This window comes from Corvus hawaiiensis, chromosome 5, assembly GCF_020740725.1.
Source record: "Corvus hawaiiensis isolate bCorHaw1 chromosome 5, bCorHaw1.pri.cur, whole genome shotgun sequence".
Classification (NCBI taxonomy): domain Eukaryota; kingdom Metazoa; phylum Chordata; class Aves; order Passeriformes; family Corvidae; genus Corvus; species Corvus hawaiiensis.
In genome coordinates, this window is record NC_063217.1 from 9,162,680 (window position 1) to 9,429,238 (window position 266,559).

At 40.0% G+C, this 266,559-nt stretch overlaps 3 protein-coding genes and 1 long non-coding RNA gene across 8 annotated transcripts; 2 read left to right on the forward strand and 2 right to left on the reverse strand.

Annotated features, from left to right (window-relative positions):
- Positions 1–13,477: 13,477 nt before the first annotated feature.
- ZFYVE28 (zinc finger FYVE-type containing 28) lies at positions 13,478–164,658 on the reverse strand. 5 transcript variants are annotated; one of them, XM_048303970.1, is made up of 14 exons: positions 164,389–164,656; positions 96,875–97,015; positions 76,773–76,910; positions 74,073–74,275; positions 72,249–72,338; positions 69,775–69,864; positions 66,880–66,981; positions 57,597–58,958; positions 46,045–46,149; positions 30,267–30,418; positions 29,580–29,696; positions 27,916–28,020; positions 16,705–16,808; positions 13,478–15,764 (listed from the first exon to the last, which is right to left on the reverse strand). In XM_048303970.1, exons 1-14 carry the CDS (start codon positions 164,425–164,427, stop codon positions 15,633–15,635), a joined length of 2,880 nt encoding a protein of 959 aa, XP_048159927.1. In that variant the 5' UTR covers positions 164,428–164,656; the 3' UTR covers positions 13,478–15,632. The 5 variants fall into 5 exon arrangements, with proteins under 5 accessions (XP_048159927.1, XP_048159926.1, XP_048159929.1 ...); XM_048303969.1 differs by having other exon boundaries at positions 30,267–30,421; XM_048303972.1 differs by lacking the exon at positions 46,045–46,149.
- A 520-nt stretch (positions 164,659–165,178) lies between these two features.
- Positions 165,179–216,763, forward strand: CFAP99 (cilia and flagella associated protein 99). Its single transcript, XM_048305100.1, has 16 exons — positions 165,179–165,321; positions 167,983–168,110; positions 179,090–179,234; positions 181,238–181,332; positions 185,496–185,608; positions 187,744–187,924; positions 192,482–192,562; positions 195,653–195,718; positions 196,644–196,703; positions 200,689–200,777; positions 203,046–203,250; positions 205,006–205,147; positions 206,285–206,436; positions 208,495–208,700; positions 215,776–215,935; positions 216,539–216,763. Exons 2-16 carry the CDS (start codon positions 167,991–167,993, stop codon positions 216,704–216,706), a joined length of 1,983 nt encoding a protein of 660 aa, XP_048161057.1. The 5' UTR covers positions 165,179–165,321; positions 167,983–167,990; the 3' UTR covers positions 216,707–216,763.
- On the reverse strand, positions 215,484–216,367 carry LOC125326640. The gene is made up of 2 exons (XR_007203923.1): positions 215,747–216,367; positions 215,484–215,536 (listed from the first exon to the last, which is right to left on the reverse strand). It is a non-coding gene; the product is annotated as an uncharacterized LOC125326640 (long non-coding RNA).
- Positions 216,764–222,326: 5,563 nt separating the features above from the next.
- On the forward strand, positions 222,327–237,356 carry RNF4 (ring finger protein 4). The gene is made up of 8 exons (XM_048304340.1): positions 222,327–222,425; positions 227,877–228,040; positions 228,493–228,613; positions 229,365–229,444; positions 230,719–230,728; positions 231,847–232,012; positions 234,169–234,217; positions 234,561–237,356. Exons 2-8 carry the CDS (start codon positions 228,032–228,034, stop codon positions 234,708–234,710), a joined length of 585 nt encoding a protein of 194 aa, XP_048160297.1. The 5' UTR covers positions 222,327–222,425; positions 227,877–228,031; the 3' UTR covers positions 234,711–237,356.
- Positions 237,357–266,559: the final 29,203 nt, after the last annotated feature.

Sequence of the window (266,559 nt, forward strand, 5' to 3'; positions counted from 1 at the left end):
ACGGAGAACTGAGCGGCGCGGCCCGGCCCGGCCCGCGCAGCCCCGAACGCGACCCCGGGAAGAGCGCGCAGGCACCGGCAGCTCCGACAATTCCAACACGGGAGCGACCGAAAGAGAGAGCAAAGACGCAGCGAGACAGAAAACAGCAGCCACTCGGAAAAAGGAAAAGATCATAGCAACTAAGACCTTAGGGATAGTAAAATGGTATAATGTTAAGCAAAATTATGGTTTTATAACAAGGTGTGACAACCAGCAAGACATATTCGTGCATAGAACTGCTATTAAAAAGAATAACCCTGAAAAATGCATCCCAAGCTTGGGAGATGGAGAGGTGGTGGAATTTAATATTGTACTAGGGAGAAAAGGGTTACAAGCATCGCAGGTCACTGGGCCTGATGGTGTTCCTGTAAAAGGCAGTATATATGCAAAAAATCGTAGTCATGTTAGACAGTATCTCCATTGTAAGCCCCCCCTACAGTTTCCCTTTCCTAATCCCACCTTTCCCTTTTACCCTATGTCCTATTACCCCCAGTGTATTCCCAATCCGTTTTTTCACCCATGGTTTCCCTCACAAAACCATGCTTTTGCCAATTGTTTCCCCAAAAATCCCTTTCCAATGCCGAGTGGGGGATGAAAAGGGGGAGGGAAGAAGTTAAACCCTCTCCTGCCTCAGTTTCCCCACAAAGCATGCTCAGAGTTCTGTCTCCCTTCTGTCAGCCCTAAGATGTTCCACAGAATCTGTTTGGACATTTAAAGACTCAGGAGGGTGGCTTGTTTTGTCTTGAAACGGTTCTTGTTATGTTTATCCAGTTGTTTTCATTCTCCTTTTATTAAAATAAAACGGGTGAGGTGTTGGGGTCCCTCCCCCGCCGTGTAGCCCTGGGAGAGGGGCCCTGAGGGCACAGACACGGGGCTTCCCTGCCCCTGCTCAGCCTCGTTCCCATTGGTTGGTTTGTGTTCCCTGCGCGGGCAGAAGGACCCTTGGTCCCGTGACTGGAACAGTTCCTCGGCAGAGCTCCGGCCATGCGGCTGGAGAAATAAACATCTCTGAAACAGCTATCAAGAATCTGTCTGTCCATATATATTTCCTTTCCACGGGACTCCTGGTTTGATATATGCGTGTTGCAGTATCCCCACTGCAACAGCCTCAGCACCTTGCTGTTGGCAGCCTGGAGCCTACCATGGACACACTTACCTGGTCTCAAGGTTGTGGTTTCTTTTTTGGGACAGTCAACTCGATACACAATGCATGGATCTGATTTTCAAAGGGCAAGCACCCCACCCAGTCTGGAAACTGGAGACTTTTTAAGATGTATCCCATTAGACAGGCAAAAATCAATGCCTGCTCAGTCATTAGTCATTCTGGAAACCTCCGCCTTGGTGAGTCAGCCTGGTATACCTGGCAAGCTGCAAGGGAATCCAGTTTCGGGAATATTTTCTTTTTCTGCCACCCCAAAGTTTCCAGCTTGATCTGCACAGGCAGAAGCCAACCTCCCTGGGAAACTACCCAGCTGGGAACACAGTGTGAAACTCATTTCTGGTCTCACCACGTCATATCTAATGCATATAAAAAATATTTAGCTGGTGAGTATCCCTCTCTCCAGAAACAGAGCAAACAAGCAATTCTCACCAAAGCAAATTATTGGATGATCTTCTGTTAAATGCACAAGCCCAGGGAAAAAGAACAGAAGTCTGAAAAGTAGAATTTGCTGTTAGCTTTTTGTGGCTGAGATACCACCAAGAAGGGCAGCACCAAAGGTAATTGTTCAGAAACACAGCAAACACAGCTGGATCAGAAACAGCACTGCCATTCAAGCGATGGTTCCTTGAGGCTTTAAGTCAACCATGACAGTTCTAGCCTGGATTTCTGGTCTCCACCTGGCCATCTCAGAAAATCATCATGTCTGCTCATTTCCAACAGGCACGGTCTGCTATGGACTGCAGCAGAGAGTTAATCAGTGTAGTTCTTGTTACCAGAAAAACCACAGCTGCTGTGCATGCACATGATACGTAAAGGCACCTTCAGCTGCTCACAACTGAATTTCCTAACCTTAGCTGACACCATGGGAGAGCCCTTCCAGGTTTAAGCCACCAACACACCTCTGAATGTAGTCACTGCATCCTCCCAGGGCTCGGGCATTTTATATCCCCACTCTACAGGCTCTTGCCAATCCTATATTTGACTCGTGCTACAAATGTATGTTTGGTCCTTCAGGTCTCCACACTGGAACACTGGTGATTTAAAACTGACTTTGCTACAAAAGACAAAGCAGGTCAATGCAAATAAAACTTTTCAACATCTAGCTGACTTGGCAATGAAACCTCCCCACCTACTCTCCTTGGAAAGTACCAAGAAGACTCCCAGGAGATTGCTTCCCCAACAAGATGCATTTATATGGTCACCTGTGAAACGTGCCACCTTCTTGTGATGGGACAAGAAAAGGAGGTGGCTGCAACTGGGGCATGAAAAGGATATTCTTTAGCATAGGAAGGAAAACATGACAGCTAGAACAAGACTTAGCTTCTTCCTAGGGGTATGCCCAACTCCAAGCTGCATCAGATTCCTGCTATTTCCAAGGGGAGACTTACAGGAGAATGAAACAGGAACATAGATGGCCCAGTCTGGTCCTCTGTGCTTTGGAAAGGACACAGACATGACGAGAGAGCTGCTGTCTGCCACCCCACACAGGAATTTTGCTTGTGGTGTGAACTGTCTGCCTGAGCGCTGCGGAACAGATCGCTCAAGGTTAAATTGGATTAAACTGTTACAGCTCCACTTTCCCACGTGTGGTTTAAATTTAAACTCTATAAATTTCATGGTGAGTTATTAAAACCTTCTTGGCAAGGAGAACTCATCTCATAGAAAAAAAATTTTCTCCAAGTTTGGAAACCCACAGGGAGGCTTTAAGTCAAGTTAACAGTGAGATTTCCAGGTGGAGGGGAAGGAAGAGCCGAGGCATTTAATCAGTGGTGTGCAGGAGCCCTGCAGGGCAGCCTGGCCCCACTCTGCCATGTCAGCTGCTCACCAGGTTTTCATGGTCAGCGCCTTGGTCCCACGTGCTGTGCCCAGCGGCACAGATGCTTCTGGAGCAGAAGCTGAGCACTGCGCCGTATGGCACACTCGGAGACAGCAGGACGTTCTGGGATGGATGCATGGAAATTTTTGTAAATACTTGTCAGCATAAATTAACAAACAAGTCTTGGGAGGCCTTGAAATGTCATTCTTCTAAGAAGTTTCATCCTGCCAGTTTCTCCCGGTGTCACCCAGCCATGAAATGATCTTTTCATGGGGTGGGTGTAAAATGTCATGCTGAGTTTCAGTAGAAGCCACGCAAAGATGATCACAAGTATCACACACACAGGGATGGCCAGTTCTGCATGGCTACTGCTCCTCCCTGGGCTGTGGATGCTCTCCAAGAGGAACCTCTTGCCCTATTGCTCCCTGAACCTATGAACCAAAAACCATGGGGTGGACCCCTGACAAGTGCAGGAAGAGAAACAAGTGAAAACTGTAAGGAAAACAGCCCTAGACCAACGATTTGTGACAGGGCAGCAGAAAAGCAAAACTCCTTCCTGCTTCCCACCCCAGGACAGGACATTAAACAGAGCCCTGGCAAGGACAGCACAGCAGACACACTCCTGCATTCTCCAAACTCTAAATCAGAGCACTAAACTGCAAATCATTCAGAGCTGGTTTCTGTTCTCAGCTGTCACAGCACTGCAGGAGCAACACCAGTCCAGGCTGTCCTGTTCCACATGCTTCCAAAATTTGCCTTGGATATGATACTGTAGATGTTCACAAGGTGCTCGAGTCTTTCCAGTGGCTGAGTGGATTTTTTAGCCCAAAGTCTCCACCAGGCTCCCACATCAGCTGAGGTGGGCACCTGTTGTCATCTGAGACGGTGAACTGCAAAGCTCCTGCCCTCACCCTACACAGCCAGCAAAGGGATGAAGCAGCCACACACACGGCTGACTCCGGGCACAGCCAGGCCATGGAAACCGAACAGCAGCTGCTTTGGGCTCTGAGTCTTGCCTGAACAACCTCAGCCGCCCATTTCAATTTCAAGATGGCTTGAGAATGGGAAAACACTAAAACGGCCTGTCATATCCAGCTGCAATTCCAAGGGGATCTGGAGGCCTGGTTACTTATGGGGCTTGCTGGCATTTCCACAGTAATTGGCAAACAGAGCTGGAGCTCCGGCCGGTGGCGAGTGCCCGGGCTCAGGGGCTTTGAGGGGACCCAGGCCAGGAATGAGGTCTGTCAGCTCTGGCTGCTCGGCGCTGAGCCAGCTGGGCGGTTTTGTTGTTTTTGTTGTTTTTTGCGGGTTTTTTTAGTAGGGCTGGAGATTAACGGGGCCGCAGCGCTCCGTGCCCCCCTGGCCGCGCCCGGGCCCCGCAGGCCCCGCTCCCGGCCCGCACTGCGCCCGGCGGCCGCACGGGGTCACACCGAGACTGCGCCGCGCCCGCCGCCCCGGCCCGGCCAGGCCGCCCGGCTCCGGGGGCAAACCCATCTGCTCCGGGCGCCGTGCCTGGCACAGGGGACAAGCGCCGCTGCCTTCTGTCCCAGAGGGCTTGGGCATGAAAACACGAATTCCTGCTCTTACCCGACCTGGGGAAGTTGCGCCCGCCCCGCAAGGCTCGGCGGTTTCACGGTGCAGCTATGGGCTTACGGAGCATTGAAAATCTTATTTCTCACTTGAGGCGGGAGCGCAGCGGAGCTGGGACCTCCCTCGGTGCCATGCCGGGGGATCGGGGGCTCCGAGGTGCTGGCTCTGGTGCCAGACCCCGACACCGGGGTGCCAGCTGCCAGCGCCCGCTGGGAACAGGGGCCCCGGAGGACAGCGTGATCGATCCCTGCCACTGTGCCAGGTGGGAAAGCTTTCAGCACTCGAACAGCTTACATTTGACCCAAATATTGTGCTCTACGTTGGCTTTAACGCTTCTGCGTGACAGCGGAGCAGAAGATGGAAGGACTCGGTACTCACCCTCCCAAACACAATCGGCTTCCACGCAGCTCAAGCACTTGACCTAAAAGTCTAATGACTCGGCACAGCCAGAGCCCGGTGCTGGGACAGCAGGTAGAGCAGCCTGGCTTGTGAAAGTACTGCCTGCTCCCTGTCCCGCGCGGCTGGGACATTAAAGATGGAAAAATTGTGATTTGACAAGAAGAATTGGAAAGAATAGCTTTGCTGCATTTTAAATATGTTTGTTTTGGTGGAAAGTGACTTTAGGATGCTAGAACGTGCCTTAAAAATACTTACAAGTCCTAGTGAAGAAAAATAACCCAACCTTGTAGCTGTTGGATGTAAAGGCTACAATGCAGGAACAGCAGTTCATGCTCCATCAGAGCAGGGGGACGGGGGGCTATCGGTGAAGGCGGGAAGGAAGGGAAATGTTTCGGCACGTGGCAGACTTGTAAGGGCTTGTGCAGATCAGTCAGGGCAGAGCAGAGCCTCCGCACGGCCGGAACAGCCGAGGACAGCGAGGAGCCGCAGTGGGGATCACTCAGCACGGCTGCGATGCGCTTGACTCGGCAGCAGCAGAACCTCCTGGTCCCGCGAGTGCGGGGCCACCCGAGCGCGGTGCTGTGCCAGGAGGAGCCCACGCCGGCACCGCTCCTGCTGCCAATCGCTGCACACAACATTTAGCACAGAGGGCTGGTGAAACAAGGAGAGAAAACGTGTTTGGAAACAACAAAACAATCAACAAGGGAGCTGGGAAAGCTGAGCGGCTAGGGATTTGGGTGATGGCTTGGATGTACTTACACAGTCCGGGATCCGCGGGGCAAGCCTCTGAAATATTTCCCTGAGCAGCTGGGCAGAGACAGCCATTACCGAGTGCAACTAAGTGCTTCATTACCACCTAAGCAAAACAAACTCATCAATCTCTCCTGCATTTACCAAGAGAGACTGATATCAAGATACAAACACTGTGCTCCAGACTGCAGGCATGACCCACACCCTTCAGCCTGACACAGTAACTGTGCTCCCTAGACAGCCCCTGGAAGCAGATTTTAGATATCCCACACTATTTCAGGTGTGCTAACACACACCAGTGAGCCAGCACTCAGCACCCTCATGAGCTGAGCTGCCCCATGGTGTTAGAAACACCTGCTGAGATGGAGCTGTAGGCCCAAGTGGGAGTGATGGAGGTGAGAGCAGAATTTAGCCTTCTAAGGTCCACCTTAACCACTGGCACCTGTGTTTGATGCATCCATCAGGTTTTAACAAGTGAAATGAAGGCCAGAGACTGCTTTTAGACAAGAGCAGACTACCACAGGGAAAGGGAACCTACAGGGCACTGATCACTTTCAGAGGATCAGGAGAAGCTGTGATTTTCCAGCTGAAGCCCTGAGCCACCCCAGGAGCCAAAGCCATGCTCAGTTTACATGGCACAACACCCTTTACAGCAGCATAGACAGCTCTCTTCTTCCCACCAGACACATCTGTAAGTAAGACTCCAGGTGACAGGCAGGGAGCAAAGGGTCCCCTGGCATGCAGGAAGGACAGGGATGACTGACTTTGAGATCCAAGGTTAAGCTTCAAAGGACCACTAAAACATCAGGATCTGGAAACTTCAGCATTTCTAAAACCCTTGGTCTACTGAGAAGATTAAGGTCTAAGTACTCTAAGAAGAACTGCACTTACCTCTGTGATGAGATACAAGTGATTTATGAAAGGGATTATTCATGGATGCTTGAGATAGCAGGACAGGATGAGCTGATCTTGTGTTCCTGAGTTTTTAATAAGCTCTTCTGTAGCATGGAGATAACATAGATACAGCAGTGTGAGGGCACAGTAACCAGTACTGGTACTGTGGTTGGCAGGGAAGGATCAGGGGCACTGTGCACGGTTGAGGAAGGAGTTACTATACAAAATCCTATAGACTCCACTGTGGCACAGCGTTGCAACATCTCTGCTGTGGGGACGCCCAAACAAATGCTCGCAACAGACCCTTCAGCCTAAGCATCTCTGAAGGGATGGACTGGGACGGGGGCTCGGTAGAAGCAGTGGGGGGCAGAAGCTGCTTCTCATGCTCAGGCAGAGGAAAGACATGGCTCCCCCTTCCAGACCTTCACAGCTGATGTGGTCTGCTGGGTGAGGATATGAATAAATCTCTGTGGTGTAAGAAGTTTACTTCCATCTTCTGTTGTACCTCACTGTAAGGTCTGTGCAATGTTGGCCCACTGTGCTCCATGCCTGATTCCTCAGGCAAGCCTGCTGCTCTGTATCCAGCAGTTGTGAAGGAAAAAAAAGCAGAAGGATCATTTCTTCTCTAGCTGCAGGCAGGGTTTGTGGAAGCAGTGTTTCTACACACACAGTCATGCTCAGCTTCCACACGTGGCACACTGACGGTACCCAGAGCCCAGCCTGGCCTGTGCAGGAGCAATGTGTTCAGCATGACACCAGTATTGATTAGCGCTGCAGGAAATCACAGCCAGTTCACAAGGACAGGAGAACTGCTCTTGACAAACTGGGAACTGATTCCTTTAGCTGATTGGGAATTGCACATAGGGCCATTTCTGTGTTCAGGGATTTTCCTTCCCCTCCTGTAGACACTGGGCTCCTAAATGACATCACATTTCTCCCTGCATCCTTCTTCCTTGTGTTTGATCCACTACCTTTCTTTTCCTGCTGCTTGTAACAGTCCAATGCCAGTGTGATTCCAGCCCTGGTGCAGGATTAACTCCGGGGTGAAACAGGGAGATGGAAAGCACTGGGTGGCTTTGCCTGTGCCACTGCATCTCTCCTGCACAGCAGCCCACAGAGAAATCCCTCCTCTTGGTAACTTCCTGAACCAATTTATAAACTGAGATGACCAGGACCCTGACCTCTGTCACAGGACAGCCCCACTGAGTGCTTATTTCTGCCTCAGTCCCAACACAGGTGGCTCCGCCACTGTGTCTGTAGGAAGCACCTGATGTTGTGTTTGTTAAAAATACTTGTGATCATAGGTATGGAGTTCACCACAACTATCAGCTCACTGTTCAGCAGCTGGTTATGCACAAGATTTACGCTCTTCTTTCTCACCTGTGTTTGTTCAAGCTGGCTCAGCTTCTGGCCACTAGTTCCCTGTGGACCCCTGCCAGGAGCAGCCCGGCTTCCCAGACCTGTGCACCCAGTGTAGGCATTTACTGACGGTGTCTGCAACCATTATCTCTGATACATTCAATGGACTGCAACTCCAGACATTTCCAACCCCTTGGTCACTCCCATGGCTTTTCCCTCACAGCAAAACACACCAGGAACGTTTTAGCAGGCTGCTTGCTCAGCACCTTCCCCCATTCAGCTCCATCCTCCTTTGTGCTTCAACCACCTTATAAATATCACAAATAAAAGCAACCCTGCAGAGGCTGATGGAGCAAAACGCCAGCAGCACAAGAGCACAGAGCAGCCAAGAAGATACAACTTGGCAAGAACAGATTTCCTCTGGCAGCTAATGCTGTGACAACATCTGAACCTTGGGAAGGCACTGGAAAGCACATGAGGCAGAGGGTTTTATCACATGGCACTGCTGTTCTCAGTGGCTTCTGAGCTATTTGTTCTCAGAGCAAGTGATTTCATAATTGCTTGATTTGGGGTTAATGAGTTTTCTGTTTAAAAACAACCTAATATTATTTAATGACGAGTATTTATTTGCACTCTGCAATTAGAACACATTATGAGAATTATTTCTTGCATGAATGGGAATTTGAGATTTTCAAGTGAGTACTTTCTTCATTTCTTACTGCAGCAAGCAAGCAGAAAATACACATAAAAATATAATCAACAAGCAAAAAGATAACAGCCTCTCTGTCCCCTCCACCTGCCAAGGAACAGTGAGTGTTTCTTTAACACTGGTTGGGAAGAGAGAAGTAGCACATCAAATGGGTTTTTCTCCAAGCTCCTTGAAAATACCCTCAATGCACTAGGTAAGATAACACCTTGCATTCCTCCTGGGAGTTGCCTTTAGCAAAACAGTCGAGGAAAAAAACCCTTTAGGCAGCGTCCCTTGGGCTGTCAGCTCCTTGGCTTCTCCCTCCAGCCTGCACAGGTCCCAGGTCCCCAGGTCAGGGCTGCACCACCTGCAGGCTCACGGCTCATGCCTGGCGGTGGCAGAGGCTGGCTCTTGTCTTGGGTACTTTCAGTAAGCACTCAAGATACCCTTAAGCTTTCACACTTTACACCAGCCTGAATTTTGGATTCTTTACTGCTGCATCTACTTTGTTCTTGTTCCAGTGTAAGTCAAAAGTTGCGTGGAGGCAGCATCTGGATGCAAGTCTGCATCCTCAGGTTTTCACAAAGCACCTTTTTGAGAGACAGTAGACACAGACATATTTCAAACGCTCCCTACAGGAAAGAAATATGGAAACATTTTCCCTGAGACTCAGTTTAGAGTCTAACACCAACAACATTGCTTTAAAGAGGAAAAAGCAAGAGAAGGGGCAGAAAGCAGAATGTGAGAAACAAACATGACAGAGGAAAACACCTGTCAGGGGTACAGATGGGCAAGGTTTTCCTACTTTGTTCTCCAAGCAAGGCTGGTGTTCTGTCCTGAAAGAAACTCTAGAAGACATGGCAGTGAGAGGATATAACAAAGGTTACTGAATGAATTTGTGGTAGCTTTATATTTTGTTCCAAGACACTTGGAACAAATTAGTTGAATTTTCTTATTTGAACAGAGGTTCTTTACATGGGAAGTATAGCAATTTCCTTATTTTTTTAAATTAAGGAAGAGCTATTTCTAGACAAAGAAGTTACAATCATTGGTTCAAACCTGTAAGTTTTGGTCCCCAAAACCTGTAGTTTTCCACCAGCTACAAGTCCTCCTAGACAAAAGCAGATGGTTTAGACAGACACCCAAGACTTTTGGACTACTTGGGGTTCAGTTTTTACTGTAGAATTTCCCAATGTTTGAGAGCATCATGGGGTAGTTTCTTTTAAATATATTTATGAATTTGCAGAAGTGATTATTTTTCTGTTTATATCTTCAATTATTAATTTCCAGCTTTCTGCAGATAAGCCAAAGAAAGTGAAATCAATTTAAAAAACCAAAAACAACCCGAGACCAGCAGGCTTTACTGCTGCATAATAAACAGAAAAGCTGCTAGTGAAGCAGCAATCACGAATGGTCCTGACCAGAAAAAATAATTATCAAGTGCCTCAAAATTTGATCTCAGAGGCTCCCCAAACACAGAGGAAGATGTCATGGTACAGGTTCTTCAGTAGTAAAGCCAGGACAGTCTCAATGCTCTTAACATACCTGACAGGTGCCTTCTCATGACCGAGGGTCTGAGTGGGACAGTCCATGCAGAGCCACTGGCCCTGTCCTGGAATGCTGAGGGACAATTTCTCCAAACTGTCCAAAAAGGCTGAGGCACTTGTGCATCATTTTCAGACACCCCTCTTATGAAAGACAGACATTTTTAACATGTTTTACAGGACATCATCAGAGAGGTTACCAGCACAAATGCTGTTCAGGACTAGTTCTGATCATCATCATCTTCCACTGTACTGACAATCCCACTGGAACCAATTTTTTCAGCTAAAAATCTGAAAGCTGGCCACTGCTGAAATACTACACATTTCAGAAAGCAGTCACCTCAAACACCCTCCCTGCTGCTGTTTTATATCTTTTTTATTAACTCCGTGAATAAAAGTCATGGCAGTAACACCAACATTTTATTGCCCTGTGAAGAACTATGTAAAAGTGCAGAAATACATAAATAAGACTTTCTAGAGTAAGACATGAGTTTAAAAGTGCTTGCTTAAGTGGTGTGAGTGCCTGGCCTGGGGTTATTTTCAGAAAATAAAATCTCTGTATTATGTGAGGTCGTTACAGTTCAATGCTTGCTGGGTCTGCCATTCCCGGGCACAGCAGTCCCTCACATCCTGGGCTGTGTCAGACACCTCATGCTCATGAGAAAGAGCAGATGGGAGCATCACTCAGCAGCTGGACATGAGCAACAGCCCCTCTGTAGTCACTTGTGCTCACAGGCACCTCTCAGTGCTCCTCAGGAGTGGGAGGCCCCACTGTTGGCTGCTTTGGACACGGGACTTTCTCTTTTGCAGACAAGCTCAGTCAGAGCCCCAACAGGCTGGTGACTGTTTGCAGAGAAAAACTGAGAAGAAAAATCAGCTTTATGCCTTTGAGTGAAACATGAGGGAAAATCATTCTTTACACTTCAGAGCCTTCATGTTTAGTGAAAACAAGAAATGAAATGAGTTCATGAAAGACTAATTGCCCAGTTTGTTTTATGCATGAGCACCAGCATTCCTAGCAGATGCAGTTACAGCTTGTTTTCAAAGAGACCAATTACTTCATTAAAACATCATCTTCACACTTCCAGGTCTGCTTTAACAAGTCTTCTCCTCTTCATCCTTCTGGCCTATTATTTTGCCATTTTTTGGTTTAAGAGCAAAGAAAAAAAGAGCCAAATGGAAATATCTGTAATTTATTAACAGCTATTAAAACCTGAGAATTAAGATCTATCCTTTTTCCTCCACAAAGTAAAGGAATACCGCAGAACTTAAACACCTTGGTGCAAGACCCATGGCAGCTAAGGCAGCCAGAAAGCACCTGCGTGGCAGGATGCTATTGCAGGTACAAGGATACCAAGTGAAGGTTTGAAACAAGCCTGTGCCTGGGAACCTGAAGGCACAAGATCAGGAAGCAATAAAGATGAAAGCTCTTTGAGTTGTCTTAATATTTCACTATGTGTAAGATATCCACAGAAGCCACACAGTAAGTCTAGTTTATACACAGCAGAAACTGAAAGCTGAGTGATGGGGTGGGGTAAAGGGTAAAAGAGGAGAAGGAAAAATAGCTAAACCCTCCTCAAAAGTAGTCAAAAGGATGCCTACAAAGATGATTTCTTCCCAACAAGCAACATAAAGCCAAATTCAGTGAAATGCTGTCATTAGAAAACAGAGTTCACACTAAGCATTTGACTGCAGTACAAACCTTGGTTACAAATGAAGATGTTTGAGCTATCACAATCCCTCTGACGAAGCAGAAGGCAGGAGCCTCCATGCCTGCCTGTGCAGGAACAGAGTGCTGCAGTCTTGGCACTGGCAGAGAGATGCTATCAGGGGTTGCCACGGAAACTGGCAGATGCAGCCCCAGCAGCTTTGCCTTTGCATGAACTGAGAGTTCAGCAAGGCACTGAGAGCTGGTGGTTTGCTCCAGCTCCAGGCAGGACTGTGATGGGGCTGTATTTGAGGCTTTCCTACAGTCGATCTCCTGCTCCCACAGCCCCCCTTCCCATCTCCCCACCCAAGTACAGGTACAACCACACACGGCCTGTTTCCCTCCTTTCTTTCAGCTCAGACAACACACACAAAGGTCACTTCTCACCCATCACTTCCATCCAGGTTCCTCCTCACCGAGATGCTGTGTGACAGCTTTCCAGTCTGTTTGAGTGTTCTGGACAGGGGTATTCCCTGGAAGCAGAGGTGTTTTACTGAAATTCCTTTCACTGTGAGGAAGCCTTGATATGCACCTGCTTTTACAAACCCAGAGAGAGCCAGAAACACTGTACAATTTGTACAGACCTAGAAAGGATCACTTCAGAGTTTACTCTGAAGTAATTTTTTTTTTCCCCTGAAAACAGCTGTGATTCAGAAGGGAATTGCCATACAGGAGAGTCCAGCACCAGGTGAATTATTGCCGCCTTTGCCAATGCTGCTCTTACCTTATTATCCTGTTCACTCCCATTGTGATATCCCCAAGAGGAAAACTGCTGTGGGACATGTTGTTGTATTCTGGAGAAATCTCCTTTTTGATTAAAAAGTCCCTTTAGGATAAATTTCTACTGTTCACCTATTCATACACACCTGAAGGCAGCATTATTTGACCATAAATATTATGCATGTTAATTCAAATGCAATCTTACATTTGTGTCCAAGGTTCCCATAAAGTTTCCTCATTGTTGCACCACTGAAGCCGAGATCTCAATGTCATGGAACTGTAATGTTTTCTGCTCAGTGAAATGGCATCCCAAAGCCATGCATTAAGTCCTCTGGAAATGAAAATTAATTCTCATAAAACCTTTAACAGCTGTGTCTGATACAGGGGGCAGAACAAAGCAGGACTGGGCATTTATGCTTCCCAAGGATAACTGTGCACGGAGATCCAAGGAACGCTGTTTTCATTGCAGATTTGTATCCCCCACAGAAAAGATTATTCAGATGTGACACAAGCAGATCAAATATGTCTGATGTGTGAAGTGGCCATTGACACAAGATATTTTGGGAAGGGAGATTTTCAGCTGGTGGCAAGAGATAGCACAAGGCAATGCTAAGTGACAGGCTGGTATTCCAGCGTTGATTTACCATGCCTTCACTGTATGGGTGACTTCCCTTTTCAAATTTAAACTAATTTCTTTTATGTTATTTGCAAAGTGAGAAAGAGTTAAGGCCAGTTTGTTTGACAGGATGGCAGCTGTCACTCCATGTAAACAGACCTCAAAATGAAAGAGCAGTCCAGCACATGGAAGTAGAAAGTCCTGACACTTTAATTATCTGAAGAGATTACAAGATGAAAGTCTTCCTTGAGGCAAATGTATATTAGTATCGATATAGTCATTGTGCTTTTCAGTAAGAGAAATAGGAGTCTGTATTTACATAAGAAACTATAGTGTCTGAGATCTTTAAATATCATATTTATGGAAATGATTCTGAATTACAGCATTTACAAAATAAAAACAAGCTTAAATAAATATTCAGTCCATTAAATAAGATTTTTTTCCACAGAAGCAACTTTTTGTGCATATTTATTTCACAACTGAAGTTTGTTGCAATTTTTTTATCCTATAAAAGAAGCATTAAATTTCTTGTGTGTTTTTTTTTTCCTAAAAATAAAACTGCAATAATCATTGCAATGTGAAGCCTGAGATTTAAGCCTGAATAAGTATCATTGCTTGCACCGCATTACCCATGTCCCACCAATCACCCAACCCCATGCCTTTCCAAACTCTGGTGAATACAGACACTCCAACCCAAGGATTTTATGAGAAGGATTTCAGGGAAGTAATAATAATAAAAAATATAAATAAGGTGAAAATAACACATCAGAGCTGACATTGTCTACAAACAGCATCATAAGGCTTGTGCATTACACATAAACTAAGTGAAGCTGTTTCATCTGAATCAAAATGACAGTAGTGCCAAACCGCAGCACCCTTATATGGCTCATTAACACTGAACAGTAAACCACTGAGCAAAGGGAATGTCCCCCCAAAAATAATTAAATTTAAAAAAAAAATTAACACTGGCCAGTTTTGCCTTATCATTTTGAGTGACAACCTTTCTCGAGCGTGATACCACAAACAACTTCCTCATCCATTTCTGTATTTGAAACACAGTGTGTAACACCACGAATCAGGAAAGGGGGCACAGCAAAGAGCTCTTGATCTCATTTCCTCTGTAACCACAGCACACACTGTCTTGCTTTTCATGTGCCCAACTCAAAGCATGTCCAAATGCCTTTGAAACCTCAGTGCTCAGAGAGCTCTTACTGCAATAGTTCATGCAAGATCATAGCATGAATCCGTGTGAGTCTTATTTCTTTCCTCTCCAAGTGGAGATAAAAATTATTCCCCAGTGTTTCAAATAAATACAAATGTCTTCTGAGTTGTTAGCATGAGTGAAGTACCAGTATGCACTATTTTACATGGTTACTCTGCCAAATGTGGACAACAAGTACCCTTCTCTGACTGACCATTCTGTAGGACCTTTTGGATACCTCATTATATATTTGCCTTTTAAAAAATATTTTAAAAAATCTCAGTATGGGAGAAATAATTTGTCTCATCTACTAAATTTTGCTGCCAAACTGTAAAAAATATCTATTTTAATATGAATTAATTTATTTGGTAACCACTTCCTCTGAAGTTTGTTAAGTTTTAAATGCTGATATAGAAACCAAACCTCTGTATTAGACTTTTACTAACAGGATTTAGCATAAATGATTCAGATTATGAATACCTCCAAAACTCCAAACTATGGAACTGGAAGTTGTAAAAATTTTTAGAAGACAACCTGGAGTTATTGCTCTGCTTGGTAAATGAAAGGCAACAGGAATTACTGTTTTAGGGCCTTCAGTGCTTTCTATGGGATTCGCAGAAAATTTTGCCTTTGTAAATATCCAATACAGATTTGAAATAGATTTGCTTTTATTAATTCTAGCATAGGTAGCGAAAATCTAGTAATGGGGAAGTTAAATGGCAGCAGGTGGGAGAGTGCTGATGCCCACAGCCATGCTGGAATTCCAGTGGGCACAGGAGTGTCTGAGCTTTGGGACTGATCTGCTGGGATGGACTAATTAACTGGCTACTCTGTTCCTAGCATGTAAGATAAGCAGCAATTCTCTGAGCCCTATTTCCTTCCACACAGTGCATTTGTTCTGCATATGGCATCGTAACATTAATGTTATAAATTTATGGAAGACTGTACTGTAGCCTTAGAGCTACAGACGCTTCATAGTTCCCTTTAGCAGCTTAGTAAAATGCAATAAAAACTGTCTGTACAAAATTTATAATAATGGATGTCAAAGCCTACGTGCCCTCATTGGGTCCCTCTTTCAAGTCTTGGCTTAGGTCAAATGTATCAGTCCGTGTAAGACTCCAGAAGACACACCAGTAGTTTAATATGTCAGATACCAGCTCTGTCACTATAGAAAGGAGTGACATGGAACATGTAACAGTGAGTGCAGACACGGACAGGCTTCATCTGGCCATAACGAGGTAATGGAGCAGAGTGGGAGGAACAGCGGGAACAGAAGATCTGAAAAACAAGAGGGAAATTTCTCTTCAGTTCCTCTGAAGAACAGAATGGGACAAAATTGATTTCAAAGGAGAGGAGAGAAGATTGTATGAGCTGGCACCACCACCGTCCTCAGCACAGCAAGTGAAGGGCCTCTGCAGGCAATCCCTGCCCAATGACCAGTTTATCTGGCTGGGCTCAGTCCCTCTGGTGAGGGTGCCCAGCACTGACAGTAGCCAAGGCAGACCTGTCCACCTCTGCAGGTCACAGGGGAAGGCAGTTTCATCAGAGGTGCAAAGAAGCATCTCTCCCCTGGTTTTAAAGGAAGACTAGGGGAATATTTGTGAATATCTCCAAATTTCATACTCCTGCAAGTCCACTACATGGTTAACAAAAGCAGCTTCTCCACCCTTTCCCTTTTTAACTGGCACACCAGCCAGCAAGCGAAATGGGACTGCAGATTTCTGGCTTCCTGAGGTACATGACTGCTTTTTTTCTTCCTCGCTCCCTCTTCCTCCCCCACAAACTTGCAAAGCAGCAGCCCTACACACCACAGTGATCCTGCAAAGGTTTGGAAAGAAAGCAAAGGGACATACTATACTGTCCCTGCAGCTCAGCTGTGTGTGCATCACCCCTGGCAGTGCAGGCTGCCCTGGCTCATTAGAGCTTACAGCAGTAGTCCAGAGTGACTCTGTGTTGGGGTGGGGAGTGTTCTAGGATCTCAAGAAGGGAATTCTGCCTTCAGCTTTACACAGCTTATTGCTGTATAAAAGTCAAACCCCTCCCCAACCCTTTGGAAACATAGGCTGAGAGTTGGCAGCCAAGGCACACAAAAGCACCTGCGAACTGAGAACCCTGGCTGAGCATGCACATTTTGCTGTGCAGCTGAGTTTCTGTGGTCCACATGAATTTGCTGCTCTCTTTGGTGGGTACTTCCTCACATGTTTGACTGAGTCATTACCTTGCCACAGCTCCGACAGTGGTGCTTCCTGCGAATGACTGTGAAAGGAGCCTTGCACGCAGTGCAGTAGCTGCAGACTTCATCTGGAACCCAGTCAGGAGGATCTGTCAGAAACACAGCAACAAAAGGGAACATAAATCAAAAGGGAATAAAACCAAACGTGTGATTACCAGATCCTCAAGGAAGTAGGGAGAATAAAATGTAACAGCAGCTGCTTTCATCTGCATTTCTCCAGGTGCTTTGCAAACAGCAGCTGAGTGAGTTCAGGATGCCCAGAAGGGCTCAACTCCCCCCTTCTCTGCCAGGCACTCACGTTTGGGCAGAGCACATCAGGCACTAAAATGGCCCATGAGAGCTTTGGAATCAAAATAAAATCTATCTTAGTCAAATGCAAGTGGCAGGGAAAAGGAGATAAGCAAAATAAAGTAAGAAGACAAGAGATTATTAAAGCAGAGCTGGATCACAGGTGTTTTTGTCAGTGCTGCCCAAAACAAGCTTAGAGTGGAGATCATTCCCAGCCTCTTCAGCCTTCCTACAGAAAGGCCAACTGCTTTGCTGCAGTTAGGCAAGCAACTATACAGGTAATAAACCTGAAGCCTGATTACCATCTGCTAAATTATCAGGACTCTTAATGGAAGTCACCAGTAACTACAGCAAAACCACAAAATCAAGTGTACATGGCTTAGCAGAGAAAGAACACACCCATTATCGTGAACAGCATGTTTCAGTTGTTTATGTCTCCTGTGAGCTCTCCAGCCTCCCATAAAAGACAAGCAGGGAAATGATTTGGTTTTGGCAAGGCAGAAGGTAGCGGGCTCCCTTCTGTTGAGCTCTTTCTGCTCACAACAGGCTGACATGACCTCAAAGAGTCTGGAGTTACAAGTGTAGAAATGATGAAGCTGACTGCTTAATTAAGTTGGTAAAAATCTAATGAGGGCAAAGCAAGTTGTATCCAGAAGGAACCCATGGACACAGTGAACATGAGCTGCTTGGTGCATTTACCCAAGTTCCCTGTATGCAGCTTCTTTCTGAGTATTATTTACAGTTTGCAAGCCATGCAATTGCTGATTTATAAACCTGACAAGCAAGATCCCTGCCTCAAGGAGCATACTATCAAACAACAAAATATATGGTGCAGTTAATGCAGAGGTTAAGAGGGCTATAGCTACAGGCAGAAAGAAGATAATTAAATGAAAATCCACTGTTTTGTTCCAACATAACCATGACCAGCTTTCATGTGTTTGTCACATTGCAACATCTGTCAAATTAAAAGTACAAAGGATATAGCATTCAATGCAAGAAATTGCTCCAAAAGCAGATTAATAAAACCAAAGAGAACTTAGAATTTGACTCAGCTTTTACAGGCCTCTCTGAAACTACTTAAAAGTTGAACTAGCTTAAGGAAGCTATCCTTCACTTAATTAATTGAGTGGTCTGATACAAGTTACACCTACAGGGCCAGTAACCCAAAACCAGAAGTTGATGTGCAGAGAAATGACCAATGTGGTGAAAAAAAGGAGATTGCACATAGAAGCCTTCACCTCATCCCTGGGAACAGTTCACCAGAAATGTTCTGTGGGGACACAAGGCTACAAATTCCTACTTCAAAGGCAGGATTCCCTTCAGCAGCAGGGAGATGTAGGACTGCCAGCTTAAGTCAAGCATTAATAACAATGGAGCCAAGAGATACTCCTTTCCAATGCTTTTCCTTCTCTGCAATCTCCCTAGACACTACATGTATCTTGCCCAGTGAAACTTACTCCTAATATCAGTTTATAAGGTAGCTTTTGAAAACATGGTGTCACTTTCTCTGACCTGAAACCATGGCAAGCCTGACGGAGCATGCCCATGTTCTCCATCCAGGAGGCTCCTTGGGTTATCACATATATCCGAAACAAAAAGCGAAAACATGAACCAACAACAATGTTCCTGTTTAAAACTTGTCTCTACAAAGATTGTGTTTTCAGAGAATTAACTGTCCAGTGATTCTCACTCATTTTGAAGACAGCAAAATGTAGGAAGTTATTCAAGCTCTGTGCCACCAGGTCTCCCTCTGCAGATCTGGTGGAAGCAGGTTTGGTAAGATGCCCAATTCGATACTGATGCTTTATCAACTGTACTGCAGTGTGGGCTGCCAGGTTCAAATAGTTACTGATTTTAATATTCACAGAAAAGCCACAAAGCACAGGCCGTTTCTGCATCCCCTGCAGCATCCCAACGTGATGTGTCACTTCTGCAGCAGCTGGAACCATCATCACTCCTTCCCTCAGATCACAGGTAGTCCACAGACATTATAAGCCAACACAACCTCCCCACAAGGACTTTGGAACTCATCAACAGAAAGCAGCTTTTCTTATCAGCTGTTTAATTTTTGGTTTGGGTTTCTTTGAGAGGCTTTTTTTGTTTGTTTTGGTTTTTCGGGAGGAGGGACAGGGTTATTTTTTCTTTTTTTTATTCCCCCTATTTTTTTCTGTTGTTGCCCTGTAAGTGCAATGCTGAAAAAGTTATTTCTTAATTAATCTTGCATGGATTTGCCTCTATGCTAAATAGAAAGAAAAACTGAAAAAAAAGCCAAAAAACACCCACCAAATTTTGATAAATAATGACCTTAAACTAATAATAATCATATAATCCATAATTCATGGTTACAGAATCACTTGACTGACAGATGAATTAATTTGAAAACTTTGTTTTTGTAAAAAATAATTCACGACTTATTAGCAATGTACAGAAACAGTAACAGCCCTCTCCACAGAACACTCTCCTGCAGCAGAGACTCTCTCTGCCTCCACGCTGGTGTCATGTCAGCTGATTCACTAAATTAACGCATCAGTAGAGTGGCTAAAGGGCACATTTTTCCCCAGACAGTGACTCATCAGCAGAGGTGCACAGCCAGTCCCGTGCCCCATTGCCTCAGGGGTTTAGTGCCCTCCCAACATCCCAACTGCTCGCACCAGGATCTGCTGCACTGCAGCACACCCCCAAATAGTAACACTTGGTTATGTAACAGCTTTCAACATTCAAAATGCTGTACAAATGTAATTGCTTTAATCCTCATCACCCAGCTACAGTCAGTGTGTGGGGAGAAATCAGGAGAGGGATGTCTTGCACAACATCATACAGTGGTGCAGCACTGAAATAACATTTAAAATAGGGAACTTTGGGCCACTACCCCAATGCCTTTCCTTCCAGCTGACTAAAAATGGCCTTACACTGACTACAAACACAAAGTTGTGAGACCATGCTCTTAGAAATAAAATGCAATCCTGAACTGGAGCCAAAGTGCTCACCCCTGGCAGGAAGGATGAAGTCCTGATGACTTGATCTCTCCGAGCCCATACAAGCCCCGGTGGCAAGAGGATCCCACCCCTTGGTTCCCCTCACCAGTCTCATCTCTCCCAACCCTGGGAGCGGCCTCTCTGACTTACACACATTAAGGATTGAGTCACTGGGCTTTTTATAGAACAGGCTTTTGAAATACTCTCTGAAGAGCACTCTCATGAGGGGATAAAGCTTCAATGCAAGGAGCAGAGAGTGTGTTACACAAATTAAACCCCAAGCATGAGCCTGAAGATGTGCTGGAAGCAGGGCAACAGCACCGCATCCACAGGCTTTTTATGTTACAGTCCTTCTCCAGGCTATGCTGCTCCATTAGCTCTGCATGCTGCAGCAAATAGCAATATCCAGTCTCTAAAGCATTATCTGCCTGTGCTTCGGGGATTTGGACAAGGAAGGGAGGGAAAACCTTGTTCGTGGGCTAATTGGCCCGGTGCTTTATCATGCAATGAGAGTTTGGAGAAGTCTGCTGGGAAACGGATGAAGTCCACAGCACAAACATCAAAGAGGAGGAGGAAGGGAAGGAAGGGATTAATGAGACAGACTACAGAAATAAATTTTAGAAGAAAACATTAAAAGCATGCTCAGAAAAAACAGCAGAGAAATTAAGAGAAATAAGTATTTAAATGAATAAGAAACAAGTTTAGAGAAAGGAAAAGGCAAAAGATAAAATTAAATAGTGTTAAGACTGAAAAAGGCTCTTAACTATTCAAACATCTTGCATTACAATTTCTCGTAAACCATGAAATTTTACAGTCTATTTATTTTATGTTGTAGCTTTTAGAATTCACCTTTACATGTCTATGCCATCTCATTAGCTAAAAACATTTTCTGCTCCTACAGTTAAAAGTCAGATCAATCCAAGATGCTGGAGCTTTAAGAAAACCATAATCATGGATGAAAAAAATCACAGACACTGTAAACTGTCAAAAAACACATTAATTAATTTTGCTTAAATATGTGCAATAGACCTAATGCACTCCCATCTAATCTTAGAAAACCAAGATGATCATCTCTCTGTCTCAGAATACAGGAGGAAGAGAACCTGGACCCGGATCCATCAACTGCGAAGGTGAAGTTCATTCAGTGGTGCTGAGACACAGGAGACCGAAGCAGAGAGAGAAACAATCTCCAAAGTTGTTGGAGACTGCAAAAGGCCTAAGCTAGCAAATCTATCCTCTGGTAGGAAACAAATCAGAAACATGATTGACTCCCAGAAACAACACCATGACTCCCCATTGAAGAGCAGCTGCTCAACCCTAAGCTTGTGGTGGTGTTTGTGTTACAGTCAAACAATTCAAAGAAAAGACCTCTTTCTTCATCTTTTGTTTTTATCAAGTATTCCTAATGTAGAACTCCAACTGAAAGTTCCTCTGCATTGATGTGTGTTGGATTTCAGAGCACATCATGCAAAATAACCCTGATTACACTTCTACCAAACTAATCTGAAGAGGGCTGCTCCTACAACAGCCTGTGGAACTGACACCGCTGCAGCCGTCACAGTGCATTAACCTCACAGCTGAAAAAAGGGTCAGATGGGTTTGCTGGAGCTCTTCTGATGAAAGAAGGATTGTAAATTCTCATGGTTTTAAGCACAGACAGTAGAAAACTAAGGTGACTTGACTTTACCCCTCACTTCAACTGCCACAGTAAAATGAACCTTTTTTGTCTATCATCATTTTCCACACATCATTCTGGGCAATCTCTGACTCTCATGTAAGATTCCTAAGAGGCAATTGTACCAAAGTAATCTTTGTCCTTGCTCAGTAGATTCAGCGTTGATTACAGCCAGCTTGCAATTAAAAAAAAAAAAAGCATGCTTAATATAATTTGATGAAAATTTTGGGGGTGAGGGGAAAAGAGGTACAAACTTCTGAGCTCAGCTCTTGTCAAATAGCTTTCTTAGGATGGAATTTCTATGCAAATCTAGAAAGTTTTCACCAAAACACAGAGCTTTGCAAACTTGGGCTCAAGCCTCTGCTCTGCCTGATTCAGTATCACCTTGAATGATGTTGTCCTGTGTCCATTCTGTCCAGGTACATGATCAGCAACTGGTTCTTTGGGCAAAATAATTATTTACACAAAATGGAGCAACTCTCATAGAAAACACTGGTTTCCATTGAGATATGGGTCAAATCTTTAAATAAGACAGAGCAGAGACTTGGATCTTCCAAATAAAAATTAGTAGGAATATTCTCTGTAAGACCTACCAACCATTATAAAATAGCAAAAAACTTGATTATTTAGATCTACATACAACATACCAGAACACTCAATACACGTATTTATAAGACAAAAAGTTTCAAACCTAATCAAAATCCCAGTTATGTTATGGAGTTGAATAAGCCTGTACTTTACAGTATTTAGGGGATATTTTCCTGTAAGTACTGCAAGGAAGTCTCAACAAGTTCCACATAGTGCCAACAAAGAGGAATAGTCTTTGAGGGGGAAAAAGGGAAAAGGCTCTGAGCAAGTTCTTAAAACCTAAGTCAGATAGAATTATTACATTACAGCCTAAAACCTGTAAGAATCCTGTAAGTCTACAGGCATGATTAAATATGTTCAGTTGTATAAAACATTGCTTCCGTATGGAAGTTCAATGCTAGATTCCTCTCTCACACAGTGTAAGCAGAGCTGCTGAATAAGGAAAAAGTGAAAAGCGAGGTGGACAGAACATGTTTGGCCACTGAACTGTGCAACAGTTTAACTTCTTTCAATCAGACGGTGTTGCTGATCATCATGATAAATAACAGAGTCACCATAGGCACATAGAGGACAAAAGAAAAACCGAAGCATTCAGCTGGGGCTGACAGGTAATTCTAGAGCCGTGGTGATAAGATTCTTCACATACAGGAGCATGGGTGGGTTTTCCTGACCTGGTGACTTCTTACTGCAACAAGAACAAGAGCTTGAGCCTCAGAACTGTGAACTTCTAAGTTGTGCTTGTGCTGCTGGTTAGAGAGCAGTCAGGGCCTATGACTAGACAGGAGCGGGTGGGCTGGCAAGGGATCAGGGAGAAATAGTGTGTGTTGTGCAGCAGATACTAACACTACTTGGCACAAACAGGTATTTGTACTGGCAGCCACAGCAAATCCATTAATGTCTGGAGTTATAACTAGGTGGTTGCAAGCAAGGCAATTCTGTACAGGTGCCAGAGGGATAAGGAGTGAAAATGCACGTAAGGCTGAAGAGAGCAGAGATGCTACAGCAAGTATTTTCATGGAGCACCAACAGCTTCATAATGCTTGCTGGTTTCCCTTGAGAAAATCTTCAGATTTCTAGATATCTCATGCTTATTCTACGACAAGAAGCGTAACTCACTTTCTTAGCCTGCCTTTAACTTCATTAAATGGGTAATTATAAATATTCACATTTCCCTCAGTTGTAACAGATCAATCCTCCTGAGTAATAAGTTACCCCAAAATATACATGTATTAAAACTCAGATTTTCCTAAGTGTAGTATTAAAATCAGCAAACTCACAAGGATAAATATAATGCTCCCAAATACGGCAAGCAGCATCCCACTTACACTTGGTCCCATAAACAAACTGATAAATGAAAACATAAAAAGGCAATTTTGAAGCCAAAGAAGTTAGGAAGATACTCTGTGTGTGTGTAAACCTATGTATATACATGGGAATCTGCTGGGAAATACAAAGCAAGTTTTCTGTTAGGGCTACAAGTATGACACCAGATGCATAAACGGCAGGAAGACATCAAACTTCTACTTCCCCAGTGTTTGGTCTTTCTGAAGCTGTACTGCGTATTAAGAACGACACAGCTCTGTCTTGACAGGGATGCATTTATACTGGGTAGAGTAAGAGCAATTTGCTTACCTTTTCAAACACGGAGGTTTCCTTTACACTGTGTGTGACACATGCTGCCCACTCTCAGTCAGCCTGTTATCCAACAGTGGTTTGTCCAAGCCGGAGCTCAGGAACTTCCTAACAAGCTTCTTCCTGTGCTGGTTTGTAGCTCACCAGGGCACAGGGAGAAAGGCAGTACTATGGAAGTTCCCAGAACACAGCCCCTGTCTGCTGTTACTGCAATTCAGAGCAAGCACTACTGGCAGCCAAGAGTCCAACCTGCTCCCTTCTGAGCATCTGCCACTACAATTTGCTTTGAGTTTATACACAGAACTTTGTCCCCCACTGGCCATGACCTCCATTATACAACCAGGACAAGAAATTTTACTGTATTTAAAAATTACTTATGGAATATTGCATAAATTAATATTCTACTACAGGAAAACAAAATTTGTTTTACATTCTCTCCCTATAAATATATATAATTTTTTAATACTCCATGAAGTATAAATGTATATGCTTTGTGAAAAAAATCCTAGCGCATTAGGACAGCAAAGATTAACATACAGAGCATAGGCTCATGTTTTTGTTTTGCAATGCCAATTAATCTGTAGTTTATTGTATTTCAACCTTCAGAAGGTCACAGGATTTAACTCTTATACCCTTGCCAATGTCAGTTGGCTCATAATAAACATTCATATTTGTTTTATGGCCCACACCAGCTGGTGGGTTTTATATACAATAAGAATGAGAAATCTGACAAAAACAAGTGATACATCTTCATAATCTGAATAGAGGATGAAACCTTCAGTAGAATCTCAAAGCCATTTATTTGTTCAGGTTGCTGGGCTTGCTTTCCATTTTTTGGGTTTTTTTTAGTACCATTAATTGAATACAATCTTAAACATTTGCTACATTTGTTTAGAGGGATTTATTTGATAATAGGGAAGAGCTTTCCTGGCAGATAGTTGGCTGGACCTTCTTAATTTGATACATGTTCTGCCACAATGGCAGAAGGAGGAGCTACTGATGTGCTCCTTTGCTTTAAATTGTTTTCATAGTCAGCTGAAATAACTGAATGACTTGAGGTATAGAATTGATGTACAAAAAAGGAATTAATTAACTTTGATGCAAGGCTCTCAGATGTTGTGTTGAATCCACTTACAGTGATAGCTATGGTGTATTCCTATACTCCTGTTGATGGCCCATGGCCCATATTTGGCCTGAAGGACAAATCCACCAGGCTTACTAAAAGAAATAGGGCACAATGTTCAAGCAGCAAAAGTTGCCTTAACCACCAGACATCCTCCACCTGCACCGAAACATCACCCAAAGTCAGGGGCTGTTCCTTCCACAGTGACCAGCAACAACAAGGTACATGGGGAGGTGGTGTAAGGGGGAGAAAGCACATGGCTGCTGAGGTTAAAATCTTGGTGGAAGTCTGCGCCTCATACTGGATGCCTCAGGGATGGCAAAACCATGTATCCCATTAGCTATCCTTGCATACCTCAGAAAAAAGTCTGCACAGTGTTGCCAGCAATGACAACTTGTGACCTGGAGGGACAAGGGGGTTCGGCATGTTATCAGAGATGAGGGGTGTTTCTAAAGTTCCCATAAATTCAACAAACTGACCCACTTCAGATGCCCCTTTTCGTAGACTTCATGTGACTTCTTGTGTTTTGGAAGATGGAGCTCATCTCCATACTCCCCAGCATCCTCTGTCTCTTCGGGATACATAAAACTCCTGCCCATCAGGAACAGAGCCAAGTAACAGCACACTACACTCTTCAGTTTACAGTCAGAAGAGCTGTACTGGTTTGTACAAGTAGATATTTGCAGCATAACCACTTACACAGAAACCAAGGGAGGTTCCCAGAGAAAGCCTGCAAGAAGACTGGTGCCACATGGCCAAGCCTTCCCAGGGAGCCTGTGTGGGTACCAAAAGCAGAATTCCTGCAGGAGCACTGCAGGAATTGGCTCTGTTTAGAGGATATGTTAGCATGGGACAACATTGGGCCAAGGCAGCCAAGCTCATTCTGGCATCCATGTCTACTTACTCAAAAGGGACTCGGTTATCCCACAAAGACCTGCTTTCTACCACACAGGCACACATAGAACATCTGCTATTCTGGAATAAAGGTGCAGGCACGGGGTTGTTTTTGCTAAAGTCATCTGCATATGCTGTAAATACTACAGATCTGGTTTTACCATTCACTTAGGGCAGGGACATAACTGATTCATGCTGCAGGACTTTTGCACTTTCAAAGATTCCCCTTAACTGCACTGGCTGTAACATCACCTAAGTATCCAGACTGTTGTCCTCTTATTTCAGTAAATAACATCCCAACTCACTTCTCTAAACATAAAACATTCCCCATGCCAGTAGCAGCTGCCATGAAAGGCTGAAGAACCTTAAAAGCTGAGCAACATGCCAGGAAGAGAAGTGACTTCACTGTGACAAAATGTACATCCACTGTGAGAGGGTTATTTAGCATCCTGCAGTTCAGAATAACTGGCTTTCAAGTTCTCTAAGTCAAATTCACCAACAGCATCAGCATCGATCCAAAACAAAAGACAATGAATTGAAATGGTAGAGAAGGAATAATCTTGCACTCTTTTGCAATATAGCCTATACACAGTAAGGATTTTGCTTAAAGATTTGTTCCTTCCTGCACCTTCTGTGACATTCTGAATTACAGCACAATAAAAAAATCAATTAAAATGACTACTGAATAGTTCTTTATCTGCCTCCAAACCATCTTCCTCCAGAAGAGATAATATTTCTACAGTGCATTATACATGAATCAGCCCTGCTGTTCTAAACATTAGATCCTTTAGCCTGCAGCTTCAGAAGAGTATGCAAGCAAACCATGGGTTTTATATAAGCACAAAATAAGTCATAAATACGTAGTATTACTCTAAATTCTAATCTTTAAGAGTTCTTTTTTTTCCCCTGTGATTTCTGATTTTTATTACAAATGACATGAACCAGTAGTTCTTTTCTGTTGGTCACCACCCTCCACATACAAGCAGAGGCACACACTGCTTATCACCCATATCATCCTGCATTCCAAACCTCCCACTGGAAGGACAGTAGTGTACATGGACAAACACATAACAATACATCAAAGTTTTAAAGCCCAGGGAAATTACTGCACACTTGAGTTTCTGGGAAGCTCAGATACAGTTTCATAGTTGATGGTTGTCTTGTTACTTCTCACTTGACCACAGACATATTACTGCTCTGATAATTGGGCTCCTGGTGTGCTGAAACCACCACTTAGCCTTGAAGATCAAAGCTGATTGCTTTCTTGTTTGCTCCATCTCATATATCTTTTTCCTTATTCTTTGACTGCAAGTGCTCTGAGATTTTTTTAATCCATTTTTTATACTGTATTTGCCATAATAGGACTTTAGCCCATAACTAACTCCAAAGAAGCTCAGATTAATAAAAGACAAACAACTCATGAGCTTTCAGAATACTGGAACCCCAAGCAGAACCTGGAGACTTACATGCTTTTTTCGTTCTTACCATGTACTCAGAGAGAGCTGAGCAACCTCAGCAGATTTACCTAAAACTATCCTTTTCTTCAAAATAATGTGGTGAAGAATGTGGAAATATGAACCAAAATGTCTTGATCAAAGACAAAAGTAAAGAAAATACGAAAGGTACTTCTACCTTGGGATAAAGCAGCACATCCACATACACATGATATAAAAACCCTCTCAAGATTTGTTTGACAAGACCTTACTTAGGGCTTTGCATCTCATATAGCCCTCAGAAACTCATCAGATGTAACCTCATACACTGTATTAAAGCCTTTAATATACAGACCCTTTCTACACTGATATAGAGGAATTCATACTGAATATGACAATTTGTAGACAAGTTTCATGAGGCTGTAAAGAAATATGCTCAGTTTACCTTCTGACTTTGTCTCTAAAACACAGCCTGACAACATTTTATACTCACCTTCCAGAGCCAAACACTAAAAGACTTTTCATTTTAATGATCACTTTTTACACATCAGTGTTGTCTCATTTTAATTCTTAGAAAAAAGAAAATACCTTCAAAGTCCCCATCTCTGGCTTTTGCTGCAAGTTCTGAGGATGATATACTTTCTTGACATAAAGCACAGTCTTCCAATGCTGCATTCCTTAAACCATGATTAACTGTAAAACAATTCAAAAAGTACTTGTATTTTTCCAATTTTCACTTGAAAGATTCATGTTAGAACTTCTGGGATTAGACTACAGTAGCACCTTCTTAGACTTCTTGCTTTTTCTTTACCCTGACACAAACAGTGATTTACAAGTCTCCTATTTTTCTTTGGGATGACAACAGAAATGAAAGATGCTGTTATTACAGTACACGCAGTCCTCTTACTTCTGCTAGTTTAGCTGCATCCTACATTTTATTTCCCAATTCTTAACTTGGATCCTTTAAAATAAGTAGATTTTGAGAACGATGAGAGATTCCCAAGGTGAATCACACGCATCAAATCACATATATCAAAGAGAAACTTCATCCCAAAACTCCCCTTTTTCCCTGCTCATTTTGTTTGTGCTTACTTTTGTCAATACCATCTTTTTTAATGCAAGAGTTCATCCATTAGAAATTATATCCATCCAAGTACTATTGACTAATATATATTTCCCAGTGATAATTCTTTACAGCTCCAGTTTCTTTATTACTCTTACTTGAAGGCCCAGGAGCTCTTGTGTTCTCTCTAGCAATTCTGTCTAACCCCATTTATTTTTTTAACAATAAAACCCCCAGTCTATTGTCACATCATGACAGGCTGCCACCATAAAACTGTTGTGGAAGTTCCAACCAAAAGTAATAGAAGACTGTAATGCATGTTGTGCATTATCCCACTGCGGAGTTGGGACTGTAGATTTTTTCTGCTAACTTGGTCCAACTTTTAACTGTTTCACATAGAAACCTCAATGCTTTTAAATGAAACTGGAGAAAGACAAAGTTTTCAAACTGTAGGAAAGGAAGTAGGAAAAAAAATAGAGCTCTGATCACTTTCAGATGCTGGTAGTTCTAATCATAACAAAGGACAAAGGTAATTGCAGCCTTCCTGGGATGACATGGTTATTCTTAGATAAGTTACCAGACTTGCTGCTTAGAAAAGAAATAATAAAAATGGTCATAGAGGGAAAAAAAAAATTTCGTTGGCTCATGATCTAGTTCTGGTTCTGTTACTTTAATTACCAAGAATTCAAATGTGGTTATTTTTCTATTTTTTAGCCACATTCTTCAATTTCTTCAAGACAGGACAGATTTCAGCATCTCAGTGAACATTCCCATCTTATAGTCTGCTCTTTGGTAATTTAAAACATACCCAGTGTGAAACAAATCAGGGGGTGGGGAATAAATCTACGAAGTCCAAACCCCGCATAGGTTATGGGCTATAAACTATATGGGCTACAAACACAGTGCTGCTGTAACACACAGAAATATGTGAACAGCAGATGGACTCTGAAGACTTTAACTCTTTAATATTCGCCTTAAGACTAACTCCTGCGTTCCTATACAGTAACTTCAACCTGTTTACAGTCTGTTTCTATGACTTCATTTAAACTTAGGTGAAATCACTGTACAGTGAGTCCTGTCAAAAAGGTAACAATATGTTAAGGGAATTCTTGTCAAATAGTTTATGGAACCCCATAGGGCTGCTGCCAGCAGAAATTTGCTATAGAAAACAAATGTTTAGATCTTTTACCTTTCTTCTGCTTTTCCTTGTCTTCTGTTTCAGGCTTGGTTGCCATAACTTCAAACAAGGTCTTTAAGATACTTCTCAGATCACTAGCATAGTTTGTCTGCAGCTGGTCAGCAACACCTTAAGAGTTTGAGAAAATGGGTAAATCATTTCTAGACTATTACACAATCCTTAAAAAAAGTACTTAAATCTGCCTCTTACTACCAGTAATGGCCTCACTTATTTTCAGGGGATCACTTGCTCACGTTAGGAATAAAAATTGAACATCTGAATAAACTAATTCTCCATAATGGCCAAGTTACATTCTGGTTTTTATGCTACCTGCAAGTCAATACATATCTTCCTTATCCTTTGGCAGGAAACACTGAGAGATTCATTTTGCATGAAAATAGAACTGCTAAGTCAAATTTCATTCCTTGAACACAATAAGGCATCACCAGGAAAAAATCAAACCTGATATAAGCCCAAATTCTTCAACACTACAGGTCTAAAGGCATCAGCATGTCTGGCATCTCTGATTCTGTAAGCTCCAAACAGGTAACAGGTCCTTCTAAACCAGACTACAACTTAGGCCCCAAAGACAGAGTCTTCCTGAAACTTCCTCTCTAGTCCTTTCTACCATAACTTGATGGGCAAAAACTCAAAAAGCTCCCACCAAAAAACAGTTTATGCATTTAGTATTTCTCATACCTGAGATACAGACAAAAAGGCGGTGAATAAGATCATTACTGCCATGAAATCTAGATCTGATCTTCTCTCGTGTGGCAATTCTGGCAGCCTGCAAAGCGAGCTGGATTTCTTCCTGATCGATGTCATCAGATGAACAAGAACTTGTCATTAAACTGCTGTCAGAGAAAAAAATAATGTAAAGGAAAGTAATGTAAATCTTCACTCAGTTGTTCAGGACATTCAGCAAATCCTAAGGGATTTATGACTCAGTCAAGACCCTATAGTACCAGAACTAATTGCTGTAAATTCTTGTTGAAGTTAATCAGCACGTAACCAATCACCATCACATTTGGTTTTCACTCTGTGACAGCTGCAAAAAAACTTTAAGCAGAAAATCACTTGTCTGTATTTTATTGCATTTTTCCTTAGCTATTACAAAGTGCTGCACCATTTTTCACACTAAATTCTTCTAAAAGCTCAGTCCTGAGACCATAACTCCACCAAAGATCCTGAAGGGAAATATCAAACTAAAAAAGTGAAGGTGAGTTCTGAGTCAACTTAAGAAATTTATGAACGTGGAAATTATTTGGAAAAAAAAGAAATTCTGAATTATGTTACCTTAAAATAGCAAGAGTAGAATCTAAATATAACTTCACCAAAAAAATTGGAAGAGCAGCAATAAAACATGATTTACACAGTAGAGGTAGGTTAATTCCCTTATAAATGTAACAGTAGAAATTGCTGAAATGTCAAACTATTGTAAAGAATGGCTCATCTACTCTAAATAGATTTAAATGTGTCACCAAATGTCTACTCAAAATTTAAATTTTCTTTTAAAAACCAGGTCCCAGACACTCTCACACCTTCACCACCACCACCACTCCTACCACTTCCCTCTTACAGAGAAGAACCTTGAAACAACCTGAGACAGCAGGGGAGGTTTGGGGGGAATTTTCAAATATCAGGAATTACCTTAAATATTTGTAAATCAAGATGTCTTCTTTAAAACAGCAAGTACTTAGGGGAAAAGTAGCACTTTACTCCTAAAAACCCTTAAATGTGAGTAGAGCACAGGATGTAATTACACTGAAGTCCTAAGGATTCACTGTGCTGACCAAAAGAGACAGGAGCCTTCTTACTCTACTACATTCAAGCCAGACGGAACACTAAACCATTTTTCTCCACATATTGGAAAGAAATGAATATTGCAATTATTACAAAAATCTAGACTATTTTGCTTATAATCATACTTTTGCTGTCCAAAACTCCAGCACTCTTCACTTTGCAGACAACTACCATGTTAAAAAAGGAGTTACTAACAGTGTAAGTAGAAATTACTTCTTTTGTTATACATGCTAACACATTTTGAGTTCAATCTGCTTTGTTCAGGTGCAGAAACATTCACCATCTTGCAGATCCCATCCTTATGGCAGTACACATGAATAGTTATTTTGGGGTAAGACACATAGGTAACATAATTATTTATAACAAAATTTTATAGGATATACTGTTGGGGAAGATGAAACAGGAAAGCCTTATAAATATGATTGCCTGACAAAAGACTTTGGGAATATGAAAACTACAGGCGACATCGAAATGAAGGCCACCTTTGAGATACCAAGTCTTAGTTACTGAACAACTGGAAAACAATGGTATGGCCAACTGAAGGTAATCCCCTCTTGATGGAACAATACCCTCTGCTTGCAGGCAGGTCCAAGGGTCAGAGCAGACCCTACTAGCTCAGCAGAAGGGGTCCAAAGAGTAGTTTTTAGGAGTTAAGATGTAACACTCTATGGTAATATAACAATTCTTATAGGCTGTATGTAAATGCTATAGGATTTGTATCTTGTATTAGATTGGTTAGTGACAATTAGAATATTCAGTACAGAAGATGATTTATTGTATTGTAACCAGGACTTCAGGATCCACTCTACTTACTCCCTTACCCGCTTACTCTCTTACTTACCTCCTCTTCGCTTACTCCACCCTTACCTACTTGCTCTTACTTTTACACTCTTGCTCTCTTGGGCCTGCTCCGAGCTGCAGCTGGCAGCTCTAAGCAGTGCCCCTGTACCCACACCCTTTGCAATAAACCACATGTTCCAAGATCTGACTTCAGAGATCTCTCGTCTCCGTCCGTCCCGACCGTCCAACCCACCCAAGCTCCTACAATATACTTTTTAAATTCTACCTGTAGGTTCCACAGGTAATCCTTTGAAATATAAAAGAGAAATAATTAGGCCATGCAATCTTAAAAGCCCTAGGAAAAACAGACTGAAAATAAATAAGTACTGGACATTAGTTATTCATAGAAATATCAATGGAAGATGTGTAGTATGAGTATCTTAATTGGCCCCCCATTCTTTCAAACACAGAGTAAAGAGCAGGCTTGCAGGAGACTCATTTTGTTCATGTTATCTATTGCTACTAACAAAAGAAAATTCTTGTAAAGAGATGTTATTTCTATGTTTACACTTCCAGCAGCACCATGACTGACTGGGCTTATCAGAGACACTGAGAATGAAGTGAGAATTCTCTTTCAATTTTCCTTTGCTTTTCCATAGGGGATACAGTAGATATTACAACAGCAAGCCTATCAGCACGGAAAGGCCTGTTCAAGACAATGAAAAGGTCATGTACAAATGTGGCTTACGAAGGAATAAACTGAAGGCAGCAAGAGCCAGGAAGCGATTCCTGACTCACAAGGGTGTGCAGTCAGACGACTGCCTGTTCACACGACCCCTCTCACATTCAGATAAAGGACTGTGCCCTGCAACATGGCCAAATAGCCTCTAATTTTTTTTTATTTTATGTAAGTATTTTCTTAGTGATAGTCACATATGCACCATAAATTGCTCTCCAAGGTGAGCATGGGCCTCCTGACAGAGTCAAGTGCAGTCTGTGTTATTATATAACCCCAATACAAAGGTCTCTTCAAAACTCCCAATACACAGAAACCTTAATGCAAGGGAAAGCAGGGCTACTGAATCAAGGATGAATTTTCCCTCCAAATCACAGCTGAAGAAATATTTCAAAGTAAGGTGCTAAGTGGGCAGAGAGCTGTGAAAAGTGCTTTTCAAGAATACAAACGACTTGGTCCTTTGCCATTTTGCAGAAAGGAAGAAAGGCTCATTCCACAATTCTGACCAATTTTACTAATAATGTTTGCCTTTCTGAGCCTCCTCCAACTAGAGGAACACAGTTTTACCTACTTCATTCAGGGAACATGGTTTGACCTACTTCTGTTGCAGACTACTCTGTTAGATTTTGTAGTGTGTCATTAAGACTGGTCATGTCACCATAGGACTGACTGGGACTGTTTTGTCCTCAAGATCCCCAGCACAGAGCACATACAAATTGCTCCAGCACTGTGGGATGGAAGGTCAGCACGTCTGCACATTCCTATTTATAACATACTTCCATATGCATACTCACATGTAAAGTATAGTACCCACATACAGGAGGTGAGAAAAGAGGATATTTTGTACTTGGAATTGATTGTGCTACTACAAAGAAAAAAATGAATGCTCCAGAAAAATTTAAAACTGGACCTAAGAATTGCTACAGAGTTAGAAAAAATTACTCTGCCTTTACCAACACAACCAAGTCTGACTTAGACAAAAATTACTCTCAAAGAACAACCACCATCTGTTCTTTAAAGTATATCTTCCTGTTGAAGAACATAGCCAAAAACCCAAAATTGTATAGACAGTCAGAAATACTGTAAGAACAGAAACACTGCAATTGTTTCAGATAAACAGCAAAAGAGCCAGCTTTTTTTTTTATAACAGGGTGTCCCAAACAGCAGTCATTGCATCCATGCAAATAGATTCTCATGATTTTTTAAATTGATATTATAGAAAACACACCTGAAATGTGATCTACAGGGTTCAGCCTACTTTGTTTTTTTTCTATAAGGAACACCTTTCCTACTTGGCTTATCTAATATGGATAATTTGGATCAACATTCTCAGCCAATACCAGATGTTTAGGAAGCATTTCATTAATGTCAGAGTATGCTTGGATCTGGAATGTTTCACAGCCAGTATCTGCAGAATCATGTCTCACTGCAGAATACAAACAGCCATCCTACTGCTGGAGACAAGTCCTCATTTTCTCAATGTCTTGGTTGAAGGGAACCCTGAATTACCTGACGAATTAAGTTACAAAGAGATAACACCAAAATACACATGGAACTCCCCTTGTGAAATGTTTATCATAGACACAATGCTTATCATGTATTTATTTTTCAGACTGTAAAAACATTGCAAAGTTAACACATCTGAAGGTGAATATTAAGAAATAAGATGTTATGTCAAAGGTTGATTCTGAACAGTAAACCTGCTCATACCTTGTAAAGGAACAGATACCCTGTGGCAGATAAATTAATTAGCTTTTTGCTTAACTTGGCTGCACCTCCCCATTTTAAAATTACACTTCATTTATTACATTAGAAGACTAGTAAGACTCTTTCAACACTTTCAAGATGTATCTCTAGAATGGTTGCCTGGTCTCAAGGCTTTACTGTGAAATTTAGCCAAATATGTACATGCAAACAAAGGCCAATAATGTAATTGTATGTAATATCATCTTTCACCTGTGAAAACAATCTGCTTTACAGCTTTTGTGTTCCAAAGGACACTTCTGCACCAGTTCGAGTAGTAGTATGTATACATAATGGAAAACAGGACTGTGGAACGAGAAGGTTATGACCGACATTTTCAGAAGTGGACAGACATTTTAGGTAACCATCTGTGATACTGTAGGCTTTGGGCTGTGTCTGTTGGTCATTGACACTCATCCAAAACCAGTGAAAGCAGCAAAGTCTAAAACCAAACAACCAAAGTCAACTGATTCAAAGATGGTCCAAATTTAAATATTTGACATTTGTGCTCAAAACACACTCAACAGCTCTAGAAATCTGTCTGCTCACAGATGTCACCTTTCAAATTCGTCTGTTTTGTTCTTTAAACCTGAAATCTGCTCAGAACGAATGCAGAGTGTATGAGATTCTCTGAAAGAATTTCTCATTATTCACAAACAAACCCTCAGAGTATCTTAAAAGGTGCATTAAATATACAGCAGTGACAGACAAAAAATTTAAAAGCTCTATGTATCAAACACGATGAATACAAAAAAATCAACTGAATTTTCATGTTTTCAAATTAATCAGAAAAACATTTTTAAAAGAAATGCTTTGGTTTTGTTTCTTTGTCTTTCAAAATCTTGAATGAAAACCAAGAGGGGGTCACTTATTGCAAAGGAGAAAGCCCAACAGACCCATTCTACTGTATATCACAGAATCAGAGAATGGTTAGGGTTGGAAAAAGAACTTAAAGATCATCCAGCTTCAACAGAAATATATTGATACAATTATGTCACCAAATCTAAAAGGAAATCAAGACCACCCTTTAAGTCTCTGATTCCAGGCAAGGTCTTCGGTAACAACTGATTTTCAGGAATAGGTTTCAGAAAGTTATCATTGGTGCCTGTAAACAAACAGGGCTCAAGTTTCAGCCACACAAACCCATCCCAACTAAGTCTAAGAGAAAAACTCTGTAACAATATTACAAGTGTTTACTAGAACAGTGTTAATACGTAATTCAGTGATTAACCTTACCATTTATGTTATCAAAATACCTGCAACATCAGGGATTCCTATTCACTTCCTCTGAAATCTCCAGCAAACTACACAAGCACAGGCAGAAGTACAATGTAATTCTCTGCAAGAAAACAGGTAACACCCTCCTGCTGTAGTGTGAATTTAAAGCTGGTGAATCCACTTCACAGTGAATTCAAAATGCATGCATTACATGGTACCATTCTGATGCAAAAACGCATTTTAAGACCAAGGTGCTCTCTAGGAAAGTTTGGTATGTGCTGTGCAGTAGCAGGTGAGACCCTTGACAAGAAAGAAACGTGAAAACTTTGCAAAAAGTTTTCTGTGATTTCACACATTCCTAATGTTCTACATAAAAGGACATTACAGTTATAAACCATGTTAGAAGTTTTTACAAAGGGTCAGTAGCTCAATTCTTAAATATAAATTAGAGTTCATTTAAAAATTTATGAAAGACTGTCCACAAATTATAAAGCAGTGCAGTTCCTTGGACTTAAATGATATAAATTCATTTGCACTAGTTGGCCTTAACAAATCTCTCATGTCCATTATTTAATACCACATGTATTGAAAAACTAAAGATATATACACACGTAGGTGTCTCATGTATGTGAATCTCCCCATATACACAGGTACATTTAGAATATTCTAGCTCTTACAATATTTCTCAAAACACATTATCATGAGCTCCCCAACTTCCATTTTTTTGCTCATACAGAGTTTAGCATAATAGCCACTTTATGCTCTGTGTACAGTATCAATAACATACACTTTTTATCCAATCATCAATATTTAAGATTCTCTCCCATTTGAATTTTTTCATACTTATGGTAAATTAAAAAAAAAAAAAAACAAACCAAAATGTTTGCAGGCAAGTCTATGTTATGGATCACATACAACTTCTAAAACAACTTCAGCAAGCTGGTAATTGCTCCCACTGATATTTTTGTAGGCTATAACTGGAAATCTCACCACTAACCTGTCAGCAAAGCTATTACTCTTACTCCTCTACTTCAGAGGGCTGTAGTCAACTCTGGGTTCCAATTTGCTAAAAAGAACAAACAACAACTCCAAAGGCCATGTAACGGATCAAACACAATAATTCAGGCAAGACAAAGGTTGCATACAAGAGGAATAACAAGAGGAAAATTAAAGGGGTTTGGGTAAGAGAAATGTAACTCCCATATCAGTAAGAAAAAAACCCCAACTTACTTTGCATCTGCTTTTTGCAGTACCTCTAGTGTTTCTTTTTGGATACTCTCACACAATATGCTAAAACCTGTTGGTTTCTACCATGCGCTAGTTTTGATATGGTTGGAAGAAAAACTGTGAAGACATGGAATCTTAAAATTATTTTAGGTGAAGTGGGTGGCTACACACTCAATTTTAGAGTCATTTAAACCCAAGCCAGAACATGTCCTAATATTTAGGTAATAGCATGTAGTTTTTTAGCTAAGAACTATGTTTTAAGGAATGACCCCAGAACCTACATTTAAAACAGACTAAAAAATGCTTTAATTCAGAACTTTATTTCTTGACTTTTAAACCCTAATATTTTATTAAGTCAAGAGGGTTTTAAAATGTAAACCCTTAGCTATTTCCCCTCTGTTTTAAGAGAAACAGCTAAAGACGGTGAAAAAAACCCTCCAAACCAACCCACCCACTCTTAAAGCACACAAAGGCTTCAGAACTTTGTCTTGAGAAACAAATAATGTAACTGCATGCAAATCCCTCTAGCTAGAAATCACCAGAAGAACTGGACTTGACTAGGTAACAGTATTATCACACGTATGAGCAATGCCCAGCTCCATTCACAGGACATGTGCTAGAAGCCCCATCTGCTGTCAACCTTTTGAATTCCTCAGTGCGGGGGGGAATTACTTTTCCTACCCTGCAAGATTTGCAGAAGCCTGTTCTTAGCTTCTCTTGCCCCTTTAGAGGTGGGCAATCCGACGTTGGCAAATTAAAATAAGGAATTTGGCTAACAGGATTATCCATACATCCTAGGTGGTATCTTCAGTCAGGAAAAAATCGTGAGCATTGAACTCTACTGATTTTGAAATCAACAGCAACTTCTGCTCCAGACCCTGGCAGCTTCTGAGCTGCTCACTCTGCTGGAAGAACATCTTGAATCTTTCCTCAGCTGTTCAGACCTCAAACTGCAGAGCATCTTCACTTGGACTTTGCAAAAAACACAGCTGTTTAAGTAGCATCTTGCTAAACAGATCCACTCTAAGAAACTCAGGCTAAGAGAACTTACAGCTTACTCAAACTCATTTAACACTCTGGACTGGGTTTTCAGATGAATGCAAAGATACAGTATTTCAAATGGAAATTAAAATAAACAACATTGCCCATGCAGAATTTATCAACTTTAACACTGCTCTCTCACAAACAGCTTTTTTGGTCATTATAGATAAAACTTCTGTAAATGTGCATATGAACAAATAACTAAAGAGCGTTAGTAATCAACAGTGCTGCTTTCTAACCATCAAATTTAATGTCAGATACTTGCAAGGTACTGCATTTACTGCTTTTCCTAAAGTTTAAACCGAAAAGGGACAAAACCTGCAAGATAAAGTTATTGTAAAATTCAAGAGAAAATAGAATGGGAAAACCAAGAAGTTAGAATATTGCTTGGGTTCTATTATGACTTTTTTCAACTCCACCATGCCAATTTTTTCCACCACTTTCTTGTAATCAAACTTGCATTTAAAGCTCTCAAACATTCACTCACACTGCAAAAGGATAAATAAAATGAGATTAGAGAACAGAAATATTTAAACTTCAACAATATATACTGGACTGGAAAAACTGAAAGTGAAAACCATAGCCAGTATAGCACTTATGATGAAATGGTACATGAAACCAGCTCTGGTATCCAAGACAGGGACAGAGATACATCAGTCCCAGCTTTTGCACTTTATCCAGGACTTGACAAAGGACAGGCAGAACTTGGATACCTGATACAAATATTTCAGGGCAAAGAGCAAATTCATACAGCTCGTCAGCAATGTCCTCTGCCATAGGCAAGCCACAGCTCTGCATGGCATTGCAACAAGTGAATTAATTTAGCATCCAGTTCCCGTAGATCCACTCTTGACTTGCAACTCCTGTGCGTGGCAGAAATGGAGATGGAGAAGCAGCCTCAAAAACACTTACCAGTACGAGGAACTCAGAGATAGGGAAATTTATTAGCACAACATTTTCATATTGCTTCCATCTGTTCCCTCAAAAAAAAATACAGAACGAGCTGCAGAAGCATTAATGCATCCTAGGGTCTAGGAGAATCCCACAGAAATTCAGTATCCACATGTGGGAGTCAAAGCTGAGAAAAGCTAATTAAAGTATTAGGTGGAATCTTAAAATTTTAATTAGAGAAGATCGCTTTCTCTTTATTTTTCACCTTCAATGCCGCTGTAAGTATGAGGAAATCCTCTCTTTTTGCCTCCAATCTAATTATGGTTTTACAGTGTATCTTTAGGCACGGACAAAAACTCTGTAAAAACTGCAGTTACTATAGTGATTTTAATTACACATAATCTGAAAACTCCCAAACATGCTATTCTAAGGGTTTTACTGGGGAAAAAAAACCCTAATCTGTAAAATAAAACCTAATTTCTGAAATCTAGTAATTTTGTTCTATTACTATCACAGGCAACACCAAGTGACATTCAAAACCAGATTTTTTACACATCACTAAAGTGGAAATGATTATAATTGTGGCCAAATTACTAAAAATTAAAATTGCAACTGAGCTGTGTAGAAACAAGAACACAAACCCGTTATGATCACTTTGTGTCAGTCCCCAGCCATACGGTATGTTTGATATGCCACTTGGAATACAGCCCCCAAATGGCAAATTGTGAGGTGTCTACCAATTTTGCCAGAACAGTCTTACTGCCTCTACCACTGATGCCAGTCAGCCTAAAATACTGCCCTATTTTATTTGATTTACACTGAGAGCAATATATTCTATATTTATTTCAACCACATAAAACATTTTAACACCTCTAAAATATGAGGTTTATCATTTTAATAGGGAAAGACCAAAAAACTTCCAACAACTGAATTTTCACGTTCCCACTGTAACAAGCACTTGTTAACACTAGCTGCCTGGGTTATTCCTTGGAAAAAATAAAATCTGCATCCAGTTACTTGTTACTAAAGACAAAGATATGCATAAAATATAAAATACCTTGTAGAATATCCTAGAAAGGAACACTATAGCTTAGAAAATGCTGCACCATTTTGAGATTTTTTTTTTTTTTTTTTTGTCTTGCAGGGTGAAGAACAAGATAGGCATGAAACACATCAAGAAGAATCCTGGTGGTGAAAACCCAGAGACATCTGCTTCAGTAACATATGTCTTGCTGACTAAAATCAGAAGCATAAGCTGACAGACCTCATCAATGCTGACTTTTTTGTTTTGCTGGTACTGCTCAGCTGGTTGTCGGGGCAAGGGATTTAGCAGCAAAACAAAAGGACTGTATACAGCAGCAACCTATTTATGACTGTATTAATGCTGCCCTCACACTGCTTGAGTGACAGAGCTGTGCAAAACTGCACAGACTCTCAGTGCCTAAGAGACACACACACAATTTGCAGTTAAAAATCATTAGGCAGGAATAGCATCTATACTGGAAGTCATTCAGATTTGCTCAAGGTATAAACCCCTTTCTCTTCCAACAATTCTGTTCACCGAGCTCTATTTCCAGGACAACCTTTTTCTGGTTATGAGCAGCCTCGCCATAAAGAAGAGCTCTACAGAAAAAAAGGAGAAAGAAAATCTACAGTAATGCACTGATCAAACCAAAAATGACAGTAGAAAATATTAGTGCAGAATGAATCTGTCATTTTGCATAGCTTCAATGTAACTTGACCAGGGTAACAAAGGTAAAAGTGCAAGACAGAAGAACTGGAGACAGAGCTGATCAGGTACACTGACACTTCAGTTAAAATGCATTGTTTATGTGTTTGCTGTCCTCCACATTATGATCTACAAGTAGCTGTGATCTCTGTTAAAACCTGCAGGCATGTAACTTGTGCTGTAGCTTTGACAGCTTAAACTCTTGACTATGAAATGAAAGAACTGAATTCTTCTACTATAATTCACAGTCCTGGAGAATAACCAAGTTCTTTTTCCTTCTTCAATCCTTTTCAAGGCACTGCGTTCTACCGATGAGAAAGCACTGTATAAAACCTGCTTCTGTAAGAAACTGTCCACCCACATGAATCTTGCTTGGTTTGTGAGATAGGCAAGAAACTGGCTCAGACAGAGCTCACACTCAGAGTGCTGATCAATGGTCTATACTCAGGCTGGCAGCCTGCCACAAGTGGGAATCCCCAGGGATGGACACTGGGCCTCACATGTTCAACATCACCACAAATAATCTGGATGACAAGACTGGGAGCACCATCACCAGGTTTGCTGATGACACCACACTGGGTGGTGAGGTGGATGTGTCAGAAGGATGAGCAATCTCACAGGACCGGGACAGGCTGGAAGAGAGAGCTGGCAAGAAGAGCGCAGAGTTTAACAGAGACAACTGCAAGGTCCTGCAGCAGTGACAGCACCAAAGAGCCTGGCACAGGCTGGGATCCTTTGCTGAGGGGAACCTGGGGGTCCTGGTGTACAACAAGCTGAACAGGAGCCAGCAGTGAAGCTGCTGCAGCAATGAAGGCAAATCAGATGCTGGGGTGCACCCACAGGAGCACCACTAGCAGAGATGAGAGATGTGACCATCCCAACCTACCAAGAGCTTGTCAGGCCACACCTGGAGTACTCCTGTGTCCAGTTTTCCAGACTGGAAAACATCCAAAGGAGGGCCATGAAGATGATGGAGAACCTGTCCTAGAAAGAGACTGAAGGAATTCAGTATTTTATTACCTGGAGAAGAGAAGGCTCCAGGGGCCCCCACCATAGTACATAAAGAGTGGCTGTAAAGAGGATGGAGGCTGACTCTCCACAAGGAGCCACATGGAGAGGACAAGCTGTACCAGGGGAAGTTTCATCTTGATATAACAAAGAAATATTTTACACTAAGAATGATCAATGTCTGCCCACATATACACAAATACAGATATTCTAACTGAAATATTCAGATAAATATCCCACTCTAATTGCTGGCAGAGTCTTGATGTTTTTGGCATAAACTTTAGTCACAATTCATTGCAGATACTGACTTTTACAGACTGTAAACAATGGGCTAAAACTTCAGCACCAATTTTTGTAAATGCCTAAAACAGTAGAAAAGTATACCAAAACCCACCAGTATTCAAGCTGCAATGACATATCTAAAAAAACCCCAAAAAACCTGCTGACTAGGGAGAAAGCATCCAGTGCAACATTAAGGTTAGTTTTAAGAATTATTTATATTAATTTATTGGCTCTTTATAAACTTAAAATGAAGACGTAGAGTTTATCATGTAAAGTTTACTCTAGGCAGGCAAACACTTGAATATAGATTCATCAGTATTTCTTCCTCCCTGGCACTCTTGCACCAAAAACCCCAATGAGACTTGAAATCAAATAATTGCAAATACCTTGTTCTTCTGTCATCTCACTTATTTTTCCTCATCATTTCAAAAGCAACATTTTTCTTGTATTTTCTTGTTCCAGTCTTTCAAAGAACCTAGGTCCAATCTTTAAGTGTATCAAGGCCTCTCAATCTGTTAGCAGATTAAGAGGCTTCACTTAGGTTACCACTCAAATTAATGGCTATGTCAGGATCTGGTCCAGTAATTCAAACACATGTTGAAAGCTGACAAACTCCTGCAGTTTATTCTTAAAAACTACTGACTTTACTGTTTCAAACACTTAAATGGGTAAGATTTCAGCAGTGTATTTTATTAGCTGCCTGTTTACAATTTAGTAAGTTATAGTTACATTAAAAATGGTTCTAAAAATAACATTTATGGAAAGAAACCATTAAAAAGGAAAAACTGAATGGATGTTTTTTTCATGAAGCTACTATAATCAATGGGCCAATTGCCACTTCCCTGCTGTAGGGCAATTTTCACTCCAGTCAGCAGTGTTATTTCACAGTCACACTGATGTACAAAAGACTTCTGCATAGCCTTCAAAGTCTGCATAAAAACACAGTTTCTTGGAAGCTTTCTAAAATACATAGAACACATTTATTCTTTGCTGAGAAAGCCGACTACTGGTATGGGCATCTCAAGTCTGGATACTGCTTAATGAACATTTTGCAAAAAATTATCTTCTGAACTGGGCTGAACATTTAACTTCTTGACCACCAGACCTCTGAGACCAGAAAGAGGAACCTTCTACACAGCCCAGGTGCCAATGAAATCATCAACTTTCCTTAGCAAAACCATTTGAGAACCCTCCGTACTTTTATTCTTCTCTCAATTTGTGGTCTAGGAACCTTGAGTAAAGTTTTAAAATTTTTTTCAAATTACTGTGTGAACCACCAGTAATCAAAGTTCTCCTTTAAGACTGAAAATCTTCAGCCCAGATGCATTTCAACAAATTACATGCTTAACCAAGGCTGTCACTCTTCCCTATTGATTAAATAGGGAACCTTCAGGAACTCCAAATTTAGGTGTGTGAGTTTAGTGCCTAAAATTAGGTGGGATGAATATAGCTCAAAAAAAATTACACAGCATTAGTTGATGAGGAAAAAGTCTAAGGTGGTAAATCACAGGCTGACTTGAAGCAGCCTCTTAAATTGGTCCCAAATGGCTCCTTACAGTCTTAACAGCTTTTTCCTCTCAATAAAAACCAAAATGGCAAACAATGATCCATGGGTTGAATGGTGCTCTGGGATCCAAAGAGTGGGAATTTTCTCCTTGGTTCTCCATTTGGAAAACAATAAATGTACACACATACAGAACTCCATATATACAATACTTCATTGTTTCAAATCAGTTCAATCTATGCTATTTAATACACTATTAGTTCAACACTGCTACTGCAGCTAAAACCGGTTTTGCTACCAGAGCTAAATTTTCTGAAGTTATTCCCAAAACATGCTGCAATCTGACAACATGTCTTAGAACTAATTATTTAATAGCACAAAGGAATTGTTTATGTTTCACAGGAGGCTGAAAGGCCACATAAATGTATTTCAAGAATTCTATGTCTAGCCAATTATTTTTCAGATAAAATTGCAAATGTTACACTTAATTTCTAATTGTTGTTAAGTGAAAACAGCAAGAAATTAAGTACATTAAAATGGCATATTTCAGTAGAAAAAGAAACAAATTCCCAAATTAGGTATTATTTTGGATATGCATATGGCATCATGGAAAACTCAGTTATTTCAGAGAAGAACATTTTAGAGATTGTCTTTGCAAGGAACACGTTTGTTGTAGTAAACAAATAATGCAACTCTAGAGAAGCTGTTTAATGACCAAATAAAACTCTAAAGAGAGAACAGGGGAGCTCCTTAAAAATAACATATTCTAAAAAATGATACAAATAGATGCACTGAATATTACATTTTTATGCACAAAGATCTAGGAACATACTACTGTGAAGCAGTTAGCTTTTCCTCTTCTTTTATTAAAGTAAGTCATTAAAAGAAGTTTAAACTGTTTTTCAACTAAGTCTTTCAAAAGGGGAAACTCCTGTCATTACAGTCAAGCAGGCACTTCGCTAGTTTGTTTTACTGGACCACAAAATACAATAGCTACATCTCTAGTAATATCCACTGCAGATACAGATGCAGAAAAATAGCCACCTTAGGTTTCATCAAGCCACCCAGGGCTGATGCAATGCTAAATTTCAGTGGACAAGAGCACAAAAGCACATGTAGAAATACTGCCTTATAAATCAAACTTTCATTCACCTAAGCATCAATACAGTGGCAACTGCAACACTCATGTACAAAGGCAGTACAGTAAGGCCTTCAAAAGAGGTGGTGCATCTAATCAAGACTTATTCTTATTGCTCCAGATATTCCTGAAGGGTAACTGAGGCTACATCTACCATCCATTCACACAGCCCTGTGTGAAACAGTCTTCGATGTGTACAGTATTTGGAACAGGGCAACTGCTGCATGAGGGTAAATTGGGTTTTGTTTGAAGAACAGTCAAAAGGAAATGTATCTCAAAATTAAAACAATGAAGAACAGTTTTTGTTGCATCTTTCTGCCCTTATTTTAAAAACACGAAACTCTAAAAAATTGAACTTGGAGACAGGTACATCCTAAAAAACCTCCAGTTGTTATTTGTAGTATTGCATCTATCACTGTTGGAAAAGCCATTTTATCTCCTTTTTATCCCCAAACTTAGATGAAAGTTGAAAATCCTGAAGTTCAAATGAAGTGCTGGGGAGAGAAAAACAGATGAAAAAGAGAGGACAAGAAGCAGTGGAGGATGATCTACATCAGCTGAAGCAGTGATATTTCAATCTGTCTGTACCAGAGCAAAAGCATTACTGCATACAGCGTACGCAATACATCTCATCCACGTGTGTTACGCAAACAATGAAAAATGCAAAGATCTCACTTTTATGCTTTAGTTACATTTTTCTGCCCTAACCTTAATTCCTCTAGCACTCTCATTAAGTGCTTTGAATAAAACTAAAGTTAAAACTCCCATGCAGTTTCAGAAGATAAGAATATAAAATAGTATTGCTAATAACACCAAGGTCATGGTTTCAATCCCTGTATGGGCCATTTACTTACGAATTGAATTCCACAACCTCTGTGGGGCCCTTCCAACTCAGAATATTCTATGAAGTCAGAAGCAGTTCTTCACTGTATTCTTACCAATGCTGGCCAGCAACAGGATGCAAGTTAAACTGTTGTTAACTGGAATGTTCCTTTATTTTACAAGGCAGAACAAAATGGAAAAAACATGTTTTCTAGAAAGCTAAGGGCTAGCTAAGAAAAACATTTGTAACTTGTCAAGCCACAACCTGAAGTGTCTCCTAAGAACTGCTATATGGATAAATAAAAGCAAGGTCATGGACATATGTAGGTGATTCCTGTATGCATTAAAAACTGTTCCAGAAACAGTTGCCTCACATTTGTCAGAGCACTGAAGAAAGCTGGCAGGTTAAAAAAAAGAAACAACCAAAAAGCACCTGTTGTTCAAAAGGAAGAATACTCAGAAGTGTTGCTGTCACTTGATTAATTCAATGAAAATTTTTAACCAAGCATAACTCAATACCATTCGTCAAATCTGACTGGGAAGTGATGTTATTACCTCAGAGCGTATATGCTGGAGAGACTACATGTAGTGACAGAAACACTCTCATAGTCACTGCTGGAGATGGAGCTGAGGGGGGAATCACGTAAGCCATCCTGAGAACTGAAAAAACATACGGAAACAAAATGAACTGCTGAAGCAAGCAAAGGCAAAAACAGAGCATTGTGATAAGTCATGGCTTGTCATGGGTTATACAGAAACAAGAATAAACTGGCAGTTGCATTTTTTGCTCTTCAGAAAATGATACAAACCTATTCTGTTTTCTTCCCAAAAGGACAGGCAATTCAGTAAAGTCAGTGGGCACACATCTTATAACAATCTTCAACTTAATTCATGCCATACAGTTAAAATATTCAGAAAAGAACTGAGAATCTTACATTTTCATTGGAGATAGAGGGAATAGCATGTCCATGCTGCTAAGTGTGGCTATAACCTTAAAATGAAGACATAACAAAACTGAAAGTTCATAAAGCCGTCTTGGGTTTCAGGCCAAGGCACAGTAATCGATACGCTTCAAAAAATTCTGAATATCGTGACAAGTTTGACCCACGTTTCCTCCCCATTGGAAGGAAAAGGTTTGTTAGAAAGGAGAAAGATAACACTTCGGTGATGGAAATGAAGATAATACACCTGCCCCTGCCCCTAAGTTTGCTCAGTCCCTGTAAGGGCCACATATGTACCTCAAAATTTGTGCTTTGAGACAACAGATATCCAGGAAGGAGCAGTCCCATGGCAAACCACCGACATGTCTTTAGTGGAAATCCACTAGCTACTAAGTAAAAGGATATGAATAATTCAAATGAACAGTACACAACTTGTCTCTGGCATCCCTGGACTAATGAAAAGCCTCTAAATAACCATCATTTTGGATCTTACATCATATTATCAACATAAACTAGGATTAGAGAATTAAAAATAGTTTCATAAGCACTATTAAACTATCTTGTAAAGACCAATTTCTTGTTTGAGTAATAATTTACTGCTCAGCTACTGGAAATTCCACAAGCTGAAAAAAATTATATGAGATATGAAAACATGTAATCTTGAGCATAGATATCAAAGCTGCATTGGCTCTAGGCGGTGCAGAAGATTCATTCAAGCCTGCTGAACTCAAATGTTAACTCAACAGAAATCTTTGGACAATGCAAAGAGAAACCTAAGAAACATCCCCAGTTAGAAGAGAGGTAGTTATATACGTCAGGGTTATTTTACCTTACTTCTCCACAATTATTAGCAGATTTTTTTATGTTCTTTTGCTTTCTAGACATATGCAAACCAGTTATGTTCCAAATTCTTTTCTTCTATTAAATTTACTAATACAGCTATTTTTTCAGCTAGAAGTCTGGAAGAATGCTTAAAGGGAATTCTTCAAAGCAGTCTATGGAAGGTATGCGCTTTAATCCCACTAAGAAATAATAGGATTTGTTCGCATACCTCCCACTAATCACTAGGAAAATGCACCCCTTCATGTTTCTCATTTCTGACTGCCAATTTGAAAATAAATCCCAAGTGTACCATGCTTTAGTTGAAAGCAGAGACTTCACAACTGGAAAATAATTTTATCAGACTTGAACAAAAATCTATTTAACTTTCAATCGTTTTATGTAATTTCCCTTGCTAATTCTGCTCATTACGAAGAGATATATGCATTTAAACAAAAGCTTACTCTTTTATAGCTCATCACCTTTACCCATCTAATCTTACAATATGGTCATGCTACTAAAATGTAGTTTTACTATCTGTTTTACAGCAGCTAAATGATATTAAAAAAACTATTAGCATACAATTTCACACCTTGATTAGGCAGGTGTGATGGTGTGATCGCCCCCCCTTTTCTTTTAAGGCAAAAGCCAGAAATGGCAGTCCGGATGTCTGTACCCAAGCTGGGCTCTGGGGAGACAGGTAACACCACATAGCCAAGGGCTGTAAATCTTGCTCACCAGCTGAGGGCTACTTGAGCATGCACCAACCAAAGTACAATGGGTGTGCAAGTATGACTCATCATAACTCACTCATCTTAGCCCAAAAATAGTGGACATTCCAGAGCCTGTTCAACTCTTCTGTGCAGCAGCAGGCTGCATGCCAGGATCTCCCCTTGAGTAGGAACGCCTCTCATGATTACTCCTCAAGGCTGAGCGAATCCTTATCACATCAGATACTGAGTAAGTGAACTGGGAATAAGCATGCCGAAATGTTGAAATATTAGCTAAGTGATAAAAAGATTGACTGCACATATATAAATAACCCTTTAGACATAAACCATTGATCACATCTGGGACTAAGTCCAGATTCAGCTGCAGCCACACTCCTCTCTGAGAAGTCTTCTCTGAACCTCCTGACTCAATGAAAGGGTCTCCCTGGCAGTTTTGTCTGACCCCATTCTCTATGCACTAAATAGTGAAGTGTATCTTGCCATCAAACCTTCTTAAACCGCTGTCACATTTACCATGGAATTTTGTTAACTCATTGTCTTACAGCAAATACATCATTGCTTCTCTCTTGCAAGTGAAGCACATCACTCTTTTGTTCAGAGTAAACTAATCTTTGAAGAGCAGAACCAGGAAACAAGAACAAGGACCAAACTCAGCATCTTCTTTTATGCTCTCTCACCTCCCCACCACTTCCAGATTTTTCCAGTGTAACAATCCTGCCAGCTGATTTGGGTAGTAATAATTTTTCTGAAAGATGTCAGGTTTGCTGTCCTTAAGTGCCTTCTGTGAATCTCTGCCTAATATATTTGAAGTCCAATCAAAATATCTCAGTTACCAGTATTTAAGAACTTAAATTCAATTTTCTTAGGTTCTAGTTTTCTACTTTTTTGTTTTGTTTTGAAGAACTTAAAGTTTTAAGCTCTTACACAGAGCCCAAAGTGCTAACATTTTTCCTAAGAACTCAGAAGTTCTCACACATTTTTAGGGAGTTAAATGCTCTAGGCTAAAACACAAACCACTACCCTAATAAAGGACCTTAATGGTAAGTAACCCAATGAGCATCATGAGCATAATGGCCCACAACCAGCTGGCATTATCAACTATCTCAATGCTATCTTTATTTTCATCTTCACAGATGTCTTCTGAACAGATAACAAGCCTCACCTCATCTCTTCTCCACACTTCTTTGCCTTTCATTTCAACCTTCTCTCACCCCATACAAGTTTCTATCAGCACAACTTCTTCTCACCAGTTCCACCATCCCATCTGTTTTTAAGCCTTGTCTTAATACTGGTGGCCATTCTAAACTGCTTTATAAATGCTTTCATTTTCCACTTCTCCATTTTTCTCTTGGGGCACAAACCTGACCATGCTGAACAATCCTGATTTCAGGATTAGATATCCATCCCATCAGTCATCATGCGGCAACGTAAACTGCTTAAACACGCTTGACACAAACATCAGTTTTTTGTAATAAATTATGTGTAGTTTAGGCAATTTCAACATGCAACCATTTTTCTTATTCCTGTGTATCCACATAGATTGAATTATTGTACCAGAAACAGTATTTATCATTAACAGTGTTTATTTCTGGTTAATATTCAGGCTGTAACTCTTCAGATAAGAAGTTCTGTGTTTATTTAGAACCAAGAAGAGGGAATCCTGTAATGCTAACTCTGTTTTATACTATCTGTTATACTAACTAGCTTTTAAAAAACCCCAGCAAAACAAAACAAAAAACCACAACCAACAAATAAAATAGACTCCTGACATACTCACTGTTTTCCCTCTCAGTACACACAGACTCAGGGTAACTGTAAAATTTTCTTCTTATTAATGTCTGCCTGAAGATCCTCTCTGCTTTTCTAAGGTGCTGGTAGATCCTGAGGTGAATTGACCTGTTTTTCACATCTCAAGATTCCCATTATCAGCTGATGATGGCTCAGCACACACATTCATTAGAACAATTACAGGAGAAAATCTGTGCATTCTGCAGCTGAGAGCTGCTAGCCCTTCCTTACCACATCAGCCCACAGGTGACCTGAGCTTCACCACATCGTGCTCAACTGCAATAGCGTTGTGTTGGATTGGGATTCATAGGATTGCTTAAACTGGGTAAGGTGGCAAAAGTTTCTTTAATTTGTAGGTCTTAAATGCCTACAGTGCTCTTTCAAAAATTACATTCTAGCACTGGATAAGACCACTATCCATGCTCATCAAAACATAATTCTTCAACACTTCTGATAAAATTACAGAATAAAGATTTGAGGACACGGAACAAAGTGACACGGGGTGATATGGCTGCCTCTTTTCATGGAATACTGGCAGACTGAACCGATGAACCATTTATTTAAAGCTGTTGGCCATGTTTTGTAACTATTCTAAGAAAAAAACAAACTGAAAGCCATCTTTTTTTAATCCATGTTTTTTTCTACTGGAATGTGTTTCTAGCCTCTCACATTTAATTAAACCTCTGTTTCAGGGGATGGTTTCTTCATGAATGCTATTGATTGAATACAATTACATTTCATAATATAATAGTTAATAGGCACAAGTATTGTTTAACTAGCTCACTACATTAAAGCCTCATGTGTAACACCAAATCCACTCAAAAATTACCTTTTAAAACTTTTTCACCTGTTATTTCAGGAATCCCTACATTGAAAGCTAATATGGTTCACTGTTGCTTTAATTGATATTTGGACCTCGTAAAAGGGAAGCTGGTATAAAACAGTGACACTTCCTATTTGCACACTAAAGCTCCGTAACGGCAGTGCTGTTATTGGATACTGCACAAAATCAGTGTTCAACAAACAAGGTAAAACACTGCCACTTCTAATTTGAGACCTGCATTGTAAAAAAGAAGGGGAGGAGGGACTGAAAAAATTAATTTATACTGAATCTGAATTTGGCTAGTTGCACAAAGGCAAGAAACAGAATACTAGAAGGGGAACAAAGAACTTCAATCAACAGCCAGATCAACGATTGCTTAAGGGAAGTTTTGCAGTTAAAAGGCTGATGTTTGGTTCCCAATCAACTACTATTTGCTTTTTGCTGATGAGAATTTTTCTTTCTCCTGAATAGCTAGCTAAAAGACTAATCAGTACAAGACATTAACAGACATATTTTTGTTTATGTGAACTTGCACAGCTGTCCATTAATTTTTTAGGGAAAAGGCAACATTTTCATGTAAAAATATACAAAATTTTCTTAAGTCTTACTGTGATGGGAAAATTATAGAAAAGCATGAATTTAAGACATTTAATCAAGTTAATCTGCATTTCAATATCAATTAATCTAGTTTTGATAAAGGAGTACTTGTAGAATCAAAAGCTAGAAACTAAGACAAGCTAGAAACTTTGTGTGAATTTGGTTTTGTTCTCTTAGCAAGTGTTAGCCATCCCCAAAATACAAATGGCTCTTTTCCATGCATTTATAAAGGTGGAATTGCTTATCTTAAAGTTGCTGTACTGAAAATGTACACATATCACATGTTGCTAAGGAGTGAACAAAATAAAATACAGGCCAAAAACATCAAAATTAGAAACCAACTGTCTGAAACAGGTGTTCATCTTTTTACACAGTTATTCTAATATGCTGAGGAAATAAAATTTTTAATATAGTACATTACAGACAATTGTAATATATAAACATTGTACAATATATGCAATTTAGGATTAAAGAATTGCAAGACTAAGAAATGAGACAACTTGAATACCAAGATAAAGAAAAATTATTCCTCTTATTCTAGAATTCCAATATAGATCAACAAATCGCAAAACATGCTTTTCCAAGGTTGCCTCATTCCTCCTCCTTACACTGCAAAAGCATATGGCAAAATATTCTATTTTTTAGCCCCCACAAGTAAATGCAAACAGCACCAGCATCGAACAGCCAATGGACACAGCTAGAGCTTGCAGGAAGGGTCAAGGTAAGAAATTCTCCTCAGTACCATTTACAGCTCCTTTTGCCAGTTCTCAGGTGCACTGCATAAAGCTTCAAGAATACATTCAAACAGATCAAGGAAAATGCAAAAAAAAAAAAAAAAATTGTAAAACTTAAGCTAGACATTTTAAATAGACCTGCAGTGGAAAAGCGAGAAACCATGCTTAATAATCCCTTTTTTTATGTCAGAGCTGTTTTGAAGTCAGTATGTAGATAAACAAACGTGCAACACAACCAGGTATTTAAGACTAAAACATGAAAACACCAGCATTGTATGACAATATCAAACAGGTTGCCAAACTTCATAAAATATTAGCAGGTTTACATGGACTTCTCAGCTCCGGAAAGAACGGAACGACAAATATTTACAAAACACACCAAAAAATTACCTTCCCTCTTTGTAATTTTCTTTCTTCTGTGAAAGGCAGGCAGAATTTTACATTTAAATGAACATTTCTTTTAAAATCTGTACAGTTTGCTTCCCGTTGAAAACCAAGGAATACTAAATACAGATTTAAAGCTTGGTTTTGGTGTTAACTTGTCCTTTTTTACCCCAAAACACCAAATGGTGCTTTGTCATAGTTTTATCATCTTCTGTTCTATTCTTACATGGCTTTCCCCCCTTAACAGTTTGTTTTGCTACATGACAGCCTTTATTTATCACATTGTCCCTTCAGCAGATCAGATACTACATCTTTGCTGGTGCTTTTCTTGTATTTGCATCTCATTAGCTCTGCTGCCCAAGACTCTCGTGCTGTTGGTGTTTTGTATCTTTGAGATACTTACAAGCAAATAACACAGAAAGGCATAACATTAGCTATGACTTAAAAACCAAAGTAGTAGAGACTTGTCAATACCCAGTGATGGCCTTCTGTGACAGAGTGACTCCATCAGCAGACAAGGGAAGGGCTACGGGACGACATTTAGCTGCACTTCTGTAAAGCCTTTGACACAGTCCCTCAGAACATCCTTCTATGTGAATTGGAGAGAGATGGATTCAATGAATGGACTGTTAGGTGGATCAGAAATTGGCTGGATGGTCAGATCCGGAGGGCAGTGGTCAACGGCTCAAATCCCGATGGACATCAGTGACAAGTGGCGTCCCTCAGGGGTCTGAACTGGGACCAGAATTACTTACCATCTTCATTAATGACACAGATGAAGGAATCAAGTGCACCCTCAACACATTTGCAGGTAACACCCAGCTGAGTGGTGCAGTTCACGCACCTGAAGGATGGGATGCCATCCAGAGGGACCTGGACAAGCTCAAGAAGTGGCCCACGGGAATCTCATGAGCTGTAACAAGACCACGTGCAAGGGCCTGCACCTGGGTCAGGACGGCTCCTGGTGTCAACACAGGCTGGGGATGAACAGATCAAGAGCAGCCCTGAGGACTTGGGGGTGCTGGTGGGTGAGGGGCTGGACACAACCCAGCCATGGGCACTCACAGCACAGAAACTACCCTGTCCTGGGATCATCCAAAGCACTGTGGGCAGCAGCTGAGGGAGGGGATTCTGCCCCTCTGCCCCGCTCAGGTGAGACCCTTCCTGCAGAGCGACATCCAGTGCTGGGGTCTCCAGCACAGAAAGGACATGGACCTGTTGGAGCAAGTCCAGAGGAGGCCACCAAGATGATCAGCACCTCTCCTATGAGGAAATGGCTGAGAGAATTGGGATTGTTCTGCCTGGACAAGAGAAGGCTTTGGGGTGACCTAATTGAGGCTTTCCAGTACCTGGAGGGAGCCTACAAGAAGGATGGAGAAGGACTTTTTACAAGAGCAGGTAGTAAGAGGAGAGATGGCTTCAAACTGAAGGAGGGTAGGTTTACATTAGATGTAAGAAATTCTTAACTGTGAGGGTGGTGAGGCCCTGGCATGGGTTGCCCAGAGAATTTGTGAATGTCCCATCCCTGGAAGTGTCCAAGGTCAGGTTGGATGGGGTTTTGAGCAACCTGGTCTAGTGGGAGGTGTCCCTGCCCATGGCAGGGGTTTGGAACAAGATTATCTTTAAAGTCCCTTCCAACCCAAACCATTTTATGATTCTATGAAATCTTTAGTAGAAAAGTGTTTAATCTGCATTTTAAACCCCACTGAATTTTGAGGCTAGACAGAGAAGCCTGAAATACCAGATATTTCAGATTATTACAAGGATTATTATGGTAAACCAATTTGGATCACAGAGATTACACCTATAATGTCATATCATGTAGTAAGATGACTGACTTACTAAAACAAACAGTTCGTGTCACAATATACACATTTGAGAGCTGCTTTAGTCAAAAAAGGAAAGAAAATTTTCTTCTACTTGGTGACTTACAGTAACTAGAAAGTAAATACATTTATCAAGTTGATGAATGAGCCTATCCTGCAGCTATTCCATGTGTATGACATTGCTTATTGTTCTAGCTAATGGGTCCATCATTCTGAAAATAATCTACAGTCTCCAACATTTCCCCTATGGTTAAGTTGGCATTCACAAGTATGTAATAGGGAGCAGTCACAGAAGTCTAATGTGATCTTCCAATTTAAAAATACCATCAAAAAGCAGTGATTAGTCATTGCCCAGGCAGCATGAGTAAGGAAAGGTCCACAAAGTTCTGGTTTGTAACTGAATTATCTCTTTTACTGATAACATGACTAGTCATTCAGAGGCAAGACCCAAATCTATACATATATATAAAGAAAAAATAGGATCTATCCACATATAAATTTTTAATCTAGTTCTCAGTAGAACCCCAGTATCTCCATCTTTCACTGAACATACCAAAGGAGTTGATATTAGTATGTGCCCAAATAAAGCAGCAACAATCTAGCAACAAAATACCTCCATCCCTACTGCTCTACTGCTGCAAAGGTGGAATACTTGCCAATTAATAACAGATGTACTGTAGTCTCAATAATAAATACAGCTAGTTAGAAGTAATCAACAAAGTAACTGTGTAAGAGGCTATGGTTAAAACAGACAAATCCCACTGACTTGTTGAAATATTCAAAAACACTCACCCAAGACTTTTAGAACTCAAGAATGAATGAGATTAATTATTAAGCTCTCTTTTAAAACTTCCTTGATGCCTGGAGTCCAAAGGTGGCAATCCCTAAAAATAAGGACTCCATGGGGATTCAAACAGCTCTAGCTCTGTAAGCCTGATGTTCATACCAAGCAACATAAAATGCATCAAAAGCTAAAATGAGTAGACAACAATATGAAGATCTGCCTGGGAAGAAGTAACGTGACTTCTGCAGAGGGAACCTCTTGGGAGCTCTGTGAAGGGGTCAAGAAGCTTGAGAAGAATGGTGATGCATCTGTCAAGCCTCTGGATTTCCAAACAGGTTTTGTCAAAATACCTCCTTAAAGGCTTTTAAGGAAACTAAGGAGCTAAAACATTAAGAGGGAAGGGTCCAAAAAGGATAAATAATTTTTAATCACAAGGGAGAAGCTGTTAAACAATCACTTCTCAGAAGGGTGGGATGTCATGGCTGAGGTTCTTCAGCACCCTGGGAGCTTTATTTTTGTGTATGATCTGCAAAAACAGAGAGAGCAATGAGCTCTGAAAGGTTACTACCAATGCAAGATTATTCAGGGTAATAACCAGAACAGACTGAAGAACTGCCCAGGATCTCAAAGACTGAATAACCTTACTAAAAGGTAATAAAATGGTAAGACTTAACTGGTAAACACATGGAGAACAATTTTAGCATCAGATACAGAATGACAGCCTCTGAGATCACAAGCAGCATCTTGGGGCTTTAGCAGACAACTTCAAAAAGAACCTCAGCACACCACTTAGCAAAAAATCCCAAGTCAAATACCAGGAACCACTGAAAACCATCAGAAAACAATTATGCCACTGTGCACATCCAGAGTTTGCTCATATCTTGAGTAAGTGCAGTTCTGATTCACTTATTGCTAGGAGTAAATCGTATAATTGAAAATTGTTTAGGGTAAGAGAGAAGGCATGATCAAAGGTTTGTGGACAACTTCTGATCAAGTAGGCTCTGACTTTTCCAATCTGAAAAAGTAACCACATAGACAAAATGTGACTTAGGTCTACAAAACCACAACAGGCAGGAGAGGCCAGACAGGAATCAGGAGCAAACAAAAGCAAGTGGGAACACAGACTTACAGAACTCTCTGTAAAAGGACATTTCTCAGATGAAGTTTTTAAACAATATTAATAGAGGCTGGACAAGTCAGTGGAGAAGTTAGTACATCCACAAAACATGGGAGGCTGAAATAGTAGCTTATAGATACATAAAATTTTGTTATATTTTTCAGACCTGTTCTCAAAAATTTCATTTAACAACCTACCCAAGGTAAAAACTGGTAGACAAATAGTCTGAATTTTGTATAATTTATGAGGAAACTAATTCAACACATTAATTTTTACATTAAAACACATTAAATTACTTTTAAGCAGTATTACACTTGAAGTGTTGTAAAATCATGGAATGACAAAGGGATTTGTGAATAACGTCTTAAAATGAAGTTCATTCGGAAACACTGTTGTAAAGCCTTAAATATGATCATACTTGCAAGCCTAAGATAGTAAATAGTCAGAATAATAAGACAAAATTACCTTCTCAAAAGTCAAGTTTTGTGCATGCTAAGTTGTATTTAACCTGTAAAAGGAATTAGGTCCAGGACAAAAAACTCATGATTCTATTTCCACTACCAGTAAAATATTTCATAATTCAATTGGTACACTTTTTTCTGTAGCCTTTATACTGTGGTTATGCTTCATGGTTCAAGCTACGTCCACTGTGTTATCTTGAGCTCTAAGAACATAACAAAATGAGAGATCCTGCATCATACACACAAAGAAAGCCAGCTGTCACAGAAATACAGAGAACAAAGGTAACTCCTCTAATGTCTGCCCTCTGCTTCATGATATTAATACTTCAGGGAAACTGAGGACTCACTACGAAACAGGTTATCCTCTAAACAGTAAACCAAAATGAAGTCAGGTTTCCTACTGATCTCTGTAAGATCCCTAGTGTCTAATAAAAGTTGAACTGAAGCACGCCATTTGCTTTATTACAAGCATTAATTACATTATCTCCCTGTTATCAAGTTCCTTATTGTCATTAAATATGCAGAACCTTAACCCATGACCTCTATTCTTCTATCAACTTTGGCTGAAGTGGTCCAATAGGCTTAGAAGCCACTTCTGCACTTTGTTAGGCTCCTTCAGCACACACACATTCATAGACACATCTGTGCCCACAGGCAATATGGTCACATCAACCCCGCTCTCTCAAATGAAGCCAAGGTAAAACGTGTTTAGATAATCCCATGCACTGATGCAAAGTTAACTTTTTAGTATTTGCCAGACACACTTTTCCTGTAAAACAGCAGAGTACAATGGAAGCAATGACCCAGGTACCATTAGCAGCAATGCCCTCTTGGATATATTAAGCAGGTAACGTAACATTGATTTCAATGATACAGAGACATTAGACGATTAAAATTCAGATGTTCTTCAAATCTTTTGCAGAAAAGTCAACATCCAATAAAAAGTTATCTGCATTAAAAAATAAATATGGATAAGTTCCTTAACCCTGCAACACTCTATTGTCCTTAAAATCTACATTAATGATACACCAGTCAGTGCAGTACAAGGATACAGGAATTTATGCACATGCAAATTACTACCAAGACATCAAGTTGCTCTTACCTTGAACTAGATCTTGACTTTACATCTTCCTTTGCTGTCCTTTCACTATTAGCATCTTCATTGTAGTCCATTTTTTTATCACACAGTTGTTTTCTCTTCTCCCACTTCTGCTGATTTGAGATGCTTTCTGCTTCTCCTTGGGAGTCACTTTCTGCTCCTACCTGTGAACCTGAGGAATGTGCCAGGCACTTAGAGGAGATTGGCAGTTTTTGCTCTTCACTGCCAAAGTCTCTTTCTGCTAACAAAGCAGAAGTTTCAGGTTTTAATGTTTCCTGCTCAGGGACTGAATTGTCCAAGCTATCTACATGGTCCATTTCCTTAGACTTTACTAATGTGTATGAAGCATTTACAACACCTCCTGCAGAATGTTTAGCCTTTAAACCTTCAACACCGTCCTCCCTGCTGTCTTCACAGCTGCCACAACACACACAGGAATTAATTAGACAGTTTGTGGCAGCTATACTGAGTTTATGGGATTCATCCTCCTCCTCATTTGCTAATGGATTAGCAGATCCAGGAACACAACTAATAGCTGCTTCTGGAGTTGTTACTGGGGATTCTGAGCTAGAAGGAGATTTAGGATTGAATATTACAGTAGCAGATATTTTCATTCCCCCTGTCCTGTGAGCTATGACTTCCGCTGTTTCTGCATCATCGGCATATGCATCCCAGCCATTGAGGTGTAATTGTGAGTCTGGACCTTCTAGACAGCTGCATGAATTTGGAACTGAAATGCCAGACATCTGTTTTCCATCTTCAACATTATTGTTATTGCTTAAGTCACTTTCAGCATCTTTTAAAAGCAAAGCTTCCTCTGTCTGATGGCCATTCTCATAAAGCAAAGCATCTCTATATTGCAGGTTCTGTTTTGAATCGTGGCAAGGGTTATTCACCCAAGCAAATGTATCACTTACTGAATCCAACCCAGCAAGAGCTTCTCCTGCTCCATCTAGGTCATCCATAAAAAAAACTCTGTCCTCTTCATCAGTTAAGTTGTCAAGATGGTGTCTTGTTGGTGAAGCTTCTGTGCTGGAACTATTTCTTAGGCTAGGTCTGTGAGCTGGAGACTGACAGATGCTTGGAGGGGAAAGCAGAGAAGACATTTCATCTCCAACTCTGTGTACCATCCTGTTCAGCTGCTCCAGCTCCTGCTCATCATACTGCATGGAACAAGCCAGCTCAGCCTCCGTGTTCTCAGCTTTTGCTGAAAGTTCCTTAGGAGGCAAAGTTGCAGTTATGCCTGGTGTAATGACAGAGGGTACTTCAGGATCTGCTCTGACAGGAAAATCTACATCTTGAGAGATGCAGAGGTTACGCTCCAGTGTGTGCAGTTCATCCTCGGTCAGTGTCTGAAGGAGATCCCTGAAAATGAAGAAATACACATATCACTTGTCACTCATAATGATGAGGCATTGATGTTACAGATTTTAAAAAAGCTTTTACTGTTAGTGCAGAAATCCAGAACTTGAGGGCACGGAGTACTTTCAGCTGTGTAATGCAAGCTGCATTTGGCATTCATATCCAGAGCATGTGACTACCAATGCCTGACTTTAAGATTACTCATGCAAACAGAGGGTATAAAATTACATACATGCTTGTAGTGAAGCCTCAAAATAAATCAAAACACACACACAAATGAAACTTTTCCCCTCCCCACCACTTAAGTGAAAATGTCAGCCACAATTAGATTTATTTTGTCATTTTAATTTTTTAATTCACAAACTTGACTTTCATTAGCAAACCAATTTTCCATCCTTCAAGTTGATTCAGAAAATTATTCTGCAAAAGGGTACTGCAAAAGTTTCACAGCATTATACTGTTAGATAAAAGAATTCAATAAAATCATAATCTTGCTTATGTAACACTGATATCTGGAAGCCTGATCACTGAAACAGGAATTGGAAGTTGGCTCTCTCCTGCCTCAAACACTGAAGTCAGTGCTCTGGTTTTGACTGGCATAAGCCTACTTTTCTTCACAGTGGCTACCATGAGGCTGTGTTTTGGATTTGTGCTGGAAGAAGTGTTGATAACCCAGGGATGTTTTGCTATTGCTGAGCAGGACTTAGACAGAGCCAAGGCCTTTTCTGCTCCTCGCCCCACCCCACCCACGAGGAGGCTGGGGGTGCACAAGGAGTTGGGAGGGGACACAGCTGGGGCAGCTGACCCCAGAAGACCCAAGGATATTCCATACCATATATATGGCACCATGCTCAGTACATAGGGCAGGGGGAAGAAGGAGGAAGGGGGGGATGTTCGGAGTGGTGGCGTTTGTCTTCCCGAGTCACGGTGACGTGGGATGGAGCCCGGCTGTCCTGGGGATGGCTGAACACCCTCCTTGGGAAGTGGTGAATTAATTCCTTGTTCTGCTCTGCTTGTGTGTGGGGCTTTTGCTTTACCCATTAAACTGCCTTTATCTCAACCCATGACTTTTCTCACTTTTACTCTTCTGCTTCTCTCCCCAAACCCACCGGAGGGGTGAGCAAGTGGCTGCATGGGGCTGAGTTGTCAGCTGGGGTTAAGCCACACTGGGTCATTAAGGAGTAAAGCTTCTGCATGATGTTAAGAACAAGGCAGATCTAGAAGCAAACACTGAGCAATTTAGTAAACTGTGTTTCCTGTACACATGCAGCATCTCCAGTGTTACCAAGTGTCCTCAGTACTGTAGTTTAGGACTATGGGCACCTGAAATAAAAGTGTTTTTAAGTGCTTGGTAACTTAAAAACAAATCCGCAAGACACAGCAGCACTTAATTTTAGGTTTGAATTTGATTTACACTGTCCTTCTCAATTAGAAGCCACATACACAAATATCCTCTGTCAAGAACTGCTGCCATCATTTTCAAAGATCAGTAAGAGTATTTTAGCATAAATGAATGGAAGGGAAAAGCAAAACCTGTTCAACAGAGGTTAGGAGTCCATTATTCCTCATGTGTTTAGGAATCATTTGTTAGCAGATGACATACAGTTGGCATAATAACAACAACAACAATAATAATATGCACATAATAATAATAATAATAATAGTAATAATAATAATATGCACATATTAAAAGAATTCCCTTACAGGAGTAACTTTAGTGTAAAAAAAGAGACCAAAAAACCAAAGAAACATTCAACTTTTTGAATCTTGATTTCCAGTCAGTGGTTTACATTCTTAACTTGTTAGCTCAAAGATCAAATATTTTCACAAGTACTAGCAGTTTTTCAAATAGCTCAAAAAACACATCACTACTATCTGACTTGTTGTTGGGGTAACTTTATGATGTGTATCTCCTATCGCTTGCTTTATGCCTAGACATGAATCCTGTGCCTTTCTGTAAGGAAGGGAGGGGAGAGCCGGTGGAATTCTTTCGGCACTCTGTTCAAAAACAGAGATAAGCTCGCTGGCTTCTCCTGCCCGGCTGCTCCACTTCTGCAGCAGGGAAGAGAGTGGCATCTCCCGCTTTCTAGCTAGCTGTTTGTTCATTAGCTAAAGCAAGGAGTTTTCCTGGAACTTCGGTTTCTTCTTCTTGTCTTCCAGACTGTTCAACAACAACAAAACATCGCTGGGAGACCTTATACCTCGGCCTGGAGGGGCCCAAGCTGACCCAGCTCTGAGAAGAGAAAGCGACAGAAACAACTCTGAAATCTACCCAGGTTTTCTCCACAGTGAGAGGTTTTATTATTTAGCATTATTCTTCTCCCGTGCCTGCATGCGTTGTGTTTGTTAAATAAATAACTTTTTTTTTTCTTTTTTCACTTTCCTCCGAGGAAAAATTCTTTCCAAACCTGGTGGGGGAGGGGTGGTTGTAACCTCCCTTCTATCTGAGAACATTCATTTCAGACGTTTCCCTTAATTTGTCTCAAACCGGGACACTTGTGCCATCAGCTACCTGCATTTTGAAAAAGCTAACAGTTTAAATAAGCATGCTTAAGTCAGAAAAAATTATGGCTATGTATATTCCACGCAATTAGCATTTTATTTCTTAAAAAATCTTGCTTATATCAGTAATGTGACCCTGAAAAAAAATTCTAAGCCTCGAGAAGTACCACCTTGTAAGAACAATTACACTACTGTATCCTCCCTTTTCACTGCTCACACTCTGTGACAGAGAAGTCAGAATTTCACGGAATCATTCCATACGCACCTTCAAATCCAAAGTTTGACTTTTTTTTCAGTCATAAATGAGTAAGAAAGGAAAATGGGCAATCTCTGTTAGACCCACCTGCCTAGTAAGCTATAAACCAGTATTGCTATTTGGCACACTAGAACATTTTAAATATCTATACACTCCTTTCTTTTGTCAACACAGGATGTAATGATACCACCTTACTATTACTCGGAGCTTGTATTTAACCAGTGTCTGTAAGAGATTAAGCACTTGAACAACACCTTAAAAACAAACAGAGAATGGCTTAAGCTTTAAGGTTAACATAAATACAGTAGTATTATCATCGTTTATTTTTGAAATAACTATATCAATAGGATTAATAAAAACATAGAATAATATAATTGCTGCCATGAGGCTTTGAATTATGAATTTTCATTTTGTTAGTTTTTACAGAAATACTGATGTAGAATTTTATAAGCATAAACAAAGTAACATGAGATTTTAAAAACAGTTGGGAGTTCTCATTTTAAAAAAACATAAGAAACAAGAGTAAGCACACAAATGTAACAGTGAAGGGCTTAAGCTTGTCCCTCACATATAGTAAATAAATTGAGGAGAGTAAATAAAGCCTGATTAAAAAAATAACAATAATAATAACAAGAACAACAACCACCATCAGTGAAATCAGCAGACAGTCCTCATTGTCTTTTTAGGTGAGTCAGATCCACTCAGCCTTGGAAGAGTAACATAACCAGCTGAATTACATGTGGTAGTCTACCAGTCCTATCATTTTGGTCGTGAAATAATCCTGCTTTAAATTCAAAGGGAATATGCTCATTTTCCTAATTCAAACATTGGAAATTTTGCTATTAACAAATACAGCTTATTCTAGAAGAGGTTCAGGTAATTATCTTCATTTCTCTGGTTAAAAATTCCCTAGATTCACCAGCCATTTTTAAAGATGACAAATGTTTGGTCAACAGTTACCTTTTAGATATACTGTATATTAGATTATACAGGAGTCACTGCCAACCTGCCATGTTGTAAAATGACTATGAAGATACTGAAAATTAATGTTAACCAATATATGGACAGAAATGTGACATTTCACTACTAAAAAACTAAACATCAGGTGTCATCAGTAAATTATAAGGTTTAATTAAACTGTAGCTACTTCAGTGGTTCCTTTTTGTGAAGAACCTTTAACTCATTGTGCTCATATGGGCAAAAAGAATTTCTTCCTCTGCTTACATTATTCAGAAGCCACAGGTAAAGTCAGTTTCTGCAATCCACCCCTGACAAGCAGCAGACTGCCTTCTTCTCAGAAAGGCTTCAGAAAATACTGAATTTTAAAAAGTGCATGGTGAGGTTTCACCTGCTTTTACTCTTTTTGGCATTGTATCACAGAAAGGCAATCTAGCTTTCAAAATACAAGGAACGTTTTTCTTTCAGTGGTTACAGCTACTGGCACAAAAACAAAGCAAGTTCTTCAGATGTGCTCTGCCTGCTACAAGCAGAAGAAGAGATTTGCTCTGCCTACTGCGAAACCTGAAAACTACTGCGAAAATGAATGTATTTTACTCTACTGCCAATATCCAGGGTACAGAAATGAGTTCTTCAAAGACATGAGGCCAGATGTCAATTTAAAGACAAGTTCGGCTAAACAGAGGACGAGGCCACCTTAATCCTGCACATTCTTCAAAAGCCTCCTCCACTAACTTTGCTCCTATTCTGACTAGAATTTTAAACTGCCTTGTCAGAGAATAGCTTTGTTGTTATTGCCAGCCCGTGCTTCAGTTCATGCTCCAAAGGAGCAAAACCAGCTGCCTCAGTGGAGCTGCCACTGTAGGAGCCCAGAGCATGTACACACACCCTCTGCACTCAGCTCTGCACACCAAAGTCCACAGATCTGTCTGACACATCCACGCTGAGAAACCAACACTGAGATATGTAACAAACAGCACTGGCACTCCATTACTGCCAGAGTTTTGAATCAGTTACAAGTTTTGAACACAGCCACCTTGGAAAACTAGCCAGTTTTTCCCCAATCACTGTGCACACTCTAAAAGAACACAAATTTCATGCTGCCCCCACCCAATTCTTTAACACGCAGACAGCATGTATACTGCATTTCATTTCTAGACAATGATACAGAAAGGTTTCAGCATACTTAAAATGGTACAATCCTCTGATTCAGCACCCTGCACCACTTGAGGTGCAATTTGCTTGATTCTGCACCACCAAAAACCACAGGGACCCTGCCATCACTTGTAATGGTCCAGAAACAAGCACCAGGAAAGCAAGGAGCTCAGAAATACGGCAGAATTAAGGAGTACTGCAAAATTCCAAGTTTGCTGACTTTTGAAAATCTCTATACAGCAGCCTCAGAAACATATACAGCAGAGGTAGTATTTTATCACAAGAAGGTTCAGTGCCATAGGCACCTAAGTTACATATCTATGCATAGAGCAGATGATGTGATTTGTATACTTCCTAAGCTGACTGCAGTAGTTTGGCAGAAACAGTTCAAATGCCTTAGCTTCAAAAGCACAGAGGTAACACTACTATATAATTATGCATTTGTAGATGTATAAAGTATCAATGCTAATGTTTTACATACAAAATAAAAGTCAACACAAGCACCTGGCTTAGATATTAATTAAAACATTCAAAGCCATAATTTGCTGCTCAACCTTTCCAAAAACTAAGCAAGAACCCTTACTGCTTTTTCTCAGAGTCTCAACAATCTATTGTTTTCAAAGTTGTCAGCTACCAGGACACCAAAAATTTTCGTACCTAATAGATATTTATCTTCTCTGCTAGTTCTGATTAAATTACGTGGATCAACATAATTAAATACAGTACTTATCTTTGCCTTATGGATATTTTAGGACAATACAGTTTAAAAATTAATTACCTGTAACCCTACAAAACAATCAGCTCTGTATTTGATGTTACTCCATGAGCTATAATATTTAGTTGGCTAAAAAGTTACAGAACTTTACAGAGAAATTCACTGGGATGTGATCACATTCTGCACCAAGATGTTGTTCTATATTCTTACAACAGGCACACAACTGCAATACAAAATGCAGCTCTTTCAACAGAAGACTTCTGAATCTATTTTCATGCCTTAACTACTGGTGATAGAGAGCAGAGAAAAGACTCCAGGATAAAACACTCCTCCTTCGCTGGGGAGCAGAAATACCAGGATCAAATATCTCATTCCATATTCTTCAGAGGTTTCTATGAACATTCTCACAGAGTAGGGATTGCAGCCTGATGAGTCAAAAAAACCTCTGATAAGAAAAAAAAAACCTACATAGCTTAGGTACTTTTAAAAGTAATTCAATTATCCTACATGAACAGCACACTTATTTGTATCTCGTTATTTTCAGTCAATGTATTTTTCATTCAAGAATATTACTAAAAGATCTTTTTGAGCTCAGTTCTTGCCAGTATTTGAGTTCAATTCAGAGACTGCCAGACATGGAATTTCATATTACTTCTTGCTTGAATTTTTGCTCTGATAGATGTTATCTCACTAAGAACGCTTTGCAAACTTTGTCTCCTAGACAACTGAAATCACATTTTTTTAATGTTCCCTTTCCTTCACAGAATAAATACAAGTCTTAAAGTATATCAGAACTTTTCCAAAACTGAATCTGGAAGTCTTTTTATTTTCTAAAGTTTGCACTGAAAACCGTAGTTATTGAGCAAACAAGCATTTCACAAATCTGTTCTCAACCCCAGAACTAAGTTCACAGTAACTGAAATGGACTGTGCAATACACTGACTTCACTGATTTTCATTTTCCACATTGTAACATATGAGGATAAAGCAGAAAATACAGATGATGAGAAGCATATTAGCTTTTAAATATCCTTTTGGCTTTAGACAGCAAGTGGAATGTTGGTGAAAACATCTGCAATAGCCACATATTGGGAATAAAGTATTTTAATGTAACTTCATGCACTTTTCAAGCTTCGGTACCAATAAAGCTTTTTCCTCCCTTCTAAATTGTTTTGTTTCTCAATTCATGTTGTTGTTCTTAACCCAGTGTTTTATAAAACCATAATCACTCAAAAAACCCCAACAAACCAAACATGTTGATTTGCCAATTTTAATTCTCAGATTTCAATATGAATATCATTAATGCACGTAAAAATAAGACTTCTAGACAAAAATACTAGGAAGTCTTCAAGGGACACAAGAGGATGTGGTCTAGATATTTATAAAGGCTTGCTTCAGAAATAGCTCCCCCCCAAACCACCCCTGACAGAGCTTACATTCTCCCTCAGGAGATGCCTCACCTCTAATGGATGAGAGGAGATCAATCTGGATAAACTATGTGAAAACTATTCTTACATCAAGCTGTCACCATGACATCCAGGGAAGGCGATAAACTGCTGAAAATTGGACACAGGGGAAAAAAAAAATACCTGCCAAATTATGTCTAGAGATTTCTAGGAATAAAAGTTGCAGTTGGTATATAAATTTGAATTCCAAGAAAATAATGGGGCTTATGGATTAAGAAAATTTTTTAACACCCAGATAAAATACCTGAGGAGTGAACAAGATTGTTTAAAAATACAGCTTAATTTCTCCAAAGTAACAGATCACAGGTCTTCTAAAGACCTCAGCTAAGAAAAAAATATTTTAATGCTCTTTACACTTGAGCCAAAGCCCACATCTCCAATGGTAACCAAGACTGAAGCATTATGGAAAGAAGTATAAAGTGATTCATCCTGTAAAAAAATAAATTTACAATATGAAAAACTGATAGTCATTTCTATTAGGTTAAGAATTATCTGAGTATTGCATCAAAGCATAACAAGAAAATGTAATAAGCCTAGTTAAACAGAAACATTGATGCTAATCAGAAACAGAATCTCCCAAAAATAAACTCTAACTTTAGTATTTCAGGCATCATCAAACCACAAGGAAAATGTGAAATGCTGTAAAATAATAGTCAGGAAAAAGAAACTATCACAGAGATTAAAAGTTCAGAAAACTACCATGAAATGAAAAACTACATTTAGTTATTTCACGGGTGTATCAGGCTGATGAGAGGAAAATGCAGTTTATGGTTAACATAGCAAACAGAAACACTTTTCTAAGCATTTATGAGTTTTCAGGCCTCTGATTTTCACTTCAGAGGAAAAGCAGTTACACCTATCTTTTATTACTTGCCTTATTTTTCTTAGCAAAGTGTGAAAAGGTCTGAAGAGTTCAGACATATCTTCTGGTTTATGGTCCAGGTTTAATGGTCCCTCGGAGTAGACAACAAGGCCACTGTAATTCAAACACATGCATGAACACACACAGAAATGAAAACTTTATTACACAGAGCAACCACTGAATAGTCACAAAAGCAACTGTACATAAACATTAGAATGACATTTAACTACATCTCGTTATCGTATTTTTGTCTTATTCACCCATAGTTAGAATTAGATGCCATTTAAAGTAACAGGAAAAAGATTCTCTCCACTCTGTTCCCCCCTTAAACACGGCAGAAAAAGCAATGGAAGCATAAAGGGAAGAACACACATTTATTTCATTGCTGCAGCTGACTGATTAAAAAAAAAAATAAAACAAAACCACAAAGGAAACCAAAGGAAACCTATTATCAAGTCCACTGGGGAAATTCCACTGATTTGAGATACTGCAGATGTCTTTTTCTCTCCAGTCTAAATAATTTCCAGGTAAGGCAGTGGACTCCTGAGCTCCTAGTTTTCTACCTCTAGGATAAATATAACCTGGTATTGACATATAGTAAAAAAAGAAAACAGATATTCTTAATCACATAAAACACATGTTGAAGAAACCATGCTTCTAAATCAACTCAGCAGTTGTACAAATTTCCCCGGAAACAGGTAAGTTCACAATCCTGAGAGCCTCCATGTACTTCACTGTAGATATCTCAACAGCTCCTCCTGACCAAATCACCACTGCCCAAACCTGTTTGTGTGTCAGGGATTAAACAAAATTCACCTTCCTATCTGCTGTACCATACCATACTGTGTCTGAGAGTGGATTCCCACCAGGCACCACTCCTCTTAAAACTGTTTAATCCTCTGCCCACTGCAAAAACAGTGTACGTTTCCCAAAGGCAACCCATTCTCACACTTGAGATGACATCAGTTTTCTTTTTCTAAGGCCATTTTCCCCTTCCTGTCCATAGTGTCAGTGCTCTGTTACCCAAGGTATTTCAAAGGCATGTTCCTTTTCTTAAACTAAAACCACATTTTGCTTCAGAGAGCTATCCAGAATCCAAATCATCCAGAGTAACAGGGATCCTCAGCTAACTAACAAGACCATCAAAGTACTTTGGCCACCAGTTATTCCCTAGCAAGCACCATGTGACCACCAAAGCCTCTCCTGATGTCACAAGCTATATGAGTTCCTCTGAAGTATTAAAAAAAAAAAAGACCAGGGGATTAGGGATTTGAGGGCAGGAGCAGGGAAGAGGAGATGAGAGAGAGAAAAAGTTGCTTCCTTTGCAAGTCACTTTTTTTTTTTTTGTGGCTTAAGACAAATTCTCTTGTTGCCACGGATACATCATTTCATCTTTGTTTTCTGTGCTTTCCAAGCTTCAACAAGCAGGTTGCCACAAAGTGAAGCAGTTATTACTGACTCATGTCTTATGTTCTGCATAAGCAAATGTTACTACTTTGCTCGGTGAAAGCTCAAGGCTACTCTCCTCTAACTTCTACTTGATGCCAAGTCACTGTTTCTTTGGCTTTCAGGCACAGTTTGCTTTCCATAGAATTTAATTCTCTGAAGAAATTTTTAAAAAAATATAAGTGGGCTAGAGCACCACAGGAAAAAAAAAATAAAAGGATTATGAAATGGCTTCTGTATAACATTTGAAAGAGCTCTGAAGCAAAGCCTGAATATAGCTGTAGCACTAAAAAGAGTTAAAAATTGCTAAAAAGTGTGTCTTAATATTTCCTACAAGGCTTGTGTTTCTTCCAGAAAACACTGTATCTGGATGGGGTAGTTATTCTGTGGAACTTCACATGACAGTGATTTCTTTTCATATCACTGGATAATTAGGAGCAGTTAAACTTTTTCTCTTCTTCTCTATCCTTCTTTGCAATTTGGGATAGACATGATCTATTTTCCAGAGAGCCCCTGGTTTTCCAGTTAGTCATGATGTGTTCGTCTTTGCTGTGTCTTCCAGCAGCTTCAAACTGAGTTCTCACATTCCTGTTGTCTTCCAATAATCAGATTATTACTGTTATTATTTTTAGAATGACAGTTAGAGACAATATACTATTTAACAGGAACAATAGACCACAGGGATTTCCTGAGGAGAAGTGTATTACACCCAGGATTTGAGGTTTTTTATTTCCGTCAATTATACTACTTATATTAGCTAACTTTAAAACATTCACAATGGTAAAATATTAAAAATATGCTGGCTTTACTCCAGAGAAGCTGCTGCCTTACTAAATCATGAAGACTCATTAGGAAAAATGCATCTGATTTGTTCAATATTGCAAAAACTGCATGAAGCAAAACCACTGTTGCAATTTAGTTGCCTTGAGTGGTCAATACAGGGCACAAATCTACACAAAAGCAACACATTATTAATACTTTCCTTCAAGAGAATTAAGCCTAACTCAACAGTTACAATGCAGTTTGCCATGGTAATTCCTTCTGAACTTAGAGTCATTGAGAAAAATACACGAATCTAATTGAAAATTTGTCGTTTTTCAAGACTTGGATCCTTAAGTCACACTATTTTTGAGTGTCACAAAATATGTGCTTTCAAAAAATATTTCCAACAGTATGACATTGCAAAGACTGATGTTCCTAGTTTTTAAAATGTGCTGGAGGATGCCTGATCAATTGTTCCTGCCTTCTATATTTAGAGACCTACCATCTTTCTTTGTGTTGGTATTCTACATTAAACTGGTAATGATTTAGAACAAAACAATCCTCCTCTTTAATTCTTTTTAAAGAGCGTTAAAGCAAACTCGTGTGAAAGACAGTCCATCAAAATTCTAAACACAGCTTTTCAAATCTTCAATAAACCTTTAAATGAGGCAGAGTAGACAGTAGTTAAAAATTACTTACCATACAATGGCTAATCTTGGAATTGTAAACATTAAAGCTGGTTCATAGTCATCTATCATATCTTGAGTGAGGTACCCAAGCCTTAAGGCTCTAAGCAAAAGAATGAAATTATTTGGTAAGACATCAAACTCTCAAAGAACACATTTTGTTAAGGAAAAAACTGAAAAAATTGTTATAAGCCAAACCGACAGTATTTAACTCATGCACTGTTTTCGTACCTAAACCACTGTGTATATACCTGACTGCTTAAGTCTTTGCTTTAAAGAAAAAATAGTATAATAAAAACATGAATCCAAGAAAAAATCCCTTTATACACTTAAAGCTTTTAGTCACTCAAAACCCAATTCCGTTTTATGAAATTTTCTTGATTTACTGTTTCATGTCAAGCTTCAGCTTGATACTGAAAACCACTAGTGCTGACAATTCTTCAAATAAAAGAAACATTTTTAAAGTAATAGGGAAAAGTATTTGGTTTCATTTTCAAATACAAATTGCTCTAATTATCAAGGTCATTCTCCCCCTTAACTAACAAAAAAACCACCCAAGAACAGCCCAGTTCTACAGAGTAACTCTTACTGAAGTCTAAGGATTTAATATTTGGGGGAGACTTCATTGTCCTCAAATACCTTCTCAAATGTCTTAAACCCCTTTTAAACTAAACCCCATTTTGTCTGGATTTTTCACTTGGCTGTATTTTCCAGGTTTCTTCACAATTTCCAGATTTCACCATATGTTTCAATTTCAAATTTCTTCTGACTTGTTCATATCAGTGCTTAAGATGGCACTTAAAACTGCACATTAGTCCTGCTTTTGGTCCCTAAAAGAATGAAAACAACTTTTTCTTATTCCTTGTCAGCACTTTCCAGCCATTACTGCTGGTGGTGGATGGGACACGACCACAAAGCAAGCCCTGGTTGGTGCCAATAGTGGATGGACACACTGGTGTGTGGCCCACCCTCACTCCCTGTTTCCTTCCTACAGCTCCCACAGATTACCCAATGCTACAAGTAAGAAACCATCTTTTCCCTCTTACTGGGCAAATACAGAATTACAGAATTGTCAGGGTTGGAAGGGACCTCTGGAGATCACCCAGTCCAACCCCCCTGCCAAGACAGGGTCATCCAGAGCAGGTGACACAGGAATGTGTCCAGGTGGGTTTGGAATGTCTCCAGAGAGGGAGACTCCACAACCTCAGTGGGCAACTGTTACAATACTCAAAGTAAAGAAAGTAAAGAAATTCTCCCTCATGTTGATGTGAACTTCTTGTGTTGTAATTTATGCCCATTCCTCCTTGTCCTGTCCCTGGGCACCACGGAATAGAGTCTGGCACCTTCCCCTTGACACCCACCTTTGAGATATTATTGTGCATTGATCAGATCTCCTCAGTCTTCTCTCATCTACACAGGCCCAGATCCCACAGCCTCTCCTCTTAAGAGAGATGCTCCAGACCCCTCATCATCTTTGTGGCCTCTGCTGGACATGTGTATGCCATAGGTGAACATGTGTATGTGTAGTAGCTCTCTGACTGATGGCAGGTTAATTCCTCCTACTTGTGACCTTTTTTGAGTTGTAATCCTGTCTTCCAAAATGCCTGAAACACCTCTGATCCTGGTGTCATGTACAGATTGTAGCAGTGTTCTCCATGCTCCTTCATTTCTAAATGAAAGGATCAACCCCACCAGACCCAGAGTCCTACCTCACAAGCTTTCCTAAACATGACAGTAAAGCCAACAGTTATTTTAAGGGCCTTTTACAGTCAACTGGTGTCTAATAATTCTACACAGAATATGATTCACTAATTTCCTTTTAAGAACACTGCTCTGCTGCTCAGAACCCCACTTAAGCTGAGTATTTCACATGCTGTTGCCCTCTACTGCCCACCTGCAGGCTAGTTAATGTCACAAGGGGGAAGAAAAAAAAGTTGCTCAACACAGTACATTACAAATTCACACTTTTCTTTGCACCTTATCCTTCTAGAAGAACTTACGAACTGCTGAATTATTTGATTTCTTTCATCATCGCCCCTTCATAAATACAGAGCCAAGGACCAGTCCTTTGAGATTTTAAAGAGCTTTTACGAGTTCTTTATGATAATCACTGGAGGTTCACAGATGATTTGAATCATCTCCCCATGTATTCTTGCATGAAATACCATTATGATGCCTTGAACAGATTTAGCTTATTTTAATGCTTAGTCTTCATGTACACATCTGGAACCAGGCATACCAACAATACTGTTATTGTTGGATTATGAACTCTCTTGTTTTGTATTTTCTTAATGTAGAAAACAAAAAAGCACAGGCTTGTGCCTGGCAAGCGTGCTTAATACCTTTAAACTTTGTACTTGGATACTTACTAGAAAAGAAAAAATACCTGGTGTTTCATGACAATTCTTCAAGATTATAGTTAATGTACTTCTATAACAATCCACACAGAAATTAGACACAGAAATTAAGATCTAGTCCTTAACTTACCTCTCCACAGTTTCACAGAACAGTACGATCACCTCTTGCTGTACATAGTATTCTTTTGGAGACTTCACAGGTACCATGGCCGACACATAACTACAAAAATTATAAAATAACGTACTACTGTTTCACATGCTTTAACAAGTAAGATTATAAATAAAACCAAACCTAGGGCAAATAATCTCAGAAACCTGTACCAATCTCAGATTTCCCGTACCAATTTGTATTTATTTCAACAGCACTCGCTATGAAAACTGTACTGTATAAGAATCTGTAAGAAAAGCAGCCAAATTACTTATTGCACTGGAACTAAGGCAGTGGAACTTAGTAGTAATTTAGAAATATAATTATACACATTTAGCTATCAGAACTCTATACTGTGTGGCACAGGGCCCTAGAAGGATCTTTACTGCCCCATCTTGAAGACAGAATAGTTTGCTCTGCACTTCCTAAAAAAAAAAAAAACCTCTGACTTAAACCAAACATTTTATCTATAAAGGTTTTACCTGAAATTAGATTAGTGAAAATCAGTTACCCCAATGAGACAATTTACGACAGTTAAAATTTGGCCTCATTTCTATGTGGAATTACTTGCAAATGCAGTAATTCGACAAGGTAAGAAACACCGGTAAAAGTTCAGTGGTTTTCTGTCTCTGCATCACTTAATTGGTCATTTGTAGAATACAAGTAACACAGAAAGGGAAGAAGTTGTTTGCAAAACAATGGTAAAGAAAAATGTTGTAAGTAGAGAGCTGGTATTGACAGGCCAAAAACTGCACAGACACTGCCAAGAACCAGTTACTGATTGTCATTGGTGTCTGCACTCAAACCCACACTTAAAAACATGTTTTTAGACAATGTTTTCAATTAAAGTGTTTTCAATGTAACAGAATAATGATGCTTTTTCTAATCAGAAAAAAAAATGCTTACCTGAGTAAAAGAATACAAGAGAGTAACAGTACTGAGGAAGAGCAAGCAGTAATGTGAGACATGACAGTCTATAAATTATTCCCAAGAAATAATAAGAGACTAGCCAATTGTAAGAAACATGTTCTGCTAAGGGCAGCAATGACTGTATCATATTAGATCCACAGATAATCTTGCCCATTATCTTGTCTGTGGCCAGCACCACAAACATCTAACACACAGGCAGGTAGCTGGTTACACTCTGAAGCACAATGTAAGATTGGTCAATGTGACCCTGAGGCAAAAAAGCATCACCCCCAAAAAGCAGTTATTTTTGCTTAAGCTATAAACCTCAAAGTCATTTTTCAATCAAATTTTCAAATCAGTGAATTCCTGTAGTTAATTATGACTTTTGTAAAAGCACTTCCTCCATCAGAATTCAATTTGCCTTCTTAAATTCACTGCATGCATCTTGCTTGTATCACTAAGCACAAGAGAACAAAACCTCAGTCTCTAGAATATTTGTTATCACTCTTTTCTTTTTAAACATCTCATATTTGTTGCCTTTTCTCTGACAAAGAAAACATTAAGAGAAGAGATTTATGGTTTCCTTTTGTGTCTTGGAAATTCTCCCTCAAATGCCATATGCCAGTAGGCAAATGGAAGATTATAGTTTAGTTGGAGAGAGCAAATGTTGATTGCTAAAAAGCTATTTAGTTGTCGTTTCATTATTGCTACATTGGAAGGAAAAATCTAACAATATAACAAATTACTAAGAATTCAAATACCATGATAAAAAATTTACATACTTTTTCCACTCAAAGAACACAGAGCAAAAGAGCCAATTTCCAAAAACCAACAAGCTACACAACAGCTGCAGTGGCCAAGATGTTGCTCACAACACATTTACTTCAGCTCTTTTACCTTAATTCAAACTCTGCAAAAAGGACATCAAAATGCTTGAGAGAATCTTTCATTTTTTCTGTGTAGAGGTTCAAATCCCTTAAGGCCTGGTCACGAATGATATTTCTGACTTCTTCCAGGCTTCGGGTCAGATCCTTGGCCAAGGGCCTCATAGCCATACTCTCAATTTCACGATTCATAATAATTGAACCAGCAGCCAAACACTATGAAAGATATGAAGAGATAAAATATTAGCTTTTCCAAAGTAAAAATACTTTTATACTTAAAAACAAAGCACAAGATTTGCTATTTAACAAGATGTGCTTTTGAACAAGGGCAGTACATTAGCCCCAGATGGCTGCAAATTATTAAACAAGTGAAAGATTTAACACTGGTATGTCACAAGTCAAAAGCTTTCACAGAAAAGGTTAGGGAGCAGCTCAGTGAGGGAGACATGAGAATAAGGGAAGGTTGAAGTACAAGAACCACAGGGCTGACAGAAGAACTAAAGCTATTCTCCCACCAGTTAGGCAATAAGCGTTAGTAGGATAGATCCTCTATGCACACATGGATTGCTTGCATAAGAGAGATCGGAATCTAGCAAAACTACAGTCCATAGACTGTTTTGATTTGGGCTAGACTGCTTGATTTTGTAAAATAAATCCATTCCTTATAAAACAAACAGAAAATCTGCAACTGTGATATCCTTTACAGTGAGACTGTTCTTTTACAGTGAAACTGCACACTGGCTATCACACAGAGATCCAGTAAGGCTAGTATCCTGCTTCCCACAGAAACCATGATTATATATAAAAATCAGGTCACCAAGTGATTCTTCCCTTTCAATGTCTGGAAAGCAGCTATTTAAGAGACTCTTTGCCCCAGGCAGTACACATGGACTCTCTCTGACCAGCTGACAAAGACATGAACGGTAGATTTTTACTGTAACACATCATTAAAACTTTTTATAAATCTTGCTATTAAAAACAACTGCTGGCTTTATTCTTTACAATGAGCACTGATAGAAATCATTACCTGTTGCATTAATGGAAATACTTCTATTAACTGAAAATATACAAGGTTGTTCTCAAAGATCAGAGGCTTCTCTCCATTTTTAAATCTCCATTTGCAGCTGTGTCACTCCCCTCACCCTGGCATCCGGTGGATGGGAGCCACATCTGCAACTCAGTATGAGGAACCTGCAATCCCAGGAAGGATCCCTTCTCAACAGCCTGATGCATTAATTTGTGTTTTGAGGACACTTGGAGAAGATCATGTTCTTACTTCTTATCAGCAAAAGCAGTATTTGTGGGAAAGTATGGATAAAGTAAGTGTTTCCTGCTGGTAGGTACTTCTCAGTCTGATAACTCAGTGATTGTACTGACAAGGACACAAGTGTGTACTCATAAAGCTCATACAACCTTCCTGCTACATGAATTTCCAGGAAGACAGTGTCTACAGCAGTAGGAGTTTGCATTACATCATCACTGCATATGTTACTTTCTCTGAAACCAACAGGTCTCTCCAGCCTGATGGTTACACAGTAGAAGTTTGATTTGGAAACAGGTTTAGCTTATATAACACAGCAGTGAATAAAACAAGACTGAGGACAGGATTACAAAGCACTGACATACCAAATTAATTTTGTAAATTCTATCTGAGACTTCTCTGACTAAGAGGAGCCTACAATTAACAACTGTCAAAGCAAGTTTCAGAAATGGAACATATGGAGGCATATTGACTGAACATGATGGGAACTCTTCATGGAGAACATGCACCCGAAAAGGAAAGGAAAAGCTGGTAGAGGAAAAAAAAAGTATATTAACAGGAGCCCAAGGATTGCTTCAAATACAGGAGAGACAACGCTGCAAACAAGACCACAATGTGCTGTTGTGTGGTGGGATGTCAGACTAATCCCCCCTCAAGTCTCAACAAATTCACGGTGCCTTAAGTCACCTTCAGGCCAGTAAACTGAAGAGTTTATCATTAAAGATACCACAGTGATTTATCTTTTTTTAGCCAAAGACATCAGTACTAATAAATATCTTGCATATCACATCCTATTTTTCTGACACTTCAAGCTTCTTTTGGTTAAAATACTGAAAGCTTATTCACTACAAAAATTCCTTATTCCTACAGGTTGCTCTAGAAGCAAGGCTTTGAGAGAAACCAGATAAGAGAAGAAAAGTGGACTTCAGTGTTCTGCACAGGAATTATTATATTTTTAGCATAGAAACGAAACAAGCAAGTTATGTGCAACAAATGACAGCTCCAAGTTATATATTTAGGAGGAGTTATAGCATAACAGTCATTAAAATAAAGTGACAGCATGCACTTCTATTTGTTGGAGATGAACTTTTGTCCTGATAAAACTCCCTAATACACTTCTATTTGTTTCTAAGATCTTCAAAACACAAGATGGCCAATCAGCATAAAAAACAATAATATCACTCAGATCCTAACCCACAAAACAATAGTTTTTTCACTATGGAATACTGACAGCACACAATTATGAAAATACCAGTGTATGCTGTTAGCCCAATGAAAACCACAGTTAAAGAACCCCATTTCTCTGAGCACCCAGCGCAAGTTCTTGCAGATGTTTGCTATGCTCTCTAATTTTTTGTACCACTTCCAGAAAAGTCTGAAAATGTACTTGGGGCTTTATACAGCAAAAAAAGTGTCTATTAAGCCCAAACAACAGAAGTATGACAGACCTACCTCTGCTCCAAACCAAAGCTGTCCTGCAAGGTTGTCATGGCGTATTTCCTCTGGAAACTTAACACAAAAGTCTCGGTTGGCCCGTTCATGTGGAATGCATTCATCCATGATCTGATTTATGATGTTCAAAACATTATCCTGAAGCAAAACACAGGATAGCATATATATTGTTTGCACAGAAAATATTTTTCTAGATTTTTATTAGAGTTTATTAGTGAGGCACCAACCAATTAAGATAGAAAATGCAGTGTTTAACCCTCAATCTTTATACACACAGAGAAAACAGAGGAGAATACTGCACAGAAACAAGAGCAGCAAACTTCACTCTCTCTAGTTCTCCCAGCAACCATTTCTCAGATTAATTGCACTTAATTTTGACTACTTCAATGGAGCTTCTGATGAGGAGGCATGATATAAAGAGCTCGTTACCTTCAGCTATCTGTATGTATTAGTAAATAAACTAGAAGTACAAGTGAACTATACTTCTTCCATTTCCTCTCACCAGCCCCAACAATATGCACTCCATTATTCCCAAAAAGAGCACCTGACAGGGCACCTTGATGTTGTTAGAAATTGAGTTATATTGGGACCACTGTGGTTGAATAGATTTAAATTCATCCTGGGAATCTAAAGCAGGTAGCTTACACACCTGAATCCCAAGTGGGCAAGGGCTGGCATACTCACCTACCACCTCATCCCCCAGACACCCAGGAGGATAAGGGGACACCACACAAGTTAGAGCCTTAATAACTGCTCTGATCTACATCTGCATCAGGACAATGATCAAAGACCTATAACCAGTTTCTTGAAATGCAGTAAATAATCTGTATTCATTTATTTGAAAAGATAATTTTCACGTACGCCTGCTGGAAACTGCATTTTGATTTGATTTTGATTAACATAATAAAGGTAGATTGAGAGCATGAAAAAAGCTGAGTGCTTTCATTAAAGATGTTTTGCCTGTCTCATGCTTCTTCAAGTATTCACAGAATTCACATTCTATTTAATATATTTCTCAAACAAATACAACCAAATCTGTCTGTACAAAATTCTTTAACAGACAGAATTGCTTTAAATCTACACTTTACTGTTTTATTTTCACCTGCATTGAAAAAACAATAGAAGACAAGAAGACAGGAATTTTGAAGAACTCTGCCCCTTTAATATGTTCCCCATCAGAGAAGACAAAACCTACTTTAGCTACAAAGAATGATCCACATTTTCTGCAATTTCTGCACAGACTGCTGCACCTGCTGTTGCCACAAAATAGTCTTAACATTAATGCTGTAATTACAGTTGTCTTCATCCATACTAAATGAATAAATTAACCATCAGCAATATTTATTACACACTGGTATAAGGTACTTGATGTGTTAACAATTAAAACATTTTAACAATAAAGTATTTTTTGCAAGGCTGTCATGAGATAGTATGTTTCATTTCAATAAAGCTGTTGAAAACAAACAAAACCACCTCATACAGTTAAAACACACGAGTAAGTGTAACATTCAACCACCTTCTCTGGAAATAAGTCTGAAAATCAAATGCCCTGTAGTCCCTCCAGGGCATCACAACACAGACCATGGCCAGCAGGTATGAGAAGAGACAAGAAAAGAAAACTAGAATCACTGACACATAAAATACCTTCTTTTAGAGATGCACCCCTCACTCTGCTGGGCCTATTGCTCTGCCAGGATCAACGTGGCACTAGGATCCCTCAGAATCAAAAGAGATGCTCACTGGAGAAACTGAGGGAAAAACCAAGCTTAAATATTCCCTAGTGTAATTGCAAGGAGAACTGAAGTTCAAATCCTGGAAGAAGAGAGAACAGAGCAAAGATGCCCACACCCTGCTTCAGCAGCACCATCCTGAACCACTGGCTGAAGAACACTTTCACCACCTCCTCTCTCCACAACAGCATGGAGTTAGCTAAGCAAATCCAAATTAGAACGACAGCTCAGGATCAGAAAAAACAGACTAATAGCAAGTTTCCTATTCTCCTTCCGTTTCTTAATTCATGGTATTGAGTATACTTCTCTCACCATTATTTAGCTAAATCTAGCTGGGGAACCAAAGTATTTTGAAAGTAGGTCTCATAAGAAAAACAACTCCTCAACTACCTAGCTTCTACCCAGAGTTACAGAGCAAAGACTGAAACTGAGGATAAAAACATTTAAATAGCAGAAGGGCATGAGTCACTCATGAGGTATTTCAAATCTGTTATTACTAATCTATTTTGAGACCAGGTGCTTTGCCAGTAGCTCTCGCTTTATCACCAGAGCAATACAGGTTGGTCTTTATCATTAGGATGAAAAAGCCAGATTCCTGTTTTCAAAGAATTAATCAAAGTTTGCAAAGGCCTTTTTGCATTGGAGAGATACAGTGACAAAAAGCAATCTTACCAGTTAAAATTTTACAAAAGTTTCAGGAAATACAAAGAAACACTAAGGCAGGGAACTCTGAGAGGAACACTATTCAAATCTGGTTATATCAGACTTTAAGTAATCCAATTACATTATATTTCAGGACATGATGTTCCAATTTATTTTACTTGCCACCAAACTTTAATATGGGGAAATGCAATTTTTCCCCTGCTTTTTTTTTCCTAAAAAGCTACACAGAATAAGACGAAAAGCCATATCAAAACCCTTTCCTCCCTAAATTTTATTTTACTTTAATGGATTATTTTTTAAATGCAATCTTATTTGACAGCAGCTACAAGACAGATTGAATTCCCCTTACAAAATCACCTATATACATACTCTGAATTCCTGATGTATCAAAGAACATTTTAAGCAAATTGAGTAAAGCAAGAGGACTCATAGCTGGTAAGCAAGTGTTCAATGGTTTTGTTCTGTTTTTCTACTCATTATACCTGTTAAAAAGCACTAAGATCCTGTCTAAATCATCTCAGGAGATAATTATTACAAGCATCATGAAATTTTATACCTTAATGCACTTAAATACTGCAACTAAAGGCAAGTTGATGCAATGAAGATAATTCAACTTTTTACCATATACTAATTTTTAAGCATATAATTTGTTTATTTGTTTACCACCTAAATGATGTTTAATTCTTCCTCATTTCTTCAACATTCCTATAATCTCTACATGCTTCTGATCCAGAGCACCCAAGATCTACCAACACACTTCCATGTATGCCAAACTTTGAGTCAGATTTCTTTTTTTAATATGTGCAGTACTACTGAGTTAAACCACAGGTCATTAAAATTTTAATATACACTTTCCAATGAAGATAAATCACAATAGCTCCATCTCCAGTAGCAGTTGTTTGTATAGAGTTACCTGGCTTCACAGGGGCACCTGGTCATTCTGTCAGAGAGCTAAGTGAAAAAGCCAATTAAAAAGATGGCCATCTTTTCCTGCTTAGTCTAGCAGGGATGCAGGAAGATGAAGGAAAGAACAGCTGATGGAACTTTGCTATACAATGTACAAATACTGAAAGATTTCTACAAGGTAAATTACTTTTGCAGTTTCAAGATGTGCAATTTCCCAAATTCTCTGCTGTTCTACAGGGCTTATTTTATTCTCCTACAGAAAGAAAAAAAACCAAAACAAACCAACAATTCTCCACCGCTCCCATTCCCTCCTCCATTCTTCTTATGGCACTCAGAGCACAGTAACTTACATAAGAAATTGGAATATTTGCTCCCATAATAATTTCAAATCTCAGCTGCTTTAAAGCTGGAAGGATGCCAGCCAATTTAGACAGACTATCCAATGCATTGTAAGCAAATTAGTCTTTCCTTTAGAAAAGCTTCAAGAAACATTCAATTTATTTAATTACAGTATTCTGCTTTGTAAGCTAATAACAAATGGGTTTGGATACATGGCAGCACTGAAATTTTTCTCTAATTTAAGCAACAGAAATCAATTAGTTGGAATTGAAGTAGTAAATCTTTCACTTGATCTATCTTCCTACATAAAAGCCTCCAGATTTTAATGCCTCCTTTGGTGGCTTTATCTGTTATCTTTTGGTTTATCTGCATACTGAGATGTGCACAGTTTTGTTTCAGATGCTCAGTTGAGGCTTTACAGCAGCACAGGAAGCCACTGCAGAGATTCTGCTTTGGGATTTACTCCAACCTCCTCATTTCCTGGAAAACACAGCTCAGAGTTTCGCATAACAGAGAGCACTTTTATTTCATTTCCATAGGAAAGATAATGAGTGGTAGTGAGACAATGCATGTAGGTAGCCACAGTAGAGGACAAAAAGTTGGTTTATTTTTGGCCCGGCAGTAATTGGCCATATATTAAATAATCAGAGCATAAAGCCAACATCAACTGCTGCATTAGCTTCCAGAATAGGTACCCAAAAAATGCAAAGAAATTAATCTTTCTTATACTATGAAACATACGTTTAGATCAACAAAAGGCAGACTTATCCACCCTTTTATACATGTCCTTGATCAAATTTACACTGCTCTTCCATAACATTAAATTTAATATGACCTTTCTGAGGTCTTTTGCAAGACTTCTTCAAAGGAAGGTAACTTCCTGTGCTGTTCAGTACCTCTTTAATAGCCATGTTTTGAATTACCAGTAAATCTCAAAAAAAAGTCAAGGCAATATGGTCTGTGATGATGTCACCATGAGCTTAATAGATGATATTTTAGCCTCTTCATTTAAGTAAGTCCATGACATTTTTTGTTATCTTTTCTAGCTTGATGTTAAGTTCCAGAACTCCTTCATGTCACATTATGACAATCAGAAGTCACTGATAACCACAAATTAATGCCAAAAATAAAGGAAGATTTTATTGCAATTAAAGCAATTATCTAGTGTTTAGGGTTTTATCGGCTACTTTAACAGAAGAAACAGAAGTAATAGGGTGGTGTACTCTCTGATGTAACAAACAGGTTTTCAAAGTACACACAGAAGTCCTGGCTTCTGAACCCAGACAACTATTTCACATCAGAGATTCAAAGTCCCTCTAGACAGCAGAGAGTTCCATGGCTTTCTGTCCAGTCCATCTTGCACAGACTGCAAAGGCTGTGCTTTCAGACTCTCTTTGCCTCATCAGCTAATTGAGTATTTCCCACTGGCAACATAGCACCATGGAATTGTTTGGGTTGGAGACCTTTCAGATCAAGTCCAACCCTTAACCCAGCATTGCCAAGTCCACTGCTAAACCACTTGCCCAAGTGGCACATCTACACATCTTTTAATTACCTCCAGGGAAGGTGACTCAGCCACTGTCCTGGGCAGCCTGTTCCAATGCGTGACAACCCCTTCTGTTAAGGAAGTTTTTCCTAATATCCAATCTAAACCTCCCCCGTCACAACTTGGGCCATTTCCTCTTGTCTTATTAATTGTTACTTGGGAGAAGAGGCTGACCCCCACCTGGTTACAACCTCCTATGAGAGGTGATTAAGGTCTCCCCTGAGACCTTTTCTCCAGGCTAATCATGCCCAGCTCCCTCAGCCACTCAGAAAACTCGTCCTTGGACACACTATTGCTGATCCAGGCCAGGTGCCCTTGGCCTTGTTGGGCACACCTGGTTCATGTTCAGCCACTCTCAACCAGCACCCCCAGGTCCTTTTCCACCGTGCCCTTTCCAGCCACTCTGCCCCAGCCTGTAGCACTGCAGGGGTTGTTGTGACCCAGGGGCAGGACCTGGCACTTGGCCTTGTTGAACCTCAGACCATTGGCCTTGGCCCATTGATCCAGCCTGTCCAGATCCCTCTGTGGAGCCTTCCACTCAGATCAACACTCCCACCCAACCTGGTGTCATCTGCAAACTGACTGAGGGTGCAACTCTTGATGCTCAACTTTCTAAAAGTAATGGGATTTTTCAATGTATGAACTTTGGGGAGCAGCTCCTAGTTTAACCTCGCCCACTGCAGAGTAATACTAAAATTCACCACGAAAAGGCATCTTGGATATCTGGCAATTTAAACTCTGTATTGCCCCAGCCTAGCAACAACAACTCTCAACAAATAAAAGAGGAATCCCCATTCACAGAGGGCAGAATGAAGGAGATGGCATCATGAATTACTGCCATCTTCACTTTGCCTTCTTCTGCTGCAGTGAAAGCATCCTGCATCCCCAACACATTAGCTGCTGAGTTGGCATGGAGCCAGCTTTCTTCCCTATGGTTCTCTGCTGCAAATTAATTCCCTGACCTGCAGTGCACAGCATTTTCATTCCACTCTGTCCACAGTCTTAGATAACAGGCAGTTTCTCAGAAAGACCTACTTGATCCGTGTGAGCAAGTGGAAACACATGAAAAAACTTATTAACATGGGAAACTACAATTTAAGACCACAGTATTAAACATTATTAGGATCCTTTTTTCAAAGAAGAAAATATCGTAAACATTAATTACTCCCTACATCAATAGATCAAATATTAAATGTAAAAAGGAAATAAAATTACTGTTAGTTGATAGAGTTGTACTGATGGCCCAACTTAAAGTCAAGCATTTTATATTTTATAGCCATTTGCTAATTCTGTAGTGACCAAAAGTTCCCCAAAAATGATGAAGAAAAGCTGTTAAAAATATATTTTAAAAGACACAATTATTTTATTTACTGATTACAAATGTTTAACTCTGCACATATTTTTTACACATCTGTAACATTCCACTGATCACTTGACATTACTGGGGAAAAAAAGGCAAATTTAAGATCTGTGAACCAAGCCCAAGAGACAAAAAAATCAACTCTTCTGATACTTATAGGTTATTTAGTGTATTTAGAACAATTATACTCAAGTTCATTTGCAGTGAAGTACAGTGAAAACATATATGAAAGGGTTGACAAGTCTGCCTGCATACAAAATAAACATTAAGAGCTTTCACTCAATTGCAAACCCAAATAGCAAACAGGTACCTGACACCAACTGTTTGAAGATGTCAGGCAGCACAGAGAAGACATCTGTTACAAGCAGTGCAACTCACACAAGTCATCATGACTAGGAGTAATGAAATGACAAATGTTGCCATCAGTTATAAAACAACTGAACTGGAGATGAAACTCTAAAGGAAAACCACCCAAATTTACAAGCTCTATTATGATAGGAAAAAAGTAAAGTAGATATGTGCATTGTCTCAGATTTAAGCTTAATCTTGACATCATCACTTTAAAATGGCTTTTCTCAGTTTTTTTTTTTTTTTTATCTAGACTGACACTGTCCCCACCTAAGTTAAATTGGAAGACACTGTATGAAAGAAAATAATTTTCTTTGAATAAGGCTTAGCTCACTCTCATGTCAGACAACTGCCTAATCCTGGCACAAATTTCTGACATTCCTACCTCTGCATCAAGTCTCTTAAATACAGACCTTATGAGAATTTTTCTAGAGTTCACAAGCTCGGTTCCAATTTAGAAAAAGCCTCAAACACAGATGCAATTCAGAAAACAACCACGATTCCCTCCTCACCACAGATCAATGAGGTTGGACAGAGTCTGCTTTTGGTTCTTACTCCTTCATTCTGTTGTTAAAAGGCATCCTTGTCTGCTACAGTTTCTAAACTTTGTGAACATGAAGGTTTCTTTTGGTGAACTTTTTCCCTTGATCTCAATAATTACCTTGATGTCTCCTTCACTGACCTCTACTAACATAACTAATATAATGTCTCCAGGGTTGCAAATTAAGCAGGCAAGAGAGACTTGGCCATTACTTTAGCTAAAATACTCCTGGTTCAATCCACACTGTTTAACCTCTATATCAATTAACAAAATAACATCAGGAATAGATTCTTGCCTACTTCTAACCAATCATTAGGGTTCAGAACCCAGCAGGGAGTTTCTTTCAGTTTTGGCTAATTTGTCTCCTTTAATGAGATCTATTTTTGCCTAATTCTACAAGAAAATGTTCTTCAATGGACAGATACAATCAAACATGAAAACATCGCACCTGTGAACTGCCTCATTGTTCACTGTGATTAGGGTACATACTCCCAGCTTGCTCCTGTCAAGAATGTTAATTATACAATTAGTATTTCTTAGATAACTCACTGCCAATCAGCACTGTCCTTTGAGTTCTTTAACAGCTCTTCACACATACCTTTTTTATCAAGGGATGCTTGTTGATGCTGACTTTCTTTGTAAAAATTGCTTCTCTTCCACAGGGATACAATTCAGATAAAGCACAGAACGAAAGGGCATCTTTTTTCACCCTAGAGATTCCTTATTCTCAGACCACTCCAACTTACCAGATATGAGGAGACACCTTCAGATAAGTAGTTGGTTTTTTTTTTTAGGACTGAAACAGAAAGCCACTTTTCATCACAGACTGACGTCAGGCCATTTTGCAGTGCTGGCCTCTGGCAGCAAGGCCAGCTCAAGAACTCAGCCCTTTATCTCACCTACCCTGCAGCTGCAGCCCCTGTCCCCACCTTGGGGCTGTCACAGGCTCTCACCAGCACTCTCGGTGCTCTTGTACTGGGGGCACTCGTAGAGGCTTTCAGTGCACTGATTCAGAGTAACCCACGTCATTTCACTGCTGAACTTCACAGCATGACTGCAAATACATCTGTGCATCCGTACAGCTGAACAAGGGCTTCTAAGTGTAAAGCTGACCACAGCTTACTTAAACTGGCCTTGGATAAGGATCTAAAACCTCAAAGCTCTCTCAAAGCTGTGCTTTGAGGGGTGCCATGCTTAAGTGTGGGAATAGGAACAAGAATAGTGTAAATTTGGAATGGAAAACTTTTAAACTGACGCTGCCAATGGACCGTGGAATAATGCCTAAGGAACTATGTGTGATAACACACAACTACACATTTGAACAGGGTTATTTTTTATATAAAAATCAAAGTTCATTTATCTTGTTTGCCCATTCTCAACTACATATCCAAGCAATAAAGTTAAGATAGTTATTGCAACTAAAATGTTTATAACATTTCTACCAAGAGCCAAAGGGCTTGCTTGAATCAAAGACTGGAAACCCACATGCGCAGCTGCTAAAACTATCACAGAACTCTGACCAAAACCACTCAAATTTACAGAAACATTTCCTTCTGAAATCACTCTATGCCTTTCCACTAATATAATTAGAAAGCTCACTGGTAACCCACAGCACTGGCAAATTTAAAAGCCTTTACCTGCTAGGAGAGAAAGAACATATTTAGCATTAAAAACCAATGAAAAATCTAATTTCACTGAGTACAGAATTAATTGAGATATGCTGAATTTGTGCAGCTGGTAGACAAAAGACAAAGAAAGGCCAATGTGAAATTATACCACAAATAAAGAGTTATATCCAACAGTAGTTCAACTCAAAACTGTGGAGGCCAAATCTTTGGAGACTTTTATTCTAAGAGTGTTCAAGCTTCTAACAGTTTCTACTGTCTGTGTATTTTAAATGAGTGATTTAAAGTTCGCCTAAAAATTTACATCAAGATAATGCTGCTTCCCTAGTTGAGGAATCTACCCATAATTTTCTTTTCTCAACTATAAAATATGATATTTGCATTGCAGAATAAGCCAGACAACCACAACTATATTAATTAGATTTACTGAGAAAACTTGTCACATTCCAGCTACAGGGTTAAAATATTTTACAGTCAAATTTGCCAACTCCCTATGGAGGACAATTGTACAAGTAATAAATAAGGCTGGCACTGAGGCCAGAGGTTTGTAAAAACATATGAAAATGAAAAATAATTTTTCATACCAGTTACCACGTAAGTCAAAAGTAAACATGACTCTGAAAGCCTGCTAGAATTCATCTCTGATTATTTATGTCTGCATCAGACCTAAACAGAAAAAAAGCAAGCAAAAAATATACCAAAAAAGACCTCAAAGTATCAGAACAATTCTAAAGCAAAAATTACCAGAACTTACATCACAAAGGCAGTTTAGCTCAATGCCCCAGTTGCACAAATCAATTCAACAAGCTTTGCAGTCTCAAGATGATCATCATTTAACACCTCTACACGAACAATTACACTGTTTGATTATGAGCACTGTGTAGGTGGAATAGCAACAACATAATAGTTGCAGACACCGCAGGGCAATTGAGAAATCAAAGAACACAAATATCTGTTGCTAGGTATTTGCGTAAGTAATCTTCAGGCACAGAAACCTTGAGACCTCTAGAGAACTGAAAATGTATTCTCAGGGCAAACCTAAGAATTTATATTGTGTAAATCATATGTTAGCATCAAGAGCACTACATTTTCTGAATTAAATTCTGGGCTTTTCTCAGAAATACAGAACAAGGAACAATATGAGCATGTAGGAAGTATCTAGCTTTATTTCTTCATGGTGTGAAGAACCATCTACTTGGGGTAATGCTGCTGCTGTTCATCTCAACACTACTTTGAGAAGTATTGAAAAAATAGCACTATATTGAAAAAAATTAAAAGCCAGTAGGGGAGAGTAGGTGGTATAAGCGAAAAGGTAACCTTTCTTAACCAACAGCACACTTTCTGCATAATTCATTTCACACAAGAACAGGCTTCCCCAAGCCTTTAAAACGTGAAGGTCTTACGTGTGCAAGTAGTGCAAAAGCATGCAGTAGCAAAACCTACCATCTGAAGCCTGCTCTCCAACAGCAAATTCACCCTTATCACAAGCTGTTTTCAGATCAATCATTTCAAACTTCTTCAAAGCAACACTAGCTTGCTAATACATGTAATATTTTCAAAAATGAGTAATTTTTTAAATTACTGTCTTAAAGTCTGCATTGTTTTTCACCAAGAATGCTGTGCAGCAATCAGCTAACACAAATTCTTTCTAAAGCATTAGCTGGAGACAGAAGACAAACAGTGCATCTTTACTCCAAAAGGAACTTGGAGTTACGACTGAACTATTTAAGCTTCTCATTCTCTCTGGCTAATTATAAAATTACAATGACTGAACAAGCCACCCTAATGGCTAACAATTTATTTTCTTCCCATCACCTTAAACTCCAGCCATTAAATTAATAGTTTAATGTTCAATTATACACTAAGAGTAACAAAAGGGCAGTCTGAAATTAATCTATTCTCTCAAACTCCAAAATATTTTGTAATCCCTCCTTCCAATATGTAGAAGTCCCTGTTGTGTCCAATGTTTAACGTAAGTACATAAACACCTTTTAGGCTTTCATCTAAAGGTGCAGCATGAGGATCCAGCCAGAGGAGCTCGAAGCCTTGGCCCAGTCCCAGAGATTTGGCATCACTGGCATAAGCAAAACCTGGTGAGATAAGTTCTGTGACTGGAGTGCCCTGTTGGATGGTTCCAGGCTTGACAGGAGGAATGGGCGGGACAGGTGCAGCAGGGGCTGGCACTGTGTGTAATGGAGAAGCTGGAATGCACAGAGCTTGTAGCTGGCAAGGGCACAGCTGAGAACCTCTGGGGAAGGACTAAGGGACAAACAAATGAATTGGGGATGTTGTCCTGGGATGAGGAGACTGAGGGGAGACATTGCAGTTACAACTTCCTCACGAAGGGAAGAGGAGGGGCAGACACTGATCTCTGCTCTGTGGTGACAGTGACAGGACCCGAGGGAACGGCCTGAAGTTGTGTCAGGGGAGGTTTAGGTTGGATATCAGGAAAAGATTCTTCACCCAGAGGGTGGCTGGGCACTGGAACAGGCTCCCCAGAGCAGTGGTCACAGCACCAACCCTGACAGAGCTCAAGGAGTGTTTGGACAACGCTCTCATGTACATTGTGAGACTCCTGCAGATGGTGCTGTGCGGGGCCAAGAGCTGGACTTGATGATCCTTGTGGGTCCCTTCCAACTCAGGATGTTTCATTCAAGGATTTTGTTTAATGAAAACTTACTTATGACAACCTGACACATGAGAAAACCAGATTGCACAATATTCCTACAAAATATTCTTCGTAATAATCCATTATTATGAAATGAATTCTTTCTTATTAAAAAACAGACTTTAACTTCCAAGTATGTTAAGGTCACTATGAAAATTAAATTCCACTGCTAAGAACTGTCTTGAAAAAATTAATAACTTTCCTTGTCTTTCTTATCATACTTCCCCAGCATTAAAGAAAAAATAAAGGGACTTCTCTATATGATTAAGTGAAAAGGCTTCTAACAGAAGAAAATAGACTTAATCCCCAAGTACAGAAACATCACAAAAAAAAAATTTGCACATATTGTTAATCTTGCTAACGTGATGCTACCATGTGCATATGGAGGAAAGAAGGAAAATTGCAGCCCATTTAAGTCATGAGACTACATAAACAATTCAGTGGCCGATACTAGAATCTATCCTTCTTTGCAACAGTAAAAAAATAAATAAATAAAATTTAGCCAATCACACTCTAGCAGAGCTGACAGCAATCCTCTGATGGCACTGCTGAAGAGTGTGGAAGAACTATAAAGCCCCTGATAGTCAGACACATCACATTACATTAATTCCTACATAACTGGATCAGGTATAGTCTCTTAATTCACAAATGCTGAGAAAAGTCAGGCTTAAAATGACCTGGGCTCCATTGTCCTCATTTAGCCTTCAAATGCTCTGGGAATTATACCACTGTGTCTCAGGTCCACCACCAATATTCATTCAAGGTACCAACATGCCAAATGTTAGCAATAAAAAAAACTATGATTGAAGGCAAATAATCATACATTAAGAAATGAAAAATCATTTTATCTTTTGAAACTAAGTATTTGAAGACTCCAATACCTCTGAAATTAATTGCCTTCTATAGCTGGGTTCTCTTTTACAAAGAAGAAGATGTATTTTTAAATTTGAATAAAACTTGTGACCAAAAGAAGAAACTGCTTTAATTGAAGTACGGATGAAATATTCATTTTGCTCTCCTGTTACCACCTCATGTGTTATATGGATGACTACCTCATCTTCCACCAAAGCCAGTGGTTTTCCACAGGAGTGGAAATGTGGTCATCATGAGCAGATGGTACAGTATAACCTTGCATCACAGTCTCTTTAGTAATGACCTATGGCTACCCCAGCATGCACCATTTAACATAATATAACCACATCTCTTTCTTCACTGATAAAAAATTGTGTTTTGTATACAAAGATAAGTTCTCTTTTCATTATTTAACAACTTGTCAATCCAGATTCAGTTTCACCCTTGTGCATTATTGATTACCACCCATGTTGTCATTTCATGCTACATCAACTTTTATTTATTTTTAAATATATATAATAAGAAAACTCAAATGTCACACACTGAAGAGCCTTTCAATTTCCCACAACAGAGAAATCAACGCATGCTCTATAACAATTCCCTCAGCTCAGTTACATTTCTCTCCCATTCTGGAAATGTTACTAAAGCAATCTGCAAACCCTGCAACAACTTCAGAGTTCTGTGTGATGGTGTTGTGTTGAAAGTTTTGTTTGTTTAGGGTTAGATTTTTGCCAGTCTGGTGTTTTCATTTATTTGGTTTTGTTTTGGTTGGTTGTGGTTTTTTGTTTTGTTTGGGGGTTTTTGTTTGTTTGTTTGGGGGTTTTGTGTTACTGTTGTTGGTGCTTTTGGGTTTTCTTAATAAAATAAAAAACCAATACAGAAATCTGCCACATACATAGTGCAAGCTGATGTGAAAGACAACTGGACTGCTATCCCTGTATCAGGGTGAAATTGGTAACCACCTCCTGAAGTGACCCATTATCAAACATTATCACTGCTTCAGTGAGACACTACACAGTATCAGACAAAGACAAGCTTCCTCCCCTTCTAGACTTGTCTAATCCATCCATCTCCATCTTCACAAAGCAAGTAACAGTTCTAAGCTTTTAAGATACACAGAAAGCATATTTCAGAGATAAAGAGCGTATATTTTCTTTTTGCATTAAAATTTTGATTCAACAAGGCCCAGTGCAAGGTCCTGCCCCATGCTGGGAAAATGCTCAACACCAGTACAGACTGGGTGATGAGTGGATTGAGAGCAGCCCTGCAGAATAGGACTTGGGGGTACTGGTAGATGAAAAACTGAAAGAAGCAGCAATGTGCCTTAGAAGCCCAGTAAGCCAAAATGTATCCTGGGCTGCTTCCAGAGAAGTGTGGCCAGCAGGACAAGGGAGGTGACTGTCCCCTTCTACTCTGCTCTCCTGAGACCCCACCTGCAGTGCTACATCCAGCTCTGAGGTCCTCATTCCCCAGGTCTGTCCCTACACCCAGGGTTGCCCTGTCCCAGGTACAGAATCTGTTACTTTCCCTTGTTGAAATTCATGGGGCTGGTGATTGCCCAAGCCTCTCATTTGTTGAGGTCTCTCTGCAGGGCCTCTCTGCCTTTGAGGGAGTCAACAGCTCCTCCCAGTGTTCTGTCATCTGTGAACTTGCTCAGTGTCCCTTCCAGGTCTGCATCCAAGTCATTTATGAAGCTGTTGAAGAGCACAGGGTCAAGGATGGAGCCCTGTGGAACCCCACTAGTGACAGGTCACCAGTCTGATGTCATCCAATTCACTATAACTCTTTGTGCCCAACCCATGAGCCAGTTGCTCACCCATCCCATGATGTGTTTGTCCAGCTGTGGGATGGACATTTTGTCCAGAAGGATCCTGTGAGAGACAGTGTCAGAAGTTTCACTGGAATCCAAAAAGATCACATCAACTGGCTTCCCCTGATCAACTAGATAGGTTACCTTGTCATAAAAGGAAATCACGTTTGGTAAGCAGGATTTTCCTCTCATGAAGCCATTCTTAGATTGTTATTAGGAAAACTATTTACTGTGAGGGTGGTGAGACACTGGAACAGGTTGCCCAGAGAAGCTGTGGCTGCCCCATCCCTGGAAGTATTCAAGGCCAGGTTAGATGGGGCTCTGAGTAACCAGGCCTAGTGAAAGGTGTCCCCACTCATGGCAGGGGGTTGGAACTGTGTGATCTTTAAGGCTTATTCCAACCCAAACTATCCTATGACTCTATGATTTTACCATGTCACTCTGTGACACAGCAGATTCCCCAGTTATGCTCCCAGCTCCTTTACTCCTTGTTTGCCATATTCAATTTATACCATCTTTCCACACCCCACAGTAAGCTCCTTCAGCCTGTAACACATTCCTTTGCAGTGAGGGCAAAGCTTTGTTTCCACTGACACTTGTATGTCAACTTACTTCACAATGATGCTTTCAGTTGTTAAATGGAGCTCGAAGAAATATGGAGATAAGTGCGGTTGAAACACAGCATTTTTGATAATATTCACTACATATTTTGTATTGCCACAGAAACTGAGACAGACAAGTGATAACAACAAAATGCTGGAATATGATTAGCTTTCTCTAAGGGCTCCAACTCCTCAACAACATTTACTTATTCTACAGTAAATAATCAGCTTCAGATTCACAGGTCCCTGCTTCTCAGCACTATATGAAAGGACTGACCTATACAGGAAGCAGTCCACTAAAGGCTACATTTTAAAGCCTAATGTTACAGCAAATTGAAACTGCTGAAGCTGACTTGGAAATGCTGGGCTGCCATTGCAGTAATTCAGGAGGTGCTTCCCAAGAAGGCAAATAGCAGGAAAGGAGCGAAGAATCAGTGTAATGTACTACCAGTCAAAGCAGTGTCCATCACTCCACTCCTACCAGTGAGCCAGAAACAGTCATGTCTCACAAATATCATGAATTCCCCATTTTACTATTCTGTGGAACAGTGCAAATGGACAGCACAGCCAGGAAAGTCTATGGTTTGCTTGAGGGCAGTGCCCTGATGGGGCAAATTCCTTCCCCATGAACCTCAGCAGATCAAGTGACACGCTGCTGAGATACAATCTGCAGGAATAATGCTGATAAAACCGTGCTGGAACTGACTCATGTGCTATTCTGAGACCTCAGTACTGTACACAGAGAAATAATTCTCAGTGTACTGAAACAGCAAGCAAGGACTGTGATCCTAAAAACATTCTCATGATGTGAAGTACTCATGCACAGGTTTGTTACCTGTCAAGTCTTAAAAAACTCTCTGCATTAGAAACAAAGGGGTTTTTTCACTCTTTACTCTTTAACAAAACCAATGAAGTTTTGTAATATTTAACAATAAACCTAGCTCCATTTAAATAGCTGATAAATTGTTTTAAACCAGTTTACCAACTCAACTAACAAAATACTAATCAATGTGAAAAAAGCAATGATCAAAGCAAATAAATTTAGAGAATGATCATGAATGCAAGAGTGAATAATTCAAAAGTGTACATGAGTTACCATCACTTCTTGTAAAATTCAATACTGTGTGATGTTGTGAGTAGCATAGGAAAGGGCAACTTGTTATACCACAAAATACAAAATACTGCAATGATTTGTGTTGCAGGGGGAAAAAAAAACCTCACATGAACTAGCACTGCGTATCACTGAACACTGACTAGTGCAGAGATGTTTCTCTTAAGGGAAAAAAAAAATTTTTCCTTCTATAACCATCAATCAAGTTCAATAAACCAAAGTATGACATTTTACCTACCTTTTCATTAATTTAAGACAAACTTACACAGCTTTTCATCAAGCATCTCAGCACACTTTAGGTATTGTTAATCTTAACAGAAACCAGTAGAGAAGTGTTTTATTCTGTTGAATAGGTATTAATCACACAATAAATGCAAAATATTGTATTGATAGGTATGTTCTCACAATATTTTACCACTGACATGCAAACACCAAAGCAAAATAAGGGATGGCATTTTTATAATAGGCTACCATAACTGGAAAACAGTGTTACATCACATTATAGTGAAAATGAAAAGTTAAGCTTTGAAAACCATTATCTTACTCATTTTACCATTCTTACTCATGGATTATGCTACTCAGCATCCTGCTGTACAGTCAACCCACAGCATTTGAAAACCAAGCTGCAAGATGTTCAGAAATTTTGAAAAGTTAATTTACTGCAAAAAGTGTGATTCTTATCAGCAGATAGTATCATGACAAAGCAGTAGAAGACAACATTCAGAGTTGCAGTTTTCTAAGGAAGCATCAACATTCTTGAAGACGCAGTTCTCTGCACATCCACAGGAATACCACAATGCACCACACCTTCAACTTGCCTTGACTAATACTGCCAGTTTCATTAAGATAGAAAACATTAAGTATGTCCACTATAAAGTATTATATCGTTTAGGCAGAGACCTTCTGGTTTGTCTGAGTCTGTTCACACACTACAGTAAACTTGGAGATCTTTAACAAAACTATAATAAATTCAAAGTAGACACAAAGATTTAAAACTGGGCTCTTCAGATATGGTTAAGATCCAACATAACACCCAACCTCTCTCCAAGAAGAATCACAGTTTGTAAGACTTGTTAGCATTAAAAAAAAAAACAAAACAAAAAAAACACACTAATTTAAACACATATCCTTTCGCAAATTGATAAAACCAAAATTCAAAAACATCATCTGTTAATCAAGCAGACACTATCAGTGAATGATCTGAAAATAAGCAAACCAGGAACGATGAATTAATTTAAAAGACAGATGCCAAGATAGAAGGACATGGAATTTTAGAAATCTTTGTCCCTAGAAAACACAAAAATCTTATAGAAAGGCTACGCCTCTGTAAATTTCATGGAGATAAAAATTGGGAATAATCGGGAAATCTTAAAACTTAAGGTTTCCATGGAAAAACAAGGACAAAATAGGAAAAAAAAAACCTGCAAAGACTGGGAGTCTGGTTAACTGTTCTGAGGTCACAAAATAGTTTTCTAAAGCATTGCTTGAAAAGTCAGAAAGTGCGCATTACTGAATAAAAGGTCTCAGAATTACGTGACTGTTTTTGCTGATATCAGAGGTACTGCACAATGCAGCTGCCACCCTACTTTTACATGCACAACCTTCCACCACAACCTTCTGAGCCCAGGGCTGGCTGCTGGTTCTCCATCATTCTCAAACCCCACCACACCTTAGGCTAAAACCAATTTCTCCTCCTACCATGCAATATTTGGTCAGCAAATACCTACATTTTGAATCCTTACTAAAACACTGCTCCTTCTCTTGTTTGGCAATTACAGGACAAATTCTTAAAAGAAACCAAAAAACACTGCATTTACACAAAATACTACAAAATAATATAAGACCTAATTAGCAAAGCTGTTTTGGACATGACATTCAACAATAATCTGACCTGCTCTACAGAACTTTACAAATTACAAAAATAGCTACATAAAAAAACCCCTCCATCTCTTCTTTCGGCTCTAGCAACAGATTGTTTTAGTAGCAGCAATCTGTTTGACAAATGAAATTACCAGACATCAGAAGATATTAAGAGTCACAAGGTAGTGAATCACTATAGAACAAGCCAAATTGACCAAGGAGCAATCAGAGTCTGCATTTCTTGCACTCCTACAAATGAAACTACTTTTGAGTAGAACTCTTTAGGTCTGCCTATACTACGGGAAACACATCAGAAAACCTGTGTGCCTGCAGGGAAATAAGGAATAAGTTGTCATTGCTAGGGATAAAAAAAACGAAGGAGATTTGTCTTACACAATGATACTGTTAATCCACCCTTATTATCAGAAAACCTTTCCTGCCAGTCTGGAAAGAATTTGACTAGAAAGTTTGTGGAACATTCACTACTGGAGGTTTTGTACAAGTCAGATAAATATTGCTGAAATGTTGTTTAGGTACAGCTGATCTCTCACACAGAAGACTGAAGTCTTCCTCTAGAAATAACTTCCACTTTTTTTTTTTCACTTTAAGTCACTGCATTTTTAATTGTTAATAAACTTACAGCTTCCAGTTTGGTAAATCCTTAACTCCACATTTTTCTCTAGGAACGATGCAGTAGGAAATTGTGCATATATTCAAAGTAGACAGAAGTATTAAAATTGTTTCTGACATAACAATACCCTCACTGTCAACTCTTTCCCTGTAAGCTGCACTTCTAAAATTTAGTTTTCTTGTGAGCAAACACAGAGCATCTGACTGTTTTTCTTTTCAACAGACTCTGCTAACTTAACGTGAACATTTCCTACAACAATCAGGGCACTTTTCTTGAAATTCATCTTAATATGATTAGTGATGAAATTTTTTCCCATAATGAAGTTCAGTACATTTTATTAGGAGTAACAGGAGAAAATTTTAGCAAGTGTAAATCAAAATGCATTCTTTACATTTAACTGCACCATATTTGACTTGGGGGTGATGCCTTAGGTTTTAACTTTTATATTTTTCAAATTCTGTACTGCTTGGTGCATGACTCTGAAGTTTCTTGTAGCCTGTTAACTTCTGCTCTCTCATGCTAGGTAGGCATAACAAAGCCTCTCCGGGCCTGTTCTCCAAGGACACCAAGACTGTCCTAGGCCAAAAGTATAAACCAAAGAACCACAAAGGGGGGGGCAAGCTGAGGGGAAATCTGAAGCTTTAATTGGAGAATTAACCCTGCTATGCAAATGAACCAAACCTATAAAAGAGTGAAGAACTCGTGACCTGGGGTCCATCTCGGGGTACATTTTGAGAATAGCTTCAGACTCCCCTGGGCGTACCTTTGAAGGTCTTTCAAATAAATACCTCTTTTAATTCTTTACTGCTGTCTAGTCTGTTTCTAGGAGGCCTCTCAAGGCATCAGTGGAGATGTAAATGTGTATTTATTACTATGGTCTTTCCACTTAAATTTTCCTGAGGTGACAGCAAGCATTTACTTTTCATACAGAAATCCTCCTATCAGCTGAACATCACATATTTTAGACTTGAGCCTACTTCAGTTTAAAGTGTTTTTCTTGGGTGTGACTGGGAGAGAAAATATCAGAGCATGCATGCAAATCAGAAGTGTACAACAAAAGTAGTTTCTACCTCTAAAAATTTGAATTAGCTAAACACCATATAACCCTCTGCATGTAGCTCATTTACTAATGAAAAACTATCAGATTCATGAGGTGTGAAAGCTGAGCAGCTACAAATGACATGGCTATTTTTTGCTGCTGGAAATTTTGAAATATTTTTCATGTCTTAGTAAGCTCTGTATGCTTATTTTTTATAAAGGAAACAAAGTTTATGATCTCTATTCTCATTCAGGGAAAGCATCCACACTCTTATATGAGATGTAGGAAATTTCATTTATGGATAGTATTTTCAAGAATATACCCTTTAAAGTAAGGAAAGGCATGTATCTAAAGATGGTTCACTTTAAAAACCTCTGAGAATAAAATCTAATTAATACAAAAAATATTGATGTAATACATTAAACATACATTAAAATCCCACTGAAATCAGGAAGTTGCCACTTTGATTACCTGACAGGAGCGAAACTGGTTGACCAGCAGTGTACATCTCTGTGGGTCTTTTCTTCCATCCAAACTGTCCAGTTCAGCTGCTACTTGATTTAGTTCCTCATCAGCATAGTAGAACTGAGCAAGGAGCTGTGGGTCTGTTCTCTGTATTGGAGACATGGACAATATTACATTATTTTTACAAAAAAACCAAACCAAAACCCAAGAATTAAACTGACTTCAAGGAGTTGTATTTACTGTGATTTTTTTTAACATATAAGCCAGATAAGCAGTGTGGCAGCATGGAAAAGAATGATCTTGAGATACTTACATACACTTAGAAATTTGTTCTACTTTGAACAAAAAAAAAACCAAACTCTCAAAAAACCTCTCACATAATAAATCTGAGACATTACTCAGCTACCATTATCTCCAAAACCACCCTGGCATTCTCACTACTTGTGACATAATTATCTGCAGGTGCAAACAGCTGAATCACAAGTTTTGTTTATTAAACAAAAGTAGACTTCAGCTCCGGGAAAAACAAGACAAAGTTGCTTTCCAAGTTAAAACAAACAAACCATACCCCCAAACCTATCTAGCAATGGAATAATCTATCAAGCACCACAGTAACATTTGCAGCATGATCTGGTCAGAATCCTCCTTTTGAGCATCACAAGAATGAAGCCACAGAAGGCAAAGGTACTGAATCTACCAGGGCCAAATAGATGCAAACACCTTACAAAACAAATAATAATATGACTAAACAAGGTATTACAGAGAGAAAACTATGTCACAAGTCTTTCAAATGGCAAAGTACAGAATCATCACAATGGATTTTTGGCCACATTAAAACAAAGCAGCAATTGTAATAAAAAGACCAAAAGAACGCTTCCTCAAAAACATTGAGAAATATTAATAATAAATATTAATAGTAAAAGTTTACATCATAAAAGGATTTTTTTTAACATTAACAGCTAGGAATTCTGGTTTCAATATCTTAAGTGTAAGCTGACAAAAATCTACACTCTTGAATAATGTCTTCACTATAGCCCTGATATAAAGGTGCCCAGGGAGAAGGATAAAGCTTGTGATATATGGTCAGGGAAACAAACAAAATTCAAAATGAATGATAATAAGAGGGAGAGCATGTAATTGAACTACTAAGTTTTATGCTGTTTAGTCCTAAATTTCTGTATTTATAGTCAAGATTAGTAAAGCATTTCTTTAAGCATTCCCTACCCGATTATTTTTATTATTTCTGGGTTTTATGTTTTCCTTCAGCATCTATCCACAACCATTAAAACCTTCTGGACAAAGCTAATAAACAAAGATGCAGGAGCCTGTGTATGGAATTGTGGCAAAGCACGACTGCTGATTTTCAAGCATCTAAATTGCATTGCAGAAGCAAAATAAGGCAATTTATTAAGACTGGTCTCAAGCAACACAAGTATGCCTGAGATACTTAGCTCCCACATGGCTGATTTTTTCAACTGGAGGAACAAAAGTTTTAATTGAGTTCTCTCAACTGTGTTATGTTTGGTCTGGATTAGTAGTGTGATCTTTGATTAATTTTGTCAATCATATGTGGTCCCTGGCAAGCTGAAACTGCATGAAACTCTAAATCTCTTCACAGGGGGCCACTTAAAGCAAATAACCACAAGTCTACAAATTCAATTTACTCCACTTGGTAACAGAAAATTAGGGAGGGTGCCATGTTCAATGCCAATTTTTATTTTCAGTTTATGCAAAATATGGTTCAAATAATTTAATCCAAATTCCTTACTATTCCTTGGCAGAAGAAGAGTTAGCAATTCCCATCCCTAGATACTCAAATTAATAGAAAGACTTAATTTGAAAACACCTCATGGAAAACCTACCACTTATCTTGGCAGTTTGTTTAAGGAAATCATCCCATTTAACAACAAATTAATGCATCTAATCCTTGTTTTGATTTGCTGGACTTCAGCAACACTGCTCATTTTGCCTTATTCCACTACAGCATCGAGTACTTGCAGTACTTCTATTTGCCTATTTCTGTATCCACTGATGGCAGTAACCCCTTTAACCATATCACCACTGTAGGCTGCACATATGGGTTTGGGATTTTTGGGGAGAATTTTTGTTTGGTTGCACTGGAAGTTTTTTGTACGTGGTGATATTGCTATTATCACCCCAACACCCTCCTGAGTATGAGCTCTCCAGGCAGGAGTCTCATTCTGCAAGTACACCTTGCATTCCTTCTTCCTAATGCCTCTTTATATTCCACATATTCAGCCCAACAAATGGCCCAGGCTATCCTGAGTGTCTTTGTTCTCCGGTGGTGTGGTACATTGTGCTGGCACCAGTCTCCACAGATTTGAAACCATCACTTCATATATGGGTCATAACTTACTATCCCCATTTGTATGATATACACAAACTATCATTCCAGCCAGTACAAAGACAAGAATCAGCACACTACTAGTTAATTAAAAAAAAAAAAAAAAAAAAAAACAAAAACGCAACCAAAGTAACACACATTTAGCCATGTTATAAGATCACTCACTGAATATTTATTTTAAGGATTTTTACTTTTTATTAAGTTGCACTCAACAGGTCAGATACCAAAGTCAGAAGATGCCTGCCTACCATCCACAAGGTCAGTGTAAAACTGTCCATATAAAAAAGCTGTATTAACTATTGAACTGGTTACATTCTGGCTTTGCCCATGAAGTCCAACCAATGAACAGTGACCAGGATTAGGTTAGGTTGGTTTATTGCATAATGAATTCTGATCTGATTTTTCAAACAGGAGTGGAGTTTAAATGGACTATAAGAGAATGTTAAAAAAAAACAAATTAAGAAACCTGTTACCTACAGGTTATTAGATAAATAACAGGTCTGTAGAATTATTTATTGCATGTCATCAGAAGAAAAGATGCTATTCTCAATCTTGTAAACAAGCAGGTAGACCAAAACCAGAAACTATCCCTAAAAAATAGTGACAACTAACAGAGAAGAGAAATTCTAGCACAGACTTCCCAACATGGGACAGCACCCAAAAAATAAACTATCAACAAGAAGCCAGGGTTCCAACAGACCAATCTCAAGCCACACAGTAATTCTGGAATCTAAGAATCACTTTGAAAATCACATTTACAGAAACAAGGGTGGTTCTTAAGGAAATGTCCTCTTTTTGAAAGAAAATTGCAAGCATTTTCTGCATGATTTTTAACAGCAGCTTTCAAGTATCAATACCACCTCTTTTTGAGTAACATAAAACGTGCATCATCTTGGAACTGACAGCAGCCCATAATTTGAACATTAAAGGGAATGTTTTCGCCCAGGTTTCCGTGATCCTTTGTAGAGAAGTACAGATTTTGTTCAGGCTTTTTCTTCCACTGAGATCGCAACAGGAACGCAGCCACCACCACCGCAAAAAGAAGACATGATGATCCCAAATAAGCCAAAGAACAGAAAGAAGCAAGGGAGCCATGCAAATGAGCAAGATCCCAGCTAGTGATAGCACTATCTTCTGAAGCCTGCCAGTTGTCCTCTGGAAAATAATATCCATCATTTTTGAATTGCTGATCTAAAGTCTTCAGAACAACAGCTAAAACCCAACCCTGCTCAAAATAAAGTCCATGGACTTGAGATGAAAGGCTCCAGATCTCCCTTTGTTCACTGGCACTCTTCCAGCACTAAGCATTTATGTTTCTCCCACACACTCAGGAACCCTGACTTGATCCCTATGGAAAGAAACTATACAGAAAAGCATTAATTATACGCCTTTGCTGATGGTAAATCCAGATTGCCTTTTGACATGGGAACAAAGCAAACCTACATCCACTGGGGTAACTTTTCAAGGAGCACTTACTAAAAGGTGTATTTTACACAAATACATATATTTTATTAAGAAATGCCTTCACAACCACAGGACAATATTTGGTTAAACATCAACTGCTTGTTCAACCATTCCTATTCTACTACAGCTCTAACAGCTGATGAGAAAAGTTTTAGAGGAAGGCTATCACATTCACATCAGTGGAACTGTCTTGAAGCTACACAGCCTCTTTTATTCCCCCTGTGGTAAGGGAAAGGGTGGTTTTAGAAGCCTGAACAGTAAGGAGTTAATGCATTGCTATGCCTCAAACACCAATGACCACTCAAGTGAGAAAGTTAGAACAGGATGTGCCCGGAAGTGGGGGCTATGCAAACACAGGGCAGCACCTCTCTGGAGCTAATTTTCCTGTTCAGGTCTACAGTGACCACACAAAATAAAGTGCAGAAGCACAGAAGTGGAGTCAAGGAGTGGGCAGGACCAATAGAGGGGGCTCAAAACCACCGAGGACCCCAAAGTACTCCCTCACTCTTTTGGGGAATTCTCCATCAGAAGACTGTACGTGGCCCATAGTGTTCCATCAGACTTGGAGAATCCCTTTCCCTGGGAAGAGATCCAGGCATTTCCATGCCAACTTGAATGTATATAACCTGACAAACTTTTTGTTTTGTGGGCCCCCATTCCCAACGGATCACGTCCGTGACTACTAGTACAGCAAAACAGTGATCAAGTCTCATCACTGGATCCTCAGGCGGTGACATCTTTCCTCTCAACTATCTACTCTTATCCTTTCCTTCTCTTTCTTTTCCTTATGTATTTTGTGGTACGTTTATACTTTTATAGAAGAGAAACAAAATGCCCACATACTTTCCACCGCAATTGAATTGTTTTAAAATAAATCTGCCTCATAAATACACCAGTCACTCAATGTCTTTTCACTCTAATTCATCCCAAGGAATTTATTAACAGGAATCCCAGCCTGCCTCAGAGGCAGGTCATAACAGTAGTGTGTCTATTAAGGAGTTGTTCTCAGCCTAAATCTGTTGCCTACTGTATTTTCAGGGAAAGGAAAGAGGCGCAGGATCAACCTTAAACTTTCCATTCCCCAAAATACGTGCTGCTATTATCGGACGGTCCCAAATATGAACAATTACTGTACAGCACAGAAATTTTTAAAAAGGGACTTCCCAAGTGAAAGCACATTCCCTTTAGGATGAGAAATCATGAAAGCCATAGGTTAGAAACTTGCTTCTACTCTGCAGTGTACAGAAAACGATACTTCTGTATTGGAAAACAACTCCTTGTACAAGATGGCAGCGTGCTCTGTGGAAAAGGCAGAATTAGGCCCTAAGCAATTTAAATAAAGGCACTGATGAGCCAACTCAGTATTTTCAAAACTTAAAAATAATGTTGCATGTAACTAGTCTTAAGCTAATTAAATTTAACTAAGACTTACATAATATTATAAAGAAAAAAATTTTTTGTTCAAAAGTAACAGGATTTAGGCACAGAGTCCAAAGTTTATTTATCGCCATTGCGAAAAAGTAACATATTTAAAGCAACAGAAACTTAATCAATTAAAACTTTTTACACCAGTCACAGTTGCAGTAGTAGGTTTAACTGGCAGACAACAAATTCCAAAGACTGAAGGTCCTTCTTCAAAAAGGGATACCAGCAAGTTGTTACATCTGCTTATTTTTCACCTCACATGTAAGCAAGTGTATTCACATCCTTCCTTTGGACAGGCACTTTGAATTTTTCATTGATTTCCAAATGCTAATAAATAGCAAGAAGACACAATAATTCTCTAACAGGCAGGTGAGTCAAAAATTCTGGCACTTAACTGTCAGAGGTTTAGCAGCAAAAATATTTCCTCATACTAAATGAAAAAGGAACTGCTGTTCCAAGCACATAGATGTATGCAGAGGGGGGTTGTTTGGTTTTGGGGTTTTACTTAGTTTGTGGTATTTTCCTTTTAATCTACTGACTATCTGAAGTGCTATCTGTTAAAGTAAAAAGGAAAAAAATTCCCTCAGCAGTCATATTTTGTACAATGTCATGAAGTCTTAAGCTGGTGTTGCACATGCATAAAAAAGAAAAATGACTCAGAGATGAAGACAACAACTGGTAGTTGGTCACAAGGATATGTAAAAGCCAAGCATTGTGAAAAAAGCTACAGCCTCGTTAAAGCTTTGCCAGCTGCTCTGTGTTTATCTATAGAATATCATTACATAAGCAAGAAAGACAGGTGAACAGCTTGTTAACACAATAAAATGCTAGCAGCACCTTAAGCAAAAAGACAAAACAAACAACCCCAGTGAGCTAATGATTCATAGGACAACAAAAATCAGGTAGATAATCTTTTCCAATTTTCTCTACATTGGGTGTAATTCGAACCCCCCAAACATGAAAATCTGATAACAGTTATGCTGAACTAGAGTACCAAACATCTGAGACTGCCATGCTGTCGGTTTTCACTCATGATAGATTAAGTCAGTGTACATAGTTTCTATTTTTGAGTGTTCATAATACTAATCTGGAAAAGCATGTGCTCAAATCCATATTTTCTGGGGGAAGCACATAAGCATATGCTGAATACAAATTACTGAAGCTTTCGGACATCTATTCTGCAGAATAGGAGTGCCCTGCAGCTGAACCATAGCCTCGATTTCTAGAAAAGAAGATGGACTCCAGAAGAGAAAAGGGTTTTGCTGTAGGGAAGTGGTGGAGCAGCCACTTCTTCCAGGTGAAGAGTGGGCAACCTTCAAGGTTGCCTACTCATCCAGCCTATGGCGGGCTATTTTTAATTAGCAAGAAATTAACCTTCCCCATATTACATCTGTTTTGCTCATGATGGCAACTGGTGAGTGATCTCCCTGTCTTTATCCTGACCCACAAGCTTTTTCATCCTATTTTCTTTCCCTGGCCTGTTGTGAAGGGGAGTGAGAGAATGGCTGGGTGGGCACCTGGCAGCCAGACAAGGTCAACCCACCCCTCTGAACTTGTAAAACACTTAACCAAAGCGTCCTCCAGCAGCTAATATCTCAGAGTTTGACTTAAGCTAATCAGATTTCATTCTCAGCTGCTGTAAGAACATCAAGTTTAAAGAAAAAATATTTACTTAGAAACAACAAATTCAGCTTGTCAGGATACATATTGAAATGTACAAATCACTCTTCAGGTTTTTTTTTTCCCTAAATGCTTTTATGCAGTTTGCTTCAGATCTGTCTAGATTTTTGTATTTAAACTCAAACATGACACTAAGCATTTCTTCAAATAAAATAGATTCTGCAGTGCTTTTAGTGATTTGTTACCTACAAAGAGGAAAATAGCCAATTTAGCTCCCTGGGCTTGTTGATCGATTATGTTCAATTCCAGATGTACAGCCCCCCCTTACACAGAGGAAAATCATGCGGCATTTGGAAGTGGCACCCAGCAATCTGTCCCCCAGCAATCCAAAGCATCCTGCCACACTACATGTCTTCACAACTTGCCACATTAGAGTACTTTCAACCCACTCTAGTTATGTTATAGTCTAATGGATGTGTCTAAATATTTATAACTCCTAAATATTTGGGCAAACAATGACCTGTTCTTAGACATGTCTAACATGTTAATTTCTCTCGAGGTATTACCTTTTTTCCTTTCAGAATCAGACTTTTATCCTAAAAAACCCAACTAAACCCAACAAACAAAAAACCCCCAACAACCTCAAACAACCACTTTATGCAGTTAAAGGATCGTCTTGAAGACTCTTTTTGGTTCTGTCATCTTTTAGCACACACATCCCTAAATTATTTTTTCCTTCCTAGGTCTATAGTTCCAGTATTTTGGTCAGGCTTAGCAGACCTCCTAAAACACAAATTTTGCTTTGCTGTTCAGAACCAACCAATTTTGAACAATCTGCCATGTACAACTTCTTACTTCTATATCATAAAATAATTATCTTAATCAGGGCATAGACAAAACTCTAATAAGAGGGTAACCTGACCCAGCAAGTTCAAGCCTGATGACTGTGAAAGAGTTGCTCCATAGTCCTTCTCAGGTATCAACAGGCATAGCACATTCCTTAGTTTTTTCATGTTCAAAGTGCATCTTTCTTTTTCTTTGGCTCAGCAAACTCACTTAGGGTGAGTCTGAGCTGTTCCATATCATATTTTAACAAAAGCAGCAGCATCTGTGTAAAGCTGCTCATACATAACCTCATTTGCCTTGTAGGAGACTTTCAACAAGCTCAAGCTGAACACCTTGACAGATGCTTGGGATTTAACTACCTTGGCATTGTATCAGTAGCACAATCAATCATTGCAACAAAAAGATTTCATCAAAACTTTGTTCCAAAGTGCACCTGTTCAACTCAGTGATGAAAGAAATGGCTCATACAGCCCTCAGCAGCGAAACTTTTCCCAGCTTCTGCCTTCTGACAATAACTTCAAATGAATGTTTGCATAAGTAAATCTTTTGATCTTATTTCCACTATTTCAGCTAAATCATATAAACAAGTAGCTTTCCAAGTGCCATCACCAGTCAAACTCTGTTTCCTACTCTGTTTTCCAGGCAACAGCAAGCTTCAGTGGATGTTTGTCCCATGCTTTTACCACAGCACCCATCTGTGCTCCCAGTCTCTGAATGGGAGATTCACCCATGTCTAACCAGGAACACACTCCAGACACAGTCCTCTATTTCAAGTATTTAACATCATCTCTCTTTGCAGAAAGTCTACACCTCGTTGTAGGCAGAGCCTACCTAAAGTTTTAGGGAACTTTTAGGAACTTCATTGCTTTTAACAACTTGATACTGTGATTACTATCCTTTTTCCAAGCACACTTGAGCATGAATAGTGGCTTTGAAAATTACCAGAACATGAGCAAGAAGAAAGGGAGGGGAAAGGCTGACAGCAGGACTACACAGGACTTTAAACCATGTTTAAAACTTTGGAAGCAGTCCAACAACAACAAAATATATTCAAGTACACAAAAAGCACATATTTGCTGGAGACAGGAAACTGACTGGATGATAGTGCATAGCAGAAGGCTCCCATGCATCCCTGCTCCCACTCCCTGCTGAATTGAATATTTTTTGCTCAATTAGGCACTCCCAGGTCTTTTTAGACAATATCCTCAAGGTCTGTCCTTGGTCTCCTGGTCACGCAGAAAATCTCTCCTGGGAGACAAATGGGTTTGTACAGCTATTCCCGTTTTCTGTGCTAGCTCAGCATACAGTTTGAGTTTGACCACTTCTCATCAGCATGCATGTTGGATAAGCTCTATCAGTCTTCAGCCATTCTCAACCCCAAACTGCTCCTTTTAAAACAAGACACAGAATGCACAAAAACTAAGCAGAAGTTAAATGCAACCATGAATGCTCTTTGGGCTTACAGTCTCTCTATATCCATTTATTGAGAGGAACAATAAAACAAAAAATCCAAACAAAACAAAACACAAAAAACCCCCAAACCCTCTATTCAATACATATTAGTGATTCATACAAGGATTTAAAAATCACATATTGTTTCTTCTGGCAAGATCAAGTTTGCCCGACCTGGTTGCTGCCTGTTCAGGTACTTATGAAAAACCAACATAATTACGGCACTACCTATTTAATGAATGGACCCTTTTCCCACATTCCCAACAACAGCTTTCAGAACAGCTATTACACATACACTCTATTGCCTATTACCCTTTATTGATCAGCAGTATCACTTTCACATTCTACCTAAATGTTGGTTGTCCCCAAATGCATTCTGCAAACTTCTGGTTGCCAGGTATTTCTGTAGAATGCCAAGTGACAAAAGAGATAAACGCATTAATTGCAGAACTGATGTTAAGTGGAAATGCATTACCAGTAATGCTTACTGTAATATTTACAATACCTTGGCAAAAATATGATTCAAACTAGTTTTCCTTTACTGTATTTGATAATAGTATTGAAAAACAACACTACACTGGAGGCACCACAAAAAGACAGAGAAATGTGATGTTCGAAAAACAAAGCACGCCTAAGTAACGCAAAAGTATTAACTCATACAAGTAAAAATTTGCTTCTATTTCCATGTAAACACCTACTGAAAGCCTTTATCAGCAGACACTAAGAATCTTTATCTTCCAGCACAGCCAAAAGATCTTCTCTACCATCCCTGCACTATACAGGCTCTAAACCCCAGTCAGGCTCCAGAAATGAACATTAACTAGGGACCATACCAAAATCACAGAAAGACTCAAGACTCCTCACATGTAATGGGGCAAAGAACTCCAGTGCTTCCAAAGCCTTATGGGATGGACACCTGCTGGGGTAACTCTAACTTGTATTTCAATGACATAACACCTTAAATTGCTCCATTGGTTTCATCATGAATACTGCATTTGACACAAGGTTCAGCATAAATGCAGTCTTGGATCAAAGCTATTAATTGCTTTTCAGCTGCAACACAGTGAATATTTTTCTCTGACTAAGCAACATAAAATCTAAGTGTCAAAAGCTTCCTGACATTTCTGAAATCCAAGTTCTCAATTATTGCCATTAATTTCAAGACTGCTCTGAAAACAGTCGGTAACAGTTGCATCCAGCCTGACTTACACAGCTGTCTAACCTACAGTCACACGATCACGTGACTTGCCTAAAACGCGAATTTGCTCTAAAACAGGCAAGAACAACCATAGGCATCTCCTATTCCTCATTTTTTCTGTGCTCTAGCCTTTCTGTTTTGTGTAACAAATCCATAATGAAGGTCAGAACCTGGAAGTACTTCCCCACGGTGGTCTTGCCTAAACCAGACATGTCTCTCTCCAGCCCAATCAGATCTCCAGATCCCTCTAGATCTGCCAGGAGCATAATGGTACAATTTCCTTCTGAATGCAAGATACACCAGTTCAAACCTACTGAAATAAAAATCTCTTTTTTGCTGCTTCTTGCTACCTTAGAGACCAACTGTCTTGCATCCAAATTTAGCTCCAGTTTTTTCTGTTTTGCTCCCTCCAGCAGTGGTTACACCACACCTGAGCCACAGCTCTGCTTTATTTTCCAAAATCCAGTGTATATGACACAGGCAAGCCTGCACACTGAAAATGCCTGCAGAGCTTCAGGGATTACCAATGACGATCTAAAAAAAAATCTCAATGCATTATTAAACATAAATCTCGTGCTTTTAATACACATGACCCAAGGAACTGTGGAAAAGTACTTAAAGGAGATGTATTTTACACTTTCGTTGCTTTTTGCAAACACAGTCAAAGCAATTAATTGAAAAGTTTTACAGTAAAATGTTTTTGGTTATTCCTCCAAGCAGTTACTTCATCTAGTCAGGCAACAGTTTCCTCATGCTCTGAATATTTTACAACTTCTAACACTATACTGCTTTTCCTTACCAAGTTACAGGTGAAACACAGCATTTTCCTTTGAAAGAAAATGTTGTGAAAACTGACAGGCATTTTTTTAAAACAGCAAATATTCATACCAATATGCCATAACTCAGATTTTTTTGCTATTTGTTTTCCTTGATATATTTTTTACATTATTTTTAATTACTAACGATATACATAGGCTAAAATAGAATATATCCAATTAAAGGTTCTGTTCAGGAAGACACATTCACTTCAGAGATGATGTTATCACATCCCAAAATTATGCTGAGAACACAACCACCATTCAAAACCATGAATAATATCCATAATCAAAGTATGTGTTCAGAAAATTTTTATTCATTTACTTTTCTGTTTATTTATTTGAGAAAAAAAAGGAAGTCCAGAATTTATCAACTGGAAATGACAGGCAAAAGAATATAACCTGGAACTCACGAAGTCTGGGGATCTGCATCTATTTTCAAGGGCCATTGAGAATTATTTACATTCAGCAAAACACAATTATGATTCTGAAATGGACTAAAAACAGAAACGTAAATCAAGCTGGCAGTGTATTTCTACTCTGCAAGCAGCTACTGCTTGATTGTTTGTGTTGCTATCTACACCAGCCTAAGGACTAGTCAGGTGCCAATACAACCTGAGACAAAGAAAGGGCATTACCTATAGAGGGTGAGTGGGTGTAATTACAGTAAGACGGTGAAAGTACTGACTAATTACAGCACAATGACTTATTATGGAGACATACATTTATATATTTATTCCACATACAGCAAAATAATCTGTCAAAAATTATGGCAAAAATTCCCAGGTGTTTTGTGAATGCAGATTGCTTCATAAAGACCCATTTGAGACAGGCAGCTCCACATTTAAATTAGACAAAATCCACTTGTGAAATACAGTGGTCACTGTTTAACATGTCACTGAATGCTGGAAGTGCTGCAATGAGGAAGGCAATAAAAATCTGAAGTACAAGATGCAAAAAAGCATAACCAAAAGCACTCAGGCTAAGACAGAACCAAACCCAGTACTAGTGTTGAGAACAGAGCAGATATAGGAAACAAAGATACAACTAAAAAGATGGATTTATAAACCAAATAAAAACTTTCCTTTTTTAAAAGCATCTTGAAGTTCCACAGTAAACCCAGCCCTCCTCACTGGTAACTTCTGAGCATCAAATCTCAAAGCTAAATTCTATAGCTGTGATGAATGCAGGCCTCCTAACAAGATAAATCCTAGAGTGCCAGACCTTTTCAGTGGTGTCCAGGACAGGACAAGCAGCAATGGCCATAAAATAAAACACAAAAAGTTTCACTTCAACATGAGGCTGAACTTTACATTGATAGTGGCAGGGCACTGATACAGGCTGCCCAGGGAGGTCATGGAGTCTCCCTCCCTGGAGACATTAAAAATCCACCTCAACACATTCCTATGTAATCTGCTCCAGGTGCCCCTGCCTTGGCAGGGATGTTGGACTGGATGATCTCCAGAGGTCCCTTCCAACCCTAAACTATGCTGTGATTCTGTAAATGAAACAATTTGAACTATGAAAATTACATTAATAGCCCTTGTATATACAAAATTGTATTAGTAAAGGAAAACTTCAAGAAAGATATGCAAGTTATTTTATTCCATAAAGGAAAAGCTAAATTACCTGCAAAGTGAGACTTGCTAAATTACCAGAAGAGCTATTACAAACATCTTTATTTCCCATGAAATAATTTCATTACACAAAACATGAAAAACCAGGAGACTGCTAGACTTCCTAATGATTATATATATATATGTATGTTTCTTACCACAGAGTTGTTTGCACTTGTGAAGCACAGACTTAGAGAACCTCCCTTAAACACCCCAAGTTTCTGCAAAGGAGCTTAGTGAGGCTGTGCTCTGCCACCCCACACCCCAACATCATCAGGGTGCCATTTGCTCCTCTGTGGTAGCACACGAGCGATTCTTCCTGCCCAGCTGGACCTGCACTCAGCCCAGTATTCCAGGTGGCCCAACAGAGCCTTGTGATTCCCAAAAGAGAACAAAAGGGAGAAATTTCTCTTACACACGTAATTTCTCTCTGGACAAATCGCTACATAAGAACATATGCAGCACTTAGAGCAAGATATACTGCAGGAAAAAATTTGAAAAACCCCAAAAATTAGAATTCAAAGAGAAAAGTTCGTTTTATTTTCATTCTGCTCAGGCCAGCACTGATTCAGAGTTCCTCTGTGCATATTGTCCTCTGCAACAGATGGGAAAACTCTCCAGCAGAGCAGTGTTACACACTTCAGCAATTAATTGCAGAGGATAACGTGACTCTCATGCATTTCATTTCACATGATGAGGAATTTATTCTGACTTGCAATGGATGATGCTCCAATAGAGCCTTGCCTTAGTACCTCACCACAAGCATCACTCAGTACAGGAGACTGCAATTTGAAAACTAACACTGCCCTAATAACTAACCCACTCAATCATGTCAACTTCCAAAAAACCCCACTATAACAAAATATTACCATAAAAACTTAATGTTTAACAGCAACACTAGAGCAAACCAAATTACAAAAGCAAGCTTTTCACTCATTCTCTGGCACACCCCAAAGTCTCTTTCACACCGCCACAAGACAGATGCAATTAGACTGTGCAGCTGGCAGCATATAACAAATTTGGTTTGGCAGACTGGTTTGCCTCGCTCCCTGAACCATCTCTCCCCATGTGCACCAAATGCATCTGCCTGCATTGTACCTCCAAGTCTTTCTACAGCATCACTCTTCCATTTTTCAACCTCCCAATACAAAACACACTGCTCCTCATCAAAGAACCAAGGCTTTTGTGCTGTAAAGGACTCAACAATATAAAATATGGAGGGATACTCCAGTGAGTGATTTTTTTTGGAAGTCATTTAAACAGTACTTATGACGACAGCAAGAACACATGAAAAACATGTCAACTGAGCATGGGATCCAGAACATGAGATTTCTGTCAGAGGGAATAATTATACCCAAGGCTGCACTGTTGCTTGTAAAAACCATAATAAAACATGGTATATATTCACTGTATCTGATTATGAGAAAAGGTTCTGTGCATAAGGTATGTACATACTGAATATAACCCACTCCATGCCAGCTCACTTCCCCTTAAAACCAAAAGACAGTCTAGATTCAGTGCTCTACAAAGCTCTTAGTTCTCAATCACAGACTATCACAAATTTACCACTCCAGTCACTAATATTCTTTTATATACTTTGAAGACATATGAATATACATCCTTAGTGAGAAATTAAGTATGTCTGAGTTTCTTAAGGTGGTAGTTTATTGATTCACATTCCCACATGACTTACTGAGTCCTTTCAGAGGTTTCTAAACCCTCACCCAGCCTAAGCAGAAACTCCACCTAGACTGGAATAACATGCTCTGAGGATTTTTTTCCCCATTCATAAAATCAGCGCAGTTCCTAGCTGGGAAGAGAGTCAAAAGTAGCAGTTTTTCAGACTATTTCTCAGGTTTGTCTGTCAGCTTGTGCCAAGAAAAATTTCACTTAGGCATAAGCAGCCACAGCACCCCAGAAAGAGAGTAGAAAAAAAAGTGTAACACCAAACAGTCCTGAGGAAAAACTAAGTTTGGTAGAGTCAAATCACAGCCCTTCACCTGAGAACTGGGCATTAAGAATCTGCTCTAGTTTTAATGAGTCCACACCTGTGCAGGAGAAAGGCCTCACATGAGATCATGAAGCCAAAGTAAAAAAAATCAATCTTGCAAAGACAAAGCAGAGCCTGGGACCAACATATTGCAGACACTGCCTTCAGAACTTTTCAGTTCTAGGCAGCAGATGGCTTAGCTATGCCAAAATACTTCTGAAGTACAAGATGTGTTCATTCATGGAAGCTCTTGTTACTTGATTTTCCCATTTGTCCTCTAGGATCAGGCTGCTGAGGCAGCCCTCTGCCAACATATTACTTCTCAGAAAAACATTAACAGACTGAAGTGGAAAAGCTGACATCATACCTGATGGCTCCAAAATTACACATGGATTAGCACCCTTGGTATATCAAAGAAACCCCAAACAAACAAACAACAAAGAAAACAAAAAACCAAACCAAACCAAAAAAACAAACAAAAAAAACCCACCAACCAACAACAACAAAAAAAAACCAACCCAAAACCAAAACAACAAACAAATAAACCAACCCATCCAGAAAAACAGGTAAAATGTAAAGAACCAAGGCTAATTTTAAGAAAAATAGTAGTCATGTGCTAGGGGAGATAGATGTACTGGTTTAGTTGGCCACTGACATAAGCTTGCTCTGAAAGCTTTGCACCAAGAAAGAAGCCTATGAACTCATATCAAACCAAACAAGATTAAAACACTGGTGGACAGTGATACAAAGAGAGAACAGCAGAGAGAGAGAGAAAACCCCTGAAAACTACATCTATTACTGGGGCAAAGTATCTGTCAATTTTTTTTCCCCAATAACTGATGGAATAACCTTGGATTAAAGCTCCATTCTGCCTGTAACATAGCTTCACTGAATATATGAAACATTCCAAAAAAATCTAATCCTTACTTGTATACTGGCAATAGCTCATTCAAGACAACACCAGTGTTCTTGCATCAAGCCAAAACCAACAACCAACAGTTCAGGATTATTACTGTGAATTCATCAAGAAACCAGCAATTACAACATATGTTGTTTTGATTATAAGAAAGACAGAAAAGTGAAAAGGACACTTCCCATTCTGAGGAGAAAAAATAATCTAGTCAGTGGAATTTAATTACTTGCTCTAAATGTAAGTAGTTTTAGTAGCAACATATTGCAGGATGCATTCATTTGAGTGTATATACACTGGTGGATTTATTTTTCCTAATGCCTTAAAATCACTGAGTCTCCTGGACATGATGGCAAAACTTACAGTGCAGCAAATTCAGAGGACTGAGAAGAAGCGAGAAATATGAGTTCTCTTTAAAAGGAAAGAAGGTTTTCCAATACATTCAGGTTTATTCTTTTGGTGGTTTGAAATTTTTCTCCTTAAAATCAAAATCCTAGTAGATTCTCATTGGAATGTACATAGCCATAAAAAGCGGAACTATTTTATTATATACATTTCTAATGTGATAAATGCAAAATAATTTTAGAGAATCAGATGACCCACTAATCCATCACAATTCACATCTGCACCAGTAGAAGTTCAAATACAGCATTAGGGCAGCGAGACATTCCTGAGAATCTTGACATTTGGTTTCTAAACCCACAAAAAGCTGTTATGGTTATTTTGGCTCAGTTTAACAACAAACTACTGAACCTCTGCAGCATTCTGGGGAAAAAATGTTTAAAGCTGGTTTATGTGGAAGAGCCTATTATAATGCAGCATTATACATAAGGCTCCCCAGTGACTGCTTCACACACAAAAGGTTAAATTGCTTAGAGAAACTGCTTTGTAAGATGCTAGAAAATGAACCCATCCTGTTTCTTATTGTAAGCCATTGCCATTCAGACATCATACCACCCTACCAAGACAAATATGAACTTATTTGCATATACCCAGGTGAAATTTTGCACAGAGTAATAATAAGCTACAAAGAAATTTCAAAAAAATGCTAATTAGCTTCCACATCCAGCATTCCAGAACATAGTAAAATAGTTCTGTTTAAGAAATAGCTGCATTCCTGTTCTTTCAGCATTCTGCAGCATATGGATGAACAGCCAGGCTGAAGGCAGACTTTGACAGATTTACTGATTTATATACAAGGGGAAAAAAATTTTGTTGGTTGCCATTGGAAAAGTTCACATAAAGCAGCAAACTGACAGATTGAACTGATTTCTGACAATGAACTGATAAAACAGAATGCCTCTAACAAAGCTCAAATAAAACTACTACTTAACTCTTTGCTTGTCCTGTTTATCTCACATACACAAAACAGGGTTTTTGCAACATCTACTTTTTCAGTGGCATCTTGAAAGAGTGACTATAAAAACAATTCTGAACACATTTCAGGTGGACATGACAACAAAGTATTAATACAAAAAAAGTGGACGTTCATAGGTTTTATGCCCCTGCTTGTAGTTCTTATCTTCCATTTTTTTGGCTACTGGCAAAACAACTGATTTAATTCCAGCTTGGCAACAACCTAAGTAATTACAGTTTTCGAAAAACTGCTGTGTCCTTTTTACAGTTTAATAACCAACCTTAATATAATATTTATATTACCGTAGGCTTCATCATGACCTAGCTATGCTGCAGTGCTCCCCAATCATTCTGAGAAACCATCTCCAGCTTCAAGACTTCAACTTCACAGCAAGTATTAAAGAAAAAGCCAGAAGGAAGAAATCCAGCAAACAGAGAGCAAGAAACAGACTGGCTCAGCAGACCTGCACAGGCCACCAGCTCCACGCTGCTCTTCCTCCCTTGCCCTTCTGTAACACTGGGTGAATTCCTTGTCTACTCAGGTGCTCAGTTTTTCTGTTGCTCACCTCCTTTTCAGAAATACCTTTTTTCTGTATGATATGTAAATGTGAGTTCTAAGAACATATCAGACCCAGTAAGACATTTTGTTTTCAGAAGCTGGCTTCTGCTTGTAGGTATAACCTTCACAACTATTTGCTGCAGAGCAACAATTACTTAGATTTGTCTTCTTTGTCAAGTGGCTACGGACATGTTACTCTTTGAACATTCAATAATGAAGGAGAACAAAAAAGACAACCAGAAGTTGACACTTCTGCTTTTACCCAAACCTCCCCAGAAAATAAACAAACAAAAACATTGTATTCCTGTAGCATTTAACATATGCTTGGCATCAGATTCACAGGTTCAATGATGACAAGCAACTTATAGAACACAGGAAGACAGCTCAAGTTGCTCCACGTTTTCTTTTAATCAGAAAGCAACTGGCATATTGCCAATTTATAAAGCAGTGCTACCCTTTGACAAGGTAATCCACCTAGCTGATCAAGGGAAGTCAGGTGATGTAACCATTTTGGATTTCAGTAAAGCTTTCCATGCTATCAGTATCCTTCTGGATAAAATGTCCAGCACACAGCTGGATAAAAACATCATGTGATGGACATCTTCATAAATGACTTGGATGCAGGACTGTAAGGGACACCGATGTTCACAGATGACAGAACACTGGGAGGAGCTGTTGACTCCCTCAAAGGCAGAGAGGCCCTGCAGAGAGACGTCAACAAATGAGAAGTCTGGGCAATCACCAACCATGTGAAGCTCAACAAGGGAAAGCGCTGGATTCTGCGCCTGGGATGGGGCAACCTGGATGTACAGATACAGACAGACTGGGGAAAGAGAGGCTGGAGAGCAGCACCATGGAAAGGGACCTAGGGCTCCTCGTCAACAAAAAGTTGAACCTGAGTCAGAGTGCTCTGGCAGCCAGGAGGGACATCAGGCACAGCATCGCCAGCCGGGCAAGGGAGGGGATTGTCCTGCTCTGCACTAGGGCAGTCTCACCTCGAGTCCTGTGTGCTTAATACTTGGCTCTCTCAAGCAAATAATGAAGAAAATTTGCAAAACTGTCTGTTCTAGTAAAACAATCTTTATTGGCATCCTCTGCTGAAAGAATGCTCTGCATATTGTTTATATCAGAGGCAATGTAAATAAAAATATTTTTAAATACACACTGACACTTAAGACAGGTTTTTACTTGCAGACTAGAAGTTGAATAAAAAAACCCAAGAAATCAAGACAAATGACTGGAGTATACAAAGTATAGAACCCATTAAGTCTTTTTTATCTATATATAAGAAAAACGTCACAATTCAAAGGACCATCACACACCAACTCCGAGATAAGCCAAAAGCACACAAACACAAATCATGTTTAAGCAGGGAGAAGCCTAACAAGTGACTTCACAGTGAAATTATGCCCTTTCAGCCCAACATCCCTGGAGCCCTCAGAGTGGTCAGAGGTGGACTGTTACCCCACAGAAAGACCCAGGCAAGGCCTGCATGAACCAGCAAAAAGCACCACCCTGAGCCTGACACCTTGGTTATTTCACCCCTGGAGCTGAGTAGCACTTACACAATTTAGTGGCAATCATACCAAGTGTTTTGCAGTAGCATTTGTTACATGCTTGAAAGCACAAAAGAAAAATCATGACTCAGGAAAAGGAGGTAAGAAGCAGGTTTTCACAGTTAATGTGTGGTAATTTAATGCACAATAATCTCAGTTCATGATCACATATTTGAATTAAAATGAACCTTCAAGACAACAAATATTCTAAGAAATTTGCATTTTTAGCACAGAAACCAGTGGAAGTGAGAATTGCCACTAAATGGCAGAACTGGAAAATCCCATTTTCCTCACTGTAGGTGAAAACAGAAAAAACGTGGACTTATTCTGAGGAATGTGACTATACAGCAGGAATTAAGAAAAAGAAAATATTTTGGGCAAAACAGTGAGAGAAGTCTTCATAGACACTGGAAAATAAGGTGTCAGGGCAGAAAAGGAGCCAAAATCCAAACCTGAAAATAGGAAGTTATAAAACTTATTTTCAGATTCATCTAAATGTGTCACTATCTCGCCAAAGTGGAAGCATGGAACCAATCAAATTCACTGTTCATCTTTACAGTGTTCCATACAACTTTCCTCATTATTTACTCATACAAATAAAGAAGAAAAAAATGGTATGGCAGCAATGTAAGTAATTGAATTAATTCAAGCTTCACAAGAAACTTTTTCCTCTTTGTAAAAAAAAAAAAAAAAACCAAAACCAATCCAGACTACCTAAGAAAACATGGAACCTCCACCTTTTTTGAAGTTCTGCAGTATTGCCATGTCTTTCTCCTTTCTTGAATTCTTCACTCGAGTCAACTTTACAGACATTCACAGATACACACAACTGTTGACGCAGCATGAGGATTAGAGAAAACACACCCAACACAACAAATAAGATATCCAAACAAGAAGCCTTCACATTTGTATTGACTTTCCCTGTTTATACAGAGGTGTCCACATGCCTCTAAGGAAAAGCAGGTCCTTTCAGTGAAGAATATTTGATGGGAAGCTTTCTTATTCTTTACTCGTGTCATAGGTTAGCAAGCATAGTCCCAGAAGGGATGTCCTTGCTAAGGGGTGCTTACAGCTTCCTCTGGGAACTGAAAGAACCTATCAGCTGGCCAGTTTGAATATGGACAATTCTCTAAGCCACTTAAAGTTGTGACCGCCTCTGTGATCCACATTTAAGAATAGGCAAACTCCCCCTCCAAGCTCTCTCTCGTTTCCGGCGCTGGCACAGGTGGCTGCGGGGCCCATGTAGGGGCCAGCAGGCTCGGCCCAGGCCCTGCTCGGGCCAGACCGGGCCGGGCCACGGCCATCCTGGAGCCATGGACCTGTTCCAGCCGTGGAACCCCCCCCACTGCCTTGCCGTGGGCAGCCGGAGCGGCTCGGCTCTCCCCCCTCTCCACTTCGATAAGAAAAATTCAACATTCCAGCTGCAAAGCTGCAAGGCCAAGGTGAGATTAACCCTTTTATTGCTGTGAAGAGCTGAAAACCTGAGGGAAGAGAGAGAGGAGATGCTTAAAGCTGAAAGTCTGTTGTGAAGCTATGATGCATCAGAGTATCCTGTTGTAATTTCATGAAGATATGGGGGGTGGAGTGTTCAACTCGTAAGCAAAAGCACCTGCGCTGAGATAGGCAGATGCTGACGCAGCTGTAATTTCATGAGAAGTTTGGACAGGGAGAGATGGACCAGATGAGGACTTTGGCTCCAAATGGGAAAGGAGAAACCTCAGTTCCTAGAGATGCTCCCAGAGATAGTCCTAACGATGAAGATGATGAAAACCCTTTGCTCCCAGGGAAGGAGAAGGGCCTCTGCTTTTGTTTCTGAACGGCTCAACCTTAAAACTGTACCCCAAAAAAACTTCAAGAGTGGACCCTCGAAAGCAGTTGCAGGAAAAGCTGCAAGTCAGGGGAAAGGACTCACATACAAACAGAGAGACCTCTTCCTAAATGGGCTGAACAATATTTGGAAGTGGGTGGCTGTCTCGTTGTGATAATGTTTTCATAGCATGAGCAAGAAGAGACTTCTCTTTCTAAATGGACTGAACAAGGTTATTATGGAAGTGGTAAACAGACTGAACATCTTAAGGGTTGTCTTTTTACATTGTCAGTGGGAGAAGGGAGGAAGGTGGGGGGAGGAGGAGAGTTCTGAAGCTGGGTTGTTTTTTTTTTTTTTCCTTCTTTTAGGTCTGTTAATAAACTTCTTTATATTCTTTCAAGTTTGGTGCCTGCTTTGCATTTCTCCTAATTCTTATCTCACAGCAGATAAACAGTAATGAGTATTTTGGACCAAACCACTACACTAAATTGGTGTTTCCACCTGGTTACAAACCGAACCCGTGACAACTCCTTTCATAAAAGCTTGGTTATAAACTTCTGTGTTTCACAGTTCTCAGCTTTGTACACAAGACCCCCGCTTTGCTGAAATCATGTCTCCAAGAAACTTACTCTACTGGTTTCTTATTGAAATAAAATTGTTATTTCACTGAAGGCTGCCCAGTTTTGGGGGAAAAAATACATCATTAAAACATAGCAAATGTTTTCATATCAAGTTCTCTGCTTTTTACAAATGCATTATTAAATGGCCATGTTGGGCAGGTGGGAGCAAAAACCAGTTAACTCCAGCTACAGTTTTAGGCAGCTGATGTGATATAGATTGGAACCTGAAGCACTGCTAGGCTGGTGACATTTTGGTAAGGAACCATGATCTAAAGAAGCAGTAAGCTGAAAACTATATTGATTAAATAGGACAAGGGGGGGAAAAAAGGAAACAGAGAAATGAGGAGACACCCAAGGAAACAGCGTAACTTGTGTCCTCTTAACTCTTGCAGCTGAGATTTACAGTATCATTCAATTAGTTTGTTTTCTCTTACTGTGTTTCTTTTAGGTTTCTAACTTCTATTCAAGTGATTAAACACTGAAGTTCTTTAAAAGCCATTTTACAAACTTTTTCATTACTCAGAGGCTGTACAAAATAGTATTAAAAAAATAAGGTGACAAAGCAGGATGAGCCAACAAACGGATTAAACAAGGAATGGACATCCCCGATCTTAATCCTATTTTAACTTTCATGTCTGGTGAACAATGAGAAAACTATCAGCTTTAGGCCTGGCAACTGCTGTATCAATGTCTGCTACCAGCATTAGCACCGAATCCCTCTGTGACTGTGGAACAGTTCAAGGACTTTAACTATATGATTACAGCCTTTAATTTCTGCCTGCAACTGTATGATTAAGTTTAATAAAACTGTGGTCTACACTGTGACTCACATTCTCATGTCATCATGAACATTTGTTGCACTAGACACATAACATGCCCATCTCGTATGTGGAAAATTAAGGTAACATTTCACTCTCACAGTATTCCCTTATTGCAAAGCATCGCAATACAGAAGAACATTGTGAGAATGAAGCTGTGTTTATAAAGCATTTGGAGATTTTTGGATAAAAGATATAATAATTAAAAATTAAATTACTCTAAACTAGTGGGAGGCTTTTTGCACCTTTCCCTAACAGGGCTCGTGCCCCCGCACACAGCACCACCACTACAATGCTCCTGCAGAGAGAGAATCTAAGCTAATTCCAAAGTTCAACCCTGCCTGAAGCTATGAATCTGAAACTCTTGCAGCTGGGGAAATTCAGCTCTTTTATGTAACTAAGACTGAAACACGCTAAATCTGAAGCTTTCAGCCTCAGTTAGATGAGGAATCAATGTGGTAACCCCTCAGTGGGCTTAAAATGTACTGCTACCATAACTTGTTTATAATTTCAAACAGTATGTACTTGCAGAAAAAATATCATGAATAAGCAGTATGAAAAGTTACTGAGACATTCAAACAAAAAAAATTGTGAGCACCTGTTCACAAGATTTTTCTTATCATCTGGCATTTTTATTACTTGCAAGTTAAAAAAGCCCAGAAAGCTTTGCTGAAATAATTTTTCATGTATACAGCAATCATTTCATATGACAGAAGAGCTGTATTTCACATTTTAAAGCCCACTACATCTGAAACTCTACGCACACATTGTAATGGTCTCTACACTGAAAGTAAAAAGATTTTAAGGTGGCACTGACAAACAATTTATTGCACAACTACTCATATGTATATTATGTTTTGTCCTAAAAAGACACAACTCTAAAATGAGACTCTTGGCATTACTGAACATGGGGAGGACAGTAATAACTATAAAAATAACAGTTACACACACCAGCTGTTGCATAATTTGGAAGCATCAAAAGTTATCCCTTGTGTTTATCATCAAAAGAGGTGTCTGGAAAAAAAGCAAATTCAGGAATCAGTTCAGTGAAGACCTTAGAGGCAACTGAAAGTGAATGGGGAAGTTGATCTTTCACACTTTTACTAGAATTACAAAGTGGCTTGGGTTGGAAGAGACCTTTAAAGGTCGTCTAGCCCAACCCCTCTGCAGTGAGGGGGAACACCTTCAACTGGATCAGATTGCTCATACCCCACTCAGCTTGGCCTACAATATTTCCAGGGATGGGGGCATCCACAACTCCCTGGATAACTTGGCTCTGGTGTTTCACCACCCTCACAGTATCTATTTCTTATATACAACCTAAATTGAAGCTCTTTTAGCTTAAGGCCCTGCTAAAAAGTCTGTCCCCATTATTCCTTAGGGCTCCCTTCAGTACTGAAAAGCCGCAATGAGGCGTCCCTGGAGCCTTCTCTTCTCCAGGCTGAACAACCTCAGCTCTCTCAGCCTGTCACCATAGCAAAGAATCCTACAGCCCTCTGAGCATCTTTATGGCCTCCTCTGGACTCGCTACAACAGGTCCATGTCCTTCCTGTGTTGGGGGCCCCTGAGCTGGACACAGCACACCAAGTGGCATCTCTCACAGGAGCAGAGTAAAAGCTTAAAGCCCGAGCAATGACTTGACAACATTATGATACCTAGGAAGTAATGGCTACATATGCCACACATTTAGGTAACTTCACTGGATACCTGGGTATGAAGCATCCTTCAACCGTGGCAGCTGTTCACAAATGCATGCTTGACAAGGGCAATCTAGATGCCAAAAATCAGAAAATCCACCCAAGACAGAAGATAATGATTTACATCAGTCAGCTGGTAAGACTTCATCACATAAAACTGCGGCAGTTCTAACCAGCCTTTTTTTCCCTTCCACTGAACATGCAAAACTTGCAGAACAACCTTCAGCTTTTACACAAAAGTGCTGAGTTTTGGGCAGTCAGTCTCCCTCCTTACTTTTTTGGTTAGCCAAAACAGGAGAACTGCCTGTCTTCATAATCTCTATTGACAAGAGAAACCTAACCTGAAAGAAGCTAAAGCATGCCTTCCCAACAGCCTTCTAAATGTTGCACACAACAGGGAAAGTAAGCTGCTGTGCTGAATACAGAACTAAAAAAACCCCAACCAAACCCATATATGTCTTTTACAATTACATAACATTACATTCAGTCTCTAAAAAAAAAAAGAAAAAAACAAACAAACCAACAAAAAGCCACTTCACATAAAAACCTGGCAGATTCTACAAATATTATCTCCCTCCCTTTGCCATCTAAACAGGAAAGACAAGTAGTAAAAAAGCAGCAATTGTTTCAAAACACACATAAATTTGAACATATTAACACCTGACAGAATCACAGAACAAGCTGGGTTGGAAGGGATCTTTAAAGGACATCTGGTCCAACCCCCCTGCCGTGGGCAGGGGCATCTTTCACTGGATCCGGTTGCTCAATAGAGTTCCCTATTTTAAGCATTAAATTCTCTCCTAGCTTTGACTGGGTCTCTCATGCTTATGCTTTTTCAGAGCGTATTATTGCTGTCAGTGGTTGCATAAGAGAATTACCGAGATTTTCAGAAATGCCAGCAGAAGTAAAAAACATAACCTTAGGAACAAAACAGAAATTTGATTATCTGCAACTATTCCCAGATACGTAATTTTTCACAAGCAATAATCTGGAAATATTTTTAATTTTAAGATCTACCCTCTAAAGCAAAACTCCATTTTAAAAAAAGTATTACGTATTTGTATTTTTAAATATACAACTCACTTCCTACAACATCTGGCACATAAAAGCCAGACAGGTAATACAAGGGGCCTAGTGCATTTGTAAAGTTCCTTCCATCTTCTGCTAAAAAAAATTAAAAAATGAAGAAAAGATCAGTTAGGCTCCAAACACAGAGTTCTGCTGCGAGTCTAACGCAGGCCCTCTAGCAGCGAGATTATGTGATTATTTCTGGATGCCGCAGTCATGTGGTTGCACAGCAAAGCTTTTGTCGGAAACATGACACAATCCCATTGCACTCAAACTGCTGGCAGCAACTCACCCGATTGCATTTCCCTAAAACACACCCACAGTGACAGTAAAAAAATAACAGCTTTTCACTGCTACAGCCTCAACTAGTCAGGGAGTTTTTATTCCCTGTTGCAGTAAATCTAGAGGCTCCTCTCCCATTTTTCACTATCAAGGTATCAGTTTATGATTACCTACCCCAAAAGGCATCTACCTGGACATTGCATCTATTCAATGTTAGCCCTTCTATCAGACAGGTATGTTTTTCAAACATTACCATATAATCTCTCATTGTACTTTTCAGAAAAACACCACACTTTGTAAAATTATTTCACTGGATTATATCTCAAAGGCCAACTCATTGTTTAGCTTTATTTAACTAATTCTGCCTCTCAAGCTGTCTTAAAATATTTCCACATTCAAGTGCAATAGTTAAAGCATATACAAAAAAATAGCCTGTAGGTAGGACAACTCCTGTAAAAACTGAGTACAAAATTAAGTATGTTAGATGTTAAATAACAAAATATATTTATAATAGAAGAGACTGTGGAAACTCACATATTTAGTTCCTATCACAACTCATCACTAGTTTGCTTTTACCTACAAATATGACATACTTACTGCCAGGTACATGGAGTACTGGAAAACACAATCTAATTACCTGACTTCAGGATAACAGGCATTTGACCATAAAAAAAAAATCAAATTTTGTAATTCAATACTTGCATAGGGTATTTTTGCAGCAGTTAAGCTTTCCTTCCAAAAGCTCATATGAGTAACACTCAGCAATCAAAACCAATTCCTGTCTAACAAAATTTAGCAAAATGCTATTAAACACAAAACCTCGTATTAAAAGTCACAGAAACATATAGCCACCACAGAAGTACTCCAGAATATCTGGGAAAGAAACTCCTATTCCCAGATTCAAATCAACTTTTTTAACCACCTCAGGAGTGAGCCTTCCTGTGTCTGCAAATACAGCTTACCTATTTTCTGGGGGACTTAAAGCAATCCAAGAGCACAGTTCAATCACAGCCACTACAGCCCTACTAAAACAAAGTTCCTCAGTTGTGGCTGTAACACCCACAGTGGGGCTCTAGGCTGGAAGTGGAGTCAGGAGGGATTTACAAACTCTAATTCTAAGACAGAACTTACATTCCAGCCTTTGCCAATTCCTGCAAAAAACATTTAAGTCATATTGGCAAAAAATGTTCTCTGCCCTGTTTGCGTGAGCCAAATTGAAGGCCATACACTGCACCAGCTCAACTCTTCCCCTGAAAACCTCCCCTAACTTTTTATAATTTTTTTTTCTGATATTTGTTAGAACTGCAAAGTGTGCGATTTCACCCCATTGCAGACAACATCCCCAGGACACCCAGGCTTTGCTGGTGTACCTGGCTGAACTCAGTGCTTGTCTGCACGCAGGAGCTCAGAATAGCACAGAGGGTGAGGCAGAGTTTAATGCACACTCCACTACAGCTGAATGCAGGAGCAGCAATTCCGGTTTTTTTCCTTGGGAACACACTAAATGAGCCAAGCTGTAACTTGCAATCGGTTAATGACTTAAAAATTAAAACCTTTCAAGTTAAAAGTATGCCACAAAAAGCATCTTATTATTTTGACCTGTTTACAATAAATCACAAAGTAATAAAAATATTTTTAAAACAGATTCATGCAATTTGAGAAACACTTTTTTCCCAGTAAGATGAAATAATACTTGAGAGAGGAAGAGAAGAAACAGGTAGGATGAAAACCAAGACTGCTGCATTTCGAGAAAAGTGACCACATGTATTGACGCATCATTAAATATAAAAGTTCCTTTAACAATTTTAGGATGGACTGTGTTTTTAAATCTAAATTTTTTCATATAATTTGCAATTGATTCCCACATTATCTTAATTCTTACACCTTCTAAGATTTTTCTCCCACTATAATTACATGAGCAAACTAAAGCTTCTTTACATCACTTCCTGACTTGCTGCTAGTACCTTCCTAAGGTGTCAAATAGAGTTTAGGTATTTACTGTGCATTTCAAAGGCTTTCAACTTGGAGTATAACATCCAAATCCACTGACAGGACACTTTGTAAAACTCATTCTGAACTGAAATACAAATCTGAAGATACAGTCTCTCAAATCAGGTCACCATGGAGTCTCAGGCAGAACTCTTCGAGAGAGGGAGAACTAATGCTGACTGATGGCATAAATACCATTTTGGAAGAGAAAGACAAAGAGCAGGTGGGACAATCTATTGGACAATCTAAGGTATTTTGCAGGGCTGGCTATTAATATTCTACTCAGCATCCTAAGGTGCTCTCATTATACACACCCTGAAAAAAATAACAATTACAGCATTAATAAACCTGCCAGAGATTACAGATTGAGAAGTGAATTTTTTTTTTATCAATATGTAAAAGGTATTGACAGTAAACAGCTGAAACAGATGAAAAATGTTTATGGTGTTGTTTAGTTATTATGGACTCATTTGATGAGCAAATTAGTTCTGTGTGACTCTCAGCCCTTCCCACAGCTCATCAGAGCTTTGTAACTGCCCTGTTTGCCAACCAGTAACAGACGGTATAAAACTAAACCAAACAAGTTTATTTCAGACTTCCTTTTCTCACTTTCAGTAATTTCTCATGACTTTGCTTCTGCCAGACTAATTCAGCTATTTAATTCCTGGACTTCATGGCTATAGAACTGCATTTACATCTTATAAATATACAATTTTAACATCACTGAGTATACATCTCTAATTATGCTGATATGTAGCAATACAATAGCACAAATCTCCCAAGTAAAAACTGATGAAGTTGCATCTGGTTCATTTTAAAGGGAATTTGAACAGACCACTAAAATGCATCAAGTATCCTATTTATCTCAGGTTTTAAGATACTGAATGGAGATGAACTGTATCCTGCATTAAACATTTATCTGATGACCTAGTAATTTTATTTACTGTTGAACCTGCTCACCAACTTTAACTTTTAATTTTTCCCATATTAAAGTAGAAGGTCTGATACATCTGTTTATAGCTTAATGCATTTGCTTACCCATGCATAAAAAGAGCTCTACAGTCAGATTATATCAATTTGCTCACAAGACATAGTCTGTAATTAATAATACCCTACACGGACAAGTCAATACAGCAATCTTCCATTCTGTAACTCTCACTCTGTACATACAGGTTACAAAGACACAGCATTCTAAAGAAACAAACTCCAAATCCTCAAACACAGTCTCTCCAATAGTTTGTTTACTCATTCAGCTAAGCACAAAACAGTCTGCCAGTCACCAAGTGACATCTGCTCGCTACATAAACCCTTTCAAAAAGCAACAGCAGATACCACTAGCATCAACTTCCTCTGAAGAAACCAAAACAAACTGAAACCAACCACATATGCTTCACTTTATTGATTTCTTTACAGAAAATTTAGTTTAAAAGCCTTCACCTTCAACACCACCAGCCTGGTCAGGACTAAGGCTGGAGAGCACAGAACAAGTGATCACCCATACTGGTTTCTATCACATGCATCCTCACCAGCTACACCAAACCCCATGAGGATGCTTAAACATCCTTTATCTTGAAACTCTCCTGGTAAATCCCTGCCTCTGAGCAGCAGACTACATCATTTTACTTCACAGAACAGGTCTGGCCTCACATTCATCCTCAACCTGCAATAGCTTTTTGAGCCTATTCAGTTGTCCAGTGAAGGAGTTTGAAGTGAGTCGATTCCAGACAGCTGAAGAACACCCACCTGGCCATTAACCCACTCCCCTCTCCCATGGGATGAAGTGAAAAATAGAAGGAAGGTAAAATGACCCATGGATCAAGATGATGACAGTTTAATAACAGCATAAAGGAATTAATTCACTATTCCCCATCTGCAGACATATGTCCAGTGGCTTCCTAGGAAGAGGAGCCTCAGCACAAGTAACACTAGACTGTGAAGACAAGTATCACAGCCAGAAACATCCTCTCCCTTGCTCCTCTTTTACCCGAGTTTTCACTACTGAGCACAGCATCATATGGCAAGGCATGTAACATCCCTTTGGTCAGCTGAAGTCAGTTGTCCTGGATGTATCCCCTCACAAAAAAAACCCTTGTGGCCAGCACCGTTTTAGCCACCAGTGTAACACACAGCTCCACACAGGCTGCTGTGCAGACAGAAAACTTCATAATACCACCCCAGCCAGACCCAGCACAGCATTATTACAAGATTTCTCTGAGATTCCAAGTGTAAGACTTTTCTTCAGTCCCAGGATCCTGGCTACAAAATGACTTCCCTTTACTATCCTGAAAACCAAAAGAACAGGATGGGGACCTTTAAAAGGGTCTCCCCAACTTTACAGATTTTCAGACACTTTTTAGCATGTTCATTGTGCATAATTTCCTTAGCTAGAAGTCAGTGACATTCTTGAAGTCACTTCATGTCCTGCCCACCAGGCCAGAGGACCACAAATGGTGGAGGCAGACATGAGACAAAAAGGCTCACAGGAGAGACCTAGGACTTGCAACATGTAGGGTTTGTTTTGTTGGAGTTGTTGTTGCTTGGTTAGCTTAAAAAAATCCCACAAAAACATACAGCAAATTCATCAAAACATACATAGGCATTACTAGGCAGAAAGCAGAAGAGGAAGAAGAATGCATGCCTTTTTTCTATTTTCCTTTTCTTTTTAATCTTAATGTTTCTTCTTTGGGCAGCAAGGGTACCCCAAATGTGTATTAATCTGGTTGCCCTTTTAGGTGCTTGTTGGTGCTGCACTGAAAATGCCAAAACCAGTTTGCACAAGAATTTCTTGGCTGGAGAAGGTAAATATTTGACAGTCTGATGTACACAGTCAGTCTTACCTGGTTAAGCACAGGTTACTCAAAACCATTTTGTTATTCAGATTCAATTACCCTGAACACAGTTACTGTCTCTAAGGACCTGTTGAATAGCAGATATTCTAAACTTGTATTCAGTACTGCAGCCATGTGTTAATGCCTGCTTCATGATAGAAGGAATGCAGGAATCAACCATCTGTAACATTTAAATTCAGAGTTTTGCATATATTTTAGAGTCACCTTATTGTGACTGTCTCCATAAGTTAATACAAAAAAATTAAACTTGGAAGATTTCAGGCACCATCTAAGATCAGAATTAATGAACATTTTACTACAAATCTGGGAGAGATTCAAATTTCAAATAAATCACACTGTCTACTGCTAATACTCAAGTTAAACCATGACATTTACATTCAAGATTTTGCAATCAGCTGCCATATAGCTAATTCCCAGGATTTTTAATTAAAGTTAATTTGGAAGAGAATTCAATCCAAACTGACAGCTATCTGCTACATAAACTAACCAACTTTAGGCAGGTTTCATTATGATGGACACTAAAGATGATGAACAAGAGGAAGCTCCTGCTTTTTTATAATGTACCTTTGCATCTTTTGTTTTCTTCCACAGAACTGTGAAACCCCAAGGAAGACAAACTATAAGACAACAGGACATCATTCTAAGTAAACTTTGTCAGGATGCTTTTTCTTTGTTAAATTCTGTGTAGCTAATGACAACCTATTCCCCACCATTTCTTCCTTGAGCCATTACCATAATAAAATTTGGTGACATTTAGCACCAAGGAAACCCATCTGCTAACACACGGACAGCTAGTATCTTTGACAGCCTAATTTTCATCAAGGACAGGAGAAGAAATGATCTCTTGCTAACACTACATCTATCACAAATGAGATCAGCCTGTGCTTTTCATTATTCGATATGGATTACATTTGGAAAGGAAAATGTACTGCTGCATTAATACATCTCACTGTGCAAAACATCATTTGCAATTGTACAAGTCTGAAGGCAGAAAGAAGCACATAAGGGAAAGGGATTTCTTTGGGGAAATCAGGAAATGACTGAAGGATGACTCAAAGTGATGAACTCAGATTTGTAACTTTCTTCTTATGTATAAATGAGATCTGTAACTTTCTTCTTATGTATAAATTAGAATAGACAATTCAAATTTCAGTTGTATGTTTAAATATCTGGAAGAGATGAAGATAAAAACCTGGAAGAGATGAAGACACACACTGTAGTCTGCAACAACTGGTCATCATCCTAGCACTGTATGTTTACAAACTCCAAAGGTACTATAAAGGTTACAGTAGAACAGACAAATCTTAACAGAAGTGACAGCAAAGCCCCAGAGCTGAGTTTGTACATAGAAAGATAAAAGCTATGTAAATTCCATATAGTTCTACAGAGAAAACAAAAAAACATATTAAGAAGAGAAAGAAAATAATCTATTGCACATTCTGTCATACTGCTACCATATGAAGCTGAGCACCCCCATCCTGCTTCACCCAGCTCTGGGGTAGGAGCAGTGCCAAGCTCCCCTCACATCCACTGAGTATCCTGTGACTCCCACAAGAACATCACATGCATTAAGAACAAAACAAAAACCAAAAGAACATCAAAATAAAATGAACAAAAAAACCCCACTCATAAAACAACAGAAAACCTAACAAACACAGAGATTAAAGATTTCACATCTCCCCCTCCTCATCTCCATGTACAGATCCCTGAGCATATCTACAAGGAACATGTTAACTGAATAAATTTATTCATGTTACCATAGATTTTAGAATAGTTACGATATAGAAAGCAAGATTTTCTTTTCCCTCATGCATCAATAGCATTATTACCATACTTCAATTACAAAATTATCTGCAGCTCAATTTCAAGGTATCAAGTATTCAGGATTTGAAAATACTGACCTAAGTCTTGATTATACTGAAACAGTAACAAATAAAATAAAGCATGGTCATACATACAGAGGCTATTTCAGTGCAAGTATGTGATTAACAGCTTATTTTGTTTGCAGGCTACTGTATCCTGTGGCCTCTGCCTAAGTTGCTGCTGAACTTCCAGATCACCCCTTAGTAAGTTTAACCTTGCATTTCAATGCCCTGTGCCAGAACTCACTATGAGGCAAGCAAAAATACTGTGCTGCTTTATAAATCAGTTCTTCATGGACAACAGTGGCAATAAAAGCCCACTAAGAAAACTGATGTGAGGATAAATGCATTTTAAAAAGCTGAAACACCTTTAAATCCCCTTTAAAAGGACCACAGACAACACAAATTCATGTTACTCAGTTTAGTTCAACTTCAGGATCATCCTTCATGCCTATTCACAAGAAAAAAGCCAAATAAAGGATGGTTGAGATCTCTTCCATCTTCTTTTCCTACAGCCTCTGTGGACACTAAAGAACACAAAGCACATTTACACAAAATCCCTATACCTCTTTTAATGGAAAAAAAATATTAGAGAAAGGAAAAACTACAGAAAACATGATGTATTCGAGTAGAATACAGAAGGGAAAAAACCAAAACCAAACTAACTTCTGATGAAAGTATTTTCTGTTCTCTTGGAGCCTCTGCACTTACATTAGCTTAAACGGTCTGATCCTTTTTCAATCTTGACAAGTGACTTGCTTTAGTGGCTGACACTCCACAAAACACCCCCAGAATAAAGATGTATCAGGATGGTAAATGTCATTAAAGCAAAATAGAAGGATGAGAGATGAAACAGGAAAATATTTCTAGGCAATTTTGGTACTAAAATGTTCAAGTGAAATTTTCCATTCTGTAAGTCACCAACTGTTTTGAAGTCCTCCTTACACATCTTAGCCCTTCTCTAACACAACAGTTTCTCTAGATTAGCAAATTACAAAAGGTTAAGAAGAAATTTAGTGCCCTTAGTGTCCCGAAAAAAATTTTGATATAAAATTTAAAAAAAACCCCAAAACATGCTGTTCTATTTGGAATTTCCTTTAGTCCAGTAGTAACCAGAGTTCTTGCTACCAGTTTGAAATTATCCTTATGCCAGTATGGTATAGAACAGTAGACTTGAGGAATTTTTAAACAAATATACTCTTTTTTTGTATTTCCAAAGTTGTAATTACAAGAAACACCAAAAATTTTTATGACTGACATCACTATCAGATTTGATTTACATTCCAAAATTCTCCTAGTAGTTATGGACATGCAAATCATTTTACTTATTCAAGTATGTACATGAATCTGGAATTATGTGAACTAGGCATAGGGAATGCATGACCATCACTTGCAGGTTCAAAGCACAAATATTCAATGTTGTTGCTCTATTTTGTAATGTCTGTAAGATACATGTTCCTTACCGAAGCGCTAAATATTCTCCTGTTTCATATTCTTACATAATTACCAGATAATAATTACCAGAGTTTATTAGAATTTGGGGTTTTTTCTAAATGTATTTTTAAGCTAGCAAATGCTGACACTAATTTTTTGTTCATGTTCTCACTGAATAGCACGTCAAATATGCCATTTGAGCTTTTAAATTTTTAGCCTTACAGTTTAAATTACTGGCCTTCAAAAGCCTCCATGTGGATTTGTAAGTGCTGTCTGAAGAATTCACTTGAGCAGCTTTAAAATACTCAGAAGGAGACAGCACAACATCTGTCCCTGACAAGCTGCTGAAAACCAGGCAGGAAGCCAAGCACTCCCCAAAGTTCCAGCCCAGCAAAATCAGGCAGTCTTGAACAGCTGTAAAGCAAGAACTGCTTTTAACATTAAATCAAAGAAATCAAAGCTTGTGATAAGCATGCAGCAGTTGTTCCTTGAAGTTTACCAAAGAAATGAGAGGCAAAGCTTAACTCGCCCATATCAACGTATTACAGCTTATTACTATTTTACTGATGAAGTTGTTTCTGTCTTTTAAAATTACATTAGATTTTAAATACAGGGAAGGCTTCATTGCTTTGCAAAACTAAACAAATCCCCCTCTGAGGACTTTACTATGCAAATTCACAGGAGAAAATAGAGGGAGCAAAACAGTAGAAGAAAAAATAACACCACGAACTAGACTTTAGGATGCTTTTGTTCATTAGGTTCATGTCCTGAGCCTTCCCATAGATTTCAACTGTCTTTTGAGGGGTTGTTTTGCTCTTAAGGAAACAACAGTAAAAGCTGTAACAATAAAAACTACAGAAGAGATAGAGTGAAAAAGGCTTATAAGGTCAAATGGAGATAAGCAGAGGTCCAAAGATGTGCAAAAGAAAAAAAGATATGGGGAACTATGACAGTGGAATTCTAAAAGGAAATTCTAAATTATGCTTAACTCCTGGTGAAAGCAGAAAGATAAAAATGAACAAACAAGAAAACCTGTCTGTTTCATTATTTAAAAGAATGTCAGAATGTTTCAAGAAGAGAATAAAAGTATCAACTCTTTCAAGATCAAAAAGAAAACTCACAAGGCTTTTTCTAGCAGTAAGAAGTACAAGTAACATGGGTTTGAACATATTGGATTAAAAAAAATCTCAAAGCATGAATTCTTGAGCTACAAAATAAATCTTGAGCAAAATTTTGCCTAAACATATGCAGTCCCATGTTTTGAGTAACTCAAAACAGTGTTCATCTATACATTTTTTCTTCTGTATAGTAGATTTACCTACATTTCTCCTCTTTCTGCCTTCTTCCGGAATCATGCAAGATTGAAGTCATGCAAGAAAAGAAAAATTATAAATCACACAATCTTCAATTGCCTTCTGGTTTTATGCATGGTATCATGTATTAGGCTGCATGAGAGTCAAGGGATGATGCACAGGTCAAGGGATGATGCACTGGGCTACCTGGGAGCTGCCACAGTACCAGTGAGCCTGCCCCGTGCTGCAGGTCAGATGCATGGCTGGCACCACACAGGGTCAGTGAGAACAGCTATCACAGCCCAGCCACACAGGAGTGCAAAGCAGAAGCCACATGAGTGACCCTGATATTCAAAATGCAGGACACAAGACTGCAAACCTACAAACCTGACTCTGTGGAAGAAGATCACTCTGGGAAGAGCCAAGGGAGAAACTGAAGGAAACCCCTGCAAGGCTGGGCTGTTGACAAGTGCAGTGAACAGGTCTGGCAACTTTAATTATTAGAACCATGTAATAAAGTACTTGTCAGACACACATCCTGACTTCCTATTTATTTCCTGGTGCTTTCCAAGCACTGAGAGAGTCCTGTCCCATTACTTATCCATGCTGCAGTAATAAGGTGAAGTGAGGTGTTCAAACTGGAGCTTCCAAAATGCAAATGCCTAGTGACAGGCAGCATGCTCAGAAGGAACCTGCTTGCAGTAATTACCTTCTCCATCAGTCTAAAACTAGTCAAGCATCATCTTTCAAAAATCGTACGAGCTCACCAACTTTTGTTGCTCTTTTTTATTCTTGTTACATTTTATTTTTTAAGATTATGTGATACTTAAAAAACTGCTCCATTGCTGTTCTGAACATCCTTCCTTGGTTTTACTTTCATCATGAAAGTTTGTTATTGAAAATTTCATACCTACCCGTGTCTGGGTATTTGAGTAAATGAAAACTAGCTAAATTTTACTTATACCATTTTAAATATAAAAGGGAAGGCATGTCCAAGCTTACTGACAGCCTGAGGAAAAATAGACTTACTAGAATATCAGAGGGACAGAGGAGTGATTTCACATTAAATGTAAGAATCATCTAACTTAACTTGTGGCTGCCATGCAATGATGTCCTGGAGAACAACTCTTCTGAACATCATTCACCTTCAAGTCAAATTACTTGTCTTAGAGTGCCATGGGAAACAATACAGCCTTGAAGCACCACAGTGAAAATAAAAATAGCATCCACAGCTTTCCCTCCAATATAGCAGATATTGACAAACTAACTTTTTCCATTATTCTTCACAGGTTTGCACTTAACCTATTTGTCAACGTCCGTTGCTCTAGGAACCAGGCCTATACCAATGCTGAGAAAGAACTGAAGTCACAACAGGCAGCATTCAATCCTGCTCAGAGAAAGCACAAGTTAAAATTGTCTTAAAAATCTAACGAAAAAAATCCCAGAATTCATACCAGAAGCTTCTTTGGCAAAGTAGGATTTAAATGGCACATTTTCTTCCAATGGCAGCCACATACAATGGGATACTCCAAATGTCCATACAAGTTATGATTTTCTTTCATTTAGATCTAACTTAAATTACAATAAATGTCTTTTTGTGAGTTGCTTTAGAGAGCTGCAATTAGACTACTCAAACACCATCCTAAAGCAACGTAATTGAAATACTAAACTCCACAAAACTAGTATTTTTACAAATAGTAACTCATCCAAAATTAGCAAAGTGGACTCTTTCTCCAACCCATCTTGCTGCTGGTTTTAGAAATTCTGTATTAGGTTTTCAGGGACTAATGGAAGGAGTGGCTGAGTGAGCAAACAGAAACCACAAAGAAATATTTGGAAGCCATTTGTCATTTAAAAACATACCAGGTATGCCACCAGGGATAAGGACACTCAGGATCAACGCTCTGCAATGTACACAGAGTTCACACTCACCAGTGTGCTTTGCTACCTTAAGGTTTAGCTTTTATGAGTAAAATGCTGATGGGAACTTATGACTTTTGCATTTATCCATCAGAAGACCTAAACTCTTGTCCATGCATGAAACATGATGATTAACTATCACCTTCTATCATCATCTTGAAGCCTCCAAAACTTGGTACAAATCAACGTATTGGTAGAACTGCAAAGCAGTCTCTTCAGTTCGTTTGAAACAGCATTAAACAAAATTACTTGGACAGACTGCGGCTTCTATGAACTACATAATGGTGGTATCTGAATACCAGTATTACCGGTATGACACAAGATGCTACAGAATCTTACTGTTCCAAAGAAAAAGAAAAACCAAAACCACAAACACAAAACTTCATAAATATTTTTAGCTAGACTAGGGGAGATGAAAAGGGTTAAGATAAAGTTCCTACTCAGACACCTGGGCTCCACAAGTGTTTTGTGTTTATTTGTTTAAGAAAAAGAAAATAAGCAAAATAATAAGCAAGGTCTCCTGTTACTCAAAAGATTTGCCAGCAGCTGCAGCATTCCCTTTTCCCTGAGCTTCACCCAGGTGATGTTTCATAACTCTGGTTATGAAAACATGGAATAATTCCCTCTCCCAGCCAATAGTAGTTGTTCTCATCTCTCACCTCTCCAGGATGTCCTTTTCTCTCCCAACTTACCATCCACCTCAACACTGCTGTGCATTGATCTGAACTTTCTGAATATTTGGAGAGAGAAAGAACTTTAGGATTTTTACATATGAACTGGGGAATGAGATATGCCTAGCATGCTAATTAATCCCAGAAGCAGTTTAGCTACAGCCAAGGTTTTTATGATTACACTGCAGGAGAAAAAAAACCAACAAGTCGTTCTTGTCAGGGAGCAGCAGGGAGGAAAGCAAAGAACACAAGCTGGGTATTGCTGTCCAACTGCAGAGCTGACCTTTCAATATTACACAAAACCTCCTACACATGCTGGAATTAGGTGGGGTAGATGGCTCAGGCAGGAAAACAAAGAAAACGAAGGAAATAACTTATGTGCCTGCTATAATAAGGAAGAGGGAGACAGTGGAAAGCAGTTTCATATAAGTATACATGGTCACAGTAACCAATCCAGGTACTAAGACTGACCACATGAATCTAAATGGAAAACGAAAAAAAATATTTGGAGAAGTCAATTAAATGAATGGTGAATGAATTAAGAGAAATATGGCAGCAGTCTGCTCGACATGTACAGGAGCACTGTGTCATACTGATCCTAAATCAAAAGCATTTGGAAAAAAGGACACACAGATTAGGCAAAGTCTATGCAGGGCCTGAAATGGCACAGCCAAGAGAATCAAGGGGAAAAATCAGGACGGATGGTGGGACTATCCAAAGAAAAAGATCATGAAACATGGCAAGCAAGAACTAATGTAGAAAAACACCTAGGAGGTATTGGACACATATTGAACTCAAACTGAAATGCTCAGGAAGATTTTTTTTGTGTAGTGAGTTTATGTACTCATCCTCTACCCAGGACAGAGAATGCTACAGGGAACGAACAACGAAAGCAAGGACATCATCTTCCTTTCTAGGTCACTCCCAGCAGTCCCATCCAGCCCGGGGTCACCCTGTTGCAGCTACACTTCAAGACATCTCCCAAATCTGAGCTCTACATCTTTCTGAAGGTGGCACAGCTGCCTGTCATCTCTTTGTTAAAAGGGCTCACACCTGCAAAAGCTACCAGCAAATCCTGCATCCACCTCCCTGAGCCAGCCAAACTCTGGGATGGGAAGGGGCCTCCTCTGATGCCTCTCCCAGCAGCTCAGAGCAGGTGTGTCAGCAACAAGTTCTCCTGCAAAACAGGCTCTCCCCAGCATTTCACCTACATTTAAGTATCAAGCAACTTTTAACTGCATCTTTTCAGTGACTTGAACTGTTAAATAAATAGAAGAGTAAAAAGAAAAAAGCTGTAAGACAAGCAGGATGTTTTAATACAGTGAAATTTCCTCTTTATAGCTGGGTGTAGAGTGCCAAGTTTATTTTTAAAATGCCTTCAGGGCTAAACTGCAGAAAATAGATCTTTGCAGATAAGAATACCACTAGCTCCTTTAAAGGTGAATACAAGAAGCTGTGTACTATCAGGAACCACACACAGAAAAATACAGAAGACACAAAAATACTTTTTCATTAGAAAGATTGTATTGTTCAAAAAGACTAACACTGCCTTACACCATGGAGTACCTACCACACTATCTACCAGCACTAAGGGAATTTCAGGAGTATTTCTATTATAATACTGATGTTTTCAATTTATCACAACTCTCCAGAGTAAGCTTACAAATCAATATTTTTAAAGAGTATCACTCACATAAACAATATTCCTCACCCCTCAAAAATAAAAGGTTTAAACAAAAGTTCAGTTACGTTAAAGCAAGTGAGAAAGAAAAAAAAATAACCTTCTCTCACAAAGAAAAATCTTGAAATGTAAAACAATTACAAGTAGTTCTAGTCAGTCATAATTCTGTACTGTGAAAGATCAAGTCTGGCATGTTAATATCTACCTCTGGGAAAGCCAAGAGACAAGCAAATTGCTCCATAAACATCTTGATCTTATTGCTGGCTATGATGATTTTATGACAACTTACTGTAACTGTGGGTTTTTTTATTAAAGTACAGAAGCTACTGCAAAGCAGCATATTCACAGTAATATTTACAACATTCTACAACTTTCACAGTCATATTGCACCTGCAAGGAAAAGCCTGCCTGGTATTTGGACCTGACCAAACCCACCACATTTCAAGGTTCATTTTTAGGGTATTGTTTCTGTTAAACACTCCAATTTTCTTACAGATGTTTCTATGAAATTTAAACCCTTTAAACAATAACTAGCAGAAGGTTTTTGTTACAAAATAAACAAATCAACATATATCAGAATGAGAATTAATTCCTCAATACTTTAGAGAGCTACATTTAATTGATAAAAGAAATGAAAACTGGAAGCCTTAACACAGTAAGCAAAGGTTTTCAAAAGAGAACTCAGGAAACCTTTACTACTTACAGTTAACGTCTGACATCTTTAAAAAGGCTTTATTTCATATCAAGATTAGCACCTACATTAGAGAATATGATCTTTAAGAGAAAGTCAGACATGTAACATATTAATATACCTGGATTATCACAATCCTTTTTAATCTCCTTGCCTGTTCACTGGACCAAAAGTTTTCTTTCCAGATCCTGTCACAGTTGTTTATAAACAAAAGCAAAGTTAAAAGCAAGCATTCAGAAATCTTCTCATTTCCTCATAAAAGTGACCATTGCAGTTTACAGAAAAACAAGGGGGGGAAAAAAATACTTTCAAGCCATTCTGCATCTTGTCTCAGAATCATTCAAAATACTGTTTTATTGACAGCATTTATTAGTACTCAAAACACTGCATTAAAAAGGTAACCATAAAAATGGGCTCAGATGTAATACAGAAGATCATATGGTGTAACATTATTGGAAAGAGATTTCTTTAATTCCAATGTGTATGTTCTATAAAAAGCCTAATGTTCACAGAATTCACCATGAAATTTGAACAAGAAATTCCAAGAAAAACAGCTTTTCACATTGAAGAGCTTTTTCTTATCAAGCAACACACAAGATTTTAGCCAGAGTAAGTTCTTTTATCAGTCAACCCACAGAGGAGGTGAGATTGTAGTCAAGGTAGAACAGTAACTACTGTGTAAGACTGAGTTAAGGGATGCAAGTTACAATCTCAGCTCAGCTTCAGCAAGCCCTATACCCTCCATTTCAGTCTTCCACTGGAGATTAGGTTCATCTTCATCTACAGATATGAAAGCCTTTCAAAGGAAACATACTGTATCAGGTTTAATCAATAATACGCAATTTAAAACTTAATTTCTCTGAAGTACATCAAGAAGTCACAAGAAAGGGGATTCAGTTCTTCAAATCTAATTGCATGCATTTTTACTCCAAACCCAAGTCTCAATACACAAAACAGAATTTTCTAAAAAGATTGCAGACTTCTCTCTTACCTAACAAGCAGAGCCTACTAAATCAGACCATTAAGGAAAGAGAAGAATAAAGAACTATTTCATACCTCCTTGAAGCTTGCACAAAAACAATAAAAACAGCAGGCTAACATCAATCCTGTAAAAGATCATTCAACTTCAGGTATTTTGTATTCCTCCTTATTTCTACTACAGACTCATCTTTTAAAACAAGGGGTTTTATATATTCATTTCTCTCAAAAAAAGACATTTTCCTTTAAAAAAATTCTGTTTATAAGCAGTTTATATTAATAATAATGTTTTAATCCTCTGAACACTAAAGCAGCACAAGGCTTCAAGTGGTGACATGGAAGCCAAAACCAGAACAAGACACTGAATGTGTAAATGGCACTGAACCGCACCTCACTTTCCTGAGGCCTGAAATGCAAAGAAAATCATGAGAATACCTTGCATGCTCTTTTCTCAAGCATCAGAATTTAAGTGCTCCTAAGAGTAAAGATGGAAAGTCAGAAAAATACTTGAACAAACCACAGAAAATACTCAAAGTATGTGACTTCTTCAAACAGATCTAAATCATGTTACAGCTATAATGAAATCCATATTTATTTTAGAATTTTCCCCTGTGAGTCCTTATTAACAATCATATTAACTGTAGATGAGTGAAAATTAGGAAAAGTGCAGGTATCAACATGTTACCACAGTACATTAATTGCCATTCAGGCCATTAAACTCCTGCCCCACCATCTTACATCTCCTTGAAACTGGAAAAGAGTTTCTTTATGAACTTCCTGAACACATCAAACAGACAGCTTCAGGACTCTAAAATGTGTTGGTTTTATTTACTCTGTTGTGGTTTTTTACAGCATGAAAGTATTAGAAAACTTCACATATTTTTCCAGAGTTGGGTTTGGAGGTTTTCTTTGAGACTGGGTACTTTGGGTTTATTTGGACACAGTTATATTGTTTATTAATAATAAAAAGAAAGTATAAAAAAAGCCACAGGGAGAATGAGTAAAAAAAACCCCTTCTGATGATGCAGTATATTGATGATATCCAAATCTGCAGTATACTAGGGGCTACGTCAGAGTTTCAGTGGAGGCAAGTACACAATTAAAACATTTATCTTCTGTGTCTGTCTTACAGAGCATGTTACTTCCAAAACAGCTCCAGCTGATCAAGTTTTATGCTATTCAAGCTATGCAGAAAGCTAAGGAAAAAGTGATCACTGTATCAGTCATGATAAATCCAATCCAGAGCCTGACATAAATAATATCACAGACCATCATTTTGTACTTAAATCACTCCAAAATTATAATCATCATGGAAGTACAAATTGCTTCTAACAGCTAAAGCTGGAATAAATACATGAAATTCCCAGTTGCCCTACTGCAAAGCTGCTTATTTCAAGTTACTCGTGCATCATTCAAACTTCCAGCTTGGTACCTCTTTAAACATCACATTCACTGTTTCTAAATGTAGTCTACTTGTCTGAAATTTTTAACCAAGATACAAAAATCAATGTTATATAAAGAACTCTTTCCTGATACTGATGATGCACAACATGAGTCACCACTTCAAAGCCTCCAACACACCACCACAAGCCACATTCTTTTAAGTCACGAATAAACCCTAAAGTGGTTTCTTCTGTCTTGCTTCTGATGAACCATCCTTGGCTCTCAACAGCAAGTTGGAAGTTTGACAGTCAAGAGAATATGAACTCCACAAGCAGAAATTAAAACTTCTTAACAATACATACATCTCCTTTAACTCAAAATGAAAATATTTGCCAGACCTGTTATTTTAAAAGCTTTTTTTAAAAAAGGCTAGGAAAACAGTCACCAGTGAAATTTTAATGTTGTATATTTGTTCATTTCTTTTCCAGGTTCTTTACAGTAGATTTATAGTGTGGTTCCATGATTTGTAACAGAAGGGGGTGGAGGGAAAGAGAGGGTTTGAAAGCTTAGTGTACACTCTGCCAGTGGCAAGAGCCAGGCCATCAGAGGTGAGAATTCACTCAAAGACAGATAAGCTAAATAAGTTCACTGTTACAAGAACTGCTAGACATCATTTTGATGTGCAATAACCTGTTGATATTACCTGGCCCTGAAAAATAAGATGGGAAACCCTTTTATTTGAACAGAAAAAAAATCTGAAAGTTATTCTTGCTGAGAAAATGATCATTCTGTCTTGGCAGGTGACAGCTTCATCCATGGAAAGTTTCTTCTCAAGCACTTGCACACCCTGCCCACATGAGCTGCACACACCTGCATATGATGCAAGGGTCCAGACAGACATCTCCTTCAGCCCAGGCAAATGCTGCACATTTGGGCCACAAAGAGCCCAGCAATAAGAAGCCATTGCTGCAATAGTCCAGTTAGGTGTGGAAAAATCTCCCGAGTAGATTGTCCACCTCAAGCATACATCACAACTCCTAAGTACCACTTCATTATTACAAAACCCTAACAATATAGTCAACATATGGGTACAGATAAATGTGCACACCTATATAGATGCACATGTAAGTCTCTAACAAATACACCTAAAGAAGTCACAAGAGAAGGGCAATAATCTGGATGGTTATTTCTGGACAACAAAGTCAAAGGACGCCCCGATGAACTGAAACAGCCCTGCCAGTGGAAAGCACACAATGCCAGGGATCATCCCAAATCCTCAGAATTGGGTGATGCAGCGCAAGAGATACTGCTCCACTGAAAGAAGTAAATTTCAACAAAAAAACAATAGAATTTCCTTTCCTAGGGAACTATTTTTGTTCTCTTTTGTCATGAGAGGGGCCAGTATGCACAAAGAACATCTCTACAAGCAATGACCCAGAAGAGAGAAGCAGCACTAGTAAGGTACTTACAACTGTCTGAATTTATTCACCACCAGGAATCATTTTAGAAGTATTCCTAGCAGTACAACCATTCAATCAAAAAGATGTTCTACCACATTTTCATCTTTTTCCTCCTTTAAGAGGAATACGTCCAATTGGCGGAAGGTCACTATTCCTCCTATGATTCCCAAGATTCCAATCTAGAAAGGTCTTGCCTTTTATCACAGAAGCAAAAGCTAAAAATGTCATCTATGTACCTTAGATCATCTCAGATAAATACTGATGCTGCTTTTACACATTTACAGTGTGTAAATGCAGCTTTATTCTTGTTTCTACTAAGGCTATTTTGAAAAGGAAGCAATTACATTTCTCAGCTGTTTTCACATGCTTTCTGCTAAGGCCATCACGAACACCACGTGAAATTCCAGGCAATGAAAAAGATTGCTTTTTCAAGAATGCAATGTTTTGTGATAAAACACAGCATTGTAAACTATCATCGATAATTGTATTTGTAATTCACAAGTATAACATGGAAATGTGGCTTTTTGGTCAAATAATAGTTTTTCACATCCAAGTTTCTATTGCTATTTAGCCAGAACAGCAAGAACTAACACAGATAAGAGCTGAGCTCTGACAACAGTATTGCACCTTGTGAATAAAGAACATCATCAGTTCTGCAAAAGTAACTCCATCAAAAATAACAAACTATGAATATATATATACAAAATCTGCTGTGAATGGTAGCAAAAATATTCAAAAACTTGTTGACTGCACCAAATTTTACAGGGAAATCCCCACACTTCCAGGCATAGAATGGGGTTTTGGTTGGGTTTTTTGTGTTTTGTTTTTTTGTTTGAACTAAGGCTTAAGCAGACATTATAATCTCCTATTGTAACTAGAGCACAGGTAGAAAGCTAGCTAAAATACCTAACATGCTTCTCTCTTGCAAATTTATAATTTCAAAATCAGTAACAGGTTAAGAACATTCCTCCTCAGACTTTTCTTGCTTGGTTCCTTCCTCAACCCTCACCCTCCTCTTTTTGCTCTGCAACTTCAATTCCAGCACAGTGCAATTGCAACATCTCTAGAGAGATGCAAGGTGCAGGGAAGATAAACACATAAGAAGGTTAAATAGATGTGAATAACTTAAGATCCCAAACTGCCCTAGGAACCGAAATTCTTAATATGTCTGAAAAGAAACCTCCAACACTTATCCACATAGCAGAAAGCCCAACTCATCTCCCTGTCCTGAACAATCACGTGGGCATTAGCCAATAAAACATGCTAAACTGGAACTTGCTGACACAAAAGTTCAGCTTCCTTCCACCAGGATACAGGTAAACCAACAGGCAGCTGGCTGGGATGGTGTGACCCTGCTCTAGACAGCACTCAGCAAGACGGGCACTCCTCATTTCAGCACAGCAATGCAGTAATGGCATCTCTGCTCATCTAAAATGACCAGTGTCATGCACTGCATTGAACTCCAGGTCCTTGGTACACAAGCAGAAATCTGAGAGATCACTAACTAACAGAGCCGTAATAGTATCTGTTAAAGAACCAGAGACAAGCTCTGCAAGGGGCAGACCTTGCTCTATAGACCATCACTGTACTTCTACACACAGCTTTTTCAGTTCTGATTTAAATAAACTACATATAGATAGCATATGATGGATTAAAATCCCACATTACAAAATTTGCCACTACCACACTTCTTTAAAAGTTACATCGTATCAGAAAATCTACTGCAGAACTATGCTGTACTACTAATTTAGTTTATAATTTGTTAGGTAAATCTTTAAATTCTCACAGAATGCCAGCTGGCATTGGCTCTGCCAGATAGCAAGGAAGCTTCTGGCAGCTTCTCACAGAAGACACCCCAGTAGCCAGCCCCCTAGCTACCAAAACCATGCCATGCAAACCCAAACCAAGCCTTAAAGCTACTGCTGAACAAAGCAAAAGATTCTCTTCACAACATGAAAATGGCAGGTAATAGTTACTGCAAATGAATGATTGTGTCTTCCTGCAAGGCTTGGGTCTAATCATTCAGTGACCTTATTGCAGTGTGTCACTGATGACAGCTGAAAGTTGGCACTAGTGCTGTCCATAAAGAACAGAGAGCACCAAAAAGAACTAAGTCAAAAAGCATAAAGAAAAATAAAAAATCTGCTCACATATCTCAACAAAGCTCATACTTCCTTTTTTTCTGTTAAAACCTAATCTATGAAAAATGCATCAGTCTTACTCAGAGATAGGATTTCCCCCTATTCACTAGTATGTATTTTGGAAAGGTAGATCATACCTCTGGGGCTATGTTGCTCAGAGATTTTTAGAAGGTAAGTCCAAATGACTCATCCAGATTGAGATTTTAGGAAACTACCTTCCAAAGTGTGTGATCATCACCCCTATACACTAGTTAGTGATTTTATGTGACTTGCCTACAACAAGTAAAATCCATTATGAAACCAAACACTAGTGTTCAAGAACTTCTGGCTTCTAGTCCCATGTAAAAATTCAGTAGTTTTAAACCCTGCCACAACACCAGCTTTAGCTCTTTGCTAAAGAAAACAAAGAGCATGAAAGACAATGTTGAAGAACATTCTCTACCTTTAAAAAGAAGCTACAAATCCTTTCAATCCACAAACACCTTATTGTAAACTTATGTGGTGACTCTAACAGTCACATTTTATACAGAAAAGTTGTATTGTTTCAGGTACTTTTCAGGTGGATTACCCACATGTAGGTACCAACAGCAAATAGAGACCATTCAGTAAAAGTAGCACAAAACAGTGCACATTTCAACAGTAGATATTCTGTTTAAACAACAGAGGAGAGTGATTTTTCCGGCAAAAAGCATGGTCATTCAGTGGACAGAATCAAGCATTAGGAGGTTTTGCACACTCCAGGTACTTCACATGATGAACCTCACCGTGACCAAGTCACCTCCACTAGATTATCATCTATCATCACATTTGCTCCAAGTTCCACAGTGGCTGTGTGCTTGAAAATTCCAGGCATACTGTCCCTGAAACATGAAAAAATAAGGTGCAATTTTAGTCCTTTGACATCTTGCATATCTACCTGTAGTGGCAGCAAGTTTTTGGGTTTGGAGGCCAAGTCAGACCTATAATGAAGATTCGAAGATCTTGGTTCGAAGACTCAGGAGGTATCAACAAACTTCAAATTCACTTCTTCAAAGAAAAACAGTGAGGAAGAAAACAGATTGCAACTAAAGGGTTTAGGACAGAGGAGTGCTGATGTTTCAGTTTCTGTAATTTAATTACAAAAGTCATCATGCTAGATGAGAAAGCAGCACAAATACATTTGCTGTAGACTGACCTTATCAATAGGTGGCCTTCAACACTGCCCATGTATCAAGACTATGATCCTAACCAGCTATAAAAATATGTGCTGCTTATTGAAACAGACAGAAAAAGAAACTAGGAAAAAGACACAATTTATGAGTACTCTTTATCTCCATCTGCTGCTCAGCTAAGCATTTAAGAGAATGAAGAATTCCAGGAGACAAGCAGAAATCAGTTTAATGGGAAGTTTAGACATTTCCAAACCTTAAATTATCCAATTCTATTGTACACTGTTTTAGCAATGCAGTACACAGATTAAAATTTGCTAGACTATGCTGAGTATTCAGTTCTCACCTACAATAATCTCTTTACCTGGAAACGAACAGTATTAAAACTTATACCAGGAAATACAACAAACCTGTTAAAGCCTCAAAGGGAACAGAAGAAACCTGTATCAAATTCCCTGCAATCTTTGCTACCTGTACCAATCACAAGCAAAAACAATTTCAAGCAAAGATTCACTTATCGAGTTGTTGGAAACACTTCAAGTATAATAAAAACAATAAAAACATAACCCCCCACCACATCTGACTGATTTTCAGTGAGGTTATTGTTCTAAAACACCGTGTTGATTTATAATGCCTAATAAGAGATTTGTGCTATTAAAATACTAATGAGACATTCATGTTTCTTTCTACCTGTTGCATTATACTTGTTTTAAAACACATCCCTAAAGCCTACTAAAATCTGCACTTAAAATGCTAAATTGTAAGACTGAAAAAAGTGATTCAAGATTACATTTTCAGCTGTGATTCTAAAAGTTACCCAGTTTCCTTGCATGAGTGCATGTTTGAAGATGTGTAACTACTTTCAATAAAGCCAACAAGTAAAAATCCATGTTAAAACTGACATGCTGCAACTAGAAAGCATTTCTGCAGTTTATATATCACCAAACAAAACACACAAATTATGTAAGCAAAGTGTTGTTAGACATTCAAATGTTTTAGTTTTGTAAGTTATGAGAGTTTCTTCGTAGAGAAATTTATTCAGACAATTGGTGATGGGTAACAATGCTTTTCAGTTCAAACTGCATAGTACAGATAGCAAGAAAACAACAAGAATATTTGATTAAAAGTATTGTTACTTGCTGAACTAGCTCAGACATGTTTCATGTTCAGTTGTCAACACACAGAGTCACCTCCACTTAAGATGTGCATTCAGTTTTTGTACTAAGTGATTTTATGAATTAATTACTGAATCTAATTTATAATTACTAATTACCTAAGGGGATTTACACATGCAATTATTAGAAAACACCTTTGAGAATAACTGAAGCTGTTTGATCTCACTGCCACGGTTTGAAGAATCAGTTTCTGTGTATCACAGCAACTCTACCTGATGCTATGAAATTGCTAAATTGCAAAATTCTTCAATCAGCTGCACCAAATCTTCTATGAGCTGTGTCAGGGGCACCATAGGGACAGAAAACCTAAGAAAAATCAGTTGCAGGGCAGGTAGATCACTTTTTTCTTTTTTTTTTTTTTTTTTTTTAAATAAATAAAACATTAACTAGGCAGGCCTAGCCTCAAAGCCTTAGCGCAAGTAATACCTTCCAAAAGTTGGGTATGAAATTTTACCTTCAAGTGAAGCGAATGACCCTTTGACTTTGAAGAGGACCAGGACATCACGCTGAATAAATATGTATTTTTCGAATTGTTTTTGCACAATTCAATGTTAATCTAGTGCTAAATTAGGGCAAATCTAGTCTTGCTGGAAGAAATGAATAGGTCATGACTCCCAAGAAACTGAATTCATTAAGAAGGGCTGATCTGATCACTTTAAAGCAGTTCAGTAGAAAACTAAACTCATGAACAAGGTAGATAAAAGACATTCCTAATGCATAAACAGAACTACATTTACACTAAATTTATTGAAGGGAAAACCAGAAGTAAGCAGCACCCATAGGCATTCAAATTTAGGATGACTACTCTATAATCAGACTAATTCCTATCTAACAGGCAAACTTCTGCATGTTTCATATAATGAACTGAGAGCTCTGCTCTACCATATTGTTACTTCAAGCAGTAACTCAATTTTAGTGTCCCATTCTCACAATATATTTTGCTTGAACTTACCAATTCTTTAGAAAAAGCCGCTAGAAACATCAGTTAAAACTCAAACACTGGTGATGTCCAGAAGAGAGAGACAGTGGGGATATAAGAGAGGCTAATCCAGCCTTTTTGCATAATCAGGATTATTCCCCAGGGTGGTCATTTTACCCTCAAGGTTTACACATTAAATACATGAATGCAAAGTACCATAAAATATTGAAATCAATACAATTTCAGGTCACTTTGTTTTTAGGAGAAGGTCAAAATTGTGCAGGAGCCTTGACCTGGACATTTCTAAAAGTGCCTTTTATGTGATATTCATCTACCCAGACAATGATCAAAAAGGTCAGTGCAATAGACTGCCAGAACCTTGCTACCTTTAGCCAAACCAACACAGGCAACAGAAATCAAGATACTGAGAACAAGAAACCCCAGGAGATGCCCAGCAAAATCCTGGTAACTCTTTTAACCCACAGCAACTCAATATTCATGCTATAATATAAGCCCTACTAGAGAAATCCCTTTCCTCTGCTAGGGGATGACAAACAAGAGCATGATAAATGGGGCCTGACAACCCTCGCTATCTTTCCCAAGAAAGCTATTTTGGCTAGTTCTGGTATTAAGAAGAATCTGTCACAAACATTTTTAATTTAATTTAAGATGATGAAGGGACTGGAACACCGCTCCTATGAGAAAAGGTTGAGAGCTGGGATTGTTCAGCCTGAAGAAGAGAACAAGGTCTCATCAATGTCTGTAAATATATAAAAGAGAGGGTGCATAAAGGACAGAGACAGGCTTTTTCCAGAGGCTCCCAGTGTCGGGACCAGAGGCAATGGGCACAAACTGAAACACAGGAGGCTCCCTCTGAACATCAGTAAACACTTCTTCACTGTGAGGGTGACTGAGCACTGGCACAGCTTGCCCAGAGGTATGGTAGAGTCTCCATCTTTGGAGATACTCAAAAGCCATCTGGAGATGACCCTCGGCGACTGGCTCTAGATGTGCCTGTTTGAGAAGCAGGGTTGGACCATCTGACCTTCAGAGATCCCTTTCGAGCTTAGCCATTCTGAGATTCTGTAGTTTAGACGAGGAAAAAAATGGACATAGATAGAAAAAAAGATAATGATCCTTTCTCAAATTTTCTCTGCAGACATGGCAAAATTAGCAACAACATTATACCTACTAATAGAATACAATTCGGCACTTAATTTTGCAGTTAAGTATTATTAAAATAACAAAAGAGTATTTTAAAATACAGTATTAAAATACAATATTATAATCCTGGAAAGTTACTTTCTTTCAGCCATCCCAACTAAACCAAAAAGTTACCTTAAAATAGATGCAATATTTTCTAGTCCCTAAACAAAAAATCAGCCAAAGTGTGAATTTTCTGAAACAGTAACTGGATTTCACCTTGAGGCAGTTGCTGCTATTAGCAGCATTCTGGCACCAACAAGAATTCCACTTACAAAAGCTGTATGAAAGCACTCAAACAAAGTTTTGGTGAATCTCGCTAAAAAGCTCTTCTAACAAATCTTTTCTTTTTATTCTTGGAAGCCATTATACCTTTAAAACAACTACTCAGGATACCTGATGTTGCTCTCATGAGACGAAAGGACAAAGTCAGAAGAGAAAAACAGACTAAAATAACATGATCATTATTGTGAACATTCTCTAGTGTCAGGCTACTGAAGTTTTTTCTTACAGAAAAACAGGAATTTAGGAAAGGTTAGAAACTGGAGGACTCCTGTGTAGCCTATACAAACTTTTAACTGATAGCTATGACATTTCCATTCTCTGATATCTCTAAAATTTTAAATAATTTTGGTTTTGTGCAAAACACAAAAATACCTCTTCTGGAGAAAATACTACTACTTCAACTGCTGAAAGCAGATTTGCCAGCTCACTTTAGGAATTCCAAGAGGAGTATCCACAGAAGCAAACTCGCAGGAATGTGACTTGCTTTGCCTTGCAGTCAGCAGAAAGAATGAGATGAGCTCTTCTAGGAGAAAAGTCACACTAAAAACTAGCTACAGATGCTACAGACTGTCTCCTGCAGAAGTGTCTTTCACTTCCTCGATGTGGGAAGCAGACAAGCTTCACTAAGGCTAAAGTTAGCCTTTGAATAGTTTGGCAATACCTCTTCCCTTAGAAAACGGAGGCAGTGTTCCTCCCTCTCCGCAACTCTTGTAAGCCTACATAACTGCAAATACTCTCAGACTATTTGCAAATTGAGAAGACAGAAAAAGTCAATGCAGTTTTATGTTAAAGCTTTATGGTTTTAGAGAAAAACGCTGTTCAAGGTGTGCTCCATGACAGCAGTACACGGACATTGAACGGGAGACTGGCAGAGGCAGCAGCAGCCCTGGCTCAGGCTCTCCTCATGTGCCACCACCTTCAAAGGAACCACCTGCAAAATGACTCAATTCTTGCATTCTTTCATCAACTCACAGGTACCTTCTGGAAACCTCTATCACAATAATATGTAAGAACAAACAACTCCGCTCTGGATTTCAAGCTATTTTCATTATAGAGAGGAAGTCGTAACTGCCTCTTCAGAGAAAACCTTCTTTAGAGACTTTTCTAAAAACAGCCTAAAGCCTACTAACCTCTCATGAAAAGGAAACCTTTCAGGATGCCTCAAACAGACATTTTAGAAGCCAAAGCAGACCAAAACCTAAATCAGCAAATGCAGCTATATTCCAAATATCCTGAGTCAAAGCTTCTGTGTAAAAAAGCTATACTCCCAGATTAATTTTCGCCCCCAAAACTGATGATTCCTTATGCTCACCATAAAAAACCACCCACACCATGCACCCACACATAAACCTGCCAAGAAGACTTAGAATGAAGCAGAATCAACTCTTTTTCAAGGTGTATGGTCCAATAACTAAGTATAAGTCAATGAATATGAAAAGCTAACTGTCAAAACCTGTCCTTCCTCAATAAAGGATTGGAAAAAAAAAAAAAAAAAAAAATCAGCCTTTTTACTTTCTGACATTTTTTAAAAATAACAAGAAAATATATTAACTTCACTGCCTCGATCAAAAGCTTTAGTTACATCATGTATCTAGGCTGCCTCTCAGATCTTCGTTCATCTTCTGCTTTTGACCTAAGGCAATCCCATTCAATATGGAAGAATGTGAGGTTTTTAATTGTGCTTTGTAAGAAGTTCATGAATCTATAGGCTTGGAAATGTTCATTTCCCGAATATTACAAAAGATTCAATTTCACTGATGAACTTTATTGAGTTGCTGTTGCCAAGAGTAATCCCACTTCTCTCAATCCTCCACCCCCATTCCTGCATACCTGGCTGGCTACCACTCAGTTCTTGGATGACTACAGCTCATCCGGCCTTTCACTGTCAAATTGATTCAATCAGCAAATGTGGGGGGAGAAGCTTTCCAAGGGGCAGAAAGAGGAATGGGAAAGAGTTCAGTTTTCCCTACAAACCTCCAAACTGCTTTCTTCTAGGCTGAGTCAGCTCACAAGAGCTCCAACAAATGCCACAGCCAAAGCTGGGGGAGCAGTGGGAAAGAGGCCAGAAATGTAAGTGCTGTCAGACTGGTTTAGACTGGCATTGGGAGCTGGAAGGGAACTAGTCACAAAGGCAGAATAATAGGTTGTCCAAAGAGATGGTGAAAACCATTTTTGCCAAATTTGAAGAATAGGTCAGCAACAGGCCCCTGCACCAGAAGGGCAACAGCATCCGGGGCTACAATAGGTAGAGCACTGCCAGCAGGCAGAGGGAGGTAAGCCTGCCTTTCCAGTCAGGACTAGGGAGGCATCTGGAGTGCTGGGTCCAGCTCTGGACCTCCTAATAAAAGAACAGCAAGGACATACTGAAGATAGTTTAACTAAGGCTGATGATTCTGGCCTAGAAACATCCATCATGCTAGGACAGAAGTAGAACTGTTCAGCCTGGAGAAAGCTCAGAGTGGATCTTATCAACGTATATAAATATCTGATGGGAAGGTGGAAAGAATACTCATACAGACTTGTGGTGATACCCAGTGAGAGCAAAAGAGGTAATATATACAAACTGAAATACGGGAAGTTTCATCTGAACATCAGGAAATGCCTTTTTACTCTAAAGGTGACTGAGCACTGTCACAGGCTGCTCAGAGAGGTTGTGGAGTCTCCATTTTTAGAGGTGTTTTGAAACCTGACTAGACATGGTCCTGAGAAGCTGAGGGGCACGAACTAGACAATTTTAACAGGTCCCTTCCAACCTCACCCTCTCTCCAATTCTGATTATGCATAGCTACAAATCATCTATCATGTACAAAAAAGCTGTGATATAATAGCATCACCCAAAGCCAGGTAATTCTACACAGACAGAATTCCCATGTGCTTAATTACCTGTCATTAGTTATCATTACAATACCCTGAACGAATCCTTTAAACATACTGAAGGAACACAAAAAAGGCTTGACATGACCCTGGTATAAACAGTATGATTGATTTAGTAAGACATTATAGACATAAATTAAATTACTGTTGTACATTAAGAAGAGCATTCACCTATGAAAACAAATCACATGTTGTTCATGGCTCAGCTGTGTAGTCTCTCATGCCTTACACTCTTGTGCAACCTACTGCAGCTCAAACTAAGGAGGGTCAGGCTGTTCAACAGCAAATCAGAAGAAACCCAGACATTTGCAAAAAGGCCACAGCAGTGGAAATACATTTGGTCACATGCTTTCCCAACCCGACCTGAACCAGTATCCCAGCATGACACCAGCAATTAGCCAGTTGTTGAACAGGGAGCTCTGACACGACTCATATGTCACCAAATCCTGGAAACTTGAGATCACAAGGCAGTAAACTGGCAGTTCAAAAGGGAACAGTTCTTAAGCTTTTCTCCCCAATTTGTTAAATAGCATTATAACTTGCCTGTCACACAGATCTAATTCTCACACCATTCCCACTGGCCATGCTATTATTTATTTTTCAGTCTCAACTTCAGTGAACCTACACGAACTGCTGCAAGTTTTCTTTTCAGGAGAGGTACAGTAGGATAACAGACACAAAAAGTCTACAACATGCTAATTAATTATTTTCCCTGAGGATCTACTATTGTATTTTGATGGGCCTGAAGAACAGCATAAAGCACCTTGACACTTAATTTTTCTTTCTGAATATTCATTTGATTAATCTATCACCAGAAATGTACAAAGCTCATTTAAATATTATTATGAGGCTGCAGAGGGTGCTCCAACACCACTTAATAGAGAGTTTCTATTCAATCCCCATATTCCTCAGCAAATCCCTTGCTGAAACAATTAGAATTTGGGAATAATTCTGAAGGCTGGTTAAGAATAGACTTCTCTTAACATCTTGTTTTATCCAGAGAGAAAAGTAATATGAATCACAAAAATAATGCCCCTTCCCCCACCAACAGAAGGTGTAATCAGTGGAAATAACATCAAGAAGGCAGCCCCTCTCCATCACATTGACTTTTTCCTGCACCTAATTGCTCCATATGGATCTAATGGACTGGGGACCAGGGAAAGCAGGCACATAGATATGGAAACACATTATGTAATATCACCCTCCATATTGCTTTTAAATTGCTTAAGCAAATAACCACCCTAGAAGCAGCTTCTGCTGCTCTAAGAGCTGCTCCTCAAGAACAGCAAAACTTTCAGCTTTTTGTGATCACTCAATGCTACTATGAAGTGGTGCAGTGCCACTCAGTGCAGAATGCAGTGACTTGTGCAGGTACCGCTTGCTTTGCTGGAGAGGTGAGGGCAGGAATCTACAAAGTAAGAGTATCTCTACTTGTATATCCCAGGTCTTACTTTTTAATTCAGCTGTGCAAAAGTTTCATTTGCTAGCTTTCAAGTAAACAAAGTGCACAGGAAAAAAAAAAAAGAAAAAAAAACTTCTTTTGGTTCAAATTAAGAAGAATTTGTATTCTCCTCTTTCTTACAGTTTTTAAAATCTCATTACAGTAAGCACACAGTGAAAAATATTACAGTATCTGACAATGCTGTCATTTCAATATATTAATTCTGAGCCAGCTGATGAAAATTAAATAGAGGAAATGCTTTTAAAGCATTTAAATTTTTTTTAATGTTGAAATAGTGTAATTAGCTGATCTTTTACTCCACTGGTTCCTAGCTCCAAATTAGCAGGTTTTACATTTGACAATTCATATATGGAACTTGAAACAGAGAACAGATATGCCAAACGCACAGTAGAGCATTCACCAAATACCTTCACAGCTCTTTTTAGTAAGAGCAGATAGCTCAAAGCACCATGCACTTCACAAATGGAAACCCTGCCCTTTATATAGCTCACTGTCTTGCCTTGGTACTTCCGCAGAGGTTTGCTTCCAACACATGCTATCTGTGCCTCCATCACTGCAAGATTCCTTGCATTAACATTTTATACAAGGTCTGCACCTTAATGTCACCTAAAAATAACTTTGGGTGAGCCTGTTTTATGCCAAAGAATTGAATCAGAAGTCCAGCTCTCAGTCCCACATGACTTCACCTGGGTTTCAGACTGGCCTCTGCATTACAGAAATTAACACCTTCCACACAAAAGGAGCAATAGAATTGGTGCAATTGAGGTTAAGGTTCCATTTTACCAGTATTTATATCATGAATAGAACATAAGACACAAGCACTTAAGACACTGAAGATGCAACGCCATAGTTGGTACAAGATAATATAAAGACTATCCTGCCACCAAAGGAGAAGTTCATGCTGCCCTCTCCCCAATTAAGCTGATAACTGAGCCTGCAAAATGATATAAACAAAGCAAGGAAGTTTCCACCTGTGCCAGAAAGATGATGCAATGCAAGGCACAGCTACACAATTTCCAACACCAGCATCAGGGAGCTAAGACAGGAGCACATGGCTGCAAGCTGAAGAACTAGCTGAGCACAGCAGCATTTCTGCATTTTCCTTACTGCCCACGTTGACTTAAAATTCACAAGGAGAGTGCACAAAAGTTCTTGATAAGAGTCAGGTATTCTGGACACTAGAGACAAGCATATATGTCTCTCTCGGCTTTGAAGGGATTGCTATTGCACTAATACATTTGACCATATCTTATTTTACAGAAGGTTTAGGTCATTTCAATAGAAAAGTTACCTAATAAGCAGTAAAAGAAGAGAGTAATAAACAGTGTGTAGTAACAGAGTTCAAGTAGCCAGATTGAGACTGAGTAACTAAAATCCACATCCTATCATGAGTTGCAATGAACAGGTTCAAAGGTTAAGATTAGTCATTACTGATAAAATTTTTATCCAACACTGTAAAGCCTATTTACATCACAGGTACCAGCATTCAGCATCTAATTCCTGTTTTACTATGCAGCATTACATCAGCAACTTGATTTCACACAAAGCAAACAAAACACAAAATCTGGAAGTAAAAGGCCCCACCTCAGTTGAGGACTCACACCCTCCAAATTACAGAAGCATTTCAGTGGAAGGAAACAGTTTTTTTTCTCCCCTCAGAAGTTTTGCAAGTCCACATACACCAGAGATGCTACCACGAGGGGGAGATGAGAAAGACAGAACTGACTGGAGGGATGGTTAGTGAGGCATCGTTTTAACCATGACTAATTAACAGCTGAAAATCACTATTACCTATCTCCCATATGTTCTCATTTGTAAGCAAGAGCTGGACACTAAATCTAAACATATGGCAACAGGAATTTGCACTCCAATCTTTGAAAAGCAAAGTACATACAATCTGGTCCATTGCTTCAGCTGTAAAACGATACTGTAGGGTAACCTAAAAGGAAAATAATCTCATATAAAGCAGTGGATAGCACGAAGTGGCAAATGAGGAATAAAATGGTTGACAAAACCCCCAAATTATGCTTTTATGGCCAGTTTGGCTATTGGCCTACATTTAGGGCACCAAATAACCTCTTCTCACCTTCATGCCTCAGTCCCCCATTTCAGAGATAGGAAGCATGACTTTGTATTTGAAAGATGCACAGATGATAGACAAGTTTTGGATCACACACAACATGCAGACACATGTGGATATATATAGACAGAGAAATAACTATAAAAAGAGCTGAAACCAACCTCTCAACATTTCACTGCTTGACCTGACTGATAACAAGTGACTCTGGGCTTAAGCAAAACTGTGCTTATCTTTCCTACAGTAAAACTAATGTTTCCAGGAAAAAGGTTGTCACCTATTAACTCTTCAGGATTACTCATGAAGTACTATTTATGACAGTCTTATACAGTTTATGATTTCTTAAGAAGTATGAATTTCTGTCCATCAGACATTTTTTTCTACTTCAATCAAAAACCTGATCAAGCTGATCAAACGCACTGGTCAACTCAGATGACATTATACAGTAGACAACTTCTTTGTTTCATGCAGGAAACAAACACAATGAGGCACCTACGATTCACCAGCACTGATTTGTTAACATCAGACCAGTAAATTATATATCCATGAAGACAGATACATATACATTACACTAAGAAATTAAAAGAACATTTCAAATACAGGAAAAAACATGCTTTTATTTTTTTCACACTGAAAAACATGACATCTTTAAAAAGATTCACTCATTTTTGAGGAAATTGCATCCCAGTTCCATATCTAAGAATAGTTCAAAATTTAGATGTAAGAGTTATTTTAACATTAACTTATTGGTGTGTTGTATCAACTATACCTACAACTGTCTACTATGAAACTGTCAAATAGTAACTCTCAAATTTCAGTAGAAAAAGAAATGAACTGAGAAACAGTTATGACCTAAGACTAAGGCTTCCTGAAATAAACTAACTGTCAAAGCAAATAGTGTGTCCAATTAACTGAGAAAATATAACTTTAAAAAATAACTGGACAAAAAAATTAAAGTTGCCAACAGAATACAGGCTCTAAAATAAACGCCTAAACACCCAGTAAGAAGCCTTGCTTCCTTGTCTCTTCTAGTGAGAGAAGTGAAGAGAAAAAAACCTACTGCCTTTCTGCTTCTGTCCCTGTCTTCCTACTGTCACCACTACTATCAGGTCTAGTATTTGTCAAGTATCCTGACTGAAATCAAGAAGGAAAAAAATTTATAGAAGGTTTGCAATTATGCATAAAACCCCAGCAAAAAATCTAGGTGGAAGTAATGTTAGGGAAACAGAAGGCATTGCAAGCAGTAAACAAAACTTTTGGACACAAGGATATGATACAGCCTATGAAAAAAAAATAAAAGAAACCAAGAAAAATTAAAAAACAAGTAACAACAAAGCAAACCAAAAACCAACCACAAAAACCAGTCTTACTGAAAATGAGAATACTTGCTGTGGATATAATATTTTCTTCAAATATACTTTGCCAACGGCTTCAACAAAACCATTAGCAAAGGAATTATCAAAATACAATAAAACTACCAAAGATGCTTTTCCATAAAATAAATCCAAAACACCACCACAATGAACCTGAAACCAGGTTCTCCAACATGAACACATCAGATCTCAAACACTTTGATATAAAGAAAATATTAGCCAGATTAACAGTTAACACCAGTGAGCACCTGTCAGTGCCCAATATACACTTTTTAACATAAGGTCTCTTCCAATTATTTGCTGCTGATCATGACATAACTTCCTTATGCTCAGCTTTATACAAAAAAAAAAAGTAAGATAGCTGTGCAGTGCACAGGAAGATCATTGCTCAAAAGAACCCACTGCTACCTATGGTCTTCAAAATGAACCTTTAGATCCAGCCAAACTCACCACCATGAACATTCATATCAAATAGAAACAGACTTAGAGAAAAATCAGTGCAAAACTAATACGTCTTTACAACCACACAAACAAGGCCTGTGTGTACACTTGCAAGAAACACCCATGGCACCACATGTCCTTACAGAACCTCATATAACCACACAACCACCATCCATCACCAAGGAGAACAGAAAACCCATCACCAAGTAAAACAGAAAAACCGAGCTGCCATTCCCACTTCATCTTTTACGCCTCACTGAGGACCTGCAAGATTCCTTAAGATACAAAGCAAAATAAATCATGGGTCCCAGATGAGATTTGAAGGCCCTTTGCATTTTTGCCTGTTCCTTCCATTGTATTAACTCTTCTTTATTCTGTAAGGGCTTACATCCATCCATCTTGCACCATAAAATGGTATAAATTCCATCAAGATGTTTTTGTAAGGCTGTTCACTAGATCAGGCATACTGGGCCAGCTTTATAAAAAATACCTAGAAAAAAACATTAAATGTTTAGCAATGCAGACATTCACTCTCTCTCTCTCTCTCTATATATATATATATGCATCTTCAAAATAAAGTAAAAAGCAGTGCTTTGAGAGTATTTGAACGGTTTTATAGGAAGAATACTGGTATGTTCTCATTTGTATGGTAAGAGCACACAAACTTCATCAACTGGACCAAGACAGTAAGGTAATATTTCTGCCTGGAGATTGCTGCTTACAGAAGGAGAATTAGACAAAGAGACATTACTATGAGAGCCCATACAGTTCATAAAGAAGTTTATTAGATAACAAACATCTGAAAGCCATTTATAGACAAACATGCACGACCCCCTTCAAGCTCAGCTCCTTTCCTGGAAGGAAACAATAACCTGAAAAAACTGCATTTTTGAACATCTGATGAACTTCAGAATGTCAGGAAATGTTTCCTACATTAAAAGGCTACAAAGGAAGGTGAGAATTAGAAGAATGCAAAGCAGAAATGCAGAACACCCTGAGCATCCGGTTAGTTTAGCTTCAGCCACCTATAATTCTCAGAGATCAAAGTGCTACTTGATGACAGGAATTAACACATTCCAGCATAAACATCACCCTAATTTAAATTAACCTGTGTTCTATTTCAAAATAAAGAGCACCATTTTGAAAGAGTAGAAGAATCATCCTCCCTTTTTCCTCTCAAACTATTTTTCTTACATTTCTATGCCAAGTCTTTTCTTCAACCCCATCTTCTTCGCCTGTCTCCTCCAGTTCCTTTTCCCCCATTTACTTCCCTTTCATTCATTCACCCAGAATAGTGTACCCAGTAGTGATGTGATGCCCACTCTTACATTATTCATTCTGAATGACTATCAAGTATGAGTAAAGACCCTACAAGAGAAGAAAAACAAGCTTATGGCCTACCAAGACTGAGCAAAGTAGAAGCACAATTCAGTTCCTGTTGATCAGCTTTTCAGGGCATCTTATTCTTTAACAGGATCAAAAGCAGTAACAGTAAGGGAGGAGAGGGTTGTGGATGTAGAGGGACCACAGGAAGAAGCACAATCTATGGGATCAGAAAGGTCAAGAGGAATTGTCAGTCTAGAGGCCTGAGTAGTGAGGCAAAAAAGCCACTGATTACTGAAGTGACAAGCCAGAAAATCCTACAGCCTGCAGGGTAGAACAGAAACACATACAGGATGTAGTAAGTCTGATCCACAACATCAAAATAAATAAGAGCAAGACCTTCCAGTCACACCAGCAAGGTATACTGAGCCAGGAATGCTTTATATTTAAGTTGTCCAAACATTTTATCTCTCAAAAAACCTCACTCTTTGCTATATCCTAAAACCAGACCTCTAGAAAATGCCTTACAACTTTTGTCACTCACCTGTTTTCAAGTAGCAGGCAGCTGACACTGCCTCAAAGGAAAACCGTATCCTATTACACTGAGCTGTCCACCAGACACAGGCTAAGTGCTTTGCTTTAGCTGACTTAGGGGCAGCTCAAGTTTATAGGATGCAAGAGCCTCAGCTAGCATGGAACGCAGCAGTTCTCTTCCTGAATGCAAGCAGGGGGCATATGGCCATTACACCTGTGATCCCAGCCTGTCACTTGAGATACAATAAATAGTCAGAATATTGTGTACTTTCAAGATGAAAACAAAGACTCAGCTGAGAACAGGTAAGACAGACTCTATTTAGGATCCTTCAGTAAAACAACCAAGCTGGAGAAACTTGCTCTTTCACATGCACTATGAAGGTGGGTCAGCCTTCAAATGTGGGCCAAATAAACATGCACAGCCTTCAATTAATTTATTTTTAACACCATTATTTAAAAATAGTTTTACTGAATTAATTTAAGTCAATGTTGCCAGCGTAACTGTCAGGAAAGTAGATCATCATAACTATTAAAGCAGTTAAATGAAGCACATCAACAGCATTTGCACTGTTTACTTTTCACTTAGTTCAGTAAGAAAATATTCTTCGGTGGTCCTGAGGATATTCTTAGTGGGAGTTTTCTGTCATACCTCTAAAATAACCTAGGAAGAATGCATTGTGATTTCTAAGGAGTAATTTTTTTAAAATTCTGTTAAGTACCATGACATTGTGGGAGGAGAGCAACAGAATCTAAACACCCAAATCAGGTTTTCATGAGAAAGATCAGAAGATAAGTCTGCAGGACAAGGGACACATTAGGTCACACCACTGGCTGTTTGAAAAAGTTTCTAAGGAAAATGCTTACCTCAACTGGAATCAAACTCAGCTATAAGCACTGACAAGCTAGTAGTCATTATGGAGACCAGAAGTATAAATTAATTGAAAAATTATTAGTCATTTAAAAGAAACAACTTCGTGAGCTTTTGAATTATAAGAGCACGATCTATAGCTCAACAAACTCCTATGCTGCAGACTATCAAATTTTTAAAAAGAGCCCAGAGGAAATATCACTTTCTGTTCATCTCATCTTTGTCCCTAGGCATCTTACAGGACAGAGAAAGAGAAAACTACCAGATATCACACCAGGCTAGACAGACCTTTGATCTGATATACCATGACTCTGCTCACAGCAATCCACATCAAAAAATAATTTCACAAGGTACAAATACATTTGACATCAGAGTAATTACAAACAACCAAGCAATTATCTTAATTGCAACAGTGACCTCCTTCCCTTTTTCAGCCACAGGTAAACCAAGGCTAAGAAACAATATGACTGCAGGTAATTGTCCTGATTTAGCTGCAGTGCTACAATACATCAGCAAAGAATTATTAGCTCCCACACTTGTGTTCAAACCACTAGATGGTGCTTCTAAAATGAAGCAATTCAGTATGCAAAACTCTGAATAATGCATGACGATTTATAAGTTGCCTTCCTCAGGATTGTTATCAATAACACTGATTAATGAAGTTAAATAGCTGCAGCCTCTGATCAGAGAGGGACAACAAGAATAATTACGCAGATAAGTGAGACGAAAGAGCTGATCATTAAAACAGTGACTTTTCAAAAACCTAGTAACAGCTGTTTTCTCAAGTAAGAAAAACTCCTCAATCTTCTGTCTTGGAAAGTCATTAGTTGCTAATATAAATATTGCATTAAATAATAAATTTTGTTCACAAACTGCTGTGCCCAAAGGCTTTGAATACTGTATGGCACCAGTCAAACAAAAATAAGTTATAAATAGCATTTACCTCTTCTTTCACTCTTCATTGTAAGACATTTTTCCCAAGAATAAACTCACTCTAATTCTATTCTGTGAACAGTAAACCTTTCACTTTTAAGATTCGGAAATCATAGCTAAAATAAGATGCTATCTGCTTTCCATCTATCACTGGTAGATCATCCTACCTTTTCCATTCACTCCCAGAAAACTAGTATCAGTAGTTGCTTGGCTATTCCAGCAGCTTTGTCCTGTTTCATCTCTGACCATTTCTATCTACTTCTTAAAATAATTCTCTCTCTTACTGCATCTCATTCTACCAGCCCAATTTTAAAAATACTTTTTGCATTATGTTAAGCACGGCTGACTGTGTACTTTTTTACTACCTTCCATTCTTCTAACAAACTTCTATTCATATTTTAAATCCCTTTTTCCTACTTAAAATCTTTTCCTACAAAAAAATCCTGCAAACATGTTTCTTCTCTTACTGTTAAAAAACCAAATCAGCTATTTTCTATTGTATTTCCCATCTTTTACTTTTTGGAGTCAGCTCTGCCACTAAGCAACCCTGACAACCCTGCTGAGAAAGATTACTCTATGTGAAGTTTTTGATGTTCGACATTCACCTAGGACTTTTTTTTTTCTCCTTCTTTTTTTTTTTTTTTTAACACTTCTCCTTTTGCAAAGTAATACAGAACCTCCTAGAGGTTATTTGGCTATTTTTGAGTTTTGCCACTGGCTCTCACTTTTCTACTTTAGGTGATTGCTCTACATTTGCTAGGCATACTCTCTGCATCTTACTTGCTTGAAATCTTGTTCCAAGATACCCTTTTACTATCTATTAAGCCATTTTTAAATTAACATACCTATCTGCTGTTACAGTCCTGTAACAACTATTATTAGCAACAGTTATTACTACCTTTGGCTTACTTTCATAGAAATATAGCTAAAAAGATCCTTTAAAAAGAAAAAGGCACTAAGCACAAACACAGAAACAAGTCTTCTCCAAGTACCTGCCATTCCACTTATCCCTAAATGCTATTTCTGATCACAGAGCACCACTGCAGACACACACATTAACAGGCAAAAAGAACATCTTGAAGATGTATCTGCTAATCCAGCTGCAGAAAATAATTATCAGATTTAAGAACCAATGAACAGTATTTCAGAACAAACACACAAGAAGAAAGTAACTACAATTCTCAGCATCTCAAGCACTCCAGGGAGAGAAGATGCACAGCCTCTGAAGGGTGTGAGAGAGCTGCGCTGAGCACCCACTTGTCAGTAAGTGTTCACTCCCAGCTACAAGTTGGGGCCATTTCCGTAAATCCACCTTCACATCCCCATGGGAGTTAAACAGCCTTTTAAATAAAACAGGCACTAAGGGTACAGCTGCACTTCAGTCAGTCTTAGAGGAGAGGGGTGTTAAAAAGCACACCTACAAAACCTCCAGACTTTATGCATACTTTGTGAGCATCCTTTAACTGTGGCAAGGCATTCACAAAGCAATACCTTTACTACCAAAGACTATGAATTTTGACTGAATTACAAGAACATAAAAAATTCTTCAACCTTAACTGCAAGAAGTTCATATTTACTATGTCAAAGAAACTAGGAGCAAAAAAAAAAAAATCAGAGATATAAACACAAAACCAGCAATATTTTTTAAAATAAAAATATGAAAAATAAACACAGACTGAAGGTGTTTCAGTCTGCTATGATAAACAGATTAAAAACATATTCAAGTTGTGGTTAGAGACAGACTTTTTTTTCCCCATCATACACAAAACAGCTCTTTCAAAATACCAATAAACATGTGCTCAATTTAAAGCTGGTACCCCTGTGAGCTAGTTACCCACGCATTTTTCAAGCTAGTCTCCAGATATAAGCAGCAGCATTCACCGAAATTATCCTGAATTCTTTGGATATCAAATGCATTTCAAAACACTGCAAAAGCAGTCTAGTTCCGTATTTTTGCTGGACGCTCAGATCTGCCTGGGAGCAGATTCTGACCGGACACCTGCGGAATGCTCTAGCAGCAGACGGTACAAGACAAGAAATTCCCTGAAGTGGCAAGGAACATTGCCTGTGTTAACAGGTAAGTATATTGATTTAGAAGAGATCATTCTTTTGTCTCAGGAAGGTGGCAGTGCCTGGCAAGCCTGCAGTGTCCTGAGGAGGTCAATGTGCTGCAATTCAACAACACTACTGCTTCAAATCACCCCTCTGCGAAAGTGTTCAAAAGCAAACACCAGCTTCCCTCCAAACACTTAAAAATGCATTGACTCCACAGTCCCCAAAAGCAAAACACATATTACAGACAACATTTTAAAAATTAAACAACAATCGATGTGGCACAGAAGGCTGGAAACAAAATCTTGTCTCTGCTCTGTCTCCAATACATCAGTTAAAAGTCTGCCTCCTACCAGCTCTACAGATCACGTCACTGCTATTTATTTCATTCTCTGGTTACCTCTACCACTAGTATTTGATCCGGTTCATTAAAATCTGGCATATCAGCATACCTGAGGAACAGAGCTGGACAGGAAGAACACTGACTGAACAAGGATCTAGGGAAGTCGTGCTGTTCTCATGACATGCTCGCAACATTAGTCAAGACTTTCCACTTCCTACACCCACATTTTCTCTCCCATTCTTGGTATGTTCAAACAGATGCAGCAGTTACCAAGTAAATATCCTCACATCGATGCAGGCCCTGCATCTTGCAGTAATTGATGATTATCCTAAGAGTTTTGTGATTCCACCTTGTTATGCACTCTGTTCTATTCAATTTCCTTGTCTCCACCATTTTAAAAGATTAAACTGAATTAATTTACATATTTTGGGGCTGTGTTTTTTCAGGGATGAATTATGAAATAGTTCCCCTAGGATTAAGCTAAACCATATATTCAGGTTTCTGAGCAGGCTGTACTGTGAATTTGCTGCACTCTGATGTCATCCCACCCCTCACCTTCAAAAGTACCTCTAAATGGCCACCAAAGCTCTAGGCCAACCATCCAGTGGTATCAAAATCTGCTGCCATGCAGAAGTCCTGTTATATGGCAGTAGGACCCAGAATACTTCAGAAGCAGCATTCCCCATCACTGGGAGTAGCAAAACCTAACTGATAAAATGCAGAGGGTTTTAAGTAAGTAACATAAGTCCTGAGTACTGAGAACCCCTACCAGAATAAATATTCAGGAAAGTCATCTTCAAAATGCATTATATTCAAAACAGACCCTGGAACCCATTGACCATATGGGAAGGAATCCTTGCAAATTCCTTGCAATAGGAAAGCAAGTAGTACAACCAGGAAAGGTACAGTCCCTGTATGTGAGATCCTCTGTCTCACCTTCTATAAAAGAAGTGCTATTTAAACTTTTGTGTATTGAATGACACGATCCACACCCATTCAACAGGCACACCAGGAAAAATGCCTTTTTCTGAAGCTCTTACAATTCACCAGCAACCCATTCTGAATACCAGAACAAAAATGATATTGTAAGCTACTGAAACTAAGAAAAACTGCAGGCACAGAAGGTATAAATATACAACACAATGCAGTGGTACTGGTTTTAAACTAACAGCAATAGGTGTTCCTGATTTATGAGGTCCAGTGTCATGCGACAGGCTTGAAAAGTTCCTCCAGCACAGAGAAGTCCCACTAAACTTTAAGTATACCTTATTTGATACAGCCCCTGAATGCCAAATACACACCATACAACAAAGAGATACTATATTAAAAAAAAATTTTATCACAAAAACATTAAATCTCCATTAGAAAGAAAACAATGTGACATCTAATGAATTTAGGTTAAAAAAACAGTGACAAAAGCTATATTCACGATGATTTCTTTTGCATTTAAGATTACCAGTATTTCTTTTTGTTCATTAACTCTTCTTCTCTTAGCTTTTCCCTTGCATAAAACATATACAAATAACATTTCATGAAAGTTACCTCTAGCTTGTTACTGTATTTTCAGTTACTAAATCTCTACATTATCTCCCTTGCAGCTATTAGCAGCCATACCTGACAAGTACCTGTTCTTCAGAAGTACTCAAGTGTTATGACTATGTGTAAAATCCATAAAGCCAGCATAATATGAGCTTGTATTTTGCAGCATCACCTCGGCTTTTTTTTTTTTTTTTTTTTTTAACTGCAACACACTGGCCATAATTCAGCCAAAAGAACTGAGTACATGGAAGGTTTACAAACTGAGACTCAACACTATTACTGATAGTAAAGCATAGGAAAAAATGGGTGATAGTGACCAACAGGAACCAAAATCAAATCAAATACTTCAGAAAGGGAATAACTATACTGACTGATGCGATGTCTGGACAAGAAAAAGATGCTGTAGATGTTCAAAACCAGTAATGTCCTTGATTTAAAATCCCAACATCACATGCGAGACAAGATCACTCTCCAGACAGTTGTTACTTAACTCGTGCCAGAGGATGATAATTTCATTGCAAAGCAAACCGCGATTCTTGGATTCCTTCCAAGAATTTCAAAGCGAGAAGGGCACAAGATTCATACGTACAGAGCACCTTCCAATAAACCTCCTAACTTATAAAGTTCCTAGGTGCACACACAGCGTTAACAGCTCAAAGGGAGCGCCCGAACATCTCCCCAGGTCCGGGCTCCGCGCAGCCCGCAGCGCACTCAGGAGCGCTGCCCGGGCACGGGCTGGGCACAGCCGCCAGCTCCGCCGCCTCTCCGCGGGCTCCGCGGTGCCGGGTAGAGCCCCGAGCCCGCCCCGGGCCGCGCTCCCCCGGGTCGGAGCAGCCCCGCGGCTCCCGCTCTGCTTTGTCATCCCCCGCCGCAGCGGGCGACGCGCTCCGCGCCGCCGGAGCCGCTCCCGCAGCCCCGCTCCGACCGCGCCGCCGGAGCCGCTCCCGCAGCCCCGCTCCGACCGCGCCGCCGGGAGCCGCGCGAGCGCCCGCGGGCTCCGCTCGCCCCACACGGCACCTCCCGGCCGCGGGACCGGCGCGGAGCGACCCGCGGCTGCGCGCCGGGATCCGCCGGGACCTCCGTCCCGACTTCCATCCGCGGGGTGAGGGTGACCCCGGGGAGCGGTGCCGGGCAGCGGCAGCTCCTCGCAACTTGCCTTGGGTTTGTACAGCCACTTTCTGAACCTGTTCATCATCACCGCGGCCGCTGACACACCGCTGCCGCCGCTGCCACGGAGGCTGCCGGCTCCTCACCCGCGCCGCTCAGAGGACAGGAGCGACCCGTGCCCCTCGCCGGGAGGCTTCTCTGGGTTGTGTTCTCCTCCCGCTCCGCCGCCGCCTCCTTCCGCGGAGCGGCCGCCGGGCGCTCCCGTCAGCGCAGGGACCATCCGGCGGCTCCGCGCGCTCCGCGCCGCCCCGACCGCCCCCAAAACATTGCGCGGCCGGCGGCAGCGCCACCCCAGCGCGCGTGCGCGACACCTCCCCCGCGCCCTCCCCTCCCCACCCAATCGGGTGGCGGTCCGGGGCGGGCCCTCGCCGTAGCCCCGCCCACCCGGCTGCTCATTTGCGTAACACGCGAAGGGGGCGGGGAGACTGCGTACCGCGCAGGCCGCGCCGCGGCGACCGCCTTGTTGCAGTGGATGCCGGGAGTTGTAGTTTTCTCGCAAGGCGCTCTGCGCGCGTCCGCTCTGGGATCGCAGGCCCTGCCTGCGCCCGCCAGCGCTGCCGCTCCCCGGCAACCGGCGGGTCACCCACCGCAGGCTGCCCGTGAGCGGAAACACCGGGGAGGCGCGGAACGAGTTCCTTGGCAACGACGGCAAACAACCGCCGCCATCTTGTTTCCCTGATCGTGTAGTTCCGCGCACCCAGTCGCGCCGTTTCGCTACACTGAGGAGGGCTCGCGAAAGGACTACAGCTCCCAGCAGCCCCCGCGCCCTTTGGCAACGGCGCGCGCGGGATCCGTCCGGCAGGAGAGACCGCGCCGGGATACGGACGGCACGCGCCCAGAGGGGGCAACTGGGAGCGGGATCGAGAGCGCCGGGAACAGCCAGGGACAGGAACCGGAGCGGCGGTGCAAAGCAGATGTGGCCGTACGTGACACCTCCGGAAAGAAAGCCGGGTGCAATTCGCGATGTGTGAAAGTGGCGGGTGCCCTGGCCAGGCTCGTGACTCCTTCGCTCCTTTATTTTCATATAACCACAGAATCACAGAATGGTTTGGGTTGAAAGGAACCTTAAAGTTCATCTATTTCCAACCCCCTGCCATGGGCAGGGACACCTTCCACTAAACCAGGGTGCTCAGAGCCCCATCCAACCTGGCCTCGAACACTGTCAGGGATGGGGCATCCACAAATTCTCTGGCCATCCTGTGCCAGTGCCTCACCACCCTCACGGGGAAGAATTTCTCCCTAATATCTAATCTAAATCTACCCTCTTTCAGTGTTCATATTTATTAGGTCTTTATAAGTACAATAGAAAAGATCAAGGGGCCTGTGTTACACTGTGAACAGGGTTGCTGGGCTTTGCTCCCTGAAATTCTGGGCAAGTAGCCAGCCTTGGTGTCCATTTGCTAGCCCACCTCATAAATATAACAAAACGTATTTGCAGAAGGTTTTGTACAATATGTATTTAATTGTAAAGTTATACAAGATAATAGATAAAAAATACCATGTTATGTTAAGGAAAACAGTTGCAGTAGGTATGCAAAACATTGAAATATATGAAAATTAAAATTAGGATCCTCAAAGTGAACATTTTCCATCTGATCTGTCTGAATTTTGAAGGGAGGTTTAGTTCAGCTGTTTTTAATTATGACACCTTTCATCAGAGGAAATTCAATCTCAGTCTTTCTAGGCCAGGAACATAGGAGCAGATGTAAAACCTGAAAGAACCTTTCAGGTCATTGAAACCAATGCCTACAACTGTGGCCAATCTTATCCTATGTAATTGCTTTCAAAATATCTCCAGGCTCCACTCTAAAATAAGGTTAAGTCAGGTTCTCACCTCCTTTAACTGAAATCTACAGCTGATAATGGAAGAAAATTTCTACCATTTTATACACAGTATAAATTTGTATCGTTTTTGTACATAGTAATTAGAGTATTTTTCTAACCAACTGTGTGGAAATTAGGTGCATAACATACCAAAAACATTTTATTCCTGATGTATATGTTTTAAAACATTGGCAATAATAATAGCAGCTTCTTTAATTAGAAGTGGGGTTCTTTCTGTTAAGAACCTGTGTGTGTCCAGAGATCTGAAGGCATTACTATACATCTTAGTTTTCACATTCCAGTTTTTGGGTTTAATTATTGTTATTTGTGGGGAGGGGTGAATATCAGAGCATGAGAGCTCAAATTTCTTACTGCTATGCCAGAAGAAAAAGCATTTGTTACTGGTAGAGGTGTTGGAGCCTGAATTATGATTCAGCTTGAAGTACAGAGATATTTCTCTCTGGCTCATCCAAAATCCCTTGTAAGAACCTTGGCAAGTTCTTACTTGAGAAACAAATGATTCTCAAAGGAGCAGAGTAACAGTGATTCCCCTGCACAGTAGTTCCTCTTTCTGTGTTTGTCATCCCTTGTCATGATCCAACCCTCTTTTGCTGAACCTTTTTTTTTTATTTGGACATTTTTTTCTTGATCATAACAGGTACCTAAAAGGCTAAATTGAACATAATCACTGACAAACTCTTTTTTTCAGTGCCTTGAGATTAGTAATGAAAAGTGCTATTTAGGCAATTATTATTGAGTAAGATAGTGCTGAAAGGCAGGGTACAATACCATTGTGTCTGGAAATGTTATGATAATATTTTAAAGCAAGAAATGAATTATGTTTACCACAGTGGGAATGAATCATCTTGATCAAAGATTCTTTTCTGACATCAAAATACGATGATATTTAAAATACAAGAACTGTTTTCAAAAATACATTTTTATTTTCACCATGGAAAGTTACTTTTGTGCTCATTTTTTTCCCACTGGTAAACCAGATTAATGACTTTTAGGCCTGATAATTGCTGTCATTGGTCTTTCATACACAACAACATGTGCATGTGTAGGAACAAATGTATTATAGTTCTTGTCATCTGAACATTAAAATCGAGGTAACCAGTCCTACACATTCTCAGACATATGGGTAAGACATCATTTGAGATGGACAAAATCCAGTCATTTCATAAGCAAAGCATCAAACATAACAAGTATTCAACTGCTGTGCCTCCAGAAACCTTGGCAGTGGCCCAGCCCACTGAAGTGCTGTGATCACGGCCCAGCCTGCTGACCAACAGTCACTGCTTCCTTATAATTCCTCTCTGTTCCTATTCTTTTGTTGCTTTTGAAAAACAGGCTGTTGACAGCAACATGTGATGAGATTTAAGACTAAAATTTTGCTTTCCGTTGCATTTCACTGGGAAGGGCAGTGTGTTAAATAGGACCTGTATGCACACAGGCAAAAATCCATGTTTTTCTCTGTATTATCTTTAATTATATTTTGTCAAATAACCTGGTGCAGTAACCATTTATCCTTAAGGTATTTTGAGATATTTACAATATGTAATTATGTCTTCTATTTTTTTTATGTTTGTACTGTGTTTTCATTTCTCCTGTCAGCTGTTCTGACTGTGATCTTGAAAGCCTGACCTAAATGTTCTCTTCTACATTACTGCAGTGTAACTTCTATATGAGCTTATCACCATGCATTATGCCACAACTGAAGGAAGCATGAAAAAGTAATGATTTTCTGTATTTATAGGATTCTCCATGGTGAAGATGGTCAGCCATAGAGAACTTATTGCACTAATAGTGCAACAGCTTAACAAGTTTAACCATGAAAATCAGAGCATGGAGGATTTCTTGAATGAATCAGCTATGATGTTGCAGGTATATTAAGTTTCAGTTCATCTTACACAGTTTACTTTGTTATTATGTGATTTTAAATGTAATGGTATCTATTTTCTAACATGTTGTTTTACCTTTCATTGATTACTCTTACAGTATCATTTTTCGTTCATGAGTAAAGTCCAAATTTCTTAAGGTTATCACCAGAAAACAAGGCAGTAAAGATCAGAGGGGTTGAGAAACTGCTTGGATAGCAACAATTAAAAAAAAAAAAAAAAAAGGAAAGCAACAACCTCCTAAAATGGATCAGGTAGTGATAGGGAAAACTTCTGTCCCACTTCTGACTAAGCTGTTTTGTAGTTTCTTATTCCTTTCTTCCTTCCAATGGTGGCAGCACCACCCATTTGTATGTACAAATGCAGTTCAGAAGCTGAGTCACAGGGTCAGGTATTCTTGCATTGAGGACATAAGTGACCACCAGAACAGGGGCATAGGACAGTGACAATAAATCAGCTACGGGATTCTAATTTAATAATGCAAGTAACCAGACCGTGATTTGCCATTTTGTATCTGTTCTGGCTGAAACAGTTCCCATCCTTTCCTGACCGTAGTCTGTCATCTCTTCCCATCTCTTTGTCCTCAGTGTCACCCTGACTTGTGCTGAGGCAGCTAGTGCATTGAATCAGCTTTAGCAAATCACTAAGGGAAGACAGTAATATTGTTTAGATTGCTATTGTATGCCATGTGTTATCAAATGGCATTGTTGGAGGCCTGATTCCACACTGCCATGTAGCTCCAGTGCTCATTTCCAGCTCTGACAATAAGGTATAAACCACTGCTATTCCAGTTAGATAGTCTTTTGTATTGATTTTGCATAAATACAAATGACTACAAGAATATAAAATCGTTCTTTTTCACACTGTGGAGGTGTGATATGAAAGCCAGGGCCTGAGCAGTGGCTCCACACCCATTCCCTGGGTGCTTGCCTTCTGAAACAGTTGCCACTCAGACCCCTATTTTCCGTCCCTGCCCTCCTGCCTTGTAGTACTGGCATAACTCCTTTGTGTATTCATATCCTGAATTACATAGAGGGACTGATCTAGTTTCAAAATAATCATTTTTCACTGGGCAGAGAGCAGGTAAATTCAGCTACCACTGCTGCCAAAATAAATACCTATTAAAATGAGTCTTCAGATCATTGTTCTTCTCAGCCCAGGAAAGGTGATACAAAGAAAAAAGAAGCAGTAACTCCATTAGAGAAATATGAAACTGAAGTTTCATAATAAACCCTTTCAGAAGGGGAAGGACAGGAAGGATAGCTGAGGCCAAAGGCCAAAATCTTTCTCTGGGCTAATTTCAGGTCACTTACTACATAGGATTTATCAAAGAAAGTAAAAAGTATGATCTATGTTTATGTAAAATTCAGTTTTGTTTCAGTACCCAATGGGTGATTAAAATTCATCATGAAAAATGAACTTCTTTCTTTTCTGTTTCATAAGAGGCATATGATCCTAAAAATATTGCAGCATTTTTATACACATGATTTCCAGGCTTGGTCACTTACCAATTAGCCAATATTAACTAACCCATGCAGAAACTTCTTCAGTTTGTATCCTGATTAACACCCTGGCTCTAAATCACAGACTAGATTCATGCCTGTTTGTCTCATGACAGCAACACGACAAATAGCAAACCTCATGTTGTCTACTGACCAGGGAAAAATCAGGAGAGTCAGATTCTAAGAGACCAAATCTAAGTCATTACAAGACACAGCTCTATATTTATTTATGGTCTGACTTAGGTATGCAGTATATCACATATTACAATCTTCTGTTCTATGAAACTCTTTTAATTGGTTAATAGTTTTCCATCCCCTTAAAGTTCAGTCAGATTCCAGTCATTGTTAACACTGTATGTTCAATTCCTAATGTATATCTTTATTGTATTTGGATAGTTTAGAGTCTTTATGTCTTCTAATGTGATATCTGAGGTGTCTTGTTTAGTTCTTTCATAACTTGTTGATGACGTCCATAAAATATCCTCCTTAGCCTATTGTTCACCTGACTGGGGATGTTCCTGGTGAAACCAACAATTTTGGGCTATATTATTTCCCTCAAAATAAAAACACAGTACATACAAGTCATTCCAGAACATGTTCAAGAGAGTTCAGCACCCCAGTAGGGCTGCAGGAGCCACTGTGATGCCAGTCTTGTCAAGTGCCACATCCTCAAAATAAGTACCTCTGACAGCCACACATGGTCACCTGAACCGCAAGGAGCCAAAGACACTTTGCAGAGCAAAACCTCTGTCAGAATAAAGTAGATTTTAAGAGCAATATATGTAGGAACTGATTGAAATTAAACAAAATTACTTCTTTGGAAATCTAATAAAGGAAATGAGACGATGGGCTTCCTTGGCTGATCAGGAATGGGGAAGGCATCAGTAAAGAGTAAGAAATTAAAGGCAGAGTGGAACCGAGTTGTGAAGCATCTTGACAGGCAGCTTCAGTTTTATGTGCTAGAATCAACTGTGAGATAGTAGGTGGAGTAAGTGGGTCAAATCAATGGACTAGCAGGATGAACTCAACAGTAGCATTCCAGATGGTTGACTTACTAAAATGGGATTAGTTAAACCCATAAAAGAGACACTTACTTCAATAAAGTATAAAATTCTGAGACACTACCTTAGATTTTTTAGCTATGAAGTGATAGCAAAATACTATTTGAAACATTTTGTTCAAAAGGAGCGAAAATGTGCACATAAACTGGTGATGTTATCCTGGAGAGTAATCTGCATGAAAAATGACCTCTGGAGTTATGGGCTTGACAGACAGGCAGGGTGGCAATAGAACCAATAATTGAGGAAAGAAGTAGCATGAGAGTGCTGAAGTTTTGTCTTTGCATTATTGAAATTAAACTGACAACAACGACAAGGAAGTGTCACAGAGAGAGGCCAGCATCCTAGACTGAAGTTTATAAAGGGTTCTTATTTGTGTACATGATAAATGGGAATATGTTATGAAAGGAAGTTGGATGCAGTCCTGTGGGAGGGAGTCTGGAAGGTGCAATCTCTCTTGATCCAAATATCCCTGTCAGCCGTTTATGAGTGGCATAAGACCATTCTTGTGGGAATCCTTGCAAATTAAAGCAGTAAAAGTAGCTGGTGAACCGAGGCATAGGAAAAGAAGTGGAAGTGGGCAAACAATTTCATTTTAAAATGAAGGGCTTTGCAATATGAATGTATAAAAAAAAGAAAGAAGCATGAAATAAATCGGGTTGAAGCCATCATGTTGAAAATATACTTGCTTTGCAAATGATGGTAAGAAGGAATTCATAGATTTCCATATTAGATCTTTTACTAAGTATACAATCAGTCATTGTTGAATATTCTGGTCAAAATCTGACAGGTTTTATTTTGTTTCACTGTGCTACTGCAAAAATGACATAGTTCAGAGCATAGTCAATCTTCAGCAAGATTTTATTTTTAATTTCTAGATGCGCATAAGGTTACGTAAATAATTAAAACAGAAGTCAAAATACATGATTATGTGAAATAGTGTATTTTGGTATTTCATAAAGGCTGTGTAGAATTTTTTTTATGTTGAGAGTACACAATGGCTGTACAGTAGAGGTTTGGAATACTCTGGTAGCCAAATATTGGATGGATGGCAAAGAAAGATAAACTGAGTTCTGTTCTATGCTCATCTTTCTATCTCTGTCCTTTTTCTTGCCCTCAAATTTACTTGCCCAGGTCTCTTTATTTAACCCATCCCAGTTCCATCTCTTCAAGTGGTTGATTCCATTACTATTGTCACTGTGCAGCAAGTCCCACTCACCTCTTTGGTCTCGTTCTGCTCACCTCAAAGTTCTTGCACATTCAGTTCCAATCTCTATTGTACCTAAATCAAATGAGAAATCTCTCTCTCTCTCTTCAAACTGAAGCCTACAAGAGGCAGATGCCACAGAGAAGAAAAGGTGAGACAGGCTCTCTTGTATCAGTTCGAGCTCCCAGACTGACCCAGCATGGCTTGTCCCAGGCTCACCCCATATTGTAGTGAAAGCTCTGCTTGCCCTGGGCCGGGCATGGCAAGTGCAAACAGAATGCAGCTTACTGCTACAGTTTAAATTCACACAAAATACATGCAAATGGCTATTTTTCATTTGGCAAAATGTGCATGGATTTTCTTAAGAAAACCAGAAGCCAAAATTTGTTGACCTCTGCTGTGACTGCTGACCTCTGTATGCCGCTTTGAAAATACGTCCCAAGCTCTTTTCCTGCATTTGGTTAGAAACTACTTAATATTTCCAAATTGTTAGGTAAAAACCTGAAAATTTGACAACTTCCTGTCAAAAATCAGTTACATGTATGACACCATGTGAGCTGCTCTCAATTTGTTCCTCTCAGATAACATGGGAGGTTATCCAGTAACTTCAGCAGAAGCAGAATCAATCTCTTGATTATTATTTTAACTTCTTAATGCATCTTTATAATTTTATTCAAATATCAGTGTTCGACCTGAGCATATTCTCTCAGTGTAGGAAATCTTGTTTCAAGCTTTTAGACAGAAATCCCCTTGAAAAACATTTGGCTGCACAGTCTGCTTCCGAGTATATTCCAGAGGAACTGCCCAAAGTCAGACGCATTACCCTGTACGTACCTTGGTGTACATGAGATAAGTAGTCTGCCATCTTTATTTGTAGGAAATGATGGCATTAGATACTGCTCTCCAGAGGTATGGTTTCTCCTAGCTGTATGTGGGATTTAGCTTTACACAGCCCATTTACAGCAGGTATGGCTGCACTTCTAATCCCTGTGTGCTGCTTTGAAAAAGCACCCATCTTTCCCTGCATTTTTGTAATTGAGGTAGATAAAGCAGATACACATCAAATAACCACTGGGATACATTTTTCACTTGTTGCAGTTTGCAACCACTCAGTGTTTCAATATACAAATAGGTGATCAGAAAATTAGTGCTAAAGGAAAAGAAAGTGATGTTAAAGAAAGGTAAACTATTACTGTGACAGTAGTTCAGGTCTGTCTGAACCACTGTGTGTATAAAGATAGAATGTTTTTTTGGTGTGGTGGAAATGTATAAACAAACTGCTGAGTGCCAGGTAGTTGTCAGTGTTTAAAACCAAGGTGTCAAGAGAGAGCACAATCTCTACAAGGGCACTCAGGAAGCAAGAAAGACATGTTCCAATCTCAGTTCCTATCTTCCAACTCCTAGTTTATACTTCTGTATAAAAGTGGAGTTAGGAAAACTCACTCATTATTAGCCTCTTGTTTTTAGAGAAAGATGAAATAGAGAAGGATTTTTAATTATTGAATAATGGGAGATGAATAACACAGTTTCCTCTAATTAGAATGTTATGATCAATATCAGTCTAGAGGTCTTAAACTCCATACATTTTGTTTCTGCTACATGTAAACTTTACATCATAAAAGGAATTTCTGTTTATTGTTCTCAGTGAATGATCAGACTTTATTTTCTTCCAGGAAGAAAACTACACTTTGAGTTGTAATTTAGTTTTTACAGTCTTCATGTTTATTTTATTGTAATTTACAATGTTTATAAAATAATATTGGACTTGTTTTTCACTATAACAACTATAAATAACTATAAATAAAACTATAGATTCATTAGCATATGATGGATGATTCCTAATTGCAACAAACAAGCCCTCACCTTCAATCACGAAGAATCATTATTCCCTCAAACCACCTAAAATCAAGTAAGTCCAGTTAAATTTTTTTGCTTCAATATTGTGACTTGTTGCTATTAAAATAGAATTCAATTTTAATTATCCTGAATAACACATTAACTTAAAATAATTCCTAAGTCTGTCTCAGATCTTTAAATTATTATATATCCACATTCAAATTTACATCTGTTCCTGTTGTTCTTCATTTGAATGGCCAGATTACTTCTCCTTGTTTATCTTCCTAAATGCTTTTTAATACTCCTTTTATCAGACTGATGCCATCCAGATAATATCTTCATTCTTGTGTACTAAACCCCCTTCTTTTTATTAAGCATTCTTCACTTAAATCTGTCAAAAATTATCTATATCCAAAGTGATCTTTCATCCAGTGCATGTTGTACATAAGGATATCATTTCATCAGACCATTTCTAGAAATGGACTGCATCTGTTCATTTTGAAAAAAGATTACATTTTTTACCTAACTGAAGCATCCTGAGTATTGTTCTTCCTTTTGACTGTTAGAATCAAGCTTTTGCTATGATAACAAGAGACAGATTTTAACACAGGAGTTATCATGCAATGTTTGTGCCTTTCTCTATGCAAATAACTCACTTTATTTTCAGTGGAATCATCTGCTTCAATTAGAGTTGCAGGATCAGACCCATCATATTGACCTTCCTACATACATCCCAGCTACAGAAAAGCTTATTTCTGTAAAACCAGAACTGCCACCCCAATTCACTGTTCTCCTTTATCCTTCTCATGTTGACAGCAAGATAAGCCTGTTTATGAGCTTCCCATTTCACAAGAACATGGTGTGATTTGGCACAACTCTTCATAGTTCTCATTTGTGCTGGTTCAGCTGTGTCTCACACATGCCCACTCAACTAATTTTACTCAATTGTGAGTAAAATCCCCAAATGTCAAAAGTCATAGATTTAGTTTTAAATGTGAAGACAATGTAATGCAAGAATGATGATAGCTTTGGTGAACAAAAATCCTATTAAATTATAGAAGTATAATTTGTATTATTAGTTACTGACATAAATGCAGATTAGGATTTTCTAAGGAAATGATGGAATCTGAGTTTTCTGTAGTGTTCTGGGATTTAATATTAAGTACAAGGGAAAATAATGTTAACTGTACCTCTTAGTACAGCATTGGTCAGCACTGTCTGCTGAAGATGAAAAACACTAGCTTGTGACTGCGACATAGACTGTGAATAGTAGAAGCTGGATATTTTCCTACTTATATCCAAAGATCCCAGGGGTTTTTTCCCACTGACTTCAGAAAGAAAGAAGACTGGGTTCTGGTGACTGATTCAAACCCTGGTGACGTCAGTAGGAATATTTTCTTTCATTTTCACAGCATTTTGATTAGACCCTTGGAGAGGACTAGCACTGATATCTGTAGCACTCTAAACTAATCAGACTGTATCTTCAAAATGTGCACATTCTGCCTAGAAGACAAGTTCACTACACACTATTGCACAGTTCTCTCAGGAGGTGAAAGCTATTTTATCTTTTCATCAAATATTATCTTCTTTCTAAAATGTTTGTTTCACCTAAACTATACCCTTAGCCTGAGAAGTCTCAAACAGAGCATGGCTGATACAGCTTTCCTTTTTTCTCTCCAGAGAGAAGAGCTTTTCCTTCTCTCCTTTTTTGATCTCTCTGCCCCCTTCAAACAGGTCCCACTGTAACCAACCTTATTACGATACCCTCACGGTGGCAAAGCTTGTCTTTTGCAGATATTTCTCCATTTAATTCATGCTATTTCTTGTACTAACCCATGTTGGAAGTTGTTTGTGTTCAAAGCCCTTCTTACACAGTCTCTTCTTGAGAAAACTTGACTGATTTCCAGCTACAGCTGTGAGTCAGAGAGCAGGAAAAATTGTCCATGGAAGCAGGCTACAGGTATTAGGGTTTTCCCAAAAGGGGGAGGTAACACCAATCTGCACATTTTTTTCCCTGGGATCATTCAGGATTAATTCAGGCAGAATCATTTTTTTTACAACTTAAAGACTTAATAATCAGAAAAAGCTGAAATTCAATGCCATAGAGAGAACACTGTTAGATATTTGTATCTGTTCAAGGTCTGTTTTGTCTTCTGATATTTTTAATATTCAATGTAACAGAAGATGATCACTACCTGTGTTACATTCACCCAAAATAATCTGGCCTTCCTTATGTTGAAGGGCTCACACATACTTGCAAACTTAGCTAACTGCTAGTTGTTCCAGAGAAATATGTGATTAAAGTATACTTGAAAAGGTAAAAAGTTGCTCTGATGGATAGAATAAATGCTCACATATTAGTGAGCATTTATTAATTCTTGTTGGTACCAATGCATTAGTGTGTTGCCTGGGGCAAATCTCTTACTTGCTCCATGCCATAATTCCTGCATGTACAAAATTATATTAGCCAAAAGGAATCTCATTAAATACAATAAATGCTAGTAAAGTGTTTTGAAAACCTCATACAAAAGGTGATATAAACATACAATCTGTCATACCGTAACATTTCAGGATCACTTGACCCACTCTGAAATACATCTCACTGACATGAAGCGCAGCACAAAGCCCCACAGAAAGAATGCATTTAGGAATTAGTGCTAGAAATTACACCTATCCAACACGTTACTTTTCCAAAACCTTTATTATTTCAGATATACTGATAAACTGTAAATATCCTTGAGGAAATTTGTAGAGGACACAGTGCACTTTCTATGCAGAGAGTATCCTAACTGTTTAAAAGCACTGGCTCGGGCTTGATTCACTAGATTATATGCAGGGCTTAAACAACAACTGGCTCACCTTTGGGATTTCCCATCCAAGTGCTCCTCCTGCCCAGTCTTGTTTAGTTGATTGAGTAGTGATATCACTTCCTTAGGTGGTGACACAGCTGCAGGCTGCTCAACTATTCTTGTTTTGTACATGTAGAAACAGAACATTAGTACCTTCTGTGGCTGATTATGTTTCATGACAAGACTTTTGGCCTGTGGTCCCCAGAACTGCCAATCAGTACTGATGTTGTGAGGCACAGCTGTTCCCAGGCTGCACTTCTTGTCACCCTGTTGCTTGTCTCAAGGCCAGGTAGTGGTTATGTACATTCTTGCTCAAGGTGTAAGCAAGATCAAGAACTTCTGTGTTCATCCTAACACTTTTCACTGACTTGTTAACTCAGAGCAGTAAAAGTAGAGTAAATGTAGGCAGGCAATTACATTTTTATGCCGTAGTCTCTATTGTATAGCAGATGATTTGGGCACAAATCATCTGCTATATAATAGAGACTACGGCATAAAAATGGTGTTCTGTTTTCACCTGTTTATCTACTTTTGGTCACCTCTCCAAAGTACATTTGAAAAGCACAGGTTTGCCATAGCACTTTGTATCAAAGTACACAGAATATGAATGCAAAGATTCTAATCGAATAAAGATCTTGAAAACAACTGAAATTTTAGCTTTCTAGCAGAGATAGTTGAGAGAGTTTTTGTTAGGCTTATTTCCAAGAGGCTTGGCCAGTTTTACGATGGACTTTCTGTTTATTACCAGAGTTACTACGTTCTGCAGTTTCTCCATGAACAATGCCATTTGCTCAAGGAGAGCAATTGTTTTAGATTGAAAACATCACAATCCTGCTTTCATTGGAACGACATCCTCTCTCACCTTGCCATTCAGTTATTTAGGTTTGCTTTTGCCTTTTGTGGTGAATTCTTAGAGATCTCATATCAAATATGAGATATAGATATATTTAATCATTCAGTGGGGGCTTACATTTATGGATTTTCTTTGTTAGTTTTATGAAAGAACTTCCACAAATCTTCATCTATAAAAGGTATATTTGGAATTAACTTTGTGCCTCATAAAAACCCTCAGTGCTTAGCAAGATGGAGTCCATATTTCCCTTTTTCTTTTTTTTTTTTTTTTTTTTTTTTTTGCATATTTTAAGATTTTTTTCATTCTTTTTCCTCATTTCTCCTGGTGATAATGCACAAATTAGAAGGAATGAAACCTGGGTTTTGAGCAGGAGTAGTGAAAAAAATTTATGCTTGCTCTGAATGACAACCTGAGAAAATACACTTCAAATTCTTCTGCATAATTTTTTACATTTAAATACTAGAATGGCAATTTTAAAGTTTTGCCTTGTATTTGCTCAATCTCAAAGCCCTGTATACTGTCACACATCAGAAAACTCACAGAGTTCCATTCAGCAGCCTCTAATAATACCCATAAACTAGAAATTAATCACATTAGGGAAATAAAGCAATCGAGAGGGTAGAAGACAGCCTACTGGGCAAGGTGAACGTCTCATCTGATATATTATTGCAGTTCAGTTGTTCCCACACCTCAGAGCTCTGGGAGAGATCATACATCAAATGTGGACTACATGTTTTCAGAAGATGCACTTATCCTTTTTTCTTGACTTCTTGTCTAACCTCCTTAAATTGAAGGATCATTATTGTTTGTCATTTTCTCATAGCTCAGCTGGCCATATCTCATTCATGTAATAACAAACTGTTCTGGGCCTCAGATTTTATTGCAATGTTTAAAGGTGGTTCATACTAGGAGTTTATCTCATATAGTAGCAGATATTCCATAGGTTATTTATTATGCTTGAAACTGTCTGTAAAGTTGAGGAACATTCAGACTTTTTAAAGGGATTATGGGATAGGACCCAAAAGGCACACAGTGAGCATCTGACTCTCCTGTTCTCTTGGGATACTGCATGAACATTACAAGTGACCAGGAGCATAACAGGATAAGAACCAGTGTGCATTAAAAAGAATCCTGGCGCTCACAGGTTTAGCTTAAATTAGTCTTATTCTCCAAAGTTAGGTTTCAGTAGCCGATAAGAGTCTTTTCCATAGTCTCAGTCTGGCTTCTCCCCTCAGTTTAGTCTCCCTAAGTAGCATAGACTTCACTGACAAAAAAGAGGTTTCCTGAGAGAACACCAAACTCTTACTGAAACTCTCTCATACTGTTGACTAAGTGAATCATTGCTCATAGCTCAGAGACTTCAGATTTTCTTTGCATCAACTGCTGACATTCACACATCAAGGTCTTTTAATCCAATGCATATGTCAGCAGATAAAATGAACACTTAACATTGGAGAAAGTTACATTTTACTTAACAAGGGCCATTAGTTTGCTAGGACTGCCCTTATTTGATAGCATTAGAAGGGCAGCAGCCCTACCAAAGGCACTGCTGTTCATTGTTTATGTTTTCCAGTTACTTCAAAATGATTGTACTTTTTGTACACAACTAACATTTTCTTTCCAGAATACATTAATCATTATTAATTTTGTATCTCTATAGACTCTTAATGTGACAGAAGAAAAATTTGTATTGGATACACTAGAAGGATGCACAGAATATAAATCCATATTGGATGTAGTAGTCAATGCTTTTTATGCTCAGGATGGGAGATACTGCCCAATTTCTGAGCGTAATCTCTATTTAGGTAAGTTGTCTTTACAATACCAAATGTGTTTACCACAAAACTTAAAAAAATATCATTTTACTAGTGTAGGTCTTGGTATTATATTACATTGGAAGCACTGTCATTGTGCCTAGTGCAGTGTGAAGTACAGGACTTTTTCCAATGTCCTTATGATGTGAAGTCTAAAACCTGAAATTGTTATTTAGTCTGAACTCTTACAGGTGTTAACTGGAATTTTACCTAAGAAAGTCAGGTAAAACGCAGGTGGAAAATAGCATCCATGTCTGGAAGAAACATCTTGGAAGCTTAACTATCCGTTTAAAAAAGGTTCTTCAGTGATTTCCTTTTGTTCTCTATGCAACCCAATACCTCTGCCATTCAGATACAAAACTGTGTAGCAAAGCTCTGTGTGCTGTGTTCCTCAGCACGTCTCACAGTATGCAGACACAATTGTCTCTATCCATACCTGCGTTTCTTCATTACTGACCATCACAGTGACATAAGTAGACTTCTCTCTGTCTCCGGGAGTGAAGTCAGCTATTTTCATTTTATTAGTTACTTTGTTAGAATCAGTTATGATGTAACTATATATGATAGTATGAGCTAGTTAATTAGGGTAGTTACTACTCCCAAAGTTATTTCAAGTATTGAGAAGTATGTGAAAAATTAAGTTAAAAAATATTTTACACTATTTATTTAATATACACATGCTGAGGTTAATTTATTAAGTCCTTAAGTAGGTTGGAATCACAAATACCCTGTCACTGGTTCTGTAAGTCAGATAAGTTCTGAATCTTTGTGGGTATATTTAAAAGTTAATTTAATTCAAAGCAGTTAAAAATACAAAGAAACTTATCGAATATAAATATGTCTACATTTTGTGTTTTAAAAGCTACTACATTTTATGGCAATTCTGGTTGCTTCTGTCACAATCTGAAAAAATACAGAAATCTAAATCAAACAACAAACAAAAGGGAACCTAAACTGTCAAGGATGAAATTATTAGTGTATTGAGTTTATTTTGAATGGTAATGCTTCATTGTCTTCATTTCTCCAGTGCCATGTTTTTCATTGTCTGGGGCACATAAATTATACCTTTAAGCTGAGTGTTGCTATAATTGGATTGTCAGGACTGGTCCACTCAAAAGCCTCCATTAATCACAGGCAGAGGGTAGGCACAGAAAATTTTCCTTTATCAACAAGTTGAAAGTCTAAGGTCATTGGCTTACATTGTTTTAAGCTGCTTGTGATTCCCTTTGCCAAGCTGCAATGACACTTAAATGATCAAAGCTGCTTATAAAGGCTGTTGCTATGTGTGAGCAGATTTGAATTTAATAAAGCTTGTAGGAGATAAATGTATATTCTGCTAAGACTGCTTAAATACGTTGCTGTACTAAAGCACATCAGATTGAAGCCTAAAGATACACTGAGTTGGCTGCAGCACATTGGTCAGAATTTACTGATTTTACCATTACAGTTTGGTGACAGCTAAAACACTGCACTGTAAGTGAAGCTTGATTGATCAAAGTGAGTGTGGACAAATGAAAGCTGATACAGGAGCCCATGAACTCTACAGGTCTACTAAAATTTCACAGTACTGACTGTGCTTCTTCCTGTATCATAGAACAGAATCATAAATCCTCTAAGATCATTGAACTGTGTACTAGCCATAGAGGGTGCATGTAAAACTTGATTTTATTCCAATTCAGAATAAAAACAAAGGTCACAACATTTTAGGCAAAATGGTCACTTGGAAAAAAAGCAAAATAAATACTAGAAATATTAAATTTTATGTTTAAATTTTTTGTTATCTCTAATGTTGTTATGTATGATAAACAATGAATTTGTAACAGAAGAGTAAGAGCTGTCCTCTCCAAAAACATTAATAGCAGAGTATGTTGAAAAATTCACTATCAAAATTGTTTAAAATTAAGGTAACAGTCTAAATCCTAGAGTATGTTGAGTATAGGGTATAGGTTTATAGAACTGCCTGCTGCATTTTAAATGTATGTATCTTTTGATAGTTATCTGTTATCTAGCTACTTTTCAACTAGAAGAGATTGGTCTTCAGCACTTCAGCAGAATTGTGAAATCTTTGGACACTGCAAAAATGCAAAAGGTAACCAAAGTACAAAATTTTTTTTTAAATAATTATCTGTTCATTGTGTGTGATTAATCAGATGAGTTTTCTCAACTTTGAGAATAATTTACATGAAGAAATGAGTGTTATTTTCTGTTTAAATTCAGAAATTAAATTAGTATTTTGTTACCACAAAACCCTTCAATTTCTTTACTTACAGCATGATTTTCATATTCAGTCAAAGATCAATTTAAAATGTATTTTATATAATTTGAAAAGTTAGAATAATCACACAATTTATAGTTTGTCATTTACAGTTGTCCCTCTAAATGGCACAATCACTCTTGCCTCTACTCACAGTCTTTCTTTGACTTTAGACAGATTTTTTTCTATATGCAGTGAATCTATTCAAACTTGCAGTTCCTGCTGTTTAGTGTTCTTCTTCCCCCTGAATAACCCACTGCCACTTTCATTATCAAGCCTATTGTGCTTCCATCACTTTTTCTCCTTCCCTAAAAGCACTGGCTGGCTTGGAGCTATGTATGTATCAATTGCCCCAGTACAGCATGCAACTGACCAAACCACTGCTGCCAAATAAAAAGTGGGACAACAAAATTCTGCCTTCCTGTCCTTTTCTGGAGTAATGAATTTGGGGTTTGCTCCACTATTTGTTTGCTATTTTTCATTATAACTGTAGAAATATAAATATCCTCTGCTTCTCTTTCAAAATGAAAGTGCTAATTATCTTAAAAGCTATGTTATAAAGAGGAGCAGAGGGATAAACTGAGCAGCAATACCTTCTCATAAGCTCTGTTTTCTCAGGAAAATGGGCTAAAAATTAAATCACTGATGACACAGCATCTGTAACCTTTGATCATCCAGATGTTTCACAGAATAGTCCAAACACACTGAATAACAAAGATGGAATTAAAGAGAGGCAAATTTTAATAATTAATACTCAAAAGACTAAGGTTTATCCTTGTAGTGATTACTTTGAATGTTCATGTGGATGGCAGTGCCTCTTTAATGAGTAGAGTTGCTTTGCAGTATATAGGGAGAGAGTAGGTTAGGTTGTCTGGTTTTAGATGGACTTACTATGGAATGCTTATTATTAATTCCATTCAGAGACAAAAATTATATATTTCATTAACAGTTGGAAAAAACAGAGGAGTGGCTGGAAGAATTACCATAATCTGGTAGACAGACAAATCACTCTGTCTAAAATGCTCTCCCAGCCCCTTCTTTGGTAAATATCTTAGACACGAGCTACTGGATTGGATGCATCTTGAGCTCATTCAGCTAGCAACACAATTTTCCCACTTCATGCCAGTTATCTCTTGTTGATTCTATTCATCTAGCATTATATGGCTTAAGCATCAGTGCCCTGATGTTCTGGTTTAGATAATGTCTCCTTCCTTATCTGGAATAACTCTTTTCTGATAGGGAAGTGCTGCATATTCCAATGGTGTGCACCTGCTATCATTGTAGCAGGTGTAACTTGGTTTGCTTAAGTATCTTACCAGATCCTCAGCACCATGGCACCTAGTTTTTCTTCTCTTGCATTAGAACAGTTTCTTTGTCTCCAAAGTGATGCTAGATTAAATCATTGCACCTGCAGCAGAGGATTTAGAAGCAGCATTTTGTCCCCCCAGCAACAGAGATAAAACAGCAGGAGGCAGATCTGCAGCCCTAGCAACAAAAGTTATCAGAAATTTGGGATCAGGATGTTGACCTCTAGATTTTGCCTGATGACTATTGTGTCTGTGTTTAGTTAAGACACTGACAAAATATTCACATATATTTACCTAGGACAGATTTACTTTAATTAAAAAATAAATTTAGCACATCACAATCTGAGTGGAATTTTCTTCATCATGCAGATGAACCTCATTCAAATGAATAGTCTTCAAGTGAATGAGGTTGGCCTGTGTGAGATTTAAGACCTTTCTCATAAAGACCTGTATGACGGAATCCATTCAACTCAAAGTCACAGTGTTTCTCTATGTCTGAAGAACGTTCAAATATTTTCATTTAGGCAGAATAACAATGGTACCTCACTTACACATGTTCATCTGCTTGAACAGAAAATCACAAGCTCTCATTCTGTAATATTAAGAATAAATGCAAAAAATATTTATGGTGATATAATTACAGAACCATAGGATAAAACACAATCTTGTAACTTTAGTGTGATTATCCTTTTAAGAAAGTAGCCATGCCTTGCTAGCTCAAATCTATTTTTGTATTCTATCGTTCAACATACTATTCTTCCATATTTATTTTAAAATTTAAGGATTTGTGTGTTAGAGAAAATACACTGTTGAAATAAAAAGTTGAAGTAAACAGCTTTGTAATTTCCGGATTGCCTTGTAAAAAATACAAAATACATAGTGTTTTCTTTCTAGCAGTCAAGAATCTGTTGTTTCTGTTTCATGTTTTGATTGCTTCTAAAAGCAGTTCGAAGGAAGTGAAATCTTTGGAGGAATATCACTACATAAGGACTGGGCATTGTATAGCTCTTATGATGAGGTGGGAATTGCAGGACAAAATCAGCCTCATGGTGGATGGTGGGTAAAACCAGTCCAGGTTGGGTCAATAATGTTTCCAGGCAGTGGCTGATCTGTATGGAGAAACAGAACATGCTGTTTCCTGAAGTTACTTCCTTAACTCAAGAGTCAAAAGCTTATATTGTGAATATAAGCATTTCAACTCTGCAAATGCCTGCATGGGTGTGACGATAATACGAGATGAGGAAATTTCCCATTTTTCATTTGTTTTCTAGGCATCTGTACGATCCCACTGTGTAAAAGTGCATTAAGAATATTATGTTCAAATTCTCAAAAGTAAGGTATTAATTCAGCCCACCTGTAAAAATGCATTACAAAACAGTCTTTAATTATACACACTTATGTTACTACAGCCAGAGTATACATTAAAATATAAACATGGGTACAATTCATTGCTGGTGTAATTCCACCACTTCCAGAAGGGAAATAAATCTTGGTTATCATGCTCTGTGAGTCATGAAACTTTTTGAATGTTCAAGGCAGAGAAGTAAGCAGAATAATGCTGTTGCCAAAATGACTACCAGTGACTTTGCTAAGGAGACAGAGCCTGGTAACATCCAAATAGAAATCTGAGAGAAGCTCCATTTTGCTGCTTTAAAAGCAATGACTGCTGATATTGGGTTTTCCACCTGTGTCACATGTGGCCAAAGAGAAAACAGAATCCCCAGAATTGCTAGGGATTTTTCCTAGCAATTCCATTCACAAAACACAAAAGTTTCTGTTGTCAAAAAAAAAAAAATATAAAAGTATGGCTTCATGAGTCTTATTATGCCAATGTTCGCCATCTGTAATAGGGATTATCAAAACTAAGATTGTGGACTTTGGTTCAGGCACACTCCAGTCAGAAATTATGTCCAATCATCCTGCATTGCCATTTGCAATCCCTGCAGTGCCTGGATGACCATTCCAGGGCTGCATTCCAAGAATTCTCTAGTATGATGTATATTGTGGCATATCCTTACTCTAGCATTTCTCTGGGGACTGTGAGTAAAACAGTACAAAAATATACATCACAGTGTTGACATCTTTTAATGGGAATATGCCAATTAATTATATTTCAATAAAAGAAGAAGCCACATTGTATAGCATTTACTTTAGTTTTCAGCAATTCTCTCTGCCCGGTTCCCAGGGAGCTGAAAAGAATTTAATTAATTCAGGTGCAGTGCCACTTTAGGCATCACCTGACATGTTTCTGGGTTTCATGGGTTATCCAGTTATAGGTAACCAGAAGTCCACCTTGGGTATATTAGACTCTGAAACTCTATTGTAAAATTATACTAAAATCAGTGTATTCCAGTAGTAATTAATTCTGAATAAAACTTTCATTTTACAGTGTTTGACGCAAATTAAAGATGAATCGACACATCTCTATGTTGTAGCCTCTAGTTTATTTTTTTTGCCACAAAAATTTTTTTTAGTATCTATTAGTGTTTTACAAAATAGAGCTAAAAGACATGGGCTTATTAGTCCACCAACTAATAAGAACCTAAAAATACCGAGCATCTATGGTTGTAATTACAAGGTAAAATACAAACAAGTTCTTCACCGGTGTTTGTAGTGAAAGCAACTATCTTCTTGTAGTTATATACACCATGTCTTCAACATTCATATTTAAAAGAAACCACTTATTATTAGTTTCTTAGATTCTTCTTCAATGTCTTGCATCTGAACACATGGATAAAAGATGAATGGAGTCACTTCTATGACTCAGTGTATGTAAAAGAGAACTGGATTGATCCGCTGCTGAGGTAAGTAGTATTTAAGTAGCCTCTGGCCACCTCAAAGTTTAAAAGCTGGGGAAAGCTTCCCCTGAAAGTTCACATTTCTGTTAAAGTGTTTCTTCTATTGAAGTCACTCAGAACCCTTCTTGTCTACACAAGTCTTTAGCAAGCCCTTTTACTTACCTAGAGGCAAGGTTCTCTCTCAGAAAAGTACTTTCACAGCTGTTGTATGTTTGCTCCCTAATGCCCCTGAATAGGTAAAACATCATACTCTGAAAAAAAGTAAAACAGAAGGTTCAAATTACCTTAGAGTCATGCCTCTTCACTCACTTCAACATCTGTATGACATTAAGCATTTGAAAAAATCTTTGACTTCCCTGAGTTTGGCTTTATGCACAGACTTGTTTATACTGATGGTCATAAAATCCCTTCTGAGAAAATCAGATAAGCATATGAGCAAGTCTTCTAAAACTATTATTTATTTACATAGTTACAGCATCATATAACAGCTTAATTGCTCTGAGGTGTATCCACTCATTGGTTAGGTGGTGATATGGTAGCAACTGTACCCTTGCCAAACTGGAACATTTTCATGTGGAGAAACAGTAGCTCTGCAGCCTACTGGGTCACTTTTTACTCTCATTTTTATCCAGAACAGATAAATTACACCAATGTGGCTACAGTCACATATCCTTCTCAATGAAGTATAGATTAACCCAGAAGATGGTAAACAATGTTAGACAAAAATCTGCTACAAACAATGTCAGCAGAAATGGAGTTTGCATCTGGTTCTGCCATATCAAAGTACCTAGAATTAATCCTTTCACACTGCATAGTTTATTTTCACTTTAGCAAATGTATAACATAGATTTGGCTTGCACTACTCTGAATTCTGCTGAGTTCTACAGGCACCACAAGGATGTATTTGAAGTCAGAATTTGACTCAAAATATTCCACTGTAGTGATTGTAGTTATAGCAAATGCTTACAATAATATAAAGATACAGATAGAGAGGTATAGAGATATACATCCATACCCACACAGTTCTTGCACATACACATTCATGCAGGCTGATGCTTAGGCCACTGCTTGTTTCATTAGCACCAAGCTTATTGGAGCTGTCCTTCACAGTCAGTTACACTCAGTGCAATGAATCCACGTTTTGCCTCGAAGTGGCAAATGTAAATTACACAAGAATGTTAAAGACCAGATTTGGTTACCGGGTTTGAAACATCCTTCAGGGGTCTGAAGATGCAGTGATGAATTTAGTCAGTTCAGTAGCTGAAATTCTTTTAAATGTGTCTTTGTATTCCTCTTTCTAATATCAGTGAGTTTAATATAAAGGGTCTTATTTATTTTAGTGGAGCTTCATTATTTGCATAAGTTACTTGCAAGCCTTACCCTGTAATGACAGTACTACCTAAGGTAACAGTCATATAAAGAACTTACTGTAAATTTGCATTGTCATCTGCTTTTTAAGTTCTGGGAAAGATCCATTGCATGTGTAATGTATAAGGATAGAACATATATAGAGGAAGAATAACTGGCTGTCACTGTAATTAGACTGTGATACCCTGTTTGTGTTTTACCTTTAATCTGCATCTTCCCGTCAATGCTTAAAAGAAGTCTGAACTTTGATGCAAGCCCAAATCCAAACACAGAAATCAAAATCTTCTTGGCTGCCCCTAAGGCTCACTGAGGGTTCATTTGAGAATTCACCAAACTCCTTTCATCTACTTTTTAATTAGAATTGCCTGTGTTTAAGACTGATCTGCATGTGCTCTGTTGGTACATGTGGCAGCACTCAGACCACTGTTCATAGTCTCTTCATGTAAGTATGTTAAGTGTGTCATTAATCTATGACAGCTGCTTTTCTGACTCCTAATCTGGTCCTGCCACAAAATGAACTGGCAAGATAGTTGCTTATTCTGTAAAAACTGTGGCTATTTCATCACTAGTAATCTGAATGGATAGCATCTCTCAAGAGGTGAAATAACACAGTGTAGCTAAATCCTGAGTACAGAGTCATAGGTCAGTTTTATTAAAATTGAATGGCACAAAGTATTACAGAATTTGCACCAATGACAACCTCATATACCGTGTGTAAGTTTGCATGAAAGAGAAAAACAAAATAAAATTGAAGAATTTGGTTTTATTTGAAGGTGGCAGCCAAAAGTGAAGCAACTGATTGAAAAACTCACAGATAAATTAAGTAATCATACCACCACTGTCAAGACTTCAAGAGTCACTCAGCCAAAGGAATTTAATTTGACTGTACCCAAACCACGTGCCATTCCTCTACCTCCACCAGCACCTCTGCCAGTACTGGCAAAAAGACAACCTGTAAGTTCATTTATTTTTTAAAAGATACTAAATATCTTGTATGCTTGTGCACAAAATCTTGGTAGGGTAGTTAAAAATATCTTTAAAGCAGTTATAGGAAATCTACAAACTTTGACAGATTGAAAAGGACTTTGGCAATTATCTATGTTACTAAAGGTCAGCTTTCTTAAAAAAACAACAGCAAACTAATTATTTTCATTTCAGTGAATGTTGTGTAAGCAATTTATAAGCTAACCAGAGAAAAGGTAAAGGTTGGTTCCTGTAGTCGTTTTTTGACTTGCAGAAGTAGAACTACAAAATGGGTATAAATTGATGACAGCATTGATACGAGTGTTCCTGATAGTCCTCAGCTTAGGATGTTTGCTATGGATAATGCACTGAAGGAGGTAAGAAAAGGACAAGCAAATAAAAAAGTTTCATAAATTTAGGTTTTTTTGTAGATGAATTCTCATTAAAATAAATGGAGAAACAGTTTCACTGGAAGTGAGATGGACTCCAGGTTTGCAGCTCCTCCTTGAAGGTGGAATTTTATTTCTGTTTGTCTTAATGCTGAATCTCTAAAATTAAGGTTTTTCAGTTGAAATTCATTGTTCATGTAAAAATGAGACTAGATTTGTCTTTGAAATGCAAAGTTATTTTACTTATTGTCTCAGATTGTGATTTAGTTACACTGGTACAAATCAGAGACCCACAACTGGTGTTATCTCACTGGGGTAAAGCAAACACCATTTGGGATCAAGCTGCTAGGACTAACTTAATAAAGACTGCAAAATCATCTGTATTTAAATGCAGTGGGAAGTGAGCTTAGAAGTCATAGATTTGGGCATTATCTGCCACCTTGTATTAGCACTTCAGGTTTTAAATAATACATATGTTGAATGCTCTTAGAAACCATTTACACCTTAGGATGGCAGAGCAATTTAATGGTAGTGTGTTATACTGTTAATGGGATTTTACATTGAAACAGCTTAATACCAGGCTCTGAAAAACTGCATTTAATAACTACTTAATCAGTATAGGAATGAGTCATGTTGCTGTCATTTCAGAACTTTATGCTGTGCAGCCCCTCTTAGAATAAATTTGCTTTAATGCAGATGCAATTTAGTGAACTTTAGTGAAGTTCGTTTGTGTTGTTTGGATTATACTAAATTTGGTTTACATTCTGGCCAGGTTTGCAAATTTAAAGCTTGTGTGAATCTAAAGCCATTAGTGTAGTAGTGGCTTGTCTTCTACTCATGTCTGTACCTCTCTCAGCAAATTAAGCTTCACTTTAATTTGCCGCATTGTTACCAGTATCACCAATTTACAGCTTGAAATGAACAGAGACTGAAAAGACAGCTCAGGTGGCAAGAAACAGTCAGTAAGGTGAGAGCCAGCCATAGGTGTGGCTCCTGTATGGTGGAGGGTTGTCTGTAATTCAGAGGAATGCACAGAAATAAAGCTCTTCCAGATTACATCCCGTAATCTTCTGCAGAAACATTCTCATCCATTTTCTCGCTAAGGTGTTCATTTTATGAGATACCCATTTTTTTACTCATGGTTTTCATGCACCTGTCAAAGGACTTGTCATGTGGTTGATCAGCAGGGACTATTGTAGTCACTACCCACAGTTACTGCTCGACATTGGAACAGCTGTACAGAACTATATGGAGGCATCTGGATTTTGAGCAATAAGTTATTGCATCCCTGTGGTGCAGTTAGCTCATTCTGATTAACAGGATTGTAATTTTAGGTATTTCTTTCTATTATTATTTTATTCTAGGCATTTCTTTCCAAGTAAGATGAGATGTGTCACATACATTGGGTTCAGGAGCTGGCATGGCACTGCTGTCCCGTGTGCTGAACACACGTGCCCTTCACAGGGGAGGGCTGGACTTGGGTTATTGCAGAAAGCAGGGTAGTTGTCTTGGTGACCTATGATGAGATGGGATTCCCCACTGGCCTTGGCCGTGGAGTAACATCAGCCTAGAAGCTTAGAATAATAATTCATCATCATAAACATTCATCAAAAATGGGGGTCACTAAGCAAAAAGGAAAAACATTTTAATTTTGAGATTTAATAATGAAACAATTCACTCCAAATATTTGGTCTAAAGGTTATAAACTTTTGTCTCCACTGGCCTTGGCACACATGCACATGGATGCAGACACAAGAGTGCCCATGCACAAATTCATAAATACAATTTTACAAGGAAAAATGAATGCTTTACCTTGAAGTTTGCAAAGGAAACAAATGGAGACAGGTGCATAAACCTGATAACATACAAAATTATTTCGACACATTCAACTTTCTAGGATACTGTGGCCTAGAGTAACAAAATCCATTCTTTTAATATCAGCGCTATACTAAAATAATAAGATTATACAATTACTTTATTGTTAGATTTCCTGTAAACCAGTCGTATATTGAAAAAAAAAAGGCTGCCCTGGAATGTTATTGTAACACCATTCAGCCAAATTTAATGTATTTGTTAGATGTTTTCTCTATTATTTCAGCTGTGCTTCAGTGTTTAAAATAATTAAATGGGTGAAATCATTTGGCCAATACAGATGATTTTGTTTGCAAATATACAGACCAAACAATGTATTTGTGATCTTATCTATAAAAATAGGAACCCATAATATGATAGCATTGCATTAGCTTGCCCTTGTCCATCTTATGCCAGTAATTTTAAAAAATAGAAGAGTGATGAGTACCAAAGTTCAAAGTGATTATTCATTTTGTTCTTCCTTAAACTTCTTGTGGTACCTACTTCCTAAATAAACCTGTGGTTAAGGGATGTCACACAGACTATGTGAGGCTGACCATGGCCTGGGCAGGGAAAGTGAAGTTGCTCTTATTCCCAACCCCCTTTTTTCACATTAAGTAGGTACAGTTTGGCCTTTTTTGATCTCTCTGTTGCTGTAATTTACAATTTACTTATAGTGACCTTTTATCCTCTTCCAACAAATGGGTATTTGCTATATTGTCTGTCTTTCTGCTCGGTACTCATCCCCATGGGCTAAATCACAAGGCAAAGAATGTTTTTGAAACAGCTGATTGAAAAGGCTCCTCCTTAAATTACTTGAAATAAGCATAGCAGTTTCTGAGGAAAGATTCTCAGCTTACTCTGGCAGATGAGTGCAGTTTTGCAGGTAAAGCACATGAGTAGGAAGAAGAGAGAAATAAACTGATACTCACTGCCTGTGGAACCCTCTGCAAATCTTCTGGGCTTTAATTTCTCCATCCATAAATGCGTAATAAAAATTCTTAGATACTGCTGGGAAATACTTTCACTTCTACTTCACTTTAAAAGCTCACAAAAATACTCAAGCAGTGTTGCAAGTGCATTTAATTGCTAGGTTCTTCTGTTTGTGCATTTGTTTTACCTGTAGATAAAGATTTCACACAGCAAAGGCAGTGTAAAGTCCATCAGATTCATGATTTTTTGAAAGTATAGTTCATTATATAGTTCAATAAAGTTAGATGGGATTCCCATGTTCCCTGAACTGACCTCCAGTACAATACAGAATATATACTTTCCCCATTAATTCTGTAACTTCTAATGGATCTAGCACATTTTTAGCAACATAAATATTTAGGCAGATGTCCAGTAAACTGTCAGACTATCTCACCCACATAGGAGGGAGACGTCCAGTCTTTTTTTGGAGCTTACTCTGGGCTAAATTTATTGCTCAAGCGAATACAGAAATCTCCCCAAAGTCCCTAGTGTCCTGCTGATCCCATTGAGAGCCAGTTACGTCCTGGTCATTTTAGCTGATGTGTGATTGCTTTCCCAAATCTTTGACTAATGCTAGGAGGACCCTCTGAGTCTTCTATCTCCAAACATTTAATCCACACCTGCAATGGTTTTCCCTTACAAGGACATTAGGACAGCCACGGTAAACCAGAGCAAAGGCCCATTTTGCCCAGTATATTTTTTCCATCAGTGCTTAAACACTGATGTCTGGGAATACCAGAGAGATGGGACATCTGCTGCTTTTCTCCAACTGCCTTCTCAGGGCCCCACCATTTCAGCTCAAAGACCTCCTAGCTACAATAAAGTTCTCGGGTGTTTATTAAACTTCAAAGGATTTCTCTTCCCTGAACTTCTTTGGAGTCTGTAACTTGTTGCTACTACCACACACAGTGCCAGAGAGCTCCACAGCTTAACTTTATTCAGCTGCCCTATCTGGCTGTTGTTGCTGTGAAACTTAAATTTATGAAATACCAAACAGAACTGCTCCCATTCTGGCAACATTTTTCTCCCTTTGATAGGGCCTATAGGATTTATTACTGCTTTAGCCTTTCTTGTACTAGTTCCAAATTTGTCTTTCTCTCTGGTCTTTTGACCAGGGGTTATATTATATTGAACAGGACTGAAAAGCTGGGTAGTCCTAACTAATTGGAATCTGTCCCTGCCTTCTAGAGTGGCACTAATAGAAAAGAATCAATATTTTAGAAAATTACTGCTGCTGTTCTATGGTAAAAATGAATGAGCTTTTTCTCCCTGCAAGAATGTGTCACATGGAATGTTTTATATCTCATATTCTAGAGATTTTTCTCTCTTAATACAGGTTCCTCCAAGCATCTATAAGCCTCCAAAGGAAAAAAAGCAATTAGAGGAAATCAAAACAAAAAATATCCAGAAAGCAAAAGTAAGTCTATTTTGTTCTTGTTCTATTACTTCCTTTCTTCTAAACTGGTTCTTCTGTATTGTTTCATCTTCACAAATCTTAGAACTTTATCTGAAACATATCTGCTTTTGTACCTAAACAGCTCATGGCTTTTCCTCTAGAGTTATGAAGTTTGTATTCTCTACTCTGTTTTAGCACCCTTTTCCTATCTTCTTTATTTTATTATTAATTGTCTGAGACAAGGTCCACCTTTTACTCACTATATAAGTACCATAAGAGAAGTTTTGCAAGCAGCCATGTAAAGTAGCAGAAACATGATTACTTTCTTTTCTTCACAATAGTTCTTCTAGTCCCACAGGAGATGTGAATACTTAAGGTATTCATTTATTAAGGCTTCAAATTACAAAATAAGTTCAATACTTTGGGTTTTTCTGTAGTAAATGAAAAATAACCATATGTTATTCACTGTTTTAAAATACCAGCAGATTCTGACTTCTTTTATGTGCAGACTTCATACTCTTACATACTCTTCATACATTCCTTTCAGCAGACTGAGAGAGTGGGAAGTCATCCTGGTTTGTAAAGAAACAGAGTACATGGTCCATGTGTTAAGACAGCAGGAGAAGGGAGGGCCTGGAAAATACAAACAGATCTAGCTATTTGATCCAAACTTTGACATGAATCTTGTTCAATGAGGTAGCTCATAGTTAAAGCAGATTGTTGTCGTCTTCTTCTTGGAAAGGAATTAATTAAATGTCCATTTCCACTTTCCTTCCCCTTCCCCTTCCCCACACTGCAGTGACCATATCCAATCAAATAACAGTAAAAACTTGATAAAAGGTATGCCATGTGACATCTTTTTATCAGCACTGTCCCACCCTCATTCTGAAAATGCCTGACTCTAGTTTTCACTAGCCAGGACAAGTTCATTCATTACTGTTCTGGGCTCTCCTCATGTCCATGTGAGAGGGGCATTGGAATATATTCCTAAACTATAGTGAAAGCTTTAATGTGTGACAGATTCTAGGAGGATAAACTTTGCATTCCTTTTGGTGGCCCATCACATTACCTATGCTTGATATTTCATTAGGAAACAATACACCATTATTTTTTATCCTTTTATCATTTCCATATTGTGGAAAAAGCACGTCTATTTGTCTGTGTGCTTATTTGCATGTTAAAAACTTCCTAGAAAAACTGGGAAAGAAAAGCCAAATATCACAATGCCTATACCATCAAAAATTTATGACAACTGTAAAATCACTTAACAACCAGCTACATTCTTCAGTAAAGAAATTGCATTAATACAAGAAACAAAGGAAAACACCCACAGAAATTATAACTGCAATAACAGCAGTTTTTGTCATTTCTGGAATGTTATTAAAGGAATCCAAAGCATTCACAAAGGTCAATTCCCTGGACTGTTTGCTAAGCAAGCTGAAATGATGGGTCCTAGCAGAAATATGCATGAAAAATGCCGTTTGTTTCAGAGCATTTTTGTGGAAGCTGTAGCTGTAATTGTAAGAACCACGTCCGAGCATCTGTGTGGAGTGAGAACACTGGAAGCCACTCTCTAGACAGTTATAGAAACACTGATGTTATCAGCTGCTGCCCAGAAAGCCATTAGAAAATCTAATCTGCACAACTTTGATTAGAGGTTTGGTTTACAACCAAAATAAATATGCAAAAACTAGAAATGCGTTTGCCTGTACTTCCCCCCTCATAATGACAGGGAAATTACTGCCAAGGGTGTGCCTATTCAATCAGCCTCTGGTGCAGTGATGCCCTGAGCATAATCCTCTAATGTAACTCAAAACCAAAGCCATTGTTTGTCAGTTATCTGGAAACAGTTACTGCCTATGGTACCTAGGTGCCATAGATAATTATGCTGCTTTTACGCTGAAATCTGGACAAGCAACATGTTTCTTATGGGCAGACCTATCAAAGGCCTGATGTCCTGTGCAAAGCAAACATCCAGGCAGAACTGTGTAGAAAATCAATACTTGCTTACTTCAAGTCTTTAATCAGGGATGAAAATTTATGTAAATACTAAGTCAAGCTTTTGTAATCCATCTTGGGACCAAGCGTTGTTTCGTATCTTCATTAATGACACAGATGAAGAAATCAAGTGCACCCTCAACACATTTGCAGGTAACACCCAGCTGAGTGGTGCAGTTCACGCACCTGAAGGATGGGATGCCATCCAGAGGGACCTGGACAAGCTCAAGAAGTGGCCCACGGGAATCTCATGAGCTGTAACAAGACCACGTGCAAGGGCCTGCACCTGGGTCAGGACGGCTCCTGGTGTCAACACAGGCTGGGGATGAACAGATCAAGAGCAGCCCTGAGGACTTGGGGGTGCTGGTGGGTGAGGGGCTGGACACAACCCAGCCATGGGCACTCACAGCACAGAAACTACCCTGTCCTGGGATCATCCAAAGCACTGTGGGCAGCAGCTGAGGGAGGGGATTCTGCCCCTCTGCCCCGCTCAGGTGAGACCCTTCCTGCAGAGCGACATCCAGTGCTGGGGTCTCCAGCACAGAAAGGACATGGACCTGTTGGAGCAAGTCCAGAGGAGGCCACCAAGATGATCAGCACCTCTCCTATGAGGAAATGGCTGAGAGAATTGGGATTGTTCTGCCTGGACAAGAGAAGGCTTTGGGGTGACCTAACTGAGGCCTTCCAGTACCTGGAGGGAGCCTACAAGAAGGATGGAGAAGGACTTTTTACAAGAGCAGGTAGTAACAGGACAAGGAGGGATGGCTTCAAACTGAAGGAGGGTAGGTTTTGATTAAATATTAGGAAGAAATTCTTAACTGTGAGGATGGTGAGGCACTCGCACAGGATGCTTAGAAAAGCTGTGGATGCCCCATCCCTGGAAGTTTTCAAGGCCAGATTGGATGAAGCTCTGAACAACCTGGTCTAGTGGAAGGTGTCCCTGTCTGTGGCTGGGGGTTTGGAACAAGATGATCTTTAAGGTCCTTTCCAACCCAAGCCATTCTATGAGTCTGTGAATATAGTGGTTGGGGCTACAAGGCTTTTTGAGACACAAAATTATTCTTAGAGAATTTTAATGTACCACACTCTTTAAGTTAATTGTTTTAATTTTAGGATCTGCTCCTGAAAGCAAATACTAACCAGTTCAGATGTGCAACCATCAAACCTGAAAAGAGAGAGGTATGATACAAAATACATGCCTAAAAATCGCCCAGTATGAAGATGAAAAATATCTGGAGTATTTAGATATATCTTAGAGTATTTGAAAAATTATGTTTATTTGGGCTTAGACATTATGTGCTATGATTTATAGCTATAGTGTCACTTCACATCCCTATACCAACATTTGCCTCTTTGATGCACAACCCCCTTTTCTTATACTTCTGGTGCTGCTTTATTATTTTCCTGGTTTTGAGACAAGCAACCTTTCTGTGAAACTGCTCCAACAAATCTCCAAACTGGCAATATTTCTCTAAATCCACATACTATTTTTCCATTAACTTTGATGCCACAGAGCTGCCAAGCTGAGGGAATAATGGTCCCACTCATACAGAATTCTTGCTTTGGTTGATTCCCAGTTCACAGTTATGTCACCAAACTATGTACGTAATATATTCATTTCAGCATCAGTGCTGCATATTCTATTCACTGTGTTCACCCCCATGATACCAGAGAGTTTCACATCAGTATCTATAGCTAACATCATTAAATTAATAAGCATCAGTAGAATTCTACTACTAATTAATAATTTCATGAAGTGTGCTTTGACATCCTATTTTGTCTTCTCAGTATCTATTTCAGTTAAAAGCTATATGTTTATCTATATGTGTAAGTAATATTTCATAGTCAAACAAAAAATTACTGTTACTTCATAGCATTATTTTAGTCTATATTTGAACCTACCTTTGTGCGGTCATATGCCCACTAAGTTGCGTGTACATAGCAAATTTTTGTGGATATTACAATTCCAAAATACATCCCCTGTGTATTTGTTACTCTATATGAATATTCAAGTGTTAGCTTTGATAAATATCTAATATCTTTTGCTGTATAATTGAAAATTTGTTTCTGAAATGAAACAATGTATTTTTGGTTTGAACTGCAGAATATACATGACCATATGGAGAGTAAACCAGCATTCAAGGCTCAAAAGATCCAAAGCAAGGTGAGTAACCTTTAAGGTACTGTTGTCAAATGTACTTGAAAATTTGACACACATGCAGATCCTGTGGTAATGGAAACTTGACTCGAATCCATGTTTTTACACTAAGGTCCATGGCCAGGAGCATGGGATGGATTGGGTCTATGGCTCATACGTTTTGTCCTATGCACCATTAACAATCCACAAAGAAATGGTCAGGGAGCAACAAGAGTGGGGCTACTCCATGAGGGAAGGGAAATAAGGAGCCAAAGGTAATGCAAGCAGGTCAGCAGGCAGTGCCCTCACCAACCAGGATACAATACCTGAATGTGAGGAGGTTGGTGGCAGTGATGGGTTCTGCTGACAGCAAGTCACCCTTGCACAAAACAAGGTAACAAGTCAGGTGTGGGGTCCACCCAACAGTCCAGTCAGGAGACAAACCTACAACAGCAACCCAGGTCTATGACAGCAGGACACAGAACAGGAGAGACAACCAGGAGTGGAAAAATTCCCAGCACAATGGGAAAGAACTGAAACCCATTTCTGAGTGTAAGTGGGACTCCCAGACCAGTGAGCAGATGGTGTGAGTGGAGGTCCTGGGTGAGGCTGGTCAGGGTGACTAAAATCTTTTGGTTCCCTGAGGTAAATTGTGTGCAGTTGCACAATGTAACCATATTGCCTTAACAGTGTTTTCAGTTACAAAGGCAGAAGATTTTATATAAAACAGTATGAAATGAGAATTGTCCCCAGCAAAAAAAGCATTGTAAAACCTTGGTTTAAGACCTCAGCGTAAGGACAGAAGAATCTTGCATCAGTACATTGCTGTACAAAATGAGATCCTAAAGAATGCTGAGCAAACATTCCAGCTAATGACTGTCTGATACACAATATACAATCAGGCTGGATGTTTGCCTTGTTTCCTTCAGACACATAATGAGGTCATGAAATCCACTATTCTGATTGCTTCTCTTCTAGAATTTTCAAGGGTCAGAGAATTGTAAACATGGAAAAAGAGCTGTTCAGCCTTAGCAGTGTAATACATGGAAACTCACATTTCTGTTTCTGCAGTAACTGCACTACGGATAATCATCAGTCTTATATAATCTGGCACGTTTCATTTGTTTCAAGTTCTTATGCAGAATAATTTCAGGTGGAATCTGTGCTTGTATTGTGATCTCAAATATCTTGTGAGCAGGTCTGCCTACTCTTTAAAACTATGTACTTAGGTACAGCTCATAAACACTGTGAAAAAATTGATTCTCTGTTTGGGGGACTGGGCATCTGGCAAGCATTTCTAAAGCCTGTCTGGCATTTATAACACACTGAAGTTATCTTTAGTAACAGTATCAGCTACTCAGTCTACTTGCTTACAGTCCAGCAGCATTTAAATTACTGTAAAGTAATAAGATCCCGGTTCATTTTGCACAAAAAGAAGGAGGAAAAAAACCAAACCAGAAAACATTTACATAGTTAAAACAAACACACATGACCTGTAATTACGTGGGCTCAGTTCAAAACTCTGTATATTCCACTGCTCTTCCTGATAATATAAAATACTAAAACTTTTGTGCAGACTAACAAGAGTCAAACCATCTGCCTAAATTGCATCAAGGAAAATATGGATCTGGCATCCTCTGGCATTGATTAGGGCCACTTCTAAAACTTGCTGATATCTCCTCTAGATGCATAAACAGTTTTATCTTGTCTAAACACATTTGCCTTAAAGGCTGGTTAGGTGATATTCAAGATGCTGCTATAACTTTCTAGCAGAGATAGGCATATTGTTATTGACTTTTAAGATACTTTCTATTCCTGTTGCCTTCCTGCCTGTGCAACTCTCTGAGTAGACAAATCCTAAGAGGAAGGTTTATCCAAGATGTATATACAAAATTTTAGTCTATCTTCAAATTAATGAAATTATATAATGTTTTAACCAACCAGTATTTTGCTTTCCCCTTTTTAAAACACACACAGTATATGGGTTTTTTTTTTCATTTTAGAGACATATATTATGTGCAGCAGCAATTATTTCTCTTGCTGTTCCAAAGTATCTATTCATCCTTTTCACTGGGAGAATGAGACAGTACAAATGCATCATCACTCTGTCTCAGTCTGCCTCTTACTCATATCATATTTGCTCTTTACATTTTTATTGGTTTTGGTGAGCTATTGTATGTTCATTAGGTGGCAATAGTGAATATGATATTTTTCCACAACAATTAGAGTGTTCAGCAATTTTCCCAGTTATTTCCATTTTCTCATCTTGAAAAAAGGGAGGATATCCCATGACAGGAAGAGAATGAGTAAAATTCAGAGCTTCCTTGATACTATATGACATAGAAGAATCTATTCAGTTATTTTCCTTATACCTGCCTGCATATGTCTTGGGAGTCCTAGTTATTTTGACAATATTGCCATATTTCTGTTTCAATAAACAACCATATTTCTGGTCAATAAACTGTGAAACTAAACTTAAAGGCATTTCCATAATCATTCTTAGTTCAGCTCTCTACCCAAATTATACTTGGTAAATACAGAACATGACATCTGTATACACTGAAAATTGTCAAAAGTATGAAAACATCTACATGTGTCAGAGAAAATGTCTACTCTAAGGAAACATTTTATACACAGTACAGGCGTAAAATGCAAACTGTTCATATAATGCAGAAGGCTTTGGGATGTATTGAGAAGCAGATCAAAAGGTAGAACATCACTGGACATTAAGAAGTCATAGTAAGTCGAACAAAAGAAAAAAAATATATTGGTTTGGATTCTTTTCCTAAATTCTTCAAGTTATCATCATTTTATCAAGAAACTGACAAATAATTAATTTTTGTGCATTAAAATATGCTATCTTTGTAAAAACAGTAATTTTACTTAATGAATTCTAGGTGATGGAATGTGTTGCTCTCTCTTCAACCTACCTAATTAATATAAATTATAAAGCATGCTTTTTTCCAGTTAGCTTACGTATTTCAGGAGTCTGAAGTTCATATTTGTGCATACAACATTTGCAGTATGTAGCTTGAGTGATTCTGTGCATCTGTTTCTCAGCTACTCATTAAGTTCTTAATTTGGAATTTAAATATAGGTTTTAATTCTGAACACAGAACTTGTCTGGATTTAAGTAAAATGTGTTATGAATAAGCTTTGTTTTCTGCAGGAATGATCCCAGTTCTTATTCCAGCTGCATTGCTTTGCCTTGGTTCAGATCAGGTCTCTTACATGTGTCTGCAAAGGTGACCCATTTTTTCTGAATACCCTACCTGTGCAGGGAACAATTTTAACTGGCAGAGAAATTGATCCCTTCCTCCCTCAGTATTTAGAAGTTGTCTGGGAGTCAGTCTTAACACAGTATTTCAAAGAGTGAACAAAGCAGCCACAGGATCTAGTCCAAGTTACACCATGAGTTTGATTTCTCCTAAAAAGTCTGCATCTATTACTCCTGGAAGCACAAACAATGAAGCCTGAAAGTTGCTGAGAACTGTTCTTCACTTCTACTGTCTAGAAAATGGATATGGCAATGGGTGATTCCAGTTGTCTTGTAAATACTTTTACATTGTAATAGTGATTATTTATAAAATGCTTCTAAGATCTTCTATGAAGGGTGCCGCTTATGTTTTACATCACTGTTTTGGCTAACCGACCGTCTTTCAGAGAGGCAGTTTATTGTCTTTGTCCAAAACAGATGGAATCCCTTTGCACAATGTATATGAGCACTGGAACATATGAAAGGAAGTGAAGACATTCTATGGGATTTTACATGGTCCAAGAGTGATTACAAATTTATAATCCACTTGGGGGACTTTGCTGATTTCTTAAGCAGCCTGAATGGTTTATGAACAGCAGGCAATTTCATTGTGAATGTCAGATTAATGCTAGATGAATGCTTTAAGCAAAATTTATGCTGTCTTGGGTCAATTTATTTAACCCACTGAGATGTTTTTATACTCTGTTTTATGGTTTACATTACTAACTACAGAATATACATTCCCTTTCCTGACAGATTGACAATATACCCATTAAATTAAACACAGCGGCTATTTTGAGGGAGGGTGCCCTCTACCAGAGGAAATTGGAAGAGGAGCTCAAAAGGTATGACTACACTCCACCCAGGACTGCTTTTCACATCCCTGGATATAGGATAATTATCCACATTAAAAATAATTAAGTAAATTCCAGGTAAACTAAACTAATGGATCTTTTGTAAGGCATTCTATTCTATAAAAACAGTTGGCAAATGAAGAGAGAAGTGGATTGAAGAGAAAGCCTACAGTAAAGTCATTCTTTTTATGTAAATGTTGTAGAATGTTACGGTGTTCTGATTTAGCACTCTGGCTAGTGTGCACTTGCAAAGTACAAGATCACTTTTATATTTTTTCCAATTCTCCAGAATAAATAATGACCTGAATACATATCTATTTCTGTGTCCTTTGTACAAGATGCATCTATATTAAGCCAAATAATTTCATATATCTCCATTTTCTTTAATGGTTGTGGTCAACTACATGCCAAATTTGATACTTGAACTTGTTTATATGTATACAAAAAGACCTTTCCATTTCTATCACAGTAAGATACAGCACACTAGGAATGTGCTGTTCCTTAAAGCAAGATAAGCCAAGATCTGAGAATGACAGCAGGACATGTAGGGACAGTGTCCTCACTGATAGCAGTTCCATGGTACCCTGGCAGGCAGTGGGGCAGATCCAGGGACAGACAGCAGGGTCAGTCAAGGGTGCTGTGAAAGTCCAAAGGGATGAATCTGGGCCGAGGTCCAGCCAGGAAGCCAAGTCAAGCAGGCACAGTCAACTCAGCCCCAGGCTGGGTGCAGGCTGCTCTGTGGCATAGCTTAACAAGGACCAAGGCTGTTAACATGGACTTAAATGTGTCTCCTGGGAAGAAACTACACACACACCAACCAGGAGTTTTCATAGCTCTTCCTCACACAGTTCTTTTCACTCCAGTCCCATCCAATGTTAGACAATCACACTGCAACAGAGCTGTCTTTGAACACAAGCACTGAATCCATGGTGGTGGAGAAGGTGGGTAATAAGAGTTTTCAGGTCCTTCTGGTGCATTTAAGGCTCTAAGAAATTCTGACATAAGGATTCCTCTGGCATAAAGAATCCTTATTCAGCAACACAGGTTTTCAGAGGATGTTGACTAGGGAGAGGGTGACTCCTGGAAGGCCACTGCAGGTTGTATTTCATAGCCAGAATCACAGAACATTTTCACTGAAAGCCTTCACAAAGATAAAACTATATCATGTCATCTTGCATTAGTATTACTTCTAATCTACCTGTCTTAGCAGGCTAAGCACTAAATATAGTTAAATTTTTAAATTTTATATTTTAAATCCTGAAAAGACTGTGTAAGTTTGGATTTGGTCTTTGGACCTAGCAGGTTTTGGTTCATTCATCAGGATTCTAGCAAGTAGATATTATACATCACTCAGGTTCTGTTATCAGCTACTCATGTATATTGAAGTTCTTCCGTATTACATACGCTACCGTTCATTCTAGCTGGCAGAATGTGTTCCACTCAGCACAGGAATAGATTTTCCCTGTAACTTGACACTATTTAATATTAGCAAGTTTTAATCTTCAGCTGCATTTAACACAAAACAGATATATATAGATAAATACATATAGATATATAAAGAGATAGATGTATCACAGGTATATGCATTGGGGAGCAGCAGTAGGATGCAATTCACTCCATGTTTGTGTCTGTCCTAGTTATTGGCTCATTCCCTCCTCTGCTGCAGGACTTTGATGGGCCTGCCCCAGGGCTTTGCTATGCTTTTCTCTCTCAGCTGAGCACAAAAAATAGGGATGTGACTTTCAGCTTAACAGCTAAATACTTCTTTGCCTCAATACAGCAATATTATTTAATTGACAAAATACAAAACAGAAATTGTGTTAAGCAGAAGTTTTTTGTTCTCTGTGTTAAAGTGGACAAGAAGATTGCCAAAGAGAAAAGTTATTTGTTCTTTCTACCTCTAAGCAAAGCAGTGCTTTCAGAAAATGTTCATACCTTTAGCCTTATTCTCTCTGCTCCTTACGAGAATCCATACACAGATAAAGTTTGCCCTCTCTTGGGGCTTTGATTACTGAAAACTTTCAGGTCCATGCCCTATGCACTTTCTTCCAGTCTGGCTTTCTCAGGCTTTCCACATAGTAGGAACACCTCTTAGACTGGAACTAAAATGTATCTGACAAAGGACGTTGTGATGATTGCCTTTTTCTCTGCAGAGATTAAACACTTTCTATCAAAGACTACTGGAAATGTTTTACGAACCCAGGCAGGGCTACAAAGCCACATCCCGAGAATAGTACACTCTTTTTTCCTCTCTTGCAGAATTGAAAATTTGCAACAAGGGGCTGGAGACCCATCTGAATTCTTGGAATGGCAGAAACAGATGCGCGGAAAAGATTTGGAAGAACAGCTGGCTGAAATAGAGTGTAGGAGGCTTCAAGGAAAACTGAGTCATGAAGAGGCAGTTCTAGCCCGTCAGAACGTAATTCAAGAAAATAAGAAGAAAGCTGATCTCTTGAGAGAAAAGGTAATACATACAGGGATGCTCAAATCTTGCTGACCTCCAATCTGTGCAAAACATAACAGAGATGATACTTATTATAAGAAGGCGTAAAAGTTCTATGCAGTATCTTTGCTCACTGGAGTCTGTAAACAAAGAGAAAAGAGTGCTATAACTTTCAGATACAGCAGTGCTTATACACTGAAGTACTTTTTGCAAGTGTTTGATTTGATTAACACTTATGAAGTAAATTGAATAAAAACAGGTCAAAGCATGGTCCACTATATTCTGTCCTTATGCAAACCCTTTTTGAACAGATACTGAGACACTAAGCACCATTAGCAATGAAATCAACCATATATAACTGATTTCTTTATCTTGTTAAAATAAGAGCCACAAATATGAAAGAATTTGTTTTCTTAAATTTGTTTTCTTTCTTTCTATAATTCAATTTACTTTGTATTATTTGACACATCTAGATCTGTCTTAGGGGAAAATTCAGGCAGACAACCCTCTCTGGACCCATCTATATGGAAAACTGAGTATTTATGCCAAGAAATATTTTCACACTGTTTTCAATCTGGCGAATCACAGTTTCTCAAAATCATTGCCAGATCTTTTCGCTATTTTCACAAATCACATTACATTTTCCCAGTGCTTTTCCTATAAAATAAATAGGTGATCAAGAGTCAACAAATACTATAGATTTTAAACTTTTCATAGCCACTATCACGGGCTTTTCTTTTCTATTAGTCCAGTTTGTTGCTACACCCTCTAGCCCAGTACTTGTCTCTTGACCATCCCTCAAATGTCTGTGAAGTGTCTCAACAACGTAAAATGGGACCACAAATGTAAAAAATTTTCATAAAGACCATGCTGAAAAAGGAACATTTGCTTGTTGAGCTCCTTTTCTGTCCTATAAAACCTTTCAATCTTTTTTGTCATTGAGTCTTCATATTTGTTTAGAAAGACTATAGCAAGAAGTTAAAGTGAACAACCCCGGTATGTACAACTGAGGATACTGTGATCATTCACACTCATTCCAAAATTATTGCAATTGTTATATTCACTTCAACTTCAGAGCATATGTGTTTTATTTGTTAGCAGAAATGTCCCAAAATGAACAGATTTGGGGATGTGCAAATAAAGCTTGTTCTAACCTGACCAATTCCACCTAGCTCCCTTTGCTTGTCACCAAGCAGGGCATTTCATCCTTATGCAGATCTCGAAGGGTACTGAGCACCAATTGCCCTTTCACCAATGTTCAGCTCTTGTGCTGACCCTCTTCCTTTTCCAGAGTTTTAAAACTCTGGTCTTCCATCTGAAATAGGAAGAACAGCAAGGAATCTAGTGTGGGAAAATCCATTTTCCTGTTTTTTGTTCCTTTCCTCTGACAAAGAAAGGAACATGATACCTAAAAGTGGACTTTACATTACAGAGCTACGACTTGGGCCCAAGAAGTTCCTGCAGGCACACAACCAGCAGTGTATTAGATTTGCACACTTCCTGCTGTCTCACAAACAGAAATTACTCTTTCTGTCTGCTCTTGGAAACATAGGAGGGAATCATGGAAAATAGCAGTACAAATGTCATGCAAGGCAGTTGTGTGTAAATAAAACACAGAAGAAGGGAGCTTAAATCTGGGTCTCTATCTTGTCCCGTGCTACTTTTGTGGATGATGTAATAGTTTGAATCCAATTGTCCTTGCCCTGTTTCAATGATTTGAGGCACTCAGATCACCAGTTATCAGGAGTTTTATTCACCTGTTTATTTGTGATTTAGAAAGCAGAGCTGATGCACCTGTATGCAGAGAAACGTCTACAGGAACAGAAAGAAATGAAAGAGCTGGTGGAACAGGTCACAGAAGGACACAAGAATGTAAAGCAAGTAAAAGCAAAGATCCAGGAATACAAACAACAGATAGGTATTTATATATTGCCAGAAAAATGAGAGGTGATGCTAAATATCCCCAAATTACTTCCTCTTTCTTTTAGTGGGCCAATTACAATTTTTACAGAAGGGAAATTGAAATTGAGGGCAAGATTCCCATGTATGTATGAATATGAGTTCAGGAATCAAATGGTAATGGGTAGATCAGAAACTCTAAGCTACTGGTCATGGGAATTACTCTTTGTTTAAGTGGGAGAAATGCATCACTAATGTTCTGCAACCAGTTTTCCTTCCATCTAAAAGTAGCACATGTAAATGACTCTACTTTTTGTCAAATGCAGTTATGAAGCTCAGATTCTTGTGATTTGTATTATTTTGCCCGACAACTGCCATGAAAGAATCATGGCCCAAGATTGTTGTCTTCTCCAGAAAAGACCATCCAGAGAAGACTGTAACTAAGGAAAGTCATCTTTGAGAAGGACGATATCCCAAGGGAGAAGGATGTTGCAAATCCAAGACAGACCGGTCATTAGGATAAAGGGAAATAATGTTACTCATCCTATCCTTAAGAAAAATCTTCAGTTAATTCATTAGCCAGTAAAGCCCAGGCTGTTCAGCTGACATGGCTGTACATATCCAGTACAGTGCCATGTAACATCTACTGTATGAACAGACTGCCTCTAGGTGGGCATATTTTGGTGAGCAGACTTCTCTGCCCGTGTGTCTCCATATTTGTACTCATAAGGATTGAGGCAGGGAGAGAGTGTTAGCCACCCCAAAATAGGCTAGCAGAGCCTACCAGCCTTTGCAATTCAGTCATTTCTAGGATATACATAGCTTGAAAGACTATGAATATTTTCTATTGTATAATATCCTTTTATTAAGTAATGAAACAGTATGCACAAATGAGAACAGAAATTACAAAGCAGTAATTCAAAGTGTCTGTGTATGTATATAGTACGTTTATGTGCTGAATAGGATAGATGGTGGAGGTGGGAAGTACTCATTTGTTTCTTTAATGATTCCTCCCACCGAAGCCAGACTGTTCCCTCAAGTACCTTTAGATCAGTAGTATTATTATCATTATTCACGAATGCGTATGAATTTCCTTCAGATGGACTACTTGTTAAAATAGGCAAACAGCTAACTGAGATTAATTCTTATCTTTCAGTTCAGCAAGTTTGTGAAAAAAGTGAAGAACTTCTCCGGCAAGCTTTAGAAGAAGAAGAGGAAAAGAACAGGAAAAGATACGAACTAATTCAACAAATACGAGCTATTGAGTCTATACCTAGCATCAGACACAAGTTTGTTGACTTAACAGAGGTAAGCTCAAAAGGAAAAACTACTGTTTTTACATAAATGTGTACTGTGTATGTTCAAAGGGATTGTGTACTGCAGATATATAGGTATATATACCCTTTTGCAAAACATTTCCCTTTCACTTCCTGTGAATACAACTTAATGGTCACTGACTAGTTTAAACTAGAAGCAAAGTATTATGGCACTTACTATTTGCAAATCATTTTAAAGTGAAAACTGAGAAGGAGATTGCAGTATCATCAAGTCTGGAAGAGAGCTGCAATATCATCCAGTCCAACTGTCAACCCAGAACAACCATAATACTATTTCATCAACCTATGGTAGTACATCTTTTTCAAAAGCACATCTTTTTATGTAAAAATAAAGACTGCATAAGACTGAACTCTTTTAGCAATTGTCTACTGATGCTACTGGTGACCATTGTTTAGGTGATTGGCAGACATGCAGAGTATGGAAGCAGAAACCACTGAGACAATATCACACAACCGGCCTTTCAGTGAAAAACCAGCGATGATCTCTTGTTACTAACTCAACTTTTGGAGCTTTAGGAAAAGAAGCTATGGGGACCAAAACTGCTGGAAATCTTCCAGCAGTAGAAATCCAAGCCTGGTTGTTTGTCATATTCTATTTTGTGGCTTTATTGCCCCTGGCCACTTATCTCCCACTCCCCTTATTTTCTTCTTCATCTCTCTTGGCTTTCCATCTGTTTCATGGACCACTGCTCAGAAGAGCCAGAGAATGAACACTGGAGGATGAGCACCTGACTATACTACTTATATGGCATCCCAGGCCAGAGAAGAGGAACTGAATTGCAGTCAATTCTTGAAGGCAAACTGAACATCTGAGCATCTATCTATGATGGAGCATCCTTCTCTTTTCCAGTTTCTTTTCCTTCCCCTTCATGTTCAGTTTTGGCAAAAGCTCACAAGCAGAAAGGTCACTGCTATTCTGTCAACAACTCACTCAGTATTCAATAAAAGGAGGATTTTTTTTAACATGCTATGGTACAAGGCATGCACCAAAGGTGTGTACCAAAACTATGTTAAGATAGACAAAAGAATATTAGTTGGAGTGGAATGGATTAAATTTTGCAAAGAAAGCTACACAGGAGCTCACTATTTGTGTGGGTTTATGCAAGTTTTCCATACATGCAGGCGAAATGAGATTGTAGCAAGGTGAGTGTTGCTCTTTATTCCCAAGTAACAAGTGATAGGACAAGATGAAACGGCCTCAAGTTGTATCAGGGGAGGTTTATATTGGGTACTAGGAAAAATTTCTTCCCAGAAAAAGTTGTCATGCATGGGAACAGACTGTCCAGGGCAGTGGTTGAGTTGCAATCCCTGGAGATGAGAAGTGGCACTTAAGGACACGGTTTAGTGGTTGGCTTGAACAAAGTATATGTAAGAGCAAGGGCCAAAAATTTAAAGCCTTCACAAAGCTGTTTGGAAATTATCCATCTTTGTTTGCAAACTAAGGTGCAGAAGTCTCTCATTAGATCTCAGAATCTCATTATCACTCGCACTGCAATGTAGATATTAAAAAGCCTTCATTAAACATTCAGGTTTGAATATTTTAAATTTGTGCATTAAGATCTGAATTTTCTGGGCACAAAGCATTGTTTAGTCCCAGTCATTTCAGATAAAAATAGTAGATACCATTATAGATCAAGTGCATACTTTGGAAATAGATAAATACAAAAAATGTGTATTTTTTAGTGTAAAGTCTGTTCTGGTTTCACACATTAAAAAAAAAAAGTAGATTTACACATTTTTTAAATTCAAAATTCTAATTAAAAGTCAAGTAGAATTTTTTGGAGAGCAAATACATTGTATTTATGATTAATCTTCTATATATTTTCCAATGCTTTTTCTTTAAATGTTTTATGAAAGATATGCTCTAGATTTTAAAAACAGTTTTTAAATACCAGTTGGTTTAGGACCATCCCTATATTTCTCGAAGTCAGAATATTTTCAGCATGGATTGGAACACAATCAAAATATTTCATTTACTCTCCCCTTGGTATTTACAGTGTTATTTAAACCTATATTTCGCGTTCTCTAGACTGGTGGCCATGGTTTATTTGGTGAAATGTCAATAGTGGAACTACGTGAACGCCTCGCCCTACTCAAGGAAGCACAGAAGGCAGCAGAGGAAGAGAAGAGAGACCAGATAATTCATGAAAAACAAGCTAAGGAACAACTTCTTCTAGACAAACTGGACCAGATTTCCCAATTCAGAGCAGAACTTGGACGAGCAGCTGCTTTAAAGTCAGTATAAAACAGCATGTGACATTTAAGACATTGCAACTTTGTTAATATTTTGCCAGCCCTTGAGGAGGAGAACAAGTACAGAGCAAAATACAGCCCTTTTATAAATCAGTATGACTTTTGTCAAGGATTACACTGGAGCCAGGATTTCCTTTTAATTCTTGAAAATAATTTTCATCATATTTAACAAATCTTTTTCATCATTTATGGTTGAAGACACTCCATAGGCTAGTGTTGACAGTATTGCCCCAGGATTCAGAGCCAATAATATATATTTAGAAAGAAGTTTTGCCTTTTTTCTGTTCCTTTTCAGCTAATCAGAACTAATTTGATGTTATTAGAATCATTCTAGCTTGCCACTTAAAGTTTTTTCTCATTCTCATCTGAACCAAGATTAGGGCTGTAATTTTCTTCCTTGAATTTCATCTGTAATGTGAAAAGGAAGGTCTTATTCTAGAAGTTAAAAATATTTTAGGAAGATTTTGTGATGGCAATAATAAGTTGGAAATTAAATACATTATAGCATTAGATCAAAAGGGAAATTCTTTGCTTACAGACTCTCTGATGAAATTCTGCATTCATTATTAATATTATTAATTAGAATATTTATTAATCATTGTCATAAAGTATCCATAACCATCAAAGATGCTTCACATATGCAGAAGACAGGGTCCCTTCCACATAGGTTTTAAAATCTAAGTTAAAGCTATTTACAAATAAAGCTGAGCAGGAAGAAAGCCTGTGTAGAAGTGTACATGGCACACCTCTTGACCATTTTTACTGCATCTTAAATATTTGCCACTGTTTTCTTTCAAATTGTCTTTCATATTTCCGATTTGTGGCTTTGAGAGATAAGTCCTTGTCTTGCCATATTTATTTTGCAAACTGATGTTCTGGCTGACATTAGGAAGACGTATTCTATCAGGCTACAAACACATGTTTTTAGACATGTCTTAGGTTCATGTGTATTGCCTGAAGGTGACTTCTCAGAGTTCAATTCATGTTATTCATTTATCATCCAGTTCCACATCTCAGTTACAGAAGGGAGTATTGATGTATTCCTTTCACTAGTTTTCACTCGTCTCAGCTCTAATTTGATTTGTTGCTGATAGTTAATCTCCAAAGACTGGGGTTTTACTATGATAGTATTTAAGAAGACAGTTTAATGTGTTTAATGAATCAATAACTGCAGCTGCAGTGGATTGACTGCACAGATCAGTGACCTTCTTTTCTATGGCATGTATCAAGAAAAGATTTTAAGACTTAAGAACCTGAAATGGAGTTGGAGCTGGAAATACACTCTCGTTGCTAAACACTCAGTATTTTGAAAGCCTGTGCGAGCAACTTAAGCCATTGCTTTCCATTAGAGATGCAAACTAAGCATTAAGAACTTGTGTGCTACATAAAACCTGTTTCACTAGTACCTGCTTAAAGAATCGTCTGTTCTTCTAGATGTGCAGTCTGTGAATTTTGTATAGGGCTGGGTTCCTTTAAACTACACTCTTTGGCTTAATTCAGAACTAAAACTCTTCTGATCCCAAAATAAGCTGTGCTTGAATGAGAAGCTTTGATTCACTTTTTGTTCTGTCATTTGAAGTGTTTTTTAGAACAGACCAGCATGCCAAAGATAGTAGAATCCAAATTAAATTATATACTACATTTCAAGCTTCTGAATCAATCAATCAGTCAGTCTGGTCAGATTCTTGATAAGTTATACAGTAATTTTAATGGAGCCCTGTTTGCTTTCTAAATGAAGAAATACAATGTTTCATTATAGATGTTAGAAGACATTTTCCTTTCATAGTTCCTAGGCATAAATTTATGTGTGTAACTTGGAAGTAACTCCTATAAAAAGGCATCATCATAGTATACCAAAAATGTTGTTCTTTGGGAGTGTATTTCATGCATTTTCATCCAGAATCCAAATCTCTGGTGTTATTTCTGTTAATACAGAAATATGGCTTGCTGGCCACGGCATTTACAAATGCTAGACACTTTCATGCAGTTTTTATTTCTCTCTATAGAAACTATGGGCTCTGTGTATTAAACCTTATTTGCAGACCTTGAATCCTAAAATACCTCTCAAATCAGTGTGAGTGATTAATTGTTTGGGCTCTATTCTTGATATGTTGCACAGGAGATGTAAAATTTTTATGTTTACAGAATTGATTCATCATTATAGGGGTAGACTAGCAAATCTTACCAATGGTCCTCATAAGTTAGCCTTATGCATCAGTATAAAATTACATGTTAGATCTTAAATTGCATATATTGAAGGCTATTGCTAATCAGCTAAAGTATGGCAGCTAAACTGCTGAACAAACCTGCTTTGGTGACAGCTGGAGTTTAATCTCTAACTTACTACGCAGGTTCCTTTCAATATCATTTACAGACATACATCTACACAAAAGAAGCACATTGTGCAAGCATATAATGAGCTATATTAAACAAAATAGGAAATGGAACATGAAAAATTACAGAGACATTGGCCTTTAATAGACTGCAAGCCATGACATCTATCACAGCAGTGGCTTTGTGAGTGCTTGCAGGATGGTATATATGCAGGATGTCCCTTTAACTGCTAGAATTTCACACAGTTTGAAAATCAGCACTGTCATTGAAGTGGACAAGCAATTCTGTTCTCAGCTTTTTCGAGCACCAGCAGATTTGTGTGTGTTTGAACACATGCTAATGTACTCAAGTGACATGCTTGTGTACTTGAAATGATGCCTTAGGTTCCCCTAAGGTTCTGTCAGAGGAGAGTGGCACTAATCCTCCTTGACTTCCTTGTATGTGAGGAAGGTGTACAGACTCCCAGAGCTCAAAAGTTCCCTACTTCCCCATCTCACACTGGGGTAATGGTGTAGCACGCTGGGCTCTCAGCACTGATGGTGCTCTCAGCAATGATGGTGTGTTTGCTAAGATGGCAAAGCACTCCTTTCTCTCCCTGCCACTGCCAGTGCTCAAACCCCTCCCTGACAAGGGGCACTGACCACACACACTGAGAGGAGTGTAACCCCTCTCTCGGTCTGAACTGGGAAAGGGTGGGCATAGTGTGAAGGCAGCCAAAGGAGGAAAAGGAGGAGAAAGAGAAGAAGGAAGAGGAGGAAATGAGTTCTTCACTATCATTGAAACAGAAGGGGGAAATTTAACAGCAATGACAGATCAGAAATATGAGATGAGAAGAGATGCTGTAAAAAAAACAAAGCCAGGCTTTTCTCAGTGGTGACCATTAAGATGACAAGAGGAGTATCAGGAAACCCTTTTTACTGTGAAGATGATCAAGCATTGGCACAGCTTGTCCAGAGAGGCTGTGGAGTTTCCATCCTTAGAGGTGTTCAAAAGCCATCTGGACACAGACCTGGGCAACCAGCTCAAGGTGGCTCTGCTTAAACAGATGGGAGTAGTCAAGATAACCCCCACAGGTCCCTTCCAGACTCAGCCATTCTGTGATTCAGTGACTGAACTTTGATTATACAGCTTCAAAATTTTTACTTCAAATAAGGAGAACACTGTTATGAATAACAATCACTTCCCCACCTAAAATTAGGTGCCTAATAAGTTAATTGTATTGGGAGGGAGTCAGATTTTGAGTGCTTAAATTACTCACATTAGTACAAAATAGTAATCAGTCTAATAGTGTAGTGTTCTTATATGTCAAAATAGTGACTGCCTTAACAGTGAATTGTTAACAGTGAATTGTTAACAGTTAGATACATTCACTTTGCTAACTGCAGTAACTTAGAATTATATGGACAGAAAGAGGCAAGGTACTGCGAAGTACAGACAGTCCTACTCACTGAGACTATGAGAAAATTAAAAAAAATGTTTATTGCACTATAAGTAATTCTGCTATTAAAAAATATTTGTGTTTATTGCACAAGACTCCTTTTTGTAAGCTGAACTTATAAATACAGTCCTACCTGCTTGATATTTTGGTGCCTAGAATGGCCAAGTGGTCATTTTTGCTCCACCTCCTACAAGTATTGAGTCAGTTAAGAGCTGTCATACATCTACCTCTTTATATTTTTGATGCAAAACTGGAGTTTGAAAATGTAAATGAAGAGCCAAATATAGATTATAGGAGGAAACCTCTGTGCAAATCTTCAAATTCGCCATTTTTTAAATATAGCTGAGAAGAATTTTCATCAATTATCACATAATTTTCTATTGATCTGGAGAGGATTTTTCTGTGTACTAGTCCATTCTGACTGGCTGTTACCTTACTTCCTTAGGAAATACATGATATGAGGTGACAGAGATCATAAGAGGTTTTTCTATCCTGAGTCCTCAAAGTTCTCAACTGACCACAGAAAACCAGAACTTTAAAATTCCTTTTTTCATTCCTTCCCCTCTTGGAATTTCTGTTATGATATGGTGTAGCATGTGAAAAACTATGGGATTGGCAGCTTTTTGGAATAGTGTAGAGGACTGACACAAGACTACATGTAGAAGAGGAATGAATATTACTCTGGGAATAAGCAACTATTTACAATGTTAATACAGAAGCAGCTGCTGCTCCTTCATGATGTTAAACTTCTTGACATATTTCCTTTAATTGTATTTACAAGAATCTGGATTTGCATTTAAGGAAAGGTTTTGTTGTTTATTCCAACTGACAAGATTTAATCATCAAGTATTTACTTAAAACCTTACTGTTATATTCTCCTATATCCTTTGGAATGCAATGCCTTGATACAGTGCAAGTAGAAATAACCCATGTCCTCAATTAGATTAAGTGATAGTACACAATTTTTAGATTTACAGTACAGTGTTAAAAATTAATCTCGGTGTAGCAGAGTATATCACAGTCTCAAAGAGGATAAGGAAATGTTATCCTAACCAGATAGCATGACACAAGGAGCAGAGAGGTTCAGGAAGTGTCTCAGGAAAGCAATTGGAAACGAGAAGCCAAGCTTAACTGCATCCCTTATTCAGAGTTCACAGTCACATTTCAGAATGTAACATAGGTCATATTTCCCCTTCATCTAGTTCCTGAGGATTTGGGGATCTCTAGTCTGGAATGGCTGCACTGAAGGAAACTGCTGCCACCGAGTTTCCTATAAGCAAAGATAAAGGTAACAAGGTGGGCAAAAGCCATCTCTCCCAAGATGAAGAAAGTGTTTGGATCCTTGGATTCTTATACAGACACTTTTTAAAGGCAAATTGGTGGGTTTAGAATCAGAAGGAACTTCTTCCTTCTTCCTCATCTGCCAGATTCTTGAAAAGAGTGTGTCTTATACTGAAAACACCCGAGATATAAGGAAAGAGTTCAATTGTAAAACATTTCTCTTCAAAAGGAAACTTGTCTGTGAAACTTGTCCTGCCACTGGCAGAATGACAGCTACAGAATCAGCTGGACAGTGCCCTGGTGCACTTTACTCTGGGCCATTTGGAGTCTTTATCTGGAAACATAAAAGACCTTTTATAAAGCTGTCGCAATGACCGCCACTGACCACTGCCCAGGCCAGCTCCTGCGGTGTGCGCCAGGAGTGGGGAGCAGCTGGAGGCTCTCGGCTTTAAAGCTGCTCCTCAGGAGCTCAGCTCTGCCCAGGGGAGCTGAAGCTCCAGGCACAGTGGCTGTCAGCAGTCCGGACGAGGGAGAGGATAAAAAGTACCAAGGAGGCTTACCACACGGGATAATCCAAGTTTATTGGAGACAACTCCCAAGAGACAAGCCTCGAGCAGCCCCAGGGAACCTCTTAGAAAGGGAGGTGTGACAATGGGGATGGCTTAACTGGGGACCAATAGAAATCTCTGAGGGAGGGATATGGACGACGATAGACATTTCCTTGGGCCAATAGCCTCAAGCGGAGGAGGGAAAGGGATCACATGCCCCAATGGGGCATCGAGGTTTAGGGATTTCCAAAGGGGGAGGTATCCGGAGGGGTAGGGTCTCGGGGAATTGATGGGGACCATATAAGGGTAAATTGGGAGGTTTCAGATGATGGACACTGGACCTTCGGGAACAACAGGAGAGGTTTGGGTGATTGATAGGGAAAGAGCTAGAACAAGGGGAGGAGAACAACCATGTAGGGAGCACCGGGGAGCGGCTTGGGTCTGGGGGAAACCAACTGGGAATAGGAGTGGGGAAGGTAGGGATGAACCATTGGGGTACAGAAAACTTACCTAAAAATACAATAAAGGTATCGCATCACCACAATAAAACTAACTTTGCCAGCTGTACCTAGCAGATCTAACATGGCTATACAATTGTGTGCATTCCTTGGAGGATCTGACACTTCCTTTACTTCTAAATCTGGCCAGAGAATCACAGCTTCTCATGACATAATATTAACTCTACAATTTGATCTTACTAAGCTAAATTCAAAGTCAATGTTGAATAAAAGAGAAAGTTGGATATTAAGTGAGTCACTATGTAACATGGTGTAACCTACATGGAGAAGTTGTGAGTAAATTGTGCCAATTAGGTGAAAGTATGAAAACCAGCTAAAATGTAAATTCCAGAGGACAGAAAAGTGGGGACAATATAAGAGAAGGAAAAAGGAAGGCTATGAAATAACCTCTCTGTTATGCCTTAATTTTATGCTGCACATGTTGCTATCAATTTATGTTCACACAGAGCAGCTAACCTTAATTAATACATCACCATCCCATTGATTCTGTATCTGGGCATTGGGATTACACAGAAAAGAATATCTTTTATTTGCCAAGGAATACAGCAATCAAGATGAATACTAATGATCACATAAGGAAAACTCCATAGTTTGCACAAGCAAAGAGCTGTGGTATCATTCCAGGTTCTGCACTTTTTTTTTTTTCTGAAGAATGTCATGTCAGGCTTGAAATACTCCAGATATTGTCATCATGGCATCCTGTGGGAAAAAAATATCCTATACGGTTTAGTAATGCTGTTCTGTAAACAAGAAGAGGCAAGTTGTGAGTATCACATTAAAGATATATGATTAAAATATATGATTTATATAGTATGAGTCTAGCTGGTTCTCAGAAGCAAGAGCAAATTCATCATTACCAAGGTAATATGTGCTCACATGGACTTATTCTGTGGGATGATATTATTTTACCTTCTCATTGTATCTTTTTGACTTTTCAGGCAAGAAGAAAAGAAAAAGTCCCAGTCTGGTGAAAGGCCCACGAAAGATGAACGCATTTTAAACCTGCAGAAGAAGATTGCAGAAAAAACAATGGAACGTAAAAAGCAAGAAGGACTCTTAAAGATTATCCCCCAGAAAACCAGAATCGTGTCAAACAAGGTCTGGTTATTACATAAGGAGAAAAGCTCTGCAATAGACCTGCTGTTCACAGACCTTTGCTCAACTGCCAGCACTGGCAAGGGGGCAGAGGCAGATGGTGCCATACATGGCTGGCAATAGCAACACCCTGCCTCCTGCATAGGCACAATTTCTCCAGCCGTGGCCTTGACCTCACCTTTTTGTCACACATTCTGCTACCACAGAGCAGGGCTCATCCATTCAACACCTGCCTTCCCACTCTTACCACCACACTTACCCCATCAAGACAGCATCTTACCCCCTCTCCAACTCTTGTCTTTCCCAGCTTTCCCATCACACCAAATTGGGATGCTTACCCCTGCTCTCACCCAAGGCATGTTACAGTTTATCATTCCCCTGGTTTTGTGGAGAGTTGCAGCAGTGTTTAAGTCATCCTAAACTGGGCAACCCACTCCACTTACCTTTCTATTCATCATGCTAAGTTTGATGTTAACAAGTTTCCCAATCGTTAGCAAACAAACCATGTTGTCAGCCAGCAGGATTGTCAAATAGAAGTTCAATGTATTCTCTAAAGAGAACCACTGTATCACCTGCAGTCTGATCATCTCTGTGTCTTCCCTGCAGGATTCTTTCCAATGGAACCATTGGAAAGAACTGGAAGAGAGTCGGGAAAGACAGTTCAGAATCCTTCAGCATGGTTTCATGGACAGAGAAGCAGCTCAGAAAAGGGAGCTCATTGCAGCAGCAAGAAGTGGAGCCAAAGCCTGTGTATTGCGCTCTGATCTAAAATAAAATACATTTGGAACAAATTCAGGCCTGCTGGAAATATCCCAGTGTACCTATTCACTACAAGGTTGAGTTTTATTCTTTATTTTACCTTTACAGTATGATTAGAAAAATGTGGGTCTTACAGGCACAATAGAATAAAAATGGGGGGGGGGGGGGGGGATGTAATAGAATTTATGTTATTTTATAATGATATAATGGTTAATTATATAATGATTTTTTCTGCTAGAATCAAAAGCTTTAAGAAACTGAAACTTTATTATCAGAGCTCCTACAGCATAATGGCAAATATCTGGGTAAGAATGTCGAGACCTGTATTTCTGGTTTTGTATATTATGCCATGGTTTGCTACGCTCATTTTTCCAAAAGAAAAAGATGAGGGCAAACCCCAAGGAACATTTGTTTACACATGCATCTTTTCAGAAGGCAGGGCCAACCCAAGTTCCTAGCACATCTTCTTACATGACTAATCATGTAAGAGGATTGCCAGTTTCAATGCTGTTTTAGAGGATGAGGGGAAAACTGTTTACAAGGTTTAGATGATGTGAAAGCATCCAGGAGCCAGTCTAGATTCAGTGACCCAGGCAGACCGTGCCTCTATTTGCAGATGCAAATGTCTTCAGTCCTTAAACAGTGGAAGGAGAACATAACATTGATCTCTTTAGGGAGCTGCTTCCAGAAAAAGTCAAAATTCTGTTACTCACCGAGAAGATCATTTACCCTCTGTGACAATTTCTATACTGTGTAAAACAGCCTTTAAATCACAAAACTTATCCAGGCACAAAACCAAGGAGCATATAAATCGGAATTAAAGTCTGCCCAGCAGTAAGACTACGTAATGTATTTCTGTTTTAACTCAGTGCCAATTACTAAGTGTTTAATTATGGCTATTGCAAATGTTTAAATTGAAAGAGACTGTCACTGACATTAGAGTGAGGCAGCTGCTTCTAATGTTCCCACAACATTGCATTTCTCACTTGTTATTGAAGGAGGTCTAATGGAATTCTTTTGTTGCCATCTAGCTGTGAAGATCACTTCCACAACCTGCAAGCTGATAAAATGTGCTGTATTTTTCACTCCAAGTAAATGCTCTAGTAGTCCACAAAGGCCATGCAGGTAGGGCTTATGCTCCATAGCAAGAGTTAAGGAACAGAGGAGAGTGAAAAGAAGGAATCATAGAAGCAGAACTACAAAGGGAAAAGGGAACTTTGATACCATATCCAGTAGGGTATTGTAATATCTTTAAATGAAAAACCCTTGGCAGCAGGGAGTTTGTCTTCCTTTGTGATTGTTCAGCATTCTTTTGCACTGTGTTCCAGAGCAACAAAGGTAAGTGGTGACTCTAACACCTCAATTTTCCAGAAGCCAGCAATTAACAGCTGACAGTCATGGTCTAGGATATTGCATGGCTGAACAGTTCTTCTTAAACTTTTTCATAAGAATTAAAAAAAAAAAAAAAAAGGCATCATTAAGCAGATATGGAGGTCGGGGAAATTTCAAAACCCCATCATACTGCAGGCTTCTTCCCCTGTGATTTTGGACCAAGTTTTCAAAATTCTTACAGAATTGCAATCAAGCTGATTCAGAATTATTTCCTTCTCCATATTTTCTTTGCTTTCTAATGAAAGGACTGAGGAATAGTGGAATCTCAGTAATCCAGATGTGGAATTTTTTCCTTCAGAGGTCACAAGTAGCCCTATTGCTACTTTGGGATCTGATGCATAAAGTCATCTTCAGAATCAATGTTTTGAGGAATGTAGAAAAATTTGTTTTGAAGAAAATACCAATTTATTCCTATATTGGTATTTTTGTATCAATATTAGCCTATTGATTTTTCAGTGATGGAAGGTCTTGCAACAGAATATGCAGAATAACAAAAAATACCACCTTCCTCCTGACAAATGTGTGGAACTTGATGCTGGACACAGCAGATCCTACCCAGAACTGCTCTGCCACTGGCTTCTAGAGCACATTCCCTAGTATTCCTGGGTGATACATGGAAACCTGAGGTGATCGATGCAGAGCCATCAAAGGTCTGGTGGGACCTGTTAGCCTTGTGTTACGAAAGCAGCTGCAATGCCACTGGAGCCAGGTGAGCTGTGAAGCCACACAGCTCATTGAGACTTGTTGCCTCAGCTGGTGCCTGTGGCAGGGACCATCCACCAACCTGGTGAAGCCACACACGGATAATTGAGTGAGCAATGCCTCTACACGTGCTTCATGGAAACACAGGTGGATGAATAATTCATGAGTCATTCATTTACACATTTGTTACACCATTTGCAGTCAAAAAGAGGAGCCTGAGTGAACAAGGCTAACTCTGAAATCATCCATCAAAAACAGAGTAACAAAATCAGAGGTTGCACCTGTCTGATCATAGTGACGGACTCATGAGGAAACATTTATAGTGCTGGAAGCTGCACATTCCAGAGGTCTCTCATGTCAACGCAAACAGCCGTACCACAGAAGCCTTCACATGCCACTACAGTGTAAGGAGGTGTAACAAGGCCCAGATTACCTGAGGAAGACCAGGGGGTTTTGCCATGTGACAGGCACTGGACACGGTGCTCACCACTCACATAACACAGTCACTGCTTGGTGGCATTTGGCTCCCTCTTCCACATCAGCCTCAGGAATGAGGGAAAGCCCACGCTCAGTGACTGCCATGCCAGGTAATCCAACCTGCTCTAGAGAACACAGATGATTTATTATTTAAATAAAAGACATAGAGATGGTTATGTAGGGACGGCAAGGAAAAAAAATACCTAGTACAAATCTCCAGCACTCCTCATCCAGAGGAGGAGGAGGAAAGACAAGTCACCAGGGAAAGCTACCAGTTCATATACAAACAGCCAAATTGCCAGGCAGAGAGCGGTAAGAATCCAGAGGACAGATGCTCATTGCACGAAGGGAAAGCTGTTGGGGAAAACCCTTTTTGATAGTGAGGTGAGGGCCTTGAAACACCTCTGCAAGTGTTTCTGAGTTAGACATTGGATCTGGAGTAATTGTTCCAAGAGTAACAATCTCCCACATTGATGGCTCTGATGAATTTTACCCCATTTTTTGGAAACACACTGAGAAAAATAATTTCTTTACAGAAAGGGTGATTAGCTATCGGAATGGACTTCCCAAGGAGGTGGTGGAGTCACCATCCCTAGAGGTGTTTAAGAAAAGACTGGACATGGCCATGGTCTTGACACCAAAAATCACGAATAAAACTCCTTAATACCAATGTAGTATTAAGAAGCAGGCAGTACTTTATTACAGCACCGGATGGCAACTTGGCCTAACATGCATGCCTGCCTCAGGATGATATGCATATTTATTAGCCAGGGATCACAGAACCACAGAATATGCTGAGTTGGAAGGGATCCACAAGGATCACTGAGTCCAACTCCTGGCCCTGCACAGGACGGTTAGAAATAAACTAACTTTTAGATACCATTATATGAGGACAAAGTCGTCGAAGCAAAAGAAAACTGTTTATTAGTAACGATTCACCTGAGCCGGTGTGTGTCTCCCTCCCCCAGAGCCGAACGCACACACACCCTCCAACAAAGTGGCTACATTTTATACCCTTTCCCGGCCGAGGGTGGTCCCTGGCCCCTTTCCCATTGGCTGAGTACTCGGGACCTTATATTCTCTCCCGACCCCCTACTTGTAACTGAGGGCTCTCCTCAGTCTCCTCCAGGCTGAACAGACCAGGTGCCCTCAGCCGCTCCTCATACAGCTTCCTCTCAAGGCCCTTCACCATCTTTGTCGCTGTTGTGGTTTGACACTGGCCCAATGCCAGGCACCCATGAGAGCCGCTCGCTCACCCTCCCCTGCCACAGCTGGGCAGAGGAGGGAAAAGGAAAAAAAATTAACAAACGATTCATGAGTGAGATAAGGACCAGGAGAAACACTTCAAGGGCAAAACAGGCTCAACTTCAGTGGCGATGTGAATTTATTACTAAGAGAATCAGAGGAGGATAATGAGAAGTAAAATAAGCCTTTAGAACACCTTCCACTCCCAGCCTCTCCCTCCTCACCGACAGTGCAGAGAGACAGGGCACGGGGGTTCGGTCAGTCCATCACCGAGACTTCCTTCTGCTGCTCCAGGAGAGGAGTCTTCCCCTGTGAGGCCATGGGGTCCCTCCCACGGGAGACAGTTCTCCTGAACTTCCCTGGCGTGGGTCCATTCTCAGGAGCAGCAGCCACACCGCACCTGCTGCGGCGTGAGCCCCTCCCACGGGCACACAGCCCTCCCAGAACTGCTGTGCTGGGGCTCTCTTTCCACAGGGTGCAGTCCTCCAAGGACAGGCTGCTCCAGCCTGGAAGCAGGGCCCTCTCTCTACTGCGTCTTCCACTGGAGCACAGCCTCCTCCAGGCATCCACCCGCTCCGGCCTGGGCACCTCCCCACGGGCTGCGGGTGGATCTCTGCATCCCCCGTGGATCCCCACGGGCTGCAGGGGCACAGCTGCTGCACCATGGTCTGCACCACAGCCTGCAGAGGAATCTCTGCTCCAGCGCCTGGACCACCTCCTGCCCCTCCTTCACTGACCTTGGTGTCACCATGTTCTTCTCCCTCACATGTTCTCACCTCCTCTTCTCTGACTCGAATCCAAAATCTTGTGACTTTGTTTTGATTTTCTTCTTAAATATGTCATCACAGAGGCGCTACCAACCTCTCTCATTGGCCCAGTTTTGGCCAGCAGCATGTCCATCTTCACAGCCATCAGACATTGGCTCAGCCAGACATGGTGGGAAGCTTCCAGCAGCTTCCTCACAGAAGCCATTTTTGTGGCCCCCCTGCTACCCTAAAACCAGGCTGTGCCAAACCAATACAGTCACACTCCTTTGGATGCCCCCTATTAGTTTATTATCTTCCTTATACCGTGGTGTATACATTAATCAGAAAAGTCTTAGATATGAAGTTGCCTGGGTTTGCTCAGTGAGCCTCAGAAAGGCCTCTTGAGGGTCTTCAGGAACCCTGGTGGTGTTCCATATATGGTGGTGTTTTTCGCTCTTGGTATAAAAGCCGCACAATGTTTCTGAAGGAACTGGATCGGGCTGACTTGGCTTGTTGCAATGTGCAGTAACCACCACATAGCATTCCATTAATTGCTCCTTCTGCATGAGCACTTTATAACACTCTGGTTGACATGATGGTGTTCAGTCTAGGTTGGATTTGATGATCTCAAAGGTCTTTTCCGACCTAATTGATTCCGTGATTCTGAGGTTCTGTGAAACGTTTCCAGAAGACGGACGGGCTGCAGTGGGGACACCACCCTAGAGCTCACACACACTCCACCTTCAGGTACAACAGCTCCGGAGAAGACAGCAAAAGCATGATCTGGCTTCGACCGTTCCTTTCAGGATCTGTCAGGGCCGAACTAACCCGAGGACCAGGAGATCTTTCCCGAGGAGCGGCGAGAGGAGGCAGCGGGCCCCGAGAGCCCCGCACAGGCCGCACGCCCGCGCGGAACTACAACTCCCTGAGCGCCGCGCGGCACCAGAGGAGGCGAGGCCGCCCGTCTCACCGCCGTCTGAATGACGTGCGCGCCGGCCACTCGGCGGGGCGCAAGCCCGCGGCTCCGCCAATGGTGGGCGCGTGAGGGCGGGCGCTGCCGTGCGCCGCTGCCGGCCGGCTCTGAGGTGAACGCGGCGGGCCGGGGGCTCGGCCGGGGGGAGCGGCGCTACTGGGCCCGTCCCTCCCGCTTGCCTGAGGGTCCGGGGCGGCAGGTGAGGGACGGGAATGGGAAGGGAAGGAGGAAAGGAAGGGGAAGCGGAAGCAGCCGTCCCCGGCCGCAGTGGGGGGAGCGGAGGAGATGCGGCCGTTCCTGCCAGTGCGCGGGGCTGGGCCGGCGCCGCCCCCGCTCCGGCCTGAGGACGGTGCCCGACCCCCTTCCCCGGGTGCCGCCCTGTCTGAGGGGGTCCCCCGCAACCCCCGCCGAGAGCCGCATGGCGGGTCCGCCCTCCCCGGCCCGGCCGGGTGCTCTGGGGCCGGCTCCGCCGCCGCCCGGCTCGCGGGGCGGCCCCGCCGCTTCTGCCCTGCCCTACCCGGCGGGCGGCCGCAGCGCCAGGGTACAGGTACGGCTGGGCTACGGCCAGTCCTGCCCTGTCTTCCAAGGAAGACGGGCCTCTTCTTCTCCGGAGGAACAGCCGGGGCTCGGTGGATGTAGCTGCATGAAGTTGTTGCTCTCCCCTCCCATTTTGTGTGACAGCAGGAGTGGGGGGAGTGTTCTTTCCTACCTCAGCCCGCACCTGTACTTAATTACAGGATGTGGAAAGACTCAACTTTTTTTTTTTTTTTTTTTTTTTGCGTTCTTCTGTATTTGGTTTCTGGGACTATTGAAAGTGAGTTGTGGCGTCTCTCAAAGAAAGTTGTGCAAGTAAGAGCAATGAGGAGCTTTTCTTCTGGCCAGTGTCCCTTTTTCTTTGCTGTGTCTGAAATAGGATATATGGCCAATGGTGTGTTGTTTTGTTCTTCTGGTGGGTTTGGGGGATTTTTTGGTGGTTTTTAGAACTGTTTTGGGTTTTTAGGTTATTCATGAACATGTCATATTTGTCTGTAGATGTAGCTGTCTGCTTAGAGCGGGCATACTGGTGTATCTCTGTGGTAAGCTGGTTATCTCTCATCTTTACTGTTTTTATGGTGCCTCTCACCAAGCTCTTTTACTATGGGAACGTTTTACCTAATTTGGGTAACACAGATTCAGTTTCTTTTTTCACTGAAGTTCGTGTAGTGCATTTGAGAAAATGAGAGCATCTTTAAAGGTATTGGAAATACAGGATAGGAAGCTTTAAAAGCGTAAATGATTCGTGTGTTCTGTGGTTAAAAAAAAATTGAGACTAGCACTCTGTGACTGGTATGTGCATCTTCTGAGGACAAAAATCTTGTTATGCAGATGCGTCTTTGATACAGTATTTCCTGTTAGGGGTACAAATAGACATCTGGAGTAGAGAGAAGAGAAGCAAAGTCTTAAAGGCATGGGATATCACGTTTTGACAAATTCGGCATATAACGGTGTTGTCAGCTGTGCTTTGCACATTCCCAATGTTTGGATTGATATTATTGGTTTCTTTAAGTAGGTACTTCAGTGTATTTGTCATGTTTACGATGAATACGAACTTAAGTCTTGTTTGTGTTAGCGAGACACAGGAAAACATCTATCTCTTGCTTCAGACACTTTGCCTCCATTCATGTGGGAGACCAAAAATTTGTTTTGAGAGTGGTGCAAGAAAAGTTTTTAGTATTCTAGAGAATCAATTGGTTTTGAGTGGTAATTCAAACATGTTTAATTAGCTCAGCTTGAAGTCGGTGAAAATGTTGACTTTTTTGTAGAGGAAAAAACAAGAGACTTAAATGATTAATAGCAGTCGTTACCACTCCTAGTGTAAACATTCTTAATTTAAATAGCTTGACCTTTTTTTCTCAAATACAGTGAAAAGGTGATACTTGTAGTCTTTGAAATGCTATTTGCTATGAGATCAACACTGCTTAGGAACAATAACTGCATGTGCAGAACTCTGAGTATGACAGGAAGGGGAGTGGCCTTTTCTGGTACTGTACCATCCTGCAGTGAAGCAATAAAAAGGTCTGTAAAGTTAGAAGCCAATTTATTGGCTTGCTAAGTTATCTGCTAAGTCTTTACACAAAGAAAAGTCTTACTTTTTAAAAAGTCGTAATTTTAGAATTTTGAATTGATGTCTGAATGCATCTTGCTATAAGTCTCACAGATAACTGCAGCTGAAGCTGTGAGTGAGGTCACTGGCTGTCTGTGGTGGGGGGGAGGTTGTTGCAGTAATTCCTTTTGTTATCCACTCCTGGGAGTCTTGATGCTGGGTGGTTTCATAGTGACTGCTGGAAGAAGAGCATTATAGGGCTTACCATTTAACTTGGGCTGTGTCCTGTGTAACAAATTTTGTTATTAAATTAAGTGGTCCTGCAGTTTTGAAGATTTTTAAGAAGTTCTTCCTGATGAGTGTGTCTCTTAACATGCAATGTCTATACCTCTGTTCTTGTACGTTGCTAAACTTCATCTGTGGTGTATTTAAGAAATTAAGCTCTGCTTTGTTTTCAGAACATTCGGGCAGTTGATGTTCAGTGAGGTTTCCCATGTAAGCCAGTAACATGTGGAAATCTATAGCCCCACAGAAAAGATTTGTTCTTACACAACAAAAATGTTGCTGGATCCTAAGACTCCTTCCATAGTCTTAATAAATTCCAGCAGTCTGATTTTCTTAGTAAACAGGACTCTCCTGAGATGAGTCATTTTGATACTGATGAACCTGCCTGTGATGATTTGAGGTAGTTTTACAGTGATGAGCTTCCCTGTGGGTATCTATTCTCAACTTAATTCTTCAGAAGCAGCTTCTGAAGAGGTTTAGATTTGAGCCATAGGCAGCTGGAACATTTGTACCTTGTATGCACTCTCTGCGTTAATTATAAAGAAAGCCAACTGTCAATGTTCTAAGGTTCTGAAAATTAAACCATCTGAATAGCAACAGTGTGCTCTGTCACTTAGGTGCTTCTGTCCTCTACTGCAGTTGAGGGCTGACACTAGATTCTCTGAGACATTTCATAGTAATCCTGTAAATAATCTGTTTTTTGGTATCTGGGTAAAGAAGTAGGTGAGTATTTAAAGTGGGTAGGATGATCTTACCATGTCTTCTATTGTGTGTTACTTCAGTTTTCACCATAATTTTAAAATTTAAGTTGGTTGGTTGGCTTAATTTTGTCTTCTGTTACAGTTCTTCTTTGGCATTTAAACCACTCATAGCCAAAGAAAATCTGTGCAACATTTTTTGTTTGGAGTCACCACAGGTGTTCCCCCCACGTTTTTAACGCTTTCTAAAGATACTTGGTCAACAAACCGTTGCACTGGGTTGTATTCAGTGTTAAGTCCAAAAAGCACCAGATCTTGTGAAACCTTGTGGGTGTTTTACATTCAAACCCATGCTGCCAGATGAATACAATAGGCTTATCTTTTGCTGTCTTTCAGCAGTGCAGATATGTCAATGGATCAGGTTGTTCTGAAAGGTTCTATTTAAAAACAGTTCTAACAACCTGTAATTTAAAATAAGCTTATATAAAGTTCATTTCTGTATATTTCTCAGGAGTGTGCACCAACAAACATTTCTAACGTCCAGGTATTTTTTCCAATTCAGTATCTGAGGAGAGTCAAGGAAAATGTCTCTTGGCTTTCTTGATGAAATAAAACTTATAAGGAATCTAATGGCCTAACTTTTTAATATACCTCATGTGTTGCTCAGTCTTATTCATCCTCTTGCTGTGTGCAGAAAACTGCTTTACCTAAGTAATTTTTCGTTTCATTTGTAGCTGGTCAGTGAAGATGGTAACTTGTCTTGAAGCAATTATTTTGAAAGAGCAGATGTGTAAGGTTTAGGGATGGTTCTCTCCCTTGCCCTTATCCCTCATTCCTTATGCTGTGTCTCCTCTTCCCCATGTCTCCTAAAACCTCCAAGCCCACGAATAATAGTCATATGGAATTAGGAACTTGCACACCTAGAAAATGTGCTCACAGAACAGTCTCTCTGTTCTTTTTGGTTTTGTTTGGTTGGGTTTTTGGATGACTGCACCATTAGGCATGATCTTGTTCTAAAAGTTCTCATGCCTTATCCCAGAAACTCAGTAAAGTGAGTAAAATAGGATCTTCGCAAGAATGTTGGTAAGGCTCACAGAGAAGCTTTCTTTCTTAGCAAGTGAAATGAAATCTAGACCTTAAGAACAGTGGGATGAAGTGTTCAAAGAGAATTCTCATTATGTGGACACAGAATGTTATGGAAATGATTGCATAGGTGAGTCCTGCATTGAGGAAGCAAGAGACTGCAGTCAGTTGGCTTTCTCTGTTAGCAAGCTCTGAGCCCAAGTCTTCAACATCCCAGGTGACAACGTAAGACTATTTCTTATCTACCAGAAAAACTGAACATGTCAGTTTCGATTCCTAAAAAAAAGTGGGAGAGAGTGTTATCCATAACAGTTCCAAACATGAGATCTGTTGTGCCTATGGACTCACTGAGCATTCAGTCTGGCATATGTAGTTCAATTGGGGGGAAAAAAAAAGGCATATTGACTTTCATTTTGGCTTTTGAGCCAGTTTTAAAATGAAAAACTGTGAGAAAATTGATGAGTGGTATATTGTGCTGCTTAAAACTATACATGAATATAACTTTGGGCTTAGTAATAAGTACCAAATTCAGTGTGAGCATTTTTCTCACGCATGTTTTGTTTTAATAATACCACAGTTCAGTGTTAGTGGGTCTCTTAAGAAAGTGATTTAAGAAATGGAGTAAGTTGAAGCGGAAAAAGTTCAGTCAAGTTTCCTTTAATTGAAGGCTGTTCCATGCCACTGCATGTTCACATGTTTCCTCATCTGGGAGTAGGCTGCAGCATGTGTGCTGACCTTCGTGGCAAAAACCAGTCAGCTCTGGAAGACAGTTCAGCAGTTCTTGTTTAACATAGTTGTTATTTTCCTGGTCCCTCCACTGCATTCTCTCGTGGCCACCCCCAGCTCCTCACTGTGTGTTGGACACGTGGTAATTGTACCACAGCCAGGCTCTAAGAGAGGACCTTCAGTACCCTGTCAGTTACTCTGAGCTGCCTTTATGCTTTTCACCTCTCCCCCTTGGCAGGTAGCTGGGCGTGCACATGTGCAGGTAACAGAGCAGCTACAGTGAACTCGTCTTCTCCTGCACATCAGCAAGTATTTTGAAACTGAAATTTGTCTGCTCACTTGCTTTAGATTCCTCTCAAGCTGTTTGACTCCCAGCTGTTGGAATCTGGAGATGGATTGCAGAAGAGAGCTGTTCATCTGGAGTTTTAGGTTCTCTGAAGATGGCTGCTTATGACACAATTCCCACTGATTCTTGCTCACAGATAACTGCCTCAACCATCAATCAGTTGCTTTTCAGTTCAGTGTCATTGGGATTTCTTAATATTCTTCTAATTTGCTGTCAAACTCACTTATTCAGGTGTTTAGTTCATGGGTGAGAATGGCTGAGGCTTCAGGCCCAGCTGCAGGTGTCTGAGGCTCACATACTGAACTTGGGGACTTCCCTCTCCTCTGGCTTTGGGCAGAAACTGGTGACTCAGGAACAGGAATCTTGGAGCGGAGGGTATTGGAGAGTACAAGAATTGCAGACAGGTAACTTCTCTCTTCTCTTTGATAGGTTTGGAAGAACACCGTCCTCTGACCTTCAGAAACCTGGAGTTTTTGTCAGTGAGCTACCTGAAGGAATCTAAGGAAATTATAGCTGTAGCTTCATTGCCATTACTTTTTTGGTGTTTGTACCTCTTTCTCAGTGGTTTTAGATCAAGAAACACTATGAGCACAGTAAGTATTTACTACTCAATGCAAACCTGAATCTTGAAACATGTTTTCCATTGTACTTCTGCGAACTTTTTTATGAGTTTGTTGCTAATACACAGGAACATAACTATATTGAATCTTCATGTAAGTTCAGTAAAGGTTTTTAATCACTCTAGATGCTAGCAGTAGTTCAGAAATGCTCACAATGTTAGCAAAACCTGATAAATTGTGAACTGGTTTCTCATTTGCAAACCATGATGATAGGCTTTTTCTTGGGGAGGCAGCTGGTAAGAGATCTGAATTTGGAGTGATGTCTTTTCCTTGCTGCGATCGGTTTAGGTAGCATACCACCTTTTGATGAATATTACAGCCATTCCTGAGTGTTTTCTGTATCCTTGTGTGCTTTCATTGGTGTTGCAAAGTTGAGAGCTATGTTAATATTGCACAGAAAATTCTGAGTCTTTGTTTTCTCTTAGACTCAACGGAAGCGCCGTGGAGGAGCAGTTAATTCTAGGCAAGCTCGAAAAAGAAACAGGCTCATGGCTTCTACTGCTGAAATGGCTTCAGAAGCAGAGCCAATAGAACTTGAAGAAAGTGGTAAGCTTTCTTTTGAACTGGTAAGAACAGAAACTACTTCTGGAGGGTTTGGGTCCAACTGAACATGTGTTTTTGCCAGTTTCTAGGCAGTTTACTGGAGAAGAAGGGAAACCTGATTTTAGGAATTGCCTAGTATGGTATTGCTAAACAACAAGCCTACTGAAAACTGATTTGGTTTGTTACTGAGCTACAATGCATTTGCCACTAGTGATAGATGGGTTGCATAGGAAAAGGTCCTCAAGTGCTGCTCGAACATCTGGATGTCTATTCAGATGACACAGGAATTAGAGCAGCTGCCACTACGCAGAGTGGCAAACTAAATTTGGGAACTCCCAAGTTTGAAGAAGATAAGGAAAACTTATTATCATTAATTGTGCCCCATCCCTCAAGGGAACATGCACAGCACAATACTGTTACATCCTATTATTATATTCTGTATGATTCATGTTATTTTTCTGTGTGATAAACATTCTCCTGTGTCAGATGAATTGTCTATTGCTGTGTACTTGCAAGCTGTTGTCATCCAACAGAGCTGTGTCAAGAGCTTAGCTGCTCTTTTGCATTGCAGCTTGCTGAAGACAGGGCTGTTAAAGCTCTCTGTGGATTGCTGAGGGCAAAGCTTGAGTGAAATGCTGGACTTGTTCCTGAAGAGAAAATGGGCAGGAGATGGTTGAATCTCAGGCTGTTACACAGTGGCAGGCAATTTTCCTCCTTTTCAATCTCTGACCTTGATTCTAACTTTGTTTTTCAGCTGGTGAAGAAGTAGTAGATCTCACATGTGAATCTTCTGATCCTGTAGTCGTTGATCTAACTCACAATGATTCCGTTGTGGTAAGAAGTGAATAGCACACTTGCTAAATATTGTAGTTAAATTAGTTTTCTCTTGTGTTGCCTGATAGAATCTGACTTGAAGGGTAAGTTTTAAGTTCAGAATTGACTTGTCAGGGCATGAAGATCCTGTGTTACAGATAACAAAGAAGCTGCTCTGGACGTGGACTTGCAGTTCATGATAGGGTAGTATAAAATAAATTTTTGCTCCAGAACCTGGAGTTTATATCTATCAGTCATAAGCAGTGTAACATAAAAAGAGATGCAGTTGATAGTTGAAGTTCTTCTAGATATATCAACGATAGAATCATAGAATTGTTCAGGTTGGAAAGGACCTCTAAGATCATCGAGTCCATCCATTCACCCAGCACTGCCAAGTCCACAACTAAGCCATGTCCGTAAGCACCACATCTACATGTCTTGGAAATACCTCCAGGGATGGTGACTTCAACCCAATGCCACTGGGCTTCCCTGGGCAGCCCCTTCCAGTGCTTGACAACACTTGGTGAAGAATTTTTTCTAGCGTCCTTATAGGCTAATGATTTAAAGAAAAAGCCAAGGAAGAGAAGAGTAAGTCAAGTAAGTTCAGCTTAATATTCCAAGAGGTCTTTAAAAAAAACTTTTTTTTTTTTCTGCTCTTTTGAAAGCTAGAATAGTCTTTGATCCAGCTGACAGTGTTGTTTATCCCCTCAGGTTTGGGATGCCACTGCTGCTGTGCCAAGCAGGAACAAGCAACAGGAATAGCATAGGGAGTATTTCTTGCTGGGGTTGTTCCTGAGCCTTTGCAAAGGAAAGGCCTCAAACTTAACAGCAGAAGCTGTGTTTACTCTGCTCCAGTTCCACCAAGAGCGGGTTGGGGATTAGGCTTTTTTTCTTCAGCAGCTGCCATAATATGAAGCATTTGTGGACATCATGGCTGAATTGGCCTGTTTGAGGAGAAAGAGGGAAAGATTCACCTGCAGCCTGAAATCTAAAGCATGGGACTGAAATGGGGGAGCAGGGAGGAGTGGATTCAGGTGGTTCATAAGGTGCCTCTATTTCTACTCCATTGGAGCAGTGGGAGCAGAACCATCAGCATCCACATAGTTGTTTACAGAGAACCATTTAATATACTACTTTTAATATTCTTAATCAAAATAAGAGTAATAGCCTACCATTCTTAGCTTTTTTTGTTGGAATTGCTGTGCTTAGCTGGTGTTTGTATGTCACACCAGGGGTGCATAACAAAGTCTAATTGTATTTTCTTTTCTCTCCCTTCCCTTATGTATTGATGCAAGATTGTTGAAGGTGAGTTGACATTTTAAAATTGATAATGGAATTCTCGTAAACGTAATTATTATTATTTTCTGTTTGCCTTTTCCAGTGAATTTGAGCAGGATTTATTGAAACTGCAGAGGGCCAAAGACATTGCTAAAGCATCTGGCCAGTGCCTTAGAGAATTAATCCAGTCTCTGTTAGTCACTATCAGAGGTTGTAGAAAGTGTATGAAATAAAATACATCAAAAGCTCCTCTAAATACTTTTTCTTATTTTCTAAAGACAGAATTTAAGCCTCAAGGTGACCATAATTTTAATTAGCACTAGAATATTGGTTGTGAATAAAAAAATGTCAGGAGGTTTGTTTAACGTGTATTGCAGTGAAGGGACTAAAGAAAGTGATTTGTGCTCATAATATTCACTAGTCTAACATGCCTCAAATATTGTAGTGCAAAGTATTAACTGGTTTTTTTACTTTAGATGTTAAAATAGTTACAGGTCTAAAGAAGTTAATCTTTTACATCTTTCAGACCTGGTTCTGATTACATTATTGGAGATGTATTAGTAGGTTGTCAGCTGCTTATCTAGAATGTAAGCTGTTCTGTGCTGTGAATGAAGCAAGAGTAAGTGAAAAATGCCTTCATTGAAAGTTGTAGCTGAACACTTAGGCAGGAAGTGGCTTTAGTTTTGTGACTTTCTATATAATTCTAATTGATTAGTGCTTGATTATTTTTACATGGATACAGATAAACTTGAGTTTAGTCCTCTCTCTCCCAGGACACACAGCAATTGTTGCAGTTCCTCACCATAGGATTGTAGCAGTGTCTGTCGGTAAGGATTGGGAGAGGAGGTATCTTCCCTTTATAGGGGAGATGGATTCACAGCTAGTGTAATTACGTGGAACGTTTGACACTGAGGATCTTTAAGGTTAAGTTTTAGCTGTTTGTAGGGTGAAGAGAGCAAATACTTTGTGTCAGTATGTAGCAGAATATTCACGTCTGAACATGTTCAGCTTTAATATTTGGAAACTAGTTTGTTCGAGATTGCTTTTAACCCAGCTGAATATGGTCTAATCTTGCATTTCAAGGATAGTTCCAGGGAGAGAGAGAGATGTAATAGTATAGCTAACTTAACAAAATTAAATTACAGAGAACCAACGACAAAGGAGAAATCTGAGACTAAGAAGCCAGCGACAGTCAGACAGCTGCGTACTGAGTAGTGATGATGAAGATGAAACAAGAGATAACGATGTGTATGTGACTGATAAAGCATCTCGGGAACTGGGACCACTGGAAGAGGAAACTGCAAGTTCAAAGTACGTATGCCTCATGACCTAGCAAACATTGAGTTGTGCTTTTTTTGTGACAGACAGGACTAAGTAGTATTTGTCATCACCTGACTTACCTTTGAAGCCTTCACTTACTCAGTTTCCTCTTTTAATGAGTATGACATCCCATGTTGCATGATAGTCAAATGATACCATTTTCACTTTAAGATGAAAAGCCAGCCCAAAACAGATTTACAGTTTTGTATACAGCCTTAAAGATGAGTGTGGGGTATGGCAAGGAAGTGGGGATTAGTAACAGGCCAGAGCTCATAATATATTGCATTTCCTTTTCCTACAAAGCTCCAGTAGTTACATTAGATATAAAATACTCGTGTTGGTGTCCATGAGGTTTGGTATCACAAGACTGGCAGGCAGCAGACTGGCAAATTCCAGTAAAAACACTTATGCATTCCCTGCTTTTTTTTACATACTGTGCCAGTTGCTGCCTTCCTTGAAGCAGCAGCTGTCCTTCCCAAGGTATATTTGCAAGGTGATCCTGGAGGTCGTGCTCTTATGGCCAATTCTTGTTCTGTCCCATGGATGTCATGGAGCCCTGATATGTTTGCATGTTGGATGGAGATCTTGCTGTTTGAGTCAGTAAAGTCCCCATTCTGCAGAGAAAGAGTAAATCCTGCTACAGTGTGTTAGACTAAGGAAATGAAATCTGGTGTGTGTGTGACTAGGCAAGTTGAAGGACATAAGAATTGTGATATAAACTTCTTTTAAAGTGGCTTTTTTGTGGAGAGTGGGGGAGATACTGAATGAAGGGTTGAATGAAGCTGATGTGCTTTGAGCCTTTTGGATTACTGAAAGGCAGCGTAGGAGAGAACTTGAGTATGTAGCTTTTAGGTGCCAGGTCATAAATATGCCACCAAAAGGTTCTATGCTGTTCTAATCCATAGTGCATTTTGCCATTGGAGTTGTAGATGTTTAAATTTTGGGTGTTAAGTACTTCATAAATACCACTAACTGGATAATACAAAAAAGTAATAGTTTGTTCCTTCAGCCTTCTCTGTTAAAGATTGCACCTTCCGGCTCTGTGTAGATAAGGCTGAAAAAACTCAGTGCTGCAGCATTTAACATTGACAAAAGGGTCCTTCCTGGTGCTGGGGATTCCCAGAGCCATCTGCAGTGTTGGACTCCTCATCCTTCTAAAATGATCATCAATTGTAATTTGTTACTGAAGTGTTAATATAGCTGCTGCCTCAAGAATTTGAGGAGTAAAAATGGGAGAATTCGTGGAGTTAAATTCTGTAGGTGAAACTAGAGGTAGATGTTAGTAGTGCTCTCTACTAAGATAACGACACAAAGGCCATCTCAAACTTTTTATTCATGTTTGATTAATAAATTACAAACTGTGGTTCAGCATGGGCGGTGATGTAAGAAAGCCATGTGTTTAGGGTAGAGAGTTCTGAAGATTTAAACTCGAGTTTGTAAAGAAAAGTATCAGGAAGCTCTTTTTGTTTCTGCTAGCTGATACTATTCATTACTTGGGCTGGGACAAGTTCCCTAGGCAGCCGAGCTCTGTCTGTTGCAGCACGTATGTGCAGTACTGCTGTCCTGGAGGCTGAAGGCAGCAGAGGCACGTCTGTAACCACAGCTCAGTAACAGACACTGAGTTGGTCTTTCCACCGTGGAACGAGAAATTTGGGCTTGAGTGTTTCCTTGTGTTAGTGTGTTCCTGACCTACATTTTATAAGGAGTTCTTGGAATGCATGTGTTACTGGGCTGTTGCTAAATTAGATTAGGGGATTTTTGAACTTCTGACAACCTCTTCCCTTTCTAGAATGACTTGTTTCCAAGGCACAGCTCAGTGCTTTTGTTACAGAGCTGTCACTGATGGCCTGTTGGAGATCGGTGCAGAACAGAGCAAGAGAGTGCTGTTAGTTCTTGTGCTAGACCAGGGTGACTGACTGCATCTTCCTCCTAGGGAAAACTTTTCCTTTAGTACAGGGAGACCCAGTCTTGTTAATACATGCCACAAACTGAGGAGTTAAAGATACACAGGAATCTTGAAAAGAAATGCATCATGGCTAGTCGGTGCACTCAGATGGTGACATGACATTTTGTGTGTGTATAACCCTTGATTTGCAGTGGAATTAATGGTTGCATGTTCTTTCTTGTTCTGTTCTCTGTACCACAAGGCCGTCTGGCACTGTTAGCTGTCCTATTTGCATGGATGTCTACTCAGAGGTAAGGATCCACATGCTGTCATCCTTTATATTCTGTATGAGGGAGAAAGGGGCAGAGGGGGAGCTGCACAACTCACTTGGCCAGTGTGGGATGTTACAGAGAGCTGGCTTGAAGCACAGAGCTTGCCTTGAAGCTCATAGTAACTTTTCAGTCCAAGTCACTTCTTGGTGGTGGGGGAATAGGGAGGAACCCTTCCCAGAATGGCACTGAAAGATCTTCAGGTTCCTTACTATTCTAAGAGTAAAGGACAATTCCAGATATTCTAAGTCCTGTTTGCCTGATGGCAGTAGACCAGCAAAGTTGAATTTTTTACTCCAAATGCCTGTTGTGGTTTTTCTTCCAGATTGTGCAAAGTGGACGACTGATTGTGTCAACAAAATGTGGCCATGTCTTCTGCAGTCAGTGCCTCCGTGATTCCCTTAGGAATGCCAACTCTTGCCCAACCTGCAGGAAGAAACTCACTCACAGACAATATCATCCCATTTATATATGAGTACTTTTGTTTCTCAGGACAGACCCAACTGGATTTTGGGGGAAATGTCATGCTTTCAGTGCTCTGAAGATTTAAAGAGCAGCAGGTTGTGCACAAATCCAAATAAAACTGGGTTTTTTGGAGAACAACTTGTACGTATCTAGACAGCTTTTTTATGGTCCAAGTTGCTTCTTGTTATGTTCCTGGTTATCATGTTACATCGATGACTGTCTCTAAACTAGACCAGCAGCCTAGACCAGGAAGGAAGCAGTTAATCTATTTCCTTCTACTTTTTGTAGTGCTTAAATGAGGGGGTGTGAATATTTTGTTCTTTCTTACTCTATGAATTATTCCTACCATCCCATACAGGTGTGGAATAGTTCCCTTTCAGAAAACAGATTAGCAATTTACAATTTCATTACACCTTTTTTTTTCATCCTGTAAGAAGCTCATGACTCTTGCTTTCTTGCTATCATCTTTGCCCAAGTAGAGTGAGTTCTGTACTGATGGGTTGTTTTTTCATAAATCAGTCTTAAATTGACAACAAAGGTTATGCAATAAAGTAACCTGCTGTTAACCAGCAGGTTTCAAGTGTTTCACTTTCAAGTGTTTTGAGCAGAAGGTTTGAACATGCAGATGTTTTTATGAACTCCATGAGATCCCAAGCACATAGATGCATTGCAGCATGTACAATGTGAAAATAATTCCTTGATTGTTTTAACTGCCAAGAATTCCTGTATATTTTAATCCCAACACTGAATTTATTTTCTAACATGACGAGATGGTCTCTTGGGTTTACTTGTGCTGTAACACTCTTGTAATAATTAATGAGTATAGTCTTCTCTAGGCTTCTTGGTGATGAATAAGAAGCAAATTCATCTGTATGCTGTCCTCTTGTCAGCTGAATACCAAACTACCTACAGATCTTCTTGCTGTATCAACTGTTCCCAGTGTAATGCTTTAAGTTCAGTGTGTTCACTTTGCTGTTCTCGCTGGTTGTTACACTGGCACCTGACTGGATGTAGCCTGGTGAATAGCATTGAAAATTAAATAACTGTACTGCCTTTATTGAGTGGAGGCTTTAAAAAGTATTTGGTAGCAATGTTGACAGCTTTTTAGAGAAAAGTTTAATCTCCCTTTGCCCTGAGGGTTGTCCAGTTTGCTTTAAATGCAGTTTTTAGAAAAGAAGTCAGGTATATCTCCTAGGAAAGACAATTCCTATAGTTGAGAAGGCAGAATACACCAGTTTATGCACTCTTATCCAGTCACTTTTTCCTCAGGGCTGAATTCTAAATGTCTACTTCACACTTACAGCTAAAATGTCCAGGCTGGTCTGGAATCCAAGGTGAGCTGATACAAAGAGATTTATGTAGACAAGATGATTAAAATCAGTGTTTTATGATCCACAGCTGCAGTAGGTGCATCTATGAAAAACTCCAGAATTAAACTTGGACACCTCTTGGCAGTTGGTTGCTTATAGAAACCATTACAAGAACCATTCTGTGCCCTGGTGCAGCACAACTGTAGGATGTTTAGTTAATGTTGGTATTGCATGTGTCTTTGCTAACCTGTCCTCAGGTTAGCAAGGCTTTCTTCTATGTAGGAAGCCTTTAATTAAAGAAGCTCTTCTAAATTAGCTGTCTCAAGGTCTGCCTTGCAACCCAAAGTAAAGTTGATTTTTTTTTTTTTTAATTAGGTTATTTCTGGATATAGTAATAGAAAGTTTTGTTACATAAAGGCTGGCTCAAGAAATGCAGTACCTTCCCCACCCTGGTTTGGACTAGCTTTGGTTCAGTGCTGTTAGCAGGAATATGCAGTTTCTGTATTGTGGCAATAGGGTGACTCCTACAAAGTTGCACACACGTAGTTCCTATGTGTTCCCATGGGTAAGATAAGCTACAAGCAAGGACTACGGCTGTCTCAGGATAGTGCAGTGACAGTGATGGCTGCATTTGTGTCCCAAAAAGCAGAGAGTTGATGCTTAAAGCATTAATTGTGTGAAGAGAAGTAGCCCAATCTTAAAACTGTAGAGATGCTTAAGGGTCACAGAAACTACTTTCTCCCAGTAGCTTAACAAAGAAACAGTAAATTACGACTTTTTCCTGAGGTGGCTGCTGTGTGAAAGGAATGATCAGAAGAGGATTTAAGGGATTACTACTGAGGATGAGGGAGAGTCATTTAACCGTGCATCTTTCACAGTCTACTAGCCATAGCCTAAATGATTTTGCACAACTTCCTCCATGTAAATACCACTTTAGAGTTAGTGTCTCAATAAATAGATCTAATCAAAATTTAGATATCATAAACTATAATAAAAAGTTTCTAGCTTTTGTGTACCCTGTGAAGTGCCACAAATTTTGTGCATCTCAAAACGAATATTACGTCTCAGTACATGGGAAAAAATAGGAAATTCCTTACATGCTTTTTTCTTTAAGGGAAAAAAAGTCTGATATATTTGAGTTCCAGTATTGTTTCACATTGGCAAGAACGCATAGGTAAAGAAAAAAATCTTTATATTATGTAGATGTCTGTCTTGTTGTATATAGTTCAATTTTTCCTGTATTTAATTGTATTCAAGTTTGTCAGCCCATCTATGTTCAACTCTGCTGGTAGGCAGAGGGTTCTCTTAACAGGTGGAAATAAAATGATTGGATTGATCAATCACAAGTGCTTGTTATTTTCATTGCGCTGTAGTCATTGATTTGGGGGAAAAAAGTCCTGGAGACCAAAGCCTTTCAGGTGCTGGAACCAGTGTGTGCTGTGTGGGGCAAAGGACAAGGGCATTGCCTGGGATGAGAGAGTGAAGTCCTGCTCAAGTCGGGGGGAATGGGGTGATGCAAAGGTGGGCTCGTGAGTGGGGGAAGCCCGGCAGCCAGTGCCAGAGAGAGAGCAGGGAAGAGGGTGGGAGGGTGTTGGGCCATCTCCCTGGGGGTCCCGTTGCCTGCTGGATGTGAAGCAGCTGCTGGAGAAAGGGCGAGGAGGAACACTGAGGAGAGGACTGGGCACAGTGTAGTTTCCAAGTCGCACTAAAGCTCACTTGATTTTTTTCTTCAAAGAAACTAAAGAGATGCTGTTCCTGAAGGTCTTGGCTTATCCCTTCCAGGGAACCAGTGACAGCACAAGAGGACATAGTTCTAAGCTATGCCGGTGGAGCTTTAGGCTTGACCTTGGGAGGAAGTCCTTCACAGCAAGGTTGGGCATTGGAATGGGTTCCCCCAGGAGGTTGGTGGAGTTACCATCCCGGCAGGAGTTTAAGAAAAGACTGGATGTGGCACTAACTGGCATGGTCTAGTTGATGATACAGTATTAGGTCATAGGTTGAACTCAATGATCTCAAAGTTCTTTTCCAACCTAGTTAATTCCATGATTCTATGATTTTTGTTCCTCATTTTTTATTAAGTTCCTCCTAAAAAATGAAGGGGAAAAAAGTTCCCATTAAGGCCAGCTCTTTTGCAGACTCAGACGCAGAGAATGGTTATGGTGGGAAGGGAGCACTGGAGGTCTGCTCGCTACGCCCCCAAGGCAAACTGCTCTAGCAGATGTACTGTGAGCATGGGTTTGCCCAGGAGACTGGGGAGTGTCCCAAAAACTGGCAAAGGTTTCCCAGGAGGGGCCCAGCTGTGCTAGCAGCCTGGACAGAGAGGTGGCAGAAGAGGCAGCCAGTGACCTTGCCCAGCACATCTCCTGCCCCTACCCTTTGAGTCCTTTGTGATGTGGGGCCTGCCTGTGCCCAGAGGCCGTTCGGACACGGCGGGGCCCCGCCCTGAGCAGGAGGGTAGAAAAGAGCACAGAGCCCTGGGGTGCGCTGTCCCGGGTGAGCGCCTCTCTCGGGAGGCAGTATCTCGGTGGAGTACCTCCGTGTCAGACGACGTCCGAGATGGCTACAGACAAGAAGACCACCACCAGCCAGCCCAACCAGAGGCCGCTGAGATGGCAAAAGAGGCAGAAGGTAAAGGATGGGGTAACACAGAGCTGTCTTGGGGCCGGGGCCGGGCTTGCCGTCATGGTGGGAGCAGCTGTGCCATGGCAGCCATTTCCATCCCACACGGCCGCCACCTCGTCATCCTTCTTCTCCATACAGGTGTGTGACTGGGAGTCACGGGCAGCACTGCAAGAAAATGAGCGCCCTGACTCTTCTGCTGCCTTGGGCGAGCAGGCGGCAGCAGCGGGGGCAGAGAGCTGGGCAGCGGCCCCGCACAGCGCCAGAGGCCGCGGCCCGGCCCGGCCCTGCTGTGCTCGCTGCAGCGCAGTGCCCCTGCCGCCCTGAGCAGCGCTGCAGCTGGGATCCCAGCCGGGGACACAGCGGCACCCGGCTCAAGGCAAGGACACGGTGATGGCAGCAACAGCCCCAGCAGCAGGGGCAGAGAGCCGGCCAGCTCCCCCACACAGCCCCTGCTGCCCTCCCGACCCCTTGCCCAGCCAGCTGAAAGCTGTCAGTGGGCAGGGGTCAGGGATAGCAGTGGGGACAATCCTGCCACTACCCGGGACCGAGGAGAGGGCCTGGTCCATGGACGAGGATCTCTGGGACATCTCCAGCCTCCAAGAGCTGTCCCAAGAGGAAGAAAACACAGACGAACCACCATCCCATGGGGAAGACAGCTGTCATGGGAGAACTGGGAAGGCAGCAATGTCCGCACCAGCTGCTTGTATGCGGCGGTCTTGCTGCACCCCCATAGTGGTTGCCTGGAGGGGCCCAGCATTCTTGGCAGCGTGGGCAGAGAGATGGCAGGAGAGGCTGCCAGTGACCTGCCCAGCACATCTCCTGCCCCAGCGGGTCCCATGGGCACCCCACCAGCAGCTGCTGCCCTGGCTGGAGCTGCTGAGGAAGGGGAGCACCGTGTGCCTCCCACAGCCGAGGCACAACAGGCAGCCAGGACAGCAGCTTCTCCTGCCTTCAGCAAGCAGGTGAAAGCAGCAGAGAGCCAGGCAGCTTCCCTGCACAGCCTCAGCTGTTCCCCCAGCCCCTCTCCAAGGCAGCTGGAAGCTCTCAGTGGACGGGGGCAGGGGCCACAGTGGGAGCAGTCCTGCCAGCATCAGGGAATGAGGAGGGGGCCTTCTGAAAGCTGGACAAAGACAGGCAAGTCTACAGACCCAAAGAGGAGCACAAGGGACACCAAAGATACCGTACTAAAAAGAAGGCCCCCAGGCTCCCCACACACCAGGCATGGGAAGAGTTCTGGAAGATTGAGTCGTGCACAGCCACAGGCCACAGCCCAGCTGAACCCAGCAGAACCCACTACGACGGGCCAAAGGCCCCAGCCATGCACCTGTCACAGCACCGGGACCCTCCCAGGCCCTTGCCAAGACCTGTGGAAGATCTTGGTCAGTGGGCAGGGGCAGCAGTGAGGGATGTCCTGGCAGAACTGCGGAGCGAGGAGGGGAGCTGGTGTGACAGTCTGTGCGACACGTCCAGCCTCGACACAGTCCTGACACCGCCACAGGTCGGGGAAGGCTCCTGGTCCAAGGATCACCAAAATGTGAGCAGTGGGGAAGAGAGCATCTCAGTGTCCTCTTCTTATGACCTGAACCCTCTGCACTCTTACAATGGCACAGGACAACTGCTAGCGCTTTCTTCCCAAGAGGAAGAAAACACAGACCAATCACTGTCCCACGGGGAAGACAGCAAGGACACAGAATTGTCGCAGGAGGACTGGAACGCCAGCACTATCCAGACTATCTGGGTCAAGCCCTTCTTCCCGTCAGTCATGCTGGACCTCTGCTCGCTGCTGGCAGAACAGGCAGATGCTGATCTGCCCAGCACATCTCCTGCCCTGGTAGGTCCCAAGGCCACCCCACCAGCAGCTGCTGCCCTGGGCAGAGCTCCTGAGGAGAAGGAAGAGGACCTTGTGCCTCCCACTGCCAAGGCACAAGAGGAGGCAGCGACAGCAGCTTCTGCTACCTTTGGTGTGCAGGTGGCAGCAGCAGGGCCAGAGAGCCGGACAGCTGCCCCACACAACCCCTGCTGCCCCCTGCTACCCCTTGCCCAGCCACCTGGATGCTCACAGTGGGCAGTGGGCAGAGGCAGAAGTAGGACGGGGTCCTGCTTGTGCTTGGTGCACCCCACCAAGCGAGGAGGGGTCCTGCTCCCAGGAACTCAGGTCAGTCTGCAGCGTGGCAGTGCTGTCCACAGAGTGGGCAGAAATCTTGCCCATTGCAGGACACTGAAGCTGCAGCGCTGACAAAGACGGTGCCTCAGTGTCCCTCCCGTACGAGTCACGGGCAGAGAGCTGGGACTCTGGAGCGTGCACACCCACAGACGATGGTCTGGATCGGCTGGTGGCAGCCCAGATGTGTCCCTACCACATGAAGCCACCACTCTTTCACAGGGGTACAGGCATGGAGTCAGAGGCAGGAAGTCTGCCAAATGGAAGGTGCAGGGAGGGATTGCAGGGAAATGCGGGCTGACATGGAGGACACTTGGTGGGAGCACGACTTGCTGGAGTGGGACAGGTGGTGATTTGAGCGCCTGCGAAGCAAGTGCTCGGCTACAGCTGTCCCCATGCAGCAGCCTTCCCCCTCCAGGAGGGTGCTCAGGGCACTGCGCAGGGCATTTGGGAGACAAAAACCCTCCCTCCACTGTTCTAGTTGTAGGAGCCTTCCCACCATGTCTCTGTGATGCCCACAGAGGAATGTGCACATTTGTACTTCCTCTTGTTTGCTCCCCATACCACGTCTGTTTGTGTAGAGTCATCCGGGGCAGGCCCTGGAGAAAGCGGATGCCTTGGCTGCAGTACCTGGAATGCCTTTGTGTGATTGCAGGCATCCATTACAGGTGTTGGCATGTGACTGGCAGCCTTGGGATGGTGTTGGACACTGAAACACAATAGTTTATGACTTAAACATTTTTGTGAAGGACCTTGTGCCTGTTACAGCAAAACTGTATTACAAAAGCTGCAGAGAAAACCACCACACCCTGGGTGGGGCCCTGGCTGAGCCCCTACACCGCTCACTGATGAAGACAAAGTAACAACTCAGGGCTGGGGAAAAAGGATACATTCGCAGAGCACAAGCCTAATGCCTTCAGAGTGGAGACCCCAGCCCCAGGACTATCAGCTGCCAGGCTCACACGGACCCTCACGCCAAAGGGTGGAGGGAGAGGGGCTTTGGGTGTGTGTTAGAAAAGCCTCTGGTCAGAGGTGAGTGACTGCCCATCCTCCACTGTGCAGAGGAGCCCAAGCTGCAGGGGCCCTTCACCCCAGGGAAAAAGCTTATCCACAGCAGAGGGGGGTTTCATGGCCCATCAAAGGGCCCCCCCAAAGGGGTCCCCAGACCCTGCACCAGAGCAGTGCAGCATGATGCAACAAATCCATAGTATTGCAAGGGACGTCAAACTGGCCCCCTACAAGGGAGGCACCTGGGTGTTCCCACCTGGCCCAAATTTATATTAATCCACTGGATTCTATACTCTTTGGTGTGGCAGCAGCAGCGGGTGGCCCTCACCGCCAGAAGACCAGATGGAGGGGAGCAATGAGATGTCATTGGGAGCCTCAGAAGGGTGACGTGTTTCTACCTAACCCCTGTCACCTCTCCCTGTTCCCCCACTCCCCCCCCCCCCTTCTTTCTCTTTTTCTTTCTTTCTTTTCTCTTTCTTTCTCTTTGCCTCTTTTACTATTAAACAAAATATATCAGTTTTTTGGCACCAACATATAACCTTGTTTGGTTTTAATCACATTTTTTGGGTATATTTTGAACCTTCAAAGTTCTTTCTGTTTTATACACAGAGACTTGATTTTCTTTGCTCTTCTGGATTTAAAACAGGTCGTAACAGATGGATAGGATTTCCCCAACAAATCTGGTTTAAAGACCCCTTCACCAGTCTGGCAAGTCCCCAGCCAAAGACCCTGTTTCCCGTCTTGTTCACATGGGCCCTGATCACATGGATCAGTAAACCAGGCCTGGCAAAGCAAGACCCACAGTCTGAGAAACTGAAAGCCTTAGTATGGCATTGATAACTTCAGCAGTGAGCTGGATGAGGTGATTTGAGAGCACTCTCAGACATTTTGCAGACAACACCAAGTTGGATGGGAGTGTCAATCTGCTGGAGGGCTCATTACTGAGATTTTATTGTAGCTGCTGCCTCAAGAATTTGAAGCTTAAAAACGGGAGAATTAGTGGAGGAGTTGTGTAGGGAAATTCTGAAGGTAAAACTAGGGGTAGATGTTAGTAGTCCTTTTTGCTTGAATTTAAGATAGAGGGCATCTCAAGCTTTCTGCTCCTGTTTGATTAATAAATTACCAAGTGAGGTTTAGTATGGGTGATGACATAAGGAAGCCAAGTGTTTAAGGTAGAGAGTTTTGTAGGTTTAAACTAGAGAAGGTCTTGGCTTATCCCTCTTAGTTGCTTTTCTTATATTTTGTTCTTTTTAACTCTTTATATTGTACACATATGGAGTAGCTGCCTTTCCAAATGCTGATGAGCAATTTGCTGTTTCATTATACTTTTGTTTGTATCCTAAAATAAGCTTATTACTTTTTTGCTCTCTTCTGTACTATGTTTGCCTTATTAGAGTGCATTCTGTAATAATGGATCTTTTTTTACAAGTCAGGATTAAAGTGACAACCTCCATCATGCAATAAAATAACCTGCTGTTCAAAAGCTGTCAGGTGTTTTAAACAGAGGGCTGTGTGGACAGGAAGGCCATTGTTACAGGGGAGTCCTTGCTGCTTCAGTTAAGTCCTTGATCTGCTTCTGCTGGAATATTGGATCCATCAGATCTGCTCTCTGATTTGCAGCCAGATTTGGCACTTTGGTTGGATGAACCATGCAGCAACTGAAAAAGGCTGTTCTCACTTGGGTTTGATTCTGCATCAGATTTTTGGAAGGCAGAAGGGGTAAATATGAAACATGAGCCAGATAGAAGACCGGGTCCAGGGCAGACCAGCCCTGTCGAGGGCTGTCTAGACATGGCCCAGTGGCTGGGCTGAACATGTAATCTGGGTAGTGTTTGCAGTGCTGCAGTGTCTGAAGTGAAGGCTGAGATTGGGAGGGTGGTCCTGGGGGCTGGAGTGGAGACCACGGCTATGGAGTGGGGACCAGTGCAGGAACATCGTGAGCTAGCAATTGGAACTACAAAGGAAAGGGTACAGATGTGTTTGCAGCTGATTTGTGTGTGAGCAGACAGTTGGCAAAGGGGAATTGCCAAGGGCAATTGTTGGTGTATGGCAGGTGAAACAGATTAGCAGGGCCATAGCTGCGTTCTGGTTGCAGTGCTCAAACCTCAATTTGCCTGGATTAGGATGATGACACAGGTCTGGGGCAATGCTGACAGGTGACATGATGCCATCTAAAAAGTTTTTGTTAACTGTAGAGTCGTGTCCTTGCATTGTGTCTGATCTACACTTGGTGGCAGCGAATGCTAATTTCATATGTTCTGTATCTATTCCATATGTTCTGTAAAAATCTATTTTATTCTCTAGGTCAAGAGTATGCAGTTGAGCCCTTGGGCTTGTGAGGATGGTTTAACCTCCAAATATTTAATGTCTTTTTTATGTCTATGTAGCCTGATGATGTAAAATGCAGCTTGGTTGTTTGTGTTTCATCTAAAGACCAAATTCATTGTGGTTTCTACAGTTGACTTAGGGCCTGCGAACAATGAGATGCGTTAGAGCTGCTTCATATTCTTTCTGAAATCCTAAGTCCTCCTACAATTTCTCTTTGAGGGTTCTGGAAAGGTAAAAGGAACAGCAATGTCTGGTCTGGGGCTTCCCAGAGGAGAGGATTGCCATCTCTGTCAAGGAGAGTTGTTGGTGCTGTGTCCAAATGCAGTCCAAGAGTCTGACATGTCCCTTCAGAGAGGGGTCCCACCCATGCCAGTGGTGCAGGATGAATGCAGAGGTGATGTGATATATCCTGGTTTTGTTAGTAATGAGATGGAAGTCTCAAAGACCATTTAAAAAATATTTTGAATAGTTGCCACATCTTTCATTCAGTAAAGCCCTTGATTACACCAGCAATGTAAACCTGAAGGCCTTACTTCCCCGTAGTAATTCTGCTACCCACAGATTGTAGATTGAGACTTTGTGTATTTTTGTTTTCCACAGTAGATGTTACCTTAAGGTTTTGGGTAAGCAGTTAAAAGCAGATACATTAGGAATGAAAATGGGAATGGAGAACTGCTTATTTCTAATCCTGTTTCCTCTCTCATATTTCATGAAGAAGATATTAACATTAAAAGTCGTACACAGAAAAATAACAGGTTATGATATTGATTTAATACAGAGGTTGCAGAGGTCAAGGGATTAATGGTCTTAGAGCTGTACCTATATGAGCACTTGCAGATGTCCATTTTAAACACATTCTAGTTCATGTGGGAACTTTTTTCAGAGGGAGTACACCAAATATATTCATACTGAGTGAGGGATTTTCCTTGTTTCTTGGGGAAGGAGAAGCGCTTCTCCTTTCTCTAGCCGTAGTTTATCTCACATAGTGCCTTATGGCTCTGTGGGATGAGATAGATAGAGCAGCATTATTTTTTTGTGTAAACTTCTGTGTAGCTCTTTTTGCACATCTTGATTTGCAGCATCATCACAAATGGGCATTTCATAATTAGTGTGATTAAAAGCACACATATTGCAGTGGAAGAGAGCATGAAAATTAGTCCTTAAAACTCTGCTGCAAGGAGGTGGTGTGCTGTGGCTTCTTTCCTTTGCCATAAATTCCTCCATAAATCTCATTTCAAGCCTTGCTCAGTAGCGAAAGGGTATGAAACTGTGGCTATTTCCGTGACCAGTGTTACGACACCATTTCCCCAAATCATTTATTAGTTGCCACAAAGATTGAACTAATTCAGAAATCAAAATTTTAGACATGGATCGTACATACATTTGTGCCTTCCTTCTTGCTGGAGTGCAGACAAATGAATTTTAAAAATAGCCTGGGGTGAAGGTTTAAGTTTTTCGTTTTACAAGGCTCTTTAAAAGCTTCTTTTCTAACCTGCCAAATTATAGGATGGCTATAATTTGTTTTAGTCTTTCAGCATTTAAGAAAACGTCTGCTGCATATTGAAGCATTAACACCCCTTAGCTGAGCAAATGGAGCTCAGGGCTGCAGGAGCAGCCAGGACTCCTCTGGGAAGGGAGCTGTCTGCCCAACTCGAGGCCTCATGAATTGCAAAGAGCTAATTAGAAGAAATGCTCACAAAAGACTGATTTTCTGACACTTCTGCCTAAAAAATATTTGAAGTGCTTTGGGCATTCTGAGGGTTCTCTGTCTGTAGAGACAGTTTATTAGATTTGCCATCAGTGTTCTTTTTATTTTTGCCTTCTCCCACCTCTCATATCTGAAGGCAGAGAGCATTGCATGGAACAAAGTGCTGCTCAGAAAGAAAGGAGACTTCCAGCTCGAGGTGCTTTGACACTAAGACCTAATTTTTATTATTAATTTTATTTGATCAGCAAAAATCAGCCAGTTCCATAAACTTCTACAGGCCATCTGCAGGAGCTGCAAATTGTCCCCCAAAGTTGTTTTCGGAGGGGGGTAGATCGGAGCAATTCAAGCGGTACTAGAGGCTGGCGATTTAATTAATGCCACCAGCTTCCCAGTCATGAATTCAGGCAGAGCCTTCATTTTGGAGCCTCCTTCCCTGAGAAAGCAGGGCTGTTGTTTGCCATGTGTTCAGGGATGCCAAGGGAAAAGGCTGACGCCCAGTTTGCTGGATCTGCTGTGAACCTACCACTCCTGGCAGCAATGGGGTTTCACAGAGCCAGAGCACGGCAGTACCTATTCATCTGAAGAGATGAATGAAATAATTGTGTCATGTGCACAGCAGCTCCTTAGAAATGCAAGGGAAGTTTGCTATTAAAGAAATGGAAAGGAAAGCTGTGTATACTTTTGTTATGCCTCAACATTGCTACCTAGGTATTTTATAGGATTTTATTGGTTTTAGTATTGTTTTGTATCTGTTAGGATGCCTAGAAAAAGCTTTTTTGACATTATTTTGAAAACAAATGTTTACGTATTTATCTATCCTACACACTGATTTTGCAGCTGGACTTGCAATACTTGAATATTCTGGACAGGAGTGAGACTGTCAACTCTAACCTCCTCAGTCATCCCCCTGAGCTTCCACATCTGAATTTGCAAACATCCACAGGCCTGCACCCTTAATATCTGAGACATCCCTTGGGTAAGGTGTTGTGTTTATAGGCTGGGAAATACCTTGTGGTCCTGGGCTTGTGCCCTGCATCCCCCATTCCATTCCACAGTGATGTGCAGTCAGAGCCATGGTAAGCCAGACCAGGACACAAGGCAGTTCACTAGGATAGAAAACTGTGTGTGTCTGATTTAGGTTAGGTCCAGCACATAGGAAGAGTTTGGGGCTGTTGCTAGGACATGCCTACTGTTTGACAGCACAGCTTTGGCTGGGTCCTGGACAGGCAGGAGCTCACCTCCCCAAACTGAGTTATGTTGCTCCTACCTCGTGCTGCAGCCAAGATGCCCTGGGAGAGACCATCCAGCACTGACAAGCCTGGAGTGACTTGCGAAGCTGCCCCCTGCTGCCAGATTTCTTCGGGAAAAGGATTTTGTACCAGGTAGGAGCATGTGGGAAACATCCTCTTGGATGCACTGACCTCAAAGACAGGAGGAAGTGACAGTGCAAGGGAGACTTGGGTTTATGCCAATCCTTTGTGCAGGGGTTTGTGCCATATCTTTGTGATTTCTGGTTGTGGGATTAATCAAAACATACAAATAGGATAAAACCAAGGTGAGGAAACACAATGTTGGCTTGTACTGCACCATCTTGGTCTGGGCACACACCATGACAGAGGTCTGGAATAAGTGTTTCTAGCCAAAGTCCAAAGCACATGTGCATGTAGGCCTCCATTAGCTTTATTCTTCTTATGCTGCAGTGCCAGCTTGGAAGGAACCCTGATCCAACCCTTCTTAGCAAAAGCATGATCTAGACAAGATGGCCTAGCACCCAGTGCAGCTGAATCTTAAAAATGTCCAATACTGGGGAGTCCACCACCTCCCTGGGGAGTTTATCCCAATGACTGACTGTTCTCTCTGTGAAAAATTTTCTTCTTTTGTCCAATCTCACCAGGAGTAACTTGTACCTCTTACCTCTCCTCTTTTCCATGTGACTCTTTGTAAAAAGGGAGTCTCCACCTTCTTTGTAGCCATCCGTTAAATACTGAGACATGGAAACTTAAGTCTCCTCTAAGCCTTCTTTTCCCAAGGCCGTACAAACCCAGTTCTCCCAGCCTTTTCTGTTATGGCTGGCTTCCCAATCCTCGAGTCGCCTTTCTGACCCTTCTCTGGACCTTCTCCAGCCTGTCCACATCTTTTTTGCATAGTGGGGACCAAAACTGAACATTGTATTCCAGGTGTGGCCTGACAAGTGGGATAATGACATCTTTATCCCTGCTGGTGATGCCCTTGTTGATGCAACCTGGAGTCCTGTTGGCTTTCTTTTTGTATTGTGTTGAAATATTGTTGGAACGCTGAGTTGCGGATTTTGTTCGTTAAACAACAGTAATGAAAATGATTAAAAATTAATGTCTTTCTAACTAGTCTATTTGTGCTTTATGCTTTCAGCAATTTGAAGAAATTAGTGGTAAATAGCAAATTTTGTCAGTGCTGTGAATAATTATACCTGCAATTATTAAACACTTGTTATTAAACTTGATGAGGAAGCTGTCAGTTACTGTTTAAACCGCATACTGTTAATATTAAGGAAGCCAAGAAAAAAAACAATGGAGATGATTAGGGATCTTGGTGGGACATATTGAAGAAATCTGACTTTTATTCAGCCTAACAAGGGAACTGTTAGAGAGGATTTAACACAACTATTTAGTATATTGAAATTTATTGCAGCGACAGGCCCAGTAAGAGGGAAGCAATTGTTCAAGGTTAATGGCAAACACTAAAATGTGTAGTTGTGGTTCTTCCCTTCAGCACTAAGGAGTGAGCCAGGCATGTCACCAATATCTTACCTTAGGTTTTACACGTGAGACAAGAGAAGAAACCTCTGACCAACACACAGGTGGATGGATGAATAGAAAAAGGATACAACTCACAGAAGGGCAGTTTGAATTTAGCAACAGAGTCTGCTGGGACCCTGTCAGGAGCTTCCCAGCTCTTGGAAGCATCTGATGCCAGAAAGGGAGAAGTGCTGTAGTGAAGGAGCAAAAAGTAAGCAATGTTTCTCCATTGCTTCTTTGAAGATTGAGGTTTGAAAGTTAAAGCTTTGAACTGCTTCATTTTAGAAAATGAAGCATGCTATGTGAAGGCCGTTAAAAGGCTTTGTAGTTGATAGTTCAGGCAAACAAGCAATGGACTCTTCGATACATCAGGTGAACTTAGCTCTGACACCAACGAGCAGTCAGTGAACTTTGAGGGAGCAAAGAAGTTATCCACTGACATTCTGTTGCTACCAGGGAGACGGGAGGTTGCCACTCTCAAAACCCTCCATAAACAAGTGCCCAACCTGCCACAGGGGCTACTGCAAAATGTACAAAGTGTCAGAGTCTTTGCTGTCTGTGCTGCTCATACCAGGCTGCCGTGCCTCACCCTGCTGGTCTGGCTGCCTGGGATCACACCCGGCGCAGATCTTCCCCATCGCGCTCTGTGACCTGGTGCTGCACCCACAGTGGTGGTAACCCCTTTCCTGTGCTTCTTGTAATTACCCTTGGCATTTCCCCACCTTACCATTTTTTCTCTTTCCTTCCTCTTTTATGAAAAAATAAAGTTGAATTTTGCCTTAGAATACCAACATTTAACCTTGTTTGTGTTTTAATCTTGGTTTTGGGTATGTTTAGAACCTGATTCCTTTCTGCAACTGTGGATCAAGGCAAAACTCACATCTCATCTTAAGCAGATTGGAACAAGTGCAGCCTGGTGCAAGCCCTGAAGGGACATTCAGGGTTGGCAACCTCATGGCATAGTGGTGGTCACTCCGCTCTTAATGCTGCCCCTCTTGGTTGGAAACCCTGCTCACCAAAGAGGAAAAGAACTTCCTGCCTCTTGTTGAAGAAAAAATCATAACAAAATTTCTGTGGAAAGTAAATAAAGCCCCTCTCAGAGTTTTCTGGGCAGCCTAGAAATTAAGAATGACACAAAATCGTCAGAAAACAGAAAATATTTTTCTTCGAGAAATAAGCATTTTCTTGGAAAACACTTGTATTTATGCTTGCAAGTATAAATCAGTGTAGGACACTGATACACAACATGCCGCTCTTGCTGACGTCCCCACACCAAAGTACATGGGGCTTTGTGAGCTCCTGTGCTGAGCTAAGAGAGGAATCCCTCCCTTCCTAGCTCAAATTTGTTTCAATTCATGCTGATTTTAATTCATATTAATTTTGTTGGCATAGTAATTTCTCTGTCAAGCAGCTGAGCACCCTTCAAGGTGCTGACTGGTGAGAAGCAGTGTCTCCCACTGGGGCTGCTCCCTTGCCATGGCGTGCTGGCAGCTTGGCCACTCATGAGATGATTGTGACTTTGCCAGGTGCACTTCAGTGTGGACCAGTCCAGGAGCAAAGGCCAGACAAGCCATTTTTCTCTTTTTCTGGCTGGAGAAAGGACAAGAGTCTGCCAACAGCATAAAATATTGGCACTGCTTCTTGGAGAGGCAAAGACCAGACTCTATTCTGAACAGCAGACCACCTCAAAAGCTATTTTTTTCCAGGAACCCTGACAACTGCTAGCACATTTGGTTGGTACAAGGCCAACTGGTGTTGTAAAAGGGTCAAAAGGTAGGAGGGTATTGATTTTCCTGACACAGAGGGTGGTCACTTGTGCTGTGGTGCACGCCACCACATCGGTCACCTGTGGGCCAGCGAGGCATTGAGGATCCCTGAGTTATGAATTCGCATCATATTTTTTCTCTGGAGGAAAGGTGCCAGATGTGCTTAAACAATGATCATCTCTGTGTCTGTGAGGGTCTGTGAGGAAAAAGAAATTATGCCTCAGATTAGAGGTGAACAAAGTAAACACTCATATTTTTCAAATGACCTCAACTCCAGAGGAGAGATTAACAGGCAGATTGGGATGCCTCCATTACACAGATCTCTACCTAATGGTTCCAGCTAGACAGAAATATTTTTTTTCTACTGCTGTAGAGCAGATGAAACTGCTAGAGGAAAATAATGGATATTAACTTTCAAAAGCATGGTGATTTGGACTGAAATAAAATTCCTGTGGTTGACACTATGTGCTTGAGTTATAAGATCAAGTAGTGATTTACTTGCTACAGGGTAGCAAGTAGAAATTGCTACGGGGAGGTCTTTGAAGTGGTGAATTGGGGTAAAGCATGCCATAATATATTTGGCAACTGATAATGCAAATTGCAGAAGAAGAGAAGAGAAGAGGAAAATAAATTAACTCTTTAAAATGTTGTTGAGTATTTATGGGGAGGTAATAGGTTTCATGTGAACCTGATCATTAATCCTGGGGTCCTGGAGAAATGCCAGTTCCAGTAATTGCATTTTGTCAGCCCAAGTCACGTCCACAGTAAGGTGCTGCTGGCTTGCACCTAGTCCAAGCCCCTCCACCACACAGGGAAATACTTCCACCTCTCTTATGCCCTCCTCAGGGTTCCCAAGCCCCCTCTGAGGCTATCCTGATGTTTCAAGACCCTTAAAGATGAAGAGTAAAGTGTTTGTACTCTCACAGGAAATGTGTCAGTGTTGCTACCCCTGCTCCCTGCCAGCAGTGACGGTCTGTCCCTGTGCACAGCTGGAACCTGGTGATGGCCACAGAGGAGGCATCAGGTTCTTTCACTGGCCTGACTTGGCCAATCATGTGATAGGCTGAACAGCCCCAGTTCCAACAGTCACTCCTTACAGGACTTGTGCTCCAGACCGTTCTCCAGCTTCCTTACCCTTCTCTGGACACGTTTCAGCATCTCAGTATCTTTCTCGTAGTGATGGGCCCAAAACTGAACACAGGATTTGAGGTCTCATGCTTCCCAGGGATACAGATGCACCCCACTCCTGAGTTGGTGGACAGGTGCCCAAGGGAGACTGGCAACAGCCCCCCAGGAAAAGGGCAGGGCATCATCTCATCCCCATAGCTGCTGCATGAGCACAGCCCACAGCATTATGTGATGTACCCCAGGCTGGAGACAGTGACTGCTTCCAGGCAGGGGACTGCATCCCTTGCTTGCAGCAGCCTCTTTCCCTTCACCCTTGTCTGCCTTGCTGGACATTTTTGTGGGCCCTGAATGCACTTCGAAGGACTGCAAATCAGTAACAACGAGCACGTTGCAGAACTTCAGTACGTCAGAGACAGGTTAAAACACCGTAACTTTCATGAGCAGACATAAGCGTTAAGAGAGATTTATTTTGAAACGGCTTTTGAGCTCTTTGGTGCTCCCTGTGCCAGTAAGAAGAAATGTCTAATAAGTCTATAATCTGCCAGTGACTATATACACAAAATGTGCTGAACTGATGCTTGTATCCTAATTGAGATGCCTATTGTGCGCTCTGGATGTACCATGGTGCTGTCTGGAACTCAGCACAGTAAATAGATATGCATATTCTTACACAGATAGAAAGCAGAGCTGCTGTATGCCAAGGATTTGCACAGCATAGGTGTCAGTGTGCTTTTGATTTTCCATGTGGCTTTCATCGTTTTCCATGTAAAATAAACTTTCACTATTTCCCTACCACGCCCTGGCCCAATTCCTCTGGGTACAAAAAACAAATACATGACCTAATGCAGTGCTCTGCTGCTGATGTGGAGGCAGAGGATTTGCAGCATCCCATGCCGATGCTCAGGCACCATTCCGCAGCCACCAGCAGCTCTTGCATGGTTGCCATCCTGCTGTTGGGATAGCCAGGGTGGGGACAGCCCTGAGCTCGAGAGGGGCAGTCAAGCCTTGCCACACTGTCTCTGCTCTGTGCCAGGCTAAGCAGTGCTAACAGAGTTAATCCTGAACTGCTAAATTGGCCCAGGGCTGTCTCTCTTGCAATACAGGTCATGCCCTGCATCTTGCCTACAAAGCAGGAGAGTACCCCTGGTCTTCTCTCTGCAAAACAAATCCTGCTGTGGGAATGGTGGTGCTCCCATGGGATTGTGCCTGAGAAGGAGGGGAATAAACCACCCATCTCACACAGACACCAATACATTTGTAGTCTATCATATTTTAACATCCAAAGAAAGTGCTTCTGTGGTGGGTGATTTACTTATTTCTTTTGCTTCCTGAGCAACCACAGACACCAGTCCAGCCTCTACAGGTCTCCATTGCATCAGAGGCCATGGTTGAAAAGATTTCCAGCTCAGTGGGTGCTGGTTTGCATGACCACAACTGTATTACACTCCTGGTGAGGAGTGGAGGGAGGAGGGGAGATGACGAGGCTCTCTTCATCTCCATCCATCCTCATCTTCCCCAGTTTTCTGGACTTGTGGAGTTTCTTGGTGGGGCTGGGGCAGACCTTGCTTTGTTCCGACCACCAGCGCATTTCAATGTGCTGACAAGAGTGATTCAAGTGTCCATGATGTATTTACTGCTCACCATCTCCCTGCCTTCATTTTGTAGAATCACAGAATATGCTGAATTATAAGGGACACACAAGGATCACCAAGTCCAGCTCCTGGCCCTGCACAGGACAGCCCCAAGAATCACACCATGGGCCTGAGAGCGTTACCCACGTTCCAGGCCCGGGACTGGCTTTATCAATTATACTTTAAAATGTCTGGCATTGATTTCTCAGTGGCAGACAGCAGCCTGGATGAGGTATTGGTCTGGCCTTGCTGGACATCAACACTATCCTGCAAGAATAGACTACAATGTTTTGAAGAAATGCCCATTATATCCAAGTGTGTATGGTATATGCTTATGGTTTCCACATGGAGCTATTAGAAGGAAAACCAGAAAGAAAACAAGCCATCTTCTGGAGTCACCTTTTTGTTTTCTTAGCACACAGATTGAAATGCATCTATTGAACTACTGCTTGCAAAACCACAGGGTATGGTGAAATTTTGAGCTGAAGGAGATCAGTAGAACGACTCCAGGGAATGTAAATCAGGCTTAAAATAATGTAATTTTTGGATTGTGGCAAAACTCTGAGAAGAAATTCCAGGAAGCTATTTCAAAGTTTAAAAAGTGCTCCCCAAGATTTCAGGAGGTCCCAGAGGCTGTGAGGAATGAAGTGCTGCACCCACAGCCAACCCTCCCCCTAAACAGACCTCTGGAAGGAAGATACACCTTTTGATTTATAAAGTCAGTCTTTCTCAGGCAACTCAAGACTTAATATTAGGAATAAACAACATTTGTAACCATTATCTTACAGGCCAAAGCTAAACCAGGATCAAATGATTGATTTTGTTGTTTACAACATAGATACAATGTTCATTCCTAGGCGCAAGAACTTGAACTGCATTAGGAAACACTTACACATCTCATAAAATAAATGCCCTTATTTTTCTTTCTTTTTTTTCTTACCAGTCTTTAAAAATTGGTTACAAATAGATATCTACAAATAGATTTCTTTCTGTCTTTTTCCTACCTTCTTTCAAACAATGGCCCATCCAAGGGCATCTCTCAGCTACAGCTGCTGTTACCTGCAAGAGAATACATAACAGGCTTCACCTCCAGGCATCACCTTGGAAACGGCAGAGCGGCTTTGTGCAGTGTCCAGAGGAGAGTGGGATGCTTTGCAGAGAAATGAAAAAGGCATTGCCCTTCTCCAAAGAGCTCTCAATCTGTTGTTTATGGTAGGAACAGTACCCAGGTGGAGGCAGATTAACGTGGGCTGATGCTGGCAGTTGTCAGCCTTGACTCCACAGCCCTGGGCACGGTGGGGCAGCAGGGTCAGTACAGTTTGGTGCACACTCGTGGGACCCAGGCCTGGGACGCTGTTTCCAGGACTTGTGTTAATATCAGTGGTGGAGGTCTGGTGAGCCCATCTCTCAATGTCTCTTTTGTTATCGCAAGGAGGAGTCTTTGCACTGCGTCAAAACGTTCTGCATTGTGGAGGGAGCCTCTGGCCACTGCAGCAACATTACTCTCATTACAAGGAGTTGCATCGTGCTAAAATAAATCACATCTTCCACTGGCTGATGTCACTGTGGAAAGGAATGGCCTCACTGCCTGCAATTCTAAGGCTGTTCATAGACAAAATGCATGGTGTATTCATAAAAGACAAAGCAGAAAACCAATAGCATTCATTCCATGTAGAAAGAAAATAGGTGAGTGACACAGACACAGAGCTGTAGAATTAAGTCAAGCTGTTTTTTCTATCTTCTTTTAATCACATTTTATCCTAACAGCCCAGTATTGTCACACACCCTCACCCTGTGCACATGGAATAGCTCTGCTGGCTGCTACAGAGTCAGCTGCAAAGTCTCTTGTGGTGTTTGGCCACCCCAGAGATCCCTTCCAACACACTGCCATAAATAAAACAAAGGCCTGGGAAGGCACCTGTGGCATAGGTCAGCATTTGTCCTGCTGCAAACCAAGGGGATCCTCCTTCTTTTATCTAATTACTAGGGAATTTGGCAAGAGCTACGCTGTGCAAAAGTATGGAGTGCTGGGAGAGATGCCCTGTGCTGAGGGAGTGTTGCAGCCTGCAGTGACATGAAAGCTACATGTGCTCCCGACTGCACTGTGTTTATCATTAACTGAGCTGCTCTTTATAATTCTTACACTGCAAAACACAGTATTAGTGATTCTGGTGAGACTGAAGCTGGAAAAAAGGCAGAAGGTCAGCAGAGAATGTGTGACTGAGGGTCAGAAGGAGTAAGCACTAATTGTCTTCAGCTTGTCAGCTACCTGTGATATTTGTACACACCTTTATTTCTGGAGGTGATACAGGGATGCTGTAAGAATAATGATCTCTTCAGCTTGCAGGCAGAAGGATGCTTTTACTAAAGGTGAGACATACTGAGAACACTCCTGACACTGAAAAGACATTTACCTTCCTGCTTGGTCTTGATGAGACAGAGAAGTCACCTGGGTCAAAGGTGGAGAGGCTGGAGTGGAAATCAAGCTTTTCCCTGCTTACTGCTTTTACTGTCCACCTTGGGAGCTCACATCATGCAGCCTTCAACGCTCAGCACTGCCAGCTGCCCAAAGAGAGAGGCAATGCTTCCTGGTGCCAGTGGCCACACAAAACCCAATGCACAATTTTTAACCATGGATGGAGGCAAACAGGACTCAGGACTCTGGGCACAATTTTGTGGAGCTAAAACCACGGGAATCTGCCACCAGCTGATTTACCAGGGCTGCGTGTGTGTGGGTGGTCCCTCTGGATCTCCATCAGCCTCCAAGGAAAGATGTGGCCACGCAGAGCAATGTGGCAGCCAGGCGGGATGACTACAGACCATGAAGCAGACAGGTTCATTTACAACCTTAACTCTTGAAGGCTGCCTCGGGCTGAGAAAATCAAATGATCCACAGAAAGTGAAGAAAATGACAAAAACACAAACATCTGTCTTTGGTGCTGGTTGAGAGTCTGGGAAAAGAAGCTCACCTGCATCTCAAGATGATGGAGGCACCAACAGGGCCTCAGGCTTTGGGAAGTGATTGCTTGTCACAGCAGGAATGAAGTGAAAAGCATTAATTAGCATTGTAATTGGGGGAAACAGAACCCTATTATATGAACAAGAGGGAAACAACCTTTTTATTTACAAATGTTTAGCTTTTTCAGCTGAAGGTCTGAGCTTGAAGACATGTGCAGCCATACAAAGCCTCCCCAATGCTGTGGCAAAGCCAGGACTTCCTTCCCTTACAGTGATCATAACTGGGGGTGGGGGGGGAAGAAGAAAATGGGTGCTTAGAATTGCCTGGACTTACTGAGGAAGAGCAGGAGGTTACAGTAATTGGTATGCACCCTAAGCATTAATTTTTAAGAACATAGTTGGGTTTTTTTCAAGAAAGAGGTTTCATCCTTTGTGCAGTGGGAACATAGATGAGCTCACACATCTTGCAGTATGGTGTTTTCAGATTGCCACTACACTTAACTATAATGCACAGATCTGCAAAGGTGCTTTGCTCATGGGCTGATTTTGCACATGGGCCTGATACAGTGAAAGAAAGGGTGACTCAAAACCTCAATATTTTTCCTAGTCCCCTTTGCCTTTTGTTTTCTGTTTGAACTGCATTTTCTGTGCCATCTTCTCCTGGTTTCTGCTAGCACACCCTCACCCCTTCCCTTCTTGGCTGCTGAAGAAGCTTACTGGAGGCTTTTCAGGAGACCCTCACCACAGCTGAAGTCCCAGAAACATCTCCAAAAATCCATGTCTTCCTTTCTTGCCTCCAGACACTACCTCTCTTCCTGTGACACTCATGGGACACTCACTTGCTCTCCCTGCCCATGTCCTAGCTGTTCTTGACTTGTAGCTCTGTGAGGTCAAGTTTCTTGGCCTTTTTTTGGGATATGTCTCCCACAGCTGCTGTGTTTCTTTCATTTATTCCTCACCACCTCCAAGCCCACTTTGCACTCCTGGCCCTGTGACAGCTGGGGACCTGGCAGCTGTTTGCTCCCACTGCTGCCAGGTAGAAACAGCATCTTTCCTTATTTCTTCTGACATGGGACAGCTTTGATCTCACCACTTTTTCCCTCTCCTTCTTCTCTCATATCTCTGATATTAGACAGAAAGCAATTCACAACCAGCAGCTATTTGACACCACATCCTACACGTCACAGTGGGACTCTGCCCTAAGGGATGCCCTTCTATTCTCTCTTCCACTTTCCCTCTTATTTCTGTTCTTACCAATAATTACAGCTGGGGTTAGACAAAGTCTTCATTGCATCAGACCTCCAAGGATAACAGGAGGAAAACACTGTGAAAACTCACCCACGTTAACTAGGCCAAGCAGATGAGACTTCTTGCAGTTTAACAGTACCAGGAGAAGCATTTTCCAATTTTAGGCAGAACTCAAAAATGGTCAGTGATTTGTTCTATGCCATTGTAATTTCACTGACTTTTTATATGATGTTACTGATGTGTTTTTTAAGAGAAAATGAGGGTTTAGTCCAACCATGGCAGATTTTTTTTGTAGATCAATCTCCTTTATAGATCAGGGCATTGGGCAGAAAGGAAACTCCACCCAGACCCTGTACTTCCTAAACCAGAGCACGAGCAGCATCCATGGGTAACCTGGGTTTGATTGATTTCTAACGGGTATCCTCAGTAGAAAGTCTCCTTCCAAGAAAGACATTTCTGGCAGCCCTTCCCCTACAGGCTTTCTAAGCTTTCAAGCTGCCAAAAATGAATTGCTCTCTTTGACAAAGCTTTAGAATTAATTCAGGCTGAATCTGCGGCCCCTTCTGGATTTGAGTTATTATCCATTATTTTCATCTACAATGCATTTGGCTACCACATACTCTTAAATAAAAACATTTTTCCACTTTTTTTTTTCTTTTGCACTTTTAAGTAAATATAATCACTTGGAATGTAGAGAGGTAACCCTTCTTTGAGAAGTGCAGGATCTTCAAGTAAATCTTTAGCAGAGAGTATTTCTCACAGCAGCAAGTTATTTTACTGAAGCATATGATGTAGTGGTTTTATATATCATTTATTTGCAGTCATGTAATGAAAAATCTCTTCTTTGTTCAGTCTGTTTCCAATTTAGTTACCAAGAAATAAAAGAATTAGGAAAATACACCCATGTCTTATCTGGCACAACAGCAATGTCATATTTTTAATTTTGAATGAGATGACTAGAAGTGCTTCATTAGCCAAAGACAGGGAGCTGTTAGATGGCCTGTGGAAGCTGAAATGTGATAGAAATAGGTATAAATAAAGTTATCATAACCAAACCCAAATATAGCCTGTATCCCTTGACTTCAGTTGGCACGAATTATCTACAATAATGTAGACATTTTAAAAGTGGGAAGAGAAAATTTATAATTTCTCAGTCAGCCTTGACTCAATTAGCCAGGATGGGAAGAATTTATGCTTGAAAAATGATTTCTGACTATTTAAAGTTGCAGGGCTTCTCATTGTAGTTCTAAATCATTTGGGCACCATCCTGGAGGGATTTGGAACAAATAGGAAGAGGACTTGTGCAGAAGAAGGAAAGGAAGGAAGGAAGGAAGGAAGGAAGGAAGGAAGGAAGGAAGGAAGAAAGGAAGGAAGGAAGGAAGGAAGGAAGTGAGCGAGCTGTTTTTGTGCCCCGTCTGTGGTTACATGCTGTCTGTTGATGCTCACTGTAACTGGTAGGGCTGTGTGAGGTACAGTGTTTGCAATGCCCAGTCTTTCCTTGTTTCACCCTTTTCACAAACAAATGGCACGTGGTTGGTGGTATGATGCACTCTGTGAAAGTGGATGCTTTAAAAGTGCTGGTTTTTCTCTGAGGTTAAAAATAATGGTATGCTTAAATATGTGTGCTGAATGTTCCTTTTTCTTTCATGTACAAGTCAGTTCACATGCAATTTCTACTAGTTCAAAATAAATAAATAAATAAATAAATAGATAAATAGATAGACTAGCAAAGGCCCTGAAACCCAGCAACTGTAGCCTTCTGCTAATGGTTTGTGCCCTGAAACAGTGCACATTAACAAGCCCATTTCTGCTGAAGCTTTTGATAGTGCACTTGACAAATCTGATACTGAAGTGGCACAGAAAATGCCTCTGCCAGCCTTGCTAATGCACAAACTGCTTCCTTGCACTTACACAAATGCCTCTTGCAAGCACATACTGTGCAAACATGTCAGTGTTTATTAAATCTGGGGCTGAGATGTGGAGCGGCCTCAGTCTCCTCTGATACCAAGGCAGATGATGTTCCACTCCCTGCAGGATCAGCTCTTAGCTGGTAAATAATGCTATAGTCACATTCTTCCTCAAGTAAATTCCCTTTCTCTAGCAATCTCACACTCTTGGAGTGATGCCAGCCTTATCTAAATGTGACTTGCCCTTTGGGGAGTTTCCTTGAATAATTTCTCTTGTAGGGATGAGAGAAGCTGAGAATTATGGCACCCTGTATTCATATAAATACCATGAAATGGTTGTTTACAGAGTACTGCTTATCAATCCAGAAAAAAGCCCCGCTGTGCAAATGATGTGAATTAGTTAGAATAACAGGTACCTCCTAATGGACCTGCAGCTGAAATCCAGATGTATTTATACTTGCTGCTATGAGATTTCTGGTGCTCAGCATACTCTTTTTGGAATGCATCATTACATTAACTGTTCATTTTCTGAGGATTAAAAGACCGGGTTTGGACTTTAGCAGACAAGATGGAAATGATTCAACAATGCAGAGGCAAGCCCAGTCAGTTGCAATAATCTCATCAAGCAAACTAAATATTTAAGTTGAAGTACAGATGCTTATTGTGGTAAGGAATTTGGTCTGGACTGGAATTTCACAGCTGGTTTTGGTATCTTTGATCTTGGACCAAAATGAGCCCTCAACACCCCACGCCTGGAAACATCTCCATGAGGCCACCTCTAATTCTCAGTCTTCATGGAAATATTCTGCTCTGTGAAGGGTGGAAATGAAGTTTCCCGTGGGGTTGGACTCTGCACCTTCACAGTCCTTCCCTACCCTTCCCAGCTCTCTCATTTCCTCTCTGCCTGGCCAGGCAAGAGGCAGCATCTTTTATGCTGTGCTGACATGGGCTGATTGGCCAGTGAGTTCTTGCCTCGCTGGTAAGAGACTGGAAGTGTTTTTCCCTTTGTGGGACTACCCTGGGATGTGAAAGCTAGTATCTGCCTAAAACTCAGAGGATGGCATACCTGTGGGATCGCTGCCTCTGTCAAATGGGACTGAAAGTGACTGGTGGATTAAAAAAATTCTTAGTCAGGTCACTGAGACAAGGTGGTAGCATTGTTTTGGTCTCCTTTGCACACTACAGCTATAAACAGCTTGTAGAAACTACTTTCACAGTTTATTTCTTTTTTCCTCCCGTGATCATAAATTTTAAAGCCAAAGCAGAAAGATAAACAGTAAGAAAGATTCATAAGCTGCATTGTTCATTTTGATAATGTTAAAAAGTTCCAGATGAAAAGAGTGCAAAAGCAGAACATGTTTCTGTAGGTACAACTCACAAAGAAATTGGACATGTGCTTGTAGGTGCTAATGGCTGCCAGGAGGCAGGTTCTGATCTTTCAGCTGTCATATTCTGGATTAGAACTGATGGATAGATTTGGCATCTGTTAGAAGGTGAAATGAAAGTGTCAAAAGAGTCCCAAACCTTGTTATACAGCAGTAGCTGGAAACAGGAGGAACACTACTAGAGTAATTGGAACCTGACACCTAGAACCAACCAAAAATGGAAGAGACCTCTCAGTGAATGGCTGCCAATGCTTAATTTTAAGGGTTAATGGCAATAACGATGGAAGGAAAAGGCAGGGAAATTGAACATCCCTGGTGATTGTGGCCTTCAGAGGGAGCAGAGAGCCTGGGCTCCTGAAGGCAGGGAGCTGGCTGGGCAGGCAGGACTGGAAACTGTGAACAAGGAAACTGCTGCTGTATTTTCTTCCTGCGCAGGACTGCGAATAGAGAAGATCACACTATGGAAATCTCCTCTTCACTCCCCCAGCACACCATCAAAGCTCTGAATGTGTAGATTAACACCTATTCTGAAAGGTGGAAATTGGATTTTCTTCCAAAACACTAGCTGAGAGCCTAAACGTAATTCCCTGTACACTTTATTTTGAGGGTTTGAAAGCATCTGAGGGCAGACTTTTCTGAGCTGCTCTGCTTCATTTTGAACTGCTGCTGGAATTGCTGGTAGGAGGGCATCCTCCAGCTGTGTGCCAGTAACCTGCAGACATAGCCTTTCCCTCATACAGGGATAACCTTGTGCTCTAGCTAGGAAAAACTGGAACCAGTACAGTCTTACCTGCTGTTCTAGTACTGATGTGCAAAATGTTTCTTTGTTTCACGAGGGCAACAAGTGGACAGCAATGTTGATTTTTAATCCCAAAAAGGCACCATATTTCATTATGTAAAATGCCAGCTGGCAGGGAAGCAACATTGCATGATATAACCCATACTTCAGTGGCCAGAATTAGGTAATTCTTTATAAAATGCAGGTTATGTTTGAAAAGACATTCTTCAGAATAGGCTGAAAGAGTCTACTCTAAATGGGGAAAAATTGAGAATCAAAGGAATGTTTGGAAAAAGTTGCTGAATTAAGATCAGTTCAGTAAACATATACATTCTAGCATTCACATTGTGAGAAACCATCCTTCGTTCAGTTTTTTACTGTTATTTGGAAGGAAAAAATTATTTTCTTGCTTTTCTGCTTCTGCATTTATTGTTTGTAAGTTCAGCACAACACAAGAGTCTTTCAGTACAGGCACTGTGAACAAGAAGCCAGGAATCACACATCTTCCCAGCTACAGCAAGCACCAAGTCAAGGTTTCTCTGAGATACTGTTCTCATGGTGGATGCCCTGGAGTAAGTCTGACTTTCTGCAAGACTTCTATACTTATGGCTTTAAAAACCACATAGTTTAAGGACCAGTGAAGGTTGTCGAGGAAAAACCCCAAGAACCATAAAATCAAAGGGGTCATAAAGTTCCTGAAATGAAGTTTTATTATCCAACATGTGAGATTCCTTTTATTTTGCTCTAAACCTCTTCAGCATTAGATAAAATCTTCTCAGCTGAGGCATCTGGCTGTGAAACAAATTCCAGAGGAGATTAGGTGAAACTAATTTGGGGCATCTATAGGAAAACCTGCAGTCTTTTGCTTTACAGAAAGCCTTGCTAGAAGAATGATGTTGCTTTTATTATTCTTCAGTTTAGTCCCACCAAGCAACCAGAAACTCAACCAAAGCCAAAAAATCAATAACCTCACCCTGAGAACATTTACTTTGTTTGAAAAGGAGGGAGTGCCTAGACTACATGAAGGCCGTCCAGGAACTTGCTGTCAATATCTATCATACGTGGAAGGAGCTCAGATACTCTGGAATTGGGTGTGAGAACTCGAGGTAAGGTGATTAAAAGGCAGACAGTATACATATATGCTGTGATGCTGCACACTTATGTGTAAATACATTCTTCCCTATACCTACGCACCTGCATGTTCACTCTCCTGTAGAGGAAAATGAACTTCTGTTAAAATGGCAGCTTTTTGGACAGCAAAGACAAATTAGTGCTAGTTGCTGAAGTTGTCCAGACTGGATCCAGCTCACTGTCTCTCAGGGGCTTGGGCAAGGGACATTACTGGAAAATTCTCCAGCCTAATAAGGCTCTCTGATTACTATCTGCTGTTGATTGTTCAAGCTGGCAGCAATGAAATGACAAAGAGAAGTCTGAGGGCAATCAAAAGAGACTTCAGGGCCCTGGGACAATTGATAGAGGGATCAGGAGCACAGGTACTGATTTCCTTGATCCTTCTGGTTATACGGAATAATACTGATAGGAACAGGCAGATCCATCAATGTGTGGCTCCAGGGTTGGTGGAATTCGAAAAATTTGGGTTTGTTGACCTGAGATGATCTACTCAACACCTGGTCTAGTGATCCCTGATGTGATGCGCCTGTCTCAGAGGGGGAAAAGAGTTGTAGCACAGGAGCTCGTGGGGTTCCTTGACAGAGCTTCACACTAGCTTGGAAGGGAAAAAGGGATAAAATCAGGTTCACCAGTGACCATGGGCCAAAAACTTGAGGAAATGAGCATTAATGGCATCCCTCAACCCCTTAATCAGCATGCTTTACAAGGTAGTGGCTACAATGTACCACACCTGAAATGTTTCTACACTAATGCACACAGGCATAAGGAACAAACCCAAGGAGCTTGAAGCTTTGGCCCAGTACCAGAGATTTGACATCATTGGCATAAATAAAACCTGGTGTGATGAGTTCTGTGACTGGAGTACCCTTTTGGATACCTATAGGCTCTTCAGGAGGGATAGGCAGAAGAAGCAGAGGGGTGGCACTGTATGGAATAGAAGGGTTAGAATGTGTGGAGCTCACAGCTGGCAATGGCACAGTTGAGAGCCTCTAGATTAGAATCAAGTGGCAAACAAATAACGTGGATGTCATCATGGGAGTTGGCTGTAGACCTATAGCCAGGATGATGACGCTGACAAATCAGTCTTTGAGGAACTAAGGGCCACCTCCAAGTCAACTGACCTTGTCCTTACTAGGGACTTCAGCTTGCCAGAAATGAACTGGAAGCATCACACAGCTGTTAACAACTCAGGCCAGAAGATTCCTCAAAACCTGGACGTGCTTTAAACTCTTCATGGTGCTGCCTTGTGTGCAAGTTGCTCCTTTGAGTTCAGTCTATTACCAATGTCATCAAGTAGCACCTGCAAAACTGGGAACTAAATTCATAATTAAGAACCCCTTGAAACTAAAGAAACCATAAATTTTAATCTCCCTAGCACAGAGACTATTATTTCAGGAACATGAATGATTAACAGGTCTCTTAATTTTTACTTGAGGTTATAACAGCAGTTCAGTGTATAGACTCCTTACATCATTCTACGTGCAACAGGAGACCAGTACAAATATTCCACTGAGGTGGTAAAACCATATTGAGTTTTTCCAGCCACCTTGACATCCTGAAGGCAGAACTCAAAGGTAACTGTGACCTGCACAGCTCTCTTTTCAGCTTTTTATTGACGTAACGGCTCACAAGGGAAAATTACAATGCTGCTGAAACTGGGCTGTTCAAAGGAAGAGCATGGGAAAGCCCTGCAGAGAGCTGCACTGTTTATGAAGTGAGTTTTTATATGTCATCCCTGGAAAATGCGAAAAATTTTCAGAGTATAAATAATTTTTCCCCCAAAAGGATTTTGAAATGTCATGCCATGCTTTAGGTAAATTAGTTTGTTCAAATGACTGAGTTTATTTTCTTAGGGATGGGGTGGAATGTTATAAGTAATTTAATTCAAGTAAGGACAAGAAATGTAGTTGTAGGTCTTCACATCAGTCAAATTAATTTCCTCTGCCTTTTGTTCCGGTTCATACAAACATTCAAATCCACCATCAAAGCAGCAAGTTCATTTCTAAAACAACCTACTGGCTCAGCAGCTAATTGTAAGTTAAAAACAAGGTGTGGTAGCTAAGTTCAGTGCAAAACCATAAGAGTACTTCATTTCCCTGAGTATTTACCTGCAGGTTTTAAAAAAGACTCTGGCCTGCACAGTTTATAAAAACTTACTGTCCTGCACTGCGAATTTTCTTTCATATTGAAAGCTGATTAAAAAAAATCATCAGGATGTCCCTTATTTTCTGAAGGGTAAGAGGAAAACATTTTTTTCTACAATAAGACTGTAGAATTAAATACTGTGATGTCAGGCTAAGTAGCATTACTTTAGCTCCTGTATGGTTGAGTGATTTTACTATAATAGTTTCTCATAATAATGCTTTTTATCTGTAATACATAGGGGATAGAGAGACGGACAGAGCTGTAATCTTTCTTTCAGAAGCATGGTGTTAAATGAACAGGGTTCAAGTGAAAATATAATTCGGAAAGGAAGATTAAGACAGCCCTATATAAGACTGTGTCACCATTTCAAGTGAAAGATGTTAGCTCTGAAAATAATGCCATATATTACAAAGATAAGTCAACTTCAAATTTGTACTCCAAGGTCTGGAATTTATTTTTTTGTGGCAAAAGGCTGTGTACAGTTATGTGTACACAGCTACTTTTGCCACTGCTATTTGCTGTTTATGTAGTGCTGTGTGTGCTGAGCACTGAATGCATTTATGAAGACCAGGGCCCTGCCCCAAAAAACCCTTTCCATTTACTAGACCACAGAACGAACAAACATGTTCTCCTGGTTTCACAGCTGTCTGCATGTACAAGCAAAGCTCCTCTATGTGTACTGAGGCAAACTAAGCCTGGAACAGCTTCAGCGTGGATGGCAGCTTCTCCTGGCACTGCCAACCATTCATCAGGACACGCTGAAATTAGTGCCTTCTTCCATTGCTCTCCCAAAACTCCTGAGGCTGTCTTTCCTGTGACCTTTTAAGTGAGTATGGTCATTGGTGAATGAAAGGCAAATATGGCAGCGCTCCTGAACTGTCCTCTGACCCACCATCACAACCATGTAATGCCTGCACAATTTTAATGCTGCAAAAGAGATTTTAGACTGCCCTAAGCAATCACCAGGTGTCTCACACCTATGATTTTGCATCACATCTCCCAGAGTTAAAGCATTTCATTGCATCCAGAGAAAGGCAATGGAGCTGGTGAAGGGTCTGGAGCACAAGTCTGATGAGGAGCAGCTGAGGGAGCTGGGGGTGCTCAGCCTGGAGAAAAGGAGGCTCAGGGGTGACCTTATTGATCTCTACAACTACAGGGAAGGAGGTTGTAGCCAGGTGGTGGTTGGCCTCTTCTCTCAGGAGAATGACAGGAAAAGAGGACACAGCCTTAAGCTGTGCCAGATGAGGTTTAGGTTGGACATTAGGAGGAATTTCTTCACAGAAAGGGTGATTAGACATTGGAATGAGCTGCCCAGGCAGGTCATGGAGTCACTGTCCCTGGAGGTGTTTAAGGAAAGACTGGACGTGGCACTCAGTGTCATGGTCTAATTGACATGGTAGTGTTTGGTCATAGGTTGGACTCAATTGCAGAGGTCTTTTCTAACCGAATGGATTCCATGATCCTGTGAAGTTATCACCACTTTTAATGTACCCACATCTATGATTTTTGCATCACTCCACCCCGTCACATCAAAGCACAGAGCTACAGCATTTCACCTTTCCTGGGCCTGCATGTGACTGTGCACTGTGAGGAACAACACGGAATCATGGAATCTTTCAGGTTGTTAAAGACCTCTGAGACCACTGAGTCCAACTATGAACCCAGCACTGCCAAGCCCATAACTAGATCATGTGGCAAGCTACTAAACCACCACGAAGCATCACGTCTACGCATTTCTTGAACACTTCCAGGGATGGTGATTCAAGCAGTAGCCTCAGGGCACTTCAGGGCACAGCAGTGCCCTCAGCCCCAATCTGCGTGGTGTAACCTCCATTTTCAGCCTGCTCTGCATGGGATTTGGGGACGGTGGT

Excerpts from the sequence above, each read along its gene's own strand:
- CFAP99 (XM_048305100.1), top strand. The coding sequence starts at position 167,991 with ATGGTGAAGATGGTCAGCCATAGAGAACTTATTGCACTAATAGTGCAA. Across the intron at positions 168,111-179,089 it reads AATCAGCTATGATGTTGCAG|ACTCTTAATGTGACAGAAGA; the intron begins GTATATTAAGTT and ends GTATCTCTATAG. Across the intron at positions 187,925-192,481 it reads TACTGGCAAAAAGACAACCT|GTTCCTCCAAGCATCTATAA; the intron begins GTAAGTTCATTT and ends CTCTTAATACAG.
- RNF4 (XM_048304340.1), top strand. Across the intron at positions 232,013-234,168 it reads GAGGAAACTGCAAGTTCAAA|GCCGTCTGGCACTGTTAGCT; the intron begins GTACGTATGCCT and ends CTGTACCACAAG. Across the intron at positions 234,218-234,560 it reads GCATGGATGTCTACTCAGAG|ATTGTGCAAAGTGGACGACT; the intron begins GTAAGGATCCAC and ends TTTTTCTTCCAG.
- ZFYVE28 (XM_048303969.1), bottom strand. The coding sequence starts at position 164,427 with ATGATGAACAGGTTCAGAAAGTGGCTGTACAAACCCAAG. Across the intron at positions 46,150-57,596 it reads AAGTCAAGATCTAGTTCAAG|TTCTCAGGATGGCTTACGTG; the intron begins GTAAGAGCAACT and ends ATGTTTTTTCAG. Across the intron at positions 30,422-46,044 it reads TCCAGCATATACGCTCTGAG|CAGTTTAATGACAAGTTCTT; the intron begins GTAATAACATCA and ends TTTCTCTGACAG.